This window comes from Papio anubis, chromosome 18, assembly GCF_008728515.1.
Source record: "Papio anubis isolate 15944 chromosome 18, Panubis1.0, whole genome shotgun sequence".
NCBI classification, from domain to species: domain Eukaryota; kingdom Metazoa; phylum Chordata; class Mammalia; order Primates; family Cercopithecidae; genus Papio; species Papio anubis.
The window spans coordinates 24,759,072-25,047,429 of NC_044993.1; the positions used below are offsets into that span (position 1 = coordinate 24,759,072).

At 39.8% G+C, this 288,358-nt stretch overlaps 1 protein-coding gene across 4 annotated transcripts; it reads left to right on the top strand.

Moving 5' to 3' along the window:
- Positions 1-61,382: 61,382 nt before the first annotated feature.
- On the top strand, positions 61,383-235,729 carry CDH11 (cadherin 11). Of its 4 annotated transcripts, none has more exons than XM_003916982.4 (13): positions 61,383-61,694; positions 129,843-129,967; positions 178,047-178,446; positions 184,113-184,407; positions 190,063-190,182; positions 191,173-191,340; positions 194,706-194,893; positions 200,786-201,039; positions 210,111-210,247; positions 211,079-211,212; positions 211,447-211,564; positions 229,774-230,025; positions 232,860-235,729. In XM_003916982.4, exons 3-13 carry the CDS (start codon positions 178,219-178,221, stop codon positions 233,354-233,356), a joined length of 2,391 nt encoding a protein of 796 aa, XP_003917031.1. In that variant the 5' UTR covers positions 61,383-61,694; positions 129,843-129,967; positions 178,047-178,218; the 3' UTR covers positions 233,357-235,729. The 4 variants fall into 4 exon arrangements, with proteins under 4 accessions (XP_003917031.1, XP_021787743.1, XP_021787742.1 ...); XM_021932051.2 differs by lacking the exon at positions 61,383-61,694 and adding an exon at positions 111,325-111,786 and having other exon boundaries at positions 232,860-235,299; XM_021932050.2 differs by lacking the exon at positions 61,383-61,694 and adding an exon at positions 117,355-117,546.
- The last annotated feature ends 52,629 nt before the right edge of the window (positions 235,730-288,358 follow it).

Consider the following 288,358-nt stretch of genomic DNA (forward strand, 5'->3'; position numbering starts at 1 on the left):
CACCATGCCTGGCTAATTTTTTGTATTTTTAGTGGATAAGGTGTTTTGCCATGTTGGCCAGGCTGATCTCAAACTCCTGGCCTCAGGTGATCCATCCACCTTGGCCTCCCAAAGAGCTGGGATTACAGGCATGAGCCACCGCACCCAGCCAGCTTAGATTCTATTCTGCTCCCTTTCCTGCCGATCAACCCTGCCTTGTCTCATCTTTCTCATTCTAGGACTCAAACACAGGGTGACACCTGTACTCTCTTATACCTCCACACTTTTATATACAGTATTTCTACAGTCTATAAAATTATCCCCTGAAGAGAGTTCTTCCTTTCACAAACAGGTCTTGGTCCATCTAGACAACCCCCATTCTCCCACCAAGACTCAAAGAATATTTAGAGGATAACTTGATGATAGATATTTAATGAACTACACTTTGAAGAATTTATTAATCAAAAATATTTATGTAAAGGTATAAAGACAATGGGTGTAAGAGTGATTATTTTAGCATTGTTTGAAAGGACAAAAATGGAAGTTATGATAATATGCTTACATATGGGATTGGCTAAATAACCATGTTTCATCCATAAAATATAATATTCTAGAGTGGTTAAAAATAATGGTCTCATCTATATTCTTATGTGGGAAATAGCCATTGTGTCTATACAATCTACCAAGCTCCTCCTCTTTCTTTACTTGGACTGTTTGATCCATTTATTAAATCTTCATAAAATTGCTAAAGAGTAGCAGAGCAGTATCACCCCATATTACACATGAGGAAATCAGGACAGAGAGTTATTTGACCAAACTCACCCTGTTAGTGGCAGAGCCAAGACTGAACCCTAGGAACGCTGGAGCCTTATATAGTGCTTTTAAATTTCACACTGCATTGTAGATCATGTGGTTTGGTTCTGTGTCCCCACCCAAATCCCACCTTGAATTGTAATAATCCCCACATGTCATGGGAGGGACCCAGTGGGAGGTGATTGACTCATGGGGGCGGGTTTTTCCTGTGCTGTTCTCGTGATAGTGAATAAGTCTCACAACATCTGATGGTTCCCCTGCACATGCTGTCTCTTGTCTGCTGCCAACTAAGATGTCCCTTTGCTCTTCATTCATCTTCCACCATGACTGTGAGGCCTCCCCAGCCGTGTGGAATTGTGAGTCCATTAAACCTCTTTCCTTCATAAATTGCCCAGTCTTGGGTATGTCTTTATTAATAGCATGCAAACAGACTAATACAGTAGGTCTTGAGGAACATACATCAAATTGTTAACTCTGTTTATCTTGGAAGGAAGTAGCAAGTGCTGTAAGGCGTATTTCTATGTCCCTGTCAGGGCACATGGTGCTTGATTCCCTGATGACCTGCACTCATTACCTAATCGATTCCGCTAAGCACTAATTAGGGAGTGGAGACATGCAAGGGGACATTTCTATTTATGATCTGGGTCCAATACCAGGTTGCTAGTGTTACTCTGAGAGCCCCAATGTCAGGCATAAAGACCTTTCAAAAGAACTCATCCCTGCAGGACTGCATTTTCACAGCCCCATTCCTGCTGATCTCATTTTGGGTCACTGGCTGCCAGTCATGATTCCTCATCATTTCCTGCCTTCTTGACCTTCTCAGTTGGGCAGTTCTTGTACCGAACTCACCTCCGTTCTGTTTGATTTTTATCTCTTCTAAGATTTAGAGTCTTTCCTAAGGCTTCCTGCGTATCAAAGCTCAACTTACCCTCCCTTTTGTGGTATGGGGATTTTTATTTCCATGATAATGCTGAGCCTGAACAATCGTCCCCAAGTTAGGATGGGTAAGATTGAAGGTGATTTTATCCTATGGTTTTAATCTTTGAATCACACATGTCTTTTCAAGGTGAAGCAGAGAAATATATTCTAAGGAGCTGTTGATGAAATGACTGAGGCAGGAGCTGGCTAATTTTTAAGTAAATTATAATAACTATTGGCAATTATTCTGATAATCTCTCTTTGAAAATAAAAACTCTGGGCAGCATGACAAGTATCTTGGAGTACCATCCTATTGACAACAACATAATTATTATTATAGCTGTTATTATTCCACAGAAGTTTATTTGCAAACTTTAAATGGCAGGTAGTTTTAATCTGGTTTGCTGCCAGATACTGGGTGTCCCTCCCTCTGTCTTGGTTAACAATGCCTACAAACATCAGCTGGAAATAAGTCTGCCTTGCTGGGACCATTTCTGTTATACAAAGTGGTAAAAGATGATGAAACATCAGGGGATTTAACTATATCAACATGATTGGCATTGCTGCTGCTGCTATTATTACCATGAATAGAGGGTCTCATATGGGACAGACACATAAGACAAGACTTCTTGTCTTCCCAAGGAAACAACAAGGTAAACCATTTCAGAGATTACGACATTGAGGACCCGAGAGCTCACATGATTTGATGAAGGTCATCAGTAAGTGGTGGAACCATGGTGTTTGTTTGTTTGCTTGCTTTTGAGACAGGGTGTTGCTCTGTCACCCAGGCTGGAGTGGAGTGGCATGATCACAGCTCACTGCAGCCTCTAACAGCTGAGCTCAAGTCAGCCTCCTCCTCAGCCTCCTGAGAAGCTAGGACTACAGGCATGCACCAGCACACTGGGCTAAGATTTTTATTTGGTGTAGAGATGGGAGTCTCAATATGTTGCCCAGGCTGATGGAGCCATGATTCTGATGTGCACGTTCCTGACCCAGAACCCCAACACATTATCCAACTCAGGCTTCCATGGAGTGACCACAAACTTGCTCTTGGTGTCATCCCATCTTTGAAAGGAATTTAATAGAATCTGAAACGCTGATGGCATTCAGCATCTGACATATCTGAGTGCTAAGGAAAGGTCCCTCTAATTCCTGGTTTGGAGCCACCATGAAGCTGTGAGGACCTATGAACCGGCGTCTTCTCTTCTTCTTCCTAACCACAACTATGCATTTTGGAAGCTCCAATACCTCCGCACTGTGCTGCCTCAGCACACAGCTGTGGGATGTCTTTCAGAGAAGACATTTATTTTCACTGACCCATCCTCTCCCACGCTTTACTTTTATTTTTTTTTATGGTTCAAAGTGTGAACAATCGTCATCCACGTGAAATCTTGCAGCTGCTTCTGGAGCTCTTTGGAGACCAACGTCTGAAAGCCAACTCTTCAATCATTTCTCAGAGAGAAGAGCCCTGGGGACAAGGGCAGGGCTAAGAGGGAAGAGAGAGCCAGGAAAGTCCAGGCCAAGGGTGCCTCTTGAACCTCGTGGCTGAGGGGAGCAGGCTGTTGGGATGACCAGTGGACATGGAAAGTTCTTCCAGCACTACCCCTATGTATCTCCCAATGAATCCTCTCGGATTTTAGGACTCAGCTCCTAAAATTTTCACTTGGTCTAAAGCAAAAGGCCCCAGGCTTCCTGTCAGGCGCTGCAACTTTTTATCTGATGAGGAGTAATGAGATTTGCTGAATATGTTCCGTCGATGGAGTTCTGTGTTAAATACTTTTTTTTTAACCTTTTCTTTTTTTGGAGACAAACTTCCCATAGCATAAAATTCACCATTTTAATCATTTTGAAGAATACGATTTGGTGGTTTCCATACCACAATCTGCAACCATCATCACTATCCATGTTCAGAATATTTCCAGCACATCATCTCACAGACTCCCATCAACACTACTATGAGGTAAGAGTTCTTGTTTGCATTTTACAGATGAAGAGATGGCGCACCAGAGAAAAGTGACAAAGGTTGCAAAGGTGTGCAGTGGTGCGACTGGCATTTCCATTCCAGAGTGCATCACTTCAAAACTTGCATTCCTGAGACTGTTCGCCGAAGGCTTCTTGATATGTGGAGGGGCTTAGGTACAACAAGAGGCCGTGCTTTACTTCTCAGAAGGAGCACAGAAAAGCAGCTGGGGGAGAAACAGTTGGTGGCATCAAGCTTTTAAACCTACCAAGGAAACATGAGAGAGCTACCAGGAGATTGCAATCTGTAAATTAGGAAGTGTTGTGTGGGGGGGTGGGTGGTAGCAGGTGGAGGTTTCTGCCTTTGATGCAAATGGAGCAGTGGGTATAAATAAAAAAACAAACAAAAAAAGAGTGTGAGTTTCCACCAGAAAGCCTACATGTACTTCCATATGTGGATCAGTATCTCACCAGTCCTATTTCAGGCATTTCTCTGCAGAACTCTTCAGTCATTTCTCTGATGGATGAAGGTATACTATGCTCTTAGCCAGGTATCAGCAGGTGAGCTAAGCAGCTTGTGTAACGCAGGGCCAGGATTAGTATAGGTGGGAACTATTAGTGAGGAAGAATGGCTACGAGAGTGAGGAGAGTCATTCCGGACAGGTGATCACACGACGTTAGAGGACATGAACTTAGGTAGTAAAGGTGGGCAACAGGTGCCTCTGGGCAAAACCCAAAGATGGAGAGTTGTGATCTCTTGCATTAGAGATGGATTCAGGCAGACTACTGGAAGGGAAGGGAGACTGGGAAGCCCCTGAGGCCACACCTACAGCTTTTATTCTTGGAGCAGCAAGCAGCAGGATTTCCTAATTCATTCTCTCTCTCTCTCTCTGTCTTTCTCTCTCTCTCTCTCTTTCTCTCAGTCTAAACGGCCGTTCATTTATTGCAGAGCCTTGTTCACATGGGTTCTCAGAGACATTTTCATTCTGTCTTCTCACCACGCTGGAGATGAGAACTGGATGTGGTTTTCTAGATAGAGTCTCCATTTCCCTTTGAATCTGGAAGACTGGCTTCAAGGTCAAGTATAGCTTCTTTCTTCTCACTGTTGGTCAGTGAGTTCTCTGGGATTCTCTTCCAGTTTATGTTGGTTTGAGTGTTTGGAGTTTGCAGTTGAGCCCCTCCACCTGAGCCCTGAAGCCTCCGCTGTCGGTTTCCTCAGTGACTCACTTCAGTTACACGTACCCCTTTGAATCCCTCACTTTCTAAAACTGCTGAAGTCTCTTCATTAAAACAAAATATTTTAAAACATTTCCTTGAAGAATCGACAGAATACAAAGTTGATTCTCCCCCAAATTAATCTATTAACAATTCCTATTAAAATCTCAGCAAGGTTTTTTGTAGACATAGACAAGCTTATTCTAAAATCCATATGGAAAGGCAAAAGACATGGAACAGGTAAACAACTGTGGGAAAAAAAAAAAAAAAAAAAGGGTAAAGGAGTCACCCTGTCTGGTGTTAAGGCTTATTCTATGGCAGTAGTAATCAAGGCAGCTTGGTATTGGCAGAGAGAAGGGCACAGGCCAGTGGAACAGAATGGAAACCCCAGATATAAACCTGTATAAATACACCCAACTGATTTTTGACAAAAGCACAAAAGGGTAGCCTTGCCTAAAAATGGTCCAAATGGGCCAGGTGCAGTGGCTCACACCTGTAATCCCAGCACTTTGGGAGCCCGAGGCAGGTGGATCACCTGAGGTCAGGAGTTTGAGACCAGCCTGACTAATATGGTAAAACCCCAACTCTTAAAAAAAAAAATTAGCCAGGCGTGGTGGCGAGCACCTGTAATCCCAGCAACTTGGGAGGCTGAGACAGAAGAATTGCTTGAACCTGGGAGGCAGAGGTTGCTGCGAGCTGAGATCATGCCACTGCACTCCAGCCTGGGTGAGAGAGCGAGTTTCTGTCCGGGGGGAAAAAAAAAAAAAGTCCAAATGTAGCATTTGGACACCCACAGGCAAAACAACAACAACATCAACTAAATCTGGGCTTCAAACTCGCAACTTATGCAATTATCAATTTAAAATAGATCACAAACTTAAATAAAATATGTAAACCTATAAAACTTTTGGAAAAAAAAAAGGAAAAACAATTTAAAATCATTAAAATCAGGGTTAGACAAAAATGTTTTAGACTTGATACTAAAGGCAAAAGCCATAAAAGGAAAATAGGATAAATTGGACCTTGTCAAAATTTTTTAAATTTGCTCTGTGAAATACCCTATCAAGAGTATGAAAAGACAAGATACACACTGGGAGAAAATATTGGCAAACCATGTATCTGGAAAAGGATGAGTATCTAGAAGATATAAAAATCTCTTGAGATGAGTATCTAGAAGACATAAAAATCTCTTGAAACTCAAGAGAACAAAAAAATTAATGAAACATTCCAATTAGAAAATGGACAAAATACATTAAGAGCCATTTCACCAAAGATATGAGCAAATAATGGCAGATAAGCACACAAAAAGATGTTCCTCACTAGCTGTTATAGAAACTCAAATTAAAACCACGATGAGATATCATTACATACCTATTAGAATGACAATAGTAAAAACAGAAAAAACAACAAATGCTGAAAATCTGGAGGAGCAACTGAATCACTCATTCATTGCTAGTGGGCATGTGAGATGGTACCACCATTCTGGGTAACAGTTCGGCAGTTTCCTGGAAAACTAGACATACAACTACTTTATAATTCAGGATTCACAGATGGCATTTATCCTAGAAAAATGAAAACTTAAATTTATATAAAAATCTGTACATAAATGTTCACAGTAGCTTTATTCATCATAGGGAACACCTATAAACAACTTAAATGTTTTTCAACAGGTAAATAATTCAACAAACAGTGGTACATCTATACCATTAATTACTATGCAGCAGTAAAAACAGAGTGAACTACGACTACGCACAGAAGCTTGGGTGGATCTCAGGGGAATTATGCTGAATGAAAACAAGCCAGTCTCAAAATATTACATGCTGTATGATTCCACTTATATAACATTTTTGAAATAAAAAACATTACGGAGATAGAGATTAGCCATTGCCAGACCTTTGGGTTGGTGTAGTGGATTGGTGGGATAATATAAAGGATTAAAAGGATGGGAGAAACCTAGTCTGTGGCGATGTAAACATTCTGTGTCTTGAATTGAATGTGGTGGTTGTGGTGGTTACACAAAACCACACGTGTGATAAAATTGTATATAACTACACACACACACACGTAAGTTCATATATAACTGGTGAAACCTGAATAAACCTTGTGATTTATATCAATGTCAATTTTCTGATGTTGTTATTGTACCATAGTTATATGAGATGTCATCATTGGGGGAAAACTTGGTGAAGGCTGTATAGGACCTCTTGGTACATATTTTGGCAACTTCTTGTGAGTCTATGATTATTTCAAAATAAAAAGAAAAACATAATAAAAATTCCCTTGAGCATAGTACTCCTACAAATGATCACTATTATTTTATTCCATGAAATAAAGCCTACACTTACCTCCCGTGCTTCTCTCAGGCATTACTTCTATCACTTATAATCTCATTTCCCTTCTACCAATTCATTCCAATTATTTTCCTTGAGGCCTGTGACTCTTTGGCCCCTTCTAGAGGAATTTGATCATATGGTGAATATTCACTGCACTCTGTCCTGAATAACTCTAATTTGATGAAAGATGTTTGAGTAGGAAAATGAGAAGCAATTTCTAAAACACTGATGCATTAGTTTGTTCTCATGCTGCTAATAAAGACATACCCAAGACTAGGTAATTTATAAAGGAAAGAGGTGCAATTGACCCACAGTTCAGCATGGCTGGGGAGGCCTCCAGAAACTTGCAATCCTGATGAAAGGGAAAGCAAATACATCCTTATTCACATGGTGGCAGCCAGGACAAGTGCAGAGTGAAGGCAGGGAAAAGCCCCTTACAAAACCATCAGATCCCGTGAGAACTCACTCACTATCATGAGAACAGCATGGAGATAATCTCTCCCATGATTCAATTCCCTCCCACTAGGTTCCTCCCACAACGCATGGGGATTATGGGAACTATAATTCAAGATGAGATTTGGGGGTTCTCAGCCAAATCATATCACTTGATTTAAGTAAATTGCTTTACTGCTAAATTTCTGGATTCTTTAATAAGGTATTTTACTCTAGGAATCTCTGAGACTGTCAGAGCATAAAGCAACACCCAAAGTTTCCTTCTACTTTCTTTCATTGAGCTAATTAATGGGACTGGTGTTCTGTAGAGACCAGTTTTAGAAATTTTGGGACTACACCCCTATGCACCCACACATGCTTCCATATCATTCTGTTTTTGCATTCTTTCTTTCATCTCTGTGTTTCTTCATAATCTATGTTGTTGGTTCTATTAATATCTTTCTAAAGGCTCTCTCGCTATGTGTGCATGTGTGTGGGCGGGGGATGAGGGAGGTTATGTATAACCTTCCATCCCATTTCCCAAACTGTAATCCTTGTGATTTCACAAGATTTAGACTTCAGGATTCACATCTTTTATTCTGCCAGTCACTACTTGGTGTCCATTTTTATTTATCTCTATGAGTCATTGTCCAAATCTGTCTCTTCAGCCAGATGATGCTTCTCTAATTCACACTCATGTATCCAATCAATACCTAGGCATCTCCAGTTGGTGTTGTAAAAGTACCTCCAAACCAACTGCTTCAAAATTGAATTGAAACCTCCCCAATCCTTCTTCCCAGCTTATTCTTATTATTATTTCAGGAAAATCCATCTTCACCAATCCATTCATCTAAGGGAGATACCTGGGGATCATTCTGGATCCCCTACCTGCCCTCTCTCAAAACCGTAGTGTTAGAACCAGCATTTGTAGGGTATCAATACTTTCCATGTGAATTAAGTCTTATATACCTACTTTATTAGGGAAAATGAAGTTTAGATGTTTATCAAAACAAATGTGTGGACGTATGTTGCAAATCCATGCCTTTGTAACGTCAGATTCGAGAGCCTTTTCACTTAACCACTCTGCTTCTTTTAGAATCAGTCCTTCAAATACATCTAACATTCATTCTCTCCTTCTAATTTTCTCTGCAAATCCCCATAACTTCATTCCTACCCACTTGCAACCATCTCCCTAGCTCACTTTCCACATCCAAACTTTCTCTTCTCCAATAACTCATACTGCCAACAGATTCTCATGGCCTTCAGAAACACTTATTGGCTACCATTGAACACTAGATTAACTTTCCAATTTTTAGTCTTACACTAAAAATAATTTACAATATATCCCCCTGCTTTGTACCTGTATATGTAAAACTGCACTATTTTCTTTTTCTAATCAAACCCTCCCCTTTCTAACTTGTTGTTGTTGTTGTTGTTGTTTTGAGACGGAGTCTCGCTCTGTCACCCAGGCTGGAGTGCAGTGGGGCGATCTCCACTGACTGCAAGCTCCGCCTCCCGGGTTCACACCATTCTCCTGCCTCAGCCTCCCGAGTAGCTGGGACTACAGGCGCCCGCCATGTCGCCCGGCTAGTTTTTTGTATTTTTTTAGTAGAGATGGGGTTTCACTGTGTTAGCCAGGATGGTCTCGATCTCCTGACCTCGTGATCCACCCACCTAGGCCTCCCAAAGTGCTGGGATTACAGGCTTGAGCCACCACGCCTGGCCCCCTTTCTAACTTCTTATTTTTACCTGTGCCTTTGGTTTACACATCTATTTACTGGAATCAAAATTTCAGGACAGGAAGTTCTGGGTACTAGTTCCAGATCAGGTTTCCTTGCTAAATATCTTTGAACAAATATCATTAAATAATATAAAGAACTGTCAGTAACACATGTGGTGAGGAAAGCAGGTGGAAATGGGTGTAGTAACAAGAAAATATTGATGCGAATTCAAATGATTGCCCACAATCATATCTAGAAAGAGTTGTAAAAGAATAGGTGGAAATATAAATGTGTTGATAGAAGCGCACATGAGGAAATAGTTACCAGATTACAGTATGTCTTACAGAATAAGATTTGAAAAACTTAGCTAACTTCCTCCATGACCTGGCCTGAGATACTAAACAGTTTCCTTTGGTGAGCTCCTACTCATGATGGCGTGAAGACTCGAGTGATACTCAAGCCCTAATTATTATACTCCCCCTTGTTCCTGACATCCTAAGAGTAACAATTGCCTAGTTAGTACACATAAAACAGGAAGATATATTGAAGGATCATAAAACTAATGGCAGAATTCATTGTTCTGCCTCATCAGTGATTTCCTATGGACTTTCATTTCCTCATAATAAATTAAAGACATTGGATTAATTAATGTGGTATGATCACCCTTGTCTTGGAGTGCTGATTCTCTGAGCCTCCCGCTTATGGGCTAGTTTTGAATGAAGCCATTTTGTTAGTGCGGCTTTCACTAGACTGATCTCAGAGAACTGTGAATTACTTTCTGCATAGGCGGGATGTGACTACGGGGCCTCGGTGGATCATCTGCATCTGTCTGAGCTTCCCTTGGAAATCTCCCCTGTAGGTCTTCATTTTCAGGTTTGATTCCCTGAGATGGAGATGAATGCTGTAGTTACTTTATTATAGAGTACTCTTGGAATCAACACCTGTGAAAGGACAGGGAAGGAAGAATTGGGTAGATGGAGTGATGAAGATGCAAGGTAGTTTCAACTAAGGATTCCAGTGATGTCGTGAGGACATCTGAAGCTGGGATGGCCTTTTAGAGTTGGAGTGAGGAAATAGGTCCTCATACTCCTGTGTCAACCAGACATTGGATGCATGCTGCCCCAGTTGGGCAAGGCAGTACTCTTCGGCCAAGGCGCTTCCCAAAGAGAACTGGTTGCTGAAAGGTATTTTCCAGCATCAATTTCAGTAGCTGAATAAATAGGCTCTTTATTCATATGGAGGTCTGTGTAACCCATCATAATGGTGGATTATTTTTCCAAGTAAAGTTTTGTGACTGAACATCAGTAATATCTGAGGGAGACATCAGAAGGCTTTGGGCTGGCAGAGGTGTCTTAAGGAGTGGTTAGACTCTTTGTGCTCTCTCACTGCATGGAGAATGATCTGGCACTTTCAAATTATAGCTATTTGCAAATTCTTCAATACATTAATTGTTATTGATATTGGTAGAGTCATTTATTGCCTGGCAACTGTATCTCTTTCTCCCAACTCTTTGTTGTCTAGCTAATTTAACTCTTCAATTCATCTTCCAGCCAGAAGACATCATTTTTACTCCTTTTTGAATTAGATATCCATTGTTCTTTTGGATGAGACTAAGTTTACTTGTACAAGTTTGACTTGATAGGTAGACAATTGGATGAGATAAATGGGAAAAATGAATGGATTTATGGATGAGTGGATGAGTGTGTCTGATGGAAAACAGTACCCTCTAGCCAGTTATCTTGAATTCCTTCCTCTTTCCCTTCTGTTCAATGTCAAAGAGAAAGAAGGAGGCGAAAACTGAAATTCTGGCTTGAAAGAGGGACTAAAGTAAAATAAATTACATCAGTGCCAAAAGGGAACATTCCTGCTGATGTCAAATGCACCATGTTTATGTACATCCCTATTCCCTTGCATGTCCAGTTATAGCCATCTTTGATTTTTAGCCCCTACTCTGGCTCTCCACTCATCCTTTCTTATCCCAAAAAAAAACTCCCCCTGACTACTCCCTCTTCAATAACATACGTTGTTCTCTGAACTAATTTCATATTCACTGCCTGAATAATATGTATCAGTATAAGAAAGATTTACTGATCACATACGTATATTCTGCACCAGGGATGGTGTTAAAACTTCAAGATTAAAAATAAACAGGCCTACCACAGTGGCTAACGCCTGTAATCCCAGCACTTTGGGAGGCCAAGGTGGCCAGATCACCTGTGGTCAGGAGTTTGAGACCAGCCTAACCAACATGGAGAAACCCCATCTCTACTAAAAATACAAAATTAGTTGGGCGTGGTGGCGCATGCCTGTAATCCCAACTATTCGGGAGGTGGGGCAGGAGAATCACCTGAACCCGGGGGGTGCAGGTTGCGGTGAGCCGAGATCATGCCATTGCACTCCAACCAGGGCAACAGAGTGAGAGTCTGTCTCTAAATAAATAAATAACCAAAGCTCATTTTCTCCCTCAAGAAGTTTTTTTTGTTTGTTTTTGTTTTTGTTTTTTTTTTTTACATATTATATAGCAGTACATTATGGTAGTCATTAACATAGAAATGCAAATCACTCAGGATAGATGGATAAAGTAATGATGCAGGAAGACCAGGTGGAGAATGTTGCCTGATGTGAGATCCTGAACCAGGAGTAGTACAGAGAAGTCAGAGAATTAACTGGAGAGTCAGATAAATGGTGGCCTCTTTAGGGAAAGACACACACACACACACACACACACACACACACACACACACACAGCCCCTCTTATGCATCTGTCATCAGAGCATATTGGATCAATGAATGAATGATGACAAGGTTCGTACCATGTCATGTTCATGGTCATAAATCCACGAATTTAAGAAAAAGTTTTCTTCTTTTCATTTATTAATTTTTTTACTATTTTAAGGTTTTATTTTGAGTCTTGATATTTCTCCTTATTTTCCAGCTTGCAGCAAACGCATTTATAGTTTGATTTAAATAACGAAGCGTTTTTCATAGTGATCTTTTCACGCTTTAGAATACTCACTTGGTTATTTTCCCCAAACATTTATATTAAGACATTTGGGAGCAAATGTGTAGTCAGTTTTCAAACATTTCAAACAAATTTCAAAAGTCAGAACTCAAACATGCACTAAATCTAAATGTTAGCAGTTTATCAATGAAATAAAACAGGCTGAAATCTGAGTTGTCAGTTTGTCATTTTGGTTCAAGAAGGAACAGCTGAGGAAGTGCAGGCTCTCTCATAAGCTCACTGCTCTAGTATGAAGCACTTCATTTATTGCCAACTTTTTAATACATGTTGTTTATGAATTTTGAATTTTTAAAATTATTATGTCTCTTCCTCACCACTCTCCTACACATGCATATTCTCATTAGACTCAGGCTAGAAAAGACAATGCATTCTGCCCTAAACACACCATATTTTCTCATTCTTTTCACTTTTGTTCAGGGGTTCGTTCAGTGACAAATGCTTTTTGTAACGTCTCTCTCTGTTGCTTAACTCCCTGAATTCCACCATAAGAATTAGCCACCGTTTCCTCTGTCTAGCATACATCATATTAATATGTGTCGTTATTAATGTTTGGCACATGGAATGTGTTTAATAACATCTATCGAATTAAATAAATGCATAGACTACAAGAGAAAATGAAAGACCAGGAAATAAATGCTTTTGTAAAATCTGAATGGATGGACACTTTGGATTTTTGCATTTTGTAACGTATAAATCTTGACATGAAAGAAAAATATTGTAAATAAATAATCAACTCTAGTTAATAATGTGCATACTGAAGTAGTTAGGGGAAGTGTACAGGTATCTGAGGTTTACTTTGAAATGTGTTACAAATGAATTGATGGATGGATAGAGGGATAGATAGATGTGTGATTTTAAAAATGAGTATAGTAAAATATTTATGGTAGAAAGTAGGTGGGAGAGATGAGTGCTCACCATAAAATGCTCTCAACTTTGCCATATTTTTGAAAAATTTTAAGATAAAATGTTTGGGAGAAAAAAGTAAGGTAAAAAGTAAAGATTGACCGCAGAATGTCTAAATGTAAACAAAGAAATCAGTGTGATCCCCTGGACTCTGATATTCAGCATTAACTCATTTTTTTTCATATCCTTACTTTTAAACATCTACTACAGTTCATATAACAATGCTGTGAACTCTTTGTATGCACCCACACCCAAATATTTTTGAATCAATCTGAGATAGTAACACAACTCGTAAGCTGAGAGATTAATGACAGCTTATGTGTGGTTTTGAGGTGTGGGCAGGGACGTTTTATGGCAACACCAACCCAAAATTTGTAGCAGGATCAGAGGGAACTCTGGCCTTAAGCCATTACATCATTCATATACAATATTTTATTTATTTGGATTTCAAGGAAGTAAATTAAAGATCTATTTGAGGGATGAGCATGAAACTTTGGAAATCACATATATCTTTCTTCAGACTTTAACATTCAGAGCAGACTCATAAATCTAATGCTGGAGCTTGTTGGTTAGATCTAAGGGGAATAATGACTTCTCAGCTGGATAGAGCCCAGGATTAAGGCAAGTGTCAGCTACTCCCTGGGAAAGAGCACCAAATTCACAAGCTCATTTACTCAACTTACAGTCTTGAGCATGCTAAAAACTCTCTTTGCCTCAGTTGCCTTGTCTGTGAAATGAGACAATAATCTCCACCTGGAAATGCTGTTAATGGATTTCCAGCTAAAAATCGGTGAAGGAACACCTGGGTTTGTCACTGATCCCTCCCAACTTTTCACTAAAATGACAAGAAAAGCCTGAAAGAGGCAAAGGCCTAAAAAGTCAAAGAGAACAAGACAGAAAATCAAGTAGAAAAGTGATGAAAACAGAGATTTGGAAGATAGAAAACTGATGAAAGAGTGAAAACTGACTTCCTAAAATGGAGGCAGCTGGGGAATCCAGGAAGAGCAAGCCCCTTTGTGTCTGAGAACTTAAGAAAGCCCCTGAAGTTAGACACTCCAGTTGTCTCAGAAGGCAGAATGAGTTGCAGAATCGAACTCACAGGAGTTTTTCATATGACTTTATATAAAGTTGCTCAGATCCTCAAGTCACCTCTACCATTTAGGGATACCAGGTAACCAACACTTACCAACTTCAGTGGAAGACTGTAAGTTTGATACCTAGAGAAAATGAACCAGAAACTCCAGCCTTGGGCCACCAGGCACAGACAAGGGTATAAATGAGGCATCACACCAAAAAGAGGGAGAGTAAGTAAATCTCTATAGACTTGAGAGGTGGGATGCCACCTCCAACCCCCTTTCCTTGCTTGGCTCCTAGAATTTTGGTGAGCAGTCTTAGAATTCTTGGAGATATGAGGTGGGTTTCTTTTTGTTGTTGTTGTTTGTTTGTTTTTGTTGTTGTTGTTTTGAGACACAGTCTCATTCTGTCACCTAGGCTGGAGTGCAATGGTGCTATCTTGGCTCACTGCAACCTCCACCTACTGGGTTCAAGCGATTCTCCTGTCTCAGCCTCCAGAGTAGCTGGCACTACAGGCACGCGCCTCCACACCTGGCTAATTTTTAAATATTTTTGTAGAGACGGGGTTTCACCATGTTGGCCAGGGTGGTCTCGAACTCTTGACCTCAGGTGATTCACCTGCTTCGGCCTCTCAAAATATTGGGATTACAGCTATGAGTCACCTCACCCGGCTGAGTTTATTTTTTGACTAGAAAAACTGACCAGCTCAAGAGAAAAAGAAAAAAGTAAATAAATAGATGGATAGATAGATGAGTGAATAGATGGATAGATAAGATAGGATCGATCCGATCCGATACAATACAATACAACACAACACAACACAACACAATAAAATAGATTTTGACATTTGAAATCCTCTCAACAAAATAGCTGTATTTCCACCTTATCACCCATACAATGGCTTTCATAAATTAATCTCCCCCCAGTATGCAAAACTTTTAATTAGCCCTCTGGTTCTCATTTTAAGATGTGAATGACTGTTAGTGAACATCACCACTTTAGGGACATCACTAACAAGAATGACAGACACCAGATAAATAAACATACGTAGGGGGAAAATAGTGCACTTGAAGCAAACAGAAAAACGCTGTGAGTTAAGAATTCATTATTTATATCATCAGGGAGATCTAAGCAGATAATGAATTCATGAAATAAGAACTAGATGCTACAGAAAAGGAATACACATAAATGGGAACAATATCTTGTATTAAAAATACCACATCAGAAGTAAAATTAGAAGGACTGGAAGAGTTAAGGATCCTTCAGAGGACAGGGGGAGAAAAGATACAAATAGAGGTTCTTTTACACAGTTTAATATTTAATGTGTAGATGTTTTAAGAAGAATTAAGAGTAAAAACGAACTGGAAAAATTATTAAAGAAATTATTAAGAAAATGTTTCATGACTAGCTGACTTATTTCAGATCTAAAGCTATCTTGAGTGCCCAGCATTATTAATGGGACGTGAATACAAGAGATGCCATCATGCGATTTCATACTATGAGGCTAAAGAAATAATCCCAAAAGACTACAGAGATGGGGAAAAGGAGCACAGAAGGAATTTGGAATAATAACTCAGCAGCAGCTAAATCTTTAAGGCAAGAAGAAATATTTTCACAACTTTAAGGTAAAATGATTTTCAACCTAATATCCTATATCCAAGCAAACCAGCAACCAAGTGTGAGACAGTTTTAAGATGATATTTTCAGACATGCTATCTTAAAATAAGAGATGTGCCATGCACCATCTCATGAAGCCTCTGGAGGACATATACCACCAGCGTGAGAGAGTGAGTCGAGCAGATGAAGACTTGATGTAGATATACCACCAGCGTGAGTGAGTCGAGCAGATGAAGACTTGATGTAGATATACCACCAGCGTGAGAGAGTGAGTCGAGCAGATGAAGACTTGATGTAGAGGAGATGGCAGACACCTAACAGGAGAGAGGCAAAGGGAATATCCAGTCTGATGCTGAAGAGACGTCTCAAACCACAGTTGCATAGAGAACTCTCAGAGCAACCAGTCCGTATTGGAACAGGATGGAGGCTGCAGCGAGGCTGTCTTCCAGAAAAGAAAATAGAACTGATGGTCTAGACCATGTCGAGAGGAGATTTTGCCTTTTTGTCAGAGATTCAGGAGATGTATCATTGATAAAGAGGCAGAAAACTAAATGACAATTCCCTCAAAATTTTAACAGGCAACTATTATTTCCAGGGGGGAGGGTATTTTTCAAGAAAGGAAGTATATTTATCATATATTGTGATAGTTATAAACACTGTATATATGCATTCAAAAGTAAATATAATAAACAATGTTGACTTACACAAAATACTATATTTTTAGGAATACAGAGAAAGAGAGGAAGGGGAGGGCTCGGGAAGAGGGAAGAGAAAGGAGAGAAAGAGAGAATGTTTGACGGGGCAGCGAGTATAAAAGAACTGAACCTTATCTTCATGCTAGGAAATTGATAGATGATAGAAAAGATTAAAAAAAGAAAAGAAGTATTAGCATATTATTTAGAAATAGAAAGGTAAACACTTGGTGAAAACAATTAAGGGATTTGTGAACAGTTGTTTCTGGGAGGAAGATGCCAGGTTGGGGAAGGTTTGCTGAATTTTGTTACTCATAGACCTATGTGATTTCTTTAAAAAAACTATGCATACATTTTGCACAATTAGGGTTTATCAGTATCATAGGCTAGCGCACATAGAATGCAATGAATCCTAGTGGTTAAGATGTAACCTCTGAGTTGTGTTATCTGGATTCATAGTCTGGCTGTACCTTTAACGAGCTGTGTGACCATGAGCAACTTTTAATTTATTTTATTTTATTTTATTTATTTTTGAGACGGAGTCTCGCTGTGTCGCCAGGCTGGAGTGCAGCGGTGTGATATGAGCTCACTGCAACCACCGCCTCCTGGGTTCAAGCGATTCTCCTGCCTCAGCCTCCCAAGTAGCTGGGACTACAGGCAACGACACCATGCCTGGCTAATTTTTGTATTATTAGTAGCAACAGGGTTTCACCATATTGGCCAGGTGGGACTGGAACTCATGACCACAAGATACGCCCATCTCGGCCTCGCAAATGAGCAACTTATTGATACTTTCATGGCTTTAATTCTTCTATCTGTAAAATGAGGCTAATTTCATAATAAAATGAAAAACCTATTTCATAGCTTTGTCTTAGGGATTGAAAAATTAGTAAATTTCAGCCCCTTAGAATAGTTTCCAGCAAGTAGGAACTGCTTAATAAGTATAGTATCTTTATTATGTATAGTCATTTTAAAAATGATGTGAACATGTAGAAATGCTTATTGATTACATGTTAATTAGCTAGATTTAGTCTTTCTACAATGTCTGTAAACTTCAAAACAATACGTTGTACACAGTAAATGCATACAATCTTCATTGTCCATTAAAAACATAAGTAAAAGGAAGTTATTATAGAATCAAAGTAAATAATTAAGTTAATAAAAGGATACTAAGATCTGTTTTGAGAAGTCTATTATATTTAAAAAAAAAAAAAAAAAAAGGAAATCACCTGGACATATAGTAAGCTATAAGCAATAATTTTCTTTTTGTGAAGTTTTCTGTACTTTTTAAAGTTTATATAGTGAACATCTCATTTTTATGCTCAGAAATATAACCTCGGTTTTAAAATGCAAATGAATTTTGGAAGATAAATCTGGCTGTCGTAGGGAGAAATGATGTCAAGATTAAATGAGAAATGGTAACATCTGGCACACCCACACAAGATACAGGGTTTGTCCAAAGGTAACATTCTGAAAGCAAGGTGACTTAACTAGTTTTGTCCAATCTGGGCTCCAGTTGTTAGCTAGGGTCCTCAAAATACACATGCCAATCTCCAACAATATCTGGAGAGATTGCTTTATTCAGATACATGCAGCAACTGTAAAATATTTAGTCAAAAATTACTTAATCCATTACTCAGAAGCACTGCTATTAATACATACCAGTGTTTACCAGGCAGTAAACAATTTTAAAATATTTGTTGATTGAGTAGATAAAGACTATTGAGGTAAGAACTACGTACAGTTTACTGTATCATTATCTCAAGTGTAATTATGTAAAGCAACCCATAAGAGATCCTGATTATATTCTTAATATAAACTTTTAACTCCCTATTCATCAGAGAACTATTCAACCCCATCAGCAAGCACTGTCAGGGACAATTGTATCCACTGAAATTTCTTTTGAACTTACCTTTTGGGTGTTGCCTAAGTTCTGCTGATTTCCTTCTGTTTGTTCCTCTCCACATTGATCTACATTCAGCTGGTGAGTCTTTTATATCAGAGCCCTTGTCACTGTATGCATCAAATCCCTCATTTTTGCGGATACTGTCATTAATGTTCAATTTATGGAACTTAGCATTGAAAAGGAAACTCGCTTTCCTCCAAAATGGATGGCAAATGTTTTCATGTATTCATTCATGTTGTCACCATATTGAGAATATAAGGAGTTCCTGATGTTCCCTTAGGAGCAAGACGTTGTTCTTGACCTCAGGGAGCTTGAAGTCTAGGAGAGGCAATGGGCATTTCACCTTACCTCCACAAACAATAGATGCACGCATGTGCTAAAGGACCCTGTCACTCAGATAAGGTGGGTGAGGGTGGACTTGCAAGGGCCCTACATTTACAGTAACTCAGGGGGTTTCTGCTTAACTTTTTCTCATCCCATTACTCTGATGAAAATTTTGAGTTCCATCAGCACTTAAAAACAAGTCTGTCTTGTTTAATATTTGTTTGTTTTTCAGATGGAATCTCACTCTGTCACCCAGGCTGGAGTGCAATGGTGCGATCTCAGCTCATTGCAACCTCGGCCTCCTAGGTTCAAGTGATTCTCCCACCTCAGCCTCCCAAGTAGCTCCCAAGAAACTGCCTTCATGCCCAGCTAATTTTTGTATTTTTTTAGAGACAAGATTTCACCATGTTGGCCAGGCTGGTCTTGATCTCCTGACCTCAGGTAATCCGCCCACCTCGGTCTCCCAAAATGCTGGGATTACAGGCTTGAGCCACGGTGCCCGGCCTTGTTTAATATTTTAACCCCTGTTTAGCACTGTGTCTCATACAGTAGGTATTCCACGAATATTGGTTGAGCAAATAAAATAAATGAATGGGCTATAGAAGATACACATTGAATGTTTGTTCATTCATCTTTAAATGAATTTAATTCATCCTTTAAATGAAAGAGATCAAGGAGATGATCTCCAAGTCCTGTTTCAGCTCAGATGCTTTAGTTATGTGTCAAGTGGATCTTTTCATAAGAATGTTGGCCTCTGTGGGATTTCCTTCAACTTGCCTTTAACTGCTTCAAAGAAAAAGCATCAAACAATGTGTCACATAGGGCCTTAGAATCAAATGCATAATGACTGAAGGTGTGAAAGAATGGACATGGGACCTGGAGTCAGATAAACCTGAGTTCTGATTCTGATGATGCCTGTTACTAAATGAGAAGCCTAGGGTAACTGAGACCCAGTCTCCAGGCTTTAACTTGTATCATCTCCAAAAAAGCAATAGCAATGTGTGCATGATGTAAAGAGGGCACTTAGTGCATCTTCGTTAAAGAATAAACTCAGCAAAGCACAGAAAGAAATTATCTGTATAATGGGACATAGTGTGCAGGTGTTCACTTCCTCCTTCCACACAGTTGACAAATACAATGACGATTCGTCTGATTTGCAACAAAGTGTGCATCATGTCAAATTTTTAAAGAAATAAAACTACACAACTTTTCTTCTTTCTTGCAGAATTTAAATAGAAACGAACAAGTGAAATGAGACAAGCAATTTATTAATCCATTTCACAATGGACTCATATTACATTGTCTTTAAGGTCCTTTAACAAACAAAAATTAATTTCTAGTCCCATAAGTTGTTGGCACATTGATAGACTCCTTAATTACAGGGTCTTTGGTTTAGAAAATAATGATTGATTATTTCAGGCTGTATTTCACTTAGTTATGGATGAGCCCCTGAATATTTGCACAGAGAAATTATTTCAAAGTTATTATGATTAATAAGTGTTATAGACAGGATGTCTGAGTTATTGCAGAATCTAAGACAATGAAAATAATTTTTTAGCATATCTGAAAGGGTTGTTCCGAGGCAGATGACAGGAAATGAGGCAAATGAGTTGTGCTTGTTGGTTTATTCCACAAATATTTATTTGATACTTTCTAAATACCAGACCCTGTGTTGGACACTAAAGATACAAAGTAAGATGAGGCATGATGCCAAGAAAACCACAGTATAATGGAGGAAACCAAATCTTGTACAAATAAATTCAATGTGATGGTAGAGGTGCCGTGTTAGAGTACATGGAAAGGTTACAAGTATGCCATTTTATCTGATGTTTTATATATAAACGCATATATAATATTTAAATATATATTAAATATCATATATGACATATAATATATAAATATATATTATGTATAATTTATATTATATATTTATATATAATTTATATTTTATATATTTATATATAATTTATATTATATAATACATATTATGTATAAATAAATATATTATTTATTATTATATTATTAATTATATATAAATATATAAATTATACATAATATATTTATATATAATTTATATAATATATAATATAAATAATATATATTATCTAATACATATAATATAATATATATATATATATCTCACCTCACAAAGGAGATGGCATGAGCTGAAAGCTGGAGACTCGCTGGATAAAGCAGGGAAGCCATGCCAGGTTGCTGCAATTGCAATAGCATAGGCTGGCAAGTAGAAGGCAGCATAGAGCTGAGAGGCTACTTTCAGGGACTTGGTCTCAGGGTAGAGGGTACCAGTTGGTGAATGACAAGGATAAGGCTGGGTAGGTGAACTATCCACTTGGAGTTTGCAAACAAGCAAGGAAAATAATCATAGTCAAAACAAATTTATTGATATACAATAATTATATATTTGTATGGGGTACATGTGATATTTTGATACATGCGTACAATGTGTAATGGTCAAATCAGGAAGTTTAGCGCATCTGTCACCTTGAATGTTTATCACTTATTGGTGTTGGGAACATTTTAAATCTTCACGTCTAGCTCTTTTTAAATATGTAACATAACTTTGTTAACTAGAGTCACCCTACAGTGCCATCAAACACTAGAACTTATTGCTTTTATCTAACTCTATGTTTGTACTCATTAACCTACCTCTCTTCATCCCTCTACCCCTTTTCAGACTTTGGTAAGCATCATTCTACAGATATATTTTTAAGGAGACCATTCTGGTGACAATATGGCAACTTGAAGATGACTAGAACAATATGTCAAGTAAGGGTCTTAAAATAAAGTGTGTGGCTCCTTGGGGCTCCTTGAGGCTGTTTGGAAAATAATAAAGATAAATAGTGAGGGGAGGAGGGTGCGAGTTCCTCCTTCCCTCACCATTTATCCTTATCGTTGAATATATTTGCTATATGCTGGATACAGTAAAGGTAAGATGACTCTTAGAATTCTAAGGGCACTGGGTGTGAGGCAGAGCAAGGTTACTCATGGAAAGATGCAACTCAGTGAAAGAAGTAAGTTTGACGGGCTGGATAGCTTGCTAATTCAATGTTATCACAGGAGCCAGAATTACTTTCTTTAATTAGGGAAGTATTCTTTGTTTGTTTGTTTGTTTGAGATGGAGTCTTGCTCTGTCGCCCAGGCTGGAGTGCAGTGGCACAATCTTGGCTTACTGCAACCTCCGCCTCCCAGGTTCAAGCCATTCCCCTGCCTAGGCCTCCTGAGTAGCTGGGATTACAGGCGTGTACCATCATGCCTGGCTAATTTTTGTATTGTTAGTAGAGACAGGGTTTCACTATGTTGGCCAGGCTGGTCACGAACCCCTGACCTCAAGTGATCTGGCCACCTCAGCCTCCCAAAGTGTTGAGATTACAGGCGTGAGCCACTGTGCCCAGCCAGGGAAGTATTCTTAACTAGATGTAATAACGTACTTGACGTAGATAGGTCTTAATTTTCAAAGCAGGGATCCAGGCTTTCTAGGCCTTCTTGTTGTTATAACTCTAAGCAAGGTATAGAGCTTTGCACTTTAGCCTTGCCGACAGAACATAAGAGGAATCACAGTTCATAGTTATTTCTGTGGTTGTTTTTCCTGCTTTGGGATTCATTGCATGTTGTAAAAAGGGAGAGAGACTCCTGGTTGATTACAAGGTAAGGTGATGAGGAGGAGGTTTGGCCAGAGGTGTGAAAAAATATATAAAAACTCGAGGCTTCTCTTAAGTGGGGTTCCTAACCTATATTTGCGTGTTTACGTCCATAGTCTATATTTGCGTGTTTACGTCCATTTGCGTGTTTCTTCCCATGGGCAATTCTTGAGATGTGATTCTGTTTGTATTTTGGCTGTCTCTGGTTATGTTCCATCTGCGTGGAAGGAAAGTTCCATCTGCTTGGATGGAAAGTTTAAGAACACAGCAGTGACAATGGAGGTAAGATGTCACTGGATGACCAGGTAAGGGTGCACCAGGACAAATAAAAGGAAAAGAAGTTGAACATAAGCTAAACTATTATACTATGTGCCTAGACTGTATGAATTAAGGATTGTTCAAGGAATAATAAAAAAGCAAAAATTTAGAGAAGAGAATTTCATGACGTAGGCGGGCAGAAGTCTTCCTCTTTTCACTTCCAACCTTTTGGTGCAACATTTCTCGGTCAAAATCCCTAGAGAGACAGTATTATGTACTGGGGGCCCCCAAAATTGTTTGGAACTTTGGCTCAGTCACATGCTATCTATATGACCTGAGGACAGATTATTAAATCTTTCTGTTCTCGTTTCCCTTATACATACATTCATTCATGAAAGCAGGCTGACATGATTGTCATTAATTTGGCAGCGATCAAATGAAAAACTGAAGTCACATTTTACACGTGGGGAAACTAAAGTACAAAGTGATGTTACGGGGGTTTTATAGCAGAATCTAGACTTGATCCCAAGTTTCCTCATATTCACCACAAGCGTTTTCCATGGGAGATGGCAAAGGAGGGCTTTATTCTGCTTCAGAGGGGAAGGGGACTATGAACTTGATTTGGGTTCTGTGGAATCATCAGTATTTTTCCTCTCTCCTCAGATCTGTTTAGGGTTGTGGAGCTTCAAGGGTAACTTGGGCAAAAATATTTGAGTAATTTATCAACCCTCCACTTTGCTTATGCTGTTCAGTTCTGGCCTAAGGGAGTCAAGCTAGGGGCCTCCCTCACCAATAAAGCCCATCAATCACTCAATCCACCTTGGTCCCCAACCCACAGAGAACTGGTAAAGATAAAGGGACATTTGCTATCGTTTAGGGAACAGCCAGCATATAAATATGGTCATTTGAGATGCATGTCTTTTAAGAAAGAAATTGTTTTGCAATAAAGAAAAGTAATGATTATCAGGGCAAGAACCATGAAATAGCAGATTGGAAATAAAATATGCTTTTATTAAGTCCCCATTTCTATGTGGCAGAAAGGGAAATAAATAACAGAATGCAGAGCTAGGAGCTGAGAAAATATTGCCAAGGGTGGAATCTAATGACTTGACTATGAAACAAAGACTCAGCTTTGGAGAGAGTTAAATATGTTGGTGAAATCAGAACACATTTTCAAGTTCTCCACTGTCCTGACATGCAATGCTTCTTATTTCCTGACTTTTAAGCTGAAGATGGACCCTTTAATTTTTTTGTATGCTAATCTCCCTCTATTTTATTCTAAGTATTTAGCCATTATTAGGCTCAAATAAATCCTCTGATTCATTAGGATTCATTGAGATTTTAGAAGATGGTGTTTTAAATAATACTCCAATTAGCATTCTTTGTACTCTATGTTTTTATTCTCTGGTAATCTCTCTTTTGTCTCACCTCTCTGTGTTTTCTTGAAGCTATCATGGTCAATTTCATAGAATGCACACATACACACGCACACACACACACAAACACACAAACACACACACAATTTTTCCTGGTAGGTTGTCTAGGCTGGATCCTGACTGCTTTTATTTTGTAGGTCACTGCAATGGCATATTTATATTGATGTCTTTAGTAAATTGTGCTTTGTGCTAGGAATAAAAAATAGAAAAATGTTAATTTTTTTTCTCTTCCATTCTGAAAAAAATCTAATTTTAGCATCTTGATAAATTTATAAATCAGGTTTTAAGTTGTTTTTTTTTTTTTTAAGTTTCAGGTAACAGTAAATTAAAATCTTATTCACAGATGCTTCATTAATTTTTTTACAAATAAATGTAAATACATTTCTTGATACATATGAATGTACCATATATATATGATGAATTCTTAGCAAGAAATATGGCATATTGTTGTGTAGAGCATATTATAATGACAAGTATATTTAGAATATGTGTTTAATACATAATTCAAATTATCAAAATGTGGTTGTATAAATCATAGCAGAGTTTAGAAAGGAACTTTTTGTTTTGTTTTTTTTTAGACAAAGTCTTGCTCTGTCGCCCAGGCTGGAGTGCAGGGTGTGATCTCGGCTCAGTGCAAGCTCTGCCTTCCAGGGTCACACCATTCTCCTGTCTCAACCTCCCGAGTAGCTGGGACTACAGGCGCCCGCCACCATGCCCAGCTAATTTTTTTTTGTATTTTTAGTAGAGACGGGGTTTCACCATATTAACTAGGATAGTCTGGATCTCCTGACCTCGTGATCCACCCGCCTTGGCCTCCCAAAGTGCTGGGATTACAGGCGTAAGCCACCATGTCCGGCGGAACTTTTCAAATTTATATATGTAAATTTCTAACAAGAATTTTTCTATTTTTCTTGTGAATGTGTGGGTTTGAATAATGATGTGATAGGTATCCAGACATATTAATTGTTTCTAAGCATGACACAGTCTGTCTTAAATGTAGTACAAAGGCCTTTTTTTCTTTAAATCACTTTAGCTGCTATGGTAAAAGTGCCACAGCTTAATGTTTATCTCATAGATATTTCTAACTCTGGTTTCCTCTTGATTCAATGAGTGGTTCAAACACTGGATTGCTTGGGCCATGATTTTTGCTTTTGTGTGATTCAGATGAAGAGCTAAAGAACCTGGAATTTATGCTGAAGAATAAAAGAGCCAAAAATCAACCTACATGCCCATCAATGATAGACTGAATAAAGTAAATGTAGTACATATACACCGTGGAATATTATGCAGTCGTAAAAAGAGAACAAGAGGCCGGGCGCGGTGGCTCAAGCCTGTAATCCCAGCACTTTGGGAGGCCGAGATGGGCGGATCACGAGGTCAGGAGATCAAGACCATCCTGGCTAACATGGTGAAACCCCGTCTCTACTATTTGTAAAAATACAAAAAAAACTAGCTGGGCGAGGTGGCGGGCGCCTGTAGGCCCAGCTACTCGGGAGGCTGAGGCAGGAGAATGGTGTAAACCTGGGAGGCAGAGCTTGCAGTGAGCTGAGATCTGGCCACTGCACTCCAGCCTGGGTGACAGAGCGAGACTCCGTCTCAAAAAAAAAAAAAAACAAAAAACAAAAAACAAAAAAACAAGTGAGAGCTAAATTATGAGAACTCATGAATACAAAGAAATGAACAGCAGACACTGGGGCCTACTTGAGGGTGAAGAGTGGGAGGAGGGAAAGGAGCAGAAAAAATAACTATTGACTAATAGGCTTAGTATCTGCCTAAGGAAATAATCTGTACAACAAACCCCCAAGACATGAATTTACCTGTATAACAAACCTCCACATGAACCCCCGAACCTAAATTAGAAGTTAAAAAAACAGGAGCCAGGAACATTCAAGCTGTCTTCCTCTCTCTGGGAGCTATAGCTTCAAACAGTTATCCTGAGGGTGTCAAAATAAGGATCATGAGCAGGGAAGGGGACTGACATTGACCGTAAATAGATGGTATCAGCTCAGCCTAGTCACAGAAGGTTAAATTTGAACCTATGTGTGAGTGTAACTAGCCCAACACCAGAAGGCAGGTCTGACCAGCCCAGGTGTCCTAACATGAAGAAGACAGACTTAGAGGAGTTTCCTGCTACTGGAAGCATTTATGTAAAGATAAGAAAAACCACTTGATGCCGGGCACAGTGGCTCACACCTGTAATCCAGCACTTTGGGAGGTCAGGGCAGGCAGATCACTTGAGGTCAGGAGTTCGAGACCAGCCTGGCTAATATTTGAAATCATGTCTCTACTAAAAATACAAAAATTAGATGGGAGTGGCAGCATGTGCTTGTAATCTCAGCTACTCAGGAGGCTGAGGCAGGAGAATCACTTGAACCCAGGAGGCAGAGGTTTCAGTGAGCTGAGATTGTACCACTGCACTGGGTGACAAAGAGAGACTCCATAAAACAAACAAACAAACAAACAAAAAAAACAAAAAACACTTGGTAGGAAGGAAGTTTCCTTTAGATGACCATGAAAGATTCCTTAAACTTGGTCATTTTACAATTCTTCCCCTAGGTCAAAGGCTTTCTGGGGAGAACAATAACTCTTGTCAATACTGAAATAAGCAGGTCATGTATTTTTGGTCCCGTATGTTAATTTTATTATTGACAAAATTAATTTAGGGTCTAGCATCTCAAGGTCTTAGAATCTTGAAGACTGGGGTGCTTTTGACATTTTCTGGTGAAAAGGTGTCCAGTTAAAGATCTACTGTTGAAGGACAGACAGCAAAACAATTTAATTAAAATAACACCGTATGTTAGGTTAGGCCTTGTTATGGGTTGAACTGTATCCCCAGAAATTCATATGTTGCAGTCCTAACTTCCAGTACCTGAGAATGCGGCCTTATTTGGAAATAAGGTCATTGCACATATAACCGGTTAAGATGAAGTTATTAGGGTGGGCCCTAATCCACTATGACTACTATCCTTAGATACCTGCAAATCAAAACTACGAGATACCATCTCACACCAATCAGAATGGCTATTACTGAAAAGTCAAAAGTAACATGCTGGCGAGGTTGTAGAGAAAAGGAAACACTTATACGCTATTGGTGAGAGGGTAAATTAGTTCAACCATTGTGGAAGACAGTAAGGCAAATCATCAAAGACTTAACGAAAGAAGTACCATTCAACCCAGCAATCCCATTACTGGCTATAAACCCAAAGGAATATAAATTGTTCTATCATAAAAACACATGCACATGCATGTTCATTGCAGCAATATTCACAATAGCAAAGACATGGAATCAACCTACATGCCTATCAGTGATAGACTGGATGAAGAAAATGTGGCACATATATACCATGGAATACTATGCCACCATAAAAACAGAATGAGATCATGTCATTTGCAAGGACATGGATGGAACTGGAGGCCTTTAGTCTTAGAAAATTAACACAGGAACAGAAAACCAAATACTGCATGTTCTCACTTGTAGGAGAGAGCTAAATGATGAGAACTCATGGACACATAGAGGAGAACCACACACACTGGGGCCAACTGGAGGGTGGGAGGAGGGAGAGGATCAGGAAAAGTAACTAATGGGTACTGGGCTTAATCCCTGGGTGATGAAATAATCTGTACAACAAACCCCCATGACACAAGTTTACCTATGTAACAAACCTGAACATGGGTACTCTTGAACTTAAAATAAAAGTTAAAAAAAAATTGGGACACAGAGACAGAAATACTCACAGGGAGAACACCATGAGAAAATGGAGTTGAGTTTCCATAAGCCAAGAAACTACCAGAAATTCGGAGAGATGCCTGGAGCAGGTTCTTCCCTAAGGCCTTCACAAGGAGCATGGCCTGGCTAACATCTTGATCAGACTTCTCTGAAACTATGACACAATAAATTTCTCTTGTTCTAAGCCCTACAGTTAATGGTAATTCAACGTATCGTTTTTGGTAGTTTGTCTGCAAACTAATACAGGCCTCCAATGAAGGAGTTCTGACTCCTGGCCGTCGGTCTTGCATTCCATTCAAGAAGAGAGTAGGGAAGCTTTTTATATTTAAGTGATAGTTCTCCATCATTCTAATATATAGAGATTAAATTTTGGGGACTGATAGCTATTCAAGATTTGTTACCATCATTGTTTAAAGAAGAATTATTGTGCAGTGTGCAGAGTACAAAAGCCCTCATAATTAGACCCCTGTTATAATATGTCCAGTTCACATCAAAGTCTGAAGACTGATCAAGAAAGAGCAGACTTGTTATCTAAGAGTATTCCTTCTCCATATTTGAACATCTCTTTGAAAGTAATAGTGTAAATTATAACTCTTTCAAGGTACAAATAATGAAGCAAATCTGTACCTGTTTTCTGCTCCATATTACAGATATTGCCAGATTGTAGCATAGCACATCTACCTGTCTAGACTAATCCCTGGTCTGTCAGGTGAATAAATCTGGTGGCATCTGATACTTGGATCCCACTGGACTTTTGTTTATTTAGGTTTTGTTTGATTTGTAAAACACTTTGACACTTTTGTTACTTAGTGTCTTCCTCTTACCAATTCCAGAAAGTAGACAAGGAGACTAGTAGCATTTCTATGTTAAATAAAAATGGTCTCAATCATTTAAGGTTAAAAGATTAAGTAAACTGCTTAAAAGTACACACCAAGTGCCGAGTGCGAGGGCTCACGCCTGTAATCCCAGCACTCTGGGAGGCCAACTCAGGCAGATCTTCTGAGGTCAGGAGTTCGAGACCAGTCTGGCTAAAATGGTGAAGCCCCGTTTCTACTAAATATGCAAAAAATTAGCCAAGCGTGGTGGCATGTGCCTATATTCAGGAGGCTGAGACCAGAGAATCTCTTGAACCCAGGAGGCAGAGGTTGCAGTGAACCAAGATCGCACCATTACACTCCAGCTTGGGCAACAAAAGCAAAACTGCATCTCAAAAAAAAAAAAAGAAAGAAAGAAAAAGAAAAAATAGAGAAAAAAAAATTACCCACCAAGTTAATGACCGAGTAGGGACCAGGATATTGGTATTTGGTGCCAAATGCTTTTCATCTAGTAGATGTTTGTGCAGGTTTTAATTCTCTTCTCTAATCCTTCAAGATGTCTGCTTTCTTTGAAATGAGACTCTCAAATATCTATTATGTTTGCTTTGGAAGGGTGAAATATTTTGGCCTTACTGACTTCTTGTTTAACCAAGTGACTTGCATAGGGAATGAAATATGAGCAGAAAGGACATAAGCGCATTTCAGCAGAAACTTCACCATCGTGTAGTCCCAAGGTACATGGACCCTCAGCCATAAGCATGACAATATTCCCAATAGAAACTTCTCTCTCAGCTTGAATCCTAGCATAAAAATAGCATGCATGCCACATCCAACACACGAGAGTCATGTAAACTGGATGATGATAATTTGGCTATCACAAACTATTGAGATTTGGGGGCACTTTCTTAGCATAACGTAATGTAACCTACCTAATACAGGCTTCAAAGAAGTTACCTCCTCCATCCTGTCTCTGGAGGGAAGAAAAAGTTGTAATGCTATTTAAAAATCAATATAGTAAAAAATGGATATTTAATGTGTTCTATGATGACTTTATGTAGGCATTTAATTTATGATGTGCTTTATTAATACAAATAGATTATGTGCTTGTGTGTGATAAAACTAAAATCTATTGAACATCTATTATGTTTGTAAGCACTTTATACTTCATTATCTCCAACTCTCACATCAACCTTGAGATGTGATGTGGTGGGTTATACAAATGCTGATGAATACTTCCCTATCCTGCACCATGCCTTGGCAATGGAAGATGGCAGGTCCTCCATATCACATAAGAGCTAAGAAGTTCTATTTAAAAAAAAAAAAAAGTTTCCTTCTTTTAAAAATGTGAAAATTAAATTTCAATGAAGTGAGATGTATTTAAAATTATTTATTTAAGATTCGAGAGAGAGTTAGTATCGGAATGCAGGTACTCTCTACCTCCGTGTTAGCATAATAAACTACTTCAGAAGAAATAATTTTCCAGACAGGTAAGTGTTGGGTTTGTGTTATTTCCTACTCATCTATAACACCATTTACCTGATGATTCCCTGGGTCTACAATGTTGAATTGCTTCCACTTTGCACAAAAAATATTTTGAGCCAGTTTTATAATTGGTATCATCAGGGATTCAGTTGCAGGTGTATTTTATAATATGCAGACAAGAAGGGGTTCTATATCACAAGGAAAGTGTGGAGTGGGAAAGTTAGAGTATTCGAGTGAATTCTCGGTGATAAGGGTTTCGAAGATGAATATCTACGTGCGGAGTTATTAGGGCAAAAACCAACTCTACCAGACCAAAGATCAAAGGGAGAAGGTAAAATCTAGTGGAGTTCTTTCAGGGCCAAAAAGGGTCAGCATAGTACATTTTATTTTAAAGGTCTTTATCTGTGAATGTAGGCACAGAAGGAGCTGTTCTGGGTACTGAACTGGCCTGGTCATCCAGAGGTGGGAGATGTGTGACCTTCAGCTCTGCAGGGTCGAAGGGAATGCTGGAGGCTGTGGATTTGTAGTGGCATCAATTAAGAGATCACTATAGAGGATGACCTCATGCTATGGAAATGCCCCAGACCAGGCTGCTCAATCAACCAAGAACTGAATGTGAGACTTAGCAACTAGAGAAAAGGCTGGAGGGAAGAAGGGGCATCTGTCCTCATATCTTACAGAGGGGAAAACAGTGCTTGTGAGAAATATAAGAGAACAGCAAAGACAGCCTGAAGTCAACTACACGCATTTGACAACATATAAAGTTGTTAAAATTTTTTGGCACTGGTATAAAACTTACAATATTTGCATGAGAGTGAAAAGAAGACAACAAAGAAACCTGCGACAACTAGGAGAGGAAAGGGTAGAGGTTTAGGAGGAAAATATAAATGTCTTAGGTTAAGAATAACATGGATAAGCACGTGTGTACATTGACGTACAGGTGACCAGGAATGCTTGTGAGGGTGCAGTTGGCCAGGGCGGTGGGAAAGAATTTCACAGTTAAGCCTATGCTCCCTTAATTATTACCACTTACCTCTGCACCCTGTCTTGCTAAAATCACAGTTCATTCCAAATAAGCCACTAGGGAAGTTGTGTGATACGATACAATGAAGAAAAAGGCATTTGCAAGAATCCTTTCTGCCCCCTGTGGTTCCACACTCTAATGAAGCTCACCCACATTCCCCAAGTAGAATCCTAATGAGTGAGGCTTTTTGGCTCTCTCTTTGAACATTTTAAAGCTTTTCTGAAGTGTTTGAAAATTCATTATACTTTATTTGACTTCCCTTTATTGTACAGAAATAAGGAGTCCCTGATGGAATACTGGAATCAACATGTTTCAAGAATTGCACCCAGCAAGTGGTGGAGAACCTGTACAAAAAATTGATGCTCCCTGGAAGTCAGTTAAACATTTAAGTACACATTTATCTTCACACATGTGCAAACATGTGCATTCGCACATTCACGTGTGTTTCACTCGTGACATGGTTACACATTTCCAGTTAAGCCAAACCCATCACCATAAAAATGAAGTCTACCCATCTTTAAAATGAAGTATGCATGCAGCAAATTACATAGGGAAAAGAAAAAAACAAAAAAAAAAGTCAAAAAGAAAGCAATTCAGAAGGGCAACCGAACAGAAAGTTGTAGTTAATTATGATTTATAAACTTATTAACTTGCTAAGCATTGTAACGAACCAAAGAACAAATTTAATTTTAAATAACATTAAAGTAGTGGAGTTGCCTAGATGAAAACATGAGCCAAGGAAATGTATTTAAAGACTGAGAAATCACACTTTTTTAGGAAAGAGCCCAAATGTCACCTTTTAATTCAGCTTTATTCATTTAACATGAATGCAAGTAGAACTAATACAGAATAATAACAACTCAACATTTCCTAGATAATTGTTATTTAGTGAAATACTGAGTGCATTTTTTCCTCCTTTGACACAAGTTGTATATTATTTGCAAAAACAAATTGCCATGTCAATTTGTAGTTTTGAACCTTAATGTTCTCTGTGCACCTACTCTGTGCAAATTATAGTCTAATAATTTATATATTATACATGTACAATTAGGCAGAAGAAGGCATCATAGTCTCTAATTTGAAAGCAAAAGAAATTAGAATTATGTAGAAATGTTGGTATTTGGGAAATCATATGAAATAGGATGACAAAACTGTTATACTTAATTATATAAGATATTTAAGTTGAATTATATATTTGAACTTCCCTGGTTTTGCTCAAAAGCATGTGAAACAAGAGAGATATTGTAGCGGGAAATACGTCAGCAGGTATTTCATCAGGCACTTCCAGCTTGTTAGCGCTTTAGCATCCGGGTACTGATTTCGTTACGACACCAATCTCTTCAATTTTAATACGGACTGATGATTAGAGACAAAGGAGAACAATGGTGTGCCTCTCTATAGGTAGAAGTTTTAAGGAACTAAAGCATTCACAACCCCCACTCTTTTGTCAATGATGAATAAGTTTCCACAGAGCACATGGGTTTCAGGCTCATCTCATCTTTGTTTTCCTAAATACCGCAGGCAGACCTCATCAAATCTCGCCTTTATCTCACCTTTATCAAATCACCTTTATCAAATCTCGCCCTTTTTTATATATAATAAAATTGTGCATATACAGTAGACCCTTGAACAACACAAGGGTTGGGGCGCCGATCCCCACCCAGTTGAAAATCTGTGTATAACTTTTGACTTCCCCAAAATGTAACTGCTAATAGCCTACTATTGACTGAGAGCCTTACCAGTAACATAAACAGTCAATTAACACATATTTTGTATGTTTTATGTATTATATACCATATTCTTACAATAAAGCAAGCTAGAGAAAAGAAAATGTTATTAAGAAAATCAGAAGGAAGATAAAATGTATTTACTATTCACTTAGTGGAAGTGGATGATCATAAAGGTCTTCGTGCTCATTATGTTCACATTGAGTAGGCTGAGGAGGAGGAACAGGATTACGAGGAGGAGGTTATCTTGCTATCTCAGAGGTGGTAGAGACAGAAGAAAATCCATGTCTCACTGGATTCTCACAGTTCAAACCCCCATGTTGTTCAAGGGTCAAATGAGCACTTTAAATGTCTGCCACAGTGTAATGTGTTTTCCGTAGATTATCTAATCTCTCAAAACGATCAATTGAGATAGTATTAAGTCTATCTCAGTGATGAAGAAATAGAGGAGTAGATAATTTACCAGTATTCTCTATACAAGCACAGTGGTTCAGGCCTGTACTCTTAGCACTTTGGGAGGCCAAGGTGGGTGGATCACCTGAGGTCAGGAGTTCGAGACCAGCCTGGCCAACATGGTGAAAATCCGTCTGTACTAAAAATATAAAAATTAGCTGGGTGTGGTGGTGTGTGCCTGTAATCCTAGCTACTTGGGAGGCTGAGGCAGGAAAATTGCGTGAATACAGGAGGCGGAGGTTGCAGTGAAGCCTAGATCTCACTGCTGCACTCCAGCCTGGACGACAAAGCAAAACTGTCAAAAAAAAAAAAGAAAAAAACATTTCTGAACTCATCAGGCCTAGTGAGTGGATCTAGGCATGGATTTCAGACTTTCTGACTCTGTTGGGTGTTGTTGTCAAGTGTCTTACTTAATACCATGAAACCCCTTTGGTGGATGGTCAGATGGCTATTGTGTGGGTTGGTTGGGTTGTTGGTTGTTGGGTTTGCATTACTTTTCCAATAAATTGGAAGCCTCTTGAATGCAGGGATTGCAATGTTTGTTTATTCTGGAAGCATTGATTGCCTACTACATGCTAGCCAATGTTCTGAGTAATTGGACTATAGCAAGGAATAAAATAGAAAAAAAATACTGTGTCTCTTGGAGTTTACTGTATGGTAGAGGGAAAAAGAGAAATACAAATTTACAAATAAATATATAATGTGCCTGGTGCTGTGGGGAAAAATAACCCAGGAAGTGGAAAAGGAAGTCTTAAAGGTTAGGAGGCAGGGTAGCTATTTCATAAATGGTGGGTCAAGAAAGGCATCAAAATAAAGTGATAGTAATCCCAGGCAAAGGAGCAGTGATTACCAAAGACATGAAGCATGACTCTATGATGTCCCTTGTGAAAGAAACACCAACAAGACTAGAGTGGCTGAAGCCAGGTGCAAGTGGGCACAGTTGTAGCAGGTGAGGTCAGAGAAGTAGCAGAACAAGGGGGTTTCCCATCAGATAGAGTCTGAAGGCTATTTTAAGACCTTTGGTTTATAAATAGAATACCTGGTATGGTTCCCATTCAATAGATTTTTATTTCATGTTTTTTAAAAGAGAGACATGACTTTGACTTCTAACAGGTCACACTTTGTCCTACTGATGTGGAATTATCATTAGGTAAATTATAGGGCTGGTGATGTATTCCTTAACTTCTGCAAAACTGATTTAAATTTTCATAAGTAAATTCATAATAGTATAAAATATATTTCTTAATGACTTCATAAAACAATTAATTTTCAACCCAGATCAATAAAGTCCTTAACAAGTGGTGATCCCAGACAAATCCTATAGTATAGGGTCATCATCCCAAACTATACTCAGGACTCCAATTTTTTAAATATAGTTTTTTATGGGATAATTTAAGCTGTTGTATGAGGAATCAAGCTTTACCTAATTAGCATTAGTTGCTGGGGTATTCAGGAAAAAGTGAATCTCAGAGAGAGAGAGAGAGAAAGGGGAGAAGAGAGAGACAAAAAGGAGAAGAATGTAGGTACAAAATCTAGCTGAGTCTACAGTTGGGATCAGGGAGAGATTCTGGGAAGGTTTTCCTCGATTTTTTTTTTCCCCATAAAACCTCATTCTATCTAACTAAAATAGATTGATGGTAGTCCATTACCCCTTATTTCTTTTTATTTTATTTTTATTTTTATTTATTTATTTATTTTTTTAAAGAGACACAAAACAGAAATGTTCCCTTGATTCAGCTTCCAAAGAGTGTCAGCTGCATCTCCCAGGCTGCCTTATTTGGACAAGTTACAAATTTACGGTGGCAAAATGTGGAGCTGGTGAAACAGCCCGTTGGGATGGTGTTGAACCATTGAATTAACCTGTCTTGAACTTGAAATAGCAGTATTGCAATTTAAACCATTTTAGATGGGTTTTCCCTTTGTTGCAACTGAAAGCTGGCTAGGTAATAAAAATTCATATAATTTAAGCTGTTGTATGAGGAAGGTAAGTGATCCATCAAAAACTCAGTGAACTAGGCTAGGAGTGGAGGGTACAAAGATGACCAAATTCCTTAGTCTGGCTGAACTTTAATTTACTGATTTGTAAAATTATACTACTAATACTGATTTTGTAATCTTGACATGGATATTGTTATTATTATTAACTTTGGGCTTTGGAAACAAGAAAATCAGCAAAGGGATTGCTATTGTGTATGTGGAAAAGTTCAATGATGCTTCTGGCCAATAGAATAGTTCCAGTATAAGATTTGCTAAATGGAGGGTGAGCCCTCTCTTAAGAATATTAACACTCAATGTGGATGTCTAAAATGTAGATGAATTTTAAGTTTTTACCCTGATAGAGGCTAGGCTAGACCATCGTGCTGTCATGGAAAGAACAGACTTTGGAATCTGGAATCCAGAGGGCTCTGTGATTTATTGCTATGCAACTTGGGAAGAGAACATAACTCCTCTTAATTCACTGAGAAAATAGAAGCTATATCAGAAGTTCCACCTGCATCCATCACCACATACAGCAAAGTCTCTGCATTCATATCCACAAGCTGTGTCTTTTCCTGTCTTAGGATGAATGAACTCACATTGCTTCAAAGGCCCACTTCTGCAATGTGCCCTGGGCCCTCTCTCACCTAACCAAGGACGTCTCTTTTGCTATCTTCTCTCTTTCCTGCATTATCAAGTTTCCCTACTTACTTATTATTCCCATTATTATTCAAAAACATTGTAGGTGGGTGTGGTGGTTCACGCCTATCCCAGGTACACAGTGAGACATGATGGCATCACTGCACTCCAGCCTGGGTGGCACAGCAAGACCCTGTCCTACCTCCTATCTTATCAAAAGCTCTCTCTTTATTCCATAACTTCTTTAAACTATTGCCCAATGTCTCTGTTTCCCTTTTCAGGAGAATTCCTTGATGTCTTCACTTCTCTCCTTTCTATTCTCTCTTGTACCAATTTCAATTAGCCTTTCAATCTGATCTCTCCACTGAAACTACTCTCCCAGTTACCTGTGTTACCAAATACCATGGTCACTTATTAGTTTTCATTGCAGGTATTATTATATCAGCCACAATTGACACAAACTCCCTTCATCTTTCTATACTTGGCTTGCGGGACAACACTCAGTTTTCTTCCTACCTCACTGGCCATCGTTTTTCATTTTCCCTTTCTGGTTCCTCCTCGTCCTGCAAGCTCAAAATAGTGACATGCCCAGGACTGACTCTTGAACCTTTTATCAACTACGTTTAATCTGTACGTTATTTCATTCAGCCCTCTGAATGTGGAACTCATATGTTTATCTGCTTGTTTGACTAAACATCTCACAATTAATCCATCCCAAACCGAACTCTGGATTTCTTCCCATCCCACCCCCAAATCAGTTTCTTCTGCATTCTTCTCTTAGTAAACGGTAACTTCATCATCAGTTTCTCAGTGCACAAACTTGGGAATCGTGATTGAGTTTTCTTTTCCTAGGCCTTCTCTAATTTATAAGCAAATCCTTTCAGATTCATCTGTGAACTATTAAAAATCCAACCATCTCTTATTATTTTGCTGGGTTTTTTCCGAGTCTAAGCTACTGATATTTCTCACTTGTTTCTGATTTGCTTACCCTATTCCCGGTCTCTTTCCCCCGGCAGCCAGAATGGCCTTTGTAAGATAGACCATGCCATACCTTGTCTCAGAATCCTCCAGCAGTTTGTATCTCTTTCTGTAAAAAAAACCAGAGTCCTGGAAATTGTCTTCAAGTCTCACATGATTGCGCCACCACCAACTGCCACTTTTCTGACCCCTTCTCCCACTACCTTCCCCTTCCTCCTTTCATTCAAGCCACATTTGCTTCTGTTGTTCCTTGAAGCGCATGCAAGCACTCAGGGCCTTTGCATCTGGTTCCTCTCTGCCTGAATGCTTGTCCCCACTTACCTGCCTGGCCAGCTTGCCCGCTTCCTTCAGGCCTCTACTCAAATATCCTCTTTTCAGAGAAGCCTTCCTTGACCAACATATACAAAATAGCCCCTCCTCCATAGCACTGTATCCCCTTATCCTATTTAGTTTTCTCCAAAGGAGTTTAAACCAAGTAACATGTATATTTGTTTCTCATAGGTGCTCTGCCATTATATTATAAGCAGCACAAGAAAGTGGTTTGCTTGGTTTTATTCACTGCCACACTTAGAACTGCATCTACTGTGTCATAGCCGCTCCATAAATATCTACTACATCATAAATAAACAATGAATGTAATAATCATCTATAGTTACACAGACTATAACCACCAATGCCACATATGGCAGATTTCATATTCATTTCTATTTCCTTATCTTTCTCTACATAAACAAATACATTGTTTGATTTTTCTGTTCATTTGTCCTACAGAGTGGAGACCTTATAATTTATTCCATTTCATATTCTAATTGTTTAACTGAACACGAAAGCCGAACCATCTTCACACATTATTTTGAACTATTCACAAACGAGTCTTTTAACAGTGGGGTAGCCTTTCTTGAAACAGATGAGTCAGACTTTCCTTACACATTTGCCCATTTTTTGAACAGTTAATCTCTTTCCATTTTTAATTCACTCTTCTCATTAACAGCATGATAAGCATATGTGCCAAATAATGCCCTACTATTTCAAATAATATTTGGAAGATAGGGTAAAACAATGGGGCTGAGGCGGTAGGTGAGTTCTCTGAGTGGGAGTTTTAAAATTGTTTATATATCTTCTAGAAAAATTAAACCTACTTGTATTGCAGCACTGGGTTTCTTAGCCAGCTTTTGCCTTTGATATGTGTGCATTGCCTTGGTAAACTCTTTTTTGTATTATTCATGAACTTATTTTTATTAATTCTTCACTCCCAGCCTTTTCTAGAAATACATGCTTTCGTCCTATTTGGGATGCTCCAGAAATAGTGATATATTAAAAAAAAGGTTTTATTGAAGGAGTTTTATAACCTATATATGACGGTCAGCGACACTCATGTCCTCTTTAATGTGGAAAATGCACGAGGCGGGGTAAACGACCTAACCTTTGCAGCTCATTCCGCTTCAGAAGAATATAACTGTTCTATCAATCTTTACATGCTGTGCTTGTTATCTACCTAATCAATTAACACAGACATCCATACCGGATATCACCGTTGAAAAAATGGGTTGCATAATAGGTGATTTAAGCCTCACTTTGTCCTCATGTGATTGTAAGAGTCACCATGTTGTCTTGGGAAGAACGTGACCTTTGAGTTAGTTGAGCATTAATTTAAACACCAGCTTTAACATAACAACCCTATGACCTTAGGCAGATTACTGAGGGTGATGGTTAATATTGAGTGTCAAGTTGATTGGATTGAAGAACACAAAGTATTGTTCCTGGGGTGTGTCTGTGAGGGTGTTGCCAAAGAAGATTAGCATTTGAGTCAGTGGACTGGGAGAAGCGGACCCACCCTAAGTCTGGGTGGGCACCATCTAATCAGCTGCCAGCATAAAAGCAGGCATGGAAAGAGCAGACTGGCTGAGTCTTCTGGCCTCCATCTTTCTCCCATGCTGGATGCTTCCTGCTCTCAAACATCAGATTCCAAGTTCTTCAGCTTTCGGACTCTTGGACTTAACACCAGCAATTTGCTAGGGGCTCTTGGACCTTCAGCCACAGACTGAAGGCTGCACTATTGGCTTCCCTACTTTTGAGGTTTTGGGACTCGGATTGGCTTCCTGGTTCCTCAGCTTGCAGATGGCCTATTGTGGGATTTCACCTTCTAATCATGCGAGTCAATTCTCCTAATAAACTCCCCTTGATTTATTCATCTGTCCTATTAGTTCTGTTCCTCTAGAGAACCCTGACTAATACACTGAGTCAGTTTGAACTTACCTTGTTCATCCCTAAGAAAAACAGAAAGAAGAATAATGGATTTTATAAGGTTGTGGTCAAGACTGAGTGACAACTAACCAAGAACAGTCTACAATGTACCTGGAAAATTGTGGCGATAGTAGCTCTCTTTCCCTTCTTCAACCACCTGTACATTAGAGTCCTCTTTGCTAACTATTCCAGTTCATTTTTATTATTGTTTCACAGAACCTCCTTGAAGAAAGATTAGACAAATAGACTTAATTGAACTCGAGAGGCCATTTCATTTGCCAGTGAAATGTGGGCCAAGTGGTGTGTCACTTCCGAGCAGGAGAAGCCTGGCTCATCAAACGTCTTTGTAATCTTGGTCATGACGACCAGAGGACAGGCACTCTATTAGCATGAGTTCCAGAGTGAAGATGACAGAACACATTGCTGTAGCTGTGCAGCAGACGTGTAACATGAGAGAGCAGTAACACTCCATTTTTTCAGGCACTAGGATTTGCAGGATGTTTATTATCACTGCTTAATCCAGCCTATCCTGACTGATATTCACTCTCCACTCCTCTCCCACCACCAACAAAACAGTAGCCAGTGTGTCCCAGTGAAAGAAAACATTAAAAAATTCTTCCCTAGAATTAATTATGGCCAAGTATCTTTGTGAGTTGTTAAAATTATTCATGGATGCTATCTGCCCTTAAAGAGATCATACTTATTATTTCAGCATATGTTGATATATATTATCTCTGTTCCACTCACACAAGATATTCTCTGACCCAGAAACATGAAGGAGATGTCACAAAGGGTCCTTCTATGAAAAGGGCGTGGAGAGAAGAGAGAGTTTTCTCATTGTAACTGCATCATATTCTACATATGTCCCAAAGTGATGGGCTTGCTGCAGCATCTGTTATTGTAGAAGGACAAAAAGCAATTCCACAAGCTATTTTAGTTTTCCTAATGGAAAAACTAGATGCCGCAGATGAAAGAGTTATTAGAAAAATAATCTTAGCTTTTCTGTAAAAGCATCCAAAATGTGCTGCACGTCGTGGGCAGCCCGTCAGCACTATGAAGCTGTACATTAACAGATAGGATTTCTAACCAAAATATATCTTACATTTAAAGATGTTTCCCCCAGAAAGTCTCTGGAGGAAAAGAAGAGCCAGAAAAGACAGCTGAAGGTGAGTGAACGTGTTTCATCCTCCTTTTCAACGCAGCCTGTTCCAAGGACAGGTAGAAGCCCGGAGACCAGAGTTCACCCAGGTTACCCCCCCAACCTGTGTTTTCTCCCCTCCCTTTCCTGGCCTTCTGCTTCCTTGACACCCTTCTCCAAATCTGCTTTTGATGATGTGCATCTCTGTCCCTGACTCTTGCCATTTCTTCTTTCTCTCAAATTTTAATTCAAAAAATTAATGGTGATAAGATACACATACCAGAACATTTATCATCTTAACCACTTTTAAGTGTATATATCAGTAGTATATAGTATGTTCATATCATTGTGAAAACTGAAATTCTATACCCTTTAAACAACAAGTCTCTCTTTCCCCTTCCTCCAGTCCCTGGCAACTACCATGCTTATTTGTCATTTCTAGGAGTTTCATTATACTTGATACTTCATATAAGTGAAATCATACAGTATTTGTTTTTTTAGTGACTAGCTTATTTCATTTTGCATAATGTCCTCAAGGTTCATCCATGTTGTAGCACGTGTCACAATTTCCTTCCTTTTGAAGGCTGAATAATATGCAGTTGTGTGTACACACCACATTGTGTGTATTCGTTCATCTGTGGATAGACATTTGGGTTGCTCCCACCTTTTAACTACTGTGAATAGTGCTGCTATGAACATGGTGGTGCCATTTCCTCCCAATATTATGCTGACTTTGTGCAGATCTCAGCCCTAGATAAAATGAGTTTGCTCTTCCATCCCCAGTTACATTTGACCAGGGATCAAGTAGCAGATCAGGAACTGGAGGGAGGTGATGAGGTGCTCACTCAGCCGTAAAATTGAAGGGGCCCCAAAGCACTCAGAAATCAAAGCAAGTGATATTTCAATGCACCATTTTAACATATCAAAACTGAATGTGAAAATTCATGATGAACAAAATATCAAGATATTAAAATAAGGGGACAGTAACAGTATTGTTCAGAACCATATGGGAGCAAAAAAAAAAAAAAAAAAAAAAAGAAATCAGCAATACTATCTTGCCTTTATTTAAAATTTGCTGTTTTGTTCATCATGGCATTTGGCATTTTTACTTTTAAAATAGTTTTATTTTACTTATTTTAAAATATTATATTAAAATATTATTTATCTTGTTTACTGAGCTTTTTGCTGCCTCCTTAAATATTGCAACTCCTACGAGTACTTCACTCCTCTCTCCTCAGTCCCAGTCCTGTCAAACAAATTAGAGTTTTGTGCTTATGGTGGCCATTGGCTTTATACAATGAGATCAGACCAAGATGTTGCTTCTTTTTTATTGTCTTTCTAAACCTAAGAAGCAAGGAAACTTCCATAGCTTAAGCTCTCTTATCAATTCTGCACATGATCTGCCAAATATATCATTCTCTGGAACACACTTTTTTGTGAAAATAAATTTTTCATGGCCAAATTAGTTTTGTAGGTAATCAGTAGAATGGAGTTAAATAGACATTACTTTAGGATGTCTAAAAACATGTGCTGGATGTGCTAATGTATAGTGAGGTGCCAATATATGTTGTCAGTGTCTAAGATAGGTGGAGCCTGAAGTATTTTCATATTTGAGCAAGAAAGTATCTTTTCAAGGGCATTATACCTTAAATAATTATGCCAGACTAGCTTTCCATGCAAGACATCCTGAGAAATGCCTAGACAGTGTTGGAAAAGAGATCTCAATAAATGTTCTTGGAGAAGATGCACACAGCTTGTGAAGAGGTAAATTAATAATAGGTGTGCTGACACAACCTAAAAAAATGGTGTCACAACAGAAAGTTGAAAATAGCTCACTTGCCACTCTGGGGGAAGAAAGTTTACGTTTCATGATTTAACATCCTCCTGTTGTTAGATAACACACAGCTTCATGTAGTCTAGAGTAGGAGAGATGTGAATTATCATTCACCAGTCTTTTAAAGCTTCTATGCTTTCACTGACAGAAAAATACCATTTTTGCTAATTTCATTTTGACTTTCATAAAATCATCATTTAGAGTTGAAAGATAGGGTCAAAGCTGGCTTTACAAGAAGGTGAGGAAATGAATTGAAATTGATTGATCTGAAGGCATAGAAAAAGGCTTCTCTCTCAGCATATAATGGTGAAATCCATTACTCTGGGAGAGGTGAGGCAGAGGAGCTCCTTTTTATTAGTTATTGGCAGATCAGCAGTCTTAAAGACATCCCTTTGTGAAAAGTAGACAAAGTTTATTAGTTGCTCTCCATATGCAAGACCCTGTGGTAAGCACTTAATGTAGATTATCATTTTTAATACTTATGACAGTCCCATGAGGTAGAAGATATAATTACTCCCATTTTGCTTAAGAGGAGATTAGTTCAGAGAGGTTAAGTCAGTTACCAAACTCACATACCTAGTAAATGACGAAGCTTGGATCTAAGGCCAAGTAATCTGACTCCATAGTCAACTCATAACCACTAGAGGCTAGAAGCTTAAAACATTTGCCTTCTAATGTACCAGCAGGGGTTATGGTAGCATCCAATTGATGGTAAATTCGGGTGGAAATGTAAACCTTTCTGGCTAGGGCCAACTTACAGTATGTTAACTCAAGGGAATTAAAGAACAACCAAGAGAAGGGGTAGCAGAACCATCAGATCTGCATGAATATAATAGTTTCATGCTCTTCATGGAAATACTACATCATGCTAGTAAAAGAGAAAACAAAGAAAAGCATTTCATGGTGATTTGGAGATGTCAGAGTGGTATTACTTCCTACAAAACCAGAAAATATAAATCTATATGTATCACACGTGATCCACAAGCATCCAGAGAAGGAAAGAAACTTAGAGGTAAATGATTCAATGATTCTCAGTACCTGACTGTGACACTCTTCTCCAAATCCCTATGTTCTCCTCCATATTTCTCATCCCCTTTGAAGAGGCAGACCCATGGGATGAATTCTGACCAATGGATTTGACTAAAATATAAGAGCCAGTGCACAATCCTTCAGCTAACTCTTCTCTCCACCTGCTGCAAGGACATAAACATTTCAATGGCACAAAGACAGAGCATCTTGCATTGTTACTGCAAAGAAGACATCTTTTCTGGAGAGTCACCCAAGCAGTGGATTTGTGAATAAATAAATCTTGTGTTAAGTTTCTGATATTTTGTGGTTAATTTGTGACCATAGTACTACATAGCCTATTCTAATGAATATGTAGTGACTATCAGAATCACTAGGGAACATACAAACATAATTCATATTATAGGTCAAAACTTCAGTCTACTAGCTTAAAATTTTAAGCATGGAGAGGAAATCTCCATTCTTACAAAGCTAAGATAGTCTAATAATTAGCAATTATGAAAATTACTGTTAGATGTCAGCTAGTTCCACTTAGCTTTTCAATCTGTTTTCTTTCCAAACTCTACTTTTATACATATAAAAATCAAAAGAATGCCAATAGATGTTGAAGCTAAGCCTTGGGAATCCTATTATAGCAAGATGAGGATTGTGAGTTTGACAATTAGCTGTGCTATTTATTACTGGTGTACCTGTGGGCAAATTATTTAACCCTTCTGAGTCCATTGTTATTTATTAGGAAATCAGAGCTTTAAATAGTGTCTACTTCTAGGTGATGGGACTGTTATCTGTCTTGATTAGATATTAGACACACAAATGTATACATTTGTAGAAATTTATGAAATTATATAGATAGAATATGTGTATCTCACTGAATATAAGTTTAACTCAATAATGATTATAATAATAACTAATAATAAAGTACTACCTACTTTGCAAAGGTCTTGTAAGGATTGAATCAGTAACCATGGAGAATATTTGTAATGATGCCTGACACAAAGAAAGCCCTTAGAAAATAGTAGCTATTATTATATTTATATTATATACTAAGTATTATTTATTAGTTATAATTATCAGAATATCTTCCAAGGTTACATATATGTAAATCCATATCAGATTTGGAAAGCTGGGAAGAGAACTCAAATTACTTTAGATTGTGAGTTGTGTTTTCAAGATGTGTTTCTTTATGTTTATAGTGCATAAACTCTCTTCACTGAAAGTACTTCAAAGAACAAATTCCATATTTACTCTGTTTCTTACAGAATGTTGTGGATTCATACCCCAGCTTGCCCGTGATTCATAATTTTACAAAATGTTGCATGCTCTAACACACCCGTATATATTTTGTTATGCTTTTGCTATAATTAATCAAGCAAAAAATGAGTATTTTATTTCCTAATGACAACTTTGTGCCTGCAAAGAAAAACCTTGCCAAAATGTTAATGTATCTATATGGTCGCCTGCATCGCAATGCACAATACTTAATTCTAATTTCAAGCTTTAATTGCTATAGGCCATAGTGATGAAGAATTTTGCTTTTCTAAGAAAAAGACACTTTCAGTAGGTTTTCTCTGTAAGAAATGCAACATAGTGTAATGCTATATGACACATAAAGCACAACTGAATAAAGAAAACAAAGCATTACAAATGTGTTTAGAGAGAGACAGTTAAGTTGCTACAAATTTTAATTCACTGGAATCCAAGAAGAGGTACGCAACAATAATAGACTTTAAGAACAAGGCAAAAGCTGTTGTCATTTAAAAAAAAAAATGCATGAAGTGTTCATATAGATTCTTTCATCAAAAGGACCCCAGGAAATATTCAAGTGTTTATTGAGTTTCTATTTTGTCCCTTGTTTTGTGGCTGAAATTATAGGAATACAGACAATGAGAAAAGCAAGATTTTTTTTTTTTTCTAGTAAATTTACACTTTGTGTTGGCTCTGTTGTCTATAACTGGGGTTTTAATAAGTTGCTGGTCTCTTGATTCCGGAACTCAGAGCAACAACAATAACAAGAAGCTCTGAGATTAAAAACCATAAAATAACATAAAATAAAATAAGTGATAAATACATAAAATCATCTAAAAGAGATAAATGACTTCTTGGCAACAGCAAGATTTAGCTAGAGAAATGTTACTTGCTTTAATATATTTGAAGAAAAGTGTAGCTATCAAAAGAGAGGAGCAGTTGTTGAGAGAAGGAGATTTACAAGTGTCCTAGCAAGGTATGTTGGAAAAGAGAGGCTAAATGTGCTCTATGGCCCTCTTTCCTGTGACAGGCCTAGACCTAGTGCAGGAATAATACAGAGGCCATCAGGCTTAGAGCCTTGAGCATCTGAATTACTGCTGAACTCTCCTTCTTTGTTTGTGAGGTTTCCCCAAATCTGCCATTATAACTACTCTTTTCATGCAATTCCCAACACACACACACACACACACACACACACACACACACCTCATTGTTACCAACTTGATGATCTTGTTTAGTTTGTTATAAGTAGTCCATATCACTCAACTTTCCTGTAAGAAGATAGTAAACACATGTCCAGCTTCTACAATTTCCATACGGTGTATAATTTTTTTGTTTAATTATGTTAACAACCCCCCAAATTAGATATCAGTATCCCATAATCATATGCAATCCAAATATTCTCTTTTCTTTCAGTTGGTAAGCTGCAGGAAAAGTACTTGGTTTCACCTATGGTAACCCAGATTCATAACTCAGCCCTTTTTTAACATTTTATCACCCCAAATCAATCCAGTGTCACAAAAGAATTATCAAACATGATACAATTACTGAAGGTGTATGCCAGAAAAATAGAGATCTTATGTTACCTCACAGATATAGGTACCATGAGACATTCCCCTTTTCCACAGCTGCTTCCTGGCTTTAATGCCAGTGATGGCACCTGGAGTTGTGCACTGTAACAGCCTAATACAATTTAGCTCTACCTTGACTCTGACTTCCAGTTTTGTTTTTTTTATTTTTTTGAGATGGAGTCTCACTCTGTTGCCCAGGCTGGAGTGCAGTGGTGCAATCTCTGCAAGCTCCGCCTCCCGGGTTCACGCCATTCTCCTGCCTCAGCCTCCCGAGTAGCTGGGACTACAGGTGCCCGCCCCCACGCTCGGCTAATTTTTTGTATTCTTAGTAGAGACGGGGTTTCACCTTGTTAACCAGGGTGGTCTCAATCTTCTGACCTCGTAATCCGCCCGCCTTGGCCTCCCAAAGTGCTGGGATTACAGGTGTGAGCCACCACGCCCGGCCCCAATTTTTCATCTTCTGGGCCAGCAAAGTACTCAGTCAAACAAAACATTCTCCTGGAGCTCTGGTTTCCTTGAGAAAGAAATCTGGAAGCCATCTTTTTCCACTAAAGTTTTTTTCTTGATGGTCCCCATCCATTCTGCATAGTATTTATTTCTTCTACACACTCTCAGGGTTCCTCTTAGGAGGAATTCTGTTCAGTGATTGCCCTCATTGCCTTACAAGTAGGTGGAGCAGAAAGCTTCTGTTTTGTCCAGATTGTCTCCACTTAACTTTGAGACAACTCAAACGTTAGGAAAATGTAATCAATGCTCGAATCAATCATCATTTCTAGGACTCAGACAAGAATGAATTCTTGGTCTTGCAAAGATCATTAGATATTGGAATTCACTATGCTTTTCAAAGCTACATTAGTCTGTAATAGCCCTAGAGAACCTTCAGTTGGCATTTCCCTAGATACTGCAGCCCATGTGCATTTCTGTCCACCTGCACAGGAAAGAAAAGCAGGCACAGAAAAACAAAAAATCCAGTAGTACAAGACAGCACATGATTCAGGATCTAACTTTGTGGTGCAGAGGATAGCTTCTATAGGAGCTTGAGAGGAAACCTCAGGAACCAGAGAATTGAGTAAAGGTTTCATAATGGTGGTAGGTCTTGAAGAAAAAAAGATGGAGAACATATGTCATGTAAAGAAAGCATCTTATATAAAAAATCTATGCACATCTTATATAAAAAACTATACTTTCCATACATTTTTATTTACTACTGAGGTTGGCATGTTTATGTAAATCATCTCATCCAACTTGGATTTTTAAATCCCTTGGGGGAAAGAGGCTATCTATCAAAATTGCTTAGAATCATTTGCTTTCAGATATATGTTTAATTTCATTATACTTGATATCCTGATGATATCCCCAAATCACCTGACCATTTTTGATTTTCCAATTCCTTTTCATGTTCTTCAACTTACCATACCTAAGTCCCTCTTCATTTCTCTTTTTGAGAAGATGTGTATGAACCATACATATAAATTGATCTCTTCTCATGCAATTGTGAAGTAGTAGCTCTTCCTAAGAAGGATGAAATGACCTCAAGAAGAATGGGTTCATCAGAGACAGAATTAAACTAGTGAATCTGTCATCAATAATTGCAACTTGTATAATCAGTAATGTATAGCTTGATATATAAAAAATTAGAGTATTTAAGTAACCAAGTCTCGTATTTTCCCAAAATAAATCTGGCTTAAGCCTAGGATTATCTATTATATGCTCCCCTCCCCTCCCCTCCCTTCCCCTCCCCTCCCGTCTCCTCTCTTCTCTTCCTACCTTCTCTTCCTATGGCTCTGTAAAACAGAAAGAGAACTGATTTTGTGGTCAGACACACATGGATCTGACTGTTACTATCTGGCTGACCATGAATAGATGGCTTCACCTCCTAGAGCCTCAGTTCCCACTGCAAAAAGAGATCGATGACATCAACTACTCAAAATTGCTGTGCAGGTTGAATGAGATGGTATATGCAAAATGCAAACTATCTGGCAGAGGGAATATGTACCTCGTATACAGTAGCTGCTCTGCAAACATTATCTATCATATGACCATTAATAGTAATTGTAGTAGCATTGGCAGTGATAATCATAGTAGTTTTAACATTAGTAGAAATAAACTTTTTTTCCAAGGCATATGTCATTTTAACTAGACTTGTTACAATTTCCACTAAAATGTATACATAAAAGAGATCATGGTGGTCCTGTAATACTCTCTCTTACCCAAAGCAGAAGTATCCTGTGAAATATGACACTACCTGTTAAATGGACATATAGCCTGAGTTTCCATGCTGGAAGGGAACCAAAGCTCCCTATTCCCAGGAGCACAAGATCTAGCAGCATAGACCTTTCTTGCCAGAAACCCTTCCTTGGACTAAGCAACATTCTCCCTCCCTGAAGCTCCCATCCATTAGTCTCAGTTTTGTACCTCCTGAGTCAAGCAAAACGGATCTAATCACTCTTGTTCATGACAGCTGTTTAGATATTTGAACAAAGGGTATTCTCTTCTGTAAACTGTCTATATTCAAATCATCTCATCATGTGGCTCACATTCCAAGACCTTCAATGTCTTGAATGTCAGTATCACACCAGAACTAAAAACTCTTGCATAGGCCATGATGGCACAGAGAGCATAGAGCCACCTATGATCTGCCTTGTGTTTATCAATGTAGCTAAATAAGTGTCCAATTTATTAGTGTTGAAAGTTATTAAGTATATGAATCAATAAAGTATCTAGATCTATGATGTATATCTGTGTTTATACATGTAAGTTGTATATGTATATGTGTTTATGTAGATATTTCTTTATCTCTCTTTCCTCTGCAAGAAAAGATCCTTGTCAATAGTTTCTTTTTTTTTCCACCTCAGCCTCCTGAGTAGCTGCAATTATAGGCACACTCTGTTGTGTCTGGCTAATTTTTTACTGGCTAATTTTTTAAGTGATGGTCTGGCTAAATTTCTCTATTCTACCAGACTCTTCTGTAAATATACAAACTTTTAGCTTAAAAAATAGTCTCACTTTATTTTATACATCTGCTACATCCAAAACAGTTTTATCTGATGATTGATTATTTTGTAGCACATCTTCCAATTTTTTTCTTCTGTGACTCATCTGACTTAAAGAAATTAGACTGTCTGGGTGCATTTTCTCCCTTTCATTGATGTAAGCAAAGCTAGAGGAGCCGAGCCATTCAGACGGTAAATACACATGGTAAATTTTGCTTCTTTTGCTAAACACTTCTTAGTCAATCAAGAATTGCTTATACTAAAGACTGAATGCTGGCTGTGTATCCCATGGTAGAGAACTGGTAATGCAATTTGGGCCACTTAATGGTTTCTTCTTTTACTCTACTTTTCCTTTATATTCTAAAATAAAATGTCTTTTGAGGAGCTGGCATGACACGGGATTTTTTTTTTCTTCTGTACCTCTGTCTTCCTTACCTCTTCCAGCATTCCTCCTTTCAACATGCCCTTTGGCAGTAAAGGTTAGTAGAAATTTATTGAATACTTGCTCTATGCCATTTGCTTGAGACACATCAACGAAGTGTCTATAATGATTGGCCTCTAGATGTCTCTTGCAGAGACAGGGTGAGACGACAGCATAGGGAAGAATACACTGAGGCAAGATAAAATTACAGACATGATTCTCTGTGGGAAGGGACAAGGGCAGGAGATATTTTTCTGAAATGTATGATCCCTTAGCTCAGCTTTGAGAGATGAAAGATAAAAAAGGGTAGCAGGGAGAACACAGGGAGGAGGAGTAAATAATTCACTGAGTATATTTACTATCTTCTGGGCACTGTGAATCATCATCTTCCTAACCCACGAGAATTATCTGAAGCAGGTACTGACACCGTGACCATTCTACAGATGTGGAAACTGGAAGCTCATAGAGGGAAATCAGTTGCTCACAGCAAGCAAGGGATATAAGCAGGACTTAAACTTGTGAAGCTCAATTTCTAAGTCCATGGTCTCTGCCATGGAATTCTGCTCCCTTCTCAGATAGGACCAGAAAGGAAAAGTTGGAAAAGACTGATGGTACAGACATTTTAGGTAGAAAAGAGAACGGGTGATAATCCTGTGATGCAAGAACAGCAATCAATCACTGACAAATGTCCCTGAGTGGCAACACGAGAGGACGGAGCTGACCTGTGCACTGAGCTCTGGGTAACCTGAATGACCCTGTGTGTCTGCTGGTCATTATCACTGCCCTATGTCCTGCTTCACCTGTGTCTCAGGACGAGACTCTCAACGGATACAGAATCAATATAAATGTAACCTTTGGACATAGTTTTGAAAAACTGTCCCAGCAGTGGTCATAATCAGTAATCACGGGCTTTTAGAGGGAAATTGGCACATAGAAGTGTTTTGGGCCAACTCCTCACTTTGGACAAGAATAAATGGTTCAGAGAAAAATAAAGAGAAGCCCAAAGTCCAAGTCCAGAACCCAAGTTTCCTGACTCAAACATGAGTGCTTTCTCCTTCTAAGTCACTAAATATCAGATGACACTGCCTCCCTGACCCTGGGAAGTATCTGTGAGTGCAGGGAAACAATACGATCTGATCATTCCTGCTGAAAACAATAACAATAACAGGACGACAGCGATAACAACAACAAACTCTTATTCAATAACTGCCCATTGCATTTGGGATACAATTTGGGGTTCTTTTTGTGTTCTATGAACTTGGATTGTCTGTCTCTGAATACTTTCCCAAAACTTATTAAACACTAGGTCTACAGATTCCTTTTTAGGTTCTCAAGCTCTCCAAAGCCAATCCTGCCTCAAAACCCTTACACAGCCCTATTCCTTGTATGTGAAATATTCTATCACCTCACTTATCCTAATGCCTCTGCATACTTCTCTTTACCGTCTCCACTGCATAAATGAGAATCCCAGGTTTTTCCCTTTTAAACTCTGAGCAGCAAAATGACATGTATTTATTAAACTGTTTGACTTTAAATATGGTGTTCAATTCTCTGAGCTTTCCCATTCTCACCTACAAAATAGGCATAGTAGTGCTCTGTAGAATAGTTGTATGGATATCAGTGAAAGCCCTTAATAGGCATTCAATGAATAACTATTAAAAATATTATTCTTTAACTCTATCCATAACCCAGAACAATATTCTGTACAATGGGAAGCAATCACGGATTAAGGTCCAGAACGAAAATGACTGTCAGAACACAATGGCTTTTCTGGAATACCATTTTCAAGAAGGAAGCTCTTGAGTCGCCTGTGTATAAAAATACATTGGGTTTGACTTACCTCGTGTTGTAGAGAAACTGTCACAGTTCTTAGCTATGAAGGAGGTGAGTGAATAAGGAGAGGGAAACATATACAACAACTAGATAAAGCACTGAAATACCAACAGCCCGTGCTGGACGAATTGACTATCATAAGCTGGGGACATTGAAGAAGGAAAAATTTAAAAACGGCTTCTCCATTGAGTAGGAATGATTTCTGCCTTCCTCTTCCCAGTACTGACAGTTAATGGACATGAAAATTGGAACACAGAGCTAGAGCTTTCTTAAATCCTGTTGTCCAAATTGTGGACGATTTGCAAAGCAAGCCAGTATGAATCTTGAATATATTTCCAGTGGTTCTCCTGGAGAGCCAATACATGAAAATGCACCTATTCACAAGTTTATAAAAGAATGTAAATGTCCACACATAAGAACACTGAAATAGCCTTTCGTGAGGTGTTTTAATAAGCCACTCTATCAGTCCACACAGCAAACAAGCTGGAATCAGAGATCAGAAGCAGAATTGTCATTAGGCAAAGCTGAACCCTTCGTTTTTAGGAAATCCATATAGGCTAGAATAGTTGTCCATATACCATCATTTTGTAAATTGGATTGAATTTTTTAAAGCACTAAAGGAATGAGTTATTTTTAACTAGCTTTCAAGTGAAATCTTTGGTAAACCGAAGAATTATTTTTGTAATGTGAATAATTGGCGTCACTAAGTTCACTTTGTAAACAGGAATACTTGCATCATGTTTAGATTCAAGCAGAGGATCCATCTGCTTTTGGTTTCAGGAGTCATTCATTCACTTAGCATTATTAATGCATTTATTCTTCGTGTATTCAATCTATAAATATTTACTGAGCCCACCAAATGCCTGGTACTGTGTTAGATGCTTGAGATCCGGGAAGGTATAAGAGAGATCATATGCTTTGCTCTCCTGAGGCTTGTATCCTACTGGGGTGAGGCAACCAAAAAATAAGTAAATAAAAACATGCAATACAATTTCAAATATATGTGTTACGAACAAGAATAACACAGTTTACAGGGATAGCCTGAAGATGATCGGAAGGGGATTGGAGTGTCGAGTGGGTGTTTCTGTTCATGAGACACCCAGGGACATCCTCATCAGACAGGCAAAGTGAAGAAGCAAGTCACAGAAATGAACAGGGAAAGGGTGTTCCAGACAATAGGAACAGCAAGTGCAAAGGTCTTGAACCTGGTAACTTGTCTGAACAGCAAGAAAGCTTGAGTGATCAAGGGACAAAAGTTACTTAAAGTTTCTGGTCTGTTATAAAGGATATTACTAGGGATACAGATGAAGAGATGCATAAGGTGAGGTATGGGAAACAAGGGCCAGAGCTTCTATGCCCCTTCCAGGTGCGCCACGGTCCAGGAGCCTTCACAAGTTCAGCTCTCTGGAAGCTCCCCAAATTTTGTCCTCTTGGACCTTTTATTGAGGCTTCATTGGATACGCATGATTGACAACCATATAGAGATGTGATTAGACAGAAAGGATATGATCTAAACCCAGTAAGGCCTGTCCAGATTCTTCTTGGCCTTTCTATGCAGTACTCCTGTCTCCAGGCCATGGGTCAGGACTCCCTCTGCTATGAGGGTCTTATGACCCATAGACAGGTTAGAGTCCAGCCTTGGGCAGATGAAAGGAGACAGGGGAAGATCAGAGGGAGAGATTGTGTTTTCTGAGGCCTGCTTCTTAGACGTAAAATGCCCCAATATTATAACAAGGGCTATGCGAGTTACTAGCCAGAAACTATGGCTAAAAACCTATATATACTATATATAGGTCTTATATGGTATATATAGGAGTATATAAGTATATATAGGAGTATATAAGTATATATAGGACTATATAAGTATATATAGGTTTTTAGCCACAGTTCCTTGTGTGTGTGTGTGTCTGTGTGTGTGTGTGTATATGCATACACACACATACATACATAGTGACAGTGACTATAGGCTTTAACCTAGGGGACTTGAATATCCAAGATGGCCCAGAATGAAGATATGATGAAAACCTGTTTTTGCCTGTATGAGACTGCATTAGATTGGAAGATCTCATAGATAAGGGGCAGTTCTCACGTTGTACTTTCTAGACTTGGAAAGGAGGTGTGCATAAGGCAGGTGCTCTCAGCACCATTAGGGGCAGGGAAATCATAGCGCTCAGAATCCAGAGATTTCTGGCTGACACAGAAAGAGGTGGTTTCCAAATTCATCCACGTGCTTATGTCTTGCCTGTACCCTCCTTCTTCCTCTCTTACCTTCTCTGCTTCTATTTCCTTTCCTTCCCTCTCTGCCTTCCTTTCACCCTTTCACCTTCCACTCTTCAATAAAATTCTGTGCACTTATCATGTGCCTGGCACTGTGCCTAGAGATCTGATGAATGTGCTCCTTTCTTTTTCCTTCATGCAGCTCCAATTATATCCAGACTGGAATCTTTTGCATGAGCTTCTCCACTGAAAGTCAGGCTAGTGGGAATATATGGGAGTCAAATTCCCATAGGTTGGAATCCCAGCTCTACTACTCACCAGTTGTATTAGACTGGACAGGGAATATCATTTTCTCATCCTAATTCCTTCATGTGTAAAATAAGGACAATAATACATACTTTGAAGAAATGTTTTGAGGATTGTTAGTTTTATATATAAATGTTTCTGGAATATAAAACAGGCTGAATTAAAGCTAGTGATTATTACATTATTATTTCTGCTTGCTTTCTTCCTTTCCAACTTGAACCTCTATGTAGCGGAAGGGCATAGTTACAATGATTTGGTATAAGACTGAAATCGCCTTTTGATTCTCTGTCCCCTGTAAGGTTCTAAAGTATTGTATTCATGATTATTTAGGAAAAACAAAAACAAAAACAAACCTCAAACACCTCAAACTACTTTTATTTCTCTGCTCTCACTCCACCAGAATAATCATCAACACAAAAAAATGATTTTGTGAGCAAATGGAAGGGGAGATTCTCCCCACCGCCAAGCAAGCGATCACTTTTGCAGTGGACACCAGCTGGGTGGGTGTCCTCCTCCTAGCCACATCTGACACTATCTCTCTCTCTCTCGCTCTCTCTTTTTTTTTTTTTTTTGAGACAGAATCTCACTCTGTCACCCAGGCTGAAGTGCAGTGGCATGATTTCGGCTCACTGCAGCCTCTGCTTCCCGGGTTCATGTGATTTTCCTGTCTCAGCTTCCTGAGTAACTGGGACTACAGGTGCACACCACCACTCCTGGCTAATATTTGTATTTTTAGTAGAGATGGGGTTTCACCATATTGGCCAGGCTGGTCTCAAATTCCTTACCTCAGGTGACCCACCTGCCTCAGCCTCCCAAAGTGCTAGAATTACAGGTGCGAGCCACTGCACCTGGAGATCACATCAGATCCCACAGGTTAGAGCTCACTCAGTGCCCAAGACTGCTCCTGCCCTTCCAGACATTAGCTGCAAGAACTTCTGACCGACTGGCTTTAAGTTGGAATTCCCACAACCCCTCCTGTGGGTTTGATTAATTTGCTGGAGCGACGCACAGAATTCAGTGCAAAACTTACTTAAAGTTTCTGATTTATTATAAAGGATATTACTAAGGATACAGATGAAGAGATGCATAAGGTGAGGTATGGGAAACAAGGGCCAGAGCTTCTATGCCCCTTCCAGGTGCGCCACGGTCCAGGAGCTTCCACAAGTTCAGCTCTCTGGAAGCTCCCCAAATTCTATCCTCTTGGACTTTTTATTGAGACTTCACTGGATACACATGATTGACAACCATATAGAGATGTGCTTAGACAGAAAGGATATGATCTAAACCCAGTAAGGCCTGTCCAGATTCTTCTTGGCCTTTCTATGCATTATTCCTGTCTCCAGGCTATGGGTCAGGACTCCCTCTGCTATGAGGGTCTTATGACCCATAGACAGGTTAGAGTCCAGCCTTGGGCAGATGAAAGGAGACAGGGGAAGGTCAGAGGGAGAGATTGTGTTTTCTGAGGCCTGATCCTTAGACATAAAATGCCCCAATATTACAAGAAGGGCTGTGCCAGTTATGAGCCAGAAACTATGGCTAAAATCCTAGGTATACTATAGAGGTTTTTATATATTATATAGGTCACCATATACAAAATAACATATAATTATTTTGTATATTATATAGTATCTCTCTCTCTCTGTGTGTGTGTGTGTGTGTGTGTGTGTGTGTGTGTATAGTATTCCAGAAAAGCCATTATGTTCTGCTTGACAGTCATTTTACTTCGGGGTATTAATCCATGATTGCTTCCCCACTGTACAGAATATTGTTCTGTGTTATGGATATATGTGTGTGTGTGTGTGTGTGTGTATATATATAGAGAGAGAATATATAGGTCACTATATATAGAGTGTCTGTGTGTGTGTGTGTGTGTGTCTGTAGTCACAATGACTATAGAATATAACCTAGGGGACCTGAAGATCCAAGATGGTCCAGACTAAATGATGATGAGAACCTGTTTCTGCCTGTGTGAGACTGCATTAGTGGCCCAACACTTCACCCTTTCCTGTAACCCCACTCTTTGTCAGGCAACTAAAGTTTCTCCCCCTATAAAAGCAGATCATATTTCTCCACTCCTTAACTTTCCATCTGACCATGCTGCTTTGGCCGACAGATTAAGGTAGAAAAGATAGCTTCCAGTCCTGAGCCTAGGCCTCAAGGGGTCATGCATATTTCTGCTTCACCTCTTGTGCAGTTTTGATCACCATGAGAATATGTCCAGGAGAGTCCCAGGTGGAGGATGAGAAATGCAGAAAACCAAGCTGACTTGCCCCAGCTCAGCCTAGTTTAGATCAGGCAACCCTAGCTAAATCACAGATCTATGATAGTAAATGCATGCTCTTCTAAGTGAGGAGTGCTGGGATCATTCACAACATAGTATTATTCAATATATTGGCTTTAGTTCACCCAAATATATCATTCAAAAATGCATATTGTATGTCTATGTTTGATGTCATGTTAGGCATCATGCTAGATGTTAGGGATGCATAAATAAACTAGAAAAGTATCACCCCTGCCCTTGGGGAACTTAAACTTTAAGTGAGGGAGAAAGACAAATGTTATTGATAGAGTTGAAAAGGGTATATTTGAGAGTCAGGGGCTGCCTGGAGTCAGGCCTTAGCCTGAGATGATTGGCTGATTGCTCCTAGTGTTGGAAAGGGGAATTGCGTCTCTGAGATGTTACTGATTTTTTCAAAACAATACACAGCAATTGGACATATTTATAGGGTACAATGTGATGTCTCAATACATGAAATGATAAGTAGGACTTAATATGTCCAGGATTTAAACTCTGGAAAAACCTTCTTCAGAGCTCATTTCAGGTAAGTTCTTATTTGCAGTTAGGGAAACTGAGGCTCAGAGAAAAGAAATGACTTTCCCAAGGTGAATCAATGAATTTGTGGCAGATCTAGGACATGAACTCAGAGCCTCAGCTCCTAAGGCTGGCACATCTCATTCTATGTGACCTCAAACAAGCCTTATTTAGACAATTTACAGTGTCAGAAATTTTGAACTGCCATAACATTCTTGGCCAGTCATATAACGAGTTCCATTTAAGATAAAATTAATCTCTATAATTATTATAATTCACAATTGTAGCATGTCTCTTTCTTGCTCAGGTCATTTAAAATGTGATAATAATCAGTCCTCATAATTAATAATAGTAAGTAATAACTTTCACTTACTGAGCCTATGCTCCAAGCTTAGTGCTTTTTGCTCTAGGTATGTGGGCATGTTGAATCCCCACCACAATCTAGGCACAGATAGTAATGCCCATTGTATAGATTTGGAAAGCACATCTCAAGGAGATAAAGTCTTTAGCCAAAGTTATGGCACCAACGGGTGGCAGAGCCAGGAATCAGACACAGATCAAAGGCCTGTGGTCCTCCCACCTTGCTCTACAGATCCAACTGTGGGATTATCCTCCTGAAGTGTCTGATTCAGAAATGGTATTCCCAGTCCATCTTTCTCAACTTCCTCCCTCTGCTTGGGGAAGGTGTGGTTGGAGCCCACTGCAATGTGATGAAACTAACGCCCCACTTGGATCTTGCATCACTCTTTACACCATTTACCAAAGGATGCCTCTAGAGCAGGAAGCTTTGAGAAGACCTGGGGAGTCTGGAACTTCTAAGTCTAAACAAGGAACTGACTCAGCAGGGTCTGGCTATCTTCAGAGTCTGAGGAGAGGCGCATCAAAGGAATGACAGCCTGGTACCTTTGATGAGGGAACCGACAGGAAATTAACAGCTTTGTGCAGTCAAGGACAAAGACAAGAAAAGGCCCATTTGGGCCTCATATCTGTCTGGATTGGAACACACAGGAAGCAGAAGGGGCTGTTTAATCCTGACTCCAGAGCAACCCTTGAAGGCTGGCTTCCTCCCTTGAAGAAGAACAAGGTGAAGGAAAGGTGAGGCAAGTTAAGATAAACACCCAAACTTTTGGCTGGCTGGCTGAACTGAATCTTTCAATTTAAGCTGTCAGTGGGTTCTGTTTTTTTTTTTTTTTTTTTTTTTTCCTATTCTTTTCCTTTTTAAAATCTAAACTGTAATCATGCAATACTCCACCCAAGTGCTTGATAAGGATTTCTAAGACAGATCCTAACATAGTCATAAAAAAAAAAAGAATCCCCTCTGAAATGTGCACTTTGTACTGTGTCTATGAGTAGGTGTGTTTAAAATGTCACGAACTGGAATGCCTAACTCTAGCTCCCAGGAATTAATCACTTAGAAGAGTGAAAGGGGGGAATTAACTTTCTTTAAAACTTATAAGGTTCTCCAAAGCAGCAGCTAAAATAGAACTTGCTGAATAGAAATATGGTTATCTTTCCATAAGAACTAGAAATATTTTTTAACATATTTTTCTCTGAAACTGCTTTGCCAAGTTTCCCCTTGCGGATTAGCTGCAGGTCACAGATATTCTGGGAATAAAGATATGAAAGGATTTTTTTTCTTTCTTGGTTACAATTCAGTGATTTTAGTAAATGTATGGATTTGTGCAATCATCACAACTATCTAGTTTTAGAGCATTTTGATTGCCCAACAGAATTCCCTCAAGTCCTATTTGCAGTCAATTCCTGTTCAAATCCTTAGCCCCGGGCAACCACTGCTTTCTGTTTCTATAAATTTGCCTTTTCATTTCATATAAATGGCCATTTTAAATGAAAATCATACAATATGTTGTTTTTCATTTGGCTTTTAGCATATGTTTCTGAAGTTCATTCATGATGTAACAAAATCAGTATTTCTTCTCCTTTTATTGCTGAACAATATTCCATGGTATGGATACACCCTGTTTTGTTTATCTACTCACCAGTTGATGGGTATTTGTATTGTTTCCAGATTTGGGCTATTATAAATAATGCTGCTATGAACATTCTGGTGTGTGTTTTAGTGTGGACATGTTTCCTTTTCTCCTGAGTAGAATCCTAGGCATAGACTTGCTGGGTTGTGCAAAGGATTATTGACTGCTCCTATACACCAGGTTCTATCTGATTCAGGTGTGTAGTGTCAGTGGAAACTTATCAAGCAATTTTTAACTTACTTTTAAAAATCGGCTGATGCACCCATTACTAAAGGGATGGTCTATAAAAACAGCTGCTGTGATTCGATAAATTCTGAACAGAGGGGAGAGGTCAAAGTCCAGCTAATGTCAGCTGACATGTGGCCAGGTTCATCTTTGGACACGCTTCCAAAAGGGAGTTTATGAAACTTGCTTCATGGATCAAGAGATGTCCTAATCATCACAGATCCTGGGCATCTTTGTATAATATATGTATAATCAGATTGACCGTGGCTTCACACTCCCTCTAGGACCACGTGGAAGGGTTGAGAAAATCCAGGCAATAGTTTGTAGCCAAACAAGAGCAAAACTCGAGTATCTCTGAGGGAAAGCCGGACCCCTTTTCCCTCCTCTCCTGTGTAAGTAACTTCATTTATAAGCTGAAATGGCGCCACCAGAGCATCCCATTACCATCATCATGCCTCATTAGAGTGGGGACTTTCGGCGGTGACTTGGGAAGTACCCAAAGTTTTAGGGGTTACAGCAAAGGCCAACAAGGCAGACCGAGGAAGCCGGGTAGAGCTCTGAAAAGGTTCAGGGCCAGGGATCCACAGCGGGAGGAGGTAGTGGCAGGCACCAGGATTCGCTCACTGGCGCTCTACAGGAAAGCACTCGGCATCAATGGCCTCGCGCGTCCCTTGCGCAGAGAATGTGGTGCAAAGTTGGGGAGTTACTGGGGACCCAGGGGGCTATCACCTTGGACACCTATGGTAGGGGGAAGGCTGAGGAATGAGGGAACTGGGCAGCTGGAAACTTACAGCTCTTACCCCGCAGAGGAGGAACGAGCAGTTTAAAGGCCCCGTCCACACAGAGGGTGTCAGAGGCATCCTCTCCGCGCAGGACGCGAACTGGGGGCAGGCACGCAGCGCCACCCGGATCCTGGAGTCGCCAAGAAGAACGCGGGCGGGCGGGCCGAGGAGGGTAGATCCCGGGGCAGCCTCGCCGGCACCCGCCCCCGCGGGCGTCTCCCCAAGCCGCGTGGAAACCCGGGAGGCTGCGGGCGCTCGGGGACCCGCGGGCTGGTGACCAGGAGCTGGAGGGCGGGGTTCGGCCGTCCCCGCCTTCGCCCCGCATTGGGGTTCCTTCCCCATGCGCTCAGGATCCCAAGCTTTCTCTTCCGTTTTCGGCCTCTTTTTCCGTTAACTCCTGGGCCGTCTCCTCCCTTCTAGCCCTTTCCAACTGCTTGGCTGTGGCGCCCAGCTTTGCCTCCGCAGCCTCCTTCCCTGTCTTTTTCGCGGGTCCATCTCTTCTTCTTCTCCTTTCCCAACCACATCCCCGTCCCCCCAGGTTGTTCCTTTTTAGTCTTCACCCACTGGCGTCTCCACCTTCCTCCGCCTCCTCTCTTGCCTCCTCCTCCCACCCTGCAAACTTGTTCAAGCCAGGGGTCCCCACACAGACACGGTTGTTTCCTGCTGGGTGTGCGGGTCCCCACGCCTTCCCGGTACCACGAGCGCCCCGCCCAGTCCCTGTCGTGATTCTTAAGCCCTGACCCTGCCAGCCCTTTCTCCCGGCGACTCGGGGAGGGAGGGCAGGAAGCAGGCCCGGGGCTCCCTCCTGGTAGCGAGTCCTTAGTGAGGGGAACACGGGAGGAAGGAGCCAGGACTCCGGCGCTGCGCCCCATTAGGCCCTCCCTCCCGCAGAAGCGCTCACTCCACCGGGCCCTGGCGGGTCTGCAGAGAGGGGGTGGCAACAAGTGACACTACCGGCGGGGGCCACTGATACCTGGCTGGGGTAGGGGACAAGGTACCCTTCGAAAGGGTGGAGCGAGGCCGACCCCCGCGAAGCGCTCCCCGCGCACCCCTCTCTGAGGCGTTGCGTGGGGGGCACTGAAGGAGAGGAGAACTGAGAGAGAACGCAGACTGGGCTCTTCCCAAGTCCTAAGTCTCCTTCCCCGCCCGACTTCACCACCAAAGCCACCAGAAGAGTTTGCAAGGAATGGGAGATTGAGGGGGCTGGGGGCTGGGGGCTGAGCTGGAGCCGCCAACGTTGAGGGATTTTTGGAAGGTGGGGTGGTGGAGTGAGAAAGAATAGAACACGCTCCCGAATTCCCGATTGCTTCCCTCACTTGGACAATACCTTCCCCCAACCACCATCCCGGCCCGCCAGGCAAGAGCCTAGCCTGGCCAGCTGGAGCGGATTTGGGGGAAGGAGGAAAATGGGGGCTCCCAACCCCTCTCCAGCTTCCCTCCGCCGCCCTCCCTGATTGGCTGTGCGTCCCTGGAGCCCAACTTCAGTCGCTCCAGACTCCATCTGAGCCCTGAGGGAGTCGGAGCACCGCGCCTCGGGGCGGGAGGGGCGGCCACGAATCCAGGGGTTGGCATCTGTGGGCCCCTGGGGGGAGGGGCGCGGACGGGGTCGGCCCCCGCAGCCTCTGCGAGGCCCATCTCGCTGCGTCTCGCAGCCTCTGCTTCTCTCAGCCCCCGCCCTTTCCTTCCCTCCCAGCGGCAGCCTCCCTCCTCCCCCCCCCCCCCCCCCCCCCGCCCGCCCGCCCGCCACCTCCCCCCGGTTTCTCATTCCTGCCACTAGCGCGCTCGGCGGCTCATTCCGCGGCCGCCGCCAGCAGAGGGGAGCGTCGCGGGCCGAGGAGCAGATGCCGCGGGGGCCGCTCGCAGCCGCCGCTGACTTGTGAATGGGACCGGGACTGGGGCCGGGGCTAACACCGCAGCGCTTGCCCTGCGCCAGGGACGGGCGGCCCGGAGGTTGCGTCCACCCGCTAGGGCCCCAGGTGAGGCGCGCCGCCAGTCCCTTCCTCTCGCCTGGTTGGGGCTTCTTGGAGTGGGGGGCAGGATTTTCTCAGGAAGAGAATGTCTTGGCGGGGCGGGGTGGTGGGGGAGACGGTGGTATCCGAGTCGAGAAGGTTTCACTGATGCAAAGCAAAAGGGAGGGAGAGATTTGTTTAAAAATCAGAAAGGGAGAAGGGAGCCAGCTGTGGGCGCGGGCAATGCAGGGGACGGGGGCTCCAGATGTGCGCTCCACGACTCTCCCGGGCTCCGGCCTCCTCTGGGGTCTGCGCCGAGGCCGCGGCAGAGGGGGCTTGTACCTGGCTGGGGCAAGAAGCTGCAGAGCAGAGCTCCGGACACGCCGACTGCCCCCGGTCATGTCTCTGGGGAAAGTCGCCCACGGCGCGGTGCCCGTCAGCCCTGCGCCGCTTCCCCAAAGCGGCGACATGACCGCGCTCTGCGGGGTTCTTACTCCATCCTCCCGGATCCCTGCCTCAAGCTCCCCGGGACTCAGTCCCTCCAGTCGAGACTGCCGGGGAAGCCCGGGAAAACGGAAGGACCCTAGCTCCGGAAGGCGATTGCCCACACTTTAATAGCGTGGGTTTGGGGCCGCCGACTGCGATTCTGGGGTAGGCAGCTGCCGTGCGCTACAGCCCTCCAGCCCGAGTCTCTGTGGAAGCTCCGGCGCCCGTTTGTAAGCTCCCACCAGCTCAGGGGTAGGTCCAGGAGCGGCCCAGACTCGGGTTCGCCTCTGGCTTGGGATTGGCGAAAGCTGCCGGGGTCAACGTTAACTTTGAGAACCAAACCTTCCCGAAACCTGCGCCGCCTCCCGGAGCGCGCCAAGCCTCTCCAGCTCCCGGCACGCACGGCCTCCCTCCCTGCGCTCTGCCCCCGGAACGCTAGCCGGGAGGTGGGAAGCACTGAGAAGCCGGCCGGATGGGGAGGGCGGCAAGGAGAGCTCCCTTCTCCGCACCCGCCACCCCCGCCCCCCACCAACACGGAGGAACTGTAGGAGGGCCCGCCTCACGCTGTGAAGCGGAGTCCCCAGAGAAAGTGGGGTCGGGGGAGGCTTGCGGGTCCGGCCTCCTTGTCCGTTTTTTGCCGAGGGCCTACTTTCGCAGGGGGCTCCCCGCGCCTGCCTCTCCCGGGTGAAAGGTTTTCTAGGTGCTAGGAGAAGCCCTGTTGCTTTTGCTGATAATGCAGTAGGAATTTCATGGGCCATCACACTGCTATTAAGAAATTGCATCTTTTAATTATTTAATACCATCCCTGCATGACGACCGGTCATCCCTAAGGGATGGGAGTGGGGGATTGTTCTTGAAACCCTGCTGTATGAGGGTATAGATTTCACTAAAGTCTTCGCTTCGTCTCCCCCCAAAAAATCTTGCTACGATCGCTCTGAAATCTTTTATTATTTTCTTCTTCTAATCATGGCTTTCGGTTTAATATGAGGCAGTAAGTTTTCGTTTTAATCACAGGGAAGCTACCATAATTAATCTGGCGAGAGGACGGATCAATTTCCTTATCACTTGGGCTTGCAGCAGACATCGATGGTTTTGCGGGGTGTCTGGATTTCCTGGGGATGGGGATGCAGATGTGTTCTCAGGAGCGAGGATCCTTTAGCATCGCATCAGCACATTTGCCAGGCTGGGCTCTGAGCGCTAGAGCCTAATATGTTGGCAGAGGAGAAGAGAAGGGACTGACCTTCTTTTTGTTAATCCTGGAATTGTTTTTCCTACAAATACGTAGGTGCAGACACCAGAGCAGAAATATTAACTGCCCAACCCTAGCTGCAGGGAGCCTAGTCTTCTTCCAATAGGACAAAGGAAAAAAAGTTACAAAACAAGGGACAGAGTTGTGGCCAATACGAGAGGCACTCTGAGGCTCCAGCCACTAAAGTTCCTTAAATGCAATCTCTGATTTCAAGTTTTGGAGTTGGCCAGTGGGCTCTGGAATTCGAACCTGTATGTAAAACTGAAATCCAGCCTAGTACAAAAGGAATGTGAGTGCTTTTCAGTAGAGACCAGGGAAGGCATCTTTGCTTGAGTAAGAATTATCTTTACATCTTACTTTTGAGACACTGTAAATTAAGACATTAAAATGTCTTGCAGGCATGCACTATTATTAATAAAAATTATTACTATCATTTTAGTTGTTACTTCAGAGTCTGCATAAACTGGGCATTTTATGACATTGTTTGAAAGAACAAACCACCTTCCTCAGCCCTGGGAAAGGGGGAATGAAGGCAAGCCTTGGATGGATTGAGACTGGATAATCTGGCGAGGCCCAGACATGTAGATTTATTCAAATGGCTGCTTATTGCTTCCTAGGAAAATAAGCTTTTAAAATAGTTCTCACTGAAGCAGTGGACCATCTTGATAGCACTTCAGAACTTTCATTACGTTCAGCGTTCTTATCAGAACACCAGACAGCAAAATTACTAGAAACCTAAATTCTATATTCAATTAAGATGCAATCTTTTGTTAATTTGAAAATAAAAAAAATAGTTACGGCGCAATTTTTTTTATGTCTTAGAACTCATGTTTCCTCTGTAGAGTGGTGGTTGTGGATGTGCATGTTTGGGTATTTGTGGGAGGAGGGGGCAGGGGACAGACTTGGAGAGCCACGCCGTGATTTGGGGGAATAAGGATCAATTTCATGCTCTTTTAATGCAGTTGTCTTCATAATTCATGGTTTTTCTTCCCCTTTGAATAGAATTACATGGCTGCTTTGTAAAGATTCTGGTGTGGGGACCCTCGTATGGGAAACGCCATGACATTGACCTCGTGGTCTGATTTACAATGCCAGTACCGCGCTCCCAGGAGCATAGCGTGTCCTGGAACCTTGCCTGTGAATTCCTGTGACTTATGAAGTGGTAACTTATGAAGTTGGTAAACGTTGATCTGTTATATTCAGATCTGTTTTTCAGAACCATCTAAACAAGATCTTCGAATCTGATTTTAGTCTTCCTTCATTCTTAATACATTTATGTGGGTAGATGTTCGAGAAACATAACAATTTCATTGGAATTTACTGTCAATATTGATATTTTCACTTTGATCACAGGCATACTTAATCATTCAATAATAATAAAACAGTGGAATATAGAAAGTTTGAAAGTAGGTATCAAACTTTTTTTCTTGAATTGTCAAATTTGAAGAATGACTGTGAACTTCCAAGTTTTTTTCCTAGAAAATTTGAGCACTGTGTAAATTCACTAGTCCATGATTTAAGGGACTGAAATGTGTTTGGGATGATTTTCTCCCTTATGGAATTGGCTGCTGTTTCATAAAAAGTTACCTAATTTGTCAAGAATCCCTATTCTGCACTTACCAAGAATTGTGAGTTTTCAGCCTTTTTAATTTAAAGTTATTAACTCTGAAATATATAAAAATAGTTGGTCTATATGAATTTGTGATTTAATTGATTCGGGGAAAAACATCAACAGGTCTGCTAAAGAAAAAGAAAAAGAAAGCTGGAGAAAATTGGACACATCCTGGTGCACCAGTAGGAGTTAAGAATGAGCTGTTCCATCAGGATTCCTGTGATAGCCATCCACAGCCTCCCCTATGAGCAGGAAGGACTAAAGAAAACACTCGAGGAGCATAATTAGACATGTTTCTGCTATAATTTTACCCTGACATTGAGAGCCTTGTACATCTCTGGAAATGGACTCCTTCGCGGAAGATTGCACTTCTGGCCACTAGAGGGCAATGGCACCCTTCTCCAACTTTCTGCATGGAGCCCATCTGCTTTTGAGGGCATCATGAAAAGCGGTTTTGTTACTTACCAGCCTTGTCTGGCCCTCTCAGGAGAGACCGAATTCAATCTAGCTGTGGTTCAAGCTACTGCTCGAGCAGTTTGTCAGGATTAGCATCTTTCTAGTGGGTGGATCCTGTTACCTTCAGCCTCTACTTCCCACTTTGGAGTTTACTAGAAAGTTGGGAAATCTTGTAACTTGACATTGAGCAGCAGCCAGGGTGGGGGCTGGGCTGCAGGATAAACAAGGTCAGTTCTCACTGAGACAGTGATCTGGGAGGATTTTCTGGATTTTTTTCTGGCAAAAAGAGCATCATTTCTGACTCCAAGTGGAAGGGGATGGATAAAGAAGAAAAATATCAGTGAGACTACTGTGACACCATTGCCCGTTCTTACATGAGGTTTTGACGATGTCTGCAAGACACTTCTCATTTGCAAAAAGGAATAGCAGTTTGATCTTCGGTAAACACGTAGGGGCATGGAGTTTTAATATAGCAGTAAATGTTTTCCTATTTCCTTTAAACCATTCTTGATACTGCTGTGAAAACCTAACTTTAGCAGAGAGTAAAATTTAATTCAAGATTGTTCCTCGTGCACTGGAGTATAATCATTTGATTTTTTTTTTCTCCTCAGTGATATGGAAATTATGACTTATGATTAAATTGTGTATTTCAGGCTACACAGATTTGTATTTGCTCCTGTTTGATGTGTCATGAAAGTTCAGGAGGAGGAGAATGCAAAAAGAAACTAATGCTATATTATGATTAAGAGGAAAACTCTATTAAAAAAATAAGTACTGTTTTAAGTGGATACTTAATTGTGCTTTTTGTCTTAAGTGAGTACAGTTGCCTCCCTGGTGATTCAGCAGTGGAGTTCTTTGCAGCTCTGAGCTGTGTTGGAATGCATAGACAGTTGATGAAGAAGGAATCAATGCAAATGGATTATGGGAGGGAGTATTACATAACTCAGGGGAAAGTAAGACAAAGTGTTTTGTAAACCGACGTTCACTTATCACTGGACAGTTTATTTAACTTAAAAAAGGACAATTTTAAATTCTAAGCTCTTGTGAATAATGCACATTGTTAGAACTGGAGGCAAAATTTCATTGTTGTTTGGTTTAATGAGTCATGGGACAGTTGCAGAGTTCAGGGATTCTGACTGAGACAAAGCATTTCTCTCACTGTCTGTGTGGTCGAGGTTTCTGCTCAGTCAGAAAATCTGGTACATCAGGAAATTAGGTGAGAGGAATGTGAGAGAGAAGAGAGGGAAAGGAGGAAGAAACTCAAAAGTATGAGGGAGACTAATGATGCTATTTCTCATGGAGGCCAATTTCTCCTCTCTCTCTCTCTCTCTTTCTCTCTCTCTCTCTCTCTCTCTCCCTCCCCCCCCCCCCCCATTTAAGCCACTTGACGAGCTGAATCTAGGAAACTGATACAAACAGCTTTAAACTGCAGTAAACAGTAGCCAAGGTCTTATCTTATGTTTTCTGGCACCAAGTGTCCCTCAAACAACATTTGTGAATGAGCAGGGGTTTCGTCTCAAAATGTCCTGGTTGCTGCAGGTGAAATAAAGCCTTCGATTCCTAAACTCCACACCCTTTATTTGCCAGAAATCCTCCTGACATGGTCTTCTGCACTGAAATGATTTTCACAAATCAAAGTTAGCTCTTCACATTCAGCTCTCTTGAAGAAAATGGCCTGGAGCCCGGCTTTGTCCTCACTGTGATGATCACCTCACATGGCAACCAGCATGGTAGGGGAGGCTCCTCCCTGATCTTAGTTTAAGACACGTAGAGATCTCATTTCAGTCTCCATTAGGCTCCATCAGTGAGAGCAAACAGTGAGAATTTAGGGTAGAGCCCCTGCTATCAATGCATCTTTGTTATTCTCAAAAAGAGCAAGGGTGGAGGAAGCGAGGATAAGCATAGTAGCTCAGATTGCTGCATACCTACCCTGCCTTGGAACTCTGGAATGTTTTACCCATAAACTCATTCTGGAAAGTTCAGTTTTCATCATGCTAGAGGCTTGGACCGGTTATTCAATCTTGGAAGCAATAGTGCGCAGCAGCAGGGCCAGGATGAGGGTGAAGAGAGTGAGGTCAAGTAAGTGCATGGCTGGATTCTGTCTTGATTGAAAATTTTGACTTTTGCTCATCATAGATTTTTTTTCCCACTAATCTTCATTATTTATTTACATTTTTAGAGACAGAGTCTCGCTCTGGAGTGCGGTGTTATGACTGCAGCTCATGGCTGGTCGCAAACTCCTGGCTTCAAGCAATCTTCCTGCCTTGGCCTCCCAAAGTGCTGGGATTACAGGTGTAAGCCACTGTACCCGGCTAACTAATCTTGAATTTTAAAATACTGCATTAAAGTATTACTTATGTTGATTACTGAGGTTTTTTGGTGTAGTCTTATATTTTGTGAGGGAGGAGTTTTGCCTCCATTACTTACAAAGTATGTGACCGAGAATAAGCTAGATAAGCTCCCCAAGACTTAGGTGTCTTCACGGTAACGATAGACTTAGTAATAATATCTACATCCTAAGATTCTTGTAAAGATAAAATGAGAGCTTAGTACAAGGCCTAGCTCACAATGAGCCTTCAGTATGTCCTGGGGTTGCTTGCCCTGTCTGAAACAGACTTGGGATTCAGTTTTACAGACTAATGAGAACAGGTAGCAGTTGTTTCTTATCATTATAAGGCCAGAAATCTTGCATGGAACATTTGTTTTAGATTGAGGCCTCTCCCAATTAGCAATGAATTGTTTCTTAGTGCTTGCCTTTTTTGAATGATTTCGTAAATTTAAGTGATCCATCCCTCTTCCACTTAAAAGAGTCAAGAGGCAGTCGGGATTTGTGATTTGAGAGCTAATTACTGCTTTTGAACACTGCCTGCCTCCTTCCTACCTTTGCATTTTTTCCCTCAGTTCATTTTGCATATGGGTTGCTGTGGTAAGTTACCCTGCAGTAATACCTTACTGGGAAAGTTTGCTAAGCACGCCATATTGAGATATTCATCACAGGTTTGCTTTCATTTAAAAGGGGCTCATTACTATTCCAGACGAGCTCAAAAGATAATTAGTCTCTTGATAAATCATCTCCATTTCAAGAGTATTCCTGTTTGTTTTTCAGGTAAATGTATTTTGGGATTGTAAGGGTTTTGAGCAGTGACAGTTTTAACTCATAAATAGACGGTGGCTGAAAAAGTCCTGGTCCTGCCTTGTGGGTTTCAGTCTTTTGCAGGCCCAGGCAAAAGCACAGTGATTTGGAATCATGCTAAAAACAACGGAGTCCTCACCCTCTCTTAGCCCTGATTGGTTTTCCAACTGTTTCTCACCCAAGATCACAGCCAGGCTGGGCTTTCCAAGGCTCCGGGACCTTCCAGGTTGTCCTGCCGTTTCCCATCTGCGGCTCGCCGGTGTCATCTGTTCTTGCCCCAGGCTGGCATTCCCTTCTGCCTGCACCTTGCAATGAAAGGGAATATCTGTCTGTATTTGCCCGGGAAAAGGAAGGAGAGAGAGACAACTTTGTGAGATCCTACTGTGTGCTGGGCGCTCTACCAGGTACCTCATTTATTCTGTACAACCACCCCGAGAGGAAGGTACTCTCATCTCCATTTACAAATAGGAAAATGATTCTCAGAGGGAATTTAAGACACTTGTCTAAGCTCATGAGTCTGGGGAGAAGGAAAGCTGGCTTCCCAAACCTGCTGTGACTCTAAATGCTCAGGAGTTTTCCACTATGTTTGGTGCATGTCTCAAGCCTGGGCCTCCTTCACTCTCTGGAGAAGGACACAAGAGCTGATCTGACTGCTCAACGCTCAGCTCCTACAAAATCTCAAATTTTACCCATAATGGGAACTTCTGAGATCCTCTGATCCAGCTCCCTTATCAGCAGGTTTTTTGTTTTCCCAGTAATCCTACAGCTTCTTAAATGTCCTGATGACTGCCTGCTAACTACCTCTCAGGGAACCCAGGAGTGAACAGGTGATTCATTAACTCTAGTCATTAAAAGCACTCCATTTTAATGAAGAAGGAGCTGAAATAACTTTTTTCGTAACTTTCTCCCAATAGTTATATTTTGACCCCCACTTCACTTTTTCCTTTTCCTGAAGGCTCTGCAATTATTTGGTACCTGGTATTGGATAATAGTTAAAACCCTGCATTTATGTTAGTTTCAGGCACTGTACTAAGAACATTCTATATGAGATTTACTCACAGTGCCCTCATGAGCTACTTAAGACTGTTGCCAGCATCTTATGGGGGGCGGGCAGAGGGGGTGCAGTGAAAATCACGTATTCTAGCATTCCACAGCTGGTAATTGACAAAGCTGGGATTGTAACCCAAGCGTCAGATGCTGAAGCTTAGTCACCATATCAGGCTGCTCCCACCATTCAGAGTGTCAGCTAATCTGATGAGATACGGTTTCCAGACCTGTCACCATCCTCATCACTCCCATCTGCTTCCACTCCATGTTGTCATTGCCCGCTTTACCACGTGGCGTCTTAAATCAGGTTCCCTATCGCAGATAGTCTAACCACTTCGAACCACTGAATCCACTACTTTCTCTAAGGACGGCTGAGGACTCCGTTTTACCAAGTAGAATTCTCAGGAATCAGATGTATGAAGTCACTAACTGAATCATCAGCTATTCCAGTCAACCTTCATTTAGAGATGAGGATTCAGGAACCCAGAGAGGAACCAGGACTTGCCCAGGATCCCACAGTAATTTAGAGTCTAATGGAACAGAACTGTGCTCTTGAGGCTCTTAACCCAATCTCTTTTTCTTCTTCTTCTTCTTTATTTTTGAGACGGAATCTTGCTCTGTTGCTCAGGCTGGAGTGCAATGGCAAGGTCACGGCTCACTGTGACCTCTGCCTCCCGGGTTCAAGCCATTCCTCTGCCTCAGATTCCGGAGTGGCTAAGACTAGGCACGTGCCACCACTCCTGGCTGATTTTTGTATTTTTAGTAGAGATGGGGTTTCACTATGTTGGTCAAGCTTGTCTCGAAATCCTGACCTTGTGATCCGCCCGCCTAGGCCTCCCAAAGTGCTGGGATTACAGGCATGAGCCAGCGTGCCTGGCCAAAGGTCATTGTTTAATTGATTATTTAAATAGTTGTACCTGTGGCCTGATTTCTTTGTAAACATATCATTAGTTCATTTGTTTATGTAAAGCTGCACCCTCTGATGTCCTTGGGCAGTTAGGTTAAAAGTTTTACATGAATCTCTTATTTGGAAGTTCGTGGTCAGTCCAGTGTCATTTCATATGCTGTTTGATAATACATTGCAAAATGCAACACTTGGCCCTGGCCTTAAGTTCTGTCCTACTTTATAGTCACCTCCTATTACTAACTCCCTTCCAAGGTTCTGTAAAGAACAGAGTAAGAATGATGTCCTTACCTTGCCACTGCCAAGCCTATAGAGGACACTTTGGCAGGGTTTGGTTTGAAATTCATTTCAAACTCATTTCTTTGTCATTAAAGTAACGAAAAGTCCTGGGTTGGGCACACAGAAGTGGTCAAATCACAAGGGCTTCCCTTCAGAGAGCTGACAATATTAACAGCACAGAGAATACTAGGGTTGTTGATTAAAACTCAAAGCTTCATACTGTAAGGACCCCAAAGGAAGCATTAAATTGGGCCACAGGAAGGACAAGTCACATCCAGTTTGGTGATCAAGAGTGGTTTGTGGAAGAAATAACAGAATTCTACTCCTACATGATAGGGAGAGACTACAGAGGCCACCTAGACCAACAAACTCTGCCATCACGTCCTTGAATCATTGCTACCGTGTCCTGGTGGTAGTTGTAGCATTGCTAGTGATATGGAACTCATTACCCACTTATGCAAACCACTGAGACATTGGGAACCTTCACTCTTGGAAATGCTTCCTTCAGTTGAGCCAAACTGTCTCCCCAAAGGTTATGTTCTTGGATGTAGCCTATGATGCTATGCAGGATAGATGTAATTCTTGATGTAATTCTTCCTCCACATTGCAATTAATCTTTTCTTTTTTTTTTTTTTTTGAGATGGAGTCTCCCTCTCTCGCCCAGGCTGGAGTGCAGTGGTGCGATCTTGGCTCATTGCAACCTCCACCTCCCGGGTTCAAGCGATTCTCCTGCCCCGGCCTCCTGAGTAGCTGGGATTACAGGAGTGTGCCACCACACCCAGCTAATTTTTGTATTTTTAGTAGAGAGGGTGTTTCACTATGTTGGTCAGGCTGGTCTCGAACCCCTGACCTCATGATCCACCCACCTTGGCCTCCCAAAGTGCTGGGATTACAGGCATGAGCCACAGCTCCCTGCTGCAATTATTCATTTTTTAAGTTGTCTTCCAGGATGCCCTCTCCCCAGTCTTAAAATCTCCAGATTGAACTCCCCATTTTTTTTTTGTCTCTAGCTTTCCTCAGAGGAAAGGACTGAAGCCAGAAATCTAGGCAGCTAGACTCTAGATTATCAACTCCCTTCTACACACTTCTTTTATTGCAGCCTGAGGCTACATTACATTAGCTTTTATTGCCAGCCACATCACCCAGAGGACTTATGCTCCACAGTTTATTTGTTTATTTGTTTTTCCTTACGTGCTGCTGTTAAGCTGCATTTCCCCACCTGTCCCTGTGCACATAAGACATGATAAGTCACCTTCAGTGGTGTTAGCACAGGCTCTGGAGTCAGGCTTCCCTGCTTCCAGGCGTGACCATGCCACTAACCAGCTGTGCAAGTCTCTATCTGCTTCTCAATTTCCCCATCGCACTGGGGTTAATGTCAGTATCTGCCTTCTAAAGCAGCTCTGTTATTAAATGATATTAATCTATAAAACTGTTTAAAACAGCTCATGGAATGGAGTTGCTGTTATTCTTATTGCTGTTACTTTACCTATTGCTGAGTTTGGTCCATTGATCAGGTCTACTGAAATATTTTAAAATTTAAATCTTTAGTCTGTTATTCAGCATATCTGTCATCCCTCCTAGTCTCATGCTATGGGTTGGTTTCTTCAGTCCCAGCCTTGCCTTGTAGAAACAGAACAAAGCAATGGCAATGAAAATACCCTGATGCGAGTAGGGACAGTGTCTTGTTAAACTATATGAGATATATGTATATAAACATACACACACACACACACACACACACACACACACACACACACATACACTCTTTCCATTTGAGTGATTCAAAACCATGGAAGACAACATTCCATGCATCACTCATTCCATTTAACACATGCTTGTCATTTGGTTTGCTTGTTCAATTGTTTGACTGCGTGGCCTCAAAACCACCTTCCTATGTTTAGGAAATAAACCCGATAAATGTCTTTATAGGAGGAAGAGAGTTCCTTCTACTCCAGAGGGCTAAAGGGTCATAGAGTTGATTCCCTAACTTTCCTGGAAGCTAGAATGCCAACTCAGCACCAAATCCCCTGTGTTTTAAATTTGGATTCAGTATCTTACACACACACACATCATTGGCCATGGAGAACTCATTCTGGTCACTGTAGCAGTGACTGTACAGCATCTGATTTCCAGGGGCCACAGAGGTGGTAAAATAACCCATATCCACCCGTGTCCAGCGGGGACAACCGTGGTGCCTTCACTCTTCTCGTTCTATGGCAGAGTCTGGCCTGTGGTTCTAACTGCCCAGCCTTCCTAGGTACCTGGGAGTTTTCTGAGCCTCTTTCTCCAGTTTTCCTGTAAAGACTGTGCTGCCCAAAGTCTATTTTTGTTGCTTTCAACTAAGAAACCCAGAAGTTTTCATTTCCCCACATATCCTTGCGGGACTGTTATGAGGAACAATATCTGCTGCATTATTGAATGAGATATCTGGCTTTTGAGTTCTTCTCAAAAGCTGAATAGAATGTTGAGAGTCAGATAAGGTGTAAGGTTGGAGCAGAAGGAGCTTTTAGTAAACATTGAATACGCTGGGTGCAATGACTCATGCCTATAATCTCAACATTTTGGGAGGTTGAGACAGGCAGATTGCTTGAGCCTGGGAGTTCGAGACCAGCGTGGGCAATACGATGAAACCTCATCTCTACAAAAAATACCAAAATTAGCTGGTAACGGCAGCATGTGCCTGTTGTTCCCAGCTACTCGGGAGGTATTGCTTGAACCGGAGAGGTTGAGGCTGCAGTGAGCTGGGATTGCGCCACTGCACTCCAGCTTGGGTGTCAGATCCAGACCCTGTCTTAAACAAACAAACAAACAAACAAACAAACATTGAATAGTCCAATTTGCATTGAGGAAGTATTGGGCAGGTGTCAGGACCTGGGCAGAAGCCCTGTAATATAGCTCAGTGGATGAGGTGGCATTCCAAGGGCAGCTATGGCCGACAGCATAATAGCTTGGCATGTGGATGGCAAATAGTCTCTTGCAAGGGACACATCCAGTTCTGTGGGAAAGTTTTCCATGGATTCTAGCCAGGGAGCCAATACAAAAATCTCAGAAGCTGGAATACATAGGAATTCTAGGCATTGATGGGTGCATGAAAGGGGATTCCCCCATAAGAATGGACAAGTGGCCTGAAGTCACATCTTAGCTTCTGGAGGGGACAGTCTGCATGCCTTCTTAACTGTATAGCCTCTGTGTTGGCCCAAGTGTTGGGTAAACAGTGGAAGTTGTCCGTGCATACAGTTGGGCGAGTTTGGGCAGCAAGGACACACGGGTAAAAGCTTTCTCTGGAGTTAGTCTCATACCATCCCACAACAACTTCTCTAATACACCTTTGAGAGGAATCTGCTTCACTCTTTCAGGGAGTGAAGTCTGCAGGGGAAGCCCAAGGTCTCAGAGCCTCTGAGACGTGGTAGCCTGTCTAATGGGTCAGAGAGTACAACCTTTTAAGGGCTTTGATTTTGTAGCTGAGAGAGCTCCTTGCCCAAATTTAACCCAGTTATCACTGAACTGAACAGAACTCTTGGAGCCATTCATTTCAGTTTCTTTTTCTTTTCTTTCTTTCTTTTGTTTTTTTTTTGAAACAGAGTCTCACTCTGTCACCCAGGGTGGAATACAGTGGAGCTATCTCGGCTCACTGCAACATCCGCCTCCCGTGTTCAAGCGATTGTCTTGCTCTAGCCTCCCAAGAAGCTGGGTCTACAGGCATGCACCACCACACCCAGTTAATTTTTATATTTTTATTACAGACAGGGTTTTATCGTGTTGGCCAGACTGGTCTCGAACTCTTGACCTCAAGTGTTCCGTCTGCCTCAGCCTCCTGAAGTGCTGGGATTATAGGCGTGAGCCACTGCGCCCAGCTCATTTCAATTTCTATGTGGTAATCCATGCCTGGTCATTATGAACAAAAATCCAGATTACTACCCAAAGATGACTAACTAAACATAGGTGAGGCTACATAGGCGGCTTAGTAAAATATCAGTAGTAATCAACTTTCCATTGTCTACTTATTAAAGCCACATGTTTAAAGGTCTTTTTGGAAATATATTTAATTGATAGCAGCAGCAAAACCACATTGAAATCCAAAGCCAAATTGGAAATCAGGGTGAAGTGCTTCATTTATGCAAACAATTCTAAATCTCAATACTTTGCCAAAATATTTCAGTAGTAAAGGGAGAACTATGTTGAACAACTTCACTCAACTTTCATCTTCATAAATAGACACTGCTATAGTGTAAGATGTAATTTTCATGTTTATTATTATTTGGGGGAGCTTAGAAAGCACTTTATACATGGAGTGTCAATATTATTATCTTAGAGTAAAAATTGCAATGTAGCAGTTAGAGCTGGGGACGCTTGGCTTCCAAGTAATGCATTGGTGATTCTTGTGTTTTTTTCATGCCATTCCTGCTGCAAGCATTGCAGGGCGTCTTCAACTTCAGCACATCTCAGCAGTGCATTTGGGAGCATTAGTTAGGAGACTAACGCAGCCTGAGAAATCACATCTTTGAAGCGAGGAACAGATCAGATCCTGAGGCGTCGTCGTAGCTGCGCCCTCTCTATCACCCCCACTCTTCCTGTGCCCTGTATTGCAAGTCAGAAAAGCAGCAGTTTTCACTTACAGAGAGATTCGCCTAGTGTCCTTTTCGTATTGGGTGCATAACTTCTGTCTCATTTCTCGTGATTGGAGAAAGATCACCTGTGAGCAAGTTTGTGGCCAATTGCTGACAAATTTTCCCTAATAGGCTGCCCTGTGATTCCTTCCCTCTAGGCAGATCAGCCTTTGCAATGCTGGCATTGCTGATAAATAGTTGTGTGGCCTTGAGAAAGCCAATTAACCTCAGTTTCCTCATCTGTAAAGTGGCCTTTTGGGTCCTTTCCAGCTCGAAAATGGCCTGGCTCTCAAATCTTCCTGCACAAATCACTTGGCATGGCACTTTCTAACCATCGCTTCTCAGCATTTTGGAGAAGGAATCACAGAGACAAGCACACCTGGATGTGAACGCACAGGTTTGCTTTGCCTGAGCAGAGTTTATAAGCAGAGGGTGATAGTGAGACATCATTTTGAAACCCTTTATGGGATACTTTCAATACCAAATTTAGAGCTTTGGACTTTATTCCCTAGGTCCCAAGGAAATTTTACAGGATTTGAAGCATGCTTTATTAAATGATTTCTGGACCACATTGAAAGGAACTGATAGAAAGAGACAGAAAGTTTAAACAGGGAAATTCACCGGGAGAGTACTCCTGTGAGTACCCTCTGGCACTCACTTCACTGGGAGAGAGGATGAAGCCAGCACGAGGGTGGAAGCATTGTTATAGTAGCTGATGTGGACTGAGCATTTACTCTATGCACACACTGTGTTCAGCACGTCCCATGAATTGTCTCAGTCCAACTTCAGGACAATCTCAATGAGGTAGAAGCTATAATTATCCATTTATAAAATATGCAAATCAATACCCAGGATAATTCGGCAACTTTTCCCAGTATTATGCAGCTAATAAGTGGATAAGCAGGGCTTTGAGCCAAGAGATCCCATGTTCTTCATTTCTCTGTTACAGGGAGACAGACTTAAGATGCTTTCAAGGGCAGGTCCATGAGACTTACCACTGATCACTGTGAAGTGCTTACTGATGGCCTGGGACTGGGCCTTTCATAGGTTATCTCATTTCATCTTTCCAATTCCATAAATGGGAGCCTGAGATCACATGGTAGACAGCTGCAAATGATTTAAATTCAGGACCCGAAAGATCCAGAAACCTTTTCCCATGACTTTTCTCAGGCATACAAGATTGATGGATTCTTGGCACTCTCCCCACCCAGAATTATTTAAGGATGACACCAAGTGTTATGTTTTCTGTGATGTGCTCATAAAACTTAAATATTTAAAAAGATGTGTTAGGCAGAAAGAAGTTGTGTTTCCAAGATCCATGTTCTCTCCTGAGAGTTTGGCTCCTGTCCAGCCCTGGCATATATGAAAGGAAGATGCTACCAAGAGTGTCATGTCAGAACATTTATCTTGCACCCAGGATTTACAGTTTGTTTGGAAGTGTTATTGAAAGATGTATACATTCAGTTTTTGTCCATCAATAGGTACCGTCCATTCTCTGTTAGGCAGCATTAAGATCTTGTATGTTGCATGTCAAAAACGGAGTTCTGGCCGGGCGCGGTGGCTCAAGCCTGTAATCCCAGCACTTTGGGAGGCCGAGACGGGCGGATCACGAGGTCAGGAGATCGAGACCATCCTGGTTAATATGGTGAAACCCCGTCTCTACTAAAAAGTACAAAAAAAAAAAAACTAGCCGGGCAAGGTGGCGGGCGCCTGTAGTCCCAGCTACTTGGGAGGCTGAGGCAGGAGAATGGCGTGAACCCGGGAGGCAGAGCTTGTAGTGAGCTGAGATCTGGCCACTGCACTCCAGCCTGGGCGATAGAGCGAAACTCCGTCTCAAAAAAAAAAAAAAAAAAAAAAACAAAAAAACGGAGTTCTATTGCAGCTTCTCTAATGCATATTAATAAGAAACAAGATTTGTAAGAGATAAAGAATAATCTACACTGAATTCTAGGATGACATTAAGAGACATGAAATTTAGCACTCTAAGGCAGGTCTTCAGAATAAATGTGATAGCAAAGACCAACATGGCAAAGTTTGTTCAAAGAGACATAGTCCGCGAAGGTTTCTATGTTTTGTATTGTTCAACTCTTATATTCGTGTAACATTTCATCTGTAGATCACCAGGTCCAACCCTTAACCCATCCCACTCACTGTTAACAAGAAGGAACTCACTGCCCTTGTGTGGACTCAAGTTTCCTCTTGGGTAGAATAAGAGGATGAGAATGGAAAATTGCCTCCCTATAGAAGGGATTGGGAAAAATAGTTGAGCTCTGTTTTAAGAAGTCCAGGAAGAAGTTTCCGTCACACTGACTTGACCCAGAGAATACATGTATTATTCTCCTAACACAGCTCCTGGGTTCAAAATTTTATTTGGACAATGAAAATCAAGTTGATAGTAGGCTCGTGGAAACTCAGAATGTAGTTCTCAGTTTTGGCAAAGAGGCCCCCAAACCTGTCCTCCAAGGAACAGTTGTGAAAACAAAGCAAGTAAGAAAAGCATTGTGGGTAAGAATGTGAATTGATGAAATTCATGGTAATAGCGTCACTCTTCGAGAATTGCCTGTCTTTGCTTAATGTTGAAAAATATTGATACTATCTATAGTATTGTTTCCCCTGTTTTTACATTTGCGTGGGAAACAATTCGATTAACATTTCTTTCTGAAGATGGTCTACTTCTGAGAGAGTGACAGTGATCGTATCAGCTTGGTCCACTGAGCGTGCTTTCACCTTGCAGGGCTGATTTGGATGCAAAGCAGAGAGATCTTGAAAATATCACCTTCACCTACATTATTGCACCTCCTTTCAAAGCTCAGTTGGGTTTACTATAAGGCAACATTGAAAATGCTATTCATGCACATGCTCTCAAATGTGAGAAATTGTGCTAATCCAGCTTTCATTTTCATATCAAATTGAACAAGAAATGAGTTTGTCAGAAACAATCATGTCTGTTGCAGAGGTGTCAGGTTGGATAGTCAGAGGGATGTGACTGTTGCCCTGGGAGGTGTCTTGTGTTGTGGGAATGTGTTGGAGGTCATCTAGTAGGCTAGATCCAAGTGTGCCCCCTGGGAAACTCACAGGGATGATAGCTAGCAGCTGGCTTGTCCCAGCTGGGAATATTTCCCAGTCTCCCTCTATATTTGGTTCAGCCTCTTCCTTATTCTCAGTGCTTTCTGGGCCCCTCACAAAAACATGAACACTAAAATCTCTTCAAAAAACAAACAAGCAACAACAACAAAAAGAAAACCCAGCCTTTATATAAATAGTTCAATCTTTGTGAAATGTATGCTTTACGTTAAAAAAAAATATTGTAACTTGATGCTGATGCTGCAAACATGGGTGGTGAGATTCAAAGTCATTTCGGGAAGAACTGGGAGGACCTCAGATATTTATTTTACCGGCCATGTAGGAGCTGATTTTAAAGCTTTTAAGTTGTCTGTGAGGCCAGAATTCTTTTGGCTTTGTATTTCATAGATTAACTTTTGAATGTATTTCCCCCAAATATTGAATTCTTATGAAATCGAGAGTACTACCAAGACAACAGAATTTGCAAAGTCAGCTTACATACCTCCTTGTCTTTTTGGGTCTTTCTTTGAAATGAACAAATGGGGCACAGAGTGATTTAAATCTTACATCCTCTCAATAATTCCCTATGCCTTCACAACAGCAATATAAATGGGGACCATTCTTTGATGATCTTGGTATATGCTTCACATTCATTGTCTCCTTCCATTCCCAGGATAGCCGTAAAAGACTAATCTGAATACAGAGAAGTGATTAAAAGTGCAGTGCCGCAGGGGTTTATACCAAAACAGATTCCACTGCCCCCAGTCTTTTGTTGTGCCCATGTGTATATTACATGCTTCTGTTTTTTTGTTTTTTGTTTTTTTTTTCTTTAATTTCCTTCTCTCTACCTTGGGATAACAGTGGCACCTACAAAAAGCCAAGTATATAATGGGACTTAATAACTGCTAGCTATCACCTTGTGAGTTAGAAGTATATTAGTATTTCTGCTGTATAGAGAGAAAGAGATTAAATGAGTTTATGCATTGTACTCTGGGTTATATGGCTAGTGAGTAACAATGTGGAATTTGTCTCCAAGTTCAGTGTTTCCAAACCCATTTGTTCCTTTCCATTCCCTTTACTAAAATTGACTAATCTATTGCTGCTCTTTCAAACCTAACTTTCACCTGGGTATAAGGAAGAGAATCTTTCCTCTGCTTATGAAGGTGTCATGCTTCACTTTTAAAGGAAATTAGCATAGATAATACTTTCCTTCCCAGCGGTAATCATATTTGCATACCTCTGAAAGTAATAACTAAAGTTTCCCCACCAAATCCTTTGTTTTTGAGCTTTTATATGTTTATAATTGTAATTTCATGATAACTCTTTAACCCAGTGCTGTCCAATAAAAATACAATACAAACTACAAACGTCATTCACATATTTAGTTTAAAATGTTCTAGCAGTCAAATTAAAAAAGTAAAAGGGAAATAGGTAATATTTATTTTAATAATTTATTTTATTTAAGCCAATATATCAAAACTATAACACAATACGACGTAGTGTAACATAATATAAATCATTGATTTGTAATCAATGTAACATTATTAATGTGACATTTCATATCTTTTTTTATACTGTCTTTGAAATGTGGGGTGTGTTTTATACTAATGCATCTCGGTTGAGACTAGGTACATTTTAAGTGCTCAGTAGCTGCATGTAGCTAGCGGATACCTTACAGATAGTGCAGGTCTCAACTTTTGAAGAATAAATTTATACATATTTTTAAAAAACTACTGTTGGTGAGGGAGACACTGTTGGGCATATTTTCATGTTATCTAATTCATCTTCAAAATAATCCTATACTACCATCCCTATTTTTCAGACAAAAACGTTAGAATCAGATTACATAACGTTCTGATCATCATATAAGCTAGTAGAATGCAGAGCTTGAATTCAGATTTAACATATTTTATTTCCTCATGTAGGCCTCTTTCCATAATACTGTAACACCTTAATAATGATGGTGATTATTACAATGATGATGAAAAAATAATACCATTAATATAACAATTCTGTTACCATCTGGCATCAGTGAATTTATAATGCTTTCTCTTACATTATCTCATGCTTATTCTCATTTCATACACAATTGTTTAAAACATGTATTTATATCCTAAATAAGCATCTAGCAGGTTGCGAGATCCAAAGCTAACCGAGAATATATGATAACTCAACAAACCAAGCTGCTTCCAACACCCAGGTTATCTAGGAAATCAGATTCCTGTGAAGTTTAGAGTTTCAATGGAACACAAAAAATATGAGCACCCAGGAGGTGGGCCATGGTGCTTGGGCCACGTGGTAGGCACCTGCATGAATGTGCATGTGTAGGCACTGGGTGGAGGGTGACAAGAGGAGGGCACAGAGAGACGGGCTGGCTCCAGGTTGCAGTTGTTGCAGGTGAATTGACAGACAGCAGTAGAGAATCAAAATACCTTGACAGATAATGCTCAGTTTCGGTGTTTTTGCTGCATCTCAGCCCCCACACTTTTAAACCACAGCTGCTGGAGCCATCTTCTTGCATTTTTTGCTCCATTGCTCCTGTCCTGAGTCTCCACCCCAAAGTCGGGCTCAACAGAATGGTCCATACTAAGGGGATGGCCAAGAATAGGGTATTTCTTACCTGTAACCAGGGATAATCATGACTTTCAGAGGCGTGGGTGAGCTATCATTGACACAAGCATCAGTGTCTCTAACACATGGCCCCTTCATGGGGCGACTTGACTTATAGCATGGTGGTTGGCTTTGGAAAGGAGAAATCTCAAGAGCATATGTTTTAAAAATACAAAAGTCGCGGCGTGCAAGAGTGCCTGTGGTTCTGTTTGCATCATGCTTGTCTATATCCCTTTGGCTACAGGCCAGGGTCATATGGAAAAGCCCAGAGTCATTGTGTTACAGTCATGAGTAAAGGAAGGGGTGATTTATTGGGATTCTCCAAAGTAAGAGTTTCCTCCACAGGTTTCCCAAGAGGGAGGTAAGTGATTTTTTTAGGAGAGTGGGTATATGGAGATGTTGCAAGAGACATGATCCCATTAGAAATATTTCCTCATACTCTCTTCAACTGTTGACTCACTGAGACAAATTGGGAGTAAGATTTTGAGTCTATAGCTACACAGAAATCTAAACAGTGCAGAAATGGATTTTCAACATGAATTTTTTAAAACTTAGACTTTTAGAGTTGTTTTAATTCAAACAGTATCTTTGGTTCTTAGAGTCAGAAGTTTCCTCAAAGGTCGTATTAGCTGTTGTCTGCAGGCATTTTTGGAGGTGTGAACTTGCAATCATTGTGCAAAACAAAGAGTCTGGCACTTTTAATTGTATGATGCAACCTGAGAATAATTTTACTTTTAAGAATACATGTCTATATTGTATGAATGCAATATATCATCATAACTGTGAGTAAAGATGTCCCTGAAACAAACAACAATAACAAAAATCCCATCAGACTAAGGATATATCATCCGCCTATGCACCCATTTATCACAATATCCATCCATTCATTCATTTAGCAAAAGTCATACACGCTAAAAATCAGCTAGGCTGTGGATATAAGGGTGGACAAGGTAGACACAGTATCTATTCTTATGGATCCTATATTTAGTTAGAGGGAGCAAACAAGTGAAAAAAATAATTTTTAGTAGTGATAAATGTGATCAATAGTACACGGTAATGTGATGTATTGGGAAGTGGCCTTGACACTTGAGGAAGATAGTGATTGTCTCGGCTGAGGAGCACTGCTCATGGGAAAATGGTAGTGATGGTCTTGATATTTACCATAATGGGGGCCTACAAAGTGGTGAGTAGGGAGGGAATAGAAGAAGAGAGGAAGAAGGAAAATAGAAAAAATAAAAATGAGGAAGAAGGAATGAATCAATGAAGGCAGGAAAGGAGGGCAAGACACTAGTATCACAATTCATATTTTCCCAAACTGGTGACCTGGAATCCCCACAATTGTCCTGGGAGTTGGGTCTCCTAATGTTGAAGGAGAGCTCCAAAAGAGAAAGGGAGTTTGACTAGCATCACAGTTGAGGTCAGGGCTCTGCCCAGAGAGGAACCTGTGCCTTTGGCTGCGGTGCCCTGCTTGTGCCTGCCTGTCTTTCCTCATGATTGGTTGGTGTCTTCTTGGCAAGGAAGGTTTGTCTCAGCAGTGATGGATTAAGAGAGTGGTATGCATCTTTTGGGGTTCCGAGAGGCCAAGAAATGTGGAAAACAAGTTTGTGTAAGTGGTTGGAAAGGAAATATTATTAGAACATAGTTCCTCTGAGTAATGGATAAAAGCTTTGAGGTGCTATGTCTGGAAGAATATAGCCTACACATATTTGAGGAATTACTTTAAGGAAGAAAGTTATCAGATTTTTCACCTTTGACAATATTAGAAAAGCAACTAAATGTGTATCTTAGGATGAAAATTTTAAATTTTAATCAGAACTGCTCCCTTGATAAGAAGTGTTAGCTATAGAGGGCATGGAACTGTTTTTTCAGAGATCATTACACACAGTGGTTGTCTACTCATTGTGATTATCACCAATGAATGCCATTCTGGTGGGGGATGCCCCTGGCTGCCCCCTTACTCCAGTTTCCTCAAATTCATTATCTTTTGGGATTTCCTTTTTTTTCTTTTTTAATTATTTATTTATTAATTTATTATTATTATACTTTAAGTTCTAGGGTACATGTGTACAATGTGCAGATTTGTTACATATGTATACATGTGCCATGTTGGTGTGCTGCACCCATTAACTCGTTATTTACATTAGGTCTATCTCCTAATGCTATCCCTCCCCACTCCCCCCACCCCACAACAGGCCCCGGTGTGTGATGTTCCCCTTCCTGTGTCCAAGTGTTCTCATTGTTCAATTCCCACCTATGAGTGAGAACATGCGGTGTTTGGTTTTCTGTCCTTGCGATAGTTTGCTGAGAATGATGGTTTCCAGCTTCATCCATGTCCCTACAAAGGACATGAACTCGTCCTTTTTTATGGCTGCATAGTATTCCATGGTGTATATGCACCACATTTTCTTAATCCAGTCTATCATTGATGGGCATTTGGGTTGGTTCCAAGTCTTTGCTATTATGAATAGTGCCGCAATAAACATACGTGTGCATGTGTCTTTATAGCAGCATGATTTCTAATCCTTTGGGTATATACCCAGTAATGGGATGGCTGGGTCAAATGGTATTTCTAGTTCTAGATTTTTTGCTTTTCTGAAAGAGGAATTTTTTTTTTCAGTTTTCTTGGTTGGTCACTCATTGCAGCCTTTCCACTCAAATACTCAAAGGTCTTCCTGCTTTCTTCCTTAGTATTTTCTTCCAGTCTTCTTCTCCTATTACATTTGTTGCCTCAGATGATTCATGAATTTCATGGCAGTATCCAACATCCTGTCACTAGCTAATCCTCAAGCTGCATCCCAAACTTCACTTAGCAAACTCTTAAATATGATAATTTCCCTATATTCTATATGTCTGTGATGTCAACAGTATCCACCCACTTTTCCAACCAGCAGTAAATGATCACACATTAACCTTGGAAGACCCATCTTTAAGACCTCACACCCAGTCCATTGCCAGTTACTACTGATTTCATTTTTGATATTTCTCTCATAATGTCTATTTTTCTCATTCTTTTGCCATTGTCAAAGTTTTCTGCCCTTATCGTTTCTCTTCTCAGATGTGTCCTTATTCTCCTAACTGCCCTTTTTGCCTCCTTTCTTTGTGCAGAGCACTCTGACCTTCAGCTCTCACTTTTACTCTACCTTTTCCACACAACTGTGAACTCCATGACAAGTTCATTGCCATGAGGGCAATAAACTTGGCAGCTCATATTACCCCTGCGTGGGGGCAAGTCATTGCTGTGAGGACAAGTTATGACTTGCCCTCTTGGAGTAGTCTAGCTTCTGTCAAGACTGGATGAAGGACTTAAACAATCTTGTGAATTTTATATTTCTGCATCTCCATTTACATGGGCGCATCTCCATTTACGTGGGCACATCTCCATCTACTCTTCTCTGGGTCTAATCAAGTGTTGAACTCATGTTTTATTGATGCTGAGATATTTTTCCTAGGTGACAGAAACAAAGACACAATGACCACTGGAAGTCTCAGAACATAACTTTTGTGCCTTAAGATCACTAAAAACAGGAGAGAATGATCTTTCTGCCACTCTATCAGGAAACTGCAAAGCACTGAGACTACCTTCCCTGAGTTACAGCCCATCTATAAGGCCATTTGCTATGTCCTGTGAATATTCTGAAGGACACAGCTTGGGTCCTGTGTGCATCCTTGTGATTGATAGTACACTTGAGACAGGGAAAAATATTTACCACGTAGGTCCTCAAAATTGTTGGATGACATGAATAGATGAGTAGATGAATGAGTGAATATTTGGCTTCCCTAGACCTTCCTTGTTTTTTAAATATTCCATGTTTTCACTTGTATTGTCTACTCTCCTTGGGAGATCATGGCACCCTGTAATATAAAATTTGTTATGGTACAGCTGTCTATGTGTTGTTCCCAGTAGGAATGGATTTCATAAGACTTAGATTGCATTCCATTTCACAAGTCATCATACCCAGTTTTACTGGATGGGTGAAAGAAAGGGTTAGTAACTGACTGAAATTGTGAATGACTTCATGACTAAGAAAATAGATGGTTATAAAGCACATCTGTGATTTCGGGTTCTCTGCTCAATATGTCAAATATAATAGAGATCTGAAAGTGACCTCAGAGGTCATTTTATTCTTACCTTTTTTAAACAGATTTAGGTGCTGATATTTAGAAAAATTTAAAAGATTACAGCCCCCCCACCCCACGCCCCCCACACACGAAATCACATGGCATAGTAGTGGCATAGACAAGAATAGGACTTCAGCACTTTTAATTCCTAGTGAGGTTCACCCTTCATTACGTAAGACAATATCTTATCTTAATTAATAGGCATTTGATAAGCACCTATGATATTCCAGACCCAATAGGAGATGCTACAGGGAATACTAAAAATGAAGACAGAGGCAGGGCATGGTATCTCATGTCCGTAATCCAGCCAACTTGTGAGGCTAAGGTGGGAGGATTGCTTGAGCCCAGGAGTTTGAGATCAGCCTGGGCAACATAGTGAGACCCTGTCTCTAAAACACACACACACACACACACACACACACACACACACACACAGAGGCGCGCATGCGTGAAGACACAGTTGCAATCTTCAATTCTCCAGCATCTCATAGACAAATGAGGGTAATTTGATAAATTCCCAACAGCACATGTATTACATACCCAGAGAAGGAGGGTCAGTCTGGCCAGCTGCTCCCATGTTTCCTTGCTGCTAGCGCAGTATTTGAATATATCATGTAACTAGACTACTAGGTTTATCTTACAGTAGTATCTGTTGCTGTTAACTCTAGCATGTTGTTCTGTCATCCCTTAGTATCCAAGGAACTTAAGGATTAACAGGGAGAGGAATATGGTAGCAATATGAGGTTCAATATTTACTATTGAACCTCTCATTACCCCTGTTCTTTCCCTGAAGATACCCCATTGGTCAGTTGGTTCTTCCAGCTGCTGCCCTACCCAGTTTCATGGCCTTCTCTTCCATAGTTGATCTATTTTGAGAATTCATTTTCTCCATTGTGTTGAGCAAGCTGAGTCTTCTGGTAGGGAGGAAGAATCAATAAGAGTTGCCATCCTTGTGTTACTCCAATAATCCAAGCAATCCTAGATTGGGTTTGAGTGGCTCACCTGCTCTTTTTTGATGGTTTCTGGTTAGATTATCATTCTAGCAGAGCTTAGTCATTGGGCAGAGTCACAGAGAAAACCAATTTACAGACTCAATTGCTGAATTTCCTCTTATTTTTAAAAATGTTATCTTAATTTTCTGATCAGAAGTCCCCGGTAATGGACTGGAAGTAGAGAATGTGAAAGGATTCTCATGTGTTGTGGGGGAGATGCTCCTTTTCTGGTCTTTGTTATGGGACTGATTCCATGGGTGTGTTTCCTAATTCATAGAGCTGTGCTCTTCTTTATGTATACTATGCTTAAGATTTTTAGAAAAATAAAAAGAGACTACTACTGATAATCATAATAATTTCACCCCTAGAACAGTGGTGATTTTGCCCCCAGAGGACATTTGACAAGATCTAGAGACATTTGTTTTGCCACAGCTTGGGAGGGAATGCTACTGGCATCAAGTGGATAGGGGCCAGGGATGCTGCTGAACGTCCTGCAGTGCACAGGACAGCCCTCTGCAGAAAACGGTCATCTGACCCAAAGTGGCAGCAATGCTCAGGCTGACAAGCCCTACCCTAGAGAATGAGGGTCAATCTAAAAGATTCATTATTGAACAGTCATGACAGTTACCATTTATAGAGACTTATGAAGTAGATTGGCTATATCTTCATTTTGCATTTGAGGAAATTAAGGCTAACAGTAGCTAACGTGTCCAGCATGACCCAGTTGGGAATCTAGGCCCCCATGCAGTCCAAACCTTGTTCTTTACAACACATATATTATTTTGCCTATTATCACTTCTCTAGCAATTTTGAAAAGTTACAAATATGTTTTTCCCAATAGCTGAAATGAGTTTGTGTGTGTGTGTCTGTGTGTGTGAAAAACAACCAGATAAAAGGTAATAACGAGAAGAAGCTTTAAAAGATATTCTCCACATAGTCTTCTGCAATGATGCCTTTATCCAAACATAATAATAGACTACTGTGAACTGCTTTTGCCAAGAACTTGTCAAAAAAAATCAAACTGAAAGCATAGTATTCTAGTTATTGAACGAATTGAAATTTGACCTTTGGATACAGGTAAGAAGACAACTGTCATTCAAGGGAGTTAAAACGTGTTTCTGGCTATTGTTAGGAGACTGAATAGCCTCTTCCAGTTCCTTGAGTCAGAAATTTTCTGAAGTTTCCATTTGTAAATGTTAGTGTATACGTAGGGTGTTAGTCAAAGTTCAACCAGGAGAACAGAACCAACAGGATACACACACACACTCCACATATATACGTATATATTTGCATATACCAAATTGTATATATTTGGTATATAAACATGTAATACATATACCAAATCTATATATTTGGTGTATATGTATGTGTGTGTATATATATGTTATATATATAATATGTATAATATATATGTGGGTATATATATTTTTGGTGTGTGTTTGTGTATATATGTACATATATGTACAAATATGTATATATACACATATATAAACCTGTATATGTACAAATATGTATCTATACACACACATATATAAACATATATATATATATACCGAAAGATTTATAGTAAGAGATTGCCTTAAGCAATTGTAGCATATAGTAGTCTGTTTGGACTGTTATAACAAAGTACCTTAGCCTGGATAGTTTATCAATAACAGAAATTTATTGCTTACGGTTCTGGAGGCTGGAAAGTCCAAGATCAAGGCACCAGCAGATTCTGTGCCTGATGAAGGAGAGACAAGAATACTTGTAATACTTCACTGGGAGTATTACAAACAAGTTGTAGCTACATGGACGTATGCTTAGGAGAAAATGTTAAGAGGTACAAGGTAGGCCATCGAATTATGTATTCAGTCTGACTTCAACTTACTACACACATACTTACGCACTTACACGTATATCAGAGCATGTAGAGAAATTATGCCAAAATGCCAGCAGCAATTGCATAGGGATGGAATTTAAGTTTAAAATTTAAATTGTATTCATTTTCAATTTGTAATTTCTGTGTATTCCTCATCGATGGCACCATCTCAATGCCTTCTCACATAGTGGAAGAGGCAGGGGAGCTCTTTTGATTCACTTTTATAAGGGCACTGATCCCTTGGCCTAATCACCTTTAAAAAGCCCCACCTTTTAATATCATCACATTACAGATTGTGTTTCAACATATGAACTTGAGGAAGATATTTTAAGACCTTAGCACAGAGGTTGGCTGGGAAAATTCAAAATCCGTAGGACAGGTAGGCAGGAAGGGCAGACTAGACCTCTCAGATGAGAGCTGACATTGCCGTCCACAGATGGGATTTTAGCTTCATCAGGGAAGTCTCAGTTCTGCTCTTAATGCCTTTCAACTGGTTTAATCAGGCCCATCCAGATAATCTAGGAGGATTTTCCACACTTAAAGTAAACTGAATACAGACTTGAATTACATCCCCTGAATACCTTCACAAAACTAGATTGCTTAGATTATTGTTTAATTGTATTACTGTCGACAATAACCTAGCCAAATTAACACATAAAACTGAGCATTCCATGTAGTAAACTGTATATTTTTCCTAATCCAGAAGTTACTTTAGATGGCAGAGTAGGTTTATCAAAAGCCACAAGTGTTAAGTAATGTAAAGCACACTGTTTCTCTCAACAGTGTGAGGATGTGATTGGTTGGCCATACCCACCTATCCAGCAGTTCTCCCAGATTAGAGATATCTTTATATGCAACCAATACTTGTAATTCTGTCTTAAAACTCACTGTGATGTCATACAGGGAAGCAATGTTGCAGACTGGTAATGATGAGGAGGGAGGCAGACCTGGACCCAAACCCTGGGTCTGCTATTTAGGAGCTATGTGAATATGCCTATGACCTACCGGCGTTCAAGGGAGTAACACACAATTTCACAGGTTCTGGTAAGATATACCTGAAACATGCTTCTGCAGTGTATGACAATATAGACACATACCTGTATAGAGATATGTATGTCTTAATTTCTTTGTGCTGCTATAATAAAACACCACATACTGGGTAATTTATAACCAAGAGAATCTTTTTTTTTTTTCTCACAGTTCTGCAAACTGGGAAGTCTTGGGATCAAGTTGTCACATGTCTGGTGTCTAGCAAGGGCCTGTTCCTCATAGATTATGCCTTTTGAGTGTCGTCAGATGACAGAAGAGATGGAAGGGGTGAAAACAGGTGTATTTCCTCCTTTAAGTCCCTTGATAAGGGCATTGATCCTATTCTTTTATAGTCCTCTGTAGTCACTATCATTGTGTCTCCTTCTGGGAGGAGATTATGAAACTGTGTTAAAGAAACACAGAGAGGAGTACAAAGGAGAGGCTGAGACTAAGACAGGATTTTATAAATTCCATGGAAGAGTCACTGGCTGAGATTGTGGTTATTGAACTGGACTGCTATGCTTGGGTCCCCATTTGAATTAAGCAACCCTAGAGATGTGTGTATATATACACCTGCATATTTATATGTAAATACATATATACTCTCTGTATGTGTGTATGTGTGTGTGTGTAGTTTTCTGTTTATTTTTGGGGTATTGTTTAAGGTATTGATTTCTTTATTAGACTCTTTGGTAGAAATTCTACTGACATCAAGTATCAAGAAATGTTTTGTTTCACCTGGACAAGAATGCATTTTTATTTTGTGGTGGTTTTATAACTGTTGGTGTTTTTCCAGTTGCTTTGACTTGCTAGGAAAGAACACCATGTGTCATAAATTATGGTGTGCTTTAGAGTGAAGTACTTTGCTCCATCTTACAACCTTACTTTTACTTTCCCTTCATCCTATTTTCCTTAAAACTTCTCTTTGTTTTAATCTTAGTGCATTGCTGGTATTTATGAAGGCTATTCACCTTCTCTTAAGAAGAGGAGAGGCCTTAAATAAATGGGTCAGCAAATAGGCCTTAGTATTTGAGCTCTTCACAAGGCCAATCATTGGGAGTCCAATCACCTTTCTCCTGGAGGCTTGCTCAGAGCTTTAGTTAGATCCTATCAAATAGTAATTTCTTATTAAGGCAGAGTTGGTCCTAATATTCATCCAAGGAACATATATTCAAATGATAGACTTCTCGAAGCTAATTAATTTTGCTTACATATTTTGACATTCAGTGAGGCCTTTTTAGTGTTTTTAATGTATGCATTGTAGTATGTATAAGAATATACTGAAATTACCGATTTAATCATATCCTTCTCCAGATTATTAGCATTTTGAGGGTAGGGACTATAATGATTTTATCTCTGTATACCTAGTATCTACCACTGTGAATATCACATAGTAGATTATTTTGTTGGATGAATGGATGCTTGCTAAAATAACTGCTGTGTACGCGTGTGTATATTTGTACACGTATACACACTGCTATGGTTTGAAGGATCATGCATCCTCCAAAATTTCACGTTGAAACATAATCCCTAATTAAATAGTATTAAGAGGTGTGGGTTTTGGGACGTGTACCAGAGCTGCTGATTGCTCTAGAACCACCCCACTATTCCAAGTTCATTAGGCTCAGAGCCACTGAGAGCCATGAGTTCTGGGCACTTCTGTCACCCATCTCCTTTTGCAGCCCCAGACAAAGAATTTTCCTTTTGAACCTCAGTGTTTGCATGCCTAGGAGTGGGTCACTGTGCTCCTCGGAGTTTTTGGGTCTCAGACGTAGTGAACAGGTACAGCATCCAGGGTGGAAATTTTGCCTTTAGTACCCTCCCCTGAACTCTAAAAAAAAAAAGAAAAAAAAAAGGAACCCTACACTGGGAGGCCAAAGCCGGCAGATCACTTGAGGTCAGGAGTTCAAGACCAGCCTGGCCAACATGGTGAAACCCCATCTCGACTAAAAATAGATAAAATTAGCTGAGCGTGGTGGCACATGCCTGTAAACCCTGCTACTCAGGAGGCTGAGGCAGGAGAATTGCTTGAACTTGGGAGGCGGAGGTTGCAGTCAACCAAGATCATGCCACTGCATTCCAACCTGGACAACAGAGCGAGACTCCATCAAAAAAAAAAGGAGAGAAACTTGTATTTTTGTAAATACTATAAGCTGAATGAATTTGTTGAAAAGTACATCACATCACCACATAAGTGACTTGACTTCAGGGTTCTTTTTATTTATTATTTATTTTTCCTTTAAGGAAAGGTCAAGACACTTTTTTTTTCTGGAAAAAGTCCCTCAAGATGAGGAGGAACCTCAGTGTCCCATGAACAGATGATGGATCTGTTCATGGGTGAGACAAGGAATCTGTGATTTGAGCTGAGTTGCAAGAGACACACGAGACATCTGGGCACTAGGTGAATGGACACCTGACACTTGGTCTGGGCTTGGCCACTTGGCTGTGGCGCCATGTTCCTCAGCTCCTTTGTGTCTCAGGCATCCCCACCAATAAGCAGAAGATAGTAATAGCCACCCCATATTTATTAAGCTTGGTGTGCAAGTGGTACTAAGACATGGGTTAGATAGTGCCTCTAACAGCCAAGAATAGAGGTTTCCATCAGTTTGGCCCAAAGTACTTCTGTCTCCCTGGGCTGAATGGGATTGAGGTCGTCTTTCTGTCTTCTGCTCTGTGCTGTGAGGTTGCTGTCACTGGAAAGCTGTGGAAGGAACATTGGCCTGGGAATCTAGAATTTTTAATTTTCATCTAGATTCTGTCATTTTTAGTTAAAACTTTGGCAACTAATTTTTCCATTTGGGACATCTGTTTACATATTTTTTAAATAATGGAGCTACGTTTGGTGACCTCTAAGAGACTTTTCAGCTTTGAGGGGCTGCAGTGTAGCAACCACTGTGCTGTGGGATGGAGATAAGTAAGTGATGAGGACGGACCCTGCCATCTACGACCATAACATTCTATGGGAAGAGGCACAATATCTATGACAGGACAATCTCAGATTGTGGTATTTGTGCAAAAGGAAATGAACAGAGTCGTGTAATAAAATGAGAGGTGAAATGAGTCCAGGTAGATCCAGAGAGGCTTCTCTGGGGAGGGGACATTATTTATTATCCCTGGGACAAGGAGGGAGCTTGATAAATAATTTTCAAGATACATTAGCCAATTGAGTGAATGTTTATTGAGCACCTACTCTGTCCCTGACTTTATATAGGGAACTGAGGCTAGGATATTTAAGAAATCTTTCTTAAGAAAGACCTAATCTATAGAAGGAAGAGACATACAGAAATAAATATCTTTCTTCTATTGTTAACAATGGTAGTCAGAAGAGATATGTGGGATTTGGGGACATTGATGTGCTAAGATATGATCAAAAGCATTCATAGAAAATGAGTGTTCAAATGGAAAAGAGACCACCAGCATCATTTTTAAGTAATTATATTACTTCTGCTGAGATTTTACAATAATCATCTCACTTTTCTGGAATTAATACTAAATAAATAGGTGGAAATATTTAAAACTTAGATGCACAAAAATATCATGGCAAAAGTAGAAACTTGAATATCTAACAAGAGGGGATTTCTTAAATAAATTATGGTATATTTTTACGGTGGACTATAATTGAGTCACTGGAAGTATTACAAAGAAGTTGTAGCTACATGGACATATGCTTAGGTAGGCCATCGCATTATGTATTCAGTCTGACTTCCACTTACTACACACATACTTACGCACTTACGCATATATCAGAGCATGTAGAGAAATTATGGCAAAATACCAGCAGCAATTGCATAGGCCTGGAATTTAAGTTTAATTTTTAAATTTTATTCATTTTCAATTTTTAATTACTGTGTATTAGCACTCGAGTAGGAAACACACTTAAAATATCTCCAAACCTGGAGTGTTTGGAAAAGAATGGAATAGTGATTCTGTCTAGTTTCCGTCTCTTTCTGATGAACTAGCCATCACATCTTTGGAACAAAAGCAGAACTTTGGATTTAAAACTAAACTTTACATTTTGTTTTTAATTTGAAGCCTTTAGGATATTGTAATTTATTTCTACTGTCCACATTTTTCACTACAAATTTAAATGAAGTAAGAATAGAAAGCATATGTGAGTTGAGAAAACCTTATCTTATTGCGTGTTTCTGTTGGACCCCAGGAATGGCTGGGGGGAGGGAAGAACTGTTGGAAGTAAAAAGGATCGCAGTGTAACCATTTCATAACTGAGGGTTCTAAGGCTTAGAGATGGGGACTTGTTTGCCCATGGTCACATGGCTGCTTTATAGCGACATTAGGCATCATCAAGATGTGGATGGGGAGAATAAGGCTCAAAAAAAGGGTTGGCCCAAGATTTGTTATTTTCTTGCTTTGTTGGTGGTGACAGTGGTATCTGTGGTAATGGTGATTAGAGGCAGAATGAAGTATCCAGCACATAATCAATTGAGAGATGTAATATGTTAGTTGTAAGACGACATTCTTCTGTATACATTCTTTTCAAAACAGGAACACAATGTTGGAAAGGAAATTATAAACCCAATACTAGATCAGGTGACACTTAAGGTCTAGATTTCAGCTTGGCTATTAAGCAAAAACTTAGAACATGTCACTTTTCAGAATAGAAATGTTTATCTCCATATCTGAATTTTAAAATGCATTGTGCATATGTTCTGCAACTTAAAAGTAACAGTCTTTTCCATTTTTCTCATTTTATTGCAAATTGCAATCACACCATGTCATCAAAAAGTTATTTAGTGACAACTTATGGGGAGCCAAAAAGTTTCCTGTAATTTGCATATATTTTCCACATTCGGAATGTTAGTGATTAAATTTTTTGTATGTTCACTTAAATAATATATTATTATTGAAAATAAATATAATAATAAATGCAAAATGTTGGCTCTAATGGCATATGCTAAACATTTTCACAGTGCAACACAGCATATGCTTAGTTCTTCATTAAGAGATTTTAAAATAACTCATATTTAGCAAGAATACATTATCTTTTATTCAGAATTAATTATATGCTGTTTTGTGTATGGTAATTTAAAGTGCTACCCACTTCTAATATGTAACACGCAAAAGAAACTATGGTTACAATTCATTAGAATTGGCTTCTTTCCTTTGCAATTTAGGAGCATAATGAATACATAGAACTGGAATGCTATTTGTTACTTGAATCAGAAGTTATATAAAGTGCTGATAACTAACAGTTACACATCCTTTTTTTTTAAGCACAGCAAGACTTAGGAGAATGGGATAAGTCATGAGAGTAAGTCACACATAATTAGTTATTTTACCATTCTTTGATAGTTTTAAGAGCAAGTTTTCACAAGGGCGATTTGAATTAGAGAGTAGAAGAATATTTAAAAAATCATTTTCTATTATTCAAATATAGAATGTTATTGACTTTTTTGGTATAGCTGGTTAAGTGCCTAGAACTTGATCATCTTCTATTTCTTTTTCCTTTTTGCTATGAGAAAAATAATGCTCAGAGAAGTTTAAAACCTTGCCTAGGGTAATCCAGTTCATGACTAGGAACCCAGAGTTGGAGATTTCTTGGTTTAGGTGAGGCTGCTGTTTGAGTTGCATGAAAGTTACTTGTATTGTCACTTTCTACATTAGTTAGTATAACAAGTTCAATAAGGGCAATATATTTGAACAGCATATTACCCCACATAAACAAGAAGATGACAAGAAGATGACCTCAACTAAACAAGAAGGAAGAAAATGACAAAAACACTCAAAGTGCATCAAAAGTGAAAAACAAAATTCCCAAATGCAGTTTCCATTTCTTTGAACACATATGTTGATGTCTTGACTTTTTCCCTAAAAGGGAAAGCATCTTGAATAATAATACTATTCATTCTGACCCGGATGGAATGAGATGAGCTCTCTAATACTCTGCTGACGAAAGTATAAATCAATAGTAGAGGGCATTTGGCAAAGTTTGTCTTGAACCTAAACATGTATCAGGCCCTTTGTCTTACTTGGTTAATTTCTGATACCTAGCCTTAGGAAACACTGAAACACACAAGATAGAAGCTCATAAAAATATATTCATCCAAGTGATTTCTACAGTACGTAAATTCTACCTTAATACAGCTGTTGAAAATTGCTCATCACTTTTTTATTTATAGGAGGCAAAAGTGAAAACATGCTAAATGATTACCCTTTAGAGGAACTCTTTGAATACTAACAGTTCATTCATACAACTTAAAAGTTTAAGATATTTTTAATAATGAATATATTTTTAATAATGTAGAGAATTACTTGTGGTATAGTATTTATCACAGATGCATGATGAAAATTGTATGTAAATCACAATCTATATTTTAAAAACAATAAGCATGGTTAAAATTATTAGAAGGTAGTGAACATTTTAGCATGACAACTAAAATGAGTTATCATTGGGTGATAGGATTATCCACTCATTATTCAGTTGTCTTATTTCCTTTGGACTGTTATTAAAAAAATACCTTAGAGTGGGTAATTTACAAACAACAGAAAATGTATTACTCACAGTTCTGGAGGCTAGGAACTTCACGATCAAGGCGCCAGCTGATTCGGTGTCTGGTGAGGGCCCGTTCCTAATAGATGGCACCTTTTGTGTCTTCATGTGACTGAAGGGGCAAGGGAGCTCCCTCAAGCCTCGTTTGTAAGGACACTGATGCCATTCACGAGCGTGGAGCCCTCATGACTTAACCACTTCCCTAAGACTCCATCTCTTAATACCATCATACTGGGTACTAGGTTTCAACATAATAAATTGTGAGGAGATATCAACATTCAGATCATATCACCAGTCATTTGTATATTTATTTCGCCAACTTTTAAATTTATTTTGCACCTCTACATTTCCATGATATTCTTCCATGATGATTCATTACTGTTAAAAACAAGGAAAAAGACAACCATAAAGGTCAAAGTGAGGAGTCCTGCTATCCAGGCATGTTGTATTAAATGTGCCTGTGTCACAGGATGACCACATGTGGCCCACTTTTTTAAAGATTCAACTACAGTTTGATGATAGCCCTTACCTGGTCAGGAGGACCCACGTTAATAGCATCAATAAAATTCATTAACATTTCATTTTCTCAATCATAGTAATTGTCGATCAGCCCCGAGAATATCATTCTGAGCAGCTTGTGTTGCAAACAATTCACCTAATGCAATTGGTTTACATAAATCTCCTTCTCCACATTTATCCGACAGTAGGGTTTTTACTTTCCATTATTTTTATCAACTCTGATAAAAATATTAAGAGCAAGGAATTTGCTCCCTGCAGCAGCATGTGATGTATGATTTGCATTAGAGTCCACCTAGTACTTACTGCTTGATACCTTCTCATGGTCAGACTCTCAGTTCCAGGCCAGGAAGTAAACATGTTTCCTACAAATTAACTCAATTACATAGTCCCCTGAATTGCAGCAAACATTTCTTATACAGAGCCACTTGCATATTCTCTGTGGTAGCTGACACTTCATAATTCCTAAGGGAAGGTCTGAAGAATTAGACTAAATTCCCTGGATTCAGAAAGAAAGGGAAAAGGATTAAGATGTTGAAATTGCTCAGGCTCTGCTGCTATCATTGTTGGAGGAAGCAATACCTGTGTCAGGTGCAAAATGTAATAGTTCTGATTACCTACTACCTGTCATCTGGGACATTTCCAATTCACACTTAACTCCGAAGTCAGCTGCATATCGAAAGGTTCCAGGGCGTGCTGGCCTAAGGCTTTCTTTCATCTCAAATGATACCATGTTTTTCTTCTCATTTAATATTCACTCTGAAGGTCCTAAAGTCGAATATTTGACTTAGATGTGTCCATGAAAGCAATTTTAAAATACATTTTATTTTACTGTCTGTTCTGGAATATCTAAGAGTCTATAATTTTGTATAATGTCCAATCTCTATACCATACCCTGGTCTTCAGAGTGAGGGTTGTGGGACCTATTGCCTTTCTTGCTGTGGGACTTGTGTTTGTTTTATGAGGGTTTTATAAAAGGTAGTCTGTAGACCATCTGCTTCAACATTACCTGGGAAACTCGTTTCAAAGGAAGCTTCTAGGGCTCTAACCCTGGCCTTCTGTAACTGGGAGCGAACTCTGAGACGCTGCATTTGTAACCAGCTTCCAGGTGACTGTGAAGCTACCTGAAGCTTGAGAAGTGCCAGATTAACTATTTTCTGTTTTCGGAGAGATTTCACCCATGCTCTCTCATTCTGTACATCATAACAGCTTTCTTTACGGGAAGGTGCCTTCATACTCACAAAGGGTGAATAAACATTCTAACATCACAGAGACAACAGAGGCGGATCTAGATGTAGCTTTCACAGTGTGCTTCCTGGGCCAGCAGTTTCAATATCATCTGAGGATATGTTAAGAATCCTTTTTCTTGAGCTCACCCTCATACTTTCTGAATCAGGAACACTTGAGGTGACTTTAAAGAGCCATGCAAGTGACTCTGATGATCTGTAAAGTTTGAGAACCATTGGTATACCTAGTGTATGGTTTTACAGCATCCTGGTACTAGCTTCATACCACTATGTATTTAAATTATCTACGTTACCAATTTCTGTAAAGGGTTAGACAGTTGTTAACTTCAGATCCCAATTTCTTTTAGAGAATATCAAGGACTGAAAGCTCCAGAAGATATTTTAGAATCAATGCCATTGACAAATGATGCCTTTAAAACAGGGAATGGTTCTTCCAGGAAGGTAATGGTCTGGACTCTTAAAAGCAACATCAAAATAGCACCACGAGACCCACTGGGTTTTAAATTAGATAACAGACTTCTAAGTTAAAGCTAGTTGAGTTGAATCTTGGTTTTGACATTTACTAGCTGTGAAGCTTTTCAAAAAGCTAAAGAATATCTGGGAGAATCACTTTTCATACCTGAAAAAGAGTATAATGATAATACCTTCCTTTCACATGGCGATTTTGAACATTACATGAGGTCGTGAATGAAAGTGCTTTGCTAAGGATCTGGTAATAAGAAAATGCCCAAAGAATGTTATAAGGCATGTAACCACATATATGCATTGCGGTTTCCTCACTCTTAGTTCCCTCATTTTAAATTTTGAGTAATTATAGTGTCTAAAAGTAGTGAGTTTCAGTAAAAAGCAGAACCGAGTGGATCTCTGTAGCAATAGAATCTACGGTCTATCCTGTGAAAGATGAAAGAATTCAGACCAATCAATCTACCTGTATCTCCAGCCTCTAGGACTAATTTTGGCACATGTTAAGTACTTGAATAAATGTGTGAGTAATTAATCAATAGCTGCGTTTTACAAAAGGGGTGCTTTTCAGAGTTCAGTTATATACATTACTTGGCTAATACTCCCAACGATTCCACAAGGTAGGTATAATTATACTGATTTCATTTTACAGAGGAGGAACCTCAAGCTTGTGGAGATGGAATGAGTTGACTAAGGTGGAATGGGGCAGCAACACAGGTTATCTGACACAGGGATCCTGTGCTTAATTACTCTTCTATCATCCTTTAACTACTATGCAGCTTTGGCTGGTAATCTCTAGCAATAAGCAGCAGGGGCAAGAAAGGTTAGAAATAATTTTTTAAGGCCGGGGTGGTGGCTCATGCCTGTAATGCCAGCATTTTGGGAGGCTGAGGCGGACAGAGAACCTGAGGTCAAGAGTTCAAAACCAGCCTGCCCAACGTGGCGAAACCCTGTCTTTACTGAAAATACAAAAAATTAGCCAGGCATGGTGGGGGGTGCCTGTAATCCCAGCTACTCGGGAGGCTGAGGCAGGAGAATTGCTTGAACCCGGGAGGTGGAGGTTGCTGTGAGTTGAGGTCATGCCACTGCACTCCAAACTAGACAAGAGCAAAGCTCCGTCTCAAAGTAATAATAATAATAATAATAATAATAATAATAATAATTTTTAAGCACCTGTGTATAGGACAGAAAAAGAAATTATGCATTAGGTTGAATCTGCAATATATTTTTGTGAATTCAGTAGCTAGAAGTTAATTAACCAAAGTGGGAAGAGAAGGCTTTTTATTTTGTGGTTAATATTTTAAACTATGTTCTTCTCAGATATTATACGAAAACATATGTAAAGCACTTGTGTAGCTGAATGCATTATTGCAAGGTAAATACTCTTAAACCACTTCTGTGAGGATCTAAAATCTTGTCAGATACTCAAGATGCCTCCCCAAGGGCATCACTCTGCACAAAGATGACCACTATTCTCACTCATATGATTCTCTCCTTGTTGTTAATGTGTGTGTGCATTCCCAAACACTACAGCTTAATTTTGCCATTTTAAATTTTTTTAATCTTTAGATAGGTGGCGGCTTCTTCTTCCTCTTCTTCCTCCTCTTCCTCCTCTTCCTCCTCCTCCTCCTCTTCTTCCTCTTCTTCTTCCTCCTCTTCCTCCTCCTCCTCTTCCTCTTCCTCTTCTTCTTCTTCTTCCTCTTCTTCTTCTTCTTCTTTTCTTTTTGACAGAATCTTGCTCTGTCACCCAGGCTGAAGTGCAATGGTTTAATTTTGGCTCACTGCAACCTCCACCTCCTGGGCTCAAGCAGTCCTCCCATCTCAGCCTCCCAAGTAGCTAGGACTACAGGCATGTACCCCCATGTGCAACTAATGTTTGCCTGGGCAGGTCTCCAACTCCTGGGCTCAAACGATCCTCCCACCTCGGCCTCCCAAAGTGCTGGGATTAGAGACATGAGCCATCACACTTGGCCTTAGATAGACCTTTTAAGTTTATTTTCATCTGCAAATTATCCTATCATCCTATGTCATTGAAGAAATGAAATAATTTATTTCATAATACAAGGTTTCTCAACTTCAGCACTTATTGGCATTTTGAGCAGGACAATTCTTGACTGTGGGAGACTGTCGTGTACATTGTGGGATGTTTAGGAGCATCCCTGGTATCTACTCATCAGATGCCAGCAGCACCTCCTCTTCAGTCGTGACAAGGGAAATCCTCTCCAGAACTCACCAAATGTCTTCTGGAAAATAAAATTGCTCTGATTGAAAAGCTCTGCTGTGTTTTCTCTCTGTCCTGTTAATTTTCTGAAAATTGGATCTTGGATGAGTCTTAGTCTGATTCAGATTCAATTTTTAAATTTATTTTATTTTTTGCTAAGACTACTCCCTAGGTGGTATGGGGACTTCCCTCTGGAGGCACATAATGTTGGTAATTTCTCTTGTGATGTCAGCCACCCCGATGTCTGACGCTTAGATCCTTTATGAGGGAGTTGCAAAATGCTGACATTCCAATTCTGTCATCCCTTGGTCAATGACTTGTCAGAATATCTGTGTCAAGGTGTGTCTTGCCTCAGCAATGATTTGTTTGCCAGGATGGCTTGAATGGGAAAGGTCCGATGCAAGTTGGCCCATTTTTCTTTTCCAGGCTTTTACCTAGTAGCCAGTCTTCCCCATTTTTGCTATTTGGACACACTCTTCTTGGCTTTGAAGAAGCAACTTATCAAAAGAGACAGGACCAGTGTGGCCCTCCTGGCCCATCTCTGCCTGGAATCAATCACTCCTATGCTCTCCTGGCTCAATGCCACTTACCATGTCAGGCACAATAATGTGCTCTCACGTCCTTCTTTCCCACTAGTCAGCGGGTAAAGCAAGGCTGCCTCACTCTTCTTTGCATCCCCACTGCGTAGATTGGAACCAGGCAGCCTGACACCTGCGGAAGAGTGCAGGCTTTGCAGGGAGACAAACCTGGATCCAAATTCCAAATCTGAAAAGGAGCTGGTGGCTAATTCAAGTGAGGCACTCAAACTTTCTGCATTTCAGTGTCTTCATTGTCAAAATAGAAAAAAAAAATCATTTCTCTCACAGTTACTTTTAAGGGTCAAGTCATTTGGAAACAGTGTTCATGGGATTCCTACTCAATATACACTTTAGGTATTCTTTCCTATTTTAAGAGTAGCTTCTATTTACCCACTCACCATGTGCCAAGCCCTACTACATAAAACCCTTGTGTGGCTTCTCGTGTGAGCCCCCTGCTGCGCCCACAGCCTATTACAGGTAAAGCATCAATGTCATAGGTAAATGATGCCTTTGAAACAGGTAATGGTCCTACCAGGAAGGTAATGGTTTGGGCTGTTAAAAGCAACATCAAAATAGGTAAAGAAAATGAGGCTTACCGAAGTTAGATATCTTTTCCTAAATTTCCAAGCTGATGTGGGTTGACTCCGCACTTGAATTCAGACCTTCCTAATGGCAAAATTCACTGTATATCGTGCCTTTAATTGGGTGTTACACCTTGAATAAATGAATGAATGACTAAACTAATAGATATAAGAAGATGATACTAGGAGTTTATTAGCAAATAATTCTTTCCTCCCAGACTGTCCTTTTTTTACTGGGAAGTCAGTTGAATCTGGAGCTTACATTTTACACATGGGTTGAGGCTATAGTGACCAGTCAGAGAAAGCCCCGACTTCAGTGTGGACTTCTGAGGGAGGAGGAATGCCAAGTGTCCAGTCTGACTTCTGCTACTGGTTGGCAGTGTGGTTTGTATAAGCCTCATGTATGCTCAGACACTGCTTCGTACTTGTTTCTAACCAGCTGTTCACCCTCCTATGATGAGGGGCTCACAGGGTCACCCAGTCTGATGGTCAGCACAGTGCCCTGGCAAGGGCTGGATCCCAGCCTTTTCCTCTGTCCTCTGCTATTACCTGTTAAAGTGTGAGCTTTCTATTTGACACCTGGGCAGACCGAGCTCAGCCGAGCCCTGACCTGACTAGATGTCAGGGTGCTACTGGCAGGAATTTAAACTCCCTCAGCCCAGGGAGCCAGACTGTCCTGGCAAAGAATGTAGGTGGGCAAGCAGCTTTGTGCTTTACTCCAGGGGTTAGGAATCTCCTGTCCATGGCCCCTGGGAAGGAATTCATTCAGGTGGGAAGATGAGAGCCTGTTAGGCAGCCCCTGGAAAGGGAAGCCGCAGCACTGGGGCAGCAGTGGCCCTGTGCAGGGTCTGGAGGACTCAGTCCTCAGCACCTTCTCTCCCCTCTGCTTCCCCTCCCCCAAGGACATGTAATGTGACTTCGCATAAATTTCCTTGAATTCATTCTGTGTTCACACTACAAATCTCATCTATGTTTGCAACAAAAATTAATTTCAGGACACCTTAAGATACAATATAGCTGTTTGATACATTTTATTTTAGAATGTATTCAGAATGAAAATTTTTGAGTGATGTGATCCCTTTATGGTTTGGAAGATAAAACGAAAACAAAACTCAGGTTCTCTTGGGGGGTGTTCAAGCCTTTGATCCTGACAGATAACATTATACTTTGGTAGACAACCAAAGTAGACCCCCATTTTGATAGGGCTGTATTACATGGTAGATGCTCTTTACCTTCCCTGTGCGGGTCATTGTTTGATTGCCATTGCACTGAATGGCTCATCTGTGGAATATGTTTATCTATCAATATTTCATACCAATATTCAGAACATGTAATTTGATGGATCAATTTAGATATTTAAGAGATATATTGAGGTACAGAATTTAGACAGACATATGCATGTAGTATTATCCATTATTAAATGTATTCAACATATATAAATTATTAAAATGTGAATTTTGATATATGAAAGCAAATGATCTGAGAGGTAGCTTTTCCTAGTATGATACAATAAAATACAATACAATTTGGCAAGGATTTATTGAATGATGATTATATTCCAGGCACGACCGTTGCATATATATGCCAGAGATACAAAGATGAATAAAGAAAGAAACCTTTCTTAATGAAGATCATGATGCATCAAGAATCTAAGCATGTGAAGAAACAACCACAAAGGGAAATAATAGTAGCAGGGAAAAGAATGGACAAATTAAACTACTAGCTCAAAAATATCATGAGCAAAATGATGACTAAAGAACAAATCTGCAAAATCTCAAACCAAATGAAGAGGTATTTTAATACTTGAATACAGCGCTCTTGCAAATGAATTAGAAATACCATTGCTCCCATGGAAAGTAGGGGAAGCAGCTAACAATACAATTAACCAAAATTATATGCGTGACTATACCCACATACACATACATGTACATGTGTTCACATAAAAAATTCGACTGTGTTACTAATCAAAGAAAGATATTCAAGCAATGCATTTATCCCTTTAAAAATTTTGTTATTGTTATTGTGATGGGATGGGGGATTATAATGAGCATTTTAAAAATAATACTGGTGTGTTTGTTAATTAAAACATCTCTTCCGGAAAATAATCTGAAATATGTACATAGAGGTTTAAAAGTTTTACCTCTTTTGACCCAGTGATTTCACTTCTAAGCACCCGTTCTAAAGGAATAAGCAAGAATGAAGACAGAGATTAATGCACAATTAGTGTTTTTGCATTTGTACTTATAATAGGAAAATGTGAAAACTACTGAGTACCCTAGTAGTAGGGGTTGAATGGTTATATAGTTTACTGTACATCGGACAAGCAATTATGCAGGTATTAGCAGCAGAGCTCCCAGAGACTTCTCAGTAGAAATGCATGAAAATGCTCAGGGTTTATATTAAGTCAGGTACAACAGAAGAAGAAAAATCTCAATTGCATTTAAAAATAGAAAAAAAATAGTGTAAGGAAATGTTTATTTTCTCATTTATACATTTTATTTTCTAAAATTTTGACACTAAGTCTGCATTATCTGATAATTAGAAAAAATATCAAGAGGTAAAACTTAAAAATTATATGGATAATCATAATGCAATTTGAGCTGAGACCTGTGCGAAGAAAACAGATGTTTCCAGGAGATTGATGAGTTAATGTCACTTGATGAAACAGGCAGAGAAAGCTAGAGAAAAGAGATGAATTTGTAAAGACCAAGGCATAATTTGCCCAGTTAGACAAGACAGCAAGGGGGTTTCAAGAGCATAGGTTATGCAAATGACAGAAGCATAAACATACCTGGCATGTTCAAGGAGTGAAATTGATCTGGTGTGACTGGGGCACATGCTCTGTAGGGTCAACTGAATCGAGAAAGGTGAAGAGGAACAAGGCTGTGAGAAGCTTTTCATTCTCAGACCATACTAAAGAGTTTAAGCATTAAAACCTAATCCTAGAGAATCGGAGACACAGCAGAATGCTGACTGGAACACACACACACACACACACACACATGCATATACACATGCACATGCATACACAATAGTGTAAGGTAAATTTTATTATAAGAATCAACGTGAAAGCATACATTTAAATATGTGTACAAATCCTTTTACAAAACATTTTGAGAAAAAACATTGTTTTTTTATAATAAAATGCGAAGCAAACCATGATAGAAAAAAAATCCTTTTAAAAATAATATTTCCCCTCAACTCCTTTTTGTCCTTCAATGCTTTCTGCCCTGAAATAGATCTGTCATCGAGGTTTTCTTGGTCAGCCACCCTGTAGCAAGTGTTCCATCCCATCTGTCTACTAGTAGTCACTACTTAGATTGCAAACTTTGTGCAGAGAGGAGCTCCATTGTATATGCCATTGCGTCCCTCACACCTGGTTCATAGGACATGCTCATTAATAGTTCCTTCTGAATGGGTTTTCCAATGCCTTGCATATGAAAGGCTTTGTCAAAATTCATGAGGCGGACCTTGCTAATGACTCAGGCCACTTTTAGCTTAGGAATCAACACTGCATATTAGGCTGGGGTAATTTCACTTTTCACATCCAAGTTGGTGTTTATTTTTAAATTATTGTTAAGCTTGGAGACAAAAACAGCTGGACTATACATTGCTTACAGCCAGTCAGCCAGCATCCCCAGGTTCTGCCAAATTCCCCAAATGACATTAGTTGCACATAGTTCTCTCAGTTTTCTCCCCTGTGAAATGAAGATCTGGAGTCCGCCTGGGTTCCTGATTCCAGGAGCCTCCCACAGGAATCTCTATTGCTTACCTGCCTTGTGATTTCTAGTGCCTCATTCAGCAGAAAACAGCACCTGATAAATGCTTGATGACTTATTGATCAAAAAAGTGTCTATTAGACTAGAATTTTTTATGTTTTGAGATGGGTTACACTGTCCTATGAAGTTTCTGGAAAGTCCTGGAAAAAAAAATCAGCTTCTTGCTGTGTGATGGAGATTGTATTCAATGATATTTTTAATTTGGGAGACCATGGTTTTCTTTGGGGGCTCTCTATAATGCTATTGGGGGAATGATATAATATGAAGTAATGTCTTTGCTGATGCTAATTCTAAAGCTTTCCTGTCACTACGGGGATATCACATATGTCTGATGTCACCAGAAGCACGAATGTATCACATGTCTCAAGCAAAAGGCAGAACGTTTGAGCTCGGTAAACACAGGCACACTCATTCACTAGCAGGGATTTGTAAACTGTTTTTCTACACATGGAAATAGCAGCAGGAGGGCAAAAAACTGTAAAGTCTTATAGCCAGACACCATCACAGATTGAGCTCTTGAAATTCCACTATCAGTGTCAGGGAGGTTTCTCTGAGTTTTCCATGTTGTCAAAATATATGAAAGAAATATCCTGCAGAATTAACAGAGGATGCGATTATTTGCTTTCAGTGGTAATGCACCTTGGCATAGTGGGGGAGGGTAAGGATTGCTAGAGCAAGTGAGTATAGTTCACAAATCAGAGGATCAACCTAATTGCCACCCTCTACTTCAGAAACACTTAACTGTCTCTGTATTTCCACATCTGTGAATGAAGTCAATGCCGGTGTTAAGACACAGAGAGCCTACAAATGCATTTCTGGCTACCATAAATTGAAGGGAAAATATTTGAGAAGAGTCTTCTTTATCTTTGATATGAAAAAGTAAGAGGCAGCAAAGTCTTAGAGATGAACAGAACAGCAAAATATAGGACGTTAAATCTGTTTTATATGTTCCACCAAATATTTGCGAAACTTGATACTTCTGAGTCCTATAGCGGCGTAATGAAGTAATATTTAATTTAACAGGATTTCCCTTGTGAAGCATATTGTGTTGATTGTAAAACCTGCATGGTTCCTTATAAGGTACCTATAGTTCACCTTTTCACTGTCTTGACTACAGGGAACATGGTAAGATACTGTGTAGGTGAGATGTGATACAGCATTTGTTAACTTCTCTTTTTTCTCATTTCATTTTTGCATTTGAGTACACATTTATAGTTAGACTAGGCAATACACTCATTTCCATGGTTATTAGTTATTCTCTTTACGTCACAGTTTCACTCTTCTGCACATGTGTCTCACAATAAGATATTTTTTTTTTTCCCACAGCTGTGAAAGGAAGCTACACACCATTGAGGAGCTTCTACATCATGCCAGGCTATGCGCACTAGTATCTCATTTTATCTACATGTAATCATCCGTAAAGATGCTTATGCTTATTTTTTTTTTCTCCAGTAAGAAAACTGACATCTAAAGAGATCAAGTGAGTTTCAGGCATTCACATGTTAGCATGGCAGAGCCAGAAGCTAGACATGCAGGTATCTTTACTATTTTGTGACCTTTGCAAAAGCACCGAAAGCCAATAGGATTTTTCTTTTTGTCTCTTGGAAATAATAAGATGCAGTGGAAAGTGTATGGGATGCCCAGTCAGGCCAGTCTGGGTATCCTTTATACTCCTGATATGTCCTTGGTGGCTTTTAGGAAGTTACCAAACTCTCTTGAGCCTCAGTTGCCCCTGAGAAAAATGGGATTGACCAAAGCTCCCTGCTTCAGTGTCTCAGATTAGAAATACCATGTGCTAAGAATATGTGGCACATACACACCGTGGAATACTAGGCAGCCATTAAAAAGGATGAGTTGATGTCCTTTGCAGGGACATGGATGAAGCTCAAAACCATAATTCTCAGCAAATTAACACTGGAGCAGAAAACCAAGCACCACATGATCTCACTCATAAGTGGGAGCTGAACGACAAGGACACATGGACACAGAGAGGGGAACATCACACACTGGGGCTTGTGGGGGTTGGGGGGCTAGGGGACGGATAGGATTAGGAGAAATACCTAGCGTAGATGACAGGTTTGTGGGTGCAGCAAACTACCGTGGCACGTGTATACCTATGTAAGAAACCTGCACATTCTGCACGTGTATCCCAGAACTTAAAGTATTAAAAAAAAATACCATGTGCTTCTAGGATGGGCTGGATCAAAGGGAGCCCACACTTATTTCTACCTTTGTCTCCACCCAGTCTCCTTTTCTTCAGGCCATGAGACATCTCTGAGGTTATTGATGGATGCTGCTGGTGGAGGAGCAGCTCAGTGAGCCCGAGGGAGGGAGGATTTTTTTTTTTCTTATTTGGTTTGTCGGCATCACCCTGTGAAAGAAAAGAACAACCAAAGAAACAAAGGCAGTTATGCCTTTCAAGCTTAGATGCAGGAATTGGAGGAGGAGATTGTGGGAGATAAATCAAAGAAAATTGACTAGAATAGATACAAATGAAATTTAAGTTTAACAAGTGCCGGAGTGGTGAGGCAGGATGTGGGCTCCTCTTGCTGAGGTGCACAATTATTGCACATCAAGGGGGCCGGCTTGTTGGCAAACTCTCAAGGCACAGGTGCACTCATTTCATTCTACTGGGACCGCAGCTCACAGCCCCTCCCAGAGGCAGAGCTCTAGGTAGTCAGTGAATGCTGCCTGCTACTTACTACACATGCTCACATCCTTTATCAAAAAGAATAGGTACTGTGTATTAGACTCTGCCCATAAGTCAGGTGTAAGGTACATCAGGCATTTGATTCCATTCAACATCGTAATCTTGACGGTAGCCCTAAGAAGAAAACACGATCGTTTGTATGTTATGGATGAGAAAACTTGGTCAGAGAGGTTCAACAACTTCCCTGGGGTCACACAGCTATTTGGGAGAGAGTTGGTGTATCCAATACCATGTTGTCTACGCTCGCCGTGCAATAGCACCTTGTCTAGCGGTGGCATCCTGGGAGCATTAGGATTTGCCTGCTTCATCAGAGGAGATAAATCTTCAGAGCTGTTTTGCTTGTTAGCGACAGAGTCTCCTGAAATACGCTCTGACTGTCCTGTGAATGCCAGTGATTCAAAGATCCTTGCCAAAGGATCATCATAAATCCTGCTTAGACAGAGAAATCCCTAATGGAAGAAGGGTTCTTTGCAGTGTCCCACAGCCTTGAGCATTAGTGTGGAGAAGAGGACAATTTGCAACAATGCTTGAGTGAGTGTCAAGAGGCCTATTTACATGGTCAGGGACACAGATGGTCCCGTAAGTAGGATTTGATGAAGAGAGCCCCCTCATCCCACATGGAGACAGGGAAACGGGCTTTAGGACAGTGTTGTCTGAAAGGCCACTGCCACATGCAGAGTCCTCTAATCCTCTGCCTGAGTGGCTCTGTTTCTTTCAGAGACAAGAAAGCTTGTCGGACATTCTGTCCCCCAGCATGGTGACAATTAAAGGCACGACTGAGAGCCATTCCTTTCAGGCCTCCTTTCCCCCCATTTTTCCCTATCCCAGTCTGGCTGGCAGACCAGGCTGGAAGTGCACACCCCCAAGTGGTGGAATGATGAGCAGACCACCAGCCATGCAAGCCTTTCCTTCCAAGAATTCAGCCTGCTTATGTTTGCCAGGGTGTACTATGTGTAGGACACAGTGCCGTGTTCTAGAGAGTGTAAGATTTGAGAGAGGAGGAGGAAGTCTGTGTGTGTGTGCACATGTGTGTGCGTGCCTGTGTGTTTGGTAATTTCCAAGTATATACACTTTAATAGAGAATATTAACCATTTCTTCCACCTAAGGATGTAAGATGATTTAATATTTCTTTTACAATGTTTTCATTGTTCTGCATAATAATTAGGAAGAAGTTAAAGAGGACAATACTATTTTGAATATGGGTCTTTATCACGACTCAAACTCTTTCTTTTTCTTTCAGTTGTTCTTATTTATTATTTTTCTCTCTCCCCTCCTCTTCTCTATCTCTGTCTGTCTGTCTCTGTGCACACACGCATATTCTGGGGGGAAGATACGGGCTTGGAAATAGGGAAAATTACACACAAGGGTACATCCATAGGAACTTGTCATAAATGTTCCAGTTCCTGGGTGCTTTCTTGGGACTTTGGAAAAGGCATGCCATTGTTCACATATTGTGTGTGTGTATATATATGAATTATCTTACAGCAACAATCCTATAAGGCAGGCACTACTAGGATCCCATTCTATGTAGAGAAACTAAGGTTCAGAGAAGTTAAGCCACTTGCCGGGGGGTTGCACAGCTACCAAATGTTGGAGCCTGGGTGTGAACCCTGAGTTTTTAAATCCAAAACTCTGAACTCTTGCTCTTCCCTGCAGTTTTCCTGAAGGGCAGTGACAGACAGTTAATTCGGGTATATGGAGCCTGCACTGTTTTATTACTCTTAGCAGCAATGTGTCCCCTTTGGAGTCTGGGTGTTTTGCACAGCTTTGTCCTCTGTGGCCTTCCTAGCCCTGCTTCCGTAGCCATTCAAAAGAATAAGGGAATGAAAGTTAAATGAACTCCCCAAAGGGCAGTCACCAGGAGTCAACAGGTATTTGCTTTATTCTATTTGTTTGATTTAGAACAAAACAAAACAACAAATGTTCCCCGCCTCTGGGTCCAAGGACTTATCCACAGCTTTCACAACAGCCATGAATAATAAAAGAGTTTCCAAGTTGTCTGAAAACAACCATGACATCAAAAAAACAACCAAATGAAACTCAGGTGTTTACTTCCCCTCCCCATTCTCCAAGCATCTCCTTTCTCCAAGGCTTCGCTTCTCCTAGTGCTGTCTGTGGACCAGTGGTGTCCTCACTGCCATCACCTGGGCACTTGTTAGGCAGGACCTGGACCTCATCCCTTTTCCCAGACCTGCTGGAGTAGAGTCTGCATTTTAATAAGGTCCCCAAGTGACTTGTACATTACAGTGACAGAAGGACACTCTGAAGAAAGAGGAGGACTTACCTCCCACCCAGGGCCAGGTCTAGTTTGGTATGAGTGAGCTCAGGGTCCAAAATTTAAGAGGGTGCCAAAAAAAGGAGTAATTATCAAAAGCAGTATATTAAGAATGAAGGCCAAGTGTGGTGGCTCATGCCTGTAACATCCCAGCACTTTGAGAGGCCAAGGCAGGTGGATCACTTGAGGCCAGGAGTTTGAAACCAACCTGGCCAACATGGTGAAATCTCGTCTCTATTAAAGTTATAAAAAGTTAGCTGCGTGTGTTGTCTCATACCTGTAATCCCAGCTACTCAGGAGGCTGAGGCATGAGAATCACATGAAGAGGCAGAGGTTGTAGTGAACCGAGATCATGCCATTTTACTCCAGCTTGGGTGGAAGGGGGGGGACTCTGTCTCAGATTAATTAATTAATTAATTAATTAAAAATGGAACTAGATAATTGCAGTCTTCTCCCTTCTGGATTTTTAGGGGAGAGGGCAGGGAAAGCTGATGGGGTCTAGGTTTCTTGTTTTCTCTAAATATTCTGAATTTTCAGCAAGTGAAATTACATTGAGTTGTTTCCATTTTGGTCCATATACTTAGATATTATTGGATTTTCAATAACTGTGGTTAGACACAAAAAAATGTAGCATTGTAACCTAAGCATTTATTCTGCAAGGTCAGTTCAAATGGCCAACATAGATCACACTAATGATCATGATAATGATCAAGGTAGGTAGCCCTTATTAAGAGCTTGCTATGTGCTAAGTGCATTGCGTGAATTAACTTAATTTTTATAGGAAACCCCACATGAGAGGCATGCTCTAATCTCCATTTTAGCAGTGAGGTGATGGATATTTGCAGAGGTTGGGTAGCTGATTTAAAGTTATCCAGCTAGAGACTAGAACAGGTAGGATCAGGCAACTTGCCCAGAGCCCAGTCTTGTTACTGCTTTACAATATACAATAGCGTAAAATAAATGTAAATTGTATTTAAAGTTCTAAAGCAATTTTATGCATCCTTTTCTTCAATATACAAGTATTTCACTGCTAAGTGTGTTTCTGAAAAATCTACCCCTTTAGGTTTTTAAGTTAAAAATGCTCCCTAAAACAATAAGAGTAATAGATAGATGATGGCACTTACTTTTTAAAAATGTCCATAAAATTTTGGCTGTCAATTTAAAAAAAAAAATTGGACAAGAAGATGCTGTTAGTTCAAGGGAAGACAAAGAGTTCGAGGTCCTCCTTTTGGATTGGGACCCTCCCGTGGGCTGGGGGTACCATGAGCCTGGTGGGCACGATGTGATCCTGCCTCTGCCTGACTTGGCTTCTTCTCTGCCTGTTTTGTAGCAACCACTGCACTTGCCTTTCTTGCCTGTGTCTGTGTGGGTCTCATTAGCAGTGGGTGTGTGTCTCACCACAGTGGCTCATTCACGGGGCTGCTGGCAGTGCCAGGAATCAGGAGCCGCCTCTCCGTCTGTCCAGAACAAAGCTAGGCTGAGCCCTCTCACGGTCCTGTGGCCCTTGGTCTCCCCACATGAGGTGTGCCGAGATTGAAGAGAGAAGGTGCCTCCTGGCGATGGCATTGCCAAGGCTGGAATCTGCCTCTCAAGGAAGTCCCTCGGCGGCCAGCTGCTGCGCCGTGACCTTCGTGGTGGTGGAGTGAGTAGGCACTGGAATCAATACGCCTGGCCTCTCCATCTGCCAGCCTGAATGCAGGTGCCAGTTACTACTGCCCGGCACGGACGAGGGACGGGAACGGTGGCGCATAGATCCTGGCAAACGGGATTGGCTTTTGTGGACACAAGCTTGAGGTTGGCAGTGCCGTTTTATTTATGTCCTGTCCCTGCTGTAACAGGGGCCGCCTCTGTACGGCCTTCGCTCTTTCTGTACTTTCGGCTTGGGTCGCGATCTTCCTTTGATTCGGGGTTTGTTTTTATTCCGGCCCGGTTGCTGCTGCCAGAGCCATGGCCTGGACTGGTGATCCGCATGTCAGGAGTTTCCAAAAGTTTGTTCCGGTCTATCTTTGAGAGAAATAGCATGGACTGGATCCCATCGCCAGATTGTGGTGTCTGGGGACACGTGCTTGGGGCACTATTTCCATCTTCTGTCTTTGTCTGGTCTCCTCCTCATTAAATCTTCCTGGGTCTGTGGAGCTGACTACCAATTGGTGCCTGACCTAGTTACAGAGAGCCAGTCCGTAGCCCCTTACTCATCATCAGAAATGGATCATAACGGTTTGTTCATTGTGATGCAAAGTGGGCTCTGCTATTTTAGAGTCATTTCTCCCTTTTTGGAGTTTGTGCATGGGGGTGTATGTGCATGTATTTATGCATGCATGTGTGTATGCACACGTTTGTGTGTGTGTGTTTGTGTGTGTGTGTGTGTTGGGCAGCTGCCTAAATGAAGCTGGCATTTTCCGTTGCTATGTGGGGACTCTGCTTTTGGAAAACACTTCTGCGGCGTTGTATGGAATCCTTAACAGGCTTGCTTGTTTCCCTGCCTTGACCTCCTTTCGTTTTCCACTGGGAGCACTTTCTCGTGAGCACAGGTTCTCACATTTTCTGCTCATGGTGTCAGCTCTGTGGCCACTCTTCTGCCAAAGGGCACCAGGGAGTTCCTCAAAGGACCTTTTGAACTGTTTGTTCAATGAATGAAGAGTTCAGTCGGACAGTGACGAGGACAGCACACACCTCTGATTGGTCCCTGCCTCAGAATTGCTGGGCATGACTCATGCATTTGGCTTTTGCCTCTGCTGATCTCACAAGCCGTGGGGGAGGCTGGGGATTTTTTCTGCATCTCCCAGAGTCTGTGACCTTTTCATCACCATTTTGCCTTGCATTTTGAAAAATACTCTCCCTGAACAAACTGTTTATAAAGTAACAACCAACTGCTTTTCCTATTTTTAATTATTCATTTATACCTATTTTCCAATCAGAGTTTCTAATCAGTATGCGTTAATCAGAGTTAACATTTATTTATTTACTGAGCATCTTCTGTGTGTCTGGCCTACACCAGGTGCTGGCACTAGGAAAGTGAACAAGATTCAGTCTTAGCAGGGATTTCCAATGCATAATAATATTTCTGTTAATTCACATTAATTTGGGTAAAATTTATTGCTCACCCATGGCATGTCTGGGGTGGTGCCAAGTGCCTTATGTATACCCCTCCTTTAATCTTCAAGGCCGTGCTGTGAGTTTGCCATTGGAGATACCACTTTACAGGTGTGGAGACTGAAACTTGTACAGTCAAGTCGAGTCACTCACTCAAAGTCACACATTCAATTACAGGGTAGAGGCAGGATTTGAACCCTGGATTGTCAGACTCCAAAACTCCCCCCATAGAGATTATAGTCACCAGCTCCCTGCATTCCTTCCTTCACTCTCCTACTGGACAGGTGTTTGTTTGCTTTTGTGGGCATGAAGAGTGTCCTATGTTCTGTCCGTGTTCCGTGGCTTTTGGTTTAGTGTGAGGTGTCTGAATATCCTGGGTGCAAATGAATTTGTTGCCCCATAAAATAATGGAGCGTCTAGGTTGCTAAAAGATGAAACTTACTTACCTCTTGATTGTTTAGATAGGGAAAGTGAGGCTCTGAGTGCAAAGGGATTTGTCACAATCGTACAGTGGCAGGGTCTGGACTTAAACTCAGCAACTCTGTTCTACAGGCTGGTGGGGTTATTGGCTAATTTATTCTGAGTGAGATGGCAAATCTCAAGAGTTCTCCTGGGAAATTCTATCCGGGTTTGAGGTCAAAGCAGCCAAAACTAGATACAATGCAAGCTCATGAGGGGCGAGGTTCTAATCTTGTTCATCACTGTGTCCGTCCCTGGTCCCCAGCACGGTCCTATGGTGCAGTTGGTGGTCAACTGATGTGTGTTGGAGGAATAAACTGGATGAAATGAAAGGGGCTTCCACGGAGAACTTTCTAAAGTTCATGCTATGGGACTGGTAGTTGCTTACCTTTCTTCCTGGGTTCTCTTAACCCAAGAGAGTATTTTAGACTCAAATTGATGGTATCAATATTAATTAGACACTTCAATGATTCAGTCAATTGGGATTGTAAAACTGTTCTTCTGTTTCTGTTTTGGAATAAATTGGCTTGTTCTTTGGGCATCTCTGGGCAGAGCAGTTTTTCCTGGCTGTACAAAAAAATGGATGCTCAGGTATTGGTAATGGTACCCAAGCTCACTTTAGATGTGGCCAACTCAGGCATCTATGCTGCAAAAGAGGTACTCCAGGTGGCATGAAGTGACTACAAGATTAAAAAGTGTTTCCAGAACAGACAATACTTTAACCATTATATTAGAAATAAAGAAGAAGAGAGGAAAGAATTCACCCGGAATTCATTCACTCTGACTCATGAATTGTCCTAATTTTCTTCTTCCTCCTACTATTCAAATTAGTCAGAAATATTTTTACATTATTGTAATTGGAGTCCAGATTTGACATCATAATGAACCATGTGGAAATAGTCCCAAGTATTTTCCCATGTTTCTTTATAAGTCACAGCATTGTGACTTTGGGGAAAGTCTGCTATTCCATGCACGGCATGTATTGTGTTTTACTTAAACATTCTCTTGTTACAACAAGGCAATTGTAACTTTATGGGAATGTAAAAAAGTGTTTCTTGTTGGCAATCTGGGTGAAACTTAATGAGATTATTTAAAGAATTGCAATACCGACAAGGTCCTTTACTTCAAGTGAGTTACTCTGTTTGGAGTCAGCCTAATGCTCTATTTTCCTAATAAAATAAGAATACTTAAAACATGTATAGGGAAACATCAAATTAGTCAAGATTAGAATTCTTTTTGTTCTTTTTTCTATTTTTTATAATTTTAATAATTAAGATGACATCGAAAGGAAGCATCTTTCTTAATGGCTCGGAGCATTTTTCTTATTTCTGAAAATGAGTGGCATTTAACTGAAAGACAAAACACCAACATCAATAAGAAATTAAAGCAAATGGCTTAGAAATGCTAACCTGGTCTTTAATGTTTCTTCGGGAAAAACCACTAGAAAAGCAGAAATCTGTTCAAGTAAATCCATCTGCTCACTTTTAGGTCAAACCTGTTAGGATTAGTTCTTTAATGAGGTTACAGGGTTTTGGGCGATGAGTCTGCAGAAATGATCTGGTAATGAGCTGACTTCGAAGAGAAGGTTGAGAGAGCTTTCATTAACTCTGTTTGCATCATAATTTGGCAAGGTCACTGGAGAGAGTCTTCTTTAGGCCACTAAAAATAGACAGTCTCATAGATCCAATCATGTCGTCATCTCTCTCTCTCTCTTTTTTTTTTTTCTGTAGTCATGTCTTATTTTGGGAGCTCCCTTCATTCTTCTCACCCCCCTGCCTCCTCTGGAACCCTGCGATTGCTTTGTATAAGACACTGCCTCCTCTGGAACCCTGCGATTGCTTTGTGTAAGACACTGCCTCCTTGTGTGCTGAGAAGAGAGGAAAGTCAGGGCATTTCAGGCCCCTCATTCACCTGATTACTTTATCTTGCAGTTTCCCTTCCTCCCTCCTTCCCTCTTTTCCTTCCTCTTTCCCTCCTTCTCTCATTTCCTTCCTTTCTTCCTTTCCTTTTTTCTCCCTTACTTTGTCCCTCCCTCTCTCCTTGCTCCCTCCCTCCCTCCTTTCTTCTCTCTCTCCTTCTCTCCCTGCCCCCACTTCCTCCCTCCATCACTCCTTTCCCTCTTCTCTCCCTCCTTCCCTCCTTTCCTCCATCCCTCCCTTCCTTGCTTCCTTCCTCCCTCCCTTCCTTCCTCCCTCCCTCCTTTCATTTCTCCATCCCTCCTTCCCTTCCTTCTTCCCTTCCTTCCTCTCTCCCTCCCTTCCTCCCTTCCTTCCTTCCTCCCTCCGTCTAGTACTTCCTCTTTCTATTCCTTAGTCTCTCCCTTCATCCCTCTCTCCTCCCTTCCTTCCTTCCTTCCTCTCTGCCTCCCTCCCTTCCCTCCCTTCCTTTCTTCCTCCCTACCTTCTTCCCTTCTTCTTCTCTTCTTCTCCCTTCTTCCCTCCCTCCTTCTCTTTCTCTGTCTCACTTTTACATAGGTCCCAATTCTATGCGTCACTGTGCATAGAAATACTTGATATACAATTATTTAAAAAGTAAAAACCATGAATGAATGAATGAATGAGTTCCATTTCAAAGCAAAATGAATGAATGAATGAGCAACAAAGAAGACAAAAACGATGAATGAATGAGCACCATTTCAAAGTACAAACAACGAATGAATGAATGAGCAACAAAGAAGACACAATTCTTGAGAGAATGGCAGGGCTAGAAAGACTTCTGCTTCCCTTGAAAGCATACTTCGCTACTATTTTAATAGCTCCTTCTTTCACACTTTTGTACCCCCATTGCCAAATATGTGCTCCACTTACATCGTGTATGTGTTCTATCTATGCCTTGTCATCTGTCTGTGGTTGTATGCATCTGCCCGTGTCTAAACATATACATCTGTTCAGAATGAGGTTCTGTAAAAATTCAAAGGATTCATTTAACTCCTGGATTCTTCGTTTCTCTTTTTTCTCCTGTTGATTCCTTGAAGTTCATGCAGGTTTTTGGTAAAGAAAATCTTACCCTAACCTCTAAAACATACAGCATGGATAAAGTAGAGCTTCTGTGGATTAAATAGAAGAAAGGAGAAAGTTGTAGGAATCCCCAGAAACCTCCCTCCAACTCTCCTCACCACACCACAGCCCCTGCAGCAGCCTTTGGGATACCCCAGGAATACCACTCTTTGCCAAGAACAGTTAGTAAAATCACTAGATTAGATCACTGCTGAGTTTTCATTTGGCTCTTACATCCTGTGATTTGTGATGTCTGTCAGACTTTAAGTCCAGGTCTCTGTGTTTATGGTTTGCAAAAAATGCAGATGATTCCCGAGTAGGTAACGTAGGAGCTATAAACATGATGCAGATGACAGAGTTTCTGCTTTTCATAACCACACAGGGACTGGAGGAGCAGGCAGACAGTTGGGAAAATGGTTTCTTAAAACAACAAAATGTCCAGACACATAAGAACGGAATGACTGATAAAGGTTGTTGTAGGTCATAGTTGTTGCCTCTCATTTCATCAAACAGTTACTGAGCATCAGCTATGTGTTGGCCATGTGTGTATTGGTGTAAAGAGATCCTAAGAAGATATGATCCTCCCTCTGTTTTATTAACGTTTTAAAATTTTTTTGTGTGTAAGTTATCGCTATCTAATTCTTTGCTGCTTATTTTTCTGTTTACTTTTTAACTCTACCAGAGGCTGAACAATCTGTAAAAAGAGCAATCTTAGCTGTTTGGTATCCAGGGATTTGACTCATGCCTGGCACATAATAGATGTTCAAGAAACATCTGCTCACAGAATTACACTGTGTCGTCATCTCCACCAATCACAGTGGTTGGTGGAGATGATGCCGCAGTGTAAGCTTTGTGTATGTGTGTGTAGTTGGGAAGGTGGACTGTCAGGAGGTGATATTTGGCCAAGACCTTAAAAGACAGGGATAAGTTTGTGAAAAGGGAAGAGGAAGAGATATTCGGTTCAGAGGCAAAAGTAGGAATGAAGGAGGCAGAGTGAAACAATATGGTAAGCTGAGGCAAAGCAATGGGTTCCTAGAAGGAGTTTCCCCAAGTGAAGCTGAAGACCAGTGGGGCTCACTAATGAAGGGCTTTCCCTGAGGGCAGAGTGGAGTGGTGCTTAAGAGAGGATGCTCTGGAGTCAGGCTGCATGGATGTGAATCCCTACTAGCAAGGCAGGTGGCATTAATAATTCACCCTCTCCATCTTAGATTTCTCCACTTTCAAATAGGGGTTATCTATGTGACACTCCACTTTAGCACAGTATCTGGAACATAGCAGGCTTGGCTATTGTTAAAGGAGAGGAGACCAATCCAAGGAGACCTTGAGGGCTTTGCACCCTGGCATGAGCAGGCCCCTGGTTTAGGGTGTGCCTGTAGCAGCCATGTGAAAGATGGACTGGCTCTCAGGTCCTCCTGGCAGAGAGATGCTGTTGAGTGTCTTCCTCTGTCTCCTTCCTTCACCTGTGTGGGCCAGTGATGCTGTTCTAAGTGGCCCAATAATTGTCTTTCCACTATGTTTAAGAACGCTGCTTTGTGTCTTGCACGGGATTGTCTCTGTGAGAACCAATGGGATAAATAGTATTCTGGCATCAGTACCCAGAATGGCTGCAATCCAGCTGAGCACCAGTTTTTCTTCATGGGTGCTGTGGTCCTGTGCCAGGTCGTGTGTCCCCGTCCCTTTTGTGAGGCAGCCCTTGCAACTAATATGACTTCGTAGACCAAGCTTTGCATATGACCTTCATTCAAATTATTTCATGCTGTTCTTTCACCTTTTCACATTTTTAGTGTTCAAAATAGTCTCATATGTGTTTGTACTATATGCACCTTTGTAGGCGGCCTGAAATTCTTTTTGGAATCAAACAGGGTATTGGTAAAATGCATGGCATGAGTCACAGGGCATGAGGTGGAGAGTGGGCCGGGTGAGTCTTCAACCTAGTTTTTTCATGAAGACCTACTTTCCTGTAGGGCTTTAGCCACTGCTCCCTCCTCCACCACCATGTCAGAACTGGCATTTGTCTCTCCCTGTAATTCCTTCTCTGCCCTTGGAAGAGAACTGTGATCATTTTTTGCAGTCCCCTTGTGTAGCTGACCTGACGTGTGATATTAATGAAGATGTGGTGCAGAGACCCTGGGATGCTGGAGGCAGGGTCTGGAGCGGATTAGATGCTGTAGGTGCCGCTCTTCACCCATGTCCCCCTTGGGCCTCTGTCTCCCTGTCCATAAAATAGTTGTGGTGCCATGGATCCATGTTCCCCACCTCTCAATCATTCAGGTTTTGTCTTCCCTAATATCTGGATACGATTCACATTGTTATTTACTTAATATTTTCTTTTGACTCCTTCTACTTTCTGCTATTTAAAAATTTTTTTTTGAAGAAAATTATATTGCTCTAATTTCTGGCAAGTCAATATCTCTTGTCATAAATATGAGGCAGCCAAAAAACAGATATAATTAAAAGGAAACAACATAATTGAATCCTCTCTGAGCCTGAGACTGCCTTGTCTTTGTTAAAAAAAGGTTTGTTCAGAAATCACTGCAAACAGAGACTTTCTCTTTGCTGACATCAGGACTGAAAAGAATTGAAAAGGCATGTCTCTATTTCCCGCATTTATTGTCATTGAAGGCCAGTAATCTGGCAATTGGTGGGGCCTCTGTTGTGTCAGGTATTGCATTAATTTTTTTATGTTGAGTCTTTGTAACAGAACCCTGATAACAGAACCCTGATGGTATTGACTTATATTTAGTGAACAGTAAATTTATGTCAGAAACAATAGCGTTATTTGCACACATTATCACCTCTGTGCTTGCCACAGGAATGTGAGGTGTTATGATGCTCATTTTACAGGTAAGGAAACAGAGTCCTAAGTCACAGAACTGATGAGTCATAGAGGCCCAAACAGGAATCAGCTTGCAGCTGCATCTTATGCCAAAGTCTTTCTAATTCCACAACTTGGCCCCTTGGCTTGCTGGGGGACATGCCCCCTTGGTTTGGCTCCTAGATAAGGTCCTCTGGGCCTTCTCTGAGGACCATCTTGGCTCTGAAAACTGGCTGTACGTACACATCATTCTGAGAGCCAAAGGTGACCCCTCCCTGGCCCCCAAGGTCTTCTGAACATGCAGTGTCCTCTTGAAGATGGCTACATCATGGTATTGGATTTGGCCATGAAATCCCCAACTCGTGTTGAACACTAGAGAAGTATCAGCTCTTAGCTCTGTGTTTCCCAAAGCGTGGTTGGAACACCGATGGAGGGAGGTGGGATGCTTTTAGCCAGGGGAACTGATTATCCCAATTTCAAAGTTCTGTCATTTCAAAGTAGGAAACAATCTTACTGCTCATCAAATCTACCCTGGTACCCGATGCCAAAATTCATTTACTTACTGGATAAAGAAAGTGACTGAAATGTTTACAAATATGAATGATCAAGTTGTGAATAATATGTACACATGTACGCGTGTGTGTGTGTGTGTGTATTAACACACATATAGATACTATTATATATCTTTATATCTCTCTATATAGAACATTTGCAGATATCAAAGCCAAGGAGGCATGTTAAAAACCTGTTAAGACAGCCTCCTCATTTCTTGGCCTTTTGGCTAAGATGAAGTGTAGATATCCAGCCTCATTTTCTTGATGGAAGCCGTATGATAGAGAATTAATAAATGAATATTGTAGAAGAAGACCTCCCCAAACTTCTGATCCACTGATGTGCAGACAAACAGGACCATTTTTCTGTCATTTCCACACTCATGATCCAAGCACAGTCTGGTAAGATGACCCAGCTCCACATAGCTGTTGACAGTGTTTCATTTATTTTTTTCCTCTTTATTTTCAGTTCTTAACAATGGAGTTAGTAAAAGTAACCATCCGAAGAGTATTAAAACATGAAAAGATAAAAACAGCAAATGCATCCTTGAGGATGTGTGTTTGTGTGTGTGTGCAGTCACATTTACATCTGAAGCACACACACATATGACTTACAAATAAATCGAGGTAGAACAGCCTATTAAAGCTTCCTACGAAAATATTAGATTCTCGATATTGACAAATGATTTCTCCCATTCTTTAAGAATGTCAAAATTTGTGCCTAGCAGTGAAGAATGTTCTTCCACCAATAAAGTGCAGCAAACGCAAAACTGAAACATTTTAAGGACCTGATTCCCCTGCCGACCCTGAGTGAATCCAGTGTACTTAATGAGGTGTGATGAGGATGTAGAGCACCCGCTAGACTCTCTCCCTGGCTCACGTCAGCCCCTCTGTGGCCAAATTCAAATTTCCGCCTGAAGAAAATCAGTCTCCACTCACTGCAGCCCTTCAGAAGCATTTGCGAATAGGTGAGACCACTATGTCCAGGGCTCAGATTTTTATTTACTAAGTCATTGGTTTGAAAGCTCTTTTGAAGCATTTAGTTTGTACCTTTGTCTGATTACAAAGTGGACAAGGAAACATATATGCTTCTTATCCCTGTGGAGTTTATAGACAAGCAGAATTTGCACAGCTTGTATCTTCAGAATAAGTGCCTTGGAAGAAGCAAATAACAAAATGGCATTTTTTTCTTAACCTAATTTTATATTGCAAAAGGATAGTCCCACTTAATTTTGAGAAACCTTATTTTGTTTCTTTCTGAGTATAATAGCCCCAGAGGGAGCTCTCTCCTATTATATCATAAATCAGTCGTATTGCTATGGACTATGCAGTTTACTTTTCTTACTATGAAAAGATAGCGGGACGCTGTGACTATTTCTGGCAGACAACAAACACTGCAGTGTGTGTGTGTCTGTATGTGTGTGTGTGTGTGTGTTTGCAGCACTTCTCTGACTTTATTAATATGTAGATTTGTGTACTCCAGAAACTTGCAAATAAGCAGATTTCTTGGTTGTCTGGAAGTTGCCTAGATTTGATAAAATACAAGAGACTGTCTCAGGCCTTGGGTCTGGTTAAAGGTCTTTGTTGTTCTTCATTACATGCATGGGTTCTCCTTCGTAGTTGGTTTCTGCTTTTTCTGGATAGTTAGGTAGCCTGGTAAAGCGATGCAGTCCTTAGTCATGTTTCTTTTAAATCTCTGGACTACTTTCCTAATTTAGTGCCCCATTTTATAGCCAAAGAAAGGAGTAGAGTACAGTTGTTCAGTGAATTGCTATAGATTCAAACTGCCTGTGCCCAAGTCTTGGCTTCACTGGTGAGTGGCTTTGTGATTGAGGGCAACTTTACTCAGTCTTTTTGTGCTCCAGTTTCCTAGTTGTGAAATGAAGAAAAACCACAGTACCTGATTGTCATAAGATGAAATTGTATATTGCAGGAAGGTACTTAGCCCAGGACCTGGTCCGTTGGAAATTCTCAATAAATTTTAGTCATCATCATTGCCTGTTTGGATTAAGTTGTGTCTGGAGAAGGCTCAGCTTCTGGGAGATAGAGAAATGCTGAGAATTAGCATCATTTGTACATGATGGCATTCATGCCTTAAATCCCCAAAGATGATTAAATGCTTCATTTGGCATGTGAAGTGTTTAGAAAATATTGACCACACTTTTTCAAACTTAATACTTGCACAAACACAGGCATTTAATGCTAGCCAGAAAATACCTGTTGGTTTCCCAGTCTTTTATTGTTAATAGTCAATTATTTGCAAAATGATAACCTACTTTACTGATTTGAAATATTAAAATATTATAGAAAACAAACCAAACAGTGCCACGTTGCATTTATCAAAGCTGAATAATTTGCGCCAAGTGAGTACATTATTACGGTCCTTGAAAACAAATTACAAATTATATCTGTCATTTGACATCAAGTAGATAAAAGGCAATAGGTATTTTTAATCTTTTAAATTAAAAAATATATAATTTTGTGGTCATTCTTTGTCTAACTACTACCATTCATTTATTTCTAAAGTATTCTAGCCCTGTGGAGGGTTAGCAGTGTACCGACCCGGGCCAAACAAAAGTGAGAATAATAATGTGATTTCTGTCCTCAAATAGCTCACAGCTTCCTTGATGCAAAGTTGGGAGGACCAAATAGCTATAAATATCAAAGATCTCTAATTGTGGAAGACATAAAAAAGCACTATGTTACACTAAGGGAATCCTGAAGCCCTCTGAGTTTATACTAGGTACTGAGGAGAACTTCCACCAAAGTCACACTCACAGTAAATGAAAGAAGGGGTCAGATGCAGGGAAGCACAGAGGTGCAAAGCCTGCCAGGCTTAGGAACAGCAATACTTACTGAAGCAGGAGGTAAGGTGGGCAGGTGAGGCTGGGGACAGATAGGAGACAGATGCATGAGCTGTGTTAATAAATGTGGAGTGTGGGCATCTCCTGACCTGATAGGGAGCCATTTAGAATTTTAATATTGTCAGGTTTCTTTTTAATGTAAAAATCGCTATTCTTCTAGTTGGTGGTTTCTATCGAGAAGGGGATTTCTGTTTGATCATGTGCATTGCATTCAAATGTTTAGATATTTATCCATACATGACAAGGAGACAAACAACTAAAATAAAATCAGCTACAGAAGAAGAGGTTAAAATTATTCTGGAGCATATGTGATTGTGTGCACGCTGGTTGCTTTGTTCACCCTAGTAGTTCTTCAGAAAACTTTACATACTGACCATATAGACATCCTTAAAACTTTCCTGCAGCGTGCTTATACTTATTTTTGTCTGCTTCTCACCTTCACCCTAAAAAAAGTTTAAAAAGTGAAATTGCTAGCATTTTAGGCAAAAATAAAATATACTCTTCTGGAGAAAGACTTTTAATTTTCTTTCTGTTCTAGCTGTTCTCAAGTTGTTAATAATATAGTCTCTCTCTCTCTCTCTCTGTATATATATATGTGTGTGTGTGTGTGTATATATATATATACACGTGCAAATTTTATAGTGGTTGTGCTTAGATATTTCCCCTTATTCTAACTTTTATTCCTCTTTATTCAGTAGCAAAATCACCATTGCTGAGTGGTAAGGGAAGAGTCTTTGGAGCAAGGGAAATCTAGATTGGAATTCCCACTCTGCTACTCATTTGCTTGGTTATCTTCGGCAAGTTGTTCAACTTCTCTGGGTTCTAATTTCCTCCTCTTTCAGGAGGTAGAAATAAAAATCCAGCGGTGTGGGGAAGAGTAATTTGTACAAAACGCATGTAGAAGCACCAACGCAATAATACCGATGATGTGTAGTAGACGGCACAGAAAACCGGAGCTTCTAGTACCGCGGTTGTCAATTATGTGAAAGGGAAAAAGTGAAGCTACATAATTTGGACAAGAAATACGGATAAAATGTAGTGAGTAGTAGGAGGTTTGCTCATATGCTAGATGACTGTTTGTTTATTCATTTCCCAAAGATATGACAAAAGCTGTGAATATTTATTTAGTTCTGCTCCCAATAGCCCTTCTAATAGGGAATTATTTGGGTACAACGAAAGACATTTGTAAATGCGGCTGATAAGACCGGCATTGGACAAGGAGTGTTTTGTTGGACACAAGAATTCTATTGTCCCTAGCTTCAGTTGTCAAGTGCCCGGGGAACCCAGAATTTATGGTGGCAGCACAATGGCCCTTTCAGGGCTCAGGGAAAGAGCTGTGAGATCCTGCTCCCCGGCTTTTCAAGGCCTCTAGTCTTTTTATCAGGCCTGGACAATGCGGGATTCAGCGGCTGCCTGAGCCTCCTGACCGTCCATTGGCCGTCAGGTATTGTGCAGTAATTACCATGGTGACAATGGACTCCCTCTACGCCCGTCCATCGGCGCTTTGGAAAATGGTGAAGGTTGTCACTTTGCATTAGGTGCCTCTAAAAGCATGGCTTACTTAGAAAAACTACTAAATAGAAATGAAGATAATCGTAGTAAGAGTTTGATTTAAAAGGCCACTGTGTCAAATCCATTTGGAGCTCAGAAACTCTTTATGGATGCTTTCTTCTAATTACAGATAGACGCTGGGCATCATCCTCTGTGCAGGCAGTAAGGAGCCAGCCTTGAAGATTTTGCAGGAAGGGATGAGCAGAGGGCAGCTGGTATCCCTTAACCACACAGTGGGAGCAGAGGTCTAAGCTGAGTCCAGGAACTTTGAGGGGTCTCTAAATTTCTTTGAGACTCAGATTCCTCATCTGAAAAAAAATATGCAAAATGCTTATAGATAAATATTAATTACATGTGGTAAGATTGCATGTTAATATTGATGCACATGTCAATATTAGTTCTGTATAAATGCTTACGCATCTATTATAGGGGTTTTTGAATAGCAAATATACAGTAAAAGGTAAACTGTTTAATCATAGAAGCACAATATATCTTTTCATAATCACAACTGTTGATTTTTGAGTGTATAAGTGAAGTGTTGCATGTATTATGATTATTCTCCACAATCATTCTACAAAATAATTGTTATTATCCCCATTTTACAGTGAGGAAACTGAGGCTCAGAAAGTTCTTGCTTGCCCAAACTCAAACTAGCTTGGAGGAGGAAAAACTTGATTTTAAGTCTTGTTCTCTCACATGCAATAGCTTCCTGCTTCTCTCATTATTTTTACAAAAAACATTGTGATCTACAATCCTATCTTATGAAATATGATTTACCATATGGTTTTGGAACTTTGCAATAACAGGAAAGAAAAACACCCAATGGAGATTATTAATTGATTTTAATCATCCCTTCAACAATGTCAGAAACATATGATGCCCGACAAAGGAAGAAGCCCCCATCTGCAGACTCCCAGGGATGGCTGCATACGTGTGGCCCCTTCTCCTGCCTGCACAGAGCAACATCAACAAAGCAAATTGGTATTTCTAGACCACCAGAAAAGTGGATGGCCGTTGTTCAACTTCTTCGCCAAAGAAAAGTTTTAAAAACCTGATATTTCACTTGTTTATACAAGAATAATATATAAACATTTAATTATAGTTTGCTTTAATCAACTATGTTCCAAAATATCTGAAATTTCCCATTGTGGTGTTTTTTTGTTTGTTTGTTTTGTGTTGTTTTGTTTTTGAGACAGGGTCTCACTTTGTCACCCAGGCTGGAGTACAATGGCGTGATCTTGGCTCACTGCAGCCTCAACCCCCCAGGCTCAAACAATATATATATGTGTGTGTGTGTGTGTGTATATATATGTGTGTGTGTGTATGTATGTATGTGTGTATATATGTGTATATATATGTATATATATGTATATGTGTGTATATATATGTATATATATGTTTCGCTATATTGCCCAGGCTAGTCTTGAACTCCTGAGCTCATGTGATCCTCCTGCCTCAGCCTCCCAAACTGCTGGGATTACAGGCAAGAGCCACTGCAGCCGGCCTTTCCATTGTGTTTTTATCAAAAAGTAGAAATTATCTGTAGTCACACACCACAGGAATAGGCATGCTTTGCCCTGGGGAGTGGGCCTCCCGGTGGGTTCTTAAACCTGAAGAAAAAGGAGTGGATTTATTGATCCAGCCCAGTTATGCTACTTCCTTGCTCTATGCACTTGGGCATATGCCATTCAGCCTCAGTTTCTTCATCTGTAAAATGGAGAAACTCTCTCTCCTTGGGCTATGCTGCTCCCTTCATTGGCAACTCTTTCCATTTTAATGGAGATCCTAAGAGAGGGAAAGTGGCAAAAGGAAGGAGACGGCTCTTCACGTACTGAGCCTTCCACACAATCAGAGCTCAGCAAAAGGGAGTTGCTACAGTCACAGCTGCATTTGCCCCTGACTATCTTCCTTGATTTTGATATGCTTACCGAGTATGTCCTTCATTCTACTTTATGCACTCGGGCTTCATGGTGTTCTTTTTCCTGATTTCTAGTCTCTCTGAAATAGTATATGGCATGTACTGTCTGAGCCCCTAAGAGGCTTAGTGCTGTGGGCAGCCAACCGCAGTGATGGAAGGGCTGATAGATGACAATGGTGCTGTACTTGAAGACAGCCCATGATGGTGTGCAGAGCTGGGAAGATGGCAGAGAGAAGTCCTGAGAGTAGGTAGGAAGTGGGTGCAGCAAGACTGGAGTGTAGTTTCCTGGCTCAGAGGGGAACACATGATCCCAAGTCTGGGAGAGTCATGAGCTGTGGGGAAGATGAAGGAAAATGAACATTCCAGCCATGAAGGCCAGTGCAGAGAATGCAGAAACAGACAACCCGCTATAGCCTGCAAAGCCGTCTTAGCTCCATCAACTACACTAAAAGCATAACGAACAACTTGGATTTTGTATGTTCATTTTTTTTTCTAAGAAACATGATATAATTGTATACCAAAATTTTTCACAGAATCCACAGTCCCTCTTTCTCTAATGTTTGCAGTGATTAGAATTCATAGACAATTCACCGTCTATTTTTGCTTTTCTTCCAAAGCTTTTTTGATTGACTGCACAGGCTTTTGGAGAAAGGATTTCTATAGGAAACATTTTGAAGGGAGGTAAAGAATGCAAGACACAGTGGGGAGTTCAATAAGTGTTTTATAGATTTGAGAAGTCAACCTTTCTAAACATGCTGGCCACAGTAACAGCTGCATTATTAACAGAAGACTAGAGAAGGAAAACAGAAGGTACATGGGCTATGAAGGCAGCACTGCTGGATTCCAACCATACCCGGGGTATTATTGGCTGAACACTTTCAGCAAGAGTCTTACCTTTTTGTGTTGTAGGGTGAGATGGCGTTCATAATACCCAGGATGGTTATATGTGGTTAAGGGTAATTCATTGGTGAGATACATGGCAAATATCTTTTCCATCCCTGTTTATAACATTCCAGTTATCTATTGCTGAATAACATGACATCCTAATATTTAGTGGCATATAGCAACAACTTACTACTATCTCTTACAGTTCTCTGGGTTGATTGAATTCATTTAGGTATTCTTACTTGTTATTTCCTGCCATGTAGTCAGATGGCTGGAGTTACAGGAAGATTTGAATGGATTAGGTATCCAAGATGACAACTTTAGCCCCCTGTCTGGCACCTCACTTGGAAGGCTGAAAGAGCTGGAAATGGACTGACACCTCTCTCTCCATCCACACAGCTTCTCTACCTGGTGGTCTGGAGCTTTCTCATAGCACAGTAATATCAAGTATTTGAACTTTTGACATGGCAGTCAACTTCTCCTAGAGCAAGCGTTCAAAAAGCACAAGATAAGCTACAGGGTTTCTGTATTAGTCCACTTATGCTGCTATAACAAAATATCACAGATGGGGTGGTTTAAACCACAGATCTTAATTTTTCAAAGTCCTGGAAACCAGTAGGTTCAGTTCCTGGTGAGGATCTTCTTCATGGCTTGCAGACAACATCCTCTCACCATGTCTTCACATGGCAGAAACAAAGAGAGAGCTCTGCTTTCTTTTCCTTTTCTTAGAAGAACAATCCCTCATGACGTCATCTAAACCTAATTACCTCCCATAGGCCCCACCTCTGAATACTATCACATTGTGGGTTAGTGCTTTAACATGTGAATTTTGGCGAACAAAAACATTCAGCCCATAACATTCTACTGCTGATCCTGCAGAATTCATGTCCTTCTTGCATGCAAAATACATTCATTCTATACCAGCAACCTCCAACATCTTAACTTGATTCAGCATAAATTCTGAGGTCTAAAGTCCAAATTCTCATCTAAATAAGTATGAGTGAGACTCCGAATACTATTCATCCTGAGACACAATCAGTATGGATGAGATTCAAAGTGCTGTTCATCCTGGGGCAACATTTGTCTGCAGCTGTGAACCTATGAAATAAGATAAATTACGTGCTTCCAAAATACAGTGGTGGGACAGGTGTAGGATAGGCATTCCCTTTCTAAAAGGGAGAAATTGGAAAAAAGAAAGTAGTGATGGGTTCCAAGCAAGTTTATATAAAAAGGCAAATACCAGTGAATCTTAAGGCTCAATAGTAATTTTCTTTGGTTCAATGCTTTGCCTTTTGGACCGACCAGGGTGGAAGCCCCTCTCTCCTGGTTCACATAGTGTCAGTTCTGCTGTTTCATTGTTATGCAGAGCCAGCTCATAGTCCCATAGAAGGAGACTGCACAAGGGCATGCCTATCAGAGGGTCTGGGTTATTGTGGGGCAATTTTGGAGACTAGCTGCAGCATGTAACATGGTTGACAAGCAGGGTCCTTCCTCATTTGTTATGCATTGCGTGAACTGCTGCGTGTAGCATTTCCTCCATGACTCCCTGTGCCTCCGGGAATAACTCCAGTGTTACTCTGTCCTGACATTTGGATAAATAGCACACAAGAGGACAGCTTTATTGTTCATCTTGCTACAGTCACCAAAACCAGGCTCTATGAAAAAAATTTAGTAGATCTAAGGTGCATTCACAACCCTTCACTAAAAAGGGCTTTTGTTTGCTTGTCTGTTGTTTTGGAGAAGGCTTTGTGTAGGATTATTAGATGGAAGCAATATCAGACAAGGAAAGAAATTTGGAAAGAAATGAAGTCAAGTCAAAGAAATAAGCTGTTTAAGCCCCTAATTCAGGCTGAGTTGATCCTAGAAGGTAGAAGCCTAGAGATGAAGGACATTCAAGAACTCCTTTATGCTGTTGTGTTAGTGAAGCTCTGCCAGCTGGCACCTTCCTTGGTTCAGTGCCTCAGTTTTTAAAGATGACAGCTGTTTAGACACTCCATATTCGTTTCTTTATTCACTCAACAAATATGCATTGAACAGATGCTCTGGGCTAGGAAATGTGTTAGACATTTTGGGAGATATGAAGATGAATCAGACCAGAATCCAAGCAGAACATAGCCCCCACACAGAAAGTCTAAAATGTGGTGTTGTGGGCGGGGGAAATGCAATCTTGAAAAGACTTGCAACCCTGTCAGCCCAGTGCTCTGGTCTGCTGGAGTGGGGATAGCATCTCCTATAACCACCACCGCTATTGCTGCTCTTCGTCTTTGAGCCTGTTGTTCATGAGGATCTGTCAACACCAGAACAGTGCTTCTCACTTTAGGAAGGAAGACATTGCTTTGGCTTTGGAACATAGGTTCTATCAGAAATGGGCTCTAAGTATTCATACCTTCCCCCATCAGCTTGTTCTTCATGCAAGAGCAAATGTATGTGAATTACACGGCATGTTATAAGAAGTTGTATGTAGAATTGCTTTATCATTGTCATCATAGTACCAAATGCATATATGGTTAATCACACTATCCAATGGTATTTATAAATCCGTGATAAGTTTTTCCCACTTTTCACATAATTTTAGTAATTGGTTTATCTCTCTCTTTGCACACCTGGATTGTCATCTTCTAAGAGAAAAGTCTGTCATATGCAACTGTGTATAATATTGTATCACTTTGTCAATTCATGCCACCACGAGGTTACTAATGATCCTTTCACTTTTTGCAGAAATCACTGTGTTTTCGGCTCGGCGGCCCTGTGACATTCCTTCCTGTTGTCCTTTGTTGAGTGACCAATCAGATGGGTGGAGTGTGTTACAGAAATTGGCAGCAAGTGTCCAATGGGTGAAGAAGGTAAGCTGGACTAACATTACTGAACAATTCACATGTTACTATGTATGTCAAGATGGAGATTATGTCTGTCTCTCAAATGTGGCTTGATTTGGAACTTCACTAAAGCTGAAAGTAGAATCTGAGAGGGAGAGAAAGGCCTACCTTTTTCAGTAGTGAGGAATGTGATTATTCAGTGTTAATGTTATTGGATTCTCTTTATTGAACACCTATTATGTGCTAGTAGTAGTAAGATCTGGAGGAGAAAGAAGGAACTAAAGGAATTATAATTCTTTAGCAAGGACTCGGCTAAACAGGCCAACTGAGATGATTGCCATGTTGCTTTTTTCTCCTTTTCTTTTGAAAATAAGTCTTAAAATGGGAACAAAGTAGCTTATATCCCACAAGGAAATGAGATTGCTAGGAGGCTGAACCTTTTAGACTTCAAATGACAGGGCCCTCGATCATGAGCCAGGAGGCCTGGTTTCTACTCCCAGATCCAGCTCTGCCATTCACTGTCTGGGCTATGAGATTAATGAGCCATTTACTGGGCTGCCAGGGTGGCTGGACCTAGGATTTCTAACAGTTCTTACATTTTAGGATTCTGTGAATCCATTTACCTTCTCCATCTGCTCGGTGATAACTGGAGCAATATTCATAGGAGACATCTAAATATCCAGATAGAAATTTAAGAATTAATTCTACCAGTGTGACTTTCCACTTTTGGGGAATCTAGACCTCCTTATCCACGTGCCTATGACTCATCTCCATGTGGATGTCCAGTGGTGCCTTAAACACGTATGTTAAATCCAGGTTTTTCCTGGGCCCCGCATTCCTGTAATAGTATCAAAATTCACCCAGAGTAGAAACACGGGCAGAATACTTTAAGCCTCTCAACCCCTCACCCCCAATAGCAGTTAATTCCTCTTGATTCCTATTCATCTATTCTTTGTCTATCTCTGAAGTAGTTTTGTTTCTCACTATCCCTATTGCCACTGTTCAAATGCAAGTCAAACTCTTTTTCTCCAATGTTACTGAAATTGTCACCTAATAAGTCTTTTTGCCTCCAGGGTTATTTCTCCCTCATCAGCTCCAATGTGATCCATGATCTATATATATCCTGAACAATGTTCTTAAATCCTCACATTATGTTACTTTCCCACTTATTCCCTTTCGATGATAGAAATAAGCTTTTCTTAACAAGTTTCTAGGATCCTTTAATGAGAAGGGCCACTGTTTTGCTGTCCAGATTCATCTCTCAGCTGCTATTCCCTCTCTACCTTGCCTGTATTATATACATCCACTCTAGGACCTCCTCATGGGGCACAGCCATTATTTCCCCAAAACCTCATAATCTCTCTCACCTCATAAGCACTCTTAAGACATTTTATATCTTAGCTTGGACTTCACTATCGCTAAGGAGCTATTTCTAATAGGCTAAGATTACCTAGACAATACTTTAGCAGCCAGGGATTACGCCATTTACAGTGATTTCCACATTGGACTGTAATTGTCTGTTTAGTTGTCTGTCTTCCCAGCTAGACCTGGAGATTTTTGAGGACAGGACTTATTTGGGACCACTGTGCTCCCAGTTGCAAGTACTGTATCTGGGCCAAAGTATGCACTTAGTAAGTATTTATTAAGCAAATGAATAGGGGCCCTCGGTATATTTTTAATTAAATGTGAGGAAGGTGGACTACGGTGACTACTCAGAGAAAAGTCATAATAACAGCAGCTAACAGGTTTTGCATGCTTACTATATGTCAGGTTCCTAAGGATGTTAAAGGTATGTCTCCCCTTAATCCTTCCAAAAGCCTTATGTGGTAGGTATTATTAATGTCAAATGTTTTATAAATGAGAAAACTCAATCTTGAAGAATGTATTAGTCTGTTTTCACACTGCCATAAAGAACTTCCCTGAGACTGGTGATTTATAAATGAAAGTGGTTTAATTGACTTACAGTTCTGCATGGCTGGGGAGGCCTTAGGAAACTTAGAATCATGGCGGAAGGAGAGGTAAGCATCTTCTTCACAAGGTGGCAGAAGAGAGAAGAGAAGCAAGTGTGAAGGGAGGAGAGCTCCTTATAAAACTGTCAGATCTTGTGAGAACTCACTCAGTATCACAAGAACAGCACGGAGGAAACTGCCTCATGATCCAATCATCTCCCTCCCTCCACACTTCGGAATTACAGGTTCCTCCTGCGACACATGGAAATTACAAATTGAGATGAGATTTGGGTGGGGGCACAGAGCCAAAGCAAATCAGGGAAGATAAATAACTTGTCTATGGCCATAGTGCTGTAACTTTTATCCTTGGAATTTGTATTTATGGGAAGTCTAACTTTAGCTAGAGTTTGTGTCTTTTACCACTCTCCTTGTCTGCCTTTCTCCTGAATGAATCTCCCATATTTTGGGCAAAAACCATTATCTCCACATAAGGCCAGGAGCTTTTCTTGCAGCCCACACAAGCTGTTGTTAAATAGATGGTAGTCCTCTGTGACAGGGAACTCTAAATTTCTGATAATTTCTCAGGTATTTTACACTCTTGTGTTAATGTGGGCCTGTTTTGGGAAAAAATTTCAGTGTGAAGAGTCCCCACCTCTTTCTCTCATGATCTGGTCAATATCTGTTAAGGGAATAAACCAATGAATGAGAACACTTATCCTAGAGGCAAAATGGCACTTCCCTACAAACGCACCAGAATGATTTGGAAATTGTATAACTGACTTCTCTGGCATTTGCTTATTTTGCACTCATTTGCTTCGAAGCCTGGCTCAGCAGAGGATGTGCATCCCTCCTGTGGGTATGTCTGTAAATGATGATCATCTCATTTCTGCTGAGCCAAATGGGCCTCTTCATTTCATCGGCCCTTTGCATTCCTCAAGAAGATGTGCAAGTGACATTTTCTATTTTTCTAGATAATAGGGGCAATTAGAATGATGTATGCATGAATCAGAGTGAGAAGGTAAATAGAAAGTACTTGAATTTAATTTCATGTCTAGGAAATCTGTTAGTTTTTTTTTTTTTAACCTGGAAATTAAGAACAGTCTATTTTGAAGAGTTCTGCAAAGCTTTTATTCCAAAGAGAGGAAGGTAAATTGCTCCAATGTTGGTGGCATGAAACCTTCATAAAACAAAGCAAAACATAAAACAGCAGGAATGCAACTGGAACATGGAACAACCCTTTGATTTTTCAGGATAAGCTTCTTCTTGATGGAAGAGAATTCTGTGCCTGGTGGAGGAAAGGACTTGTTCTTGATCGCACTGTAAGGATTTTGAAGAACAAAACTAACCAATGACTTTAGCTGAGACTCAGATTCTTGATTCCCAATCAGGTCAAGATGCCAGGTTTTCTTGAACAGGCACCTATGACATGCCACAAACACAGGCGGAGATGAAAGGGCACTTCCTCTTTCCTCAAGGAGTTTACAGTCAGGTAACTACATATGGCAGTCAAAATCCAAGTGGGAAGGAAAGATGGAGAGAGACTTCAAACAAATGTGGCATGGGTTCACAGGATCGACACTCTAGTTAACTTACAGTGAAATCCACTGGAGCTTGAGCTTCCATTTCTAGCACACGTGTCTTACTTAAGAACCTTCTCGGCCGGGCGCGGTGGCTCACGCCTGTAATCCCAGCACTTTGGGAGGCCGAGGCGGGCGGATCCCGAGGTCAGGAAATCGAGACCATCCTGGCTAACACGGTGAAACTCCGTTTCTACTAAAAATGCAAAAAATTTGCCGGGCGAGGCGGCGGGCGCCTGTAGTCCCAGCTACTCGGGAGGCTGAGGCAGGAGACTGGCGTGAACCTGGGAGGCGGAGCTTGCAGTGAGCCGAGATCGCGCCACTGCACTCCAGCCTGGGCGACTAAGCGAGACTGTGTCTCAAAAAAAAAAAAAAAAAAAAAAAAAAAGAACCTTCTCGGAGCAGAGGAGGAATTATCCGGGCAGCTACAGGATAAGGCTTCTAAGCCCTGTGACCTTGCTGGGTTTTCAGTAGAGCACAGGGGCCTAGAAATTAACATCCTGGAGAAGTGGAAGAGATTTGCCCTTTGCTCAAGAGAAGTGTACACACATTGGCATCCTGCTGAGTAATAACCAGCAGGAATTGCTGGTCTGAGGTCACCCAATTATCTTTCATTTGCATAGGAATGAATCCCAGAAAGCTGCTTCGGGGGCAACTCACCCGTGCTGCAGAACGCACCGGGCTCTGCATTGTCCCTGACAGCTTGAAGTGTTAGCAGTCTGCTTCCTAACCCCCTGTGCTGCTGGTTCTGTCTGTGAATGCATATTTCCTATTTTGGGATGTAGGCCACTGTGGAGAAGGAGGCCAAGTATCTGTCTCTATCTGGTGTCATCAGAATCATAAACAGACACTTAGGTCACTTGTTGCCTACACATTGCAGCTCTTCAGTGTGTACAATGTGGCTGTCATCACCACAATCAACTAATGATTACATGAAGCCCTTATGTGGTAGGCCACCTGAACATCCAGTCCCTGCACAAAATCATTACTAAAGGAAAAACCTCAACTAAAGTTGTGGTTCTTTGATCTTGCTTTATTTAGCTAGTGATGGGCAAAGGGGTCAATGACTTTGAATTTTCTGAGCATGCCCTTGTACCAGACACTGTGCTATGTGCTTTACATTTATTATCTTGTTTGACGTCACCAAGACTTTGGCTGCTATGTGCAGGGGTCATGATTCTTTCATAGATGAGGATACTGAGGTTTAGAGAGGTTAAAAAACTTGCTGAGGACCCCTGATAAGCAAGGGGTAGAGACAGGGTCTCCACTCTAAGCACAGCAGTATAGTGCCTCCTATTGATCAATGTCTCTTCCAATTCTTTTGTACCTTGACTTACAGTCTTAACCAAGCTGGGATGGGAGGGAGTTGGAGGGCAATTACTATTCAGTTATTTTGGTATGGCAATGCCCTAAATCTCTACTTGAGGGTTTTTTTTTTTTCAATAATAGATTCAGGGGATACATGTACATGTTGGTTGTATGGGCATTTTGCATAATGGTGAGGTTTGGGCTTCTAGTACACCCATCACCAAATTAATGAACATTATACCCAATAAGTAATTTTTCAACCTTCCTCCTCCCTTTTTGGAGTCCCCAGTGTCTATTATTGCCATCTTTATATCTATGTGTACCCCCTGTTTAGTTCCCACTCATAACTAAGGATATGTAGTATTGGATTTTGTGTTTATGAGTTTTTTCACTTAGGATAATAGCCTCCAGCTTCATCTATGTTGCTGCAAAAGATATGGTTTCATTCTTTTTTTATGACCATGTAGTATTCTTTGTGGCTGTGTAGTATTTCATAATATACTATACAGCCATAAAAAAGAACATAGTGTGTGTGTATATATGTGTGTGTATGTATATTCTACATATATATGTGTGTATAGAGAGGATGTATGTGTGTACAGATACACCTATATACATACATAAATACATATATACGTATATACACACATATATACATATATGCACACATATACATGTGTATATATGTATATATGTGTGTATATATACACATGCACACGTTCTCTGTATACACACATATATATGTGGAATATGTATACACACACGTATACACACACGAATTCTTTATGTGCATATATGTATACACATATGTGCATATATACACACATGTATATATACACACATGTATATATACGTGTGTAGATATACACATATATGTATATATACACATACACATATGTATATATACACAGGCATAAACACACACACACATTTTATGCACACATATATGTATACACACACACACACACACATATATACACACATACATACACCACATTTTCTTCATCCTGTCATTTTTTGATGGGCACTGAGGTTGATTCCATGACTTTGCTATTGCGAATAGTGTTGTAATAGACGCATGAGTGCAGGTTCTTTTTTAATATAATGATTTCTTTTCCCTTAAGTAGATACCCAGTAGTGGGATTGCTGGGCTGAAAGGTAGCTCTATTTTCAATTCTTTGTGAAATCTCCACACTGTTTTCATGGAGGTTGTATTAATCTGCATTCATACTAACAGTGTATATGCATTCCCCTTTCTTCACATTCTAGTCTCCACTTGAGTTTTAAAGGAGACTTAGCTGGTTCTGGCTAATGCAACAGGATGCGACTGAATGTATCCAGTGAGTGAGGGGTAAAAATGGCAAGAGGAGAAAAGACTCTGGATGTGTTCACTCATCAGTCATCTTGAGAACCATCCCTATGTTAGGCCTTGGACTAGGTGCTGATGATACAATAATAAATCATGTGTATCAATACAACAATGAAACTGTACCATTGCTTCCAAAGAACCCCTCTTCTTGTGATGGAGCCAGGCTGGCAAACAAATAATCATGGTACAGAGTTCCTTTTAGACAGCTCCCTGGATCTGTGAGAACACAGAGGGGCTGACTTCGCTGGAGGAAATCAGGCAGAGCTTCAGTGAGGAGGTGACCTCTGGGTTTAGACTTGATCGTGAGTAGGAATTTATCTGGAGAAGACCAGGAAGGATTTTCCAGGCAAAGGGAACAGTACAGCAGTTGTTATGTCAGTATTTGTCATTACAGGGTGGGATGTCTCATGACATATTTGTTTTCATTTTTATGTATCCTTAGATAGATACATTTAAATAGTTAAGATGGTTAAAATAGATAAAGATGGTTAAAATTTATAAGGTGAGGCCGGGCCTGGTGGCTCACGCCTGTAATCCCATCACTTAGGGAGGCCAAGACGGGCGGATCACAAGGTCAAGAGATCAAGACAATCCTGGCCAACATGGTGAAATCCCGTCTCTACTAAAAATATAAAAATTAGCTGAGCATGGTGGTGCACACCTGTAGTCCCAGCTACTTGGGAGGCTGGGGCAGAAGAATCTCTTGAACCCAGGAGGCGGAAGTTGCAGTGAGCTGAGATAGCACCACTGCACTCCAGCCTGGTGACAGAGCAAGACTCCATCTCTAAATAAATAAATAAACAAACAAACAAATAAAAGGTGAAAAAGAGTCTACAGAGAATTAAGTCTTCTTCAATTCCTATACTCTAGGCCTTCAATTTCATTCCCTGGAAGCCACTATTGTCAGTTTTCTGTGTGACTTCCAGACAGTTTCTGGGCAGTTACAAACACACACATCCATATAGCTACTTCCTCCCACATTTGTATACATAGATCACACGCAGCTGTAAACACTGTTTTATACTTTGATTTATTTATTTTATTTTATATATTTTTTTGAGACAGAGTCTCACTTTGTCACCCAGGTTGGAGTGCAGTGGTGCAATCTTGGCTCACTGTAACTTCTGTCTCTGAGGTGCAAGTGATTTTCATGCCTCAGCCTCCAGAGTAACTGGGACTATAGGCGTGTGCCACCACAGCTGGTTAATTTTCTGTATTGTTAGCAGAGATGGGGTTTTGCTACATCGGCCAGGCTGGTCTTGAGCTGCTGGCCTCAAGTGATCTGCCAGCCTCGCCTCCCAAAGTGCTGGAATTACAAGCCTGAGTCACTGCGCCCAGCCGCCTTGATTTTCAAAGGAAAAATTTATTAAGCTTTTTCCTTTGTTTTACTTGCACTCATTTGATTTAAAACCTTTTAATTTTAAGTTTTAAAACTATCCAAATCTACAGAAAAGTTGCCCAAATAACACAGTAAATTCTTATGAACACTTCATCTGGAGACACTGAATTTTAAAAAATCATTTTGCCATGTTCTATGCAATGATTTTATGAATTTAATCCCTAATCAAGGTACGGCTTGGATGTCAGTTACCTGGAGACCGGAATGCAGTTCCTCTCCCCAGCACTGATTTAGTGAGATAACGTAAGATGTTCTCGAAATCGATAATGTGTTCCTCTCATTGTCAGTTTCCCTGAGATGCCCACAAGCAGCAAATCCACCCCCAGGATGGGGATCCATCCCTAGGATGGAGATGGCTGGAGGTGCCCCTCTTTGGGCCACTTGATCTTTGGGAAAGGATTTTCTCTGCCTCCTCAAGTGCTCAGCAAGTGTTTCTTGGGTAGGTGAGCGTGCTCTCTGCACTTGCCTTCCGGGCCCTGTGGTCCAGGATGGTCACAGGCAATCCAGTTGAAATCTAATCACTTCACTTCCGACAACCAACCATACAGACAGCATTATCTCTTCTGTTCAGCTTGTCAGAGTCAACACGGCATCTCAAAGGCTGGTGTAGGATTCTCTCCTTTGAAAGATCAAAGCGCCTGAGCATTGCTCAGGTTACCTGTGCATTTCCTCCCTGCGTTACATGGCAAGGGATAGTCTGTACTCAAAGTGAGAGGGACTTTAAACAGCATGACAAGCAGGAAGTAACTTAGTAAGGCAGTGTCTTACGATTTTGTAGTCATGTGCCCTAGGCTTAAGAGGATTGTTTTCTGGTATTCATTCATTCATTCATTCACTAACTTGTCAAATAATTCCTGAAAGCCTCCTTGGTACTCTTTTATGCTCTAGGCCAAGACGTGTGCATGTTGCTTGCAGACTGGGTCCCTAGGATCTACTGGGTGACAGACAAATAGTCTCAGTCAAAGAAAGCAATTGAACCTGAGAGTGGTGGTGTGGAATCTCCAAGGACTTACTTCTTGGCCATTCGTTAATTAATTCATACATTAAACACCCATTTACTGACCCCGCCTGTACTCTCTGGCCCTACGTGATTCTTGAGCCACAGAATTACCATTTCCTTTCCTGGCTACTAACCCAAATTATCCTGTGTGCAGTGGGGGACTCAGAGCTCAAGGCAATTAAAGAAATCAGGGAAGTAAAGGGAACGAGCCATACTAAAATCTGCCACCAATTACATGTGTCTGCTGAGGATCTAGAAGACTGTAGCCAGACACCTGGCAGATGCTACCATTTGGAAGCTTTAGAAAATTTGTGGCGGGGCTAGTAAGTTTATCTTTTCTAGGGGTTCTTTTACAATTTAAGCACCATTCCAAAAGCTGTTAGGCTGCCATAGCAACAGTTCATATATGTATATATATATACACACACTTTTGAGGGAAACAAATTTTTAAAAACTTGGTCACATTCTTGCAAGGACTTGTGAGAAGATACCTCTGTAAATGAATGTCTAGCAAGTTTCCTGAAGTATCACATTTCTGTCTATAACATACTATTTTGGACCTCTTAACACTCCCAACCACTTTTCAGAATTTCCACTTGAAAGATGGACCTAGGAGGACGGTGATTCATTGCCCCGAACCATTTACATCATTCTTTGGGCAGGGAAAGGAAAGGCCTTTGTGTAGTTTCAGCTAGCCACTGGTTTCTGCCGGAGCCCATGTCCCTGCCGTGCCAGCCCCGACACAGTGTGGGATGGAACCGGTGCCCACACAAGGCCCCACCAGGGTGGCTGGAGCTCAGACTCATGGGAGCATGTCCGGCTCTATTCTCTCTTCCCCAATCCTTCTCCACTGAGCCGCAGCATTATTTCTCTAAATCCAAATTGTATCAAGTTGCTTCAGTATAAAACCCAAGCTTCAGAAGCTTGCAGTCCCTCTCAGAATAAATTGCTAAGTCCTTTGCCTGGATTCTAAGACTGACTTGATCCAGGCCCCACTCCCAGAAGCCCCCCTTCCCCGCCCTCCCATTTAACTCTGTCCATATTGTGCTGCTGGTAGCCCTGAACGCATTGTGATGTTTGACACCTCGACTCCCTTGCTCACATTTTTCTTCTCTGCCCCCATTTGTCCGAGTGTGCAGAGAAGCATCTTCTCCTCCAGCAGGGGCTCCTAGACCCTGTGAGATAGTTTGTCACTTTTTACTTCTGTGTAGAGAGTGCCTTGATTCCTCAGTGTCTATCACTTCCACGGGTCCTGGGTACATGTATCTTCATGAGCTCCCTTTTCCATTAAAAAAATTAAAAATTACAGTTTCTGACCATTTTGGTTTAAAGAGGAACATAGCATTCTACCCTAAAAGGTCATTGTTTTCTTCTGATTTTAAAAGAAATTAAAACATTGCTGTGCATCCTCTAAAAGTGTTGTGGGCACTGTGCCTACTGTTCCTAATGGAGCAGCCACACTGATGTTCCTGGGTTACCACATTGCCAATTAGTTGTCTTCAAGTTTGTTAAATCCTTGAGAATAGAGTTTGACTGTGTAATATCGTGCCATCTATTGCAGTGTATGGAGTGCATACTCATGCGTGGTGAACAGGCTTTCACAGGAATGAGAGCATGGTCTCCATCCACCTGCCTTCCACTGCTGAGAGCTTTGGCAGACACTCCCTCTTAGGCTAATGCTCCTCATCCATTTTCAAAAGGGACAAGATCCTCCCCTCCCTTTTTCTGCACAGCCCTTTAAACTGCACAGAGCTTCCTTGTGCATTATCCACTTTGATTTCTTGAGATGAACATTAGCTACCCCATTCCATAGAAGAATAAAATGAGGCCCAAAGAGGTTAAGCAGAGCCTAGAAAACAGAGTTGTCCCCTGCCCAGAGTCACACGTAATATGTGGCAGAGCCAGGATTCTACTCCTCCCCTACCTCCAAGACCAATGCCAATGTTCTATCAAACCACAGGACAAGAAACCTAAATTAAGGCAGAGATCGCTTCATTCCCTTTACTATTTTGGAAGCATCAAGAACTGTAAGAAACAGGAAATCCCAACATGGGTAGAATTGCTTCTGCACTGAACACTGCAATGCACCACCCAGTTCCCCAGTTCACTGAAGGTCTGGTGGTCTCAGCTACTGGGAATGCTCTTGGCAGATGACCTCACTTGCAGCTTTCACCTCAGCCAAAGTCATGCTCTTTCCTAGGGCAACTCACATTGGAGGGCTGATCAGTAAAAGGCTGGCCATCTCAGCTTTCTTGGGATTATTTTGAAGGACGATCCTTAGCCCAGATGACCATGCAGGGTGGTCTGAGGCTGTTGCTGGGCTGCATCACACATCTTCTCTTTATGTCTGCTTCTGCTTCCCCTCCCTTTTCTTCTCCAAGTGTTATTCCAAAGGGTACCCCCTAGTAAACATCCCCACGCTTAACTCCATCTCAGAATCAGTATCCCAGATGATCCAACGTATGACAAACTTTATTTTGCAACAAGCCTTCCTGTGTCTGTGCATGAATACACAAGATTCATTTGTTCCTCCATTGTTTTCACTGAATGCTTATTCATGGGATGCTAAACACTGTGCTAGGTACCAAGATACTATGGTGAACAAGACAGAAAAGGACCTCTGGTTGCAGGGAACTTAAATTACTTCTACTCTGAAGGCAGATATTAATCCTGTTTCTGCAGTAAAATTATGCATCTTTCAGAGCATTCTGGTCACCTCAGCATTTACCTGGAGTAGCAAGAGAAGCCTCCCATCACCTGAGCCCTGCTGATTGCTTTGCAGAGTAAACATTGCTTCCAGGAAATCAGTAGCAGTGTCTGAAGGGCTTTCCCACTCTATTAGAGGAGGACCCAGAGTGAAGTTGGGGCTACAAGGAACTTGGGATAGACAGGAGAATAGGGGCTGGAATGTCTGTCCACAATAGATTTGGAGAGGGAGGATTCAGGTGCAGAGGAGAAAGCCAGTGGGAATCACTGTCAGGATCAGAAGTTGAATGAAAAATATCAGACAGAGGGGAGACAGGTCAAGATTTAATTTGTAGCAGGTTGGAATAAGGTCCAAGGGAGGAGTGAAGTGGGGGTTTTCTTGCAATTCTCTACAGTTCTTATTTTAAACTATTTATTGACATCCTGTTTTAACTGGAATAAAATCCAGACCCAAATTTTGCTGCCAATGCTTTCCTTGAGACAGTCACTCCCTACCTCTCTCTTTGCCCATCTGCTCAGCTGCATTGGAGAATTGCTGCCCCTTGAGCAGACCCAGCCCTTTCTAACACCAGGTCTTGGAAGTCTCCTCACACACCTGGCTCTTTCTCATCTTTTAGGATTCAGCTTAAATGCCCCCTTTTGAGAGGCCTTTCCTGACTTCACAAGCTCTGAAGCTATATCCTCCACCCACCCTGCAGTCATTGGACACTTCCTCATTCTGTCTAATTCTTCACAGTAGTAATCACAATTAGCAAATATCATGTCGATTTCATTTCATGGCTGATTTTTATATTTTCTGTTTTCCCTATGAGATTCTAAGCCCCGTGAAGTTTGAGAGTTGCTCAGCCATATCCACCCCTATGTCCTGGATGCCAAGGGCAATGCCATCCATACTAGTAGCACGCTGTAAACATTTCTTGAATTAATGACTAAACCAATATGACTACACCAATAACCAATTATTAAGCATTTCCCTAATGAGTTGACAGAAATGCAATGGTTGGTATGTTTGGGACAGAAGCCTGGAGCTTGGGCTCCTCCACACTGCTGGGATGAGCAGAATCTTCAGATATCTCTCTCTCTGAGTTCCTCCTGGACCATCACTCAGATTCGAGGGGCGTCATTGCCTGGAGCACTCCACTCTGGGGAAGCCAACAGCTGCATAATGGTTTTCCTGTCTATGCATTAACATGGACCTTTTGGGGCTGCTCCGGCTTGCCTGACCCATCTCCCAGCAGGAAAGGCCGTGCATCTGTAATACTCTGGAAAATTGCAGCTGACATATAGCTCAGCACCCAAAGTGGTTTCACTCAAGCAAACGCAGAGAATAAAAGCCATGTGCTTAAAATGCTTGAGTAGATATCAATCAGAAGAATGTTCCAATAATCTATGTTTATGAAGCCTGTTAGTATGAATTTTTGAAATAGCACTTACTCCACTTTATTCTTGACAAATGGTGTTTGTAGCCATTGAGATATTTTATTTCAATTACGTGTGGATGTTGTAGGGAAAAGGTTTCTGACAGTATCAAGGCATAAGACATTTTTTATTGTGCTTTTATCACCATTCCCGTTGCTAAACTCGACTGGACAGTTCATTAAGATGAAAAATTAACAGCACATACTATGGAGAGAATGATCATGTTCCATGATTATTCTTCACAGCTTGTGGAGACATCAGAATTCAGAGTAGCAGACAGAAGACAAACATGCTGGTCTTTGGAAGAGGTGGCGATTGGCCAGTCCGTTGGTACCCATGTGTGTTCCTACTTGTATGTTCAGCCATGAGCTGAGATGCTGGAGGAGAAAGAAAATACGGAAAACATGGTTGTTGCTTTCCAAGAACATACCATCTGTTTGGGAAGGCCAGGAAGATGTCAGGTGTCAATCCAGGAACTGCAATGGGTTAGACAATTGCCCAGCACTTTGGTTCTGACTGTAAGTTAGAGAGAAAACTCATTGTGGACTTTAGAGAAGAGTTCTTAGACCTTGAAGAATAGCAGGATGTTGATTAATAAAATATGTTCTAAAAATAGTAGCTGCTGATGGCTATGAGGTTGCTTTTGGGGAGTAATGAAAATGTTCTGAAATTAGATGTTGGTGATACATGCACAACTTTACAACATACCAACAAACACTGTACACTTTAAAAGGCTTATTACACTTTCTATGCATGCAACAAAACATCATATGTGGCCAATAAATATGTAACATACGTCAATAAAAAGCATGGTCTTTATGATATATGAATTATATATCAGTAAGTCATTATTTTCAAGCACTCTACAAACTCAACACTGCTAAATTACAGTGAATTTTATTACAGGTGAGAAAACTATAATTCATTAGAATACACACATTGATGAGGCAGAGTGACATTAACTGAGAACTTGCTTCATATGGCAAGGAAGAGGGCGCTTGCTGATTCTATGGATGAGAAAACCGAGAGTCAAATCAGTTCATGCTTTGCCTAAGAAGCCACAGAGGTGGGAAATAATCGGGCTGGACTTCATCTCTTTCACATCCAGATGCTTCCCACCCCATTCTTCTGGTGCCCAAAAAAGACAGATCCTAAGATGTTGTAAGAACATGAGTGGCAACAATGATAAAGTGATGTGTCTCTGTGAGTATTTTAAAGTTTGTGGAATGTCCTCACTTCTTTTCTCTCGCCTGTTCTTAGACCATCCCTGTGAGATAGGATCAGAGGCAGGTGTGCGGTGGGAAAGAAGGGAATGGAGGGAAAGGAGACCAAGTCTGTTTTTGCAGGCTGCATAAAGAATGCTGTATTTGTTTCCCAAGTGTCCAAGGTGTTTTCTCTGTGCCTTCATCTCTATTTTGGGCTCTTTCTCTACCTAGACTTTGATATGCATCCTATTTCCCCAAGACAAGAGGAATTTCCGAGTGAAACGATAGAGATATGGGATCCACGGATATTTAGAAGCAAGGCTTAGAATTAGATGTCCTGTCTGTTACATATAGAAGTAAGTGCTGTTTCTTTTCTCCTTTGTGGAAGGAGTAGATACACATTTCTATTGTAAGTCACATGTTTAGATTAAAGGCACTTAACTCATTATCTCCCCTGCGGAGATAATGAGAGAGCTTTTGATGTCATTCTCAGCTTACTGGTGTAAATAATGGGTCAAATTCTCATCCCGTTGGACAGGATGGAAATCCGACTCAGGATTTGTAAATACTGCTGCATGTGATTTATTTTCACAAGACATTTTCTTCCCTAGCAGACAGTGGGATAGCAACGTCCCGGGAAACAGCCCGTGGAGGAGTCACGATGCATTAACCTAAGCAGTGAGATCAAAACAAAAGCTCTGCTTGTGATCCCCCTGCCAGAGCCCCAATCTCCGCAGTCCCCACTGTGTGACTGCATTCAGGAAGCCTAGATAAAATTAGATCTTCCCGGAGTAAAAAGGAACTGGGGGACTTAGGAAATGGAAGTCTCTCTCAAGCAGTGGATGTCTTCTTTCCTCATTTCTTTGGAGTTTTGTTAGCGTTAAAGAAATTAAAAGAACAATTCTTTTTTTATTAAAAAAAAAAAAGAGAGAGAGAATGAACACTTCTTGAAATACATCCCTGCCAGTTTTGGAGTATGTTTGCTTTCTCCCCTCATCAGAGGGCTTGGATTCAGCCTGACACAGGAATGGGGATGTCTGGCTTCTCATCTTTTATCTACCTCCTGCTGGACAAGTGATTGTTCTGTGTTTCTATTTGCTTGTTTGTCACAAGTGGTTGGTGACTTCCAGATCCCTCCCCAGCCCCAGGCTCCTCTTGGGTTTCTTCTCTCAGGTCTTGGCACTCTTGTCTCCTCAGGGAAGTGGAACAGCCTGAGTCCCTGTTGCTGGGATGTGGATGATCCCAAGGGCCGAGTAAACAGTTCAGAAGCAGGTGTCTCTGATGGAGGCTACTCTAGCAGGGTTGTTAGGGGAGAGAGGAGGGTGGTTATTACAATCATCCAATAATCAATGTCTATGCCAGAAGGATTTTGTGTTAATGGAGGAATGTTTTACTTCTAATGCACTTAAACCAATGACTGTCACATAGGAAGGCTCCCTAAACAGGGTGATGGGGATGGCAAGGTGCAAATCTACACAGTTCCAAATATCCAGGTGTTTCCACACTTAGGACTGTGTAGACAGAGGTTCACAGTGACTGATGGAGTCCAGGTCACAGCTAGAATTGTACAACATGTGCTGGAGGGCCATCTGCCTAATATTCTACCTCTACAATGAGAGAGTAGGGGTGGTGGGAATTTTGTCTCCATTTTTCAGTGCAAAAACAAAGGCTGAAAGATCGAATTATTTTCTTGCTGCCACACAGCTGGTAAGTGGTATCAGAAGATGGAAGCTGAACTAAAACTTCAAATCCAAGGTGAGCTTCTTAGATCTCTCAGGTGGCTCTTCCTCTGCCTGCGCGATTGGGTTTCCTCTCTCATGTGATGTTGCCCAGAGCAGGCTGCAGTGATGTGGTGTGATCTGCCCCCTTGAATGTCTCCACTCTCTCTTACTCAATGACAGAAACCTTAGGCTAGAGTATATATTTACTTTCAGTGTTTCGTTTTTCATCCAAAGTTCTTGCATGAAACATCTCCATCTGCCCTGCCATCTTCTTTCTGCCTTTTGTCTTCTCATCTCAAAATTTCTTCTTTTCTGAGTTATTTCAGGCAGAGAGTCAAGTGGTGGATGTTTGCAAAGAGACTGGGACCTCAGTATCCGAATGATTTCTTGTCTTCAAAGTGTATCTCCCACTGGGAGCTGGACTCTAATTACCTATGATACCACCTTGGCTAATAAAATCTCTAGAACTCTTTTGTTGGGGCCGGGGGCAGTCTGCATTTTGAATCATTTTAGAAATGGCAATAGGTCTGTCTTAGGAGAACATATGAAGCTTCCAAAATGACATCCTACAGGCAGGATGGCTGCAGAATGGGAGAAGAACATGCCCCTTTACATGGGTTGTGGTGAGCAGTGATTTATGATCCTAACGGGGTAGTGGGGTCTGCATTTCTTTTGTGACTTCAAAGCTGTCTCCATCAGGACATTTCAATGCCTGGGTTCTGGCGTTTGCACAAAGTCAACCTCTTTAATTGCAAACCACGGTCTCTATGGAAGAGAAACATGGCAGGCACCTTCCTATTAATATAAGCAGGTACAGTACCAGATCCATTGCCTCTAGAGTCTTGAGCAGAATAAAGCCAAGCCTTTGAATCAAGCCATAGGGAGAATCAAGAGGCTCTGGGGTAAAGCAGGAAATAAAAATGAAGATAGTTAAAGAGGCTACACTAATCATGCAGTCCACCTTAAAGTCAAATTGTTAAAATGAAACCTCTAAGATCATCACAGTGGTCATATGACCTTGAGTGAGCTATTTAGCCTCTTAGAGCTTCAATTTCTTCACCTATAAGATGGGAATAATATAAGTGAAAACCCACAGGGCTGTGTGCAAATTAATAAAAGAAAGCATGTAGAGTGCTTAGCATAGGGTTCAGCATGAAATAAGCCCCTGCTAATTATAAGCCACTATCCTCATCGGCTGCTATTAGTGAGCTGGGACTACCTGGACAAGAAGCCCTGAGCAGACAGAAAGCCAAACTGGTGCTGACTTTGGACCTGTCCACTCTCACGTGGAAACTGTATTTTTCCTGAGGGAACAGATTTTCTTTCTTGAGGCAGCCTCAGTCCAACTCTCGGATAGCAGCCTTCATCTTCACTTGGATCTCTGAAAACTAAAGACTAGGTATGACTTATGCTTTCATTCTTCGTCAATAAAATGAGGATAATAATAACCCTTACTTTTGTTGGCTGATGTGTAAAATGAGCTAATGTTCATGAAAGCCCTTTGTAAATTATAAAGTGCTATAAAGTATGAATTATTATTGTGATTGCTCTACTCCAGGTATTCCATAAACAATGTGGGAAATTGAGAACACACACTCCTGGCATTTAAAAAGCATTTATGCCTTTTTAAGTATATAGCTATAAACTGTCAGCAGATGGGTTTGATAACGCAGTCTTCAATCAGATTCAAATGTTAGCAAGCGCCCATTAAGAGTGACTTTCTAGCAGGGGCACTGCTGTGGGTGCCAGCAGGCAGCCGGGCACAATGGTTGGCTGTGACAGGCTGTACTTCCACTGGGCTTGAATACCAGCTGCTCATGTGCTTTGCAACTTACTTTGAGCTGAATTACCAAAGGTCTTCTGAACCTCACTTCACTCATTTGTAACATAAAGGTAATAATACCTACCTGACTGACTTGCTGTGAAGAGTAGATAAGATAATGATCACCAAGCCCTGGGCCCACTCCCTAATGCAAGGGATTAGGAAGCCACCTCAGTGTAGCACCCTGGATGCTCTGATTGACAGGGGTTCCTTCTTTTGCCTTGAGCCTCTCACTGAAACAAGTCAGGGTTCCTCCTCTCGCTGGGTTCCCAGCAGCCTTGCAAGGTCACTGCCAGTGCAGCTCCCCAGCCCTGCCTCCCACTACCTCATGAGCCCTGCCGATCTTCAGGCCTCTCGGTCAGTTCCAACATAACTAGGTCTTTGCAGATTTCAAAGCCTCCTCTTGATAACTCGAGGATCCAGGAGGACGTGAGGAAATGAGGAGATGGGATGGAGCAGAGGGCCATTTGTGAAAGCCAGTGTGAACAGCCTGAATTCCTGGCCATGTCTCTCAGATGCTGAGGGGCCTATCTGGACCCCAAGGACCCTGTATTACCAGCCAATCTTATGTGGGCAGTCCAGATACAGCCACATGCACCCTGTTATGGTGACTAACCAGAGGAATGTAAAAGTGACTCCAATGCCATTAAGCTTTAAGCATTTACTACATGCTATACATAGTATTCAGCACTTCAACAAGAATTATCTGATTTAATCCTTCCAACAACCTAAGGAGAAATGTACTCTACTATTACCCACAGTTTTGAAATGAGACTACATGATTAGGAAGTGCAGAGGTCGGCTGTGAACCTACTGCTCATGACTGCAGCATTACTTATTAGGATACAAATGGCCTGTGGCCAGGATAACAGAGGTCGCTGGCATCCTGGCAATGGGTTGTTCTTCCATCTAGCTTAGTTCACTCTATCCGTGTTAGTTTTCAGGTGTTGCCACTGAAACAAAGTTCCACAAATTGATGGCTTAAGCAGCAGGCATTTATGGTCTCACAGTTCTGGAGGCTACATGTTCAAAATCAAAGTGCTGGCAGAGTTGGTTCTTTTTGAGTGCTCTGAGGGACAATCTGTTGCATGCCTTCCTCCTCGCTTCCGGTAACTCAGGCCTTCCTTGGCCTCCTCCTTTTGTCTACATTTCCTCTTTTTGTAAAGATATCAGCCACGTAGACTTAGGAACCATCCGAATGACTGCATCTTAACTTGGTCATCTGCACAGACCCTAATTCCAAATAATGTCAGATTTGCTGAAACTAGGGGTTAGGGCTTCAACATCTTTTTAGGAGACACAATTCAACCCGTAATACTGTTCCATAATACCGTCCATAAACACATTTCTAGGATTTACCCATTGCCTGGAATGTATCCAAGTGTAAGTGTCTTTCTCGCGTAAGTATTCATTGAATACTGCTTAAGTGCTTCATACCGTGGCACCACCTGGAGATAAGAAAATGAGCAAAACACCTATGATCCCCATCTTCATGGATTAATGACACACTCTTGGAGGACTTCAAGTCCATAGACCCTCGCAGTACTGGCGCTAAGCTTTTTTATTTATTTTGTTTTATTTTAGAGATGGAGTCTCACTCTGTTGCCCAGGCTGGAGTGCTGTGGCACGATCTGGGCTCACTGCAACCTCCAACTCCCAGTTTCAAGCGGTTCTCCTGCCTCAGCCTCCCAACTAGCTGGGACTACAGGCGCACACCACCAGGCCCAGCTAATTTTTGTATTTTTAGTAGAGATGGGGTTTTACCATATTGGCCAGGATGGTCTCTATCTTCTGACCTCGTGATCCACCCATCTCGGCCTCCCAAGGTGCTGGGATTACAGGCATGAGCCACCGCACCCGACCACTGGTGCTAAACTTTTATCATTAATTTTAAATGGCTCATCTAAGGGGGAAAATGAATGTAGCTTCATCGTTCTGAATAAATCTAAAGAGAGGATAACCAGGAGATGAGTATTAATATTTGATTAACTTTATTTGCATGTGCACAGCTCCATTTGCAAACTGGTTTGTGATTTCTCAAAATCTGTATATGTGTGTGTGTGTGTGTGTGTGTGTGTGTGTGTGTGTGTGTTTGTGTTTTCCTAGTTTACTGGTGGGGTGTCATCGCAGGCCTTCTAGACCAAGCCCTGAAAGCAGGATGATGTTAACCAGGGTGTATCACTTATTAGATGGAAGAACGATTAGCCTGTGCTCTGTTTAATTAAGCTTCACTTAATGGGCAAACGTTTCCTTTAACAGGCCTGCTGTCACCTCATCAGTTATTTAAGGCAGTTCATTTCACAGCAGGGGGCAAAAAGAGAGAAAGGAAAAATTTATCATTTGCTCAAACTTGATTGGTCTGAGGAAAAGTGTGGCTGTCTAGAAGGTGCCTAATTGCTGCTGTGATCCTGTGCTTATTCTCTATTTTGTCCCAGGCTTCTTATTGAAACGCTAATCAGGATTAGGTCTCACCTCTTGATGAATCATTTTGTAAAAACTTGATATTTCTCATCTCAGCTAGGAATGTCTGTATGCAAGTATAATGCCACTGCAACTGAATGGGAAGATAACTAATGCCCTTAATTTCTCAAAGAGGGCTGTGATTTGGTACATACAGTACAAATCAGGGGAAATCAGACTGAAATTAATTTCCTTTTTTTTGCAAAGGCACTACCTGTGTTATATCATGAGTCGCTTTTCTTTGGCTGTTTTTGCTGCAGATTTAGAGAACGCTTGGCACGTGTATTTGGGTTTCTTTCTTATGGCCGGGGTCAAATTTAGGTTATAATCATTTTGTTTGATGCCAGAACTTGGGCTTAAGTTCTCTGATTCTCTCTCTCTCTCCTCTTTTTTTTCGCTCTCATCCTGTCACCTAGGCTGGAGTATAGTGGCGCAATGCCGGCTCACTGCAGCCTTTGCTTCCTGGGCTCAAGTGATCCTCTCACTTCAGTCTCCTGAGTAGCTGAACTATAGGCATGCACCCGCATGCACCCGCATGCCTGGATGTTTTTTTTCTTCTTCTTCTTTTTTTTTTTTTTTTTTTTGTAGAGATAGGTTTCTCCATGTTGCCCAGGCTGGTCTCGAACTCCTAGGTTCAAGCAATCTGCCTGTCTTGGCCTCCCAAAGTGCTGGGATTACGGGCATGAACCACTGTGCCACTCCGATTCTTTTGTTTGCCAGTTTAGGAGTTATCCCTGCCTCACAAGACTGTAAATATTCAGTATCATTCATGCTTCTAACTCAAAAGTCGAACATTGCAGGTTTGCAATATAATATTTTCCTTTGCCTTTATTCCATTGCCTCCCCCATCGATTCACTCTCGGTGATGGGACAGAGTTATTTTTCCTTCTCCCACAGCAATCACACATCCTTGTGAATCTGAGTCTTAGACTCTCTGCTTCTTCCATGTCCTAAGGGCTTGACACATCCAGATGGAAACTGAATAAGTAAAGCAGACATTCATTTATTTTGACCAAGGGACAGACACCAAAATTATGGACATTTGGCTATTTTTTCATGGTTAATTGACTCGCAACTGACTTTCCATCTTTGCATGCTTCAGCACAGGCATGAATCTCAGCATTTTCATTTGCAGGGGCAAAATAATAAAACATATTATAATTATGGGTATCATTTCTTTGTTATTCATGTGTGTATGTGATCCACCACCTGCTTATATTTTCTGCATCACCCCTTTTCTCTTTTCTGAGCAAGCTGTGTGTTTTCACAGTTCCAAAATCCTGTGGTTACCTGAACATAGGATCTTATTTCATGTCTTAAATATTTGCTCCCGCTGTTCCCTGTGCCTGCATTGCTGTTCCTCACCTTGAATGTTTGACTTGTGTGCATACTACAAGACTAAATTCCTACCTACTGGCTTATCCACTAAGTCTTCCCCGACCAACTGCCTCATATCCTGGTTTATGTGACTCTGCTGACTTAGCCCCGTAAGTCCCCCATCAAAAAACTTTTCACATTTTCTTTATGTTCACCTGTTTTCTGGGCTACCTCCCACCAAGCCAACAACACCATTAGGCTGTCAGTGACCTGAGGACCGTAACAACATTTGTTTGCTATTGCCTCTGCTTGATACACCACCGGACTCCTGCCCGTGTTCTAGGTATGTTTGGTGAATGCATTTCTATTATTTTTTGGTACATGTGAACAATTATCTATGAGTGCTGCATTCTGAAAAGACCTTGAAAGTGACCCACGAATCCAGTGTGGTACATGCTCCTCATATAAATTATCCTGACTCCGGGTCTTCGGTATTAGTTGTTTTCTGAGCACTGTATCAACTCAGAGGATGAAAGAGAACATTATTCCTAATTCCTCAATCAATTAGCACCATAGTTAATCCTTTCATCCTTAGGCCTTTTACATTGTAGGTCACCTGTCAATACTGAAGGGCCTGTTCTACCTTCTCCTGGGGAAACGAAAGATCCCTCCTTGGGTTTTACTGATCTCAGTTACATTGATGTTAAAACTTCTCAAACTAGCCAGGTATAGTGACTCACTCCTCTAATTCCAGCACTTTGGGAGGCTGAAGCGGGCAGATCATCTGAGCTCAGGAGTTTCAGACCAGCCTGTGCAACATGGAGAAACTACTAAAAATACAAAAATTAGTCAGGCTCAGTGGCACCCTCCTGTAGTCCCAGATACTCAGGAGGCTGAGGCAGGAGAATCACTTGAGCTTTTGGATGCAGAGGTTGCAGTGAGCTGAGATGGCCCCACTCCACTCCAGCCTTGAAGACAGAGGGAGATCCTGTCTAAAATTAATTAATTAATTAATTCTCAAACTGCCCACAGTTTCCCAAGTGTGATCTCTTCTGCCCAACAATGTTGCTTTTGTGAGGACTACGCATGGGCACTCTGAGTTCACAGGAAGATAATTAAAACGAAAATGATTATAGAATTTGAACTAAAAATAACATGGTACCTGAAGATTGACTTGCAAAGTCCAGTTCATTGTTTTGACAGATGCATTTCAAGTAGAGTTGCCAGACAAAATATAGGAATTTGAGTTAAATTAGAATTTTAGATAAACAGCAAATAATTGTTTTAATATAAGTATGTCTCCCAAACTGTATGGGATATACTTATACTAAAAGCTATTGCTGTTTGTTTGAATCTAAATTTAATTGGGGGGGTCCTGTAATTTGATTTTCTAAATCTGGCTCCCCTAGTGCCCACACAAGTTAATTTCTTGCACATTATGATATAAGATGCTTGATACTATAGATATGGTAGAGTTTGTAACATTATCCAAGCTGCCTGAGTCCCAAACTTGTATCTATTCCTAAGGTCTTATGATCAGGATAAAATATTTTCTACTTCAACACAAAGTGCCTTTTGAAAATTTGTGGTGATTATTTCCAGAAATCTGTCCCATCCTAGCATTGCCAGAGTTGGTTTATCATGAGACATAACTCAAGAGAAATAAGCCATATTGAGATCATTTTTATCAAGGGTACTCGTGACATAGGCAATTTGACATGTCACAAGCCTGACTCCAGTGTCAGGTGAGTTCCCATTGAAGCCAGGTTCTCTCTTAAAAATGCTGTAAGTTTGTGTTGTGTAGGACATTGGAAAGGTAATAAAAGAAACTCTACTTCAAATAACCAAAGCCGCACAATAGAATAAGGACAAGCACTTTACTCTAATGCTATTCATTCAGCCAGTATAAACAACGTCCAATGTTCTCTCATAAAAACTTCCGTTCTCTATGCTCATTAAGGAACTGATTCAACATTCTTTAGCAAGTTATAAATGAAAGAACTGCCACTATTCTTCTGTAAACTGAATTTCTCCACCTCATCATGTTTTCTTGTTCCAGAGTTGCTTCACTGGGGGGAAATCATCACATCTTTGTATCAAGATCTTTATTATTCTTGGCAGAAAAAAAAATTTCATTTTCTCTCTCTCATCTGTCTGCTCAAAGTTCAGTCTCAGAGCCAAGTTTTTAATTTGTAATTATTTGAAAGAGACTTTTCTTCTTTAAATACGTTAGCCAAGACGTCTACGTAGTAGTTTTTTTTTAGTGGCCCTGCGAACATTTCTTCTGGCTTTTGGTTTGGATACTGCTGGTGTTTCAGTCTGAGTTTTCTCTAAGTGACATCTCCATGCTCTCCTAATGTCAAAAAGCCAATATTCTGCTTACTTTATGGTAATAGTACTTTTTAATTAGGATCCTGTGGAATGCTTAAATCTTTTCTTCTCAGAAGGAAGATTTTTTAAAAAGTGTTTTTCTTCTTTAAAAAAGTTTATTTTATTGTGGTTAGAATATTTAACATGAGATCTACCTTCTTGGTATAGTTTAAGTGTACAGTGCAGTATTGTTTACTATAGGTGCAATGTTGTACAGCAGATCTCTAGAACATATCCATCTTGTTTAACTGAAAGTATGCCTACTCGTTCATAAATAAAGAACTCCCTATTTCCCCCTGCCCCTAGGCCTTGGCAACCACCCTTCCACCCTTTTGCTTTTATGAATTTGACTACTTTAAATACCTCATGTAAATGGAATCATGCAGTACTCGTCTGTCTGTGACTGGTTCATTTCACTCGGCATAATGTCCTCCAGGTTCATCCATGTAGTGGAATATTCTGCAGGAAGATGTTAATGGTTACCCAAGCATGGAGGGTTGGGCATCTGTGGAAGGGGGTTGCGCAAGCTCATGAAATATTGAAAAGAAAGGTATTATGTATCAGTAGCAGGTTCAGTTTATTCTGTGTAGTGTAAAGTAGAATTTAGCGGCATCTTATAAGCACTCAACCATAGGACAGGCTGGGATATCTCAGCTGTGGAGTAAGGGAAGAGAGGGAAGATGAGGCATAGGTGTGTGTGCATGTGTCTCTTATGTGTATGTGTTGGAGGGGAGGTAACATGTATAGCTAGAACAACTCTAAGTTAGATCTGTTAATGTCCCAGGGTCCTTGATCTGTGTCAGTCCAAAGAATATCCATCTGGGGATGATGCATAAGTGCCACCAGGGATACATAGAAACAGGCGGTAGGCAGCAACGTTTACTCTCTCTTCTGCCCAGACAGGACCCAAGCAGGAGGTAAAAATGCCAAAGACAGGGGCAGACACCAGGAAGAAAAACCTGCTGTGCCTTAGGTGGAACTTCAAAGCCCCAAGCAATCAAACTGGGCATCTCAGCAGAGCAGCGGTTGGTCATGGTACGGCCCAGACAGTGGGTTTCCCAGGAAACAAGGCATAAATGTGTGATATGGAAAGCATCACACAGAGGAGGGATGAGGCTGTTCTTTCTGTTTCTTCCCTTCAAAAATCTACACATATTCTTCATGACGTAGGTGTTTTCTTCCTTCTTTGTGAAGTGCCCTTGCAATCCTGAATATATCCTGACCTATTTTAATTTATAATTGTACTATTCATTTTAGTGAGCTGACTTGCTATGGAGCTGTTATTTTCTCTATGTGTATATTTGTTAAAACAGGTGTCCTTCAAATGCAAGTCCCTTCCCCGTGGGTGCTGTGTGAGCTAGATTAGATTGCTAAGGTTTAAAACCTAAAGGCATACAAAAATCTCTAGGCATGGAAGAGATGGAGAATGAAAATTTAGACCTTGGGGTTGCTGAGAGTCCAAGCCAAAGTCATGGTTGTATTCAGAGGAACAGCCTCTGAACCAGAAGATCAAGCTATATTTCTGTGGTTTCATGGGCAGCCACCCTGGAGATACAAGGGTAAGCCTTTCCATCATGGACATCTTACCAGAAAGGCACTAAGTCCTTGTTGCCCAAGTTTATGGTTTACAGTAACTCTGCTGTATTGTTACCTCTTCATCTGCTCCTTAGTTGATCAGGGCAGCTGTGGTTCAAAGGGACTTTCCTTTACAAAGTAATGCTGGAGAGCACTTACTTTCTGCCCAACCAATGGTGCATGAGTTGCACATTTAACCTGCTGGTAAATCTCTTTGGAAGAAGATGCAATTGGTCAATGATATGTAAGATCCCTGAGAGCAAAGGCCAACCACATCTCTAGCTGCATATGCTTCTCCTAGGGAGATATTCTTTGGGCCTGTGGAGACATCCAGCTGGGCTTTGTCACAATGGTGCTCTAAAAATGGAGCCAAGTTTTGCATTATTTGGTTTGTTTATGTGCTTTAATATAAAACAAGGTTAGTGTCACTTCTTTAACATTTGCTGTCCAGAACAGAATTGTCCCTCCTTTACGGTGTGAGTACTGAAGTGGCTGGTGGTGTGAGCACTGAAGTGGCTGGTGGTGTGAGCAGTAGCCAAGTAATGACTGCTCTTTCTATCAGGGAATGACTCTGGGCCTGGACTTAATGCTCTTGGGTGAAATACTGATAGAAACATGGCACTTGCCTCTACAACCACATAACTCCTCTTTCCATGGGCACCATAGCAATCCCTTTGACAATGATTAGCTTATGAGATCTTACAGAGCTATCTCCTGTTGAGCTGGCTCCATTTGTTAGAAGATATTTATCGTCTGGCTGCCTTCCTACAGTCCCCTGCAGGGCTTGCATTTTATTACTCATTAGCACCTTCTTTGGAGACTTAGGTAGGGAAGGATGTAGAACAAAATTTTGTTCTAATGTGGAAAACGTTATGGGAGAGAGGTTTGAAAATCATGATTCATTCATTCAGAGACTACTTGGCAGAGCTGGGCAGGCTGCAGAACGTCTGGGGAATGATGGGAGATGTTCCTCTAAAGAGGTATGAAAGGAAACCCTGGTGTCTGAGGTGGAAATTGGAAGACCCTTAGGGAGATGCCTACTGTCTAAAAATTCCAGGAACCTTGGAGTTCCTTGAGGGCAAAAAAAACATGTTTTACTAAATTCTTATCACTTAACTATTGAAGAAATCCTTGTCTCCAAAAACATTTCTTGAGGGGTGACTATGTGGAAAAAGAGCTAGCTGAATTCTGAGCATCTCCAGAAAGCAAAATTTGAAAGAATTATAGAAAAGTCTATTTTGGTTAAATGTCAAATGTAGAAAGGCAATAGCTCCCAAATGGGCCATATATAGCTTCAAATTCCAGTTTGGGCATTAGCTAGGCATATGAACTAAATACAGACCGAAGTGCTCCAAACCCTTATTTTCGTATCTGGGCAGTGGAGGCAATACCCACCTCATCAAGATGCTGCAGAAAAATTGTTTCTGAAAGTGTATGCAAAGCATGTAGCACAGTGTCTGTCACATAGTAGATACTCAATTTAAAAAGCTAATTCGTAGATGATAACTCAGTAAAAGGCATGCCCACCCATGTGCTGGTTTGTGGCAAGCAGAGGTTTAATGGAACGAATGATTTGACATGTTGAACTCCTGGAACTCATCTGACCAGAAGAACCCATGCCATCCACCCTGGAGCTTTGTTCACCCCATGATTGCTCCATTTTCACCCCATATCATGGATAATTGAGAGGCCCAGGAGTTTCTGCAGATGGATTTCTGGCCTGTATCCCCATTCATTTCCTTGCAGGGATCAGCTATTCCTCCTCTCCCTGCTACCTGCACCATCCCCTAGCCAAGGAGCTATAGGCGAGGTCAGTATACTCACGAATCAACACTACAGAATCCCATTTGGGTTCTGGGATAAACAAGGATGCCTATGTACCTGAAATGAACCTGCTGCAGGATCTGGCAGATTTTATATCCATATTAGAGAAAAAGAGTGAAATCACATCTCCTTTCTGTAATAATAACATAATTTAAATTTATCTGCAACCCACACTTCTAAAGGTTAAAAGCCAAAACTTTAAAAATCACACAGCCAGGTGCGGTGGCTCATGCCTGTAATCCCAGCACTTTGGGAGGCTAAGGTGGGTGGATCACAAGGTCAGGAGTTCAATACCAGTCTGGCGAATATGGTGAAACCCCAACTCTATTAAAAATACAAAAATTAGCTGGGCGTGGTGATGGGCACCTTTAGTCCCAGCTACTCAGGAGGCTGAGGCAGGAGAATTGCTTGAACCCGGTAGGTGGAGCAGAGGTTGCAGTGAAGCCAAGATCGCGCCACTGCACTCCAGCCTGGGCAACAGAGTAAGACTTGGTCTCATTTGAAAACAAAAAACAAAAAACAAAAAAATCCCTACCCAAATAAATGTAAGTTGCCACTGCTGTCAGCATTTCATCGTTCTTCTCCCCACCTGTGTAACCCAAATTATGCTTTTACAAAGGGCTTCCTGATTCATTATATCATTCGACCTTCCAATTAACTTAGGAATGAGGGAGGTCAGGCATCATTTGTTGCTTTTTTCATAAAAGGAAACAGAGACTCAGAGAGGGGAAGTAAGTGAGTTGTTAGTTGTCAGTGGCCTCACAGCCTCCCGAGCAGGGCCCTCCTCCTTGTACCACCAGATTATGAGCACTGAAGCAAGAATTCACTAACCTGCTGCTGGACTGAGACAGGGAGTCTGTTGGTTATCAAGATATCAGACATGGATTCCTTTTTTCTTTTTTTGTAATGCAGCAGAGCTGCTTTGCAAAGAGAAATTCTGTGGAATTCAGCTATCTTCTGTTTGCTATGGAGTGTGGGGCCAGTTGGTTCAGCTCTTCCCGGCATTGTGTTCCCTGATCCCTTGGTTTTCTGGCGTATTCCAAAGATCATGTGTGGAGAGCCACTCATGTTACCCAGTCTTTCATTTCACAGACAGGAAAACTAGATTACTGGATGTTACACAATGAGTTAGTGGCAGGTCTTTGAATGCCCAGCGCTAGATTCTTTGCACACCTTCATTCATTGAACAGATGTTTTATGCTTCAGATGAGGGATTTTAGTACCTGAGACCAACAATGACTAATAGAACTTTTTGCAATGATTGAAATGGCCCTTGAGAATTTGAAATGAGATTAGTGGTTTGAAGAACTGCCTTTCAAATTTAATTTAAATTTTAAAAGCCACATGTGCCTAGTTGCTACCCTACTGGATAGTGTAGCTCTAAACCAGTGGTTATTTACTTTGGATGTACAATGGAATCACACAGATAACTTCAAAAATACTGATTCCTGGGTTTAAATTGTTTTAGAGTAAGGCCTGGGCAATGGAATTTTTAAGGTTTCCTGGTTAATTCTAATGTGCAGCTGAGTATGAGAGACAATTAGTCTAACTTTTGAAACTCCCTGAGGGCAGAAACCATGTCAGCCTTATATTCTGTTGACTCTTGTGACAGGGAATTCAGTGAGGAGTCAGCTGTTGTGCAGAATCTCAGGGAACTTAATATATCCTGAGGATGTGGAAGATATAACCAGGGGTAAAGAACTGAGAAAGTGCCCTTATCAAATTTCACGAAAGGACAGTGTCATCCAAAGGAAAAGCAATGTTCACTTCTACCTGAGAGAGGAAAGAACAGGGTGGTCTTCTTGCTGTAATGATTCTGTCAGAGGCATTGCAACCAGGGTGACTCTGCCTTGAATGGGACTGGGTAACCTGAGTCTGAAACCTGCTAGACTGCATCCCCAGGAGTTTAGGCATCATTAGTCCCAGGATGAGACAGGAGATCAGGTAGGACTCATTTCACAAGATACAGTTCACAAAGACCCTGCTGATGAAGGGAGATGGAATAAAGAAGCTGGCCAAAACCCACCAAAACCAAGATGGCAATGAAAGCAAACTCTGGTCCTCTTCACTGCTCATTATTTGCTAACTGTAATGCATTCCAATGCTAAAAGACATTCCCACCAGTGCCATGACAGTTTACAAATGGCATAGCAATGTCCCAAAGCTACCATATATGGTCTAAAAAGGGGTGGAACCCTCAGTTTTAGGAACTTCCCACCCCTTTAGTAGAAAACCTTTGTCTAGCATAAAATGAAGAAATAATATACGCATACTCAGTCAAGTAGCCCATGCCACTGTTCTGCCTATAGAGTAGCCACTCTTTTATCCGTTTACTTTCTTAATAAACTTGCTTTCACTTCACTCTGTAGACTTGCTCTTAAACTTCTTCCTACAAGAAGGCAAGAACTCATGTGGCTTCCTAGGCCGAACCTCAATTTTGGGATTCATCCTGTGACATCTTTTCTGGCCACCAATGAAGGGGCAATGTAGACCTCCCATCTGGACACCAAATTGAGACTCATGGGCACCATTTAGACCTGAATGTTGGGTGGATGAGTCTCCCTTTGTCCAGATTCAACTTGCTACTTTTATTTCCCTTTGATTTGGGCACACCTGTCCTTTCCTGTGTTCTTTATTTTGGACAGATGAGTAAGTGGCTTCGAGGCCTTTGGCTTGGTAGCCTGATGCAGTTTCCCGTTTTCTGGGTATCCTGGACAGGCAGAAGCACACCTGGCTGGCCACGTCCTTTATAACCCACGTTGTTGCCCCTTCTCTCAGGCTGTTTTTACTTTAGTTTCCAATGACTGACCATTTTCCTTTTTTCTTTCAATGCCCAAATGCATGCTTATCCTTATTTCTTTGTCACATTTGTAATCTTTGCTTTGGCTCTTTGGGCGATTGTTTAAGGAAGGACATTTGGCTGTATGAGGTCCTCTGTTGCACTGACCCTGGGACACCAGAATCACATTATTCTGTGGCTCCAATTGCATTAGGTCTTATGCCTTTGGGGTTCACTGTTGGCTGCCCCCTGATGCTCTGGGATTTTTAGCATTTGTTGTGGGGACCCTCACTGGCCAATACTTGGGTACTGTGTTTTTTCCAGCATTCGGTATTGTTGGCTGATTCCTAGCACCACCCGGGATGCTCAGAGGAGTTTGGAATTGGCATTCCCTCTAGGATTATGGGGTAGAGGCCCACCCAAGGTGAAACTTGGCCTTACCTTTTCTTGTTCTGTCCTAAAGTTATCATTTTCTGTAACACCATTTTCTTTACTTATTGTCACTTTAACACTTTGCTACAGAAGGTGGGAATTTGCAGGGGAAGATAATTGGGCTTTTGCTAGACTTAGAAAAACTTCTATTTAGTGGAGATCCTTGTTAGACATGAGTACAATGGTGACTACTGAAGGACTCACCGCTATGGTACCTTTAAGCAATTGGGGCAAATTCAAATTAGCAAAGTTTAGCCAAATGGACAAGTCCCAGTTTTGTCAGAGAGATAATTTGGATCCACCTATCTTTTATTAAAAAGTGAACTGTGTTACTATTTCATGGCTAGAGTTCCAAGTAAAAGCTATTGGACTAAGTTTTGGTTCCCTATCTTAAAACAAGTTTGTTTGCTTTTTAATTGGTTTTATTTCAGTAAGATTGCAAGAAATATTGGCTATCAATTCTAAAATATGTTTCCTCTTAAGGCTTCTCAGATTTATATCTGCCTCTTTTCCTGGGAAAAGGTATATCCTTTGCAAGCTCAAAAATGTCTGCTCTAAACTCCTTCCGGGAAAAGCAATATGGTGCTTGCCTCATCCTGTAGCTTAGTGAGTAAAAGTTTTCTCTTTCCTGATGGAGGCCTGCATTCAATTTCTGGCTTAGAGAATGAGTTTTTTCCAGTTGTGGGACTTTTGCCATTTATTTAAACTTTTCACCTCTGTGGACATCTTCTGATTTCCTGACTTGAATTTTTTTTTTCTTTTTTTTTTTTTTCTGAGCTACTTAAGGCGTGATTCTAGATCTTGTAAAAACCACTTGCCGTCTATTTGGAGACATCTCATGGGTCCATCGTGGTTAAGCCATAACCTTAGTTAAGGCTTATTGGTTTTACTTGGGAAAATACCTTTGCAGGAAAAAAAAAAAAGTAGCTTAAAAGCCAGAGGTGTTGGCTGTTTGTCCCGCCTAGAGTCTGGTATTAAGAGATCTAAAAGGACTTTTTTTTTTTTTAAGAGCTCTATTGTTGAGAGTTAGCTTAATTAAACATGGATAACTAAGATATATATATATATTTAAATGGCTTTTATGTTTGTTTTTCTCTTCTTGAATCTTGTTTCTCTGAAATAAGGAAAACTTTTTTCTTCTCAGATGACTGAGTTGTTTTTTTCCCATTTGTCTTCTTAACATTCTTGAGACCCATATGAGAGGATGTAAGGTAATTTCTAACACTCTGGAAGTCCTTGGGAAAAGCAGAGGAGGTGCCACAGACCCCATTTTGGGAAAATCCTGTTTTCCTTATGGAACTCCAAGAATTGAAAACGGATAGATCTTCCCAAAATCTAAGCCTCTGTTCTGTTTTCCATTCAGTTACCTGGTGTTTTTTACTTTTTTTTACAGGTATCAGAAATTACTTTGGATTATGAAAGAGCTTTGGTGTGTAATAACTATGTAGGGAATATACTTTTAGCGATGGCTAGTGGCAGTTATGGGGGAAGCACTCTGCTCTTGCACTTTTGGATCAGAGAAGCATGCTCTTGGTCATCTAGAAGGTATAAAAATGTCCCCACCTCCCAGTGAGGGGTAAGACTCCTATGGGGGATGGGCTGATTCCATTTTTGGGGATCCAGGATTTGGTAAAAAAAAAAAAAAAAAAAAGGAATTATTGATTTTTGGTGTTTTGCCTTCCCACTGTGCCTGCTTATTAGGCCCTAGAAATTGCATGCTTTCCTGTCCATGTTCCTGAAAGGGCTCCGGCTTGAAGCCAGTAATCCAATTAAGAAAAACCTAAAACCTGGCAAATGAAAAATTTTACAGCTACTAGATCTTCTTCTGTCTATTTATATTTGTTGTGTGTGTTATTTATAGAAAATAGGGCTAATTGACTTAAAGAAAAATAAGCAGTTAAATCAAATACTTTATTGGAAAAAATGGAAATTTTAATACCTTTCAGTTCACTTGACTATAGTAATTTCGAGGAAATAAAGACAGTTTTAAAGATTATTGGGGCTGGGCATGGTGACTCACACCTGTAATCCCAGCACTTTAGGATGCCAAGGTGGGCAGATCACTTGAGGTTGGGAGTTCAAGTCCAGCCTGGCCAACATGGTGAAACCCCATATCTATTAAAAATACAAAAAATTAGCTGGGTGTGGTTGTGTGCTCTTGTAATCCCAGCTACTTGGGAGGCTGAGGCAGGAGAATTGCTTGAACCCAGGGGCAGAGGTTGCAGTGAGCTGAGATCATGCCACTGCACTTCAGCCTGGGCAACAAAGTGAAACTCCATCTTAAAAAAAAAAGTTTTTGGTAAAATAAAAATGTCTTCAAAATTTATAGATTTATACATTTGGTCTAAATTAGGCAAGTCAGATACTATGTTTACTAAACCACATAAACTACTTTGTTGTCTTTTGATAATTGCTCAGCTTACCTGCTTTGGAGCAATTAGATTCTGTGTGAGGCCTACTGATGGACATATGTTGTTAGCCATGTCCCCAGCTTTGCTGGAAAGAGTCATACCTTATTTGCACTTCTGTCTGGTGTTCTAGGCTCTGCACCTGGTACATAATTAACATAACATACTGGGTTTTTCACCAAAGTTGCTAATAGTTAACATTGTAACATATATAATTGAAACTACTGAAGGAAGAGTTTTACATGCAAGGTGTATAAAGAAAGTATAATGTGTTTTTGATAAAAGATTATAATAAGGCATGGAAAACTTTTTTTCCCCTAGTTTAGAAGGTTAAAGAATTGTTTTAAGTGAGATAGGCTACAGCTGAAGGCTTGAGCAAGTTGTGGAAGGTTCATGAAAAATAAACCTTATAAAGGTTAAAAACCAACCTAGTAAATAATTCTGTGTGTGAGCAAGTTGAATACAATTAAAAGGGTATTATTCAGTATTTCAGTAAATTAAATATTGAAATAAAAGCACACTGATGCAAAATCTTGGTCCATGTGTCAGAATAATGGGGCTTTTTAGAACACTAATATGCTCCTTAATAGAAAATAATAAAGCATTGTAAAAGGTCTGTGAAAATTGTACCTATGGTCAAACAAATTAAACACGAATAAATGTGTTTATAATATTATATTTAAAATTAGCTTTAGTGTTAATGATGCACTAATGCAAAAGTGAAATTTGGCTTTCTCTCTTGAACAAGATTTTCATGTAATATTAAAAGATAATGAAAGACTTACATTTGACTTTTGAATAAACAATGGGAAAAGAAAGGGGAGAAAGAAATTGTTTGGAAAATTAAGTCTCCACTTTATCAATGAGTAAGTTATTGCATTTTTGAAATTTTGAGTTACTGTTTTAGATAAATAAATGACTTATGGAGACCTGGAATTCTGTCTTAAATTATCATATGTTTCACACCTTCGATATTTGATAAACTTGCCAAAATCAAATTGTAAATTGTTTTCTTATCCTATTAATCTTTTTAAGTCTCCTAAAGTCCAAAATGATGTATTTTCGTTACTTGGTATATTAAAATCATACAGGAAACACTGTCAAATATAAAAAATGGTGTTTGGCTTTCTTTGGGTTTTATTTGTATAGATGTGTTATCAGTATGTGTTTCCAAATTATGTGAAACTCCCATAATTTTGACATGAATTAGTGTACATGAACAGTAATACCCATAACTGTTATGTTAAATTGTTGTGTACCTCAGAGGTAACTGGATTTCCTTCTCCATTGCATCTTGGACTGCTCCTGCTCTAAGACTTTTTGTCCTCCACAGACAATGGTGTATTGCTTTCATCCTCTTCAAAAGATAGTTTATATTCAGATATAGGATTTTGATGAGTACTTTTAAATGCAGGTCTCTGATAAGTTGGGAAAGTGTACCATTAAAATAGAGAGGAAACATACTTCCAAGGCACTCTTGGAAAACTGTGTTCATAAATATTGAGCAAAACAGGAATTAATTGCATAGACTGAACTAATAAAAGACTGAAGTAATCTTTTTATGACTTTTTGCTGAAAACATTGCTGATCTTTTCTATTTTTTATTTGAGTCAATAAAATCTTTTTCTTTTGAGTTATTTATAGCTTCTAGCAATTGAGAAAAGTATACTACTGTGAGCAAAATTTGGAGCACATATCTTTCTCTCTCCCCTATTTCTCCAGAATTTGGAAACTATGTGAGTATTCTTACCTTATGGCAATATAGTTATTTCCATAAGTACAGTGAGAGTCTGTTTTGTTTTGTTTTTTTGTAACTAGACAAAATTGAAGAAACTCTGTTTTTCCAAGGCTTTGACTTGAATGATGTGGTTTCATATTCAAACAGACTGCTTTAAGGAATCAAAGTTGACTTATAGAACTGATAGAAGCCACTTGGGAAAATTGGTCTCATACCTTGTCTATGGAGTCCCTGCACAGGGTTCCTAACCTGTGGAAAGTAAAGATTGTCACTTTCTGACAGGCCCAGAAGCCCCAGGTTATCTTGGGTTCTTGAGTGGAGAGGGATTCACCAAACTCATTCAAGTACTTGCAGGCACAGATAAATGCATGACTGAGCTTAAGGCTTTAAAAAGTCTAATCTAAGATTCCTTACTGAACAAAGTTCCATCAAAGCCAATTTTAAAAATGCACCTATATGGCAAATAATTATTCTTGCTGCACTTTATAGAGAATCAGGCCAAGTATAGTAAGGCTAACCAATCAGTTCTACCGTGATTTGTTTTTAGTAAAAATGGGGACCAGAGAGAAAAATTGTTTCAAAAACTATAGTACATCTGTAATTAGGTTCTGGTCTGGCCTGTTGTTCTGGAGTTTTTTTCTGCAATTTAGACTGAGTCTGCTTATATCTGTGAGCCAACTAGTGATCTCTTGCTGCTGATCAGAAGAAACAAGAGGAATGGGTAACATACAGATCTAGTTCTGGGCACATACTGGAATCAACTGACTACTCCATATTAACTTAGTCCTAACAACTGTCCAGTTCATGGAAAGCCTTCTTATTTAGTTTACTTGGGATAATTTTATTTTGCTTTACTGTTGTGGAAAATATTTCTGTCGTCCTCTTTGTGTAGGAATACAGGATACACTTATTCAACATTTTCTTATATTGAACACTTATTAATCCTTCCGATTTCCATTTTCTCACAAGATTCAGTTATGAATGTCCCTCACCATACTGACACTGACTGAGCTACTCTCTACCTTGAATAAAAGAGACACTAATAGTTAGGCAGAAATATCACTGGTTCTATTCAGCCTGAAGAAGTTAAGAAAGATGGATCTTCATCACTCTACAACCCCTAGGATGAAGCATTCCCTTGCAAAAAGGAGGGCGGAAATATGTCAGAAGCATTCAAAACAGAGTGACTCCATCTTGAATAGGGGCTAGGTAAAATGAGAATAAGATATGGTAGGCTGCATTGCCAGGAGGTTAGGCATTCTTCACTACAGGATGAGATGGGAGGTCAGCAGGACTGATTTCACAAGATACAGATCACAAAACCCTACTGATAGAGGGAGATGCAGTAAAGAAGCTGGCCAAAGTCCACCAAAACCAAGATGGCAGTGAACGAGACCTCTGATCGTCCTCGTCATTCATTATTTGCTAATTATAATGCATTCCTCTCCTTAAAGACACTCCCAGCAGTGCCATGACGGTTTACAAATGCCATGGGAACATCTGGAGGCTACCCTATATGGTCTATAAAGGGGAATAACCCTCAGTTCTGGGAACTCCTTAGCCCTTTCCTGGAAAACTCATGAACAATACCCCCTTTGTTTAGCATGTAATCAAGAAATAACCATTTATATACTTAGTCGAGCAGCCCATGCTGCTACTCTGTCTATGGAGTAGCCACTATTTGATTCATTTACTTCTTAATAAACTTACTTTCACTTTACTCTCTGGGATTGCTCTTGAATTCCTTCCTGTGTGAACCAAGAACCCATGTGGCCTCCCAGGTTGAACTCCATTTTTGGGTTTTGCCCTGTGAAAATTCTGGTAATGATTTATAAATAAAACATTCTTTTTCCAGAAATGCATTTGGAGCAATAGCTGTTTCTGTCAGGCAAGTCAAAATTCACATCTGTAATTCACAATAGGATTACCCAGAATTATGGAAAATCTAATTAAGTGAACCATATTATCTGAGACCCACAAAAGACACTTAATGTTGCCTTTGAAAGTCCTGCCTGTCTAAGAGGTGTTCCGCATATGCTTCAGAAAATACTCTGCGTTTGTACTAAGCACTTGACTAGTTTGCTGTATCCCATTACTTTTCTTTTATCCTTAACTTTAAAAAAAAATCCCATTACTTTTGATAAAGGACACTAATACACCTGAAAAGAAAGAAATAGGCTTCAAAGATTGGATTATTTGAAGCAACAATGAGATCATTATGAGGCTATTGTTGATGCCTGCTTTCTTAAAATGAAGGGGGTTGGGAACACTCTGTGGTATATATAGAGATACAAAAAAGCCATTTAAAAATGTGGCAGAGTTTAGTCTAATCTCAGTGTGATGGCACGGTTTGGTGAGGTACATTAGAAAGAAGTCCTTCAGAACAGCCCACACACACGCTGGTGAAAGTCAAGTTTCTGATCAGCGGAAGCCGCTTGACTTTCTGCATTCCTCCTTCCTGTTCAGTGGCATCCATCCACATACTCTGATTGAGGTGGATGGATACGTGGGGACCCTGGTGGATTATGGGCACAGGATGGGTTTCTCAGAATTCTAAAGGCTCTTGGCAGTGGTAATTTAAGGCACTCTCTTCTCTGGCTTTAGCAACTATTTCAAAAGACCACATCAAGCCCTTTTCTGTTATTAAGGCCACCTTGGGACAATTCCTCCTCTCATTGTTTATACCTTGCAAAACAGACGGTGGAGAGTGGTTCTCTGCAGGACATTCGATTCCAGGGAGAATATGCAGATTGTTATTCTTAGTTCAGTTCTCCACTGCAAATCTTTAAAGAGCTCTCTCAGGTCATTACTTATGAATGCTTTATTTTTCCTCTTTCTAGAATCTGGGCTGGTTGTTTCCATAGAAATAGTTTAAAAGGAGGGGACTGTTGTTAAATCAGGTTTTGGGAAGAGAGGGCAAGGTAGATGCTATAAAAATTATCTTTTTCCTCTTGATGCTTCCCCTGCCCTCTCTGCTTCTTCGCTATAAAGTGAAGAGTTGAGATTCTGGTTTTTTTTTTTACTCTTTATTTTATTTTGAATAAGTTCGTTATCATCATTGTATCTCAGTTTTCCCATTGGTCTATTGAAATAAAGGACTAATAGCTCAAAGTCTCTAGAGTGTCATTCAACTCTGAGATTCTAGAATTTAATAATGCAGTAAAATCTCCACACTTGAAAAGAAACGGTAGAATTGATAATACCTACTCTTGCAAGAACATTGGTACCTAATTCTACTCTGAACTTTTCCCCTGCACATCTTTCCGCTGGTTTCTGAAAGCTTTAAAAGTTTTAGGCCAGGTGCGGTTGCTCACTGTTGTAATCCCAGTACTCTGAGAGGCTGAGGCAGGTGGATCACCTGAGGTTGAGAGTTCGAGACCAGCCTGGCCAACATGGAGAAACCCCATCTCTACTTAAAAAAAAAAAAAAAAAAAAATGAGCCAGGCGTGGTGGCGCATGCCTGTAATCCCAGCTACTCACAAGTGGAGGTTGTGGTGAGCTGAGATTTGCCATTGCACTCCAGCCTGGCCAAAAAGAGCAAAACTCCATCAAAAAAGAAGGAAAGAGAGAGAGAGAGAGAGAGAGACAGAGAGAAGGAAGGAAGGAAGGAAGGAAGGAAGGAAGGAAGGAAGGGAGGGAGGGAGGGAGGGAGGGAGGGAGGGAAGATGGAAAGAAAGAAAGAAAGGAGAGAGGCCAGGTGCGGTGGCTCACGACTGTAATCCCAGCACTTTGGGAGGCCGAGGCAGGTGGATCACGAGGTCAAGAGATCGACACCATCCTGGCTAACACGGTGAAACCCCGTCTCTACTAAAAATACAAAAAACTAGCCAGGCGTGGTGGCGGGCGCCTGTAGTCCCAGCTACTCGGGAGGCTGAGGCAAGGGAATGGCGTGAACCCGGGAGGCGGAGCTTACAGTGAGCCGAGATCGCGCCACTGCGCTCCAGCCTGGGCGACAGAGCGAGACTCCGTCTCAGAAAAGAAGGGAGGGAGGGAGGGAGGGAGGGAGGGAAGGAACGAAGGAAGGAAAGAAAGAAAAGAAAGAAAGAAAGAAAATGTTTTTAACTAAATGCTGTTTATTCCTCAAACAGCCCTTCTCCTCTTGAGGCCAGGAACAGCACCACTGTCTTCTCACTCTCCTCTCACTGCTGCCTCATTCTCTAACCTCAATCTTTTCGGTTCCTAAAACCATCTACATCTGCACGGTTTCAAGAGTAGCCCCTTTTTCTCAACCCAAGCCTTATTTTTTCTGGTTCAGAACCATATTACCTCTCACCTGAACTATTGCAATGCCTCCAGAAAGTCTTCCTTGACTACATGCCCTCCTCTCTCCAAAAAACTTGAAGAATCCCCTGTGCCTGTGCTGCCTAGATGGTAGCCAGTAGCCCCATGTGGCCAGTAAGCTCTTGCAATGTGGCTAGTCCCAACAGAGAGTTCCTTTAAATATAAAATGTACATTAGGTTTTGAAGGCTTAGGACAAAAGAATATAAAACGTTTTGAGAATGTATATATTGATTCCATGTTAAAATGATACAATTTGGGGCATACTGGGTTAAATAAAATACATTGTAAAAATTAAGTTCACTGATTTTTTGAACTTTATAAAAATATGGCTTCTAGAAAATTTAAAATTACACGTGACTGACATTATGTTTCCATTAAACAACACTGGTCTACTTTATCTCATCTCGTCACATATACCTATTATTGCATTTAGCAATCTCTATTGTAATATTGGTTTCTTGTTTCTCCTTAATAGACAGTGGACTCCTAGAGCCCCTTCATGAGGCTTATTCTTTATTGGATTAGTGCATGGTATCCAGGGGTTACAATATGTATTTATGCATTCTTGTTGACTAAACAAAACTCTTAACTCATCTTCTTAATCACCTGCTGTGGACCAGGCCATGTTCTGTGTTACAGCAGTAAGCAGCAAAGAAAAGGTCCCCGCCTTCATAGACTTTACATTTTGTGAAGATTACCATATGACAGGTACTGTACAAAGTACACGCAATGTCTGTTTTTCTCTTGGCAGTCCCCCTGTGAGACTGGTCCTAGAGTTCCCCCCTCCCCCTTTTTTTGTGAGATGGAGTCTTGCTCTGTCGCCCAGGCTGAAGTGCAGTAGTGCGATCTTGACTCACTGCAACCTCCGCCTCCCGGGTTCAAGTAATTCTTCTACCTCAGCCTCCCAAGTAACTGGGATTACAGTTGCACGCCACCATGCCAGACTAATTTTTGTATTTTTTTTAGTAGAGATTGGGTTTCGCCATGTTGGCCAGTCTGGTCTCGAACTCCTGACCTTGTGATCTCAGCCTTCCAAAGTGCTGGAATTACAGGTGTGAGCCACTGCGCCCTGCCGGGTTTTTCCCATTTTTAACAGGGCACTGTGGAGACTTGTAGAGGCTGATTTCCACCTCTAGTGTAGTGAGTTGTAAGTCTTGAGCTCTAACCTTCCAACTCCTTCTGACTCCTGAGCCCATCCTCTTAACTATTTTGTAAGAGCTGCCACTCCTCACCTCCATTTCTCCTGCACACCTGTGACAGCTTGGCTCCCCTCAACCCCATGACTAGAAATTTTGAATGGATTCCCATTGTTCATCCAGTAAAGTCCTGATTCCTAATACTGGAATTTAAGGACCTATCACAACAGCAGGGCCTCTGCATTGTCTAGCCCCAGAAGGCATGATTGCTGTGATGCTCTAGGTCACTGGGGCCTCAAGTTGTATACAAAGCAGCCCTGCCAGCTAGGACCTAGACCTTCAAAATGAGATGAAAACTTCCATCTAGGCAAAGTCACTTATTCTCAGCACAGACTCACAAGCCCCTGCAGATATGCATGGGAGACGTTTTACAGGCTATTTCCAACCTCCTGTTTTGTAGAAGGAGATTGTTAACCCACAGGGAAAAGTATTTTTTCTCTTTGCACTGTGGTTCAGAACCTAGGCTAGATCACTAGCATCTTGGCTTTGGTCTAGAGTTATTTTTCTTGTCTCAGTCTTCTTAGAAATTCAGAGAAGAAGGCATTGTCTATATCTGAACAAGTGATTCATGCAGCTACATTATTTTGGTCTTGACTAGCAGAATCACCAAACTTTTTTCCTGTTGATTATGGTAGTTTACTATGTTTGCTGTTTTGATGACAAAAGAAATCACTCAAGTGAGTTTACATACAGGAAGCTTGTTGTCATTCAAGGGCATTACAAGTGATCTCAGAAATTCAGGAACAGATCAGTAGCGTAGGCTCCATGAAGACAGCTGCTGAGGGAGTCCTTAAATTGCCAAGATCTTCAGATGCCATGTGTTCTGCTATTTACGTGACTCAGAGACAGAGGTCACGTTTGTTTCTCTTTAATCTGTAACTGGTTTGCTGTAAGCCTTGATTTCATTGAAACATTGGTCATGAGATGTCATTTGGTAGTTACTCCATTTCTCAAGTTCCTTGTAACCTTCCTATTTTAGTTCCCTCACTGACTGCAGAAGGTTCTTGTTTTCTTTCAGTGAAGTTCCCAAATAAATCTGATTCACCCATCTTATCGTTTTGAACTAGGCTGAGACAATCAATGGTTGGTTTATGATTTACTTGTCATTGAACTCGGTGTGGTTTAATGAGCCATGGCCCAAAGTGGGAATGGAAGCTCCAGGCATTGGAAGTGGTGGATATGGGAGTTTACTTGCAAGAGGTTCGAGTAGGCAAGTATTGAAGCACAGGACCGATACTTTACAAATTTATCTGCAGAAGTGTAGTCATGGATTCCCTTGTGCTCTTGTACATAGTCCTATCTGTACTGAACACATCATAGCATCATTCATCTGCTTAGACAACAGTCTCAGTATTGTTTGAGAACAGTCTACATACTGGAGGTACATTGATGCCTGTGTATCCTCAGAGTTCAACCTAGGCCTAGAACCATTGAAAAGTTATTGCCAAGTGAAGGAACAGACAAATAAAAAAAACCTTGATGCATATTTACTGCTTGGAGACAAAAGGAGGTTTACATATAGGCCTTTGATACCACAAATGACATGACATTATGTTAAGCATCTGTTTATCATCACCGCTTTGCTCTAATCTTCCCTCAGGTATCTTAGCTCATACAAAAGAACAAATGAAAATAAAATCTGTTTCTCTTTCCACACATTCATAGTTAGAGATGACACTGCAGACAGAGTTATTTCCTGTATGTGTTGATATATGATATATATTATTCATCTTAATGATCAACATGTGAAAATATTACACCAAGAAAAAGACTGTCTTAAGGACAGAGTAGAGTACAAATAATAAGTTCTTCATTGCACATATTGTACTTAATCATGTTATCATTTGAAGATGATTTAGTTACTTAAATAGATAAATTATCACTGAATGACTATACAAGTTTTAGGTCTGGGGTGTTATATTGGATTCCTATAATATTTTGTGGCCATGAGACCCTAAGAATATAAAATCTGATTGTATTTACTTAAAAAATTAGTGGAAGTCACATCTAGCAAACATTATGTTATATAGCAAATAAAATTTTTGGAGCTGAGATGACCCTTGGAGTTGGTCATGCAATCTTCTTATATTGAAGATTGGGAACCTGGATTTTCAGACACTGATAGCCAGGTAAAATAGTCCAAAGTCAAGCTTGGCTTCTGCAGTCCTGTAAACTTGCATTTGAATTACAATGTTGTCAGTGATTCGGGGTGTACTTGGGTGAGTTACATAAGGACACTGAGACTCACTTTCCTCCTAGATAAAGTCTGAGTGATATATATATATATATATCAAATATATATATCTCACACACACACACACACATATATATCTCACATATTATATATATGCAGTTGTGGTGAAAATGAAATAAAATAATGTATACCATACCAAGCCCTGAGCATACTGTCCAGCACTAGAAAAATCAAGCACCTGACAAAGGATAGTATCTATTTTTATGACAATATAATGTAAATCATGAGTGTTGGAACCAGGATTTGAACCCAGCTTTGCCTGACACAGGTAGTGAATGATCTTTCCACTTTCAAAGCAGAACTTCTGTCATTCTCTCTCTCTCCAGAAGCAGAGACTCAGATCTCCACTGAAGCAGTTTGAAAATTTCCACTCACCTTTGCAGAGAGCTGGGGTCTTTGATAAGGGGCCTTATTTGCTGCCTACTTTAACATTTGAATTTGGTATTAGAAATTGGAGCAGCATATGCCATAACCTTTTTACAGTCTCTGCTGTGTATTTTGCACCTGAGAAGAAGTGATTACCCCAAGCTTATGCCTTGCTCCAAGTCTAGAAATCAGGGGAGAAGAATTACTGGGAAGTGTGACTCAATAATTCTTGTAATACTTCTTCTCCCCTATTCTCTGTGATTTCCACAGACGTGGCATAATTCCTGTGATTTGATTTGAAATGAGAGACCAGCTCAGTGCTGAGTGATGAGATCTGAACGGGGAATAAAATATGCTTGAATTAATTTGCATAATAGAATTGGATTGGTTACAAAGCTGTGTTTGTTGAAAGGGATACCAGAGCCCCTGAGCTCACCAACAAGGGGACTTTGCAGATACAGAATGGGGTTTTGAGCTCTGGTGTGGGCCTTGGTAATATTCTTAATGTAATAATAACCTGTCTCTAACTGTAAATTAGCTACCTAGAAATGAAAAAACAGGTCAGCCCATCTGATCCTTCCAGCTCTGTGGGGAGAGGACAGCTGAAAAACCAAATCTGCTTTTCTGCTAAGCGCTTTCGTCTTGCATTCTCCACCCAATAACAATTTCCAGCAGGAGTCCAAATATACTTAAACACCCGTATATGTCATTTTCTTTTACGGAGACAAAAGCAGGCACAGCAAGAGAGTTTTATGCTCAAGGCGCAGTAGCTTATGACGGACTATCTGCTCTCAAGATAGAGGGGTGAGCCTTCCCTTTCGAGCTGGTGGCTTTGCACATCTATTTTCCTGTCATGTTATTACTGCTGTGACTTTCAACAACATTTATTTTTCCCTCCAAGCAATATGCTCCCATCATAAAATAAAGTCCTCCTATATGTTTTAGTAGAATCCCAATGCTTAGGCATCCTGGCATACTGCTAAAAAGTGTTTTAATGGATTGTTTAAGAACTACCTTGGGGGTCTTCATTAAAACCAATTAGAAGATTGATATATTTCCCTAATTATTACCAACATCAAGGTCTCCTTAGGAGGGCAGCCTCCTATTAATTTTCATGGGAGATTCCTACTAAGTCCCTACTACTGAATACATCAATCAGTTCTCTCAATTCTAGAAACATTTCATAAAACGGAACAAAACAAAAAACAAAAACCACTCTGAATACACCTTTTCTAACGTACACATTTAGAAATTCTGAAACAGGTATTTAAAATAAAAACCAAAGATCAAATTTTGTGTCATATGTTGTTTAAGGACCTGGTTATACTATGTTATTGATGGTTATTGATGGACTGATGTAATTACCTCTTGTTCATCTTCACTTTGGTTATTTGGATATAAAATGCTTTTTCTTTCTTTTTGGTTTGGATATTTTTTTTTTTATTACAGTCTACTTATCCATGCTACCAAAATTTAAATTATCATCATTTTAAGGCTATTGTGTCTATTTGTATTAGTGTGCCTAAATTTGAACTGCAGCGTTCTCTTAGGTAAAATTGTAGAGGGTAGTAATACAAGTCCTTGAACCAAACATTCAGAGTTCAATACCAGCTCCTTCACTTGCTGGCTCTGTAACCTTGAACAAATTACTTAATTTTGATGTGCCTCAGACTTCTTGCCTGTAAAATGGGAATAGCAATAATGCTACTTTTTAGGGTTTTTATGATTTGATGACTCAACTCATGGAAAACATGTCCAAGAATGTTAGGTGGATAACACCTGGCAAATTTTAACTATTATTAGTATTTTCATTCTAGTCCTGTTATTAGTATACGCTGAGCTCCAATGATAATTTACTTCCCACATTTAGCTGGCTTCCAGGTTACTGCTTTTTATCACAACATCCATATAATTTCCTTATGAACTTCAAACTCAAACAAATGACAAGAGTTGTAGTTGTTCACTGGTTAAGAACATGGATTCTAGGGCCTGACGCCATGAGTTCAAATCTCAGGTCTGCTATTTACTAGAAGTGTAAGTCTGCATAAGTTGTTTAATGTGTCTGGGACTCAGTTTCCTCATCCTTTAAGAGAAGAATATTCATGGCTCCTATTCATAAGGTTGTTATAGAAATTAATAGATGAGTTACTATTTGTAAAGCTTTTAGAACAGTAGCTAAGGAAAAGAACTTGCTACATAAATTTTCATTCTGAAAGTGAATTTTTTTTTAAAAAATTATGTCTTAAAATCAATCTTATATGTACCTAAGATTAACCATAAAAATAACTTTCCGTATTACATATAGTCATATAAGCATTTAAAATGATGGGCCATTGCTCTTAAAAGCAAGTTGATTCAGTATTCTTTCCAAAAGAAGAAAAGAGATAATTTAATCTTTTTAACAGATTGAATGTTATTGTTTATTGATCATGTGGAAACTCTTAAATTCATTAGTATTAAGCTAGACATTTTTTAATACAAGAAAAAAAAGTTGTCATCTTGTTTCAACACTTCTAGTGTTAGAAATAATTGTGCTTTACAGCAAAATGGCAGCCAGAAGAAAGAGGTGAAGAAATATCAACTTTAATTAAACCCTTTCTTTCTAATACACTTCACAGCTTATATGCAAGAATAATTTATCACTGTGTGAATGAGCATTTAATACTTGGCATGGTGCAAGATGGGCAGGGATCTTGCCTCACCATATGCTGTTACCTTTTTCTTTCTTTCTTCTTCTTGAGTTTTCACAGAGTCAATGTCAAGTTTGGAGTTGAAATTTGAGATTCAAATCATGTATTAAAATGTTATTGATGGCCTGCTTTGTGCTCAGGTGCCAGACATATAAATGTGAATAAGATATAATCCCACCCATTCAGAAGATTCCAGTCTAGTAAGGAGACACTGTATGAATCAGAAAAATGCCCATCACTAGTTCACTGAAACTAATTGTGAATATGAAGCCATTTGAAGAAAATTTTACACAGGCTTCATTTTACAGAGTGAGACATAGCCTGAGAGTAGAATCAATGATGTTCCATGGCAAATTAGTGCCAGATTCTCCACCAAATCTCGAGTTTCATGACTTCTGCCCAGAAATCTTTCTGTTGTTTCATATTGCCTCATTTTAGCATCTAACCCCTCCTGGGGCCTTCTTTGTGCTCTTTCCAAACAGTCAGTTTGGCTTTCTAGAAACAGCATCTGATGTATTATTAAAGTGCCTGAATGTAAGGAAGAAGTTGCTAAATGATGACACTGCCTTTTCCATCTTTCTCTCTCTCCCACGTAGCCTTTTACATATCCCAAAGTGTCTGTTTACAACAAATATTAAATATTTCAACTCCCCTATTCCTTGAATAAAGACTAACATAATACCATCCCAAAGTGTTATTGAGAAAAGTGACAGTCACCAGGCATTAAGTGCACATCTGTGGCCTCCCAGATACCACTTTGCCATATTACAAAGGAAACAGAAAGGCTTGGGCTGGTATAGTCAAAGGTCATCAAAATGGAATGGATCTGTATCTACAAATTATAATTTCACCAGTTCTTTTATTTTCTAGGTTGCTGAGGTCAGATGGCTATGGTATCCCAAGTAACTCGTTTGTTCTCAATTCCCATCTTGGAGAAAGCACCTCATCACCCTCTTTGGGGCATCTCCATGTTCAAGGCATGGGTACCCTTACAGTTCCATGTGGCTGAGGAAGCCTCACAATTATGGTGGAAGGCAAGGAGGAGCAAGTCACATCTTACACGGATGGCAGCAGGCAAAGAGAGAGCTTGTGCAGGGAAACTTCCCCTTATAAACCTGTCAGATCTCCTGAGACTTATTCACTATCATGAGAACAGCATGGCAAAGACCTGCAACCATGATTCAGTTGCCTCCCACTGGGTCCCTCCCACAACACATGTTAAATTCAAGATGAGATTTGGGTGGGGACACAGCCAAACCATATCAGACCTTGACCCATTATTTCTCCAGTAAATATTTCCATGACTGTCAGTGGTTTCTTGAGATCTTCCCCTGTATTGTGACACTCTGGGAAAAGAAGAAGGAGCCTAGTACATGCCCAGTTCCCAACTCTGTGTTCAGGCCTGTATGGGTGCAACAATTCTTGTCATCCTCATTGTTCACATGAAAACACTGAGGTTCAGAGTGATTGATTGGCATGCCCAAAGTAACCCAGATTGTAAAATATGGAAGTGGTATTCTGATCCATCTGCAGCTGACCTCTAAGTCTATGTACCTTCCACTATGCCAAGATCCATGCTCTTTCCTTCTTGCTCCCTTTTTCCCTGAACCATTTCACCCAAAGAAGATAGCAAAAAAATTAGGTGATGACAGTGATCCCTACAATGCCCAATAAGTTTTTCAGTTTCATTTAGACCCAGATGCTGAAACAGAAAGTTATCTTCAATATCAATGTGTCATCCTCCTGAAAAAGAACTATCTCAGGTTCCCTCACATTGGTGGTGAACCCATCTGATTCTCTTTCTGGAGTCTGGGTGGCACTCCAGAGAGAGAAAGTGATTCTCCAGAAAACAAATGTATGGTTCTAAGAGAGGAGAACAAGCAAGGGGAATTCCTTAGAGAAGAATTAAGTTTTCAGCATGAGAAAGTCCGATGAAGAATTCCAGAACCCAAGGCAGGAGTTAAGGACTGCCAATGAGAATCAGAGTGCTGGAGAGAGGACAGGAGTGACTGTGGGTCAAAAACCTCTGAAGAGTGTAGAAAGGTGAAAGGCATTAATGGCTTATCCTCACTGGTGTTGAGTAGCTCAGTCATGGCTGGGTGCTGGGAACACGACCTTGGGCTGGTTAGTAGGACATACTGTTTTATTTTCCTTCTCCTAGTTAGTGAAAGCTTGTAAAATATCCTTTCTGAGACTTCCAGGCTAAGCAAGGTAGGATCTTTGGCTTCGTGGATGGATCTTTGCCAGACAAAAGCAAATCTTCCTCCTTGAATTGACACTATACCCTTAACTGATTTACCAAAGAGACCTTGACCCATTATTTCTCCTATAAATATTTCAGTAGCCATCAATGGTTTCTTGGGATCTTCCCCCTACATCCCTTCTCTAACAGGATCCACTGCCTGCCCGCCTTCTTCATTACTACCTCCAGGCATGCTGAACGTCCTGGAACACACTGTGCTTTTGGATGTGATGTTCCTTCTGCACGGAATCCCACACTTTCCTTTCTTATTACAGCAATCCTCACTAAAGGATTGAGTCCAGCCATCCATCCTCTCCCTGAACTGAACCCCAGTGTGGATTATATGTTCCCCATCTGGACTCCTTTAATTCCCTGTTTTCTTATTAAAAAATCATATATAAGCACAGTTTTGATCAATTATAATAACAGTTAAATATGGAGTGCTTACTAGTACCAGGCATCGTGCTAAGAGACTTATATGCATTACTCATTGAATCCCAGTGGCAGCTTTGTAGTGGGTACACTGTTATCCTCACTTCACAAATGAGCAAGCTGAGCTCAAAGCAGTCGGTGAGCTTCCCCAAAGCCAGTAGTTCCCACGTGATAAAACTGATGCCCAGACCTGAAGGCTTACTGAATGGAATGGAAATGAAGTGGGGATTCGGCCTGCAGCTAATCCAACCTCTCTCTGCTTGCAGAAGCTGACTGGGGACGTGGGCAGCCCTGACGTGATGAGCTCAGCCAGCAGAGACATTCCATCCCAAGAGAGGTCTGCGTGACACGTCCGGGAGGCCACCCTCGGCAAGACCACCGCACGGTTGGTGGAAGGGGTGACAGCTGCATTCTCCTGTGCCTACCACGTAACCAAAAATGAAGGAGAACTACTGTTTACAAGCCGCCCTGGTGTGCCTGGGCATGCTGTGCCACAGTCAGGCCTTTGCCCCAGAGCGGCGGGGCCACCTGCGGCCCTCCTTCCATGGGCACCACGAGAAGGGCAAGGAGGGGCAGGTGCTACAGCGCTCCAAGCGTGGCTGGGTCTGGAACCAGTTCTTCGTGATAGAGGAGTACACCGGGCCTGACCCCGTGCTTGTGGGCAGGGTAAGGCTGCCTTCCCTCAATCCTGAGCTCTCCATCCCACCACTGGAATAATCGTCTGTGGCTAGAAAGAAACAAAAGGCCCACAGGCATCTAAGAGAGAAAACACCAATGGCCTGAACAGCCAATAAAACCACCCAAATATTGTACATAATATGTTATTCCAGACACTTATCCATGTTGAGAATACTTCTTAGGTTTTTCCATTTAGTTTTATGGAGTTATATCATAAAACTCATTTATCATATTATTTAAATATGGAGTCTCTCTCTGTTGCCCAGACTGGCATGCAGTAGTGTGATCATAGCTCACTGTAATCTCAAAGTCCTGGCCTCAAAGGATCCTCCTGCTTTAGCCTCCTGAGTAGCTGGGACTACAGGCTTATGCCACCATGCCTGGCTAATTTGTATTTTATTTTATTTTTTGTAGAGAAAGGGTCTTGCTGTGTTGCCCAGGTTGACTTCAAACCCCTGACCTAAGTGATCCTCCCTCATCAGCCTCCCAAAGTGTTGGGATTGCAGGCCTGAGTCACTACGCCAGGCTCAAACTCCATTTTGAATGACTGCTTAACAGCCCATTAAACAGACATAGCCATAATTGGTTTAACCATTTTCCAGCTGAAGGCATTTCCCTGACCACACCCTAATCCCAACCTGAATGCTCCTCCTTTGGACCCTTTATCATAGCTTTCCTTTCTGTATTCGATGTGTCTACTTATTAATCTGTTTACTTGACTAGACTTCAAGCTACTTTGTGTCAGGGGCAGTGTCATCCTTATGTACTTATGAGTCCTGGTGCTAGATCCAACTTTGAGGAGATGAATGAATATGTATCAGAAGGTTGGATGTGGTTTTATCCCTGTTTCCACAGGCATGGTAAAACCCAGTGAGATGACTTCCCATTCCAGGCTCTGTGGTCTCTGTGTATCCCTTACAGAAAAGTGCAATTATAGAAAGAGAGTCCAAAATACAAATTCAAGAGAGTTTGGAAAATTACCTACCCACTAGCATTTGTAGTAAAATATACAGTTATCTTTCAGATGATAGTGACATTAAAACTACAAAAAGATACGTGCGGCCAGCGCAGTGGCTCACACCTGTAATCCCAGCACTCCGGGAGGCTGAGGCAGGTGAATCATTGGATGTCAGGAGTTCGAGATCAGCCTGCCCAGTATGGTGAAACCCCATCTCTACTAACAATACAAATATTAGCCAGGCGTGGTGGCGAGTGCCTGTAATCCCAACTACTCCAGAGGCTGAGGCAGGGGAATTGCTTGAATCTGGGAGGGAGTGGTTGCAGTAAGCCGAGATGCGCCACTGCACTCCAGCCTGGGAGACAGAGTAACACTCTGTCTCAAAAAATAAATAAAAAATAAATAAATGAGATAATTATTAACAATGCCAGTCAATATGAACAATATTAATAGTATTATTCATTACTAATATAATTTTCATATTTTTGTTAAAGTATTTTTATTATTTAAATTTAAATTATTATTATGAGACAAAGGCCTCCATCTCAAAAAAAAAAGAAGAAACAGAAAACAAAAAGATCTTTAGATACCTAAGAACTGAAATCCTATGATGTGGAGCTGCTGTGCTAGGCAAAATGTAAACTAGATTAAGATAGCTCCTGACCTCAAAGAGGTCTAGTGGAAAAGAGACAGTTACCTAAGCAATTAAAAAAATAAAAAGAAAAAAAAGAAAATGAAGAATAATGAGGAAATTCTATGTAAATGATTATGAATTTACATAGTAATATTTGGGAGAGATGTCAAAGGAAGGTTTCAAGGAGAACATGGGAATAACCTGTAACCTAAAAGATGAACAAGAATTATCCAGTGGAAGGTAAAAGGGAAAGACAGTAGGTTTGTGGGGTTTCTGAACCCTACTGATTTCTACAAAGTTATCTTAATTGTTCTTTTACATGAGAACAGCACTTCATATTCACATAATTGACATACTTGAAGGAGATTCATGTTAGAATCTCAATGACATTGTGTAAGTTTGGAAAAATTTCTTCTTGAAGATGTACCAAAGGAATTTCACTCATTTATATCCCAAATGGAAATATGTGGAAGTCGACGTGAGAAATGGAAATGGAAATAATTGGCATATGGAATTCCCCAAGTAGAGGAGATGGGCTGTGTGCCCAGAGAGGAAAAATAGATTTCAGCCATGGCAAGGGATGTGGAGCTTGAATGATGTGAAGGGCTGTGCATGAATCATTCTGAGATATGAATAGAACCTTCTGCTTTGGGGACTTTCTCAATGGGAAGCAGTGTGTGTGTGTGTTCAGGTTGGGGGTTGCAGAAGAAACAGGATCTGGAGAGTCATTTCAGCATCTCTGTGGAATAAGCAATTGTCGTGCCTACTAGAAGAAAATATAGAAAAAAAAAGAGGGAAAAGGAAAACTCTAGTATTATTCATGCTGTGTGACCTTCAAAACCTAGGCGCATGAGGATGAATCTGATGTCGGGTTGGATAGGGGAAAAGTAAATAAAGTGGTTGGTCCTGTGGACCTTTCTTCTGAAATGTGCTGAGACAGTTCCCTAGAAATAGGAGGGATGGAGTAGATGGTTTATTTCCTAACAACCTTTGATTTGATGACATTCAAGGTTGAATACTCAAGATGCCCTGAAAAAGTGAAATTTGGTAAACCACGGACTTTCAGATTTCTTGTGGAAATACAGCCTGTGTCATGCTGTGCTATGCAGAGAGGGAAGCCATTCGTCTTTGGAGTTAGGAATTGGCTGTGTATGCCTCAACAACTGGATCCCTTGATAGCGCTGAATGGTTTCTGAAACTGTGTTGTTTTGTTTTGTGTGTGTGTGTGTGTGTGTGTGTGTGTGTGTGTGTAGCCTAGTAAGTATCCATGTCAATTGTATAAATCATCTTTGTTAGATACAAAAAAGGGAAGTTATATCCAACTTCCCGACCTGAAAACAAAGTAGAAAAATAATACGAAATGTTTTGTTAAATTTTTAGTTATTTGGCTGATCATGAAATAGATCTGGTTAATTTTCAAGAAACTTGCCAATTTTTTATGTAATATAGGAAGGCCTCTAGAAAGATTCAATGTCTGGGCATTCCCATTAAAGTCAGCATTGTATTTATAGTTTCTTGTTCCTCATTCGTACGTCTTTGCCCTTAACTTCTGCCAGGTCTGCAGCAGGGTAAACAGAAGAACAAAGGTAAGTCTTCCCTGAGATGGGAGTCGGGGCAGAAACTTTGCCTTCATTAAGGAAACTTGACTGAATGAAGATTGGGGCAATTCTGTTCATCCGTCCTAGGCCATCAAACAGCTTTGTGTTTTACTGTCAAATGGACTTATTCATCAGAAATGTGTTAGCCATAATTTCATGACAACACATTGTTATGAATAATAAATTCTGAAGGAAAGTCTGTTTATTTTTTCCTCCGAGAAACAAAGAGTACTAAAAACAAAATGGTCTTTGTAATTTGTACCTACAGGTAACTCCCTGAGCTGAAATAATGTGGTTTCACTGAAGCACTGCAAATCAGTTAGATATCTTTGGGGAAATTGAAAGAAAACTAAATATTTAAAAATCAATGTATTCAACCTTGCTTTATGAGCAAGGTCTCTAGGCCTTAGTCTCATAATAATAATCATGAGGTAAGGTCTCTAGGCCTTAGTCTCATAGTAATAATTTAAATTGAAATAATAAAATACCAATTTTCACAAAAATATAAAAATGGCATTAGTAATAAATAATACTAATATTATTACTATTTAAATGGCATTGATAATAATCATAGTTTTTATTTTAATTAATTAAAATTAATTAAATTAATCATGCCCGGTTAATTTTTGTATTTTTTCTAGAGATGGGGTTTCAGCATATTGGCCAGGCTGTTCTCGAACCCCTAACCTCAAGTGATCCACCTGCCTCAGCATCCCAAAATGCTGAGATTACAGGCATGAGCCAGTGTGCCTGACCTCTTGTTATTTTAAATACCATTTGAATAAAGCTCTCTAGTTTGCAATGGCTTTTCTTACTTAGTAGGTAGAACCAAGGTCTTTTTTTGCTACTTGACTGCTCTTGAAACCCACTAGAACAGTAAAAATAATGCTTGCTTTTTTCCCACAAAGGGCAGAATGAGGACCAAGGACCTCAGATTAAAATGACAGCTGCAGAAATTGAGGTTGAACAGCAAGGCGGGGTGAGGAGTGTTTTTGTTACAGGAAAACCAGATGTGATTTTTGGGAGACTTTCGTGTTTGAAAACACAGAGCAGAGTGAGGTGGAACAGAAGATGGTTGGAAGTTAAGAGACCTAGTTGATTTCTTGGACCTTACAAGTGTGAATTTAGGCAAATATCATCTTATCTCTAAGCTCTGTCAAAGAAGACAAACTTGGGGATGTTTAAGATTCTTTCTGACACCTAAGAAATTGTATACATACCAACCCATACCACTAGTCCTACCTGCCTTTAGGGTTAGGATGGACACTTCTTCCAGGCAGGCCACATCCGCAAATCCTCATACCCCGTGTACCGCAAAGCAGGCCTTCTGGAAAGATCTGATCAGTTCAATTGTTTGTAGTAACAAAAGCCAGGAAACAAGCTAAGTGTTCTTTAGAAGGGGACTGCTAAAAAAAAAAAAAAAGAAAGAAAGAAAACCATTGGCTGGGCGTGGTGGCTCATGTCTGTATTCCCAGCACTTTGGGAGGCTGAGGCAGGCAGATCACTTGAGGTCAGGGGTTCGAGACCAGCCTGGGAAACATGGTGAAACCCTGTCTCTACTAAAAATACAAAAATGAGCTGGATGTGGTAGCATGTGTCTGTAATCTACTTGGGAGGCTGATTTAGGAGAAAATACTTGAACATGGGAGACGGTGGCTGCAGTGAACCGAGATTACGCCATTGCACTCCAGCCTGGGTGACAGAGTGAGACTCCACCTCAAAAACAAACCCCCCAAACAAAAAATTTTTAAAAAAGCTAATAACCTCCATACAGTGGATGAGGAAGATCTATAGTTATAAACGTGGAATGGTCACCTGAATTTATTGTTAGAGAAAAAGGATGAGGTGAAGAATGATGTGTGTACTCTGGAACTTTACTGTATAACATAAACTAGGGCCCATATGTATTTGTGTAGATTTCCTTGCATATGCATAGAATAGAATATCTCTTATAGGATTCACAAGAAACTGGTTACAGTGATAATCTCTGAGCAGAGGAGAAAATGAAGGAACGGGAGTCAGAGTTGAGAGGAAGACTTATTGCATGAATGTTTGCTTATATGTTTTAAAAAATAAACACACATTTATTTCAAACTATTGAGACATGTTTAGGTTTTTGTATTTTGTATATGTGCATATATATGGAAAGAGGTGAAGGGAGAGCATGAATCTTAGAATTAAATATACATATATATGTGTGTGTGTATGTATGTATATATACATATACATATATATATATAATATTTATTTATTTATTTGAACTCTGGCTTCACTGTTCTGCAGTGTGACCTTGGCCACGGCTATGATATTCTCTAAGGTTGCCTTTCTCCTGTTGTAAAATAGGATGAGAACATCTCCCTTTCCTGGCGTGTGTGTGTGCAGCAGATTGTTGCAATCACTTGTAAGTGAGTTTCCCCACTGCATTCCTCATGAAATTAAAAATCTCAATTTCTCTTTTTTCCAGCTTCATTCGGATATTGACTCTGGTGATGGGAACATCAAATACATTCTCTCAGGTGAAGGAGCTGGAACCATTTTCGTGATTGATGACAAATCAGGGAACATTCATGCCACCAAGACGTTAGATCGAGAAGAGAGAGCCCAGTACACGCTGATGGCTCAGGCGGTGGACAGGGACACCAACCGGCCACTGGAGCCACCATCAGAATTCATTGTCAAGGTCCAGGACATTAATGACAACCCTCCGGAATTCCTGCATGAGACCTATCATGCCAACGTGCCCGAGAGGTCCAATGTGGGTGCGTACCGTGGGAGAGGCCTGCTCTGCTTCCAGGCCTGGTGTCTCTGTGGTGGGTGGGCTGAAGCCCGTTCTTCCAAATCAGGAGGTAGAGCTTCTTCTGTATCTTTTATGGCAAAATAACAAAAGGAACAAAAATTCTTTTGTTCCTCTGTAAAATGGGAATAACAATTTCTAGTCTTGTAGGAATAGAGCTAATGCACATTCAGTCACTAGGGCATATTGATGTCTAATAGGTAATGACAATGGCAATATTTGTTGCCTGTAGACACTGTGCTAATTAATGACTTACATGCACTATTTTATTTAGTTTTTGCAATGATTAATCTTTACAGTAGGGTAATTCCAACTCACCATATTTCACAGATAGGAAACCCACGCCAGAAACAAGTTAACTAATTTCTTTAGGGACATTTGTGCAATTAAATGGATCTAAAATGCACATTTAGCCACAGCAGTATGTCACCATGTATTAATTCAGAAGTAGGTATATCTTTGCAACATGCTTGAAGACATATTAAGTTGCTAAAGGATAATTTTTTGAAAGATTTCTTCAAAGAATTAGCCACCTTCTGGCAATAGCTTTCTTTATAACATGCACATAATGAAACATTTATATAATGTTTCTTTTGAGAAACATTCCTCATATTAAGAAAGGTTTGTCTTTCAAACAGTGAGTAGAACTGTTCTAATCAGGGAGTGTGTCTGCTTAAAAGAGTCTTAGAGCTCAAATGAATTCAGGATCGTTTTACAGACGAGAAAACCCAGCACCCAGTACAGGAAATCAACCTGCTTAAGAAAGGTAGGTTTGACTTTAGAACGCTAGGATCCTTCCACTGTGCATACAGAGCTTTTTATGCCAGAAACTGGTGTATTCTTTCTCCACGGGGAAAAGTCAGGTACTTATCAAAAGCCAGTCTGAGCCATTTCCCACCTTCGTCTCTTCCATTTTCCCTGCCCAGTCCTGTAGCCTCTTGGCATTTAGCATGTGTATTATAATGAGAAACAACAAATATCAAATAAATCCATATAGAGGGAACAGCAGTGTCAGCAACTGAGTGTCAGGGGTCGGGATGGGGTGGAAAGTCAAGTCATCAAAATATATAATCCGGGGAAATTTTCATCATTATTCTCACCTTTGCGGGCTCATTGATGTTTAGGTATAACATTCAGGCTTTCTTTTTTTTTTTTTTTTTTTTTTTTAGTTTTATTTTTTTTTTTTGTTTTTGGGGTAAATTATTCGGGTTTTTTTTTTTTTTTTTTTTTTTTTTTTAAGTTTCAATTTTTATTTTAGATTCGGGGGTACATGTGCAGGTTTATTTTATTTTATTTTATTTTATTTTATTTTATTTTATTTTATTTTATTTTATTTTATTTTGAGACAGAGTCTCCATCTGTTACCCAGGCTGGAGTGCAGTGATGCTATCTCGGCTCACTACAACCTCTGTCTCCCGGGTTCAAGCAAATCTCCTGCCTCAGCCTTCCGAGTAGCTGGGATTACAGGTGCGCACCACCATGCCCGGCTAATTTTTGTGTGTGTGTGTGTGTTTTTAGTACAGATGGGGTTTCACCATGTTGGTCAGGCTGGTCTTGAACTCCTGACCTCAAGTGATCTGCCCACCTCAGCGTCCCAAAGTGCTGGGATTACAGATGTGAGCCATCGTGCCCAGCCCATGTGCAGGTTTATTGAGTGAATATACATGAATATACTGTGTAACACTGAGGTTTGTGGTATGGATGACCCCATCACTCAGGTAGTGAACAGAGTACCCAATAGATTTCAGCAGTTGCCCTCTCGCCCCACTCTAGTAATCCCATGTTTATTATGCCCACTGAGTCAATATTGGGTCCGTTTATACCCAATGCTTAGCCTCCAGTTATAAATGAAAGCATGTGGTATTTGGTTTTCTGTTCCTGTGTTAATTTGCTTAGGATAATGGCCTCCAGCTGCATCCGTGTTGCTGCAAAGGCATGATATTATTCATGCCACCATGCATAGTATTCCAGGGTGTGTGTGTGTATATATATATATATATACACACCACATATTTTTTATCCAATCCACTGTTGATGGACACCTTGGTTGACTCCATGTCTTCGCTATTGTGAATAGTGCTGCAATAAATATACAAGGGCAGGCGTTTTTCTTGTAGAACAATTTATTTTCCTTTGGGTCTATAAAGAGTAATGGGATTGTTGGGTTGAATTGTAACTTTTTTTTTTTTTCCTGAGATAGAATCTCGCTCTGTTGCCCAGGCTACAGTGCAGTGGCACGATCATGGCTCACTGCAATCTCTGCCTCCTGGGTTCAAGCAATTCTCCTGCCTCAGTCTCCTGAGTAGCTGGGATTACAGGTGCCCACCACCACACTGGCTAGTTTTTTTGTATTTTTAGTACACAAGGGGCTTTGCCATGTTGGCCAGGCTGATCTGAACTCCTGACCTCAGGTGATCCACTCACCTCGTCCTCCCAAAGTGCTAGGATTATAGGCATGAGCCACCGCGCCCAGCCTTTAATTGTAATTGTTTTATTTGAGACTTTTCCAAATTGCTTTTCAGAGTGAACTAATGTACATTCCAACCAACAATGTATATGTGTTCCCTTTTCTCCACATCCTCACCAGCATGTTATTTTTGACTTTTTAATCACAGCTGTTCTAACTAGTGTGAGATGGTATCTCATTATTGGTTTGATTTACATTTCTCTGATGTTTAGTGACGACCAATTTTTTTTTTATGTTTGTTAGCCATTTGCATATCTTCTTTTGATAAGTGTCCATCCATGTCTTTTGCCCACTTTTTAATGACATTGTTTTTTTACTTGTTGAATGGTTTAAATTCCTTATAGATTCTGGATACTAGACCTTTGTTGGGTGTGTAGTTTGTGAATATTTTCTCCCATTCTGTAAGTTGTCTCTTTACTCTGTTGATAGTTTTCTTTGTTGTGCAGAAGCTCTTTAGTGTAATTAGGTCCTGCTTGTCAATTTTTATTTTTGTTGCAATTGCTTTTGAGAACCTAGTCATAAATTATCTCCCAAGGCCAATGTCCAGAATGGTGTTTCCTGGGGTGTTTCCCTAGGGCTTTTATAGTTTGAGGTCTTACATTTAAATCTTTAATTCACCTTAAGTTAATTTTTGTATATGGGGAAAGGTAGGGGTCCAGTTTCATTCTTCTGCATCAGGCTAGCCAGTTACCCCAGCATTATTTATTGATTAGGGAGTACTTTCCTCATTGCTTAATTTTGTCAACTTTGTTGATAATCAGGTGGCTGCAGGTGTGTGGCTTTATTTCTGAGTTCTCTATTCTGTTCCATTGGTCTGTGTGTCTGTCTTTGCACCAGCAACATGCTATTTTGGTTACTGTAGCCTGGTAGTATAGTTTGAAGTTGGGTAAGGTGATTCCTCCAACTTTGTTCATTTTGCTTAGGATTGCTTTGACTATTCGGGCTCTTTTTTGGTTCCATATGAGTTTTAGAACAGTTTTTTTTTTTTCTAATTCTGTGAAAAACGACGTTGGTAGTTTGATAGAAATAGCATTGAATCTGTAGATTGCTTTGGGCAGTGTAGCCATTTTAATGATATCAAGTGGGAAAACATTCTATGCTCATGGGTTGAAAGAATCAATACCATTGAAGGATCAATATTCCATTTGTTTGTATCATCTATGATTTCTTTCAGCAGTGTTTCGAAATTCTCCTTGTAGAGATAGTTCACCTCCTTGGTTAGATGTATTCCTAGGCATTTTATTGTTTTGTGGCTATTGTGAATTGCACTGTATTCTTGATTTGGCCCTCGGCTTGAGTGTTATTGATGTATAGAAATGCCATTGGTTTTTGTACCTTGATTTTGTATTCTGAAGCTTTACTGAGGTTGTTGATCAGTTCTAGGAACCTTTTGGCAGAGTCTTTAGAGTTTTCTAGGTATAGAATCGTATCATTAGTGAAGAAAGATAGTTTGACTTCTTCTTTTCCTATTTGGATGTCTTTTATTTCTTTCTCTTGCCTCATTGCTCTGATTAGGACTTCCAGTACTATGTTGAATAGGACTGGTGAGAGTGGGCATCCTTGTCTTATTCCTGCTCTGAAGGAGAATGTTTCCAGCTTTTGCTCATTCAGTGTGATGCTGGATGTGGCTTTGTCATGGATGGCTCTTATTATTTTGAGGACTCAGACATTGTATTACGGCATATGACAGTATAGTCTTTGTTGTCAGACAGTACTGTGAATCATGGCTGCACTCCTAATCAGCCATGCGAACCCAGGCAACCTGTTATAGCTTTCTAGGTTTTCATTTTGCCATCTATAAAATGAGGATAATATAAACTATGTTGAAGGTTAAATGAAATAGATGTGAAATACAAAACCATTGCAAAGGATGTAGCAGAGTTCTAGAAGGAAATTAAGCATTAAAAATTAATAATTTCCCTAGCCAAGCGATGATGGTATTTTCCTTTATAAATCTATCCTGCCTAGAATAGTGACTGACAAATGGGAAGAGCTCCAAAGAGGTTGTTTCTATGAAATAATGAATTATAGAAGAATAACTAGAAAAAAGTGAGATGTACAACACAGAAAAATCACTGACAACCCTATAAATTAAAGGTAGTGAGAGGCTGTGGAAAGTGGCTCCCTTGCCTCCCATGCAGAACCTTGCCCCTCTGCTGAAAATGTTACAGAATGAACTTGAGTTTTGTTGCGTGCTGGATTGGGGTTAGACTTTGGCAATTACTAACTTTGTGAAATAGATTACAAAGCTTCATATATCTCATATTCAATTTCTCAATATTACAGTGGATGTAAAAAATGCCCAGCAGAGGAATGCTGGCAAAATACATGGAATGTGCCCCCAAATCATGCTGGCACAGAGAAATTCGATAATTGCTGGTTTTCTTCTTCCAGCTCCCTTCTCCCTACTCTGAAGCCCAGCACGCCATGCCCCAGATACTTGCTATTTGTGACCAGCCAGGAACAAAAGTTGTTTTTAGGAAAAACAGAGCCCCATCTTTCTTCAGTTTTCTGGTTTCCCTTCATTCTGACCCATGAATGCTCCCCTTACCTCTCACTAGATGTCTACTGGTGATTTCTGTTACATGGCTACCAGACCAGCTACAGGTGGGAAGATGCAATTATCATGCCAGTAGGGAACAACATTCTGCTCAATATTTATGGCCATAAATTAATTGAATTGTAGTATTAGCAGCAATTTTATTACATGCAAAGCAACAATAAAGTGATGTATTTATTGTTCTGCTACAGATGGAAGATTGCACTCTGTCCTTTCATGAAAGCAATTTATCGTTAATTATCATTTATTATACTCTTTGGGAAGATTTTAATGTAATTATTTGATATACTGAACATTTCAAGTGCATGAGTTGTAAGATATGTTTGCAATGTTTGTAATATTATTTTAATCACCAACCAATGCAGGATGTACTATAAATACAGAAAGTTCATTTTTAAACTGTGGGCATTTTTATAGAGAAGGAAGGAAGGTTGGTTGGCTGGTTGCTTTGCATCTCAACTCCAGGAAAATGAGAGAATGTTGAATAATTGTGGTGCCTTCCTCAGGGTTAATTTTAAAATAAGACTTTGTAAACAAGAACATACCTTGAAAAGCTGAGAGGATGTTGCTAATTAATTTATTTCACTTTTAAGGAACGTCAGTAATCCAGGTGACAGCTTCAGATGCAGATGACCCCACTTACGGAAATAGCGCCAAGTTAGTGTACAGTATCCTCGAAGGACAGCCCTATTTTTCGGTGGAAGCACAGACAGGTACTGTGGAATGTCACTGTGACTGTGACACATGGTGAATAAGAAGTCCCAGGCCTGATCAGAACTTGTTCAATTATCTGTTTGATCAAATATGAAAAAGGAATAAAGAGGGCTACCCTACAGGGTTAGTGTGAGGATTAGATACTTGGCCTGTGCTTGGCACATAGTTAGCATACCGTGAAACATTTATTATTGTTTTTTTCATATTTCACGATGACCCAATAACAAATATAATCTAAAAACTCAACTTTAATGCCAGAAGTAAGACAGCAATAAGGACTAAGGCTTCCACAGTGCTCTCTATATTTCTCAGGTAACTGTTGCCATATCTACAGAGAGAAAAAGCTTCCAAATGTCTCCTAAAGATTTAAGTGAGCATGGCACACATGTGCCAATATCCAGCAATCATGTAGAATTCAGTTATTAATTTATCATTGTTTTCAGTGACAGGTGATAATAGTACATGCTTGTATGAGCATTGTATATATTTAACCCATTTGGTTCACTCTTTTACAAATTAATATTTACATTTTAATGTATTGCATGAAATATGCACCTCCTACTTTAAACGTAATATGCACCATCAAAACGTAATATGCATCATCAAAACATTTCCGTGAATTGTATGCAGCAATTGACTTAGAGAAGATTGTGCTGGAAGTCAAAAAGTATGAGTTTAGTCATGTATATCCATGCAATGGCCACTCAAATATTTCAGTCTTTAGGGTGTTTATATCTGAGAAGAATAAGGTTATTACTTGCATGTACAGGAAAACATAAATACAAATGTTGTATAGTAAGTTTTATGATTTGCTTGAAAAGACATAATGACGCTTCAGTATGGCTGCTTTTGGTTGTAATTATCATGTTGAAATGATTCTTGCCCAGGGCATGGGCTATTTTATTCAGCATTGCTTCCTCAGTGCTCAGAACTTTCTTGTCATAATGTTATAAACGAGTATCTGTGATGTTGCCTGCTCACCTGTCCAGGTATCATCAGAACAGCCCTACCCAACATGGACAGGGAGGCCAAGGAGGAGTACCACGTGGTGATCCAGGCCAAGGACATGGGTGGACATATGGGCGGACTCTCAGGGACAACCAAAGTGACGATCACACTGACCGATGTCAATGACAACCCACCAAAGTTTCCGCAGAGTAAGTAGGTGGGCTTGGTTTTCCCTTTTCCGTGGTGCCACAGCCAGCCCTCTGCCTCCTCTAACCTATTCCTGCTTTACTCCGGTATCAAAAAGAAAATCTAGAAAACGAGGGGCAGTTCGTATCATTCTTACAAAAACAAAACACAAAAACAAGACAATAACAGCAGTAACAATGTCGGGGAGTAGAGGTAGGAGGAGAATGAAAAGATGTAAAAAGTTCTACAACCCTGGAAACAAAACATTGTTTTTGCTAAGTATTTTGCTTGGTAGTCGTGATGCAATCTAGTAATTAATGAACCCTTTTCTGCCTCAGTGTCCCCATTTCTAACCTGGATATAACAGTACCTGAATCTGTTATCAATTACTATGTAACAAATTGCTGGAAAACAGTGGTATAAAATAATAATAATAATAATTTGTTTTTATCATGTGTCTGGAATTTGGGCAAGGCTTGGAGGAGACAGCGTGCCTCTGTTCCCCACAGCAACAGCTGGGGACAGCTCCACTGGGGTTGGAGGATTCACTTCCAAACCAGCTTACTTGCATGGTTGGCAAGTGTGTGTTGATTGCTGCTTCCTTTCTGTGTGGGCTGGTTTTGGAATGTGTGATTCCCAAGGGCACCAGGCAGAAACTGTGTTGCCTTTTGCTAACTAGCTTCAGAAGTCACATCGCATCGTTTCCACTGGAGTCTTCAGGCTGCAGAAATCTAAGTGGAGTTTATGTAGACTCCACCTTTCAATGGAAGACCTGTCAAAGTCATGTTGAAGGAAAAGCACATGGGATGGGAGATATTGTTTGGGCTATGTTTCGGAAAATGCCATCTTCCACAGTACCTAATTAATAGGATTACTGTTTGGACTAAAGGAGCTAGTGTAAAATCTTATAATGACAACTGTCTGTAAGTTGCCAAAAAATTCTAGCCATTGTTATCCGGGGGATTATGGCTGTTCCACAATGTTCATAAAATTGTGAAGGGAATTAAATGAAAAAAATGATTTTGAAAGGTTATTATTAATAATTGTAATTATAGCAACTACCATCATTTAATGAATAGTCACTGCTATTGTAAATCTCTGCAAGAGCTTACATTATACAGATAAGACTGGCTTCCATAAAAACTGCATAAGTTGCCCTAGAAATATGACAAAGTCAGAGTTTGAGCACAAGTTTGTCTCTGTATGTATAGATGTGTATGGATGGACAGTATGACTGTGGTGCTGCTGGTGCTGCTAATGCATGGGGGGTTCATCATGAAAGTGTCTCGTTAGAGCCTGTGAGCTTACTATCAGAGAAATGGAACATTTTGCAAATGAGATAACAAGGAAGGCAACTAAATGTGGCCCCAGGAAGGCACTGTGGTGACTCAAAGGAATTCAAAAACAAGAATCTACACAAGAATCTTTTGCCTGGCTGGGCACAAGTTCAGCATCCTCAATAAGCCTGAGGCTCATATAACATTCTAAGAGCTGCATGCTCCATTATCCACACTGTACGATTGTCTGGTGTGCTGGAAAAGAAAGGTCAAGCAGAATTATTAGCAGGCAGCCTTTACTGCCCTTGGTCATAGACAATCATGTAGAAAAGATACATTACTACTGTACTGGTTGTACTGGTTTCGCTGCCATGAACTTGAATGAGATTTGGAGAAAATCAGCATAGGACAGTTTTTTTAAACCTTCATATTAATTGCTAATTATCTACAAGGGACTCCCACTTCCCACTCGTCCTTTAATATAGAGGGCATGGTGAGATTAAATAGATTATGAATCCAAAAGAAAGTTGCAAAGCGAAATACTATCGATAAATATAGACAAAGTCTTGGAACTGATGAAATCTCTGTAAGGGGAAATTAAAACATAATGAACAGAAGTAACTTGCCCAAGACCACTTTGCTTGGAAATGATAGAGGCAAGATTTTCAACCCTGGCTTCTCTATATTGTGTCGCGCACAGACTATTAAATGTGAAAAGCAAATAAGATAATGTTGAATCTCAGCTACTTACTGAAAACCTTCCAGTGATTTCCCCAAGTTTAAACAAAACCTGAAACCCACAATGGTCTATTTTACGCAATTTGGCCTCCACTTCCCTACGTGCCCTTCTCTCTCACCGGAAGGCTGGAGTCACTCTCCTCCTGTTCCTCTGCAGGTTTCAGGATCTTCTCACCTTAGGGTATTTGCCACTTGCTAATCACCTGGCCTGTAGCTTTTATCCTGCAGATATTCACATCATTGTCTTCCTCAGTCTTTTTAGATTCCTTTTTCTAAAGAATGTCTTCTCCTACCACAGTACTCAAAATCAATCTCTGCCTCTTTCTGCTTCTCACCTACACATTATTAACACAAGCATGCACGTTCAATCACACTCATACACATACACAGACCTACTCACAAATAGCTCACATTCATACACACACTCACACTCTTACACAACAGATTCATGCCCACACGATCACTCAACAGCCACTCACACATTTAGCCCCTCACACACAATCATGCACTTACACACACACAACCACACATCCACTCTCAGAACCCTCACCCTTTTACCCTACTTTCTTTTCCTTTTTCAGTGCAGTGACATCAGAGTGTGTTTGCATTTGTTTTTATTTTTTCTCTTTAGTCTGCCTCATTAGGAGAGGAATCTTGACTGTTTTGTTTAGTAGTAAACGAAACAACCAAATAAAACAGTGTCCTGGCACTAGGCCAGTACCTCCATGTACAGTATTAGGCTCCCAATAAACATGAAATAAATATATAGGAGGGTCACACTGCAGGAAAGCTTTCTGGAGAAGGTAACACATGACCAACTTGTGAAGGAGGCAAGTTGTGAAGGAGGTGAAATAAGGGGAGTGTCAAATATAGAGTTAGACAGGGAGTGATGTTAAAGATAAAGTTTGCATTTTTAAAGTAAATATGGAGCTGTTGAAGGAAGGCTTTTAAACAGAATTTTTTTCCTGGGCTGTTGGCAATACCATAAGTGAGTCTTGGAGTTAACTCATGGACCATCCTGAAGACATGAAAAGAATCTTCAGCTATTTCGATAAATGAAGACATGCATGGTTCTCCCTCATTACCTGATGGGAAATGTAACACAGCATTGTTTTCCTCCCTTACATGTGGCAGGTGACCCCGGCATTTCACCTGGACCCAGATATTGCTTTATTACCCTTCATAGAACACATTCTTTTGACAAGCAGGCCATGTGGGATCTTCCTCCCCACATCCACTCACTTCTTTCATGTTTTCAGTCAATAGAAAGTTCAGTTTCAAATCCTTTGAGAAATTTATTGGGATTCAATGAAATCTAGTCTTGCAGCTGCCAAATAAAAGGGAAAATAAAAGTGAGTGTCTTCTTCTTCTAGGCGTATACCAGATGTCTGTGTCAGAAGCAGCCGTCCCTGGGGAGGAAGTAGGAAGAGTGAAAGCTAAAGACCCAGACATCGGAGAAAATGGCTTAGTCACATACAGTATTGTTGATGGAGATGGTATGGAATTGTTTGAAATCACAACGGACTATGAAACCCAGGAGGGGGTGATAAAGCTGAAAAAGGTGAGTTAGGGTAATGAATCAGATATGTCAGTGGTGTGACCTGCTCTGCCAAGGCAACACTGCAAGAAATGGGAGGCGACGGTTAAGAAATGAGAATTTGTGAAACCTGGGGCCGACCCTGCTTTGTAGTTGAGCTCTGAGCCCTGGAAGATCACAGAATTATATTCCTTTCTGTTACTGCGGAGAAGTTGACAAAAGGGGCTGGTGATACCTGCCTGAGATTGCTAGTGAGTTCTTAAATGTTTTCCGACGGAGGGAAGCACAGTTCTCTCATGGCGAGAAGGACAATGAAATAAATCTAGATTTTGAAGAAGCAGCCCTGAGCATGCATGGAATTGCCCCCTTAGCTCTGCCACACTGAATCTGTTAGATAGGCTGTTCAGAACTCTTCTTGTTTGAACATTCAAGGTTCACTGCATTGCTGGACCCTCTGTGAAACTTAAGTCAATTCTCTGCTTGCTTTTATCTCAAGTGAACCTGGAGAAGCAACAATAATGGACCTTCTCCCATAGTCAAATAGCCTGTGGACCTCCCTTCATAGTCAGGTAGTCTATGGACCTTCCCCCAGAGTCAGTCATCAAAAACATGTCTCTGGGATTAATTTATTACAAAGAGAAGGTTAGTGTTTCTTCTTTTTTACATTCACTCAACACTAACTACTGGCCAGACAGAGCACCAGCCTCTTACAAACATCATTTCATTCACTTTTCACAAAAACAAAAACAAACAAACAAAAGTATAAAGTAGGTAGTATTATCCCAATTGGCAAAGAGACCTCCACTTAATTTTGAGGAGATTAGGTATCAGACAAATGAAATCGTTTGACCCAGTCACTGTCACACAGCTCAGGCCTGCAGACCTGGAATTCACACCGTGGTTATTCTAGAACAACTTCCCTCTCAAGACATTTTGAAAACAGCTGGCCCAGAAAGCATTTGTAAAGGAGAGCCAGATAAGATTCACTTCCAAGTGGAGAAATAGTTCCCATACATTCTAAAATGGTTTCCCCCGTGATTTGCCATTTGAGAAATCAACACTTCTCCACCATGAAAGTGTATGGAGCATTAAATCAGAATTGGAGGATGGGATTACCTTGGTTTTAATCGAGCATTCATTTTCAACTTGGTTTTGTAGCATGCATATTAAACTCCTTAGTGTGGTGGAAAAGATTGGACTGTAACACTGATAGAAAGTTAATTTGAAGAATCAATAAAGAGGTCAGTAGCTAAAGAGGAGGCAAGGATGGACCAGTGGGGGAAGACTGGTCCTGAAAGGAATCTTTCAGGTGGGGGAGCAAGGAGTGACCTGTGCTAAGAAGCTGGCCTTTTACAACATTTTAAAGTGTGTTGGGGTTGGGGAAAATATTACGGGGCACAAAACAATGAGAAGGTAGGGAGTGACTGTTATAAAAAAATATAAAGAAAATGAAGGATATGGAAATTGGGGTGAAATTTGGATACTTGGAAAAGTCTACATTAATGGATGAATGGTAGGACCGAGGAAGCTTAATTATCAGCCACAGGGAGCCAGGGTAGTCATCACTAATTCCGGTTTCTCCTCTGGAAAAGTAGCTGTGCGAATTGTGTGTTGCCTAGAGCTGTCAACTTACTTCGTTAATTAATATTACTATCTCTTCTGCTTGACACTGACATATGAACATTGACATCAAAGATGCCTGCCTCCCATCCTTTGCTGTTCATGTAATTGGGTAGTTGGTTATGCTAAGGTTGTCACCTGTTTTCAGTGTATTCAGGGCATAAACACACACTGTATCTCTGAAATCCTGAAACATTTAAATCACCCCCATGGAACTCACACATCGCAAATGAGCTCTCTGCATATGATTAATTTGCACATTTGCCTCCAATTCAGTGTGTTTATTCTAGGCAAAGGAATAATCTTCTATAAAACACTGACGTTTAGGTTTCAAACAGTGTAAGATGTTATTTCATTTGTAAAAGAACATTTGCTCAAACTTGTAGCACAAAGTTCCAAATGTCCACCAGGGGAAAAAAAAGAAAAATTACAGAGGAATTTAACAGAGTAAAAATATGACTCCTTGTGAAAGTCGTTACATGCAATTTAATACCATAAAAGTCTATAGAGACATTATAGCACTATTTCTGCATTTTAAAGTCTTTTTTAGCTTAGTATTTTTATTTATTTCCTAATTTATTCACCCATTTTTCCACCAAGAGTTATTGAGTTCTTATTATTTGTCAGGCAGGCCCTTTGCCAGAGGCTAGAAATCTAAAGTTGAAGAGACAGAGTCCTGACCACAGGGAGTTCACAATTTAACAGGACAGTGAAGTGAAACAATAATTAAAACTCAGAGAGTTTTTTCAGCCTTAGTGGTGTTGACGTCTTGGGCTGGATAATTCTTTGTTGTAGGAGGCTGTTCTGTGCATTGTAGGATACTTGGTAGTATCTAGTATCCCAGGCTTCCCTCAATAAAGGTCATTAAGCACATGCTCTACCCCACCCCAATGTCCTGATAATAATAATAAAAATAATTGCTCTAGACATTGCCTAACATCCCTGGAGTAACTGGGAGCAAAATCACTCCCCAGTTGAAAATTGCCTGCAATAGTGTGATAAGACCTATGAACGTGGGTCATGAATGACTTCTTGAGGGGGCAGTTCTCAAGCTGAGTTTTGATAGATGAGGAGGAATTTGCTGGATAGTTAAGGACAGAAAAGGCAGAAATAATAACTCATGAAAGGCTAGTATCAATGGAAACAGGGCACATTTAAGAAGTTGCAATACCTTCAATCTTGAGAGTCTTAAGATAGATACAGTAAAGCCAATGAACAAACTTGTTAAAATTCAAGGGGGACATTACAAAGAATTGAAGAAGGTAGATGAGGTAGTGAGACGGTAGTGAAGGAGAAGAATTCAAGAAATAATTACTAGATAGAATCATTCATTTATTGAATATTTTAGAAAGCAATAAATCCCTCTTGCGTTCTGACTCTCTTAGTTTAATGGTGAACAGGGGAGAGAGAAATTACCCTTGGGGTATTTAGACAGTCTCTATGTCGTTAGCTGAGGAAGAACCGGGGTCAAATAAAGGTGAGGTTTTAGGTGGCTTCGTGGACTTAGAGGGGAAAATCCGATCTGTTCACGCAGCACCTTTGGCTGAATGGGAATCCCATCTACCTCAGAGAAATCACCGCACAGTGTCTATTTATTTTCAACCAAATAAACTCCTTGTAAAGCAGTGTCAGAGCAGAATTATAAGGCATTTTTAATATTCCCTGTTTTAATAAAACTGTTTTTATGTTTGATTTTTCTTTATATTCTTTGTCCGCACATATATAGATATGGATACATAACATTTAACACGGTTGCAATCAGAGGGTGATCTGATTTGTTAACTTAATGTCACATCATAAACATTTTACATGCTGTTATATAATGTACATAATCATTTTTAATGACTACATAACATCCCATCCTATTGACGAATCATTATTTCCTTAATAAAACCTCACAGTTGGATTTCGTGTTTTGTGTGTATATTTCCACAGATTAGATATAACCTTCTATTATATCTAACAAATATCATGCATTTTTGAATATTGTTTGTTTTGGTTTTCTGTTGAATTAATCCCTCAGGGAAGATTTTCAGAGGTGGGATTAGTAAAATAGGGGGTATTAAGATTTTTATGGCTTATGCAATGTGTTGCCTCATTTAGCTTTATTTCAACTACTCATAACATGGATATAAATGTTCACATGGGAAACTACCTCACATCTTTTTTGGAGGGAGGAAGGGAATAAATTGTAGGCAAATGTCTAAATGTTAAGCATCTATCAACCCCACTCCTCATTCAGTCAAAATAACGGATGCGTATGACCACTTGGTACAGTCATTCTTGCGTCCTGTGGGACAAAGATCAGCAAAGAGCAGTAAGACTCAGTAGACTTCTTAGGGATGCTCTCCTCCATTCCACTCCCACCCCCACCTCGCTGGGGAGGGAAATGAAGGGCTGCCAAAGGGCCACTAGGGGGCTACACAAATCTATCTGGGGCTGTTGAGGGGACTTCACAAGGCAATGAGGCTTGAACTGACTACCAGACTTGGAATCTCACCAAACTGGGAAAGGCCATCCCATATAAACCTCTGCAAAGGGCTGGAGAGCCTAGCTTGGGATGTGAAACTGCAACATGAGGATACTGTCCTCAACACCAACAAGGCTTCCCAGTGGGAAAATGGCTCCAGGTCCTTAGGCACATGCCTAAATCAAGTACAAAAGATTCTGCTGTAGTAAGATCAACAAACTATCTGATATTAGAAAATTTCCTGTTTTCTGATTATAAATTACCCAGTCTCAGAACTATCATATTCTAGTGTTTAATGCTGTCTAATGATTGAAGGGATTTTTTAGAAGTTGCAGCAATCTCGTATGTTCAGTCTATAAATATCATTCCTTTCTGCTGCTCAGTAACCTAGCCAAGGAGAAAGGAACTGCTGAGTCCCAGGATGATGGAAAGGCTGGGGGCAGATTTAGATTTAGAAAAAGGTAGTGTTTCCTGACTCTGGGAAGAGGGAGGTAGGAAGATGATAGAAAAAGTATCAAGGCTATTGAACATGTTTAACCCTGTTGAAACTGGGATCATCAGCCTTAATGTGGAGTACTGCAAAATTAGATCAGGAATCAGCCCCGTGACTGTATGGCCATTCAGAATAAGCGTTTGCCAGGCAAATGACAACAGCATGGCAGGCAGATGCTCGCCTTAGAAGATGAAACTCTTTCCAAACATTTGGTAGTTCAGCAACATCCAGAGCACTAATTAGAAAGTTGTTTCCTAGGCAGCAGGGCTTGTTTCTCTGCTACAATGTTATTTTCCATCCTTTGCTGACTGATTCACTGTAACTCCTCTCATTCAAAATTAAGCAGTGTTTACCATCAATTTCCCTATAACTACAGCCATTCAAATGCTACGACTCATTTTTTCTTTCATATTCGTGTAAAATTTTACTGCTTACATTTGTTTTTCTTTAAGTAGACCATCTTTAATATATATGCATTTTTTTTTAAAAAAAAAGGAAGCATTTTAAAAAAGGAAACATTTCCCTCATTATCTTGTCGCTTGCCAAAAATAGAAGGTAACTTAAAAATAAATGCAATCAAACCAAAACGATGCCATTACATTCTAGCTAGAGTTGTATCATAATAACTCACAAAAGAGATTGCGAAACAGAGCAGATATGTTAAAATGGTGTTCTACTTGGTGTGTCAAGGATTTAAAGACTTGGAAAATAAATAATTATCTCAGTATGTAAGTTAATATCATTTGACAACCTCACCTATCAAATTACCTATAAACCACCATATGTCATCTTATGGGCCACTGCTGGTAAGAGTCCCAGACATTGGGAAACAGAACGTGGTCAGAAACTTTCAACATGAAGCTTTCAATATGATCAAGCTGGATGGTTGCGGGTGGGAGAGGTATGAACCAGTCATCAAAAAGGACATGGTTTTTGGCTGAAATTCAGTGGGTATTTTTGTTACCAAGATTCTTACTTTTCAGAATGAGGTACCAAATGTATTTTTGTAGTGTTTTAATTCCCTTCCTTAGGTAATTCTTAGTGACTTATTTGGGCAACACTAGTGTTGCTATATAGAATAAGGTTCACTTTAGATGACATGGTCTTTCTGTGTCTGTCGTGCTCTTAGAATGACCCATTAGGCACATTCTAAGTTTCAGCAATTGATTTGTGTGATTTTTCTGACCAAATGGCTCAGGAAATTTGATATTGAGTAGACTCTGATTTTCTCCCTTTGAGGAACTATTCACTCTTCCCTATAAAACAGTCAGGTCTTTCTCTTCCATTATTCTTTCAAGGAATTGGTTGTCAATCTTCTCTTCATTCTTGCCAGCCTGTAGATTTTGAAACCAAACGAGCCTATAGCTTGAAGGTGGAGGCAGCCAACGTGCACATCGACCCGAAGTTTATCAGCAATGGCCCCTTCAAGGACACTGTGACCGTCAAGATCGCAGTAGAAGATGCTGACGAGCCCCCTATGTTCTTGGCCCCAAGTTACATCCATGAAGTCCAAGAAAATGCAGCTGCTGGCACCGTGGTTGGGAGAGTGCATGCCAAAGACCCTGATGCTGCCAACAGCCCAATAAGGTACAGACGGATTTACTTTTAAGAGCTTGGATGGGGAATTTTAAAGTCAAGAGGTTCTGGAAAAGCCCTGTAGGGACCACATGCTTCAATTTCAAAAAGGGTCCAAGTTTATCAGGTTCAATAGAATGTAAACAAGATTACGATTTAGAAGACATGAGCTCTCCTTCACCTCTGTTCCTGACTTTTTGGATAAGATTGTTCAAGCTCCATGACTTTGCTCTGGAGCAGATTCCCCCAGACGTGCTAAGTGACAGAGCCCTGAGCTGGGCCTCTCTGCCTCAGGGGACTGTGGGGAAGTACAAATAATTATTGTGAAATAATTATAGTAATTGCAATTTATTAAATACCTTCCCATTCTCCGGTTACTCTGTGAGGAGGTTAGCTATGTGATCTAATCAATCCCCTCAACTTAATTGATACATAAATTGTTATTCCTTCAAATGAGAGGAAACTGGAGGCACTGCAAGACAAAGTGACTTTCCTGGAATGACGCAGCCATTGAGCAGGAGGCAAGGAAAGTCAGCTCTGTCTAACTGCTGCTGAATACTTTGTAAGAGTAGTAAAGTGTCCAAATACATTTCGGGTGCTTTTATTATTATGAATACTTTTTTGTGACAAAAAATGTGATCCAGAACTGTGGCTTGGCACCGTGGCTCACATCTGTAATCCCTTCATTTTGGGAAGGCTAAGGCAGGTGGAATCACCTCAGGTCAGGAGTTCGAGACCAGCCTTGATAACGTGGTGAAACCCTGCCTCTACTGAAAATACAAAATTTAGCTGCGCATGGTGGTGTGCACCTGTAATTCCAGCCCCTTGGGAGGCTTAGGTAGGACAGTCACTTGAATTCGGGAGGCAGAGGTTGCAGTAAGCCGAGATCAAGCCACTGCATTCTAGCCCAGGTGACAGAGTGAGACCCTGTCTCAAAAAAAAAAAAAAAAAAAAGAAAGAAAAAGAAAAGTGATCCAGAGCTCTGCTTCTCCGCTCTCCTCTTCATCCTGAGGTAATGACTGATGAAGCTAACGGTGAAGATGAGAGGGTGATGAGAAGGAGGTGGAGAAGGGGCTTGAATCACACATTTATAGAGTGGAAGTTGATAGTGCCCTGAAACTTCCCCTGGACCGGATTCTAGCCGGGGTTTCTTTTTTTCCCACAGCCACTCCCCTCATTTCCTTCTTGCTTGGATTTCTTTATGTACCTCCACAGGGTCTCCCAGCCCTCAGTCTTTCATTTACTTCTCCGCGTGAATCCTGACTCTGCAACCAGAGCGACCCTCATACAATGCACATTCAAACATCACATCTTACCTTAGTTAAAACACAAGAAAAAAATTAATGATTAAATGGTTCCCTGTTGTCTCCCTTTTCAAAATAATCTAACCTCATTCACTCAGTTTAAAAAGTTTCTTTGCACCCCTCTACCTCCATCTCATTCTTTGAAGCTCTCCTGCTCTCCCCTAATCCCTGGACTTGACATGTTCCTCCTTCTAGCTGGTAGCACTTGCCTTTCCAAGTTGCCACATTGGACTCATTTTCTCCATCTCCACTTAGGTGTTACCTCCTGTAGGAATTCTTCCAGGGCTCCCTAGAGATGGATCGGATGTCCTTCCACTAGCTCCTCTCTAGCTCACCCGCCAGGCTACATCACAGGGACACTTAGGTTATGCAATGTCCTCACTAGAGGAGAGTCTTAAAGAGCTCGATGTCTGTGTAGTTTAGGCCTTGACAAACTATAGCCCATAGGCCAAACCTGGCTGCCATTTGCTTTTCTCTCTCTCTCTTTTTTATTTTTTCTGTGGTGAAAAAAATTTACATATCATGAAGCATGAACTTTACCTGTTCAACTTGTACACTGTGTTGGTTTTTAGTATATTTCATGAAGATGTTCCACCATTACCACTGTCTAATTCCAGAATATTTTTATTGTTCTCCCCGCCAAAGAAATCCCATGTCCATTAGCAGTCACTCCCTGTTTCTCCTTCTCCCCAGTCTCCTGTAACAACTAACTTATTCTGTGTCTGTATGTTTGCCCATTCTGGACCTTTCATATAAATGGAATAATACAACATGTGGTTTTCTGTAACTGAACTTTTGCATGTAGCATAATGATTTTGAGGTTCATTCATGTTGCAGAGTGCATCACTAATTCATTTCCTTTTATTGCTGAGTAATTTTTCATTGTATGGGTGCACCACATTTTATTTGCTCATTTATCATTTGGATGCGTGTTTGAGTTGCTTCCAATCTTGGCTGTGACAGATAATGCTGAATATTCCTGGACATGTGTTAGCCTAAACATGTTTTCGTCTTTCCTGGGCATATACCTAGGAGTAGAATTACTGGATTATATGGTAGCTCTGTGTTTAACTTTCTGAGGAGCTGCCAAAGTGTTTTCCACAGTAGCTGTACTATTTTACTTTGTTATCAATAATATATGAGAATTCTAATTTCTCCATATTCTCACCAACACTTTTTTGCCTTTTTTGATTATAGCTATCATAATGGGTGTGAAATGATATGTCATTATAGTTTTGATTTGTATTTCCGTAGTGACTAGTGATATCAAGCATCTTTTATTTATTTATTTACTCATTTATTTATTTATTTACTATTGAGACATAGTCTCTCTCTGTCGCCCAGGCTGGAGTGCAGTGGCACGATCTCAGCTCAGTCCCATGTATGCTTCCCAGGCTCAAGTGAGTCTTGTACTTCAACCTCCCAAGTAGCTGGGACTACAGGTGTGCACCACCAGGCCCAGTTATTTTTTTATTTTTTAATAGAGACAGGATTTTGCCATGTTGGTCACGCTGATCTCAAATTCCTGGCCTCAAGTGATCCACCCACCTCTGCCTTCCAAAGTGCTGGGATTACACGCATGAGCCACTGCACCTGGCCTGAGCCTCTTTTTATGTGCTTATTAGCCATAAAAAATCCAATTATGAAATGGGCAAAATACTTGAATAGATATCTTCTTAGGATAAATATCTATTCAAGTATTTTGCCCATTTCATAATTGGATTTTGTTTTATTGTTGAGTTGTAAGAGCTGTTTACATATTCTGAACGGTAGGAACTTATTAGATGTATGATTTGCAATTTTTTTTCTCATTCCATGGGATATCTTTTCCATTTCTTAATAGTGTCATCTGAGGCACTACAGGTTTTAATTTTTATGAATTCCAGTGGGTCTATTCTTTTTCTTTTAAATGTCTATAATGAAATAATTGTCTAATCTAAAGTCATGAATGATTTACACATTTTTTAAAAAATAAACTTTATGGTTTTAGCTTTCACATTTAGATTTTTATCAGTTGTGAGCATACTTTTATATATGTTGTCAGGAAGGGGTCCAACTTTATTATTTTGCATGTGTGTATCCAATTATTCCAGCACTATGTGTTGAAAAGACTATTTTTTCTTAATTGAACGGTCTTGGCACTCATGTTGAAAATTGACCATTCGTAGTCATAGAAACCAGGTTTGCTTCTGTACTCTTGATTACATTCCATTAATTATATGTCTATCCATACGGCAGTACCACATAGCCTTCATCACCATAACTTTGTACTATGTTTTGAAATCAGAAACTGTGGATTCTTCATCTTTTTTCTCACCACCTATTTTTGTAGGTAATGTTATATGGGAAGACAGTCACATCATTTGTTTGCATATTACCTACGTCTTCTTTCCTGCTGCAAGGGCAGAGTTGAGTAGTTGAGACAGGGATTCTAATTCCTGCACAAACTAAGCATTTGCTGGCTGGCCCTTTGCAGAACATGTTTGCTGACCCCTGTTCTAGATCATCACTGCACCTTCCACCAAACAGAGTACATGGCCCAAAGTTGATGTCTAGCAAATATTTATTGAGTAAATAAATAAAATAACTCCTGATTTGGCTTAGAAGGTCAAGCTCACAGTTTTTGAGTGTAAAACAGGAAGCGTGATAGAAGTGATGACATCTTATTCACACATTTATCTGACAAATCTTCATTGAGCACACACTGGGGGTTCCCAGTATACTTAAGGAGGCAGACACTTAAGAAAAAGTAAATGGATCTAAATATGAAAACAAATTACATGGACAATGGAGTTTGTCCATTTATATCAAAGAAAATAGTGGCAGGGAAGAAGGAATTCCCAACTCTAAGTGATGTTGGGTTGCTTTTGGATCTTTGAACATTGATTCTTCTGAGGAAAAGAGAGATAATTAATATTTACTGAGCATCTTTTCAGCCTCGTACAACAGGTTTTACAAACTTATTTCAGTCAGTTCTCACTGACATCCTTTGCGGCTATGGCTTCTCTAGAATTGAATAGGTGGGAAGACTGAGGCTCGGAGCAATGATGGGACTTCTCTAAAATCGCATGGACGGTCAGTGTCGAACATTGGATTTTAGCCCAGCTCTGTCTTGAGTTCATTTTGAGCTTTTTACTTTAACCCAGCAGCCACTAATGGAAAGATTTCCCAAGAAGGTTTGATTACTATATTCTCTTTGTGCAGAAAGATACATTAAATAATGACTATGGACCCTTCTAACACCTTTAAACTACTTAAAAATCTTCACAGTGTGAATTTTAAATGAGTTATCTTTGGCCTAGAATATCGAGGTGCATTAGAAACTTTTTAGAAGAGCAGTGACTGTGACGTAAAAACACTTACTCATTTGCTCTGCACCTCATTGTCTCCAAGGATTCACATCTGCAATTGGTTATTTGGGTCATGTTTTCAAATGGTAGCTATTCTGTGCATGTAGGCAATTTCCATGTCTATAATTATCCAAGGTGCTCAATACCACACTCGAACCAACCCTCTACTTCTACCTACTTAGGTCTTTGTTCTTTAGAAATGTCAGACAAATTATAGGAGAATATTCAAAGCTTTTTTGTTTGTTTTTGAGACAGGGTCTCACTCTTTCACCCAGCCTGGAGTGCAGTGGCGTCATCATGGCTCACTACAGACTTGAGCTCCCTAGGCTCAGGTGATCCTCCCACATCAGCCTCCCAAGTAACTGGGACAGCAGGTGCATGCCACTGTGCCTGCCTAATTTTTTGTTTTGTTTTGTTTTTGTAGAGAGGGGGTTCTCACTATGTTGCCCATGCTGGTCTCAAACTCCTGGGCTTAAGTGATCCTCCTGGCTCAGCCTCCCAAAATGCTGGGATTTCAGGCATGAACCATTGCACCTAGTCTGTTCAAAACTTTTTTGTTTGCTTGTTTGTTGGTTGGTTGGTTGGTTGGTTGGTTTTTGGAGACCGAGTCTCACTCTGTTACCCAGGCTGGAGTGCAGTGGTGCGATCCCAGCTCACTGCAGCCTCTGCCTCCTGGGTTCAAGCAAGTAGCTGGGATTACAGGCATGTGCCACCATGGCCAGCTAATTTTGTATATTTAGTAGAGACAGGTTTCACCATGTTAGCCAGGCTGATCTCAAACTCCCAACCTCTGGTGATCCACCCTCCTTGGCCTCCCAAAGTGCTGGGATTATAGGCATGAGCCATTGCGCCAGGCCTCAAAACTTTTTATCTAATGGGTCTTTTATCCTCCCTACCTAATTTCCTGGTTGTTTCTCTTCACCTTTGTGGAAATTTGTGTCCTTGGACATATAATGGAGGCCTTGCAATATCACCCTAACTCTTAACTTTTTGGACATTCTGCAGATCTTTTTTTCTCAGATTGTAGCATTAGACACATTTTTGTTTACAATTCCCTTTCTAAAACATTCTTTCCCTTTAGTTTTCTTGGCACTAACCTCTTATGCCTCAGATAACACTGTACCTGATGTCTTCACTAGTCTTTGATCCCTCTCCAGGCATTGACTTGGTCCTTTTTCTCTCTGTGTCCACTCACCTATGGGGTTTTACCCAAGTGGTAATTGACCTAAGTTGATGCTTCAGATTTCCTGCCCCTAGGCTGATCTTTCTCCCCGACTCTAATTCTGCATTTATGATACTGTCTGTTGTGTACTTTCACCCATTTGCTTTTTCTTTCACTGGCTTACTCATTTATCCAAGATATATTTTTGATTTTATAATTATTGTGACATACTTTAAAACAAAAACAGCTGTTTCCACCCTTGACTTCCTGAAGCCTACAATAGAGTTGAGTCTTTGCTCTCTGAGCATTTTGACATATCCTTAATTAAATGTCAACCTTTCCTCCCTGGTAATTAACTTTTTTTTTCTTTTTTCTTTTTAATTTTTTAAATAATTTCAACATTTATTTTTGATTCGGGGGTATATGTGTAGGTTTGTTAATGGTTATATTGTGTAGTGCTGAGGTTGGGGATATGCTTGATCCTGTCTCATTACAGGACATATATCCAAAGGAAAATCAATTTTATGAATATTTATGTAAAAATATATATCCAGAGGAAAATAAAAAAGACACAAGCACTCAACTGTTCATCACAGCACTATTCACAATAGCAAATATTTTCTTTTTCGATGTCCTTTAATCTCCCTCTCTCAGACATTCAGGTGAGAAGCTACCTGGGACTCTCTCAGCCTCCCCTGGATGCCCAAATATCCACTAAATCCTACTGGGGCTTTCGTCATCATTTAGGATTCCATTTCCTCTGTCACCCTGTACTTCACTCTCATCACCTCATGTATTTAAAAACAGCATCAAATCCTTAAGTTTCCTCTGCTCCTCCTTCTACTCTCTCTTCCTCAGACCATCTTGCCCATCATATGGTTTTGATCTCCTTGAGAGCTTTTATCCATTTATATGCTTCTCTGCTCAAAGCATTCCATGATTTCTCACTGGCTATAGGATGAAGGTCATGCTCTTACATATGAGAGCTTCCACAGTCTGTTCTCAGTGTGTAACAGCAGCATCAACAACAAAAACAATAGCAGTTATTGTTGGTTGCACTGCTTATATGTGTGAGTCACTACATTATGTATCTTAAACATTTATTATTTTATTGAATTCTCACAGATAACAAAAGAGTTAGGTACTATTAATATTCCAGTTCAGCCAGGTTCCTGCAATCCCAGCTACCCAGGAGGCTGAGGCAGGAGGATGACTTGAGCCCAGCAGTTCAAGACAAGCTGGGGCAACATAGTGAGATTCTATTTGGAAAAAATATATATATATTAATTCCAATTTAGAACATAAACATGCTAAGGCTCAAAGAACTTAAATGGCTTTTCCATTATCATCTAGCTTATGTGTAGCCAATTATGAAGTTGTACTTAGGACTTCCAAAACCCAAAACTCATGCCCTTCATTTCTGTGGAATAATGCCTTGAATTATTAATGATCTTTTTTCCCACATGTGTGTTGTCATGCCAACTAAATAGTGAGCTCCCTCATGGAAGGAAAAAAAGTCTTTGATTATTTTTTTGACTCCTTTCCGCATAGTGTTATCTGCTGAGGGCTCAGTTACTGAGCATCTCCTGACATTGAGGAGGTGTGTGAATATCTTTGGTTTTGTCACTGTGCCAGGGACTCATCATTCCATTTTTATGGGGAGCTGTGAAGTTAAGTGACATCGTGAATGAGCTCATGTTTATATACTGTGAACTGCCGCTCAGTGGGGGTCCCTCTTTCCTGAAAAGAACATGATCTGGGATTAGAAGATCTGACTTCCAATATTGTCTCTTCCAGAAACTGGACATAGGCCATTTGTAAATTTCATCATTTGTAAATCTAGGCGATTAAACCTTCTGATATTCATAGTCTCTGCTATCTCTAATTATTCTTTGATTTTTGACCACCACTGAATGCCTTCTGACATACTCATTTTGTAAATTTTTGGAAATCATAGCTTAGACCTCTAAGAGCAGAAAATCACCCATTTATGAAGGTCAGCATACTACCTGAATTAACGTAACCCATTATTGTTCTTTTCCGTTTGGGAGTTAGTCTAAGGGAGTGGTAAGGGAAGAGGCTTTGGAGTTCAGCAGACCCATTACAACAAGACTGTATCCTGGGCAAGTTACTTTACCCTACTACAACCCAGCAAAAGCCATTCTTCCTCTGTCTGCCACCTCACTTTGCCATAAATACTGCCCAATAATATTATGTGACATTTTTTATCCTCTATTAGTAAAAAGTTAACTTAGTGGATGGGAGTGACTAAAATTTTATGCACAGCCTGGAGTCATTAAAATATGGGAAAATGCCCTATTAGTAAATGGCCAAGCTTACTTTGTACATTGCATACTGGAATTCAGAGCCAAGCTAACTGAGAACCCCTGAAACTAAATAAACTAAACAGATTTACTAAAATATAGTTAACATTTTCTTTTTTCTTTTCTTTTCTTTTTTTTCTTTTTTCTTTTTCTTTTTTTTTTTTTTTTTTTTTTGAGACAGAGTCTCGCTCTGTCACCCAGGCTGGAGTGCAGTGGTGTGATCTCAGCTAACTGCAGCCTCCACTTCCCGGGTTCAAGAGATTCTCATGCTTCAGCCTCCAAAGTAACTGGGATTATAGGTGTGTGCCTCCATCCCCAGCTACTTTTTGTACGTTTTTTAGTAGAGATGGGATTTCGCCATGTTGGCCAGGCTGGTCTTGAACTCCTGGCCTCAAATGATCCACCCACCTTGGCCTCCCAAAGTGCTGGGATTACAGGAGTAAGCCACTGCACCAGGCTGCATTTTTCTTTAAATAAAGACAAACTGATTTTTAGGTCTGTACATGATCTTGATAAATTTAAATACACTTGAACGTATTTAATATTTCATATGCAAAAATCTGGCAAAGTTTTGATATATTTGTGACTTTCTGAGTAGTTTGGGAGCAAGGCAAACTCACTTTCCAAATACAGTTGCATAAATATTCAGAAGATGGGTGATTGTAGTAAATGTGGAGAAATATGCATCACGTTATTATACTTCTCAATCAAATATGCTAAACAACCCTTTCATTCATTGTACTGAATCAGGAATTCCAACGTGGCAAAGTTATTTCTATAAAAGATTCGTGTACAAAGTTTCAAAAGTAAATTTGATTAGAAAGAAAATCTAGCTTAAGCAATTCATTGAGAAGCTTGCTTTAAATATAGTATGGAGAAAATATTCAAATATTAAGCTGCTCTGAATGTCTTAGTCTAATTGCCTCATTTGCATTCTGCTTAGGTATTCCATCGATCGTCACACTGACCTCGACAGATTTTTCACTATTAATCCAGAGGATGGTTTTATTAAAACTACAAAACCTCTGGATAGAGAGGAAACAGCCTGGCTCAACATCACTGTCTTTGCAGCAGAAATCCGTAAGTATTCTTCTCAGGGTTTTGATTCTGCTTTACCAAGTATTATTGCTTCAGACTCTATATTCTGGGAAATAAAATAGCTGAGTTTTTGGTTTTAAACAGATTTTTCAGTCTTTAAAATGTGTTTTTGGTTATCTCTCTAGGAAGACACATAGACAAAGGGAAATGTTTTTGCTTTTTCTGACAGAACTGGGTATAGACTTGGCGAGAGAGCCGGCAGCCTTCAGGAGTTTGAAACTCGTAACAATCACTAAAAGATTTCCCACTCCATCTAGTCACTAGTCTTTGCCAAACCCAGAAAAGCAAAGTCCTTAGGTCCAAGGTTTGTGGCTTCTTGTTCATCTATAGACAACACCTCAAACTTAATCATGCATCAAGCTGATCAGTCATTAAGCCTGATTTCTGGACCCTGCCCCAGAGCCTCTGATTCAGTAGGTCTGGGATAGGGCCTGAGAATTTTTGTTTCCAACATGTTCCCAGATGGTTTTAATGCTTTTCTGAGGACTCCCACATTTAAGAACCACTTTGATAGATTACTGTCTGGGGATCAGGCTCCATGATAAGCCTTTAGAACTAAAGCTCAGCATCATAGTCAGCAAACGTGGAAAAGTGTTTTAGCTCTTACTGGTCTTAACATCGATATTTATTCCAAGACATGCCTCTCCCACTGTACTTAGCACCCTTCTGCTCTTACATAGATTCTGCGACAAGAATATCTTTCCCTGCACGGTCCAAATGGGTCGCTGGAGCTTACTCTTTCCCAAGAATATGCTTGGACGAATGTGTATTTCTCCTTGACCTTTCTTGACTGTCTGCATTCTCTCTTCCCAGACAATCGGCATCAGGAAGCCAAAGTCCCAGTGGCCATTAGGATCCTTGATGTCAACGATAATGCTCCCAAGTTTGCTGCCCCTTATGAAGGTTTCATCTGTGAGAGTGATCAGACCAAGCCACTTTCCAACCAGGTAATCCTGCTTTCTCTATTTCTGGCTAGGAGCAATGCACTTGGAAATAGAGTGTGTTTTTTAAAGCATCACCTGGAGATACCAACCACTGCCCAAAAAGGTTTCAGAGCCATGGTTTTGCTCTGAAGCTATGTTCTCTAATTAAAATCAGACTTTCTAGCCAGCCAGGAATTTTTGAATAAATGATGTGCCAAAGTCAGCATGATTTATTTATGGGCCACCTTTCTCTTTCAGCCAATTGTTACAATTAGTGCAGATGACAAGGATGACACAGCCAACGGACCAAGATTTATCTTCAGCCTACCCCCTGAAATCATTCACAATCCAAATTTCACAGTCAGAGACAACCGAGGTTCGTACTAAGGTTCCTATGCATTCAGAGAAGTAGAACTGGAAAACAAATGGCGTTTATATTGCATAGCACAAGTATTTTCACTAATCATTATAATGTCTTCCTGTTGAAGAACAAACCGGAAATAATAATGCCACCTCTGTTCGGAAACATGGGCTCATTTGATGCATGTGAATAAGTGAGTCTAATTTTATTTTACTTTTTTTGGCTTTGATATTCATGAAGCAGTGGGAAAACTAAGAGCAGAAGCTTACAGGGTCAATATGCAAACAACTCCATTTATCTTTTTTTTCAAGAGGTTGATAAACCCTTGGGGGAAGGATGGCTTTATGAATATTGATATCAAGTAAAGCATTAAAAGAGATTAGTTCAACTTTGTAAGGCAATTTAATCTTTCAGCTGGCCTTCCCTTCCAAGCACAGTTTTAATGCAGTGTGGCTGGGAACAGAGCTTGATATCTAAAAGTAGTTGCAGAATTGTTGCCTGAACGGCATGAAACAAAGCATTGTTTGTCTGTTATAAAAATGGCAAAATTTAATATGATTTCTGCTTCCCCTTTCATTAGTTAAGGAGGTCTAGGCTTGCAGATTATTAGAAATTGATGTTTTTGTTTATATAGTCCCAGACCTGATGCAGTCCCTAGATAAAGCTGGTGGAAGAGCCAGGAATGATGAATATATGTAAATATTTTTTATTCTTATCCACACTGTTTTTCTCTGTGCATTACTTGGTAGTGAAATTGCCCATTTAAGTTTGTGATGGTGCAGGCCTGTGGAAACAGAGAGACAGAGGCCACCATTTAACATGGGAGTGAAAGGAGGAATACCGATTGCTATATTCATGCAATCCATGCTAGCCATGTGCTAGGCCATAGGTTGATTGCTCTCCCAGTGACTAAGAACAGGCTTAAAGAATCTTAAACTTTTTAGTAAGTATTATTACTTTCCCCATTACTGATATGGCTATCATCAGTACCATAAATACCAGTTGCTGTGCTCCACGACCCATGCCAAGATCCTTTCCACACTCTGTCCACTTAATTTTCTTAACACCACCATAGGTAGGCATTATTGTCACCCTTATTCCATAGATGAGAAAAATGAGGCACAGAATCATTAAATGATTTGTCTCAAATCAATCAACCAAATAGAAGTTACAGCTGGGTTTAAACCCAGGCTTCAGAGGCCGGATGCTATAGCCTTAACCACTGAATCCTTCCATGTTGATTAAAGCAGACAGGTGCTGTCAGGCCTCTGAGCCCAAGCCAAGCCATCACATCCCCTGTGACTTGCACGTATATGCCCAGATGGCCTGAAGTAACTGAAGAATCACAAAAGAAGTGCAAATGCCCTGCCCAGCCTTAACTGATGACATTCCACCACAAAAGAAGTGAAAATGGCCGGTCCTTGCCTTAAGTGATGACATTATCTCGTGAAATTCCTTTTCCTGGCTCATCCTGGCTCAAAAAGCTCCCCCACTGAGCACCTTGTGACCCCCACTCCTGCCCGCCAGAGAGTAACCCCCCTTTGACTGCAATTTTCCTTTACCTACCCAAATCCTATAAAACAGCCCCCCCCCCTTATCTCCCTTCCCTTGGCTTGGGCTCAGAGGCCTGACAGGCGCACCCCATGCTACTTGGATTTTGAGAGTCTGTGATTTGATTTACTTTATTATTTCTTGAACTTACATGAGTATTTAATTATGGGGCCTTATAAGTCAAGCACTCACCAAATGAGATGATGAGGCAAAATGTCCTAGGTGTTACGATAGCCTTTTCTCTCCCAATGCCTTGCTTTCTATAATGAACTTGCTCTTAAGAACTGAAGTGTGAAGGAAGTTATATGTAGAAAAATATGTTTTAAAAGAAGCCTACGAAACAACCCCTGATTCAATTTGTAAATGATTCCCATCATTTTAAAACAGAAATGTTACTTAGCACGCATTAAGTTTGTATTTACACTAGGATTTTTCTGTTACTTTTTGGCTTTGGTGAATGTGCACTTGTAAGTCTCTGAAGGAGGTAATTCTGCAAAGCACTAACGTAAATGGATAGTTCTCAACCAGAAACACACACACCTCATGGGACACACACATGTAATATAGGAATTCATTTTGTAATGATAGTTTTCTCTAAAACAGGGAAACTTGGGCACACAGTGAACATCGAAAAGTGTGTACTGAGCTGAATTGAACAGAGTGGCACTAATCGTGTTTGCATAATGCTTTCTAAGATGTGTATACTTCTGTATTTGAATTTATGAAAAGCCGTGTGTTCACTCTTAGAATTTTCTGCATTCTCAAATTTGTTTCCAGTTCCACCTTGAACTGACAGACTGCTGTATTTTTTCAGCTTAGGCTTATATCAGTTTTCTGACAAAGAAATGCTTGTAACAATATATTGCATAATGGATTTAGTTTTAACAATAGTGAAGAGATTGATTCAGTTGTCCAGAAAACTCAGATGTTCTCATATGACTCTTAGCTGCCATCTTTTGTCTAGCTTCTCAAATATTTGTGGTCAATCTTTTATCTGTGTTGACGCAATTCTCAACTGACATTGGAGGTCTAACTCCTGGGGCTGTATTCCTAGCAATATTACTGTTTATCATGGGACACCTATAAACAGAACCTTTACTAAGCTTTCCCTGCTGTGATAACTTTGCCTCCATCACCTGCCCTGTACGTTTTCTTTTTATTTGTGCAATCATATTTAGTTGTTGTTAACCTCTGAAAACATTATACTAAGACATATTGTTCTCTAGGAAGTTATAAGTATTTTAGTTTGTCACAATACTTTGCGGATACCATCTATATTTTTCAAGGGGATTATATAACCCTAGATGAGCCAATCTACGGAACAATTCGTCTCCCCTGCCCTCTCCTATAAGAGACTAATACCACTGTTGAGCAACCATTTTTGCAGGAAATTGCTACTTTTTAAGAAAAATTACTTTATTAACTATGGCAAACAGCTAATGAAAACTCCCATGTTTAAAGCTATTATAGAACCTTAAAGCAAATACAGTCCTATAATTATCATTTAATAGAGTTTCTTTCTACTAGCTCCTAAAAGTAATTACATATTGAAGTAATCCAAAAGGAGTAATCACATTCCACATCCTATTAATAGCCTACTGAGTTACCAAATTTCTCGGCTGAGACTGCTTTCCATAGAAAACATGAGATAATGGTTTATATCATGCTGAGTAAAAGCATCAAGTCTCTTTCTCCTTGAGTGTTTACTTCCATTATGCCATGTAAATAATCAGTATTGTGTTTGCCTAAACTCCGGCATAAGCGTTCGGCGTTTTTAGAAATATAACAGGAAAAGCCATCTTAATACACACAAGCTTTTTATTTCATTTTATCTTATTCCATTCTGCAGCCTGAGCTTCAAAGCCGACTCAGCAGGCAGCAGGAAAGTAGAACACTAGATGATTCTTCAACATTTAAGTCCATCTTGGGCTATTAATATCAGGAATGGTGCTGTTCGGGCAGATGAAGAGCTGGTTCGCCCAGGTTTTGAGATGCATTTACTTTGAAAATATCAGGCATGTGGCATCTCTTAAATCACAAGAAATATGTAATGGATGAGAAAAGTGCAAAGAAAAAAAGAAGACTGAGATCATATCTCTCCTCTATGTAGCTCTTAACTGGTTTATAAAACCTTCTCATGTCATTGTTTCACCTAATTCTTCAAACAGCTGCACAGGGCAGGCAGGTGGTGTATTTTTATCCAATTTTAAGATAAAGAAAGAATATGAGACATCAGAAGGGTCAGTGATTTGCCCAAGGTCACACAACAATAAGTGCAAAAACTAAATCTAAATATTTGGAGGGCCCTGTTGGTTGTACACGGCAAATGGTAAAATGAATATAAAGCTCGTGTCTCTTCTAGTAAATTCATTTCAAAAAGTCTTTGTTTATCTCATTGTCAATAATAACAATCCTCAGAAGAGGCAAATTCTGAAATTTAATTTATGGATTAATCTAGGATTCCAGGGAATGTGTGAACAGAGGAGGACAAGGTTCTTCAATTTTCACTTTAATCACAGCCATAATAATTGTAGTAAAATATATTGGCAAAGAAGTTTATAATTTGCTTCTATTACATAATTAATACCTATTTCTTGCAGGGAAATTGAAAAATACAAACCAGCAAAAATGATATTAAAACAATAAAATAAGTTGATAATAGACTACCCAGAAATAGTCACTGCTATTTATATATCCTTTTTTTGCATACATTTCTTTTCTTAAGAAAAAAAGAAATAGAAAAGCAATTGTTAAATACATGTCCACTTGTTTTCTCACTTAATAGTATGTGATACAAATCAGTATATTTATGTCAATATTTTCAAGTTGTCTTTCTAACTTCAACTATGAGGATATATAATATCAGTTGACTGTAAGTACGTACATTGTTTTCCACACTTTCGTCAAATATCTAATTATTCTTTCAGGATAAATTCCTAGAGTGCTTTGGGAGGCCGAGGCGGGTGGATTGCCTGAGCTCAGGAGTTTAAGACCAGTCTGGGCAATACGGTGAAACCCCGTCTCTACTAAAATACCAAAAATTAGCCGGGCATGGCGGCATGAGCCTGTAGTCCCAGCTACTCGGGAGGCTGAGGCAAGAGAATTGCTTGAACCCGGGAGGTGGAGGTTGCAGTGAGCTGAGATCGCACCACTGCGCTCCAGATTGGGTGACTGCTTTCCATAGAAAACTTGAGATAATGGTTTATATCATGCTGAGTAAAAGCATCAAGTCTAGACTGGGTGACAGTCTGGAGTGCAACAAACAACAAACAAATAAACGAAATTCCTAGAGTGGAATTACTGGATCAAAAGCTATTGCTACTAATTAATAAACTGTTCATCAGAAATGTTATACCATTTTTAATACCATTAGTAAAACAGGTGAGGTTTTATTTTCTCACATGCAAGTCAATTCTAGTTAGTATTACTCTTTTTAATCATTGACAGTTTGGTAAGTTAGATGTAACATTTTAGGTTCCAGTTACTTTCATCACTTAAAGCCAGATGTTTTTAATAATTATTAATCAGTTCTTCTTTTATTCTTATACACTGGCTGTTTATGTCCTTTGCCCACCTCTTAAATTATATATTTGTCTGTTTGCAATTGAGTTGTGAAGGCTGTTCATCTATTAATGCTATTCACCTTTGACCTACCATCCATTCTGCATAGACTTTCCTAATGTTTTAATGTTCTTTTAATTCTGATTCTGCTGTGTTCTTAAGTATAGATGTTACACTTTTTGTATCAGTTTTTCTCTATTTACTATTATCCTTAGCAAGGTGTTCTTCACCCAAAATTGATATCAACATTAACCTATCTTTTCTTCTTCTCTTATATATCTTTTCCCCCCACTAGTTGGCCATTTTTAAAATATTATTTATGAAATATTTAGTCATGTCCAACTGCTTTGTAACACTATCTTTATTGTCTTCTAAATTTTTTGTGATTAGATTTTTTAAACTTTCTATTCTTCCCATTTTGTCTATTTACTCTGGTATCATTTTTCTTTTTTTTTTTTTTTTTTTTGGGGAAAGTTTTTGTTTTTTTTTTTTTTAGTAGAGACGGGGTTTCACCGTGTTAGCCAGGATGGTCTCGATCTCCTGACCTCGTGATCCACCCGTCTCGGCCTCCCAAAGTGCTGGGATTACAGGCTTGAGCCACCGCGCCCGGCCCATTTTTCTTTAATAATTTTCTACATACATATGTTGAAACCCGACAGATTCTGTCTGTACATTATTTTTATTTTATTACTATTTTACAAATCTTGCTTCTTTTATTCTTTCTGATATAACTTAGAATTATTTTTCAGGTGCCAGACAGGTACTTTTGTGAATCTTATTGAGTTTATCTTAAATTTATGGATCAATTTAAGAAGAACTAAAATTTTAAAAATATTTTTCCCATCTCCTTTTATTACGATCAGGAAGTCTTTGTAGTTTTCTTCATTTTTGTACCATGCATTTCTTATTAAGTTTATAGTTAGCTACTTTACATTTTGGAAGATATTATAAAGTAATTTTAAAATAATATTTTCTATTATTTTTCTGACTTTTGAGATTTCAACTCAGTATTTTATGTGATTCTATTTTCTGTCCTTTTAAACCATACCACTGCCACTGTACTTCTTTTCTTTTTTTCTTTTTATTTTTTAATGGATTGCCCTAGAGTTTGAGCTATACATTTACAATTAATCCAAGTCTGCTGTCAAATAACACTATCCACTTCACAGGTAGTACAAGTACCTTAGAGTAAGAAATTAGTCACAATTTCTCCCTCTTGTTCCTTATATCATTGCTATCACTTATTTCACTGATAAATAAGCGTGTGTGTGTGTGTGTGTGTGTGTGTGTGTGTGTGTTTCAGCACCACATAACAATGTCTCGGACAGTAGCAGACCACATATACAAAAATGTTCCAATAAGATTATAATGGAGCTGAAAAATGCCTATCATCTAGTACTTACTACAACTACACTTTTAAACATTATTTTAGAGTGTACTCATTCTATTTATCAAAATTAAGTTCACTTTAAAACAGCTTCAGGCAGGTCCTTCAGGAGGTATTCCAGAAGGAGGCCTTCTTGTCATAGAAGACAACAGCTCCATGTGTGTTACTACCCCTGAAAAACCCTGCAGTGAGACAAGATGTGGAGGTGGAAGACTGTGATGCTGATAATCCTGATCCTGTGTAGGCATAAGCTAATATGTGGGTTTATGTCTTAGTTTTTAACAAAATGGTTTTTTTTTTGAGATGGAGTCTCGCTCTGTCGCCTAGGCTGGAGTGCAGTGGTGCGATCTTGGCTCACTGCAGCCTCTGCCTCCTGAGTTCTAGTGATTCTCCTGCCTCAGCCTCCCAGGTAGCTGGGATTACAGGCGCCCGCCACCACACCCAGCTAATTTTTTTTTTTTTTTTTGGTATTTTTAGTAGAGACAGGGTTTCACCATGTTGGTCAGGCTGGTCTCGAACTCCTGACTTCAGGTAATCCATCCGCCTTGGCCTCCCAAAGTGCTAGGATTTCAGGCGTGAGCCACTGTGCTCAGCCAATAAAAATGTTTAAAAGGTAAAATAATAATAATAATAAAACTTAAGGTTGATTTATGCCTAATGTAAATGATGAGTTAATGGGTGCAGTACACGAACACGGCACATGTATACATATGTAACAAACTTGCACGTTGTGCACATGTACTGTAGAACTTAAAGTATAATAAAAAATCAATAAATTTTTATAAGTTTAGTGTAGCCTAAGTGTACAGTGTTTATAAAGTCTACAGTAGTGTAAGGTAACGTCCTAGGCCTGCACATTCACTCACTCAGTGACTCACCCACTTCCTGTCCCAAACACTCCATTCATATTAAGTGCCCTATACAGGCATACCATTTTTTATCTTTTATGCCATATTTTTACTGTATCTTTTCTATGTTTCAACAAATATTTACTCTTGTGTTATAATTGCCTACAGTATTCAATAGAGTAACATACTGTATAGGATTGCAGCCTAGGAGCATTAGGCTATGCCATATAGGGTATATGTGTAATAAGCTAAACCATCTATGTTTGTCTAAGTACACTATGTTTGCAGGAGGAAATTTCCTAACAATGCATTTCTCAGGATGCTTCCCTGTCACTAAGGGACTCATCACTGTATATATGAATAAGCATACCTAATCAAATACATTGTTGCAGTTATTACTGTGAACAAATTATTATGTGTTAGATCAATTAAAATATAAGAAAAATAATCTTCATCACTTATTCCTTCTTCCACGCTCTTCCTTTCTCTCTATATATCCAGATTTCTGACCCATGTTCTCTAAAGAACTTATTTTAACATTTCTTACAAGGCAGGCCTACTGGCAACAATTTTTTTTTCCATTTTTGCTAGTCTGAAGAAGTATTTCTCCTTCACTTTTAAAGGATAATTCTGGTAGTTAGAGAATTCTAGGTTGGTGAGTTTTTTCTCTCAATACTTTAATTATTTCACTTTATTCTCTTTTTCCTGGCATGATTTCGGAGAAGCTGGATTGTAATTCTTATCTTTGTTTCTCTATGGGTAAGGTGGGTTTTTTTCTCCCGACCTCTTTCAGCATTTTTTTAAATCCTTGATTTTTCTGTAGTTTGAATATGATATGACTAGGTGTAGGGACTTTCTTTTTGGCATTGATTCAACTTGATGTTCTCTGAGCTTTCTGCACCTGTAGTTTGGTATCTGACATTAATTTGGAGAAATTCTGTCATAAATGTTTAAAATAGTTCTTCTGTTTAGTTCTCTCTTCTCTTACTGGTATTATCATCACATATATATTACACCTTTTTTAGTTCCATAGTTCTTGGATATTCTGGGGTATTATTTTTTCAGTCTTTTGTCTCTTTGCTTTACAGTTTTAGAGATTTTTATTGATCTGTCCTCAAGCCCAGAGATTCTTTCCTCAGTTGTGTCCAGTCTACTAATGAGCGCATTGAAGGCATTCTCTATTTCTGTTGGTGTTTTAACCTCCAGCATTTCTTTTGGCTCTTTCTTAGAATTTCCATCTCTCTGCTACATCGCCCATCTATTCTTGAATGTTGTCCACTTTATCCATTAAAGACCTTAGCATATTAATCACAGTTGTTTTAAATTTCCAGCCAGATAATTCCAACATCTCTGACATATGTGTGCCTGGTTTTGATATTTTCTCTGTCTCTTCAAATTGTAGGATTTTTTGTTTTGCCTTTTAATATGCCTTGTAATTTTTTTCTTCATAACAGAAATGGTGTTCTGGGTAACAGGAACTGCTATAAATAAGCATTTAACAATGTGATAGTAAGTTAAAGAAGGGCTAGCCTTCCATAGTTCTATGACTGGGTCTCAGTTTTTAGTAAGCTTGTGCCTCTGAACTGTAAACTTCACAAGTGCTCCTTAGTTGTTTTTTTCTCGCTCCTTTGCTGGGATAGGATACCTGGGGTGGCCTAGAGTTGGAAGTTTCTTTTCCTCAGGTCAGTTAGTCTCTGATAAAATCCCAGAAGATTGGGCTTCCTTTAAAAGTTTTTTCTAAGATCGGACCTTGTTAAGAACAGAATGCTCTGGTGTATTTCAAAATGGTTCCTTTTTTCCTCCCCCTACTGATAGCATGAGGGATTTTTTCTCTGATATTCACTGTGAGAACCAGGTAGAGTTCCTAGAGGTAAAAATTACAAAAGTGTGCATGTGCATGTGTGTGGCGGGGGTCGCGGGGGAGGTCCTGTGACTGGGTTCCCCTAGAGTTTTTAATTTCTCCATGCTGGGCCTCTATCAATTTGTCAATTACAGTTCAGGTTTTTCTACCCCAGCACTGGTTCCTGAGGAAGTTTTTGCTTGTTGGTTCCTAACCTCGTAAGTTCGATTCTCTGTATCTACTTGTCTGTCTCCAATTTGGGGACAGCTCTTTGCCCTGTAAACTCAATTCTCTTATGAATCTAGGAAAAGTTGTTTATATTCTAGTTTGTCTGTTTTTTTATCTGGATGGAGAGGTGACTTCCAAGCTTCTTAGGTATCAGACTGGACTGAATCTGGTCTAATTTTATTTTCTTAGTCAGTATTTTTAGTATAACTATTTTATTTATTTATTATTGGGCATTATTACAAAGTGATAAAACTTAGCTGATTTTCCTGGGTTTTCTAGAGCAATAACTACATAAAAATTAATGGCAATTTGTTTCATCTTTTAAAATACTTGTTTTTCATCTAATTGCATAGATTGACACTTTTCAAGTATGTGCTATATCATAACAATAGTAATGACCATTCTTGGTTTACTTGTTACTTTAATAGGGAAATTAGTTCTTGAGTTTCATCATTAAACATCATACTGTGTGTTAGATTAAAATTAAGATTTGTGTTTTGTGGTGTGTGTGTGTGAGAGAGAGAGAGAGAGAGAGAGAAAGACAGAGAGAGAGAAAACTTTACCTTGTTGTGTTACTAAAAAATAAATGTTTAATGTTTATCACAATTTTTTGATTCTAACAAGAAGACAGTATAGTTTTGTCTGCAGACCTAATAACCTGGTAATTATAAATGCAATATTCTAATATTAACTTCATAATTTTAATTTTCAAACCTCTTATTCCAAACAATAATTATTTGATAAGGTACAGAGGAAAAAGCAAGGCCTAGAGATTAAAGGCTTGGCTTTGCTCTTCATCTCTAAAGGGGGAACAATTTTAATATTAATATCTGAATATTTGATATATAATTAATCCTAATAATAATTTATAAAACATTTGTAAATTATTACACCATGTGAATCAAGCTGCCAATTTGAGAGATAAAGGCACTGACATACTAAAAACTGGTACCAAAATTGGAATACATCCCAGGATCTCAGAACCCCAGGGCTACTTGCTTTACAATGGGCCATCTCAATTAGAATTGAGGGTTTATCAGATCATGGGGTTACATGGCTATCAGAACGTTCTTCTGTCACTTGAGCAGCAAAGGAAAATTTTAGGAGTTTTCAATGAGTTTCTCTTATAACAACAACAAAAATACTCGGGATTTTCAAGTAAATCAATTTTAAGAGTAGCGTTTTGTATACCATGAAGCCCCTTCCCTATTTGATTTGGCCTTCTCTGTCCCTGATGCTTCTTCTCTAGTTAGTGTCAGTGTGGCTTTCATCAGATTCTAGATATTTCTTAAGCTCCCTATGACAGCCTCTTCTTTCCATCCTTCTATAGTCATAAAGAGATGAGTGCCAGGAAGCATCCTAAAAGAAGGCTTTCACAGTGAATATGAATCTGGTATCAGGGAATCCCGAAAAGCACATCCAGCAAAGTTAGTTATATTGTGAAAGCACAACTAATTTTGATAGTGACCATGAATGGAGTTACCCACAGAGAAGCTGTAACTACGTGGTGACCACCAAACAGGTCTGTCTGACTCCAGCCTGACCCCCACTTCACTCAATCCTCAATTTAAAAAAACCCGACAATGCCTCTCTCTCTCTCTCTCTTTTTTAAAAAATTTATTTCCTCCCTCTCCATTTCCTATGTATTTAACTGAAACTCCATGGCTTAGTGAGCAAGACATTCCATGCTTTACTCCTTGCACACTTTACCTCTACCATCTCGTTTCTCTTGCTACCTTAAATCTTAAGATTCAGAAACTTGAAACCATGTCAAGTTTCTGAAATATGCCATGCTCTCACATGTCCATGTGCAGGGAATTTACTCCCCATGTCTATCCCTCCTCCTTTAAGTCTCACTGTACATAAAGTCATCTCTTAGGTGAAATCTGGCCTAACATCTCAGACCATTTGGGCTGCTTCTTCCTAGTGCTCCAGGAATACTGCTCTCACCTCAATTTTTCTTATCACTCTGATTTGTAATCATATAATACATTTCCCTGTCTCTCACTAGAACCTGAGCTCTGTGAGGGCAGTATCCCAACATTTAAGAAAAATGGGTTGACTAAATGCATAAATTAAAAGTAAAGGAGTGGATGAGAAAACACTTCATAACATATAATCTTCTTCAAAAATTTTAGGAATTAGTTACTATTATGGAAAAATGAATCTGTCATGAAACAAGCTCCAGGATGAAAAAGAGAACAAATTTGATGCCAGAATATTCCAAAGAACTCAGTACCCCATCACCCAGCCCTTCCATTGTTTCATCCATTCATTCATTTACTTTTCCACAAAATTGTATTGGAGACCTAGGGTTAGGGGCCAGAATGAGATGACCTTCTAACGTATTAGTTTTGCAAGTGTAACATCCAAGATGGGCCATGTGGCAGATCAATGAGCACTGAAACATTTAGAGTTGAGTTTGCACTGCTTAAAAAAAATAAAAATAAGCAAGCAGGCAAGCAAAGACATAAATAAACAACAAAATGTTTGCATGGAAAGCAGTGTTGGTTTAGTAAGGATAGCCAAGACAGATTCACTCAGATTAAACCAATTGGCAAATAAAGGCTTTTCTTTCTTTTTTTACCCCCTAAACTAAGGACATTTCTTAAGAGCAGCACAAACTAGCATGCAAATATGCTTCTGATTTTTCACTTTCATAATTTAAAGATAGCCAAACAGATTTTTGTAGGATTTATTTTTCGTCCTTAATTGCTCCAATATGGAAGATGCTCTGTTGGGAGATCAAAATGGCAGATGTCCTTTAATGCCCTGACATTTTCACTTGTATAAATAATCATGTTTCTTTTCTGCCTAAAATTCATTGCTGCAGTTTGTCTCACACAGAACAGAGTTTGTCTGGGAACCCGCTCTCTCCCCAACCCAACAACAACAACAAAATAAATAGATCTTCTTGGTAGATCAGACATCATTCTTTCAAGGTTGCATGTGGTCACTGACTTAACTAGTTAGCTTAAAGACCCTAAATGTCAATATCCTCCTGAATATCTTGGTAGTTTTCTTTGTCTTAAACTAAGAAATATGTGGGCAGTATGTTCTTTTCTCTCTATTTACCCTACCAACAAGGAGAAAATTATTATCAAACATAAGTGAAAGCAGAGTTGATTTTAAGAAATGTGATTAAATGTGACAATGAAAAGTCTCTTAATGCTAACAAACTGCATACTTCGATATCTCATACACACATGCTTGAATTTCACACGCACACAGGCAAGTGTTTCTATCATGTTACTCTTTATTGTACTTTTCGTTTTGCAAATTTCTCAGTACAAAAGGCAGTAATTGGAAGAACAGTGGTGTGTAGCTCCCTAATTCAGTTAGGAGACATTATAGATATCAGAGTCTTGGTCAATTATTTTCATTAGCATGTTAAGGCTCATCATTCATAGAATTTGCCTCATTGTAGTATATCCTTTATTCCAAAATATTGGGAAAGTAATAGGTTTCTTCTTGCCTTCTTCACATTGATTTGTTTGTGAAGGGTGTGTGTTTGTGTGTATATGTGTGTGTCTGGAAACGCTATGGGAACAGCTGTTGAATGAGCACCCCTGATTTTTTGTGAGTCCCTTTGCCACAAAATTCTTAGGTTTCCAAGAACTGTTCTTTTATCTAGAAACTGAGGTTCTTTTTTTTTTTTTTTTCTAACTATAAGCTATGATGGAATTCAACTAATTAACCAACCTATTGTGGATATTAAAAAAAAAAAAAAAACTTGTTTAATTGGAATGCAATAATGTCAGTGTCCCAGGGTCAGTTATGTGCTGATAAAATTCAGTGAAACCTAGGGGACTTCAAATTCTAGTTCTGTTATTTTCCATGTCCTTATAAGAAATTGCTTCCCTCTTAGTTTCTCAGTTTTGTTTCCTATAAGATACGGGTCATTATACTCTTCGCAGAGTTTGAAAAATTATTTGGGATAAGGTATGTAAAAGCAACAAACAACAGCGTTTGCCCATATTAGCAGTTCAATGTTGCTTAGTTAAATTTGCTTCAATTTAAATAATAGTAATAACAGAATAATAAGATAGCAAGATGAAGATATTTAGAAAAAGCAAAATCCACAATATAAATATAAGCAACATTAGAAGGAGTTGGAGAAGATGGAAACTAGAAGTGGACCATGAGATAATGAATCAGTAAAATCTGACTGTGTGGAAAAGTCAGACTGATATGAGATGCATTGGAAAGAATAGCATTCAGCCATTTATTCTGTCAATACACACAACAGTACTAAATGCCTAAATGCTCAAAGATGAGTGAAAAACTATATAAGACAAGGCCCTCAAGGAGGTTACTGTCTGATGAAGAGGTCAGACATTCAATCATGATGGACTGTGATATGTGCAAACTATGCAGTGATGACAGGTAGGTAGAGAGCTCACAGGGTATTCAGAAAGGCAAGAAAATAGAGGTGTACACACAGACTAGTAAGTTCATCATTGATCAGTAATAACATCGGGAGTATATCGTCACAGACTTTTACAACATCCTATGAAATTTCCATTATTTCAGTCCCTTGGATTGAAGATGGTAAACACTGACTGACATCAAAACTTAAAATTAATTTTTCAAAATTCACAAATGTAAATGAGCGTAAAGAAATTGAAATAACTAAATACTCAAATGGTGCCTTTGTAATTGTATGTCATCTATACTTCTGAAATTATTGAAGCTTATAACTCTACTAAGACGTTTTAGTCACACACTATATATAAATTTTATGTATGTGCTTATATATTTATATATATAGATGTGCGTGTATGTGTGTGCACGGGCAAGTGTGGGCACAGGAATATTTTTTCCATTATCTTGACAGAACTATTGCCACATTTCTAAGGAAAGTGGTGTAGGCCGGAGCAAAGTAATCAAATAATGATTATTCTGCTAGTGACTGAATACCTGTCTTCAAGTGTGTGAGAGCTTTTCATGTGGTAGATAGATCTACTTCCTCTCTGAGGTTTGGGCGGAAATGTAGAGTAGGCAGATTTGGGTCAGCAGTGAACAAAATACCTCCCTGGGAGCAAGTCTTGGCCTACATTCGCAGTTTTCCAACAGTCTGCAGAGAGGATCCCCAGACTGAAGTGCCCTGTGGCCTTTTTTAATAGGATAGAATGTCTCTGATCAGGTCAAGCTGTGAGGATTGTTTAGCTTCAGAGAAGAGATGGACAGAGGAAAAGGATTGGTAAGGAAGAATATCTGCAGAGCCTTCGGGAAGCTGCTGCATGACTGATGCCGTCTCCCTGGGATAAGCCTCCCTCGTGACACCATGGTGAGGGCAGTGGGTCCTGGTCCTTTGCTCTGGTGCTTCCTGTTTTCAAGTTTTCAATATGCAAGAGCTGGTCCATATATTGCCCACTTTGATCTGCTTTTAATTTTTTCCTTTTTTTGCTAATGTAGGGTTGTCACCCAGTGCAGTCTATCTATCAAGGGCTTCTTTCTCTCTCCATTTTAATGTCCCCCTTGCTTGCCAGTCTTATTTATTTCTCCATTGGGCTACATCATCATCATAACCCCTATACTGGTATTCCCCCAACTGGTACTGTGGAGATCATCATTATCAGGAACTTTTATATTGTATTAGTGGAACGAAAAAGTGTACAAGTAAAAGCAGCATGCAATTAGGAGTTCAGGTTGGACTAAAACTTAGAAGCCTGAATTTGTTTTTACATTAATAGAAACACTACACTTTGTGCATGACATATTCTGATAATTAATGGCCCTATTTGCAAGTTTTGGCCTAAGTGGGGGAAAACATGCAACTGGTTACATATCTGTGGCCAGGGATGAAAACACCGGTGTCAAGATCAAAAACCAAGATGCTTGAAAAACATTTTCTTGTCATGGGAAATATATTGCCCAGGACTGAAGAATATGAAACATTTTCTTACCTTTGAATGAAGAGTCCTTCTGCATAGGCAATTACATTCAGAGCTACAATGACATTTCCAAGAATTCACTTTCCTCTCTTTGCCAATAAGTTTCCCTTCCTCATTAGTCTACTGCTCAAAGAGAAGAACTTCCAGAAAAGAATTAATATTTACTGAGCATCGCCAACAGGCTGGCAACTGTACTGAGTAACTTTGTGAATGGAATCAAATTTAATCTAAAATTATTAGTTTCATAGATGAGAATATGGAAAATCAAGACACCTAGATAATATGTTTAAAGTCAGGCAATTAATATGTACAAGATTCAAGATTCAAACCCAGGTCTGTTTGACCCCGAAGATTGAGTTTTTTGCTTCTTAGAATCTTTATATAAGAAAAAGATCTAAGAAATCTCTATGGAAATTTTAAAATTGATGGAATATTTGTCTTTTTCTGTTTCATCTTATTAACCTGGAGCCAATCTGACACTTTCCTGGAAATATGTCCTCACTGAATCTCTTTTTGTCTTGGATTATCCATAAACCTCGGTAATACATGTGTCCAATGCAAGAGGACCCACTCAGAGATGGATAGGGAGTTGAAAGCTAATATGTAGTCAAATACAGGGTGAAAACTTGGTTTCTAGCAAAGGGTTTTCTATAGTCCCATCTACTTAGGAGACTGATGCCAGAGGATTGCTTGAGCCCGGGAGTTCAAGGTTACAGTGAGCTGTAATTGCACCACTGCACTGCACCATGGCTGACAAATAGAAATATAAACAACAAAAAATTGTAATACAGCAATGAAAAATAACACAAAATTTGAAACTACAGTATCATAACTATTTACATGGCTTTTACATGGTATTAGGTATTATAAGTAATCTAGAGATCATTTAACACATATAGGAGAATGTCTGTAGGTTATATGCAAATACTATGCCATTGTATATAAGGGATTTGAGCATCCCTGGATTTTGGTATTCAGGGGAGGGTCCTAGAACCAATCCCCTGCAAATACCAAGGGAAGATTATACATTTTCTTTAACCTAAAATATATTAAATAATTTTGAAAGTCTGAGTTTTTTTTCCCTACTACAGGAGCTAATTCAAAATCCTGTCAGTCAACCTATTTAAAGCCTACCAGCTATTGGGCCATGATGCTAGTCATAACATTCATGTTGCTATAAACTCTGATTCTTAACCCAAACAGAGGCAAACCATACCAGAAGTTCATTGTAATCATGTGTATGTATGCATGTATGTGTAATTTGATGGAACGTATTAAAATTTTCTACTGTTTTATAATACCAATGCTTTCCCACTAGAAAATACATCTTAGAAAAATAGTTGCAACTGGTAGAGAAAACACGATGGGGAAGTATTTTAGGGGCAAAGGCTATGAAAGATTGGGAAATACAGAAAAGCCAACATCTGGAATTTTGGTTAAATCCTTCCCAGAACACAGTTATGCCATTTGTTCAACAAATATTTATTGAATGTCTGCTGTGTTTCTGGCCCTGCAGAGACTGAGATGAATCAGATAAAAATCCCCTATTCTCAAGAAGTTCGCAGTCTCACAGAGGTCAAAGTAGTTATGTCAACAAATCATGACAGAAGAGTAGGTTATGTATTTCTGTAAGAATATACAGTGTGGTGGGTCACACGAGAGATGATGGGAGAGGTCTTGGATGCCCTCCCTGAAGAGATGACTTTTGAATTCTATTTTGAGGCCTGAGAAGTACAACTGTTATGATAAAAGGAACAGTTATTTTGGGTAAGAGAGCAGTGGATAAAAAGACCAGGCGCACAGAAGAGTGTAGCATTCTTGGGGGACAGAATTGAATTCTTGATGTCAGGCTCAACTGGTCCATGTGGAAAAACATAGGAGGTGAGCCTGGCAAGCAAGGTAAAGTCTAGGTTAGGGAAATAACATTTGACAGTCCATCATGCAGGCAGAGGTGTGCTGTGTTATGTGAGCCACAAACTTCAAATCACTCTAAGCAGGAGTCGTCACATGTTTAATTGGGTGGTTGATGGTGTTGGGGTTTTAAAGAAACCATCAATCTCCTGCAAGGGTTAGAAAGTAGTTCCTCTCTTTAAAGCACATATATTTTCATGACTAATGAGTGGATTCCTAGTTTGTGTAAGGTTGAAGGTGGACTTGGAATTTCTTTTTAAAAAATATATGCAAACAAAAATTGGCTAAACGCTTGTCATAAAGTAGGAAGTTTGCACATGAGAAAAAAACATTTGTTTCCTCACACACACTTGAATAATTAATTATTAATATTTCCTGTGCTAACATAGAATAGATTGCTGAAGCTCATGCTTTCTTGTGGCATTTCAAGAAGGAACAATAACCCAACAGAAAATAGTGAGGCAGGCTTGCCACCGAAGGAAGTTCCCTTCAAAGGCAAGCCTGCCACACCATTTTCTGTGGGAAAACGTAGGGTGTGAGCCTGGAAGGCAAAGTGAAGTCTAGGTTAGGGAAATAATATGTGATCATCCACCATGCAGGCAGAAGTGCGCTGAGTCATGTGAGCAACAAACTTCAAATCATTCTAAGCAGGAGGAATGACATGTTTAACCGGGTGGCTGAGGGTGTTGGGGGAAATCCCTTCACTGGCAAGTCTGCCACACCATTTTCTGCTTGGCTCTTGCCCGTTCTTCAGTGGGAATTCCCTACCAAATCCAAAAGAGCCTGTTTCTGAAATTTATTCCAAAATGCATATAGCTTGTTTCGTGATCGTATCATGCCAAATGGCGGTGACTTCTGCAGATAAATGAAAGAACAAGTAAGAACAATTCTGGTGGTTAACCTTTATGATAAGAGAGTGCCCTCAAATCTACCGAGCAGAGAGCCACTGTGATTCCAATGGTCTTGACCGGGCGCACGTCCTGTCTCCCGTCTTTCTGCAGATAACACAGCAGGTGTGTACGCCCGGCGTGGAGGGTTCAGTCGGCAGAAGCAGGACTTGTACCTCCTGCCCATAGTGATCAGCGACGGCGGCATCCCGCCCATGAGTAGCACCAACACCCTCACCATCAAAGTCTGCGGGTGCGACGTGAATGGGGCACTGCTCTCCTGCAACGCGGAGGCCTACATTCTGAACGCCGGCCTGAGCACAGGCGCGCTGATCGCTATCCTCGCCTGCATCGTCATTCTCCTGGGTAAGGGCGCTTCCTGGTCCCCTGCAGGAAGGGCCTGGCAACCGGATGCCCCTCCTTGAAACACACACTTCTCAAATACAGGCTGGTAACCAGGACCTTGTTATGACTGTCGACACGGTTTAAGACAAGAAGTGGAGTAGTGGGGCGGAGTGGTGGTTGCGAGGACGAGATGGGGGTTGTCTGCCTCATGCATTTGAGGGAGTATTGGGGGGAGCAGACAATTGAGTTCCTGCGGAGAACAGGGAAGATCAGGAGCATTTTGCCAGGCCATCACAGGGCTGTATAGCAGGAGCCACTAGGGGGCTTCAGGGACATCAGAGAAGGTTTGGCATAAGAGGAATTTGGGCAGAAACCTGGTGTATTAGCAATGGTTTTGTCTCACAAGATAAAGGAGAAGGCTTAGGGACATTAGGCGCATAAGGAGGAGCAAAAGACAGCAGAGGAAGGACTCGGGAACTGGAAGAAGGAAGAAGCAGGACTCTAACCCCTCCACTAATTATCATTTATAACATCTATTCTAACACCTCAGCTCATGGATACGCCTTGGAGGCTTTTCCTGCACCTGCCCCTGCGTAGGTGCCGCTCTTCTGCATTCTGTCTCATCTGTGGCTTATTCTGTAGAAAAGCCATGTGCTGGTCCTCATAACATTTACCATTTCTGGGCCTCAGGAAGATCATTTTGTCCCAAAGTCTCAGAACTAGTGACTGACCAAATCAGGATTCAAACCTATGCATGTCTGACACCAAACCTACACTTTTCCCATGGTGCTTGGTCCTACCTCGAATGAATTCATGGAACTTTACTCCATAGGGAAGAGCCAGTACATTCAGTTCAGCAAATAGTTACTGGGTATTATCTGGGCCACAGGCCCTATGTTAGGTCCTGAGAGATTAAAAGAAGAAGGCTGTGTGATCTCTGTCCTCAAAAGGTTCACAGTATGTCAAGGAAGGTATGCATGAAGAGATAAACTCTTTACTCCATAGGAAAGAGCCAGTGAGTTCAGTTCAGCAAATAGTTATTGGGTATTCTCTGGGCAACAGGCCCTATGTTAGGTCCTGAGGGATAAAGAGAAGAAGTCTATGAGATCTGTGTGCTCTACAGGTTCACAGAATATCAAGGAAAGTATGCATGAAGAGAAAAACTGAGGGACATGGTGGGTGCTATAATAGGGACATGAACACAAGATGGTTGGGGCACAGAGTAGAAAGCACCTGACATGGGCTGGGCTCGGTAGCTCATGCCTGTAATCCCAGCACTTTGGGAGGTGGAGGCGGGCCAATCACCTGAGGTCAGGAGTTCAAGACCAGCCTGACCAACATGGAGAAACCCCGTCTCTACTAAAAATACAAAATTATCTGGGTGTGTTGGTGCATGCCTGTAATCTCAGCTACTTGGGAGGCTGAGGCAGGAGAATCACTTGAACTCGGGAGGCGGAGGTTGCGGTGAGCCAAGATAGCACCATTGCACTCCAGCCTGGGCAACAAGAGCAAAACTCCGTCTCAAAAAAAAAAAAGGGGGGGGGGCACCTAACATTGCCTGGGAAGGTCAAAGAAATCCTCCTGGAGGATGTGACATATAGGTTGGCTGCTGAGAGTTGTCCAGCTGGGGACAGAGGCTTGGATAGATGAATATTTCAAACAGAGGAAGTAAAATACAAAAGCCCTAAAAAGTTAATAGAAGTGGAGACAGATGTGTAAACCATGTGATAAATATTATAATGAGGGTAAGAATAGGGCCAGGCTGGTGCATGAAAAAGGTGCCACTAGTCCTGTCCAGTGTCAGGATGGGAGCCCAGGAAATGTATCCATGATGAAAGAAAAAAGAGTCCGCCAAACAGAGAAAGTGAAAAGGAGTGGTCTGTGCTCGTGAAAATGCCCACAAGAACAAGGCACAGAGCTTTGGGAGCCATATGAAGACCAGGGCAAATACAATCTCCCATCCCTGCTTCTCAGAGCAATGGTGGAGCCAGAGGGGTGCTCAGTTGGAGTGCCAGATTCAGCCACAAATATTTTCTTCAGCCTTGCTGAGTGTGCGGGAGAGCCTTCTAATGGAACACTGTAGAAGTCTCTTGGGGAACAGAGGGAATCAATGAAGAATTAAACTGTTCCTGAACTTTCCTTATAAATGACTCTGATCACCCTTCCTAGGTTGCCCAAGCTTAAAGGAACCTCCTCTCCCAGGCAAGACATGAGATTGCTTTATCTGGGTTCCAGCTGATGCTATTTTCCTATGTTAAAATAAACAGAAGATTTTGTCTTCTGGGGGTCTTTATAAACTTCCTTTCCTCTATGTGGTGGCTACAGAGAGTCCAGCCAGACTTATGATAAGATTTCCCATTAAGTTAGTATAGGACCAATGCTCTTTCTCAGACATTGGCAGGAGCTAGCCATCACCCCCTATAAGATGGTAGGCCCTGAGGGCTCTGCATGTCCTCATTTTTAAACCTTGGAAAAACAGCTACCTTCCTTTGCAAAGAGAAACTGGCATTAGCCACTTCTAAGAGACTACAGATGAGCATGTTTAGAATCGGCCTAGTTCTTAGGAAGATGACTTCTACATGGTTTCTGGATTCATTTGTTAAAAGTTCAAAATTGTCCCAACCTTCCAAGTTGTTGGACATAATGTTTTCATGGCAGCATTTGTAGAGGAAGAGCCGGGGGGGGGGTCAATTTTACACATCCCTGGGAATTCCAGGCAAAGCTCTCATTTCCTATACCGTTTCCAGTTGTGAGCATTTGTACCTCATGGTTTATGGTAATCAGAGTTCCTCTGGTAGAAGAACCCAGGAATACTGAACTTAAAGAATGCTTACTTTCTTTTTCTTTCCCTCCAGTCATTGTAGTACTGTTCGTGACCCTGAGAAGGCAAAAGAAAGAACCACTCATTGTCTTTGAGGAAGAAGATGTCCGTGAGAACATCATTACTTATGATGATGAAGGGGGTGGGGAAGAAGACACAGAAGCCTTTGATATTGCCACCCTCCAGAATCCCGATGGTATCAATGGATTTATCCCCCGCAAAGACATCAAACCTGAGTATCAGTACATGCCTAGACCTGGGCTCCGGCCAGCACCCAACAGCGTGGATGTCGATGACTTCATCAACACAAGAATACAGGAGGCAGACAATGACCCCACAGCTCCTCCTTATGACTCCATTCAAATCTACGGTTATGAAGGCAGGGGCTCAGTGGCCGGGTCCCTGAGCTCCCTAGAGTCGGCCACCACAGATTCAGACTTGGACTATGATTATCTACAGAACTGGGGACCTCGTTTTAAGAAACTAGCAGACTTGTATGGTTCCAAAGACACTTTTGATGACGATTCTTAACAATAACGATACAAATTTGGCCTTAAGAACTGTGTCTGGCGTTCTCAAGAATCTAGAAGATGTGTAAACAGGTATTTTTTTAAATCAAGGAAAGGCTCATTTAAAACAGGCAAAGTTTTACAGAGAGGATACATTTAATAAAACTGCGAGGACATCAAAGTGGTAAATACTGTGAAATACCTTTTCTCACAAAAAGGCAAATATTGAAGTTGTTTATCAACTTCGCTAGAAAAAAAAAAAACACTTGGCATACAAAATATTTAAGTGAAGGAGAAGTCTAACGCTGAACTGACAATGAAGGGAAATTGTTTATGTGTTATGAACATCCAAGTCTTTCTTCTTTTTTAAGTTGTCAAAGAAGCTTCCACAAAATTAGAAAGGACAACAGTTCTGAGCTGTAATTTCGCCTTAAACTCTGGACACTCTATATGTAGTGCATTTTTAAACTTGAAATATATAATATTCAGCCAGCTTAAACCCATACAATGTATGTACAATACAATGTACAATTATGTCTCTTGAGCATCAATCTTGTTACTGCTGATTCTTGTAAATCTTTTTGCTTCTACTTTCATCTTAAACTAATACGTGCCAGATATAACTGTCTTGTTTCAGTGAGAGACGCCCTATTTCTATGTCATTTTTAATGTATCTATTTGTACAATTTTAAAGTTCTTATTTTAGTATACATACAAATATCAGTATTCTGACATGTAAGAAAATGTTACGGCATCACACTTATATTTTATGAACATTGTACTGTTGCTTTAATATGAGCTTCAATATAAGAAGCAACCTTTGAAATAAAAAAAAAAGATTCTTTTTTAATTCTGGGTTTGATTCTTAACATTGAAAAAAACGTTAAGTATTTCTAATGATCCATTTATATTTCTAATTTAATTGTGATCTTTTAATAACCCTATTTATGATCTGTTGTAGTCTGTCTGATGCTTTTATTGTTTATTTAAAATCAAATATGTTTTACAAATGTTTTTTCAGACAAGATTCTGTAACATCATGTAAAGCTTTTTTGTACATTCTTGGTGTTAACCTCCCGGCTTCTCTTCACACACATCTTCTAAAAAAGAAGGATGTGGAAGAACTAGGTCAGTCTATGACTTTGCAATATGTGTTATATAATATGCATTTATCTTGTATATCAGTAATTTGACGGTTATGAGAGATGAATCCATGAGGGAATGGAGCTATCAGAACTCTAATGTTCCAAGTATACATTCTGTGCCCCGCACTGAGCACTGGGGGACTGGGGGACTACAGTCAAAAATACAAATTTGCCCCAGACTCTAATGTTATTCTATTTTTTCTTATGTTGAACTTACCAGGCTATTGTAAGACTCCGACAGTTGAAACTGCTTCTTTTTCCTCCTATAATTTTAACTAACTGTAAAATGATGTGGCATTTTACGTTTTAATGAGAAAGGGCGATTCATTTCAAAAACCTTTGTTTAGAATATGCTTGGGGCCGTAAGCTCAGAATGAGGGCAGGGACCATTTTGGATTCTGAGGGTCAATGCCATTTGGTCCGGGAGTGTGTCTATAGTCCCCTGCATCCCAGCTGGTTTACTGGGGATTGAAACTTATGTGAAGGGCATTTCACCTGTTCAGTTGGGCCAAAGGTCGAAACGTAGCAATACTTGGGGAAAGACCACACAAAGTCACACTGCAAGTGCTTTCCCTCTTTCCCCCTACACACAGGGCACGTGCTTTTTCTTGGATTGCAGACAATTTTTACAGTTTTTTTCAGACTTTATTGTGAAAGTTTGTTTCAAGCATTTCTTGATATCATGTTACATACTATTTTTTATGATTTAGTCAACATGCATACAAAGAAATGTTTTTTATGAAGTGCTCACTTCCATTTTACTTTGCATTGAAATCAAATTGGGCTGAACACTTCAATGGAATACATTCTGTGGACAATGTCACTTTAGAATCTTTCATCTCAGTGAAGAATTACGCATTCTCAATACTTCCATAATTGCAGGTTGTGTTCATTTTTTATATAGTTTTTGTAATCCAAAGAATATTTTGCTAGATTTGCACAGATCTCCAATTGAATTTGCAATGAAGAAATAACTCAAAAGGAATATGAATAGCATTTAAATAAGTATACAGCTGTAAGTAACCCTGTCACCATGGATGATCCTTTTCTCTAGGAATGTATTTGGATTAGAGATGACAACTACATTTTCGCATTTTTATGTTGAAGTCTTTTTTAAAAAGGCTGTTTACTTTTCAGTAGTTAAGAATACTTGTTTTTCTTTTTTTTTCTTTTTATCTTTTATTTTTTCTTTAAGCCTCTATTGTTTGTAGAACACTCTTAGAAACTTGGAAATAAAATGTCTTTCCCAACTAGTGGAGTCCTTTTTCATTTGGAGCACATTGCCTTAAAAGAAGTCTTAATTTAAATGGTCCTTCCTTATTCCTAAAGTAATCACTGTTTTATACCATCTATGCAGCTAAAAGAAGGAACATGCTTCTGTTCTTTTCCTCAAGTAATGGGTATTGTTTCCATTCATCATTCATTCACTGATTCATTCACTAATTCATCAAAATCTTATTTTATAAACCTTGCTCCAGTTACTTGAGGATTCAGAATGAATCTTACTACCTTTCCTGACATCTTTTGATAATTCAACGCTATACCAAAGTATCCACCTTGTTGTCTTATGGTCACCTATTTACCTATTTGCCCTCCTAGACAATGCAAGAAGATATTTTATCTCCTCCCAAGTTGAAGGAAGAACATAAAAGGTATAACAGGAAGGAGATGGTGAGATGTAGAGTGTGAACGGAGATTAGGCCACCTGTGGCAATTCTGGACAGATCTTGGGTTTAGCTAAGTTATCTCTTTTAGGCCTGGGTTTCTGGGGGTGACAGGGAAGACAAAAGAGTAGTTTCTTTACACCTCTTGGAGAATTGGTTAAAAGTAAGGAGATCATGGCTCTGTATGTCAGGCGGAACTGAGTCAGGAGTACTTGAAACTACTGCTGGGTCATTGTGACATATCCTTCACCTCTTTTTGAGAAGCTTTATAAGACAACAGAGGTGAATGTGGGTTGGGCCGTTGGAGTCTCTGAGCAGAAGAGGGGCAAAATTTATTTGACAGGCAGTGTGGAGAACAGATTAGGAGCATGTAAACTCAGAGGTGTGCCCCAGGAGGGCTTTTGCAGAGGTCAAAATGAGGTAGAATGAGGGCCTGAAATAATCCAGTAATTTGGAGATGGAGAAGAGGAAAGACTTCTCTGCTCCTGTACTGCCATCAGCCTGGTCTGGGCCACAGTCATCTCTGACCCGGAAGACTGACCACCTCTGGGCTGATCCTCTGCCTCCCAACCTCTTCTTCACAAAAAAAGCCAAAGGGATACTTTTAACACACAACCCAGATCACATGACTTCGTAACTTAAACCTCTTCACTGGCTTCCCAAAGACTTAAAATGAATTCTGATGCCTTTACTTTATTGCTTTACATGAACAGGGCCCTGTGAACCTCTCCAGTGTCATTCCACTCCATCCTCCTTTCAGTGCACGATGCTCTAGCCAGACTGGCCATCTTTCAGTTCCTCATACAAACAAAACACGTTTCCTTTTCCATGGAAAGCAGGTCACCTTTTTTTTTTTTTTTTTTGTATTGATGACAACTCTTTAAACTTATTTTGCTTTTTGGCTTTATGTATGTGTGTGTGTGGGTGGGTCTGACTGCCCTACCAGAATGTAAGCTCCATGAGGGCAGGGAATCTCGCTTTCTTGTTTACTATTGTATATCCAGTTCTTTACACTGTGCCTGAAACATAACAGGTACACAATAAATATCTGTTGAATGAAAGCAAATACACTGATGAGGCAGATTTATCAGGATTTGATGACTGATTAGAGGTTACCAGTGTGATTTTAAGCATCCTTATCTGAAAAATTAAGTCAACTGTGATCTTAGTACCTAGAATTGGTAAATGGAAAAGAAACAGGTTTGGGGAAAATGAATTGAGCTTGGGTTGGGATTGTAAATGGGAGGTGTTTGTGTGACAACTGGATGGACTTTCAAGTAAGTCACCAGAAGTATGGATTTTCAGTTCACTCATTGCAGAAGTAGGGCCTGGGCATGGAGTGTAAGAGTCATCAAATGGGAGCTGAAGCCTCAGGAGTGACAGCATTTTTCTAATTGGGTTTTCACTGTTCTCTGTCAAATTTAAAAGGATATTTTAATGGTAAAATCCCTCTGGTGTGAAGAGTAAGGCTGAGTTTAGTTTTATTAATAAGGATAATTAGTAAGCATAAACCTTATTCTTGTATGTCAAATGCTTTGAAAAATAGGAAGGGAATATTAACTAGTTCAATCATTCTTCTCTTTAATTAGTAAGGCTTTCTTGAGCTCATACTGTATGGAAGTCAGGTACTAAACATGTGTAACACATCCTGTTTCTATGAGAAGACAAAGTATACACTACAATTCCTTCATTACACTGAAGAAAATTGTGGACCAGAGAGGTGAAGCATCTTTCCCAAGCTACACAGGAAATGATGTCAAAGCTGGATGGGAGAAAATCTCATTTCTCCCACTTTGGGTCAGGAGATGTATCCTTTAAACTTAGGATAAAGACGCCAACAGCAAGGATTTATCCCTCACAATCAATAACTTAGCTAAGCCATTGACAATGAGAACTTGGAAAGGGATGGAAGCTCCCCAGCCTCCATGTGATCAGGTTATTACTTTGAGCAACCATTCACCACATAGTCTGACAAGAGGATTTAATCATATCTCGGAATGCTTAGATCGTTCCAAGTCCAAAATGGCACAAGGATCAAAATTGTGAATTTTTCTGCTGGGATTTACATCCTTCTACACTATGAATTTTGGAAATCAAATATAAAAGCAACCAATTACGCATTTTGCAGCTATTTTTATTATGTTTCATAGAGAAGTTTGATATTTCGCCCTCTTCATGGGATTAAAAAGATGGGGCAGCAAGGAGGAGTCAATGTCTGGATCTGCAGCTTGGGTGTAAGAATTGAATTTTTATCTTGGAAATTTACTTAGCTAATCATTCTCCATGATGAGAGGCTACTATCCTCAAAGTACTTTCTTCATTCCTGATGACCTAAGTATGACTTTCTTGTTCTCTGCCACTTTAAGAAACTAATAGTGAGCACCTGGTCATCTTTCCCAGGTTCATAGAGACAATGCTGGCTTAACATTCAGCTTGCAGAGAGCTCAAATCTTCAGTTCCAAAGTAAAAACAACATACCTCCTATTGGGCATGACATTTAATATGCTTCTGTGTATAAAGGTTAGCTCTGAATCGTTTTAACTGTGTGACTTCAGATAGGTATCTTGACCTCACCGAACTTCATTTTCCACAAATGTACAATGGAAGCAATAATTCCTATGTTGCCGGCAGTGGTGAAGAATAGATGGGTGAATTCACATTTCTACAGCCACTAACCATTCCTAGAACAGGAAAAACACTAGAAGGTAGCAATTATATTGTTACTGTCTGTATTATTTTCCCAATTCCAGGCTTCAGAATAATGGAAGGGAAGAATTTACCAGTGCCTGCTTTCTGTTTTATTTGATTTGTTTCTTCAGAAATCAATCCACTCTTTGATTTTCCTCTCTCCTGACCCAACAGTAGAACACAGATGTCTCCACACACTATAGTTTAGGCAGAGAACTGATTGACAATTTACCTACTCCAAATATTAAAAATAAAGACTAATTACCTGTCTAGTGAATTTACTTCTATTTGACTAAAATGTGCAGCATAATATTGGCAAAGCAACAGTTAAAATAGCTTTCAATGTTTCTTTTTCAGAAGACAAGTTTACGTAATTATGAGTTATATATAATTAGATAGAAGATATTATGGAATAATATTTGAAATTGGGACCAGTGTCAAGACCTGCATAAACTTGTACTCTTCCAAGATAAGGAATTTCACATTTGATATGTTTTTGCTCATTTGTTCAAGCGATGGTGCTTCTTTTTATTCAGAGACATCTCTTCTCTGAAAATATTGACATTTGAAGACATATAATTTTATTAGAATATTCCTTTTTATATAACAATTAGAATGAGCTTACTTGAATCACTATTTTTAAATCAGTAAGAACTCAGGAACTTGGAAATTATTTCATGCTATGGTAATTTTCTCCCTCCTTCCTCCTTTCTGCCAATATTAAGTGAGATGTTAAAGAAACAGTAGTGTTTAGAAATATAATTTTCAAATGACTTCCTCTTATGATTTAGTGAAGACGTTGTCCATTTGATATCGCCTACCTAAAAACTAGTCCAGGGCCTCTAGAATTACAAATGGGCTTTTCCCAAAGACACCAATCTCTTCCCTTTCTTAACTTTAGTTTCCCAGCCAAAAATAGGTGTTGAGTAAATGTTAGGGGCAAGACAACGGGGTTGGATGAGTAAAGGGAAATTCATGTCCTAGGCATTATTGCATTCTAAACTACTAGAAATGTATAAGTGGGAATTCACCTGGGCACCTTCCCTCCCTCCACCTCCCAATGTTTTGATAAGACCATGATAATGCATCAGATTTAGATTTCACATGATTATATATCCTACCTTGGTAGTCACCCAGCACACCCTCCGATCAAATTGGGGCCCAATGCACTAAGCAAATCATAAAAGTGGCATCAGATAATTGGTATGACTAGCTAGCATTGGAAAGGTCATCTTTTTTGTGTGTCTCATTTTCTTTATCCATATGGTGGACATATGTAATCTCCGATTGGAATGCTAGAAATTACTGATCTAGAATAGGAAAATAAAAGTAAATATATAACTAGCTGCACAAATCAATGAGTTTATTGTTGCTGTTTTTGTTGTTACTTATACTTTTCCTACTGTAAACCGGATCTGCAAATGACTCAGAAGACAGCCTCAGATCCAAAAGTGAAATTAAGGTACCTTTTGGCTTCTCCTCTGAAGACTTTTATCTAGTAGCCCCAGGGTAAGGTTAAACTACTTCTAAAGATAGATATTACATCGTTGTTGTGTAAGGACTGTGATCCCAGGGGTTCTCCCAGCCCAGTCTGGAGAATTTCACTGCATTGTCATCAGGAGCTTGGAAACAGTCATTCCTCAAAGTTCTAGCCTATGAGGAACCCTGATCCCCATAGTCTAGTGTTTTCCAAGTTTGAAATACAAATTTCTGCATCTCTGGTGGTTAGAAGACACAGTTTTAAGTGACGTTAAATAAGAATACATTTTAAAGGGAGAAAGGTATTCTCTTTGAAATTACTAAGAGTGTGATGTGGACAGTTTCCCTCTGTTTGAAATTCCTTCCCTCTTAGCTGGCTGTTTCTCTGACCATCCAATTTGAAGCAGCTCCCTAATCCCTGTCTGCCATATTGCTCTTCTACTATTATTTGCCAAGTACGTATCTTTTTTTGTGTGTGTGATTTCTTCTCTTTTCCACGTTTTGTTTATTTTCAATCTATTTTTCTCTTTAGAATGTAGGCCATTAGGAGCAAAGATTTATTTCCTTTTACAAGGTACCCCAGAGCCTAGTACAGAGCCTGTTATGTTGCAGATGCTCAGTAAATTGTGGCTCCCAAGAGGTATTGGCAAAATTTTTATTATTCATGCTAATGAGATAAGACCCAGTTTGGGATTAACTGTCTAACCACTGTAAAATCTCCTTTTTTGAAACAGAAATAAGATCTGAAGCTTAAAGTCTTCAGCAGCAAATGTGTCTAGTAAGAATTTAATAAAGTTGTTTTCTTTCCATGTACTTATTTGTCCAGTTATCTTCCATGCCATGAGAAAGTTTGCATAACAATGATACAATGTTTCCTCTTAAATACATTTGTTTAGATAAAAATGAGTTATTTACAGATACACACATAAGAAATAAAAGTATGTCTGTTACTTGAATATATTGGTGTGGGAAAAAAGGGTGATGTTAAACTCAGAAGTGCCCTGAGAACTCAGCCAAAGCTGATGTTGTCTACCCAGCCAATTTATGAATGAGAGTACTGAAGTTCTAGAAGGTAAACTAACCTGCTTCCAGGGGCAGAGGACCAAGAAGAGAATCTGGAAAGAAAAGATGGATCTCCTGCTGGTGACCTGTCAGTTTCAAAGCCCGAACTGTAAAGAGAGTTACCAGCAATTGAGTCAGCTCGTCATTTTATTATATTTTTTTGAATTGAGAAATCATAATTGTACATGTTAGTGGGGTGTACATAGTGATATTTACATATATGTAATATATAGTGACCAGATCAGGGTAATTAGCATATTCATCATATGAAACATTTTTCAATTCTTTGTGTTGGGAGTATTCAATATTCTCTCTCTAGCCACTGGAAACTATATAAAATATTATTGTTAACTATGGTCTCCGTACAGTGGTATAGAACATTCAAATTTTTTAAAATTTTTAAATTTTTTTTATTTTCTTATTTTTTAAGTTTTATTTTTTAAGTTCCGGGTCACATGTGCAGGTTTGTTATATAGGTAAACTTGTATCACGGGGATTTGTTGTACAGATTATTTTGTCACCCAGGTATTAAGCCTAGTCTCTACTAGCTATTTTTCCTGATCCTCTCCCTCCTCCCACCCGCCATGCTCTGATGCTCTGACAGGTTCCAGTGCCTGTTGTTCCTCTGTGGGTCCATGGAACGCTAGAGCTATTTAACAGGTGCTTTATTCTGCCCAGATACAGGCATACCTTTTCCCTCATATGTACCATTGCTCTAGTTAAATGTCACCTCCCCAGAAAGGCCTGTGTTGACCACCTTCAATAACACCCTTTCTTCCTGAGTTCCTTTCTAACCCCTTGTCTCATTTATTTTATTTCAATACACTTGCCTCTACCTGATATTATTATTGAGATCTGCGTATTTGTTTATTGTATGCATGCCCTCGTACATATTATAACAAAACATTCTCAAGGACAGTGGGGCTTTCCGTTGTTGACTTCTATACACCCAGAAACTAGAACAGTGCCTGCAGGATATTAGGGTCCACTAAAAAATTTTTGATCGAATGAGTGAATAGCAATGAGTGTTATCAACATCAGACTTTTAATTTATGGATTTAATTGAGTGAGAATTTTCATCTAGTTTTTTCTTTCCATCCTATTCGTTAATAGGAATGATACTGTGAACCAAATGAAGATCACAATGGCTATAGTATTATTACATTCTCTCCCAGAACACAAACATTTCAGATTCAAATGTGTGGTTGATCAGCAGCTGCTAACCACGTAATAGAGTTTTCCCTCTTGCTTTTCCAGCCTGCAAACAGCTAGAGGACCATAAAATACAAGGTATCCTCCGTGCTCAAGGACAGGCTCTAGACTAATGGAATACAGACCTTAGGTGAGTTGCATCAAGAACTGTTTCAGACTTTATTTTTAGGGCTCGGATGTTTAAATGAAAGAAAGCTTCAAACTCCCACTCTAATAATCCACAAGGATGTGGAGAGCTTTGCCATGAGGTGAAGTTTTAGTTAATATATTTTTGTTTTAACTATAATGGAGTATTCAACCCAGATTGGTTGGTAGAAAGGGAACTGAAATAGTCCTAGTCATTCTGCTGCTCTTAAACACCTGCTCTTTTCTATAATCCTTGTAACAGTCACATGATTCCCACCTGAAAAGATGAAGTGGACAACTTATTAATTTTCTACTCTATTCAAAAATTGGCTCCATTTATTATTAATTGTGATTTCCCTTTTAATTGTTTGCTATTATGGATAAACTTAAAGAATATATTCAACATGCAACTGACTATGGGGAAATTATTTTTTTTTTTTTCTGGCAAGATGATTGAAGTCCTGAGGAGCCAAATATCCCATAACCATGCCATATTTTTTTGTTTATTTATTTTTTAGAAATAAGTAGGTGCAGGGCACTTTTCATGGGTGTGGTCAATAACCTTGGTGACTGCATGTCCTAGCTTTCCCCAAGACAGCCCCAGTTTTTGTTTGTAGTTCTAGAGTAATTTTTAATAGTGCCCACTTTTTTGTCCTCTAATTTGACTCATATGGGTAAAAATGCATATGGTCATCCTACAAATGATTTTATCCCACACTGTATTAACAGTGTAATAGGTTTTCAATGGCCCATAGACTTTCCCCACAAGTGCAGAAAGGTGATTAACCTACTCTAGGAAGGAAGGAAAAGGGAAAGAAAAGGAAAATCTTAATTTTCATTATCCATCTCAATAATCTGAGATAAATATTCCACATATCAAACCTCTACCCTTTTTGAAGGTTTAAATTTTAAGATCAATTTTTAAAAATAACCTTAACCCTTTCCCCAAGATATATCAGTGTCAACAATTAAAAAATGCACACTAGATTCATATTGTTTGTACAATGTAATGTTCTATATGTTTCACTTAACACAGCAGCATGTTCAATATGAAAACAGATTTTTTAACCCTTACTTGAATTGTGATTCCATATGGTATATGGATGAATCACTACTTATTTGATCACTAAATTACCAAATATTAAAGAAATATCTTATTATAAGCTAGACACTCATCAGGGACCAAGGAAATCACCAGTAGCAAAATGGACTAAGTCCCTGTCTTCATATGAATTAAATTCTAGTGTGGATGTTCAGGTGATAATTAAGTACTGACACAGGTATATAACTCAAACCTGTAATTACAAAGGACATAGAAGCAAGCAGTTATAATTATAATGGCAAATAGATTATGTCCTCATAAGGTTATAAATATTTTTAAAATTAACAGACATACCTGTGCATAAAGCAATGTGTATAGCTCTGATTATTTCCTTTGGCTGGATTCCAAAAAGTGAGATTCTGAAAAGCAAAATTGAGAATCAAAGCATATAAATGCTAAATTTTTGATTTTGAATACGTATTTTCAATTTTTTCTGGAAAAATTGTTCCCATTTTTACTTTCACCAGCAATGCATAAGACTACATATGTCAAGGCACTATCATAGTTTTGGCACTCCAAATTTTTAAAGTCATATTTCTTTCATTGATTAGATTTCTACCTTGTAATGTTCCTTGTCCTTTTTTGAGGCATGTCAGTTTTGTTTTTTTTTTTCTGCATTTACAAGAGTTCTCTTTTTGTTAAGATTCTGAACTATGATGTTTATTTGTTGAAAATTTTTTCCCGTTTGATATTTAATATGAAATTTATATGAGTTTAATAATACACACCAAAAAATTATGCCATTGAATCCTGTGTGATAGTTTTCTTTTTTGATTTTTTCCACTGGTTTTATGTAAAAAATTTCAAATTATTTCTGTAGGTAGTGTGAGATAAGGGTCAGAATATGTTCATACAGATGTTCAACTGTTACAGCTCTTTATTGAAAACACTATTCTTCGTATGTATCCTCATAAAAGTCATCCTTAATGAGGATTGCATTAAAAACAACATCCTTTTCTTAGTGAATTACCATGGTATCTTTGCTAAAACAACAACAACAACAACAATCAACCATGTAAGCATGAGTTCATTTGTTGATTTGCTTTTCTGTCTCCTTGATTTATATGCCTATCCTGACACCAATACAATGTTTCCTTAATTACTATAGCTTTATATAAAATTTTGAAGTCAGGTAGTACAAGTTTTAATCGCTTGATTTTCAAATTTCAACCAAATTTGCATTCTTGAGACAAACCTCATGTGGTCATAATATATATGTGTGTGTATATATATATATTTAGTCTTTTTAACAGTGTGTTTCTATACGTGATTAGCTAAAATTGCATTGAAGCTATTTACATTTATATTAATGAAGTGTATTGGACTGTCCTTTTCGTTTATTGTAAGGTCTTGTGTGATTCAGGGTGATTCTGTTTTCTTAAGATTACTTGAGAAGTGGCCCCTCCTCTTCTATTTTCTGGTAGAGCTCATGTAGAATTTGTATTCTTTCCACTTAAATTGTCTGTGAGTATTCATCAAGGAAGCCATCTGGTTCTGGAGTTTGCTTTGTGGGAAGGCTTTTTACTACAAATTCAATTTATTTACTAGATATGAAGCTATTCAGGTTACCTGTTTCTTCTTGAGTAAGTTTTGATACTGTGTGTCTTTCAAGGAATTTGTCTATGTTATCCACGTTATTGAATTAAAGGCATGAAGCTGTTCACAATATCCCCTTACTTTCCATTTAGTGTTTAGAGGACATCCAAAAGACTTGTGTCTTGTATTTTGCTAGTATTTTGTGTTTTTATCTGTTTTCTTTGTCCATTTGTCTAGAAATGTATCTTGTTTTATTATATTTTTGAAAGAGCAGCCCTTGATTTCATTGACTTTATTGCTTGTCCATTTCTTATCTTCTTGATTTCTCTTTTTATCTTTACGATTTCTTCCTTCCCACTTTGTCCTTAATTTGGTGTTTGTTGTCTAGTTTCTTAAAGCAGTAGCTTAGACTGTTAATTTTAAACTTGTCTGTCTTACTAGTACAAACATTTGATGTTAAAAATTTCCTTCCAAGGTCTGTTTTACCTGCATCTACAACTTTGATATGCTGCTTTGTCATTTTCATTTAGTTCAAAATATTTTATAATTTCCCTTAGGATTTCTTCATTGACTTATGTCAAATACTTAAAGGTTTTCTATATGTCTTTGTGTTTTTTATTTTTAGTTTAATTCTATTGTGATCAGAGAAAATACTCTGTGTGATTTTGATGTTTGTGATTTTTTTGTGACTTGTATTACGGGACCAAAGTTTGGCCTATCTTGGTAAATATTCCATGAGTGCTTGGAAGTATGTTTATTGGATGGACTTTCTACAAATGTTAATTAGATAAAATTGGTAGATAATGTTCAAGTCTACTATATTCTTATTAATTTTCTCTTTAATGATTTATGAATGACTGAGAGAGAACTGTTGAAATTTTTTACATTGTGGATTCCTCCATTTCTTCTTTCAATCCTATTTATCACTCTTTTACAAGGTGAATATACTTAGGGTATTCATAATATCTTATCTTTGGTAATATTCTTTGATCTGAAGTGTAATTTTTCTAATATTCATTTAGCCAATTTTTGCTTAGTATTTATATGAGATGCTATTTTGCATGATGTCCCATTCTTTAACTTTTAAATTACGTATATCTTTTTCTTGAAAACCAGTTATTTGTAGATAGCATGATTGCTGTGTTTTTAAAAAAATTTGTTTGTTTGTTTTCTTTTCTTTTTTTTTTTTTGAGACAGGGTCTCACTGCATTGCCCAGGCTGGAGTGCTGTGGTACAATCGCGGTTCACTGTAACCTTCACCTCCCAGGCCCAGGCCACCTCAGTCTCCTAAGTAGCTGGGAATATAGGCGTGCACCACCACACCCAGCTAATTTTTATATATTTTGTAGAGATGAGGTCTCATTATTTTGCCTAGGCTAGTCTAGTGCTCCCAGGCTCAAGTGATCTGCCCACCTTAGCCTCTCAAAGTGCTGGGATTACAGGCATGAGCCACCATGCCTGGCCAATTACTGTGTTTCTTACCAACCTAAACATTTCAAGCTTTGAATCAGAGAATGAAAAACAATGATTCTCATTTTTTTTGTCTTAGGATCCCTTTACATACTCTTAAAAATAATGAGAACCCCAATGAGATCTCGTATCTGTTTGTTATATCTATTTATTGGTATTTGCCTTTATCGTTTACCGTTGAAAAAATTAAATATGTACTTATTAATTCAGTTTAAAACAACAATAAGCCTATTACAGTTAACTGGTAAAACATTTTTTTTATTTGGAGATGATCAACAAGAGCCTTAGTTTATTATCCCATTCAAATATTTCCTTCATGTCCCCAGTCAAGCCTGACACACTTAGATGAAGTAGTTCCTCTCAGGGGTTGGCTGTCAGTGGTCAGAGTCCTGCCTCGGCTACACAGCACCTCATTCCATCTCCTCTGACAGACGCCTGATTCCTTGGGGTTCTGCCAATGAGCCGACAATGGACAACGGGTCGGCTCAGTCAGATGGACTTCACATCTCTTTGTCTCAGTTGAGAGAGGAGGTCGAGCATTAAACGTTTCCCCTCTCACTGCTATTATCTTCTCATTGGGTTTAATCTTTTATAAAAGGCGTTGAAAAGCTATTTGACTTCAGGCTATGTCTGCTTTCTGCAGGGCAAATATCCTTGAGGCAAGAAATACAAAACACTCTGGCATCCATTTTAAAATGGAAGAGAGTGGAACTGAAAATATAGAGAATCAGCTCCAATTAGTATTGAATGATAATATGTTGCTATATCACTCTGGTGGGGGTGTCACAAAAAGGGGCAGAAAATTGGCCCCCTTTTGCAACAAATCGGTTAAAAAAGTCTATCTACATACAAACACACACATATATAGTTACAGTTATAATTAAAGGTATATGTAGTTACATAGTGATGAATATTAAGGAGAGAAAAAGAGTGGAAAGAGATCGTTGGTTTGGGGAGAAGTTGCTTGTGTTTTGTACAGTCTGGCCAAGGGGGACCTCCGTGAGAAGGTGATATTTGAATAAGGTCCTGAAGAGGTTAAGCAGCTAATCACACAGACATCTGGTGCAAGAACATTTCAAGCAATGGGAATACCAAGAGCAAAGGAAACTGAACTGGAAAGGCAAAATAAAGAGAAGGGAAAATATTTGAGTGAAATATAGTGAGAAAGGGGATGATATCTTTAACGTCCAGATGGCTCATATAAATCAATAAGGCACTAACAGACAAATGAGTAAATATGAACAAACTACAAAAGAGTAAGTGCAACAGACTAGCAACAACCCAGAAAAATTATGTCTCTACCAACATGAGTAATGAAATAAATGTATACTAGACTAAGGTAGTGTTTCAACTGCTACATTTCAAAGAAACCAAGATAAAAACAAAACAGTTAAAATTATGATACCAGTACTGGCAAGAACTCAGAGAAACAAACGTTAATGTTTTGATGGCCGAAGTGTAAATTGGTATTCTTCTTTGGAAAATCAATTTGGCAATGTGAATCTTAAGCCCAGTGGCCTCAAGAGCAGTCATTCTACCTCTGAGAATTTATCTACCTATATTTGGACATAATTCAAATGTGGAAATATATCCAAAGATTTGGATATAATCCTAATGTGGAAAAAGTACTTGCATATGTGTATTCACAAGAGTGGTCAGTGGTATCAGAAGCAAATTAAGTGTCCAGCAACATGATATGAGTTAAGTAAATGTGGCAAATTTTACTCATAAATTCTCGTAAATTAATATGTAGCTATTAAAAGTGATGATTCATTGGCAACAGCATAGACGGAACTGGAGGACATTATGTTAACTGAAACACACCAGGCACAGAAAAACAAATATCGGCCAGGCACAGTGGCTCATGCCTGGAATCCAAGCACTTTGGGAGGCTGAGATATGCAGATCACTTGAGGTAAGGAGTTTGAGAACAGCCTGGCCAACATGTTGAAACCTCCATCTCTACTAAAAATACAAAAAATTAACTGGGCGTGGTGGTGGGTGTCTGTAATTCCAGCTACTGAGGAGGCTGAAGCAGGAGGATCACTTGCACCTGGGAGGTGGAAGTTGCAGTGAGCCAAGATCACGCCATTGCACTCCAGCCTGGGTGACAAGAGCGAAAATCCATCTCAAAGAAAAAACAAAAAACAAAAACAAATATCACATGCTTTCACTTAAATGTGGGAGGTGAAAATTTTAAAAACTGATCACATGGAAATAGAGTAGGATAGTTACTAGAGTTTGGGAAAGAATAAAGTGAGGAGGGTCAATAGGTGCAGAAACAAAGTTAGGGTGAATAAGAACTGGAATTTGGTAGCACAGAAGGGTGACTATAGTTAACAATAATCTATGGCATATTTTATAATAATTAGTAGAGTGAAATTGGAATGTTCTTAAAACAAATAAACGATAAATGAAGTGATTGATACTCCATTTACCCTGATTTGATCATCACCCATTGTTTGCCTGCATCAAAACATCCCATGTACCCCCTAAATATATACCGGTCTTAGGTCCCCATCATAATTAAAAATAAAGCAATGATTTTTAAAAATAAAAAAAAGAAAAGAAAATGATGATTCAAAAATGATTACTAACACAATGACACAGAAAATGTTTGTGACGTGTTTAAATGGAAGTGGGTGAAATTCTAGAGCATTATGTATGTATCTTGATTACAATTTAAGTTTATAAACTGCTTTCACATGTATACATGTGCACATTCCCGTGTCTGTATGTGTGTTTATTCTTCCTCCCTGTGGAGGAAAAGTTGGCCTGCACTAGTCAGAACTCACCAGATTGCGGCAGCTGGAAGGGAAAAATGGCAGGGCCAGTTCAAAGGCAGTCTGCGGTAGGAATTCTCACTTCTACCAGCAAGCTTAGACATTTTCTACTAAAGACTTCGACTGATTGGACGAAGCCTACTTACAACATGGAGTAATCTGTTTTGCTCAAAGCCTACTAATTTAGATGTTTTTAACTTGTTTTCAAATTTATGTTTATTAAACATATTTGCGGTTTACAGTATGAGATTTTGATATATACATATACACAGTGAAACAATTACTATAAATTCATCATCTTCCATAGTTACCGTGTGTGTGTGTGTATGTGGTAAGAGACCTCAAAGATATTCTTTCAGCAAAATTTCACTATACAATATAATATTATGAACTATAGTTCTCAGGCTCTACATTATATTGCTAAACTTACTCATCCTACCTTACTGCAAATGTGTATCATTCAACCTACTTCTCCCTGTTTCTTCCCCTTTCCATGCATGATGATACGGTTTGGCTCTGTGTTCCCATCCAAAATCCCATCTTGAATTGAAGTCCCATAATTCCCACATGTCGTGGGAGGGACCCAGTGGCAGATAATTGAATCATGGGGGCAGTTTCCCTCATACTGTTCTCATGGTAGTGAATAAGTCTCACAAGATCTGATGGTTTTATCAGGGGTTTCTGCTTTTGCGTCTTCCCCATTCTCTCTTTGCCTGCTGCCATCCACATAAGACAGGACTTGCTCCTTATTGCCTTCCACCATAATTGTGAGGCTTCCCCAGCCACGTGCAACTGTAAGTCCAATTAAACCTCTTTGTTTTGTAAATTGCTCAGTCTGGGGTACCTCTTTATCAGCAGCATGAAAACAGACTAATACACCTGGTAACCATCGTTCTACTCTCTGTTTTCATTTATTCTCCCTATTTTTTTTTAATTCCACATATAAGTAAGATCTTGCAGTATTTTTCTTTGTGTCTGGCTTATTTTGCTTAGTATAATATCCTCCCGTTTCATTCATTTTTCCACAAATGGCAATATCCCCTTTAAGGCTGAATAAAATTTCTTTGTGTGTGTCTGTGTGTACACCACAATTTCTTTATAATTTCTTTATCCATTTGTCTGTGGACACTTCAGTTGTTTCCGTACTTTGGCTATAGCAAATAACTGCAATGAAGATGGGGGTATGGCCACCTCTATGAGGTGGGGTGGTTTTAATTCCTTTAGGTATATACCTAACAGAGGGACCAATGGGTCATATCGTAGTTCTATCTTTAATTATTTGAAGGTCCTCCATAATATCTTTCATAATGCCTGTATCAATTTACATTCCCACTAACAGTGTATAAGAGCTTCCTTTTCTCCACACCCTTTCCTATTATCTTTTTTATAATAACCACTCTAAAAGGTATGATGTGATTTCTCATTCTGGTTTTAACTTGTATTTCCCTAATGATTTGTGATGCTTAAATTTTAAAAATATACTGTTTGCCCAAGGCCTTGGGAACCCACCCCTTACATCTGTGTGGCCTGGATGTGAGACATGGAGTCAAATGAAATTATCTTAAGCTTAAGATTTAATGACTCCTCCGCCAGGCTTCAGACTTGCATGGGGCCTGTAGCCCTTTGTTTTGACCAATTTCTCCCTTTCAGAATGGGGGCATTTACCCAATGCCTGTATCCCCATTTGTATCTTGGAAGTAACTAACTTATTTTTGATTTTACATGTGCATAGGTGAAAGAGACTTGCCTTTTCTCATATGAGACTTTGGGTTTGACTTTTGAGTTTTTTTGTTTTTTGTTTTTTTGAGACAGAGTCTCGCTCTGTTGCCCAGGCTGGAGTGCAGTGGCGCCATCTTTGCTCACTGCAAGCTCCGCCTCCCAGGTTTACGCCATTCTCCTGTCTCAGCCTCCCCAGTAGCTGGGACTACAGGCGCCCGCTAGTTTTTTGTATTTTTTAAGTAGAGACGGGGTTTCACCGTGTTAGCCAGGATGGTCTCCATCTGCTGACCTCGTGATCCGCCCGTCTCGGCCTCCCAAAGTGCTGGGATTACAGGCTTGAGCCACCGCGCCCGGCCTGACTTTTGAGTTAATTCTGGAATGAGTAAATTCTCTGGGGGACTGTTGTGAAGGTATCATTGTGTTTTGAAATGTGAGAAGGACATGAGATTTGGGAGCCGCCAGGGGTGGAATAATGTAGTTTGGCTCTGTGTCCCCCCTCAAAGCTCACGTCAAATTCGAATCCTCAGTGTCAGAGGAAGGGCCTGACTATAGGTGACTGGATCATGGTGTGGACTTCCCCTTTGCTGTTCTTATGATAGTGAGTGAGTTTGAATGAGATCTGGCTGTTTAAAACTGTGTAGAACTTCTCCCTTTGCTCTGTGTCTCCTTCTCCATCATAGAAAGTTGTCTTCCGCTATGTCTTCCCCTTTGTCTTCCACTTTGATTGTAAGTTTCCAGAGGCCTCACCAGGGGCAGAAGCTTGTGCATCCCACAGAATTGTGAACTGATTAAACCTCTTTTCTTTATAAATTACCCAGAATCAAGTATTTCTTTATAGCAGTGTAACAATAAATTAACATACTATTCATATTTCCCTGATGGTTAGTGATACTAAGCAGAGAATTTTTTTAAATGTACCTGTTGGCCTTTCCTATGTCTTCTTTTGAGAAAATTCCGTTCGGGTCATGTGTTCATGTTTTAATTGGGTTATTTGTTTTCTTGCTGTGGAGTTGTCTGAGTTCTTTATGTATTTTGCATATTAACCTCCTAACAGATATAAGGTTTGCAAATATTTTCTCCCAATTCATAGGCTCCCTTTACATTTTGTTGATTGTTTCCTTTGTTGTGCAAAAGCTTTTAGGTTGATGTAGTCTCACTAGTTTATTTTTGCTTTTGTTGCCTGAACTGTTGGAATATTTTAAAAAATTATTGCCAAAGTCAATATTAAGGAGTTTTTCTCCTGTGTTTTCTTCTAAGACTTTTGCATTCTCAGGTCATATATTTAGATCTTTTAGCCATTTTGTGTTGACTTTTATGTGTGGTGTAAGGTAAGAGTTCCGTTTCATTCTTTGAGTGTAGATATTTAGTATGCTCCACATTATTTTATTTATTTCAAATTTTATTTTAGATACAGGGGTACATGTGCAGGTTTATTAAATGGGAATATTTTGTGATGCTGAGGTTTGGAGTACAGGTCCTGCCACCCAGGTAGTGAGCATAGTACCTAATAAATAGTTTTTGAAACTACACCCCCATCCACTCTGTAGTAGTCCACATTGTCTACTGTTCCTATATTTATGTCCATCTGTGCTCAGTGTTTAGCTCCCACTTACAGTGAGAACATGTGATATTTGGTTTTCTGTGTCTGCATTCATTCACTTAGAATTATGGGTCCATCCATGTTATTAAAAAGGACATGATTTCATTCTCTTTTATGACTCCATAGTATTCTGTGGGGTATATGTACTATATTTTCTCTATTTACTCCACCATTGATGGGCACCTAGGCTGATTCCATGTCTTTGCTATTGTGAATAGTAATGTGATTAACATATGTGTGCATGTGTCTTCATGGTAGAATAACTTGTATTATTTTTTTTGGATATATACCCATTAATGGAATTGCTAGGTCTAATGATAGTTCTAAGTTTTTTGAGAAATCTCCAGACTGCCTTCCACAGTGGCTAAACTAACTTATATTCCCACCAGCAGTGTATCAGCAATTCCCTTTTCTCCACATTCTCACCAGCCTTTGTTATTTTTTTTTTCTTTTCAACAATAGCCATTCTGATTGGTGTGAGATGGTATCTCGTTGTGGTTTTGATTAACATTTCTCTGAAGATTAGTTAATGTGCAGCATTTAAAAATATTTTTTGGCCACTTGTACATCTTTTCTTCAGAAGTATCTGTTCATGTCTTTTGCTCATTTTTAATGGAGTTATTTTTTTTCTGTTGATTTAAGTTTCCTATAGTTTCTGAATATTAGAACTTTGTCAGATGCGTAGTTTACAGATATCTTCTTGTATTATGTAAGTTGTCTGTTTACTCTATTGATAGTTTCTTTTATTGTGCAGAACTTCTTTAGTTTAATTAGGTGCTACTTGTCTATTTTTGTTTTTCTTGCAGTTGTTGTGGGAAACTCAGCTGAAATTTCATTGCCTAGGCCAGTGTCCAGAATGGTGTTTCATAGTTTGTCTTTCAGGATTTTTATAGTTTGAGGTATTACATTTAAAGCTTAAATTTATTTTGTGTTAACTTTTGTATATGGTGAAAAGTAGGAGACCAAATTCGATCTTCTTCAGATGGCCAGTCACTTATCTCAAAACCATTTATTGAATAGACTCTTTCTCCATTGCTTGTTTTTATAGGCCTTATCAAAAATCAGATGACTATAGGTATGCAACTTTCTTTCTGAGTTTTCTATTCTGTTCCATTGTGTCTGTTTTTTTGTACCTGTACCATACTGTTTGGGTTACTGTGGCTTTATAGTGTAGTTTGTAGTTGGGTAATATGATGCTTCTGGCTTTGTTCTTTTTGCTCAGGATGACTATTCACACTGTTTTTTGGTTCCATATGAATTCTAGAACAGTTTTTATCTATTCTAAAATGACATTGATAGTTTGGTAAAAATAGCATTGAATCTATAAGTTGCTTTGGGCAGTATGACCATTTTAGCAATATTGATTTTTCCAATCGATGAGCATGGAATGTTTTTCCATTTATTTGTGTCATCTCATTTCTTTCAGCATTGTTTCATAGTTTGCTTTGCAGAGATCTTTCACCTCCTTGGTTAGCTGTGTTTCTAAGTATTTCATTTCTTGTGACTATTGAAGTAGGATTGTGTTATTGATTTTACTCTCACCCTGGACATTATTGGTGTATAAAAATGCTACTGATTGGCCGGGCGCGGTGGCTCAAGCCTGTAATCCCAGCACTTTGGGAGGCCGAGACGGGCGGATCACGAGGTCAGGAGATCAAGACCATCCTGGCTAACACGGTGAAACCCCGTCTCTACTAAAAAATACAAAAAACTAGCCGGGCGAAGTGGCGGGCGCCTGTGGTCCCAGCTACTCGGGAGGCTGAGGCAGGAGAATGGCGTGAACCCGGGAGGCGGAGCTTGCAGTGAGCTGAGATCCGGCCACTGCACTCCAGCCTGGGCGACAGAGCCAGACTCAGTCTCAAAAAAAAAAAAAAAAAAAAAAAAACAAAAAAATGCTACTGATTTTGTACACTGATTTTGTATCCTGAAACTTTAGCACGTCTAGCAGACTTTTGACAGAATCTTTAGGATTTTCTAGGTCTAGAATCATATCATCAGTGAAGAGAAAGTATGACTTCTCATTTTCTTATTTGGATACCTTTTATTTCTTTTTCTTGTCTGATTGCTCTGGCTAGGATTTTCAGTACTATGTTGAATAGGAGTGGTGAAAATGGGCATCCTTGTCTTGCTCCAGTTCTCAAGGCAAATGATTTGAGCTTTTGCCCATTCAGTGTGATGTTGGTTATGAGTTTGTCTCAGATGGCTCTTATTATTTTGACATATGTCCCTTCAAGGCCTAGCCTGTTAAGGGTTTTTGTTATGAAGAGATGTTGGAATTTATTGAAAGCATTTTCCACATCTATTGAGATGATCATGTGGTTTCTGTTTTTGATTCCGTGTATGAGATGAATCATATTCATTATTTTGCCCATGCTGAAACCACCTTGCATTCCAGGAATAATGCCTAGTGGATTAGGAGTTGCTATTGTTACATCAGATAAAACAGACTTTATTCATTTATTTAATTTTTTTAGACAGGATCTTACTCTGCCACCCAGGCTTGAGTGCAGTGTCATGTGGCACACAGATGACTCATTGCAGCTGGAACCTCCTGGGCTTAAGTGATTCTCCTGCTTCAGCCTCCTGTGTACTTGAGCACACAAGCACGTGCCACCATGCCTGGGTAATTCTTTCTTTGTTTTTGTTGTTTGTTTTTTGGTAGAGACAGGGTCTCACTTTGTTGCCTCAAGCAATACTCCTATCTTGGCCTCCCAATGTACTTGGATTATAGACACCACACCTGGCCAAAACAGATTTTAAACCAATAAAAATTAAGTGGAACAATGAAAGGCACTATATAATGATAAGGGGTACAATCCAACAAACAGCCTTAACTAACCTAAGTATATACACACCCCACATTCACGCACCCAGATTCATAAAATAGCTCCTTCTTGGCCTACAGAAGGACTTAGACAAGCACACAATAGGGGAAGACAAACACTCCACTGACAGTTTTAGAAAAATTATACAGGCAAAAATCTAACAAAGAAACTCTGGACTTAAACTCAACACTTGACTAAGTGGACCTAACAGACATCTATAGAACACTCCACCCAACAACCACAAAATGTATATTATTCTCATCTGTGCATAGAATATATTCTAAGATCAACCATATGCTCAATCATAAAGCAAGACTCAATAAATTTTAAAAATAAGAAATTGCACCAAGTACACTCTCATACCACAGAACAATAAAAATAGAAATCGATCCCAAGAAAGCTCTCAAAACTACACAAATACAAGGAAATTAAACAACTTACTCCTGAATAACTCCTGGGTGTACACTGAAGTTAAAGCAGATATAAAGAGTTCTGTGAAATTAATGAAAATAGGGACACAACTTCCTAAAATCTCTGAGATTCAGCCAAAACAGTATTAAGAGCCAAGTTTCTAGCCTTAAACATTTTCATCGGGAAGTTAGAAGATCTCAAATTCACAATCTAACTCTGTACCTAAAGGAAATTGAAAAAAAGAACAGACTAACCCCAAAGTTAGCAGAAGGAAAGAAACAACTAAAATTAGAGAATAACATAATGAAATAGAGATGAAAAAATCCATATAAAAGGTAGATGAAACAAAAAGTTGTATTTTTGAAAAAATAAATTTAAGACTGATACACTCCTAGTTAAATTAATAAAAAAAAATAAAGAGAAGATCCAAATAAGCACACTCAGAAAAGACCAAGATAATATTATAACTGATTGCACAGAAATGCAAAAGATCCTTAGAGGCTACCATGAACAACTTTATGCACACAAATTAGAAAATCTAGAGGAAATGGATAAATTCCTGGAAGCTCACAATCTCCCGAGATTAAATCAGGAAGAGATCGAAACCCAGAATAGATGAATATCAACTTCTAAAATTGAATTAGCAATAAATAACCTAGCAACCATTGTGGAAGACAGTATGGTGATTCCTCAAGGATCTAGAATCAGAAATACCATCTGACCCAGCAATTCCATTACTGGGTATATACTCAAAGGAATATAAATTATTCCATTATAAAGATACATGAATATATATCTTTACTGCAGCACTATTCACAATAGCAAAGATATGTAACCAACCCAAATGCTCACCAATGATAGACTGGATAAAGAAAATGTGGTGGCCGGGCGCGGTGGCTCAAGCCTGTAATCCCAGCACTTTGGGAGGCCGAGACGGGCGGATCACGAGGTCAGGAGATCGAGACCATCCTGGCTAACACAGTGAAACCCCGTCTCTACTAAAAATACAAAAAACTTAGCCGGGCGCGGTGGCGGGCGCCTGTAGTCCCAGCTACTCGGGAGGCTGAGGCAGGAGAATGGCGTAAACCCGGGAGGCGGAGCTTTCAGTGAGCTGAGATCCGGCCACTGCACTCCAGCCTGGGTGACAGAGCGAGACTCCGTCTCAAAAAAAAAAAAAAAAAAAAAAAAGAAAATGTGGTACATTTATACCATGGAATACTATGCAGTCACAAAAAGGAATGAGACTAGGTCCGTTGCAGGGACATGGATGAAACTGGCAGCCATCATCCTCAGCAAAGTAACACAGGAACAGAAAACCAAACACCACATGTTTTCACTCATAAGTGGGAGTTGAACATTGAGAACACATGGACACAGGGAGGGGAACAACATGTACCAGTGCCTGTTGGGGCAGGGAGCAAGGGGATAGAGAGCATCAGGACAAAGAGCTAATGGATGTGGGACTTAAAACCTAGGTGACGGTAAGTGCTGTAAACCACCATGGCACATGTATATGTATGTAACAAAGCTGCGCGTTCTGCACATGTATCCCAGAACATAAAGTTAAAATAAATAAATAAATAAATAAATAAATAAATAAATAAAATTTAAAAAAGAACCTTCCAACCAAAACAAAGCCCTGGACGAGAGGGATTCATAGCTGAATTCTACCTGACATACAAAGAAAAACTGATACCAATCCTACTGAAAGTATTCCAGAAAATCAAGGAGGGGTTCCTCCCTCACTCATTCTATGAAGCCTACATTGCCTTGTTGCCAAAATCTGGCAGAGAGTCAACCAGAAAAGAAAACTTCAAACCAATATCCCCCTTGAATATAGAAGCAAAAACCCTCAACAAAATAACTAGCAAATCAAATCTAGCAGCACTTCACTACTTATTGAAGAGACTGTCTTTTCCTCATTGTGTCTTTTTGGTGCAGTTCTTGAAAATTAGTTCACCATACATGCATGAGTTTATTTCGGGTCTTTCTATTTTGTTCCATTGGTCTATGTGTCTATTTTTATGTCAGTACCATACTGGGTTTTTAAAAAGTTAATTCATGTCATTTTGACTTTTATCATTAAGATTTAATTTTGTCTATATTAGGTAAATACTATACATGATTCCAAAGTCAAATCTACCTAATAAGATTTTTGCTAAGGAGTCTAGCTTCCATCTTTTCTTTCACTCCATTTTCTCTTTCTCCCTGGAGATAACCATTCTTATTAGCAGTACTGTGCTGTTTTGATTCCTACTATACTGTAGATGTATGATATCTTTGTAATATAATTTGAAATCAGAAAGTGTGATGCCTCCAACTTTTCTTTTTCTCAAATTCTATGACTTTCAGGGTCTTCTATGGCTCTATACAATCTTAGAATTTTTTATGTTTTTTGAACAGTGCCATTTGAATAGGGATTGCATTAAGTTTGCATATCACTTTGGATAGTATGGACGTAATTCTTCCAATCCATGAAAATTGACTATTTTTCCATGTATTTGTGCCATCTTCAATTCCTTTGATTGATGTTTTATGGTTTTCAATGTATATACCTTTCACCTCCTTAAATTTATTCCTAAGTATTTGATTCTTTTTGATGCTATTATAAATAGGATTGTCTATTGATTTATTTGTCAGAAAGATTGTTTCATGTGAAAAAATTAAATGTTAGCCTCATCTAAAAAATACCTTCCCAGAAATATTTAGAATAATCTTGATCAAATATCTGGACTTCATGGTTTAGCCCAATTGACACATAAAACTAACTATCACAGCCTCCAGCAGCTTCAGGTTTCCATTATGCTTCAAGCTCATAATGCTATGAGACAAAAAGAGCATCCTTCCTTGATGGCTCTAGCAAAGTTCAGGAGAAGGTTGGGTTGCCTTGATGTACACAGTAATCTCTAATCCCAGTGAGCAGGGATTGGCATATTAGTGTTTGACATGCCTAAGTCACACAGAGTGAAGTAGAAGGGGCAGCCCCAATTCTACCAATAGAATGGGTTTCTTAAAGAAAAGGCATAGAGAAAAAGGAGGATAAAACAAGAATGTTGAGTAGATAGAAGTTCTGAGTATATGTTCCTGCAGACATTATCCTAGCCAACCTGCATAGCACTTTCCATATTGCACTAATATACTCTAATATCTTTTTTATTTTCCAAGTATAGTTCTTTATTTGTTCAAAAGGATAAAAGAGGAGATAATTTCTGTCTTTCCTGGTTGCACCATAACTTTAGAATTGTTTATATATATGAATACATCTGTTTTCCAACAGCACTGACAAATTCACATCTATCTTAGTCGTAAAGGGTTTTAAAACCATTTCTCAAGATTAAGAGTCAAACATCAGGGTCTTGTTAGACCAGAAAATAGACCTATGTGGATATATGTACTACTAACAACAATCCCAAAGACTTTCCTGTGGGATGGAGTTGGACTATATCCAAGGGGTCCCAGATGGCTAGCAGGTAGGAGTAATAATAAGAAAAAAAAATCAGTATAAAGAAAAATTATGGAATTTATGCCCGTGGAAGATAATAAGCTCCCTATAAATGGTGACATTTAGGAAGATGCCATAGTATTACTGATTAGGGAAATTGCTTATACATAACACAGGGAGTTAGACTAGAATCTAAGGATTCATCATTTTTTTCTTTCAAGTCCTAAATATGCATAGCAAACCCAGGAGTGTTAGGGTTGAGTGGAATAGTGAACCTGAAGGTGTACCTACTTATATTTCTTAATGTAACAATAAATATGTCAATGAGGACCCATTTTAGGAAAATCCAGCTTATTCTCTCTGCTGAAATAAATGTTGGATTTTAATATCAAAATACTTAATACTTTGACTTTTTTGCTTCTCTTGCAGAACATGTTTGATTATTCAACCTTGCATTTTCAAGAGGTAGTGCTCATTTTTACAAATTGATAAAAAAGGAGGAAATTTGAAAGCTAATTTTAAATTGTTTTGCCATAGGCCTTGAACTATGCTCAATGTCTTCATCTTCTAACAATTTTTGGGCAGAAGAGACATAGTAATTTTATTGACCTAGATGATAGTTTCTCATGAATGTAATTCTCATATATTCATTCAAAAAGTATGCCTTCAAGTCTTCACATTTAAATGCTGAAATCCTATTTATATTTCATAATGGCAACTCACAGGAAACAAGTAATTGAAGGAAAAATGAAACAAAAATTCAATTTACAGCATGCATGAAGAATGTTAAAAATCAATTTAACAAAAAGGGACCATCCAGCTTAAAAATTTCTCATTGTATAGGTCAAAATAACCAAGAATTAGAAATTTCAACATAATAATGATAATAATCATAATAAACAAAAGAGAAAAATGAAGAAAATATTAGAAGAAAAATTACAACAAAATAAAATGTTAAATATTAAAGTAATAATAAATATTTTTAAATAAGTAAAGCTGTGAACAAATTGAATCAAAACTAGATCAAAATAGCTATATGCAAAAAACACAATCCACACTTCATACCTTTTAAAAAATTTAACTCAAAAGGTGTAATAAACATAAAGGTAAAACCTGAAACTACAAAATATGACAAAGAAACTACAGGAATTAATATTTGTCACCTTGGATTAAGCAGAGATTTTTTTTAGCCAGATTTATAAAGGGAAAAACTTGATCAATTGTACTTCATCAAAATGAAGAACTTCTTCTAAAAAGAAAGTGTTAAGAAAATACTGCACCCGTCAACCCCAGAATACACATTATTCTCATCTGTATACAGAACTTACTCCAAGATTGTCCACATGCTCAGCCACAGAGCAAGTCTCAATAAATTCAAAAAAATCAAAGTCATACCAACCGTACTCTCAGACCACAATGGAATAAAAATAGAAATCAATACCGAAAAGATCTCTCAAAACCACATGATTACATGGAAATTAAACAACTTGCTCCTGAATGACTTTTGGTTAACAGTGAAATAAAGATAGAAATAAACATTTCTTCTAAATAAATAAAAACCAATTCACAAAATACCCAAATCTCTAGAAAAGTAAAAACAGTGCTAAAAGTTTATAGCACTAAATGCCTACCTCGAAATGTTAGAAAGAACTCTAATTATGTAATATCACAAATATATGAAATAGAGAAACAAGAACAAACTAACACCAAAGCTATCAGAAAAAAATAACTAAAATCACCATGGAAGTAAGTGAAGTTAAGACCCAAAAATCCATACAAAGAATGTTTATTATTTGAAAGTATAAACAAGATTGATAAACTCCTAGAGGCTGGGTGCAGTTTCTTCATGCCTGTAATTCTAGCACTTGAAAAGGCTGTGGTGGGAGGATGACTTGACCCCAGAAGTTTGAGATCAGCTTGGGCAACATAGTGAGATCCCATTTCTATAAAAAACATAAAAATTAGCCAGGCATGGTGGCACACAGCTATCATCCCAGCTACTGTGCATGCTGAGATGAGAGTATTTTGTATGCCTGGGAATTTGAGGCTGCAGTAAACTATGATCACACTACTGCAGTCAGTCTGGGCAACAGAGTGTGACCCTGTTTCTAAGAAAAAAAAGACGAAGAAGAGAAAAAAGAAGAAGAAGAGGAGGAGGAAGAAGAAGAAGAAAAAGAATAAGAAGAAGAAAAAGAAGAAGAAGGAGGAGGAGGAGGAGGAAGAAGAAGAAGAGGAGGAGGAGGAGGAGGAAGAAGAAGGAGGAGGAGGAGGAGGAGGAGGAAGAAGAAGAGGAGGAGGAGGAGGAGGAAGAGGAGGAGGAAGAAGAAGAAGAGGAGGAGGAGGAGGAGGAAGAGAAAGAGGAAGAAGGAGAAGGAGAAGAAGAAGAAGAAGAAGAGGAAGAGGAAGAGGAAGAGGAAGAGGAAGAAAGAAGAAGAAGAAGAAGAAGAAGAAGAAGAAGAAGAAGAAAGAAGAAGAAGAAGAAGAAGAAAAAAGAAGGAGAAGGAGAAGGAGAAGGAGAAGGAAAGGAAGAAAGAAAGAAAGAAGAAAAAAGGAACCAGGAAGGAGGAGGAGGAGGAGGTGGAGGAGGAGAAGGAGAGGAAAAAGAAGAGGAAGAGGAAGAGGAAGAAGAAGAAGGAGAAGGAGAAGGAGAAGAAGAAAAGAAGAAGAAGGAGGAGGAGGAGGAGGAGAAGAAACCACTAGCTAGATTAACAAAGAAAAAATTGAGAGAAGATTCAAATAAGCACAATTAGAAACAATAAAGGTACCAACATCACAACTGATCCCACAAAACATGTGAAAGAGATTTTATGAAGTCTTTTATGCACACAACTAGAAAGTATAAAAGAAATGGATAAATTTCTGGAAACATACAATCTCCCAAGATTGAATCAGGAAGAAATTCAAGCATTGAATAGACCAATATCTGGCTCTGAAATTGAATCAGTAATAAGAAACCTACCAACCAAAAAAAAGCCTGTATCAGACGGATTTACAACCAAATTCCCAGAGAAGAGCTGGTACCAATTCTACTGAAAGTATTCAAAAAGTTGAGGAGTAAGAACTCCTCCCTAACTCATTCTACAAAGTCAGCATCACCCTGATACTACAACTTGGCAAAGACACTCTGAAAAAAGAAAACTACAGGTCAATATCTCTGAAGAAGATAGTTGCAAAAATCGTCAACAAAATTCTAGCAAACTGGATTCAACAGCACATGAAGGAGTTAATTCATCATGACCAAGTAGGCTTCATTCCTGAGATGCAAGTTTGTTTCAACATAAGCAAGGCAAAAAGTGTGATTTACTATACAAACAAAATTAAAAACAAAGACCATATGATCATCTCAATAAATGCAGAAAAAGCTTTCAATACATTCCAACATTCCTTTATGATAAAATCCTCCAAGAAACTAGGCAATGAAAAAACATACCTACAATAATAAGGGCCATCTATGACAAACCCATAGTCGATCTCATTTACTTTTATCATTCCTATTCAACATAATACTGGAAGTGCTAGTCAGATCAATCAGGCAAGAGAAATAAATGAAAGGCATCCAAATAGGAAAATAAGAAGTAAAGCTATATGTTTTTGCAAGTGATATGGTTTTATACTTAGAAAACACTAAGAACTCCACCAAAACGCTGCTGGAACTAAGAAACTTCAGTGAAGTTTCAGGATAGAAAAACAATGTATGAAGGTAAGTAAGATTTCTATACACCAATCACATTCCAGCTGAGGGACAAATAGAGAATGCAATCCCATTTTATAATAGCCACATGAAAAAAAACTTAGGAATATATCTAACTAAGGAGGTGAGAGATCTCTATGGGAAGAACCTACAAAATACTACTAAAAGAAATCAGAGATAACAAAAATAAATGGGAAAAAATTTTATGCTCATGGATTAAAAGAATCAATAACACTAAAATGACCATACTATCCAAAGCAATTTACAGATTCAATGTTATTTCTATCAAATTATCAATGTCATTTTTCACAGAATTGGAAAAAATTATTCTGAAATTCATAGGAAATGTAAAAGGAATCTGAATAGCCAAAGTAATCCTCAGGAAAAGGGACAAAGTTGGAGGCATCACATTACTCAACTTCAAACTATACTACTAGGCTATAGTAAACAAAACAGCATGGTTCTGGTACAAAAAGAGACATATGGACCAATGGAACAAAATAGAACAAAATAGAGAACCTAGAAATAAACCTGCACACCTAACAGACATCTGATGTTTGGGAAACTCAACAAACATAAATCATGGGGAAAAGAACACCTATTCAATAAATGGTGCTGCAATAGCTGGCTAGCCATTTGCAGAAGAATGAAACTGCACCCTTACCTTCCACCATACAAAAATTAACTCAAGAAGAATCAAAGATAAGACCTCAAATTGTAAGAATCATAGAAGAAAACCTAGGAAATACCATTCTGGACATCAGCCTTGAAAAATAATGTATGAGTAAGTTCTCAAAAGCAATTGCAACACAGACAAAAATAGACAAGTGGGACCTAACTTAACTAAAGAGCTTCTGCACAACAAAAGAAACTATCAACAGAATAAACAGGCAGCCTACCGAATGGGAGTGAATGTGTGCCAACTATGCATCCAACAAAGATCTAATTTCCAGAATCAATAAGGAATTAAACAACTGAACAAGCAAAAAACAACCCCATTAGAAATGAGCAAACACATGAACAGATACTTCTAAAAAGAAAACAAGAGCCAAAAAGACATATGAAAAAATGCTCATTATCTCTAATCGTCAGAGAAATGCAAATCAAAACCACAATGACACCATCTCACACTAGTCAGAATAGCTAGTGTCAGAAGGCAAAAACCAACAGATGTTGGCGAGGTTGCAGAGAAAAGAGAATGCTTGTGTACTGTTCATGGGAATGTAAATTAGTTCAGCCACTGTTGAAAGCAATGTAGAGATTTCTCAAAGAACTTAAAACAGAACCATCATTTTAGCCAGCAATCCCATTCCTGAGTAAATACTCAAAAGAAAAGATACGATTCTACCAAAAAGACACATGCACTTGCATGTCCATTGCAACACTATTCACAATAGCAAAGACACAGAATCAACCTAGATGCCCATCAATGTTGGACTGAATATAGAATATTTAGTATATATATACCATGGATTACTACACAACCATAAAAAAGAATCATACCCTTTGCAGCAACATGGATGCAGCTGGAAGCCATTATCCTAATTGAATTAACACAGGAACAACAACAACAAAGGCAAATACCACATGTTCTCACTTGTAAGTGGTAATTAAACACTGAATACTCATGGACATAAAGACGGCAACAATAGACACTTGGGAATACTAGAGTTGGGAATAAGGGGATCAAGAGTTGAAAAATTAACTGCTGGGTACTGTGCTCAGTACCTAGGTGACAGCATCATTCATACCACAAACTTCAGCATCACACCATATACCCAGGTAACAAACCTGCGCACATAACCCCTGCATTTAAAATAAAAGTTGGAAAAAAGATGAAATAAAGGCTTGTAATGGGGTCAGGGGGAAAGAAAGAACAAGCCATGCACTGAAATAAAATATCCTCAGTCACCTATTTGAGAAAGCACTTGTGGCCAGAAAACCTAGAGAACTCTTAAAATTTAGTAATTTAAAGAAACAAACTATTAAAAATGAAGAAAATATCTGAACAGATATAGCACTAAAGAAAATATATGGATGTCAAATAAACACATGAAGAGATACTTAACACTATTAGTTGTTAGGAAAATGGAAATTAAAGCCACATTGGAAATCGCTACACACTTGTTAGAATAGGTAACAAAATAAAGACAATGACAAAAATAAGAACATAGAACAACTGGAATTATCATACATTCCTGATTGTGTGCAAAGCATTACAACTGATTTGTGAAAATTTTGGCAGTGTCTCATACAGTTTGACATACTCACTCCAAGCTGTTTAACCAAGTGAAATGAAATTTTATGTTCACACAAACCTCTGTATGCATATCATTATGGTGGCTTTATTCATAATCACCGAAAACTAGAAACAACCTAAAATGTTCATCAACTAGGGAATGGGTAAGCAAACTGGTTCATCCAATCAAAGAGAGTCAAGTCTTGAAACACTAAACAACATGGATGAGTTTCAAATGTATTGGAAACTCAATGAAAAAGTAGGGTTTAAAAGACTGCATACTTGTGCTTACATCTATATGACCTTCTTGCAAAGACAAAACTGTTAATATAAGGACAGTAAACAGACCAGTGTTTGCCATGGGTTGATGGTGGCATGAAAAAGGATGTGAGGGAATTTTCTTCTATATCTTGACTATGGTAGTAGTCCTTTGACTATATTTGTCAAGACTAGTAGAACTGTGCACTAAAAAAATGTGAACTTTACTGTGTATAACTTACACTTCAATAAAATAAATGGAAACATAGTACTAAGTCACACAAGTTTTGGCTTTAGTAAACAAGCACATTGCTGTCCTGCGGCATCCTCTCAATAGCCTTCTTGGTCTAGATCCGAAATCCCAGAAGGTGGGACTTAGCAACTTGGCATACCTATGTGTACTTAACATAGGATGGGCCTCCTGCCAAAGACAGGCAGCTTCTCAAGCTGCCAGGATGTACTCCTCAACTCCCATTAATCCCATTAAGAACAAGCCAATGACTTTAATTTGGATTCCTGATTGAACTATAAATTGCATTCCATCTGCTTTGTAGTCTAAGCAACAGATAGGCCAACACTTCCTGGAGAGGAATTTGCTTAAATGCTCAAATTGGGGAAATGGGCAGCTGAAGATATAGGTGCCAAAGCTCTGGTCATTAGAGAAATCTCCTTCAACCCGAGTGTGAGAGGAAACATTTTCTTGATGTCTCCGTTTGTCACTCGTAGGCCCATCTGGCATTTGTGGTGATACAGAAAAGTGTGCTAATATGACTGATAAAAGTATAAAATACTCCCATTTTTTCCTTGGGGAAAATGTTCCAAGACCCCCAGTATATACCTGAAACTGCAGATAGTACCAAATCCTATAGATAGTGTATTTTTCTCTACCCAGACATACCAATGATAAAGTTTATTTTCTAAATTAGGCATAGTAAGAGATTAACAATAATAACTAACAATAAAGTAGAGAAATCAGAGATAACAAAAATAAATGGGAAAAATAATAAATAATAAAAAGTTATAATAAAAAATAAAAAGTTATGTGAATATGGTCTCTCTGAAAATATCTTATTGTACTTTCGTCACCGATGTTTGAATCTCAATTAATTTTGTGTAACTGAAACCATGGAAAGCCAAACCTCAGGTAGGGGGAGACTGCTGTATTTTTATCATCTATTTGTGCAGTTCTACTCCAGGCTGGCTGACTTGCCCCAAGCTGTCCTTGCTCAAGGAGAGTTTCTGATATGGGTTTCTAAGGTGTTTTCAAATTGTTGCCCTACTCTCACATCGTAGTCGGTACTTTTCTTTAAGAAAACGCATTATTCCAGTAGGACTGGAGGTGTTGTTTTGCCATCAGAGTAGGGGGAATTTTAGAGCTTTAATAGTACTGAATATTTCCAAGTCAGAGGAGATAGCTGAAGTCTACAGTCTAGAATCCTGTGTGGTGAAACAAGTTATTGAAGTGACTGTTCCTAACTAAATAGGCTCTGTGTTTGCCTACTCAGTTTCTTAGCCTCTTCTATCCTTCAAAGAAGAACCTGCATAGCCAACCTGGTTCTTTGGAATTCCTGGGGTGCAAAATAGAGAGAAGAGTTGAAGGCTAGAAAGAAATGAGCCTCTTGGGATGAGACAAGAGAAAATTTTCAAAGAGTTTTGAGGGAGGTGATGGAGTAGTTATACTGTGCAAAGAAAATGAATGGAAGAGAACATAATATTTTAGGCTGAATTGCTATCATCTACATTCAAGATATGCCCCCAAACCTATGGAAATAAAAAATTTAAAAAAATCATAATAGAAAGATAAAAAATAAAAAAAGACTTGCCAAAAAGAACCTGACTTAGTTTATATTTAATTCGGATTAGTCACCTTTTGTGATGTTTAGTTATTTTTCTTGTTCTGCTCTGGATTTGATCAGATGGCTGAGCCTGGACCATGACTATGGTAAATTTTTGCTTTAGACCTGGGTGTTACCTTGTCTTTCCCCTATTACTCACTCCTGTATACGATTCCTCATCAAAATATTGGTTTTACCTTAGAATTCTGCCTTGATTCCTCTTCATGACAACCACAAATCATTTTCTTATGGGAAGAGAGTTTTAAGACACCCTCTTCAACTCTCTGTCTACATCTAGTCTATCCTCATTAATTATTTTTCTATAATACCACAAAAAAAAAATCTTTCTAAAATGGAAATGTGATTCTGGTTGCCTCTTGCTTAATACTCTCAATAATTGTCCACTGCTCTTGAGATAAGATCCAAACCCTTGTCAGGGTATTGGAGATCATCCATGGTTTCAATCCAACCTCTTTCAACCTCATTTCCAACCAGATTCCAAGAAACACATATCTACTAGAAGTACTCAGACCAGGCTTGACTCCATTTACTGCATTTCATGCCTTCGTTTGGAATGTTCTTCCTAAGTGTCTATCTTCTTCTCAAATTTCTGTTCCTCCTTAAGTGCTCACCTTGAGGAATATTCTCTTTTCTGGAATCTTCTCCTCTGTACTTTCTCAGCATCCTGTATTTCTGACCATTTTGTCTCCCACCACATATATATGGGAAAACCATGAGATAAATTAATATTAGAAAAAGGCCAGGGAGGCCGGGCGCGGTGGCTCAAGCCTGTAATCCCAGCACTTTGGGAGGCCGAGACGGGCGGATCACAAGGTCAGGAGATCGAGACCATCCTGGCTAACACGGCGAAACCCCGTCTCTACTAAAAACACAAAAAATTAGCCAGGCGAGGTGGCGGCACCTGTGGTCCCAGCTACTCGGGAGGCTGAGGCAGGAGAATGGCGGGAACCCGGGAGGCGGAGCTTGCAGTGAGCTGAGATCTGGCCACTGCACTCCAGCCTGGGCGACAGAGCGAGACTCCGTCTCAAAAAAAAAAAAAAAAAAAAAAGAAAAGAAAAAGGCCAGGTGCAGTGACTCACACCTGTAATCCCAGCACTTTGAGAGGCCAAGGTGGGCTGAGAAAACTGCTTAAGCCCAGCCGGTGTAACATGGCAAAACGCTGTCTCTAGTCTCTACCAAAAAAAAAAAAAAAAAAAGTAGCTGGACGTGACACATGCCTGTGTTTCAGCTACTCAGGAGTTGGGAAGATCACCTGAGTCCCAGAGGTTGAGGCTACAGTGAACTAAAAAAAAAAAAAAAAGAAAAAGAAAGAAAAAAATTACCCTAAGATGAATGTATTTATTACGTAGAGTACATTAGCTTTTCTTTGCTTCAATTCCCTGATTCCAGAATAAGATCTTAGCCCTAGTGAAAGGTCATCAAATGGTTGTACTTGATTTTATTTTTACTTATTTCTGTATAAAAACAATATCTTCCTTCCTACCCCAGCGAATTACGTGGCAACCTTATAATGCAGCCAACACAAGTTGTAGGCAGCTTTTTGAAAAAAAAACTTTATAAATACAAAATTCACATATCATGTAATGTACCCGTCTAAAGTGTACAATTCAATATTTTAAAAATATATTAACAGGGTTGTGTGAGCATCAGAACCATCTAATTCTAGAATATTTTTGTCTCTCTTAAGAAGTACTATACTGCCAGCAGTCATGGCCCATTGTCCCTGACCCTACCCCTGCTCCTGGCAGCTAATAATCTACTTTCTGTCTCTATAAATTTTGCCAATCTGAACATTTCATATAAATAGACTCATACAAAATGTGGTTTTCCATCACTATTTCTTACTGTTTTTTGTTAAAAACAATACATTTTAGAGAACGTATTCTAATATATTGTTACTTGCATGTCTTTTAATTTTTTGTTAAAAACTGGACATTTTGGCCGGGCGCGGTGGCTCAAGCCTGTAATCCCAGCACTTTGGGAGGCCGAGACGGGTGGATCACGAGGTCAGGAGATCGAGACCATCCTGGCTAACACAGTGAAACCCCGTCTCTACTAAAAATACAAAAAAATAGCCGGGCGTAGTGGCGGCGCCTGTAGTCCCAGCTACTCGAGGCTGAGGCAGGAGAATGGCGTGAAACCCGGAGCCTGGCGGGGGGCGGGGATCGCGCCACTGCACTCCAGCCGGGGGGCGACAGAGCGAGACTCCGCCTCAAAAAAAAAAAAAAAAAAAAAAAACTGGACATTTTAGTTTATATAGTGGAGCAACTTTGGATATTGACCTTCCCAGAGGGTTATTGTTACTGGTTATTTGCTTGGTCATTCATTTGCTTCATGGCTTGGCTGAATTAGTTCTAGGAAATCTATTTCCCTGATAATTTGTGGTCTCTGGTATCCTTAGGTTGTTTTTTACCCAGGTGTTTACCTTTAGGCTGGCTGCTCGGGCTCACCCCTGGGTCATCAGAAGCCACTTATTTGTCAAAAGTTGTGCTTAACACCCCTGGGACAGTTTTATTTTAACCCGTTACCATTGGGTGTGCATATGGCTCAGAGGCAGCTATCACAGGTTAAAGAGTTTACAGCATTTTGCGCATATTCAGTCAGGACCTAGCAGATGGGAGATTTCCTTTCTGGTTCCTCCTGGAAGGGTGCAGCCTTGGGCACACACAGTCTTCCAGACTGACAGGGGCCAGTATGACTTTATGTGCAAGCCTGACATCCTAGGAGTTGCCTCTGCATCCGAATAGTCAGTGTTAGGTCAGCAGTTGCATTTAAGCCTCCTGGCAATGAGGCTTCTGCCCTGTGTTGTGACTTGGAGAATGCCTGGCACCCCATTGTCTCTGCTGCTCCTGAGTGGATTTAGCCTAGCAGATGAGCACAGCCTTCTTGACCTCTAGAACCAACCATGGTCCCAGGAGAGCTCTTTCAAGTTGGCTGCTTCCTTGGTTCTCTCTATTGAACTATTGTAGGCTTTGTTATTTTGCTTGTGTCAGGGAGCTACAGCTTCCTCTCCAGATCTTTCTTGTTTGCCACGACACTCACAGGCATGGAGTTCTCCATGCTTTTTGCAAATAAAATCAGTTTCTTGAGGGAGGGATGCAGGCGCTGTTGTCCAAAAGCCCTGCCTTGCCCAGTGGAGAGCAGCCCGTCACCACTGAGATGGAACTGGGCATGGGACTCACTTTTTTTGAGTAAGACATGGTGGTGGATCCTTCATAAATGGCTTGGTGCCCTCCCATAGTAATGAATGAGTTCTTGCTCTATTGATTCACAAGAGAACCGGTTGTTTAAAGGGCTGGCACTCTTCCCCTCTTACTTCTTCCCTTGCCATGTGACATGCTGGCTCCCCTTCTTCCCCTTCCTCCCCTTCCGCCATGATTTAAAGCTTCTTGAAGTTCTCACAAGAAGCAGAGGATGGAGCCATACTTCTTGTACAGCCTACAGATCCCTGTGCCAAATAAACCTCTTTTCGTTCTTTATAAAGTATCCAGTCTCAGGTATTCCTTGACAGCAATGCAAAACAGACTAATATAGGTTCAGAACTCCCGGCCTGTCCTACCTGAAATAAAGCTTCCCCTCTAGGAGTGAGGGCTGGGTGGGTAAAGAGAACTACACACACTTCTCAGCTGTTGACTGGAACAAAGGCTTCGTGGCACAGGCCTTGCGGAGGTAGGGTATGAAAAAGGCAGGCAGCCTGCTCCTCCAAGTAAAGCCAAAACCCCAGACTGTAAGCTAGGGAATTTGAATCCTCAATTTTCTTGGTTTCCTCTGCCCAGAGCTGGTAGTGGTTTATATGCCATGGACTCTCATTTTTCTTACTAAAATTTTGTAAATTTTCTGGAATAATATTTTATTTTAATATGTCCTTGGGATACTTTCCAGACACTTTAAATAATTGGTTTGTTTTGTTGTGCTTTATTATTTTCACCAGTTAAATTGTTATTTTGCTGGGAAAAGGATCCACTGAGCTTCTTACTCTGTCATTTCTGAAGTCCTGATATTATTTTCTTCCCACAACAAGTACATAGCATTCTGAATCAAAGAATAAATGAGCTTTTTTTTTCCATCTGTGACCCCTATTTGCTTACATTGTCACTTTTATTACATCCGTATAAGCTTCTATCTCTTAAGCTTAGAGTTTTGAAACTCTGCTCCAAATTCAACCCTTCTCACGCAGTTTCCATTTATCTTTCTGAACTTTCTATGAAAATAAATACGGTTGAGAGCATTTATTGAGTTCTTTCAAATCTTCGGCTTTATTTCTCTGTAGCAGACTTTTAAGTGCTCAGCATAAGGTAGTGCTGTAATAAATGTTGGTTCCTTTCCTCCCTTTCTTCCTTTGCATCACATAACATCCTATGCCTTTCGTTTAGGTGCTAACCCAAACCGTCTTTTCTCTCTCCTTAGACTGTTCAAACTCTGAGAACAAGGATGCCCATTTTTCTTCCTCTGAATTTTCCTGGTGCTGGCACTATACTTTTCATGTGGTAGGCACTCAATACATGTTTGTTAATTGCTTATGTGTGTAAAGTAAAATTGCCCATCCTGAAGTTCTTTCAGAGGGAGGGCAAGTGGAGAGAATGAGACAAGAAAGAGCCCAGCATCAGATTATGTGTGTGTGAGCAGCATCCTGAATTGTGGAAGATACTTTGGGGCAATGTCACTTAATAAGGGACTAAATCTCATGCTGGTTGGTCAGGAGTAAATGAGAGGTATTGGCAAATGAGTGGTATTGGCAGTGGAAGACCTAGAGAAGCAATTATTGTAAAAGGTGACAAAGAGAGGCCATCTGATATGGTTGGGCTGTGTCCCCACCCAAATCTCATCTTGAATTACAGTTCCCATAATCCCCATGTGTCATGGGAGGGACCCAGTGGGAGGTAATTGAATCATGGGGACAGTTGCCCCCATGTTGCTGTTCTCATGATAGTGAATGAGTTCTCACAAGATCTAATGACTTTATAAGGGGTTTTTACCCTTTTGCACTGCACTTCTTGCAATGATGATGTGAAGGTGGACATGCTTGCTTTCCCTTCTGCCATGATTTTAAGTTTCCTGAGGCTTCAGCCCTGTCAAACTGTGAGTCAATTAAACCTTTCCTTTATAAATTACCTAGTCTCTGGTATGTCTTTATTAGCCACATGAGAACAGACTAATACACCATCTGCAGTGAAAAGAATGCACTGGCATTGCTACATAAGGATTGTAGGAGTTTATGGGAATCTTGCAGCAAAACTTTGCTGGGATAACAGGGGCATGCCGTGTATGCAGTGCATACAGAGACCTTTGAAAAAGACCTGATATTGGTGCTTGTGCAACACTAAACCACAGGGTATACCAGAAGAGAGAGCTGGAGTAAGTGACCGCTGGAGTAAGAACAAAATTTTTATTGAGCAAACTGGAATTTTCTTTTTAGTCCAATGCAGATCAAGAACACCAGACAAGTGACAGAAATATGTATGTTTATTGTATATTAAAATAGCCAGACTCTCCATGCTCTGTGGGTGGGCTGGGTGGAAATGACCCTGAAGAGGGTGGGAGGAAGTGAGTCGACCTCTGTGACCGATGCTGCCATGTGTGGGCTGAAAAGCCTCAAATGTGAAATTTATTAGGATACAAGTCCGATAATGAAGGAAAGCAAATGGAGACATCTGAGTTGGGTTCCTTTGCACAATACATCACCCTGGTAAGGAACAAGATGCACTTGTGGATGACAAGGTACTTTCAAAAATTACTGCAAATATTATACTTTAGAAAGGAACCTGTCTGTTCAAGAGAATCTAGAATATTTAGTAAAGTGGAAACAAAGGATGAAAACAACCCACACAGAATCCTGCTGTGACACTTTCTCCTCTTCCCTCCCGTTCTACTTTTTTTGCTCATAATGCATTTGATATGCAAGTTCTGCATGGCCATGATCATATTCTATGCATAATTCCACACCTTGAATTTTTCTTCTAACAGTATATGTATTTTTATGTTACCAGTTTTCCTTAAGCACCATTTTAATGGGTGCATAACAGTCCATCATATGGATGTGTTATCATTTAATCATTTCTTTTATTATCAATTTAGGTTTTTTTTATCATATCAACGAAGTAAGAAGCTATGGCATGATAAGCATATTCTTGCAAATGTATTTATACATATTTATTTTCCCCTATGTCTTCGGTTATTTCATTTGGATAGATTTCTGGGAGTGGAATTGCTGGCTCATAATAACCTTGTATGAACATTTTTAAGACTCTGGATCCATTAATGCCAAATTGCTTTGTAAGACGTTCACATCAATTTACATTCCCATGTGGTACATGGGAGTTCTTAGAAAGATAAATACTAAGACACAGAGAAAGAAAGTATGCCAGAGTCTCTAGGTAAGAATTAATGGAATGAGCTGCAGGAATCACTGAAGAGATGAAAGGAAATAAAACTGTATTAGTGTTGCACAAACAGAGACTATTCTTTTCATATACCTGAATAATAAATATTTGTTTATTCTCAGGTTATCACCATTGTTTGAGATCTGACTTCCATGATACCACCTTAATGATGTCTTCTCACATCTCTCTACTCAAAATGTGCCATTCTTTTTCTCTTGCATGTCCCTTCAGAACCCTTCCTCTCACCCCTCTTTTTAAAGCTGATTCTGTTCATAGTGGCTTCTCCGGCTCAGGTTTGGCACAGGTGCTCACAATGGTGGCTGGATGATACTTGCATGTCCCAAGGCTATGAGGTCATGGAAATAAAGTAATCAAGAAGAAAGATGAGCTGGGAGGGTCATGGAAGGAGAGGGTAAAGTTAGTAGATCAGTTTACAGTGCAAGCTTTGCTTTCTCTTTGGTCATGATAAAGACACAATTGACATTGAGATTTTCTGAAGCCATTAATGAGGAGACAGTAAAGAGAACTGTTGTAGCCAAATGTGGATGAGGCTGAAGTCATCCCACATGTGGGGAGATGAGATTGAACAACTCATTTTTGAGAAGTGAGCTGGTGTCTGTGTATGTGATAGCGTCTACTGGGGGTCCTAGCCAGACCACTCTCCTGCAGGTAGTGCTGGGGATGGGGGAGAGCGTTTCTGAAGGAGAATGAGCACTCTAGCTGTCAGTCATCCTGGGAAGACGTCATCTTGCGCAGGAAAGAATTGGAGTGAGGCGAGTGAGGAACCTGGCTTGTTTCTGTAGAGGCAAGTTAGTGTGACCTGTGTCCCCAGGAGGAGAAACATAGGTAGTATTCCCTTCTACACTAATTAGATTTTTAGCACAATCATCATGAACATCGAGAGGCATATCTCAGTGAGCCTTTGTAGATTTCAGAAAAGGGCGCATTCCAGGAAAGGAAGAAAAGGCAGAGGAGAGCAGACGACTGGCGTGCATGGAGTCATCATCTTGACATGGCTGACTCCTTAAGAATCACTGTTGGAGAATAAGCAGAGGTCTTCAAAACGAGGAGGCACAGGAAAGGGCATGGGCTCTGCTCCTGCGCATACCTGTAGCATCACCTTGGGGATCGCTCAGGAAGAGCTGGTGATTCCATTAGACATGGTCGGTTTCCAAACATAAAGGATGGAAGGAACTGTTGCCACTGTAACTCGTGTTCCATAGCGATGCCATAGGGACAAAATGAATTGCTTTATTCAGGTTTTTCTCCTCCTGCTGCTACAGGATTTTTACATATGTGGATTTAGTACTTGGTCACATTTGCCTTATAGATTCTTTCTATATTCATGTATACTATCATGTGAAGAGATTATTTATATATAATTTATATAAACATAAGTATTAAATCCTGGGTCAGGAAAGCCAGAATTGGCTGATATTCTTTGGCTGCATCCCCATCCAAATCTCTTCTTGAATTATAGCTCCCATAATTCCCATGTGTTGCAGGAGGGACCCAGTGGGAGATAATTGAATCATAGGGGTGGTTTTTCCCTGTACTGTTCTCATGGTAGTGACAAGTCTCATGCGATCTGATGGTTTTATAAGGGGAAACCCCTTTCACTTGGTTCTCATTCTCTCCTTGCCTCCCACCACGTGAGACATGGCTTTGCTCCTCCTTGCCTTCCACCATGATTGTGAGGTCTCCCAGCCACATGGAACTGTGGGTTCATAAAGCCTCTTTTTCTCTGTAAATTACCCAGTCTCAGGTATGTCTTTATTAGCAGCATGACAACAGACTAATAAACTGGCCATCTATAAATAAAAGTTTAAAGAAAATAAAAAACTTAAAGAGATACAAATTCACCCCTCATAGGCCGGGTGCGGTGGCTCACGCCTGTAATCCCAGCACTCTGGGAGGCTGAGGCGGGTGGATCATGAGGTCAGGAGATCGAGACCATCCTGGTTAACACGGTGAAACCCTATCTCTACTAAAAATACAAAAAACTAGCTGGACGTGGTGGTGGGCGCCTGTAGTCCCAGCTACTCAGGAGGCTGAGGCAGGAGAAGGGTGTGAACCCCAGAGGCGGAGGTTGCAGTGAGCCAAGATTGCACCACTGCATTCCAGTCTGGGTGACAGAGCGAGACTCCGTCTCAAAAACAAACAAACAAAAAAAGAAAAGAAAAGAAAAGAAAGAAAGAGAAAGAAAGGAGGGAGGGAGGGAGGGAGGGAGGGAGGGAGGGAGGAAGGAAGGAAGGAAGGAAGGAAGGAAGGAAGGAAGGAAGGAAGGAAGGAAGGAAGGAAGGAAGGAATTAACCCCTCATGTCTTGCAAAAAAATTTTAAAAAGTAAAATATAAATTGTGTAAAATGAATTAAGATGCTAAGGATGTAGAAATGCTAGAGACCTGAACACATTTACAAAGTAAAGGGAAAACATTTTATTAAAATGTTTATACCTAGCCTTTGGATGTGGTTGATATGATTATAGGTGATTGAATCATGTTATTTAATGTTGACCTGATACATTCACTGCTAATTAAATATATTTAAAATTAAAGCAAATTATCTCAAAGTGAAGGGACAAAGGCAAACTTGAAGAACAAAGACTTTTCAAAACATCAGAAAGACTGACATGATTTAAGTGTGTGTTGGAGAGAGAGAGCAATCCATTTAGGGGGCAAAATGCACCTTGTGGAGATGAGAAGGAGAACACTTGAAGGAAAAACATAACTCCAATAATACAGGGTTTATAAAAAATAATAATACCTTTGTTATAGTTCATATTGTTACGATAATAAATATAAACATGTAATATAAAAATAAGCTTTTTAAATAAAAACATTTTCAGAATGCAATTAAATGCCATAAAAGTTTACAAAATGTATGACATTCATTTGAGAAGTTGCTATCATTAATTACTTACATAATTTAGGTAAACTTAGTACCAGATGTACTGTTCCCTCTATCAGGAGAGTATTTTCTATCTCTGCATGAACAAATGCCACCAATTTCAGTTATGTTCCAAATCATAGACTCCCTCCTTGATCAGCAGTACTTTATATTTCTATGTCACTTGGCAAGTAATTACAATTTTTTTTTTTTTTTTTTTTAAATTTAGAGTCAGCTTCTCTTCTGGAGACCCTACTTTAGTGTTTTTGTATTTAGTGAGTGTTTGGTAAACACAGGCCAAATGAAAGCAGGAGAAAACCTTGTCATTTCAAAGAGTTCCTCATGAATTTCAGCTTCAGTAATGTATCAGTTGTGAAAGTTCCATTTGCAAATTTAAACTGAAGTAGAATTACCTTGATCCCCTTCAGTTTCAATATTTGATAACCCTGTGAATCAAACTGAAAATAAATAGCCCCACTGGTGAGCTTTGATTGACACAGCCCATCTACCCTGGGCAAAGTTCTGTGCTCAGCATGGAGATGGCTGAATCAATAGAACACTAAAGCCTCAAGCCCATCTTGGAGATGTTTGAATGCCCAAATGGAAATGTTGACCTTTTCTTGTTGGAAACTCAGTCCTCCATTTAATGAAGTTGCAGCTGCAAAGAAAAGTGCATGGTCAGCTGGACTCAGAAAATCATTTTGTACTGATTGGATGTTGATAGTTCCTGATACCAAATCCCTTACCCTGATGCTGTTATTCCAGGCCATCATTAGAGGGCACGACCTTGAACGACCTGGTCTGTAACTCCTATTTCAAACAGAGGCAAGAGAAATACGATTTGAGGAAGACCAGCTAAGAGACACATCATCCTTTCATTCTCAAGGGGCTCAAAGGTATATCAAACGAGACATAGAAAAACTCTAATCTGAGAGGTAGCAAAGGAGATTAAACAACAACAACAACTTTCTGGCTTCCCTCCACTCTCCAGGAAATTAAAAGGAAACTTGTTCCTGGAACACACTGATGCAAGAAATGGATGTGGAGGCATCACTTTCCTTGGGATAAACGTGAGGTCCAGGGATTGTTTTTGTGAAGGCTTTGACATTTAGAGGAAAACCAGATTTCCTTGATATTTCCAGTCGTGAAGAACATGGTGCCTTGAAGACCAGACACTTCACTTTGGGATCCTAACTGTCGAAATACCAGGGCTGGTGGCAGTTTCTCCATCTCATGAAATGAAGAGTTTGCCACTCAGTGGGAATAAGCCACTCTAATTCTTTTGGGTTATTTCTGGGCCTTTTTCCCTGACTTCAGATGACTGAAGTAGTGTTTAAGGTCAGAAATGTAAGGAAACGGGATCTAGTTTGATATAAAGACTGTGATTTTGTTTTTAAATGGTTAGATCAGAGGCATCCAATAATGAACGGAACCATCTTTGGAGGGAAAGGCATGAGTTGCTCACCCTCAGAGGCATTCAGACTAAGTGTTCAGAAAGACTTTGCTAGAACTTTGTCAAGATATTAAAGATGCTGATGAGCAGGGAACGGTGAAGGCAGTGGTCTGAGTGCCCCTCAAGGCCCATTTCAACCCTAGAGGTTAAAACTTAATTTCATCACCTATAAAATGAGGCTTTAGAAACTTCCCTCCATCACAGAGTGTCTATGAGGATCACATGAGGCTGGATAAGTGCAATGCCCAGGACAGTTCCACACCTACTGTAGGATCTCAAGTAAAGGTAATGTTCTTCCTCTAAACAGTCCAGCTCTAACAGAAGTGTTGCTGTGCCTGCAGTTCTGATTAAAATTTAAATATATACCATGCTCCAAGATGTCTACCTGAAATGTCTTAGGAAAGAGGAGTTTTAATAAATATACATGCTTACAGTGGTTATATGCTGACATTTAAAAGCAATAATATTTGAACTGAGCAAGGAAAAAGGCTGGCACCCCGATGTGACTGCCCTGCATAATCACCTCGGCCCTTTTCTCGTTCACAAGACAAGATTATGCACCCGAGCTCAGCGTCGCACTGCTTGCTTTGTTTGCAGGTGAAATCTAAATCCAATGCCAGCCATTGATTTCTTATTGCTCTGTTTGTTTAATGTCACTGTCAGAAACTAGAAATAAAAATCTCAATATTTTCTCTATAGCTATCAAACCTAGACCTCTGGTAGGCATGAAATTCAGTCCTAAGGGGACAGTACCAAAATTAAGTCCCGAGCAGAGACCCTTTGCTTTGATCCCTAAGGGATGGCTGTATTATTAAATTTCAATGTGTCCAAAAAAGCCATATGCTTAACATATCTTTTGCCCACAAATTAATGCATATATTTTATCTAATCCTAAATAAATCGTCAAAAGGAAATACCCTGCAACAAATTAAAATTTTTCTAAAACATGTTTGAATATTACAAGTCAAGAAATATTTTAAAGAATTAGAGGATGCTAGCTCTTTTAGATACAAAAAGATATTATACAGTAGCCTGAATTAACACAGTGTGGTACTTATATGAAATTAGACGGCTGGGTCAATGAGAGAGGGAAAGCCCGTATGTGCACTTACCCATATGGCTTCAAACTATCATTGTGTAATTGAATGGAAGGGGCTATTTTATAAATGGCATTTGTAAAATTAGCTAATCTTTGAGGGAATGAAAATTACAATAAATCCTTTGCATTTATCTACCAATATAAACCCCTGATGGATAAAGGGCTTATAATAAAATAATCTAAGCATAAAGAGTTAGAATAGAATTAACACTTTATGAGATCTTCAGGAGAGAAAGTGCTTGTAAGTTTCAAAGTGATAAAAAACCTTAAAGAAAAAAATCTAAGAGTTTTTCTCACATAAAATGAAAATTTTCTCTACAGTAAAATGAAACAAAACAAAATTTAAAAGTTAGATTCAGAATAAAATGCTGAAAAATCATCAGTGCAGGTGAAGATATTTGATACCAGTAGAATTTGTACATATTTATAGTAAAAATTATGTCAGATTTTAATAGATACATTAGTAAAAAAAAAAAAAAAAAATCCCGAGTAAGAAAGAATAACGAGTAATAAGAAATGAGGAAGGAAATGGAACGTTTTCGTCTGCTGTAATAATCAAAACCAGAGAGATGGAGTAATTGGATGTATTAAATTTGTGGTGGATTGGTAAATTTTTATGTATTGGGGATGATGGAAATCAGTAGAAACACTTCAGAAAGTAATATATAAAGCATCAAGAGCCATACAAATTTCCAAGTCCTTTTAAGCAGTAACCAAATAACTAATATTAAGGAAGCTATTTAATGGATTAAAATTGTAACATCTCCAGTTGCCCTTCGGAGCATTGTCAGAAACTTAAAAGGCGGAATAAGCAGGGTAATGCAAGCACATTTACAATACCGTCCAGTTTAGAAGAAGGCACAGCTCAAGCCACTGAATGTATACGTATGTGGCAGGTTTCAAGAGGAAGCTTTTCTAACACGGACACTCGGAGATATTTGACACAGTTTTTGGAGGTAGCCATGGGAATTTAAATGATACAACCTAATTATTTTCAGCCCTGGCTACACATCAGTAGCAACAAGGAAGTTCCACTTTTAATGAATTAAATCAGAATTTCTTGGGAATGTAGACCAGGATTCTATAACTCTTAAAAGTCCCCCAAGTGATTTTAAAGTCAAGCCAAGAGTAAGATCCTATGTCAAGTAAGCATGCAAGTATCATCAGATCTCTTCCTATAAAATCCCAGGAATATAGAGCTCCACCACACTCATCACTCTTTCTCTTCTAAACTAGAGACAAAACCAGACTAACTTGGGCCTCAGGAAAATTGAATAACAGAAAATATTTATTTTGTATTTATTTATTTACACATTTGTGTGTCTATACTCTGAAAATTAATGCTGTATGGATTATCACATTTTCTCATTATAAATTTTTCTGAATATAAAATGAACTTATGCTCATATTGAAGTTTAAAAGAACATGAATGTAAAACTCAAAATCACCTGAAATTTCTATAAATCTTTTGGTAGATTGTTTTTTCCCTCTCTCTCTTTTTGTGTGTGAGTTTGTATGCATTTTTTTCACGATTAATATTATGCTATGTATAAAGTTTTCATAGTATGTTTTCTTCATCATATCTTTTATTTTGTCTTTCCCCATATTAATAAGAAATTCTAATAAATAATTTGAATTGCTTTTCATTGGTTGCTAGTTTTTTTTTTTTTAATTTTTTAATTGTGTGAAGTGAAATAATGAAATTGCCTGCCTTGTATATGGTTACATATAAATAAGAATAATAGTATTTAATCACACTTACCCTCGGGGAGACTGTGAGGTTCAAGTATGATTAAACATTATTATCCATCTGTATTTATTAATATATAGAGATATTAGTAATACATTAATCATCAGAAAAGTAGAGTACAAAGCATGTATAATCTATTCCAATCACAGAAAATATGCATAGTATATTATTGTAACTGCATAGGAAAATTCTGAAAAGATATACAACAGAAATATACAGCACACTCCATTCTGAATGATGTTGAATCATGAATGATTTTTTTAAAAATGCTTTTCAGTATGTTTTAGAATTTGAAATAAATAATCTTATTTATATAACATAAATAAAAACATGACTAACAAAATAAAAAGAACATTTTATTGAGAAAAGGTGGTGAATGGAAAACAACCATTTATTTACCTGCTACTAAATTCCAAAGATCTATTAATAAATACAGATGGAACATCATTGTCATTGTAAAGTCTGAATAATATTACATTATAGAAATGTACCATTATTAACCTAAAGTTTATTTTTCAACATTTTCAGAATTTGAAGATTATGAGATAATAAAAAACTGCATATCTCTACGTATTTATCCAAGGAATGATGGACGAATGGGTGGATGGATGGATGAATTGATAGATTTTTTTGAGATAGTGTCTCACTCTGTCACCCAGGCTGGAGTGCAGTGGTGCAATCTCAGCTCACTGCAGCCTCCACCCCCCGGGCTCAAGTGATCCTCCCATCTCAGCCTCCCTAGTAGCTGGGACCAGAGGGGCATACCACCATGCCCAGTTAAATTTTTTTTTTTTTTTTTGGTAGAGATGGAGTTTTGCCATGTTGCCCAGGCTGTTCTCGAACTCCTGAGCTCAAGTGATCTGCCTATCTTGGCCTCCCCACATGCTGGGATTACAGGTGTCTGCCACAACACAGGGCCTTATGCATTTAATATAAATCCTTAGGGGTTCTATAGGCACTCTGTGCATTTTTAAATTTTTCAACCATGTTATTAACATACTTGGGTAGAATAATTTTTGCTTCTATATGGTACATGAAAGTGCCTGTTTCCCCACACCCTTACCAGCACTAGGTATTATGTTTCTTCTGCATGCATGCATGCTTTCATTAATTCATTTATTCATTCATTCATATTAGCCAACTGAGAATCAGATCATGTCTTATTTTGATTTTCATGCATTTGATTACTAGGAAAGCTGATAATAATCTCATAGACTTGGTAGCCAATGTATTTTTTGTTTTGTGCTGAGTGTCTGTGCATCTCCCAACCATACTATATTGCTCCTCGAAAGCTTAATTTCGCATTTCTATCTCTGTGTTGCTACTAAAATCTCAGACGTTCTGTTTATAACAATAAGAACCAAAGGCTCTCAGTGGTACTTTTAGAAAGAATCAGAAATCGTCTAAATATATGTAAGGCAGTAAGGGAGCCTGAGGCAGCCAAATGTCTGATCCTCGTCTCCGCAGTTTTTTGCCTGAGAATCCTGCCGCTGGTGAACCAAATTCCCTTGGGAAGAGAGAGCTTGTCTAATGTGTTTCCTGTCTAGCAGCTGTGTGGGTGTTGGCTCAGCTACACCAGAGCCCTCCTGGGATCAGGATTTCTCCTTTCTTAGCCGGTTCCTACTTCTGGGGGATGAGAGGTGGGAAGGGAGGACCGGACTGTCTCCTGCTTCAGCCAACAAGGTGAATCAGACAAGGAATGAGGCTGGAGTTTCATGACTCATCAAGGGTGAACAGGCGAGAGCATCATCAAGGTCTTTTAAATCAGACAGAGTAAGGCTCCACCCTTATGGAGAGAAAACTGGGCTACTGGTTACGAAACTTGTATGCACTGCAGTATGTGATGGTGGGCTTCTTATCCGCCATTCCACCTTTGCAACTGACTGGCAAGAGGGGTGTATTACAGCTGCCACTCGCAGATCATGAAACAGCCTAGAGCTTAGCTGTTTCTTCTTCCCATGATTCTGATGCTTTCTGGCTTCTAACTGCCCTGTTTCCCGAACTCTTGCAGGTTAGGGACCCCATGAGGAATTCACTGGTGTCTCTCGCTTATATGTGAGCTAGCACCTGTCTCCTCATGCTTTCAGCCCCTGTGGTTGGGAGCCAGGGGTTCTTCCCAAGCCAGAAGCCGCAGGTTAAGAGAAAGGCTTGGGGGCTGTCCTGCATGGCTTTCCTCACTTCTTCAACGGGATTCGCCAGAAATGAGCCTTACCTTTCCCCTCGGTGGGGCTTAAGGGTAAAGTAAAAATGATCAATTTGTTCCCCCTTAGTCTTTATACTACCTGTTGTGTGTTCTTAAGAGGTTTTCCTACCACTCCGTGCCTCTGCATAGGGAAGCTCAGAACACACAAAGCGCAGATAACTAAGCCACCTTCACAAGCTAGTCTAGAACTAATTTCCCTTCTCCCCTTCCCAAACCCTATAGACCCATGGAAGGTTCAGCTGAGATTTAAAACCAAACAGCTGAAATTTAAAAAAAAAAAAAATCAAAAGCAAAATAAAAACACACTCAGTTGTTTTGTTTCAACTTTCTGCTGCTGTGAATTTTTTGTTGTGGAGGTCCTGTTTTCTTTGAGCAAAACCACTCCCTAAAATCAGTCTTTGCCTTTTTGTATCTCATGTGGCACATATAAAAAAGTATGTTTTGCTTTTTTGTGGGGGGTCATAGTAAGTATCTTAAGCACTCCTCTGCTATATAAAAATTATCCCCTTGTATTGAAATTTGCCTGTCTCATTGCCTATATCTTCCAATAAACTAGGAACTCCTCAGAGAATATACTACCTTGTTTTGATCATTGTAACTCCAACACCTTGTACAATACCTAACCTGTAAATAAATAATGTAAACTTAATGGTGAATGTAATGTACGTGAATTTAATGATCAATGAATAAATGAATGGTGAATGAATAAACGAAGATATATTGCTTAGAGTTCCAGTCCTCTGACAATAACATTAAGGGTCAACATCTTCTCTCTCTCTGACAAATCAGTAATCTCAAACAGACAAGTTCTAGAAACTACATGTGAGATCTAGAAGCTCATATGTAGCAGTGATCTTTAAGATATCCCAAGACCAGAACCTTTCTTTTCATAGATGCCTGAGAATAATGGGGAGAAGCAGCTCAAGTCACACAATGCAATAGAGCAATAGGATAGATAGAGTGATAGATAGATACTATATTTATGTATCTATATCAACACACATATATACCTATTAATATAAACATATGTACTTTCATTCTTCTGTAAGTGTGTATATGCAATTAAATAAAACTGGTTCACATGAATTTTAAAAAATGTTCATTGAGTGCTAACCTTCCTCCACTTCTGACCATCACCCTCCACACTTTGCTAACCTTTGAGGATCACTGATTTTAGAGAGTAGCTATGAGGAGACTAGGATAGATGTCAGGGAGGCCAACCAGAGGCCCTTTTTGGTCATCCAAGATGAAAGTGCCAAAGCCTAGGCCAAGGAAGTGTGGAGAGACATTCTAGGAGGTAAAAACGAGGAGACATTCTTGTTCCTCCTCTTGGAGATGATCTTCAGTTACAGCATTGTACCTGGATTGAGGTATACTCTTTATGAAAGAGCCCAGAGAGACCTTCCTTGGTGAGGATACACATATCATAGAGAATATTGTTTCCAGCTATTGAAAACATAGGATTGCAATTGATCAAAAAGCTCTGTAATTTGAGGTGCTCCTGCATTGAGTAGGTGACTCTCCCCCCACACACACAAATGAGCAGAACCGAAGGCTGGTGACACAAAACAGTCCTTCTTCTGATAAATGAAATCATGCGTTTCAGAATGAATCCCCAAGTGCCTTCTGCCCTAGCTCTCTGTGGTTCTTTCTCTTATCTCCAGTGTCCCCTTTAACATGATCTGTCTTGTCTCTTGTTTGCCTTACAATACTACAAAATGATCCTTCACTGTCTTCCTGGCCTTAGCGGGCCAGCTCACGGCCCCCAGAGGAGACTCCGTGCCTTGTGTTTTTTCAGTGGACTTCCCCCGTTTCTGACCTTGACCTCATTTTTCTAAAGCAAGGCTTTCTGGCAGCCTTGGCTAGGCTCTTATCTCTCCCATCCATGCAAGGGTGTCAGAATGTCCTAGGGAATCATAAATCAACGGCCCTGTCCTGACATCAGCTCTTTAGAAGCTCTTTGGGTGCCCTGAGTGCATCTGGAGGTCTGCGCAGACCACACTGGGCGGCTTTTATGCACAGACCCTTCCCAGAGCAGTGAGCTGATTGATGGCAAAATGGAGAATTAAACATTTATGCATGGAAGACCAGAAAGATGCAGGAAGAAAAGGGTTTAAGTGCATGTGCTTGCAGGACAAACATTATCCTTATTAGTGCTGTGGTTATTCTGAACACCCATTAGTCTCCTCACTATAGACCTGTGAGGAAAATCACCTCCAAGTGACAACTATCTCAGGGTCCAGGAATCTTTTTAGGTATTTGAGCTGCCTCTCCATCCAAACAATTACAAAGGACCTGTGCTCACTTTCTCTTCAAGATTTGTTGAGTAGGCCGGGCGTGGTGGCTCACGCTGGTAATCCCAGCACTTTGGGAGGTGATGTCAGGCAGATCACCAGGTCAGGAGTTTGGGACCTGCCTGGCCAATATAGTGAAACCCCATCTCTACTAAAAATACAAAAAATTAGCTGGGCATGGTGGCAGGAGCCTATAATCCCAGCTACTTGGGAGGCTGAGGCAAGAGAATTGCTTGAACCCAGGAGGCGGAGGTTGCAGTGAGCTGAGATTGTACCACTGCACTCCAGCCTGGGCAAAAGTGTGAGACTCCATCTCAAAAAAAAAAAAAAAAAAAAAAAATCATTTAGTAATATCTTGCCGTGTTTATTTACTGATCCCTTCTCCCCTTCTTTGATTCTCTAATGAATTGTTTCTACCTGACAAAGTAGAGAACTTACCACCTCACTTCAGAGAAGAATCTGAGAGTCAGGGGAGGGAGGAGGATGCCCGCCTTGTCTTATGGGATGTGTCATGAACAAGATGGGTCACACTCATTCTAGACAAGGTTGGAACTGGGAAAGGCAAAATTAATCTCAATAGAAGCAATAAGTTTTTAACAATATTACTGCTGCCAAGCAAGTAAAATGCACAGTCTTGGGAGACAGTAGGTCCCCCTATACCCGGATGTTTCATAGAAAACTGTCTTAGTAACAACAGAGTGGAAGAGTTCCTGTTTTTAATAATGCGCCAGGTGATGTTTAAGGGCCCTCCAAAATCTAAGATTCTAGGAATTTCTTCTGCCTCCATGACACCCTCTAGCTTTCCCTTCATAACATTTCGGGATCAATACTCAAAGGATTTGTTAGCTTTCCATATCTTACAAAAACTGCAGGTAATGGCTGGGTGAAGTGACTGACATCTGTAATTCCAGTGTTGGGAAGACAGATGTGAGAGGATTGCTTGAGCCCAGGAGTTCAAGACCATCCTAGGCAACATAGAAACATCCCATCTTTACCAAAAATAAAAATAAAAATAAAAATTAGCCAGGCCTGGTGGCACAAGTCTTAGTCTGAGCTACTTAGGAGGCTGAGGCGGCAGTATTGTTTGAGCCCAGGAATTGGAGGTTACAGGAAGTTACGATTGTTCCACTGTGTGCCATCCTAGGTGACAGAGTGAAAACCTGACTCTAAAACAAAACGAAACAAAATGGCAGATGATTCCTTCATGGAATTTCATTAGGGAATAGCATTCTCTTGTAAAACAGTGCACTTTTTGGCTTCCATTTCTCAAATGAAGTCCAAAGTAGAACCTATGGCCTTGGATGTCTAATTCCTCAGATTTCTAAATTGATTTAGAAAGGTTACCTGCAAAGTTAAGTAGCTGAATTATAGTAAGTGGGGAGGTACATTGCATACTTTTTAGTAATGACTGGTTAACTTCCTAAGTGTGACAAGAACTTTTCTGATGATATGGCAGCATTCTCAGCCATGGTAAAGAGTGAGGGCATCTTTGAATCCTTCCGTGCCTCCACTCCTGCCTCTGTTTCTCTTTGTCTCTCTGTCTCTTTTTCTATTTCTCTTGCTTTCTCTCTTTCTATTAAACTGGGTCATCCTCCTAAATATGTTACACGAGTGCAGATGCCTGGGTACCTTATGTAGCCAGGACGGTATGAGAAGAACCAACCAGAGAATAGGCAAGTGATTGAAAAAGCATTTGGGACTTAGAGCCATGACAGTCAGCACAAGGTGTGACCACAGGCTTTGAGGTCTGTTGAAAATAAATTTTAATTCTGGCTTGACCTCTCTATCTCTGAATCTGTTACCTCATTAATAAAATAGAGGTAATTATAAGATTTTAAAAATAGATTAATACCAATAGATACTAGTAGGTCCTACAACAATACCTATGGATAATTGAGACAGGCTAGGTAAGTACTAATACATTCTATTACTGAGATAATAACCATCTGCCTTGGTCCATTTTGACTGCCACAGCAAAATGCCACAGAGTGGGTACCTTATAAACAAAAACTTATTTCTCACAGTTCTTTCTTTTTTTTTTTTTTTCAGGCAGAGCCTTGCTCTGTCACCCAGGCTGGAGTGCAGTGGCACGATCTCTGCTCACTACAACCTCCACCTTCCAGGTTCAAGGGATTATCCTGCCTCAGCCTCCAGAGTAGCTGAGATGACAGGCATGCACCACCATGTCTGGGTAATTTTTGTATTTTTAGTAGAGACAGGGTTTCACCATGTTGGTCAGGTTGGTCTCGAAATCCTGACCTCAGGTGATCACCCACCTAGGCCTCCCAAAGTGCTAAGATTATAGGCATGATCCACCACGCCTGACCTATTTCTCACAGTTCTAAAGGCTGAGAAACTAATCAAGGTGCTGATAAATTTGGTACATTGAGGGCCGTCTTGTGGTTCATAGAAGGTATCTTTCCGCTGCTTTCTCACACTGCGGAAGGAGAAAACAAGCTCCTATAGGCCTCCCTTATGGCACTAATCCTATTCACAAAGGCTCCACCCTCAGTGTGTTTCTCTTGTGGCTCTAAATTCCAAATGCTTTTCCATTAATGACCTCCATGGGCCTTGCCTCTTAATACTATCACATTGGGGATTAGTTTTCAAAATATGAGTTTTGAGGACAGCACAAATATTCAGTCTACAG

Bases quoted from the DNA above. Each gene is read 5' to 3' on its own strand.
- CDH11 (XM_003916982.4), top strand. From the start codon at position 178,219: ATGAAGGAGAACTACTGTTTACAAGCCGCCCTGGTGTGCCTGGGCATG. The intron at 190,183-191,172 runs GTACTGTGGAAT...TCACCTGTCCAG, and splicing joins TTCGGTGGAAGCACAGACAG to GTATCATCAGAACAGCCCTA. The intron at 210,248-211,078 runs GTAAGTATTCTT...CTCTCTTCCCAG, and splicing joins TGTCTTTGCAGCAGAAATCC to ACAATCGGCATCAGGAAGCC.